At 50.5% G+C, this 209,803-nt stretch overlaps 13 protein-coding genes across 33 annotated transcripts; 8 read left to right on the top strand and 5 right to left on the bottom strand.

The window, feature by feature from the left end:
* The first annotated feature begins 5,322 nt into the window (after positions 1–5,322).
* Positions 5,323–10,675, top strand: RPL7L1 (ribosomal protein L7 like 1). 3 transcript variants are annotated; one of them, XM_047102706.1, is made up of 7 exons: positions 5,329–5,561; positions 6,168–6,276; positions 6,952–7,115; positions 8,099–8,236; positions 9,299–9,408; positions 9,601–9,815; positions 10,251–10,675. In XM_047102706.1, the coding sequence occupies exons 1-6, from the start codon at positions 5,548–5,550 to the stop codon at positions 9,807–9,809; spliced, it is 744 nt and encodes a 247-aa protein (XP_046958662.1). In that variant the 5' UTR covers positions 5,329–5,547; the 3' UTR covers positions 9,810–9,815; positions 10,251–10,675. The 3 variants fall into 3 exon arrangements, with proteins under 3 accessions (XP_046958661.1, XP_046958660.1, XP_046958662.1); XM_047102705.1 differs by lacking the exons at positions 9,299–9,408; positions 9,601–9,815; positions 10,251–10,675 and adding an exon at positions 8,323–8,783 and having other exon boundaries at positions 5,323–5,561; positions 6,955–7,115; XM_047102704.1 differs by lacking the exons at positions 9,299–9,408; positions 9,601–9,815; positions 10,251–10,675 and adding an exon at positions 8,323–8,783 and having other exon boundaries at positions 5,323–5,561.
* Positions 10,676–12,558: 1,883 nt separating this feature from the next.
* Positions 12,559–13,666, bottom strand: CUNH6orf226 (chromosome unknown C6orf226 homolog). Its single transcript, XM_047102498.1, has one exon. It carries the CDS (start codon positions 13,626–13,628, stop codon positions 13,293–13,295), a length of 336 nt encoding a protein of 111 aa, XP_046958454.1. The 5' UTR covers positions 13,629–13,666; the 3' UTR covers positions 12,559–13,292.
* A 9,598-nt stretch (positions 13,667–23,264) lies between these two features.
* PTCRA (pre T cell antigen receptor alpha) lies at positions 23,265–29,051 on the top strand. 2 transcript variants are annotated; one of them, XM_047101251.1, is made up of 5 exons: positions 23,265–23,322; positions 26,133–26,192; positions 26,607–26,927; positions 27,780–27,824; positions 28,471–29,051. In XM_047101251.1, exons 1-5 carry the CDS (start codon positions 23,265–23,267, stop codon positions 28,821–28,823), a joined length of 837 nt encoding a protein of 278 aa, XP_046957207.1. In that variant the 3' UTR covers positions 28,824–29,051. The 2 variants fall into 2 exon arrangements, 1 of the variants encoding a protein (XP_046957207.1); XR_006966041.1 differs by lacking the exons at positions 23,265–23,322; positions 26,133–26,192; positions 26,607–26,927; positions 27,780–27,824 and adding an exon at positions 28,212–28,313 and having other exon boundaries at positions 28,471–28,544.
* A 2,886-nt stretch (positions 29,052–31,937) lies between these two features.
* On the top strand, positions 31,938–41,775 carry CNPY3 (canopy FGF signaling regulator 3). Of its 3 annotated transcripts, XM_047102334.1 has the most exons (7): positions 31,938–32,236; positions 36,853–36,976; positions 37,634–37,691; positions 37,761–37,895; positions 40,304–40,426; positions 40,675–40,792; positions 41,130–41,775. In XM_047102334.1, the coding sequence occupies exons 1-7, from the start codon at positions 32,074–32,076 to the stop codon at positions 41,342–41,344; spliced, it is 936 nt and encodes a 311-aa protein (XP_046958290.1). In that variant the 5' UTR covers positions 31,938–32,073; the 3' UTR covers positions 41,345–41,775. The 3 variants fall into 3 exon arrangements, 2 of the variants coding, with proteins under 2 accessions (XP_046958290.1, XP_046958289.1); XM_047102333.1 differs by lacking the exon at positions 37,634–37,691 and having other exon boundaries at positions 31,943–32,236; positions 37,799–37,895; XR_006966200.1 differs by lacking the exons at positions 40,675–40,792; positions 41,130–41,775 and having other exon boundaries at positions 37,799–37,895; positions 40,304–40,391.
* An 11,071-nt stretch (positions 41,776–52,846) lies between these two features.
* Positions 52,847–56,007, top strand: GNMT (glycine N-methyltransferase). The gene is made up of 6 exons (XM_047102332.1): positions 52,847–53,505; positions 54,358–54,485; positions 54,908–55,024; positions 55,236–55,378; positions 55,492–55,613; positions 55,696–56,007. The coding sequence occupies exons 1-6, from the start codon at positions 53,261–53,263 to the stop codon at positions 55,865–55,867; spliced, it is 927 nt and encodes a 308-aa protein (XP_046958288.1). The 5' UTR covers positions 52,847–53,260; the 3' UTR covers positions 55,868–56,007.
* Positions 56,008–56,201: 194 nt separating this feature from the next.
* PEX6 (peroxisomal biogenesis factor 6) lies at positions 56,202–67,642 on the bottom strand. The gene is made up of 17 exons (XM_047102766.1): positions 66,734–67,642; positions 65,101–65,264; positions 64,537–64,620; positions 61,302–61,404; positions 61,084–61,217; positions 60,323–60,434; positions 59,760–59,968; positions 59,134–59,329; positions 58,867–58,943; positions 58,576–58,708; positions 58,290–58,495; positions 58,102–58,163; positions 57,747–57,855; positions 57,345–57,461; positions 57,143–57,220; positions 56,846–56,985; positions 56,202–56,663 (listed from the first exon to the last, which is right to left on the bottom strand). Exons 1-17 carry the CDS (start codon positions 67,613–67,615, stop codon positions 56,527–56,529), a joined length of 2,943 nt encoding a protein of 980 aa, XP_046958722.1. The 5' UTR covers positions 67,616–67,642; the 3' UTR covers positions 56,202–56,526.
* Positions 67,643–72,089: 4,447 nt separating this feature from the next.
* PPP2R5D (protein phosphatase 2 regulatory subunit B'delta) lies at positions 72,090–93,344 on the top strand. The gene is made up of 16 exons (XM_047101408.1): positions 72,090–72,236; positions 76,857–76,934; positions 87,809–88,025; positions 88,275–88,474; positions 88,562–88,672; positions 88,794–88,886; positions 89,322–89,452; positions 89,586–89,645; positions 89,750–89,858; positions 90,073–90,126; positions 90,418–90,588; positions 90,694–90,821; positions 91,476–91,577; positions 91,673–91,745; positions 91,875–91,991; positions 92,143–93,344. The coding sequence occupies exons 1-16, from the start codon at positions 72,210–72,212 to the stop codon at positions 92,278–92,280; spliced, it is 1,809 nt and encodes a 602-aa protein (XP_046957364.1). The 5' UTR covers positions 72,090–72,209; the 3' UTR covers positions 92,281–93,344.
* Positions 93,228–94,985, bottom strand: MEA1 (male-enhanced antigen 1). 4 transcript variants are annotated; one of them, XM_047101420.1, is made up of 4 exons: positions 94,943–94,985; positions 94,122–94,402; positions 93,932–94,034; positions 93,228–93,626 (listed from the first exon to the last, which is right to left on the bottom strand). In XM_047101420.1, exons 1-4 carry the CDS (start codon positions 94,977–94,979, stop codon positions 93,472–93,474), a joined length of 576 nt encoding a protein of 191 aa, XP_046957376.1. In that variant the 5' UTR covers positions 94,980–94,985; the 3' UTR covers positions 93,228–93,471. The 4 variants fall into 4 exon arrangements, with proteins under 4 accessions (XP_046957376.1, XP_046957377.1, XP_046957374.1 ...); XM_047101421.1 differs by having other exon boundaries at positions 94,887–94,957; XM_047101418.1 differs by lacking the exon at positions 94,943–94,985 and adding an exon at positions 94,916–94,937.
* A 181-nt stretch (positions 94,986–95,166) lies between these two features.
* KLHDC3 (kelch domain containing 3) lies at positions 95,167–107,336 on the top strand. 8 transcript variants are annotated; one of them, XM_047101417.1, is made up of 14 exons: positions 96,354–97,707; positions 97,885–98,061; positions 98,209–98,324; positions 98,503–98,574; positions 98,703–98,916; positions 98,997–99,083; positions 99,492–99,600; positions 99,723–99,796; positions 103,664–103,811; positions 104,760–104,826; positions 104,906–105,010; positions 105,371–105,445; positions 105,556–105,673; positions 106,121–107,336. In XM_047101417.1, exons 1-14 carry the CDS (start codon positions 97,554–97,556, stop codon positions 106,255–106,257), a joined length of 1,653 nt encoding a protein of 550 aa, XP_046957373.1. In that variant the 5' UTR covers positions 96,354–97,553; the 3' UTR covers positions 106,258–107,336. The 8 variants fall into 8 exon arrangements, with proteins under 8 accessions (XP_046957368.1, XP_046957370.1, XP_046957372.1 ...); XM_047101412.1 differs by lacking the exons at positions 103,664–103,811; positions 104,760–104,826; positions 104,906–105,010; ... (1 more) ...; positions 105,556–105,673; positions 106,121–107,336 and adding exons at positions 95,167–95,365; positions 96,192–96,265; positions 99,908–99,986; positions 101,124–101,749 and having other exon boundaries at positions 97,117–97,299; positions 97,495–97,707; XM_047101414.1 differs by lacking the exons at positions 103,664–103,811; positions 104,760–104,826; positions 104,906–105,010; ... (1 more) ...; positions 105,556–105,673; positions 106,121–107,336 and adding exons at positions 95,167–95,365; positions 96,197–96,265; positions 99,908–99,986; positions 101,124–101,749 and having other exon boundaries at positions 97,117–97,707.
* A 3,926-nt stretch (positions 107,337–111,262) lies between these two features.
* CUL7 (cullin 7) lies at positions 111,263–125,689 on the bottom strand. The gene is made up of 26 exons (XM_047101423.1): positions 125,506–125,689; positions 124,114–124,701; positions 123,425–123,576; positions 122,784–123,284; positions 122,118–122,256; positions 121,822–122,024; positions 121,301–121,529; positions 120,379–120,616; positions 120,190–120,295; positions 118,984–119,211; positions 118,599–118,689; positions 118,329–118,500; positions 118,040–118,145; positions 117,650–117,745; positions 117,286–117,461; positions 116,824–116,957; positions 116,343–116,525; positions 116,019–116,125; positions 115,747–115,929; positions 114,100–114,260; positions 113,729–113,945; positions 113,340–113,622; positions 112,442–112,587; positions 112,168–112,294; positions 111,885–112,090; positions 111,263–111,640 (listed from the first exon to the last, which is right to left on the bottom strand). The coding sequence occupies exons 2-26, from the start codon at positions 124,691–124,693 to the stop codon at positions 111,317–111,319; spliced, it is 5,088 nt and encodes a 1,695-aa protein (XP_046957379.1). The 5' UTR covers positions 124,694–124,701; positions 125,506–125,689; the 3' UTR covers positions 111,263–111,316.
* Positions 125,690–126,050: 361 nt separating this feature from the next.
* MRPL2 (mitochondrial ribosomal protein L2) lies at positions 126,051–130,160 on the bottom strand. 2 transcript variants are annotated; one of them, XM_047101430.1, is made up of 7 exons: positions 130,023–130,160; positions 128,589–128,757; positions 127,625–127,766; positions 127,397–127,512; positions 127,210–127,320; positions 126,834–126,907; positions 126,051–126,480 (listed from the first exon to the last, which is right to left on the bottom strand). In XM_047101430.1, the coding sequence occupies exons 1-7, from the start codon at positions 130,122–130,124 to the stop codon at positions 126,268–126,270; spliced, it is 927 nt and encodes a 308-aa protein (XP_046957386.1). In that variant the 5' UTR covers positions 130,125–130,160; the 3' UTR covers positions 126,051–126,267. The 2 variants fall into 2 exon arrangements, with proteins under 2 accessions (XP_046957386.1, XP_046957387.1); XM_047101431.1 differs by having other exon boundaries at positions 126,374–126,480; positions 126,763–126,907.
* Positions 130,161–130,352: 192 nt separating this feature from the next.
* On the top strand, positions 130,353–144,428 carry KLC4 (kinesin light chain 4). 5 transcript variants are annotated; one of them, XM_047101425.1, is made up of 16 exons: positions 130,353–130,444; positions 130,538–132,352; positions 134,001–134,231; positions 136,106–136,187; positions 136,790–137,000; positions 137,477–137,564; positions 139,162–139,263; positions 139,488–139,661; positions 139,968–140,067; positions 140,279–140,331; positions 140,538–140,608; positions 140,779–140,887; positions 142,094–142,234; positions 142,522–142,637; positions 142,999–143,062; positions 143,963–144,428. In XM_047101425.1, the coding sequence occupies exons 2-16, from the start codon at positions 132,095–132,097 to the stop codon at positions 144,011–144,013; spliced, it is 1,851 nt and encodes a 616-aa protein (XP_046957381.1). In that variant the 5' UTR covers positions 130,353–130,444; positions 130,538–132,094; the 3' UTR covers positions 144,014–144,428. The 5 variants fall into 5 exon arrangements, with proteins under 5 accessions (XP_046957381.1, XP_046957384.1, XP_046957382.1 ...); XM_047101428.1 differs by having other exon boundaries at positions 130,363–130,444; positions 132,070–132,352; XM_047101426.1 differs by having other exon boundaries at positions 130,415–130,444; positions 130,535–132,352.
* A 34,862-nt stretch (positions 144,429–179,290) lies between these two features.
* Positions 179,291–209,459, top strand: PTK7 (protein tyrosine kinase 7 (inactive)). The gene is made up of 20 exons (XM_047103034.1): positions 179,291–179,390; positions 182,913–183,200; positions 183,673–183,775; positions 184,147–184,337; positions 184,431–184,581; positions 185,585–185,733; positions 185,982–186,248; positions 188,443–188,576; positions 188,711–188,846; positions 189,007–189,126; positions 190,628–190,777; positions 190,893–191,043; positions 191,142–191,269; positions 192,490–192,693; positions 193,440–193,595; positions 194,226–194,458; positions 195,419–195,499; positions 206,761–206,912; positions 207,960–208,138; positions 208,639–209,459. Exons 1-20 carry the CDS (start codon positions 179,291–179,293, stop codon positions 208,797–208,799), a joined length of 3,234 nt encoding a protein of 1,077 aa, XP_046958990.1. The 3' UTR covers positions 208,800–209,459.
* Positions 209,460–209,803: the final 344 nt, after the last annotated feature.

The following is a 209,803-nucleotide window of genomic DNA, read 5'->3' as shown; positions in this document are numbered from 1 at the left end:
GGCCATTTGAGAAGTTAGATAAATGAGCCTGAATCTGCAGAAGGTTTTCTTCACTGTATTTATTTTGTTTCAGTTAAGGACAAGAAGGCTAAGGCATAGGTACAGAAAACTGTTTTACACAAGACTTACTCCAGAATTAACATGTTTCTTAAAATTTTTCACATATTTATTTATTTTGGAGACAGAGAGCATGAGCAGGGGAGGAGCAGAGAGAGAGAGGAAGACACAGAATCTAAAGCAGGCTCCAGGCTCTGAGCTGTCAGCACAGGGCCCGACATGGGGCTGGAACCCACAAACCAGGAGATCATGACCTGAGCCAAAGTCGGATGCTTAACTGAGCCACCCAAGCGCCAACTTTTTTTTAATGTTTCAGACTTGTTTCTCTTCGCACACATTTGACCAAACTACACTGAGAAATACCTCTGTAACCTTAACTGTAAATTCTGAGGCGCTTCTGAGTTCTTGCCCTCACAAGAGGGATGCTACCCAAATTGTTAGAGAAACTACCATAGGGTGAAATGTATTTCTGGGGTGAAGGTATAAGACTCCTTAAATTTTTCTTTGGGGCCTACGTTCCCTTATGCTTGAATTGTGCCCCACCCGCACTCCCACCCCCACCCCTAAAGCAGCAGTCAGGAAACCAAGATTCTGCAGTAATCCACATAGAAGCAGGACATAATAAGAATAATTACTGCTAGAATAATTGCATCACTGGATGGATCCCTTCATGTCTTTTACGCACTGTTGCTGTGATGCCAAGATTCTCTTGCTAAGGACAAATGTGTGCCCAACATGATGTTCTTTCCCCTCTTCAGACCATTTGCAATGGGAGTGTCCCATGAATGCAGAAGGAAGGATGATCTGGCTGCTTGGTTCGGATCAGACTCTGTTCCCCAGGGGCTTGCCCGGAGGAAAGACCAGGCATCTTCTCTAAGGATGGTTAAAGCCCTCGGTCCTGTGTATGGGGGGCGGGGGGCTGTGTTCCAGGAAAGGGGCCAGTGGATTACTGGGGGCAAAGAGAAAAGGAAGAAAACAATCTGGGGGCACTGAAACAGATCGCTCAGACAACACTCTGGCTGTGCTCTCCTCAAGGGGCTAGGCCCTGGGTCCAGGCTCTGACTCTGCTTCAGCCTTGCCTCTATGCTCTCGGAGACAGAGTGAGGGCTCCTGGGTACCCAGCTGAAGGTGGACAGCATTTGCCACCATACATTTTTTGAGCAGTTTACAGGCACCAGGCTAGATGGATAATTCAGGTATGACCTCTACTCTCAAAGAGCTCACAGTCTAGAGAGGAAACAAGCACACAAATAATTGCATTACATTTGGGAAGTGACGAGTTCGGGAGAGAAGAAACCGGGGCTAAAATTCTTCCCGACCTACCACTTTGGTAAAGTTGTGATCTGTATTCCAGTGCCCTGCTTCTTAGTTCATCCTTAGTTACATTTGAGAAAAAGGTGTGATACTTTGTGCGGGAATGAAGATAAAGGCATTTTGTAATTATAGGGTTAAATATTATGGAGAAATCAGGAGCACTGTCATAGTATAAAGTGGATTCTGTAATATGAATCGTCTATGTTGCTGCCCATGAAAGGCCATTATAAGAAGCCCTAATCTGCATTTCTCACGGGCATATGCTGGAGCCTAGCCTTTGAAAACACTTGGAAAGGCATGAAGATCCTCGGAAAAAATCACTTGTGTGAAGGTCTGAGAAAGCAGTACCACAGAGTGGGCAGAAAGTGCTTTGGGCAGCAGAATCTAGAAATGGGTTCTAGTACCTCGTCTAACACATAATTAGATCTCTTAGTGCAACTTTCAGCCTCAACTTCCTTGCCTATGAACTGGGCAGATTTGTCCTGGTCCTCAACTTCCTGAGGTGTAAAATGAGGGGTTACTGAAGAAGTATGGAAGGTGGGAGAAGCTAAGAGCCACTGTCCCTGAAATAATTCAGAAAAGGTTTGGTTTTTCTGTTTTGTCTTTGGTCTTACCCTCCTGCACACTATGTACTTCCTACTCTAGCTTGCCTGTGTCTATCCTGGACCCTCAAAGGCTGCTGGCCTTCACATGTTCTCTCCTTTTTCCTTCACACTTTTGCTTCCTTATGCTTGTTTTTCATCAGGATCAAAATCTGTTGGCCACGTTGTCTTCCCCAACTCCAGGCTCATCTGATCTCTTTCTCACCTGTGTCCTGGTAACCTCATGTCACTCTCTGAGGAAGCAACAAGGAAAGCTGGAAACATAACAAAAGTCAACTTCCTGAAGTCTCATAACTGTCCCTCAACTGTCCAAATAATCCCAGAGTGCAGACAATACAAAAGTAACCTATTGTGGAATATGCTGGGAAAAGAACCCTGGAGTCAATTCAGAGAGCCAGCAAAGGTTTGCCCTGAAAGGACTTTTTTTTTTCTTTTTAATGTTTATTTTTGAGAAAGAGTGAGATAGAGTGTGAGCGGAGGAGGGGCACTGAGAGAGGGAGACACGGAATCCGAAAATAGGCTCCAGGCTCGGAGCCGTCAGCACAGAGCCCAATGTGGGGCTCAAATTCACGAACCGTGAGATCATGACCAAGCTGAAGTCAAACGCCCAACCCACTGAGCCACCCAGTCAGCCACCCAGTCTCTTTTGAGAGAGAGTGAGAAAGGGCACGTGCAAGGGTAAAGGGCAGAGAGAAAAGAAGAGAGAAAATCCCAAGCAAGCTCTGCACTGACAGCAGGGCTGAATCCCACGAACCATGAAATCATGACCTGAGCTGAAATCAAGAGTTGGGTGCTTAACCAACTGAGCCGCCCAGGCACCCCAGGAAAGACAAAGATTGAAGAAAAGACTGAAGAACCGTTAGGCTTGAGAAAGACAGGAACAAGGAAACTCCAGATCTTAGTAGGTGGAAATCCTTAAAGTCTTGCCCCAAACCTATGTTTCTTCCATTATCACTTTGCTCAAGATTCAAAACCCAAAGAAGTTTAGTGTCTCATGCCCCCTCCCACTAGGGAGATGGAAGGAGTTTAAAAGATCTTTCAGAGACACCCCTTCAACTTATGTATTGGGAGGACAAACATTTAGATTTGATACCCTACCCTACTCCATGATTGTACACAATGAAGTAGAGACCAGTCCACAAGAGAAATGGGATGCTGTTAGGAAATGGAAATGGTCATCAGCAAGTCAACAAAGAAGAAAAACACCATTAAGATTTCAGGACATGAAAACCTACCTCATTGCATATAGTTGCATAGTCTTAATCATTCCCAAAAGGGGCCTGTGACAACAGGCCATTCCCCATTCTCATTCGATATCCTCACTTCGAAATAAAAAGTCTTGTATCTTGCCTCACGCTGGGTCAATGCTCAGTAAACATGTATTCACTTAGTGAATAATTTTGGACTGAGGAGGCCTCTATCACTTTTCCTCTGCATCTTGTGGAATGATGGCTTTGGCACTGAGAATAAGTACTCTCTTAGCGCCATCTGCTGGCTTCGGAAAACCTATCCTGAATTGTGGCCTCCAAGTCTCTTTCAGCCACTGTTAGTTAATAGCCCTGAAATTCCTTCTCTCCTACTACCCTCAGTACCAGAGGACCTACCTCTTATCTGTAGATAGAGAGTTACAAAATATTGACCTATTTTTGTTCTTTGATTACTATCTAATAAACGTTTTACACTTTGGTGACCCTTGTTTTTGCCTTTTTACAAAGACACATGTGAAGTGCTAAGTTAGTGAGAAGGAGTCTCACACCAGTCTTTGATTCCAAAGACTATGTTGTCCTTCGACATTTATTCATCAGGTAATGAGCTCTGTGTATGGCACTCTCTCTCTGGTTGGATTAGTTACAGAGCACGTACCAATATGATGCTTTGAGGTTAGCTAAAAAGCACCTGCAGGTGCCCAATATTGTGACAGGAGCTGTAGCAGATGGAGAAGTATGAGATAAGTTCCCTGCCTTCAGAGCACCCAATCTAATTAGGGACACAATAAGCCAAACAGTACAGGATAAAGTCTGCGGTGATGCCTATAAGTGCCGAGGGTCAAATAATGACGTTGGGATAAATATATATACTGTACTAAACATGTGGCAATGCCTGAAGACATTTTTGTTTGTCACATCTGGGGCAGAGGTGCTACTGGCATGTAGGGGGATGCTGCTAAACGTCCCATACAGCCCGCCATGATAGAGAATGATCTGGCTCCAAAAGCCAGTAGTGTCGAGATTGAGAAACCTACGCTAGACCTTTAGGAACCGCCATGAGCAAGGCAGCCATGGTCCCTGCCCTCCTAGTATCATGAAGAAATGTTAAAAATATAATAATGGGATGAAGGAATTTAGAAAAAAGGAAAGAGACTAGTCTTGCTAAAGTGCAATCCATAGACCTGAAGGATGACATCACTTTGAAGCATGTTAAAAAAGTGAATATCAACTCCCCCCTCCCCCACAAACTGAATTTAAAATCTGCATTTTAGGGGCGCCTGGGTGGCTCAGTCTGTTAAGCATCAGACTTCAGCTCTGTTCATGTTCTCAGGGTTTGTGGGTTTGAGCCCCAAGTCAGGCGCTGTGCTGACAGCTCAGAGCCTAGATCCTGCTTCGGATTCTGTCTCCCTCTCTGTCTTTCTGTGCCCCCCCCCCCCCCCCGCCAAATAAACATTAAAAAAATTTTTTTTTAATCTGCATTTTAACAAGACCACCAGGTAACTACTATGCATATTAGTGCTAGAGGCACTGCACTAGGTTTCCAGAATACAGGACGTCGGTTATTTTTGTTTCATGAAGACCAGGAAAAAAGGAAGCAAATTCCAGGTGGTGAGAGCTGTACGAGGGAAGATTCTGACATGACAAAGAGGAATTTCTAGTTTTCGATTCAGCACTGATAACTAACCTAGTGTCTCCTGCTGCGTGTCCTACACTCAGACACTGTGCTAAGCGCTTTACATGGAACTTTTCACATAATCCTCGCAACGCTATCGCGTAGGTCCACTTTATGGGTAAAGCAAACCACTGTACAGAGGGGTTAAATAACTTGCTCTGGGTCCTGCTGACGGAGCCAGGCTGACAGAACGGAAGCTGCACTCCTTACCATCCGAAATCGTCCACAAACACCTCCACCCACACGTGAGAACCAAAGTCACAGGGGCCCCAGCTCTCGCCATCCATCAAAAAGCCTCTCCCGCCAGACGGTCTCCCTTCCCGCACACGCGCAGCAGAGGGGAAGCGGAAGGAGAGGCGCGCCCTCCACACCGGAAGTCGTAGGAAGTGGGAAGTGTTTATTTACAGCCCAGCCAACGGTATTAGCGTAAAGGAAGGGGGCGGGATTTCGAAGATGACACAGACCCTAGAGTGCTCGAAAGCAGTGCGAAGGAAGCTTTGTGTAATTTTCGGCAAGGAGTCTGTGTTAGCGAGACCTCAGCGGTTCACTGCAGCTAACTGGCAGGACTACCCGTGTTATAAACCTTTGAGCTAGAAGACACATCTCTATGGTCAAGTACACATAGAGCGGTCCTTTCTTCCCCACGTGGTGGGGCTGCGCATGAGCAGTAGCCGGTAGCCACAGCTTTGGAAACATGGCGGAGCAAGAGTGAGTGTTTGGGGTTTGAGTTTCTCCAGTGGGGTCTTGAGCATCCGGTGCCATCCACGGTGTTTATTCCTCAGTGGCGGAAAATAAGGATACTTGTGGACTGAAGGAAGAGAATAGAAAAGACTCCAGATTACAGAGAGTGGGGTGAAGAGCAAGGAGCCGTAGGATTCGGCCTGCCGCTCAGGTGGAGGGAAGCCGCCGTCAAATTCGGGTTACTAACCTTGGGGGCACGCTGGAGAGTGCTAGTCTTGGGTTCACCCAGCTTGACTTGAGTATTGCCCCTGCAGATAGATCTGTACCCGCCCCAGCCCCACGGAGTTTTACTAGGAACGTGTAGCTGTTAGTGTCTTTAAAAGGCTGTGACAGTAAAAGCTTCATGGAGGCAGAGGAGGACTAGTGGCCAAGGGGTTCGTGACTTCTTACTGCTTAGAAAAGAGTGAATGTTAAGGGGTCCGTTTTGAGGACTGGCGTCAGACACCACAGTTTGCAGGGAAGTCTGTCGGAATTTGAGGAGAGTAATGTTTCTCGAAGCCCAAGAGATGGTTTAGAAGCTCATTGAAAATATGTTCTTTAAACATGATCTCTGATTGCAATTTTCCGTATCAGGCAAAGAAAAAAGATTCCTTTGGTTCCAGAAAATCTCCTGAAAAAGAGGAAGGCGTATCAGGCCCTTAAAGCCACTCAAGCGAAGCAGGCACTTTTGGACAAGAAGGAGGTAATGATGGGGCACCAAGATAAGGGAATTAGAATGTATTTGGTGAGTTATATCTAGCATGTGTTGAACTAGATTTGGTATGGACAGTCCCTTTCCCCGTCGATTCTATTACAGCAGGTATACAGTTCATGTCTTCATTTAACAAATATTTCTAATTTTCTGCGGGTAAAATGTTTGAGTAGTTTGTTAAGGAAAAGTGGAGGAGACGTTGTACTATTTGGGTTCACACCAAGTGATTTGAAAAACCAAACATTCTCTTTACTTGGAAGAAAACTTTTTTTTTGTAATGTGCCAAACAATTTTTGCTACTTGCTAAACGTTTTGAGAAGATACTTATTTTGGAGTCTGGAAGATGAAACAAGCTCATGCTTATTCTGTACTTTATGATCCTTAACACAGTGTTAGGTTCCATAAATGTTTGTTGGTAACGTTGGCTAATAGCATGTAAACTAACTTGTTTATTTATCAGAGACTTTTTTTTTTTTTTGTAGTTTCTGAGTTTTCAAAACTCCTTGGGTATCTCGTTTTTGCCTTACCTAGAATAGAAGATGTTTGTTTGCTTCTTTTTGTGGAATATAGTGGGAAATACACTCTATGGATAGTGACCAATGAATTACTGTTGTGGAAGTAAAACTAGAGGCACAGAATGGTGATGGTGGTCTGCCTTTTCTGTAGCAGAAGAAAGGAAAAGAGGTCAAGTTTAAGCGACTGGAATGGTTCCTACATGATTCCTGGCGGCAGCAACGCGACAGGGTGCGCCTCAGACGACTAGAAGTGAAACCTCACGGTTTGGAAGTGCCGGATAAACATTCCTTGGCCTTTGTTGTACGCATCCAAAGGTGAGGAACTTACCAGATTCCGTAGGCTGGGGCAAACTACTGGTTCAGCTTTAGGACCCTTTCTAGGGAGATGAGATTTATAATAGGCTTTAAGCCACTAAGACAAGTTGTGCTAGGAACTTGGGGTTTTTCTCTTTAAGGTTAAGGAGACTGATGTGAGCAAATACACATGAAAATATACCAAGTGCAATGAGGGTCAACTGCTGCAAGGGCAGTACTGGTTGTGGACCCTCTAAAGCAGGAACTTGAAGCTGAGACCTGCAGACGTGGGAGGAATTCACGAGTGTTGGGGAAGGCTTTCCAGGCATAGATGCAGAAAGTCCTGAACTGTGGGAATCAAGGCATCCTTCTAGGAACCTTACCAAGGTCAAGTGGATGGAGCGTATTCAGTGCTGGGGAGAGCTCATTAAGCTTTTTCCTCATTGAGGCGTACTTTACCCAGTCTGTCTGCATGTACAACTGCCTCTTCCTATTTCCCCTACCCGGTCATCCAAACCAGAAACCTGTGGGCTTTAAATATCTTTGAGCCCTTTTTATTAACCTCCCTACCATTTCCCATAATCTCTCCTGGACCATCGTATTAGCTAACTGGGTTTCCCTGCCTCTGGTGTCATGCTTTCAGATCCGTCTGATATGCTCTCCTCAGTGGTTGTCAATCAGGAAGTTGATTGTGTCTCTTGTACCTAAAATCTTTTCGTGCTTTTACTGCCCGCAGAGTCCAGCTTCCTTTGCTTGACATGCACAGCCCTCCACACTCAACTCATACACACCCCACACGAAATCAGGGCCCATTCTGTTCCTATAGCATTGCCCCACATCATGTGAGAATGACCTGTTTACATAGCTGCCACCTTCTGACCTCACCTGTGAGGCACAGTCTGTGTCTTGCTCTCTGGATGCCCTGTAGTGGCAGTCATTTGATAGGTCCTTGCCGGACTGACAAAAACTGAATAGAACCTGACTTCCTCTGTCGTTCATTTCAGGATTAATGGGGTGAGTTCGCTGGTGCAGAGGACCATTGCAAGGCTTCGCCTGAAGAAGATTTTCAGTGGTGTCTTTTTCAGAGTGACCCCCCAGACCATAAAAACGCTGCGTATAGTGGAACCGTATGTGGCCTGGGGGTGAGTAAGGTTTTTTTGTGTGTGGATTCATATTAGATTGTATGTGAGCCTGATGAGAACATTAGCATGCGAGTGTTATTCTCCAGGGCTCGTGTTGCTGTGTTGAAGAAACATTTTGTGGTGACCACAGTTCCCAGAAATCAGCTGCCAGCCATAGAACTTTGGAACATGGGGCAGACAGCAGGAGGTGGTGCTGCTGCTGATGTGACAAGAAAAGTACCATGGCAGGGCTCGTTCGCTTGTAAGCTAAGGCTGAGTAAGATGCGTAGAAGAGAAATTAATTCTTGGGAGTCTTGGGGCAAAGCTGGGGGCAGTGCTTGTGTAAGAGTAGTGTGTTCTTTCATGGGCGCCTGGCAGGCTCAGTCAGAAGAGCGTGTGACTCTTGATCTTGGGGTCATGAGTTCGAGTAGTCTTCTTTTCAAACATTAAAACCCAGCAAGCGCTTGGATTTAGCCATCTTGAGTAGAGGATTCTATAAGGCCAAAGTCCTGGATTGTAAGCCAGTGTTTGTTTTATTTTTGCCTCGGAAAGTAATTTTTTTTTTTTTTTTTTTTTTTTTTTTTTTGCACAATGAACATTTCTATCCATAAATTGTAATTTTTTTTTTTTTTAAATTTTTTTTTTCCAACGTTTATTTATTTTTGGGACAGAGAGAGACAGAGCATGAACGGGGGAGGGGCAGAGAGAGAGGGAGACACAGAATCGGAAACAGGCTCCAGGCTCTGAGCCATCAGCCCAGAGCCTGACGCGGGGCTCGAACTCACGGACCGCGAGATCGTGACCTGGTTGAAGTCGGACGCCTAACCGACTGCGCCACCCAGGCGCCCCTCTTTTTTTTTTTTTTTTTTTTTAAATCATAAATTGTAATTTTTAATTACATAGGGCCACTCTGGTTTTTTCCTTGTGTACTTGCAGGCATCCCAGCTGCAGCGTGATTGCACTTTTTGGTGGGGAGAAGGGGTAGTAGGAGAATCCCTCCTCAGCCAGGCTGCAGGACTGAGTGACCAGTGTATGCAGTGTGCCAGGGGCTGATAAGGCTGTACTTTATTCTGCCTCACATAGATTTCCAAATCTGAAGTCTGTCCGGGAACTCATCTTGAAACGTGGACAAGCCAAGGTCAAGAATAAAACCATCCCTTTGACAGACAACACAGTGATTGAGGAGCACCTGGGTGAGTGTTGCAGCTTAGGGGTCAGTTGGGCAGAAAGCAAGGATCTCTGGTGGTCTTGATGTGGGATTTAGGTACTGTTTTTCTTGGAGTCCCAAGAACCTACCAGAGTGCCCAGCTCTGAGCATATAACAGCCTCATAGTATATACCGGGGAAATGTTGAATAAAGGAATCTGTATCCTTATGTTTCCCAGGGAAGTACGGTGTTATTTGCTTGGAAGACCTCATTCATGAAATTGCCTTTCCGGGGAAGAATTTCCAGGCCATTTGTGACTTCTTACGTCCTTTCCATCTCTCAGTGGCCCGTCATGCCACCAAGAATAGAGTGGGCTTTCTCAAGGAGGTGGGCTTACCAGGCTATCGAGGCGAACGCATCAATCAGCTCATTCGGCAGCTGAATTAAACCCAGGTGAGGCAGGGCTGAAAACTGGCCTTGGGCTGATGTGATGGTCCATTCTTTGCCACTTAAAAATTCTTTTTGCGTTTACCAGTATCTGAGAGTAACTTTGGTGTTTGAGTGGTAGAGGGCAGGGAGAGACTGGTATCTACAAGTCTAACAGATGGAAATATGCTTGAAACAGTGAATGCCTGGTCAGGACATGGGGCATTCCCATGTGTATCCCAACAATCAGAGGCTAGAAAATGTTGAGTAACAAAAAAATCTTCTGTATTGCTGTGGTCATTTACCTGGCAATGGGGAGAGAATATTAACTAATTTCAGAAAGGATTTGAAGATACAAACCATCTATTTTGTGGAAGGTATCTTAATTTTTTGAAATTGCTTAATCTTAGGTGCCAACTGTCATTAAATTTCTATTAATGAAGTTATGTTTTTCTTCCTCAGAATATCTGAAAGCACAGCACATTGGAGGTGTGTTTTGTCTTTTGGAATTGTTATCAGTATCTTCAAAGAAGATATTTTCTGCTATACCTTCAGAAACTAGAGGGGGGGGAGTCAAGGAAAAGATGATGACGTTCCTGGCAGGCACGTCTCATCACAGCCCGGTTCCAAGAAAAAATTCCAGTGTGTTTTCCACGTTGACTACACTGTCACCCCTTAAGTCAGCAGAGGACTCATGCCATGAAAGAGAGAATCCTGCTACGTCACATCTTCCATTCTGGGGTTTAATGTTAGTAAACGAGTATCCAAGCATGAATACAAGACAGCAGTGGACCACGCTCAGGGACATACTTGAACCTGGGGGTTCTTGGGGCTTTGTTTTGGAAGGAATTTAAAATATAGTTACAAAGAAGAGCACAAACACGGTTCTCAGTTGTCTCTGCTGTGAGTCTGTTCTGACTTTTCAGTGACTGCTTTGTGAGCTCTCAGACTTGGCTGGCCTGAAGTGTATCTGGTGGCTTCCTTATCATAGCCTATGGTTGATTTAGTCCTTTTCTCTAGCTCAGGATTTTAACCTTTTCTTGGGTCTATGAGAAGGGAAGGACCCTTTTCCCAGGAAAATACGTACACTCAAATTATTGCTTGGAAATTTTTATGTTCATAGATTTCTCTTAGGGACCATGCACCTTATGTGAGGAAGTCCTGCACTATCTGGATTGACCACCGGGGCCCTGACCTTGTTAGTCTCCTCTGGTCCCATGTCCTGTGGAAGACCAAAGCTTACCAAGATAGCTTTTTCCCTTGGAGCCAATTGGGTATTTCCTATTAGGATCACAGTGGTGGATCCCGGAGCCCTCTGTACCATCTGCCTCAGGGAAATGCTCCCCATTTATTTCTGCTGGGCTTCAAGATGGGATTTTCTTGGTTTGGCATGGATGAAATTAGTACTATTAGGTCTTTTAGGCCCCAGGCAGCCTTTATTAAACCCTCTCCTTGCATAGTCTAGACTCCTAAAGTATTGCTCTCTACCCTGCTGGTAACCATGTATAGACCACCACTAGGGCTCCTGGGGACATAGACCTAGAAAGGGAATCTGATCCTGCTTGTGTTTTATTATCAGTGCCCCCCTCCTAGGTGGGCCTTCCTCTGTTCCTGTCACGTCATTGCCTCAATTGTCATGTGAGAAGTTGGTGAGTGTGCCAGGCATAGGTTAAGACTTGAAAACGTTTAACCACTGTGTCCCCTGGTCCCTTATGATCAGCTTTGCTGCACTTTTGGCTCATGGAGCCCTCAAACATAGCTGTGAGGTTGAGTTAGAACAATGCCTTAAAATGTGCCAGGTTATGAGGTAATTAATTAGGTTGGTTGGCTCAAGAGTTAACCTGCCAGGAATAGATGTTAGAGCTTACTCTTATATTTTAAAGCATTGTGAAATCAAATTACTTTAAGATGACGTATCAAAAGCCATGGGAAAAGAGCATTTGTGAATGTGGATGCCCAGGGTTTCTACTGCAGGTATGTTTTATAATAAATACAGGAAGGGGGCACCTGGGTGTCCTGATTTCTACTTAGGTCATGATTCCAGGGTCATGGGATTGAGACCCACTTCAGGATCCACGCTGAGTGTGGAAACTGCTTAAGATTCTCCGTCTGCCCCTCTCCCATGCTCTCTACCCCACTCCCCTTTCTCTGGGAGGAAAAGAAAAGCTAAATACAAGAAAAACGTTTCCATTCTTGCCTGCAAAATGGAACTAATGTAGCATGTGTGCCTCACACAGTTGTTCAAAAGGTTAAGCAAAATAACCATTAACTTGGAATTCTATGTATATAAGTTCTAAAAAATGTACTGCTGAGGTGCCTGGGTGGCTCAGTCCGTTAACCATCCAACTTTGGCTCAGGTCACCATCTCACCCTTGGTGAGTTGGAGCCCTGCATCTGGGTCTGTGCTGACAGCTCAAAGCCCGGAGCCTGCTTTGGATTCTGTGTCTCCCTCTCTGCCCCTCTCCCGCTCGCAGGCTCTCTCAAAAATAAATGTTTACAAAAAAATTAATGTACTGCTGTATCGTGCACTATGATCTACCATTCCCTGAGCAAGTTGTGGAACTATCATTTCTGGGAAAAATTAGTCGTATGATTTGTAGATAGCATATGCTAATTGTGAATTGTTCATGGCTGTCAACATACAAAACTATCAACATACACCACATATATGTTCTAGATGTAGGGAAAACAAAAACCTTAGTTTCAGTAAGCAAGAGTAGGGACAGTAAGCCACGTGGCACGCCTACTTAGAGACTTCAGAAAGTAGTTGTAGGAGCTCTCCCTCTGTTCTAAGCTTCTATCATGACCCACCTGGTTCCCAGAGCCAAAGGTTCTAGTTTTTTGTTGATTGGCTTTTCTTTTAACGCTTTAGGATTTTGTTGGTCTAATGTATCTTTGAAGTCATTCCAGGGCCAAGTTTAATCATTAAACCTTTTATTAGCTGCTGACCTGGAGAATGGCTAAGATCAACACCTCTTGAATCCCAAGTTCATTTGCCCAACTCACAAGAATTAGCTGAACCGGGAGATAAACACTGACGTTTCCCTACATTACTAACGAAATTGTTCTCAGTGGGTCAAACCCCGTTAGTGTGTCCTCAGTAGCATTTTAAAAATGAAGGCACATCTATGCATCGCAGAGAGTAAAAAGTAGGAGATCTGTTTCAATCATCCGTAAGGGCCGAAACCGGATTTTTAAAATGAGGATCTTGGTCCAGAAATACTCAGATACAAGACAACTCCAATGACTCTCCCAGGAGGCTTAAGTTCAGCTGAGACAGGTCGGGGGCAAATGCATAAAAGATAAATAACCGTGGCCAGCATCCAAGGTCCGAATTTATGCAGAACAGAGTCACGCTCTCCAGGTCTAAAAGACAAAGGACTACGAGCCTCAGGAACCCACTACGTGCCGTCAGGAAGGCGCCGTCGTTGACTCCGCCGAGCCGGGCCCCTCCAGGCGTTCTTCTACCCGGACCCGAGGTCGACGGGATCTGGGTTCCCGGGGCTACGGCGGCGGCGCGGGGGCCTCAGCCGACCCCGAGGCCTCCCAGGGCTTGGGCCTCCGCGGGAGCCGGGGCGCCGTGGGTTCGCCGTGGGTCGCTGTGATGCAGCGCCTCTCCAGGCCCGGGAGCTCCCGGCCCTCCTGGACCAGCTGCAGGAGCTGCGCCAGGGTCACCGAGGCGGGGGCCGACTCCGCCGGCGGCGAGCCCGGGTCAGGGCGGACCCGACCGCTGTGCTGCTCCATGCCGGGGCGCAAGCCTGACATGCGTGCGGGCAAGCACTTCCGGGTGAGGTGGGTGCAACCACCGTCCGAGGAAATGTAGAGGAGCTCGCAGACCATACCAAGCCGGCCCAAAAAGGGGGGAGCACTTGAGAATTGCGACCTGCTCCGCGCAAAAACGCTTCGCGCGCGCGCGCGCGCACACACACACACACACACACGCACACACACACACACCCTTAGCCCACACCAGAGCCTGCAACGTGCAATGCTTTAGAAGGAACTTGAAGGCTTGCACAGAATGGGCCGTGCATGTAGACACGCTGATGCGGACAAAAAGACTCAATTTGGCACACATGCATAGGAAGGTGCACATACCTGTTTCCTTTTTTTCTTTTTCTTTTTCTTAAGTAATCTCTTGGGGCTCGAGATCAAATGTCACATGGTCCTCCGACTGAGCCCGCCGGACGCTGGAGTTCAAACTTATTTTCACACATGCGCAGAAATGCGCACCTACACCTGTAGAGACCGGTGGCAAGGGGGATCTTCTCCACACCGGACTCCGCAGCTCCAGACAGAAAATAGCTGTGGACAGATTTCCAGTGACCTCAGGAGAACTGGGAACAAGTGACAGCACTAGAAAGTCTTGACACTCTCTCCCCATTTCCTACCATCAAGACTCTATTCCTGGTGTTCCCAGAGGGGATGAGAAAAGATGAAGGCAGGTCAGGTGTGCTACAGTCCCTCTGGCTGCTCAGAAAGTTAGTACAAACAATTCTCAGGTTTGTAAGTTTATCGAAAGCTAGCCTGATCTGGCAAACACTGTCTTCATCATGTAATCAAAGTCTAACTACTAATAGAACAAGCTGGTGCCATGTATCTCCTGATGTGATGCACTGAGAAGGACACTATGGGTGTAGGAATAATACATCTCTTCTGTAGTATTCCTGCCCAAAAGGTTCACTCTGAATCTAATCTTGAAGAAATGAGCAAAGCAAAGTGAGAGACATTCTGCAAATGACTGCCTGGATGCTTTATAAATGGCAACATCATAAATGTCTCTGTGATGCCCACAAAGATGGTTATTAATATTCTAACTAGGTGGGTGGCTATTCTGACTCTCTTCTGTGGCCCCTCCAGGTCCTCTCTCCACCCTTGTCCACCCAGCTTCCAGCACACTGACATCTACAGACATTGCAATAGGCTTTGGGGTTTGGCCAATGTGGGGTGGGGGGGGGTTGGGGGGGGGGAGTGAGCAGGAGAAGAAAGAAGGAGAAGGAGAAGGAGGCCAGGGTATTTATTCCTCAGTTTCTCTCCCTCCAGGATTCCCACTGGCTGCAGGGTCCTGGTTTCTGGTTTTAGGGCCCTGCCATTGCTCTCCTCACCTCTTCAGGCCTGTTACCAGTTCCAGGCACTGCATTATCACTTGGGATTTCCCTTCACCCTTCCACCCTCTATAAATAGTCCCTTTATTAAATTCTCCTCAAATTATCCAATACATGTGTGTCCTCTGTTTCCTGTCCACACTCACCAATAAAGGAATTGGCTCCAGGAACAGCCTCAGATAGAATACTGAGATTGGACTGATCATAAATTCAGAGCACAGGGGAAGCCTCTTTGCAGCAGGGGAAGAACACCCAGATGATTCACTGCATGCACAGGTGTCACCATTACTCAAATTATCCTTGGGCAGGGGTGGGGGGTGGCAGGGGTGAAGTGGATAATAGTGCATTGTTGAGGGAGGGAGATGGCAGAACAAATAGCTGTGGCTCTTCTTCACTATGGTGTGGCCTCGTGTGGCTTCTCATGGCCACAGGGAGAAAACTGGAAATTATCAATGTCTGACAGGAAATGCGAGTGTGGAATCAGGACACCTTGATGGCACCTTGGAGGGGTCCCTCATCCCCTATAGGCAAAGAGAGCCCACATGGCTGAGGGTGGGCACCGGGATGTCATTGTAGGGGTTGCCAAGTTGTGGTGCTAAGTGCTCAGCCCTCTAGGGCAGCATAAGAATATGCTAACATAAGGGCACCGAGGGACTCTGAGATGAAATGGGGACATTTGGGCAGACACTGGCTTCCGTCTCCCCAGACATCAGCTTCAGGACTCTCCCCACCTCCAGTCTTCCCTGGCCCTTGTCAAATCAGATCCCAGAACAGCCTGGGCAGAGAAGCACAAGGCCCACGCTGAGAGGAGGACGCCCAGACAGAAGGAATTACAGATCTTGCTAAACTGTCTTGGCAGGAGCCACAGCAATATGTGTGGGAATGGGTTCTAAGGGAAATAGACCCAGGAGGGTGGAATGTCAGGTTCAGTTTGCCCAAACTCAAGTCCATGGATGCTCATCCAGGATTTGGGATTTAATGTGTTGGCTCAAGCACCTGGGAGAGGCATAAATAGTCTATGAGGTTGGTTAATTAAAGCCTGGATTTAATGGTAGCCTATAGTTAGTAAACTTGAAATGCCAGAATTTCCCTGGCATAATGTAAAGGAAAGAATCCAAAATCTCAGAGAGGTGGGCATGCCAGATTGGATTTATTATGTGCAACCTGCTTAGCCACCCCTCAACACATATTTTAAGGAGATCTGGAAAACACCTCTTTGCCAAAGCATTAAGAAATTCATTGGTGAGGGGTGCCTGGCTGGCTCAGTCAGTAGAGCATGCAACTCTTGATGTCGGAGTCAAGAATTTGAGCACCGTGTTGGGCACAGAGTTTACTCGGAAGAAAAAGAAAGAAAGAAAGAAAGAAAGAAAGAAAGAAAGAAAGAAAGAAAGAAAGAAAGAAAGAAAGAGAAAGAAAGAAGAAAGAAGGAAAGGAAGGAAGGAAGGAAGGAAGGAAGGAAGGAAGGAAGGAAAGGAAAGGAAGAGGGAGATAAATGCATTGGTGAGAGTCACCCACATCCTTGACTTGCTCTAATGGCTGTCCTCTGTAGGCTGGAGATGCTAGTGGGGGATGCTGGATGAATCAGTAGAACTGGATTCCGTGATCTCAGTGGAAACAATGGTATCCTGGTAGCGTAAAGGCCAGGTGGCAATGTTTAACAGCCAAAGGAAAGGTAGCCATAATACCCCACATTAAGACATGGGAAAGAATGGTCTTCCCGTTGGACATAATGACAGTCCTGTGGACCCTCTTTCCCCAGGCACTTTAGGCCTTGTTCAGTGGACTCACGGTGGCAGGGATGGAAGCTATGCTTTGGTTCAGTAATAGTCTTCCCTTCTCTGAGGCTAATCTGGCTGTGACCAGTGCTGAATGCCCATCCTACTTACAGCCCCATGCTGAGTCCCTGACTGGGTACCATTCTCACCTGTTTATAGGCTGATTTGACTGGGCCCTCCTAGCATGGAAGGACTCCATGTGCTTTATCCTCATGAGAACAGACACATATTCCAGGTATGAATTCACCTCCTCTGCCTACAGTCTTCTGTCAGCACCACTATTCTGTCAGCATCAGGTATTCTGATGGACAGAATACCTTACCCATCACCATGGCATTCCACACAAAATCGCCTCCAACCAGGGCTCACATTTCACTGCCAAGGAAATGTATAAATGAGCTCACTCCCAAGGAATTCACTGATCTTACCGTGTGCCCCATGACCTCAAAGCAGCAGGCAAGAGAGAATGGTGGATTGGCCTGCTGAAGGCTCATTTGGAGCATAGCTGAGAAACCACACTTTGCAAGGTGCAGGGGCTATCCTACCCGATGCAGTGTTTCCTTAAACCATAACCATACATGGTCATATATAACCAAGAGGTAGGGGTAGTCAGAGCCTCCTCACTATTACACCTAAAGTCTACAACCTACCAGAAGAATTTTTGCTTCCCATTCCAATAATGGAATGGACTCAGAGGGCGTGGTGATCCTAGAACCCCAGAGAGAAACACTTCCCACCATATGACAATCATAGAACTGATGACTTGAAAGCTGAGATGGCCATGGCCATTTTGGTTTCTCCTGCTACTGATCCAATAGGCAGAGAAAGGCGCCTCTGTAATGTCTCGGTTGGTGAAGCCCAATTACTAGAGAAAATTAGGTTGCTACTGCATAATAGAGATGGGGCTAGATCTGGAGCCCAGGGGAGTCACTGAGGTGTCTCTTAATAATCCTCCCGGGGCGCCTGGGTGGCTTAGTCAGTTGAGCGCCTGACTTCGGCTCAGGTCATGATCTCACGGTCTGTGAGTTCGAGCCCTGCATCGGGCTTTGTGCTGACAGCTCACAGCCTGGAGCCTGCTTCGGATTCCGTGTCTCCCTCTCCCTCTGCCCCTAACGCACTTGCATTCTGTCTCTGTCTCTCTCAAAAATAAATAAACATTAAAAAAAAATTTTTTTAAATCCTCCCAACCAGTGGTCCCAAAAGCTTCAGCAACCCAACAAAGTCAAGACCACCAAGGACTCAGACCCTATAGGAGTAAAGGTTTGAGTCACCCACCAGGTAAGGAACCTGGTGCTGGCAAAAAGGATAAGAAGAATGTGTCATTGGAGTGAAAGCAGGCAGGTGTGATTTCAACTTAGGCCTTGTACCCCTCAATTTCCCCTGCTAACTTATGTAAAGAACACTGGAGGTAGCTAACATCTTCAAAATACCCATCTGTGTTCCTGCTAGGACCCTGGGATATAAAGTACATATTTTAGTTAGAATTGTCTGGGCAGCGAGCAGCAGAAAAACCAAAATAACAATAGTTTACACATGATAAACGTTTCTAAGCTCTTTCTCCTATAAATTAAACTTGGTGTCAAGCAAGCCAAAGCCGGTATGGTGGCTCCACGAACGTCAGATCGTGCTACCTGTGCATCTTTTAATCCTCTTTATTTTTTTTTTTTAATTTTTTTTCAACGTTTATTTATTTTTGGGACAGAGAGAGACAGAGCATGAACGGGGGAGGGGCAGAGAGAGAGGGAGACACAGAATCGGAAACAGGCTCCAGGCTCTGAGCCATCGGCCCAGAGCCCGACGCGGGGCTCGAACTCACGGACCGCGAGATCGTGACCTGGCTGAAGTCGGACGCTTAGCCGACTGCGCCACCCAGGCGCCCCTTTTAATCCTCTTTAAATTAACACCATAGGGGTGCCTGGGTGGCTCAGTCCGTTAAGCGGCCAACTTCAGCTCAGGGTCATGATCTCGTGGTCCGTGAGTTCGAGCCCTGCATCTGGCTCTGTGCTGACAGATCGGGGCCTGGAGCCTGCTTCGGATTCTGTGTCTCCCTCTCTCTCTGGCCCTTCCTCTCTCTCTCTCTCTCTCAAAAATAAACAAACATTAAAAAAAATTTTTTTTTTAATTTTTTTTTAACGTTTATTTATTTTTGAGACAGAGAGAGACAGAGCATGAACGGGGGAGGGTCAGAGAGAGGGAGACACAGAATCTGAAACAGGCTCCAGGCTCTGAGCTGTCAGCACAGAGCCCGACGCGGGGCTCGAACTTACGGACCGTGAGATCATGACCTGAGCCGAAGTCGGCCGCCTAACCGACTGAGCCACCCAGGTGCCCCCAAAAAATTTTTTTAATTAACATAATAACTGAAACATTTCCCCGTGTCATTACAACCTCTTCGGAAAGAATCAAGACTTAGCTCAAGTATCTTCTAAATCATTCTTCCTAAGGCTCACATCAGCTCCAGAAAGGATGATCTCCCTCTCCCGGGACCCCCCACACACACGTGCACACACCATTCGTGACATCTGTTACACTCCAAGTCCCTTGTCTGTTTATGAGCCTGTCTCCCTCCTTGACTGGTGGGAGTAGCTCTTTTTGTCTCATCCCCAGCCCCAATTCCTGGCATCAAACAGACACCAAGAAGTGGTTTGCAATACGAGGATATTCTGAGGCCTGCATAGTATTTCATCCTAGAGAGCCACTCTGGTTTATTTAGCTCCTTCCTTGTTATTGAACTTTCAGGTGATTTTTATTTTGTATTATACCTATCACTGTAGGACTTTTTATTTGATCAATGAAATAGGTGCCCCTGTCAGTATTAACTGGAAGACACTTCTACTTGCTACTTCAGCACACACACATCCTGATCTGGCCCTCTGACTGCAGCCTTCTAATTGGATATGTCAGATTTACAATCGGTAACCGCTTGGTGAATAGCGGCGGTCTTTGTCTAATAAGCACTGCTGCTTTTCCTTTATTTTCTTTTTCATAGCCTATGTGGCTCATCCCAGTTTAGAAGAGCCCTTGGTTTTCTATGTGTATATATGAAAAAAAGGGGAGAGAGGGAGAGATCATCTGCTGTGCCAGGCACTCAGATGGGTACTCCTATCGGACAACCTTGTATGAAGAGCCCTGGAGAGACTCCTGTGAACACATCCCTAGAGTGAAATCCCAGTTCCACCACTTGCTGCTAGGGGATCCTCGGAACTTCGTTTTTCAGAGTCGCAGTTTCCCCAGATGGAAAGAGGGATGAGAACACCTGATGGGGTGATTGTGGGGATTTAAGGAGAGGTCTGTGAATAGGACATGGCTCTTAGTAGGCAGGTCAGCAAATGGCCAAGTTTAATCCCAAGTGAGGAGCTCAGAGAAGGATTTCTCTCAGAGGAGCTCTGAGATCCAACGCCAGCATGTCAGGACATCCTCACAGCCCTGGGCAAGGGCGTCTTTAGGACCCGCAAGACTGTGCCCGCAGAGGGAGATTCTTGGGCTTCTGGAAGGAGGATACCTACCTATGTGACAGCGGGCAAGGAAAGCTTGCAGTGCTTTGGGGATGAGACCTGTAGCCCGGAGCTGGGAGTGGGCCTGTGGGAGGGTAGCTGAGCAGCAGGAGATGGTTCCAGCCGGCAGCCGGCAAGGTAGGCGGCTGGCACAAGGGGTCTTCTGCCTCCCCGTTCCTGGGAAGGTCTTAAAACCCTAAGAGGCCAGAGGGCTCCTTCCCCATCTGTAATGTGGTAACGGAGCCCGGGCCAGCACCTCCCCAGGCTGGAAGGCAGGAGAGTCGTTAGGGACACCTGCCTCCTCCCCGCCCTCGCTCCCTCCCCCTCCCAGCGGGAGCCCGCGCAGACCGTGGGCACCTGGGCGCCGGCTGCGCCTGGGAACAATTGGCGCCCCTGGCCTCCAGGCCTCCCTGAGGGAAGGGGGCGGGACGTCGGAGGGTGCAATAGACAGGACTATTAAAGCAACCATCCCGACGGAAATGGGGTGAGGCTGGAACCAGAATAAAGAATCCTGAGAACCAAGAAGAAATAAACCCTCCAACATAAAAGATATTAACATAGAGAATGTCTCGCAAGTAATAGGGATAATCGATATCCTGGGATAGTAATCGATATCCTCACAAGTAATCGATATCCTGGGATAACCGATTAGCGCTGGGGGGGGGGGCATGAAATTTAGATGCATGTCTTCTATCATACACCGAAATTAATTCCTGATAGAGTTAAATGGTGATGGGGGATTGGGGATTAAACTACACACGCACAAAAAGACAGTAGAAGGGAGAATGTATCCGTTCTGTAGAAGGGCGAGGACTTTCTAGGCTTAAAAGGGATGAGGAAGGCGCCTGGGTGGCTGAGTGGGTTGGGTTGAGCGGGGAACCCTTGATTTGTGTTCAGGTCATGATCTCATGGTTTGTGGGATACAGCCCCATGTCCACATCGCAATGATAGCGGGGAGCCTTCTTGGGATTCTCTCTCTCTCTCTCTCTCTCTCTCTCTCTGTTCCTCCCCTGCTAGTGCTCTCACTCTCTCTCTCAAAATATGTAAATAAACATTAAAAAAAAAAAAACAACCGTGAGATAAATCCCATTAGGAAAGACAGATGTGTTGGGGGCGTCTGGATGGCTCAGCCAGTTAAGCCTCTGACTTCCGCTCAGGTCATTATCTCACAGTTCATGAGATCCAGCCTCGAGTTGGGTTCCTGTGTGGACCTTGCTTGGATTCTCTCCCTCTGGCACTCTGCCCCTCCCCCATCTCTCTGCCCCTTCTCCCCCCTCTCTTGCGCGTGCATGCTCTCCCTCAAAAATAAATAAAAAATAAAACTTAAAAAAAAAAAAGCTGCTGCATAATATTCACTAATACAGGTACACCAAACATTAATTCATTTGGCCCTTCCCCTAGCGTTGAACAATTACACTGTTTCCAATTTCTCTTCCTTTTTACATATACTACTACTTCAAAGAAAATTTTTGTGCATAAATCTTTGTCTTATAATGACTGACTCATTATTTCATTAGGGTATATACCTAGATGTGAAGTTTCAGGGTCAAAATGACAGCTATAGCTAAAATTTAGTAGAGTCACTGAAAATGGCATTTATGAAGAGGGTTTTTTGTTTTGTTTTGTTTTGTTTTGTTTTGTTTTGTTTTTTAAGATTTCATTTTAAATAATCTCTACACCCAACCTGGGCTTGAATTTACAGCCTGGAGATCAAGGAGATGAAGAGTCACTGCTCTACTGACTGGGCCAGTCAGGTGCCCCAAAAGAGTTTCTTCTTCTTTTTTAATGTTTATTTATTGTTGAGAGAGAGACAGAGCACAAGTTGGGGAGGGGCAGAGAGAGACAGAGACAGAATCTGAAGCAGGCTCCAGGCTCTGAGCTGTCAGCACAGAGACTGACATGGGACCAGAACCCATGAACCCTGAGGTCATGATCTGAGCAGAAGTTGGACGCTTAACAGACTGAGCCACCCAGGTGCCCCTAAAGAGTTTATTCTTTTTTTTTTTTTTTTCAACGTTTATTTATTTTGGGGACAGAGAGAGACAGAGCATGAACGGGGGAGGGGCAGAGAGAGAGGGAGACACAGAATCGGAAACAGGCTCCAGGCTCCGAGCCATCAGCCCAGAGCCTGACGCGGGACTCAAACTCACGGACCGCGAGATCGTGACCTGGCTGAAGTCGGACGCTTAACCGACTGCGCCACCCAGGCACCCCAAGAGTTTATTCTTAAAACAGATTCGATGAGTGGTGCCTGGGTGGCTCAGTCGGTTGGACAGCCGACTATGGCTCAGGTCATGATCTCACGGTCTGTGAGTTTGAGCCCTGCGTCGGCCTGTGTGCTGACAGCTTGGACCCTGAGGCCTGCTTGGGGTTCTGGGTCTTCCTCTCTCTCTGTACCTCCCCCACTTGCACTCTCTCTCTCTCTCTCTCTCTCAAACATTAAAAAAAAAATTTTTTTTAAGGTAGTCGATGTAACAGGCAGGGAATATTCATGAAATCTCTGAAATTTCCCCTCAATATCACTGTGAATCTGAAACTGTTCTAAAAACTAAATTCTATTTTTAAACGTGGCGGGGGCGGGATGTTGTAACAACACTGAAATAAGTGTATTGGGCTTTTTGGCTACAGTGAGGTCAGCCATCAGGAAACCGTCCAAGCCCCGGCTCTGCCGCCTGCCAGCTGTGTGACCTTGAGCAGGTCACTCAACCTCTCTGAGCCTCAGCTGCCTCACCTGTGAAATGGAACTTAGAGCGGTTGGCTGGACAGAATGAAGTGTTGAATGCAAGGCCTTGAATACTGCCTGGTGCTCTGTATCCTGTACATGGCAGGGCCAGTGAGTGGGAAAAGACTTTGCAGACCGTGAGATGCTCTTCAGATGGGAGGGAGTAGGCTGTGGGAGAGGCACCTTGAGTTCCCTGGCGCCTGAGAGGGGATTGGGTTTGGGGGCCAGGGTGGCGGTGGGAGGGGCCCTCACTGGGGAAACGGCTCCGTGGTGGAGCAGCTGAGGTGCAGCTGGGCCTGTGGCCTGGGAGGCAGTCTTGCGGGCACCTCCTCCCGCAGCCCACAGTCTGCAGCTGAGTCCTGCCTCTTCTCAGGTGGGCCATGGCCAGGACTTGGCTGCTGCTTCTCCTGGCCCTCGGGTGTCCAGCCCTGCCCATAGGTGAGCCCCCTCCCTGCATCCCTCTCTGGGCCCCATTCGTTTGCCCAAGCCCACTCCCTAGCTCCTGACCTCCTTGGGTGTGGGTGGGATGTGGGGAGGCAGGACAGACCTATGTGGGGTCCCTGGGAAGGGTCTCACCATAAGCCCACCACTCCCTTCCCCACAGTATTCACCTTCCAGCTACCTCACTCTGGGGCTCCAACTCCTGTTCCCTGGAGTCCACAGTGTTGGTAGTAGGGCAGTCACTTCTTGGAGGTAGATAATAAGAACAAGCTGGATGGGCATCCAGGGAGGGTGGGGATGGGGTAGCCAGGGCTGGGACATGGGCGGCATTGTGAGATCCTCTCCTGTCCTTCCTGTCCTGGACTCCTGCCCTCAACACTACCCTATTCCAAAAGGACTCAGAATGCCTCAGGTTCATCCCTGCTCCCCCTTCTTCGTGAGTTCTCAGGAGAGGTCCCAAGGCCCCAGTGACTTCCCAAGGGTATTACCCTCAGTTCCTCAAAGATCAAGAATGGAACCAAAGGACTTGTGTTTAGAGGAGAGAATTCTGGGGCGCCTGGGAGGCTCATTTGGTTAAGTGTCCAACTCTTGATTTTGGTTCAGATCATGATCTCACGTTTCATGCATTGGAGACCCGAGTCAGGCTCCATGTTGACAATGCAGAGCCTGCTTGGGATTCTCTCTCTCCCTCTCTCTCTGCCCCTCCTCTCTAAACAAACAAACAAACAAACAAACAAACAAACTTAGGGGATAGAATCCCATCTAGAAGTATGTGCATGTTTACCTGTTATGTGGTGGGGAAAGGCCTTGATCTCTGAGTCAGGGCATCTTCTTTTTAAAAATTTTTAAAAAGTTTTATTTATTTATTTTGAGAGAGAGCATGCGCTAGCAGGCAGGGGAGGGGCAGAGAGAGGAAGACAGAGACAATCCCAAACAGGTTCCACAACATCAGCAAGGAGCCTGATGCTGGGCTCGATCTCAGGAACCGTGAGATTATGACCTGAGCTGAAATCAAGGGTCAGACACTTACCCAACCAAGCCACCCAGGCGCCCCCGCATCTTCTTGATCTAAAGCTGGCTTCTAGTATTTTCATAAGCTGTCTCTTGCTAGGGAGATTAACCATATCCATGTGAAGCAGGGAGAGCCCATGGCAAAAGGTCTGGGAAGGAAGCAGCCAGGCTGAGGAGGAGCAATCCCGGGCAGCTTCATGGAGGAGGCACATGCTAAACTCAACCTGGGGAGTGTCTCTATCTGTACAACTGGACAGGCTCAGGAGCTCACTTTTGACTTTCTCTGTTCCTTTTGTTGCCATGCCTTATTAATATTAGTATTGATAAAATAATACTAATACTTTTCTGCCAAGGTGTTTGACATTCATGAACTTTATTCTTCACAACAATTTTACTGGGCTGGTGTTTTTAAGTTTATTATATTGGTGCAGCATTCAAGACTCAGTAAATTAAGTGGACCAGCCAAGAGTCAAACCAACTCTGTCTGAGGCCATGTCCCAGGCTTGATCCACTGTGCCATGTAGCAAAATCTTAGTCACCCTTCCAAGTGGGGCGGGTCTATGGGAGCAGGAGTCAAAGAGACCTGAGTTCCAATCCTGAGTAGGCTACTTACCTTCCACATGCTTCCAGATCAGTTCTTTGACCTTTAAGAAACCTTCCCTGAGCACCCCCCCACTCTGACCTCCCCACAAGATTCTCTGGTGTCTTTTCCTGTGCCCTGGGGAATTTCTTTAGCTTGGCTGCATTTAACTCATGGGGTAAATTTGTGGGTTTTAACGTTTGAGATTTTATTTATATGAAAAGATATCCAACTATTCAAGAATAACATTTTGGTCATTATATGTATTGTCACCTTCATTGAAAAATATAAGATTGTAGAAAATCAAGACTATCCCAGAAAATTTAGGACAGATGTTTGCAGTGCCCATGTGACTTTTTGTTTTTTTTGAGAGAAAAAAAAACTTGCATGAGCAAGTGGGGGAGGGGCAGAGGGGAAGATTGAGAGAGAGAGAGAGAGAGAGAGAGAGGAGAGAGAGAGAGAGAGAGAGAGAGAATCTTAAGCAGACTCCATAGTCTGTGTGGAGTCCGACTCGGGGCTCAATCCTATGACCTTGGGATCATGACCTGAGCCAAAATCAAGAGTTGTATGCTTAAACCAACTGAGCCACCCAGGCACCCCTATTTTTGATTTTTTAACTATGAAATAATACAGACACTTGAAATAGGTGAATTGTATAATACATAAATTATGTCTGACAAAGCTCTTTAAAAAATATTATAGGGACACCTGGCTGGCTGGATTGGTAGAGCATGCGACTCTTGGTCTCAGGGTTGTGAGTTTGAGTCCCACCCCACGTTGTATGAAGAGATTACTTAAAAATAAAATCTTTCTAAAAAATACAACAGACTGGAGCGCCAGGGGGGCTCAGTCAGTTAAGTGTCCAACTTCAGCTTAAGGTCATGATCTCATGGTTTGTGAGTTCGAGCCCCGCATCGGGCTCTGTGCTGACAGCTCAGAGCCTGGAGCCTGCTTAGGATTCTGTGTCTCCCTCTCTCTCCACCCTTCCCCTGCTCATGCTGCCTGTCTGTCTGTCTCTCTCTCTCAAAAATAAATAAACCTTAAAAAAATATTTTTACTACTACAGACCTACAGAAAAGAACAGAGAATAGGGCAACAAACACCTCTGCATATTCCACTGAGATTAACAAATAGTTAAAATGTTGCCATATTTGAATCAGATAAAAGAAACAAAAAGTTACAGATACATTCAGAGCCCTCTTTGATCTCATTCCAGATCTTATTTCCTTCCCTTCCTCCCCAGCGGTAACCACTCTCCTGAGGCTGGCACAACAAGGTATTATAAGAATGTGTTTATGCACCTGCTATCTTTCCCATAGGAAAGGTTCCTTGAGGGCAGGGACAATGTCTTCACCAGTGTTTTATCCCCAGTTCCTGGCACAGAGTATGCCAGATATTGGGTGAGGGATATGATGGATATGATGGGTGAGGGAAGGATGGGTACATGGATGCACAGATGCATGGACAGATCTGCAGATGGACGGTAGAAGAGGTATAGGAAAGACGGATGATGGGGAAAACATGGATGAATCGACGGGTAGATGCAAGAAGAGAGGGATGGATGAGTGGGTGGAAAGATAGATGGATGGTGGAAGCAAACCCAGATGGAAGGACAGAAGTCTATTATGAGGTGCTGGCCTGGGAGGGCACAGACAGATCAAGCCCCCCACAGGTGCATGCTCTCTTACAGGTGTGGGCGGCACACCCTTCCCCTCTCTGGCCCCACCAATCACGCTGCTGGTGGATGGGAAGCAGCAGACGCTGGTGGTCTGCCTGGTCCTCGATGTTGCACCCCCTGGCCTTGACAGCCCCATCTGGTTCTCAGCTGGCAATGGCAGCTCGCTGGACGCCTTCACCTACGGCCCTTCCCCAGAGGCTGACGGCACCTGGACTAGCTTGGCCCAGCTCTCCCTGCCCTCTGAGGAGCTGGCAGCCTGGGAAAACTTGGTTTGCCACACTGGGCCCGGGGCCGGCGACCACAGCCAGAGCACACGGCCCCTCCAGCTGTCAGGTAGGGACGGCGTCTGGGCCCCTGTGGATGCTCCCTGCCCCTCCCCTACACACCCTGGAAACAGGATATGGTGGGAGACAGGGCAGGCTCCGGGCCATGGGGGCATGGAGGGTGTCCACATGCCAACCATCTGAATGAGGTGACGATGGGTAGGATCAGAGCAGGGTGACCTCAGGGCCCTGAGTCCTGGATTTGCAACTCCTTCAAATATCCAGGCTTCAAATATCTCCTTCAAATCCAGGCTCTGATGCATGACTTCCAAGAGGTAATACCTCCTCCCTCCTATTACCTAGGGTTAATATCTGTATCGCCCTATATATGACACCCTACCTATAAGGACCAAGCAATAATTAAATAACAAAATGTTTTCATCTACTTATTATTTACCCTGCAACAGGCACTGTTACAAACACTTTACATTCATAAACTAGGCCATATTATTTTCCCAATCTTACAGGCACAGAGAAGCTAAGTGACATGTGCAAAGCCAGCTATTATTTTTACTAGGTGACTTACTTCCTCTTTTTGGATTATGGCAGTTTTGTCACCTTCCAAACGGGAATGTGGACTAAAGGTCCCGCCTTTCAAAGAAGGGTGCTAAGAAAACCCATTTCTTGTCTGAAAGTGCTGAGGCACCTCAGCCTCCCCTGGGCACAGAACAGTCGACCGTGGGGAGTGAGAGAGATCTGGGCCCCTGAGAGGAGTCGTAGCAAATGGGCCCCAGGTTCCTACTGCTGGTTCATTTGTCCAACATGCCGTGAATGGCTGCCCTGTGCCAGGCTGGGAGCATAGTGCTTGGGTGGAGGGCAGAGCCCATCCCCAAAGACTCATTCTCTTCTCCTTGACTGGCAGGAGAGACTTCCTCAGCCAGAACCTGCCTCTGGGAGCCTCTCAGGGGTGAGTACTGGGGATCTTGGGCTCTGTTAGGGTCTGGCCTGATGGTTCCACTCTGCCGGGGCGGGGGGTTGGTGGTGTTCCCTGAAGAGGCTGCCTTGCTGGGTTGGGGCACTGGCAAGCCTGGGCTTGAGTCTACCTGTGGGTAAATGGGAGTGGGTCCTCTGACCCCAGAGTACTCCCTGGACACCAGTTGGAAGGTGTAGGTGAGAGTTAACGGGAGGCTCCTTAAAGCTCTCCTTGGGCAGCCCAGATGGATGGAGTCAGCGTCAGAGCCTTGGGAGACTGGGTGATAGACAGCCCCACCACCCAACAGGCAGAGAGAGTCATGAGTCAGGTTCTACTTCCTCACCACATAGAGCATTTGGAGCTGGTTATTTGCCTCTGCATCAGATGCTAATTTCTGCCTGGCCTACATCCCCCTGGTTTGGGGGGAATAAGATAAAATGAAGGCTGGGAAGGTGTGCGTTATTATTACCAGTTAGAGCTCAGGTCAGACACCAGGGAGGACTTGCCCTGGCTTTGGGGAACGGCGGGAGGAGGAACGGCAAGGGCAGAGGACAAGGCCCCTCTTCCCCAGAGAACGCCCTCCTGCGGGTGGGGCTGACGCTGGCCTCCAGGTCCCTAACTGCTTTTCTCTCTCCCGCAGGGACGCGGGGCCAGGCGCTGCGGCTGGGGGCGCTGCGACTGCTGCTTTTCAAGCTGCTGCTGTTTGACGTGCTCCTGACCTGCAGCCGCCTCCGTGCCCTGCCCTCCACGCTGGGGGACCCCGGGCTCCCCGCGCCCCCCAGGGCCCCCCTGGAGCCCCGCCGTCTCCCGCAGCCTCCGCCCGCAGCAGAGCCTTCAGCTCCAGCCACCTGGATTCGCCGCAGTGCTGGGGGGACGGCAGGCCCGGGGCTCACCCTGTCGCTGCAGCCCCGCCTTCTCGGCTGGGAGTCCAGGAGCCCGGTGTGGGAGGAGGGGACGCTCCCTACCCACCGAGCCTGGGCCTGGTGCTCGTGAGTCACCCTGAATTCCTGCCTCAAGCCTTGCAATCTTTGTGTGTGACCTGCCTCCTATTGCAGATGGAAATTTCCGGCGCTGGGGTTTGTCTCCCGCCTCGGATTGAGGGCCTTCTGAGGGAGAAGGCTGTATCTCTCCCATCAGACCGGGAGCCGCTTGAGGGCGGGGATCCACAGGTACAGGGACCCTTGAGGTGCAGAGAACTGAGAACAATTAAAGGGGAACTTAAATGACACAAACAAATGAAACATATTTTAATTCACGTCTGCCCTGGGAGGAGGGGATTTGGCAGATTTTTAAGAAGCAGAAATCTGGAAGGGCTCCCTTGAGGAAGAGGGCTTCCTGAGGGTGAGACTCTGGGAACTGTAGAGTGATGCCAGGGTTTGGGGAAGATGCTGTCCTACCTCTGTCTCCTCCGAAGGCACGCATGGAGTGAGGCTCCCTCTCTGTCTCCCCATCCTGACCCAGCCTTTGCAAGAGGTCAGGACGAGGAGCCCAGGAAGCCAGGAAGGTGGGGTGCTGGGCCTGATGTGAAGTTTTGTACAGACTTGACAGAAATGAACAGGGCCAGGATCCCAGGGTAACAGGATCATATACAATGCCAAGAGCATGGATATTAATTACAAACTTACACCTTATTAATCAGTTAAGGGTCATTATTCATTTAACAAATATTCACTGAGCATCAACCCTGAGCCAGGCACTAAAGAGTCTTTTTGTTTCCTAAAGAGTGTTCTTACACTGATAGTATATGAGGCCCCCACAGTAGAGTGTCTGGCCTCTGTTTCTCCAGCACTGGCAGGAAATCCAGTCTTTCCAGGGGTTCCTCTCCAGTAATCACCCGCAGGAATCTCTGGGTGCTTTCATGTGAATCCAGGTGTCCCCTAGGCAGCACAGGACAGTCTGCTGGACAAGTGGTGCTACCTTTGTCTTTCTTCCCCCAAGGTGGGCTTAGCAAATGCTCTAACATCACCCCCCACCACCACACACACACATGGTGTCAGTGACATTTCCATCTTTCCTGAGCCTCTGTGCCCTCTCAGCTACTGTTCCATGAAAACCCTCACTATCTGCTGCACAGCTCATCTCTCACCAGCCTGTAAGGAGATACTCCCGCCTCTTTTTGGATTCTTCAAGGAGGGGTATCCCACAACTTCTGGGGACAAATCCGTCCACCATCCCTACATGGCTTGCTCCTTCCCCAACACACAGACTGAGAAGAAGTCTAAGCTAGGCTGGGTTGGGGCAAGGGCATGTCTGGCCATAACCTCAGACTTTCTCCGGCCACTGTCCGTTTCCGGCCCTGAGCTCCTGCCAAACTGATTTGTGCCTCAGTAAATGTCCTTCAGACGTCCTTTTGTTCATTTTGGAATCAGAGCTTCCCTTAGCTTCAACGCCCCTCCTCATTGAGTTCCAATCCCCCAATCCTGCCCTGCCCCGGGCTCAGTTGCCTACTGTGGCTGGCTTAACATTATTTCCCAGGAGGGTTCCTGGGCCTAGGTAAATCACTGGACTTGGCCAGGCTCTGAGTCTCCCCAAGTCTTAAGAAGCCTACAGAAGATGCAGCATTGCAGAAGGGTGTCCTGATCCTGTGTGCTATAGAATTATACATACCACAGCCCCTTCATATCTAAAGTGCCTTGTCACTTGCACAATTGTTTTGAGCAAGAAGCTAAAATCAGGAAATAACAAGTCAAAAGGCTGAGCATCAGTCCTAAGACTTCATAAAATAACATAAATATCCAATATCTAGGAAGGAAACATAGGGCACTGGGGAACAGAGCCTTGCAGACAAAAGTGTAATTTGCAGACAACTTCCCAGAAAAGCAGCCTTGGTATGTGTGTGTCCACAGGACACTGAGCTCAGGGGAAGTCTGAAGCAGCCCCAAAGACCCAGAAAGTCCTCCTCTTGATGAGGAGATGGGAACCCACTGAACATCTCCTTATGTGGGGTACCCTGTCGTTGCTGGGGAGGCAGAAGGGAAATACAATTGTTCATTAGCCAAGTCCCTGCTTTGTAGGAGCTCAGAATCCAAGAAATAAATAATAGGGTAGAAAAGAGAACTAAGGTTACATACTAATAAAAAAAAAAGTGTGAATTTTTTACAATCTGTTAATAAGCTTTAATTCCACAAACCTATTTGAGGTTGCCAGCTACAGGCAAGTCTTTAACAGCAGCTAGGAGCATCCTTTGTCATCATAAAGATAGAAACTGAGGCTCAGGGTGCCTGGCTGGCTCAGTCCATGGAGCACCCAACTCTTGAATTTGCGATTGTGAGTTCGAGCCCCACGCTGGGTGTAGGGATTACTTTAAAAATTAAAAAAAGGAAGAAAGAAAAGGAGGGAGGGAGGGAAGGCAGGAAGGAAGGGGAAAAAAGAGAAAAAAGAAAGAAAAAAGGGAGAGAGGGAAGGAAGGAAAAAAAGCAAGAGGCAAGAGAAAGAAAGGAAGGGAGGGAGGGAAAGAAAGAGAAAGAAAGAAAGAAAAGAAAGAAAGAAAAAGAAAGAAAGGAAGGAAGGAAGGAAGGAAGGAAGGAAGGAAGGAAGGAAGGAAGAAAGAAAGGGGCTTGGAGAGGAGGTAATTTGTTCTAGCTCTCGGGGGACAAAGCTGGGCTTACTGGGCATTAAAAAAGCTGCTTGAAGGCTGGGGACTGAGTCGCCATGGTCTCACCTACACAGCCTACCACTGATTAGCAATTACAACAATAATAACAACTATAATAATAATAAAATTTTAAAACAGGTGCTCGCTTAAGTGTTTGCTGCATTACAACCCCAGGAGGGAAGTGACGCGTAAGAAGGCGGCGGCGAAGGCCGTCAAGACAGCCTTCTGCACCTCTTGCAGGACCGACGAGCCCAACCTCGTCCCTTTCAGGCCTAGCCCACAGCTTCCCCTCTCGGCGTGCTGGTCCTCCAGCCGCTCCAGAGCCACCGTTAGTGGGTGGGGTAAGATGCTGCCATAGGACACTGAGGACACCATCTGTTTCCTCATTGGTCGAGGTCGAAAAAAGATCGCCCTCCCATTCGCTGGGGTGCAAGCCCCGGAAAGCCCATTGGCTGCGTAGTCCGCGGGCCTTCGTCGGCTCTGAGGGCGGGCCGAGGCAGCCAGAGGAGGGAGCGGGCCGGGGGCTCCCTGTTGCCCTGGTTACGCCGAGGCACGTGTGCAGTCCCGGAAGCGGCTCCGGGAAGCTGCCCAGCGCGCGCAGTCGGAGGAAGCGCAGCCCGGTCCGCTGGGGTCGGGTCCGGCTGGGCCATGGAGCCGTTGCCTGAGCCCGCGCCCCGGCCCGGACCCCGCTGTCTTCTCCTTCTCTCCCTGCTACTGTTGCTGCTGCTGCTACTGCCGGCCCCGGAGCTGGGCCCGAGCCAGGCGCAAGCCGAGGAGACCGACTGGGTTCGACTCCCCAGCAAATGCGAAGGTGAGGGGGCGGGGCCGGCGGGGAGTATCCTGCCAGAGGGGCGGGGCGTGCAGAGAAGGGGGTGAGGGGGATGCAAGATCCTTGCCTCCTGAGCTAGAGTAGAGTCTCTTCATTCATTGAAGCTACTGTGTGCCTGGCTCTGTGCTGGATGCTGAGGACACAGGGGCGGGCAAGGGATCAGGTCTCGGTGCACCTGGAGCGATCAAATCGGTACCAAAGAAGCAGTTATAATCCAGGGTGGTAGATGCCATGATAGATAACAGGCTTTGCCGAGTGAGGAGCATCTAATTTAGCCTAGGGATGGGGGAAAGGCTGTGTGTAGAGGAGAGTCAGGGAAGGCTTCGTACAGGAAGCCCAAACAATAATTAGGACTTAGCTGGGTGAAGAGAAGTGAAAAGAGAGAATGTCTTAGGAAGCCACAGATGCAGAGGCCCATAGGCTAAGAAGCAAAGGACAGACAAGTTTGAGGAACTGAGAAAGTATGTATGACTGTTCTTAGGGGAAGAAGAGCCTGAGAAAGTCCTTTCCCCTTTTGGCCCTCACCACAACCTAATCTGTGCAATTGATGGACTCCCCCACTAGCTGTGAGCTCCTTGAGGACAGGACCTTTTCTCAGATATTTATTCACACAATGCCTGGTACGCACCCAGTGAATATTTTTGGAATAAATAGGAATAAACAGGGACTGTGGGTGTGGGTGGAGGAAGGAGAAGGGTCTGAGGCCTAAGGGGAGAAGAATACAGGGCCACTTTGGGACAAGAGTAGAGCCTGGGGGAATTTGGTGAGGGAGGAGGATTTTAGGAATAAGGAGAAAATGAATCCCAAAGGTATAGAAGTGGAGGTGTGGAACTTCAGAGAGAGAAAGAGCACCAGCACCCAAGCCAGTGATCTGGGACTATGAAGGGCCATTCTTCCTCCCCCCATCTCTGTTTTCTCCCCGGACCTTCGCAGCCACTCCTTTCTTCCCATCTCTGTAACGCAAACCCCTCAGCAAGTTGGCTATAAATCCATTTCATCCCAATTCAAAGCGTACAGCAGGCCAGATGTTCCCTAAGTCCTGGGAAGTGGGGGTGGGGTAGGTGGTTTGGGACACATAATCCTTTCATTTTCGAGATGAAAGATAAGATGCTTCAGACATGACCTGACTTCACCAGTAGGGCTCCCAGTATGGGTGCTAGCCTGTACCTTGTCCCTCAGCCCTATAAATAGGCAGAGGGTTGCAATGCTTTCCTTTCACTCTTTTTCGAGAACTCTTTTGCGGAGTTCATTTCCTCTCTTTGTTTTCAATCTTAGCCTCCACTGTGTCTCTGATTATCCTCATAGTCTAAGAAGCTCACATTTCTTTCCATTAGGAGGCATTCACAGACTCAGAAGCAGAGAGCTGGCAAAGATTTTAAGAGATCATTCTAGTCCAACCCCATTTTGTAGGTAATGGATAAAGATTAAAAGGCATTTTCAGGGGCACCTGGGTGGCTGAGTCTGTTAAGCATCTGACTCTTGATTGTGGCTCAGGTCATGATCTCACGGTTTGTGAGTTTGAGCCCCCACGTTGGGCTGTGTGCTGACAGCGTGGAGCCTGCTTTGGATTCTCTCTCTCCCCCTCTCTCTCTCTGCCCCTCCCCCATTGCACAGTCTTGAGCGCACATGGGTGCCCTCTCTGACTCAAAATAAATACATAAAACTTGAAAAAAATGGATTTTCAGTCACAGGATGGCTTGGCAAACTCTTAGGCTCCTCTTAATAGTGTATTTGCTTTTATTTATCATTGTTGCACCTTTGTTGTTAAATGCTGATTATGTCTGGCCCACAAAGCCTGCCTCCTGGCTCAGTAGCCTCAGTGGAATAGGCCTTGGCACAGAGGAAGGAGAGCCTGCCTGGAAAAGGAGTAGGTGGGTGTCCAGGAGAGTCTGGGGCCTGTGCCATGAGCCTCCTCCAAGTCTGATTCTGGGTGGGATCCCCAGAGGGGGTCTTGAAGAGGTAAGATTTGGAAGAGTTGGGAAGCAAGGTTGTGGTTGATGGGCACAAGAGAGAAAGGAGGTTCCAGGTCCCCAGGGCCTGGAATCCTAAACGTTGAGGGCGTGGGAGAAAGGAGCAAAAGAGCCAGAAAAGCGATGAGCTCACACAGAGTACAGAACAGAGAGGGGAGGGGGACAGGTGTCCTGGATAGAGAGCCTGGGAGGTGAGCCACCTCGATTCATTGCAGACTCTGAGATCCCAGCCTATATTTTGGAATTTTCATGTGTTCCAGATTCTCCAAGCCATCTATTAATGTGTACGTTATAAAATTTTACCAAGCAAGCCTTCAGGGGAGGTATTTGTTTTGGTGGTGAATTGGTCTCCTACCAAAGTCTGCTGTCAGTGTTACAGTCACTCTGATGGTGTTTAGCCTATAGATCACATTCATTCAGAGGCATCAGAAGCTGCTCGACCACAAACACAGTCTGTCAGCAATATTTATTAAGTATCCAACACACACACAGTCCTTGACTAGAGGAATACAGAAAAAAATCCAATACATGGTAACTCACTTTGGGTACCCTTATGGTCTAACTGGGGAGACACAAAATGGCCAAAGGCCCTCAGTGAGAGCATGGGTCCTGGATCCTGCAGAGGCCCAGATAAAATCAGGAGCAGGTGGGATTGGTCCAGAAGAAGTTCCCAGTAGGAGGAGGCTTTTAAAATGAAGCTGGGAGGGGTGCCTGGGTGGCTCAGTCGGTTGAGCGTCCGACTTCGGCTCAGGTCATGATCTCATGGTCCGTGAGTTCGAGCCCCGCATCGGGCTCTGTGCTGATGGCTCAGAGCCTGGAGCCTGTTTCAGATTCTGTGTCTCCCCCTCTCTCTGCCCCTCCCCCGTTCATGCTCTGTCTCTCTCTGTCTCAAATATAAATAAACGTTAAAAAAAAAAATTAAAATAAATAAATAAATAAATAAATAAATAAATAAATAAATAAAATGAAGCTGGGAGAATGGGCAGAAAAGCCCCTAGAGAGCATTAAGTGCTCTCCCAGGGCCTCGGACAGGTCATGCTTTTAGTGGTAGTACTCCTTATGCAGTAGTAATTATCTGTTTACACTTCTTTCTACTCCATTAGACTGGATCTGGAACCTTGTTTTCATCTGTGAATCCCCGGCAGTGCCTGACACCTAGGAGTTGCTTAATAACTGAGGAAAAGTAAGAGGAAACGAGAAGGTGAATGTACAGAAACAGTAGAAATAAGGCCTCTGAAAGGGATGGAGCAAATTACCTTGTTAGGAACAGAGAGCTGGTAGTGGAACAACATACGAAATCAAGTAATAAAAGAGGCATACAAGACAGGGAAATTTGGGACAATTGGGGAAATTTGAATGTGGACTGTTAGGTGGTATTAGAATTGTTAATTTTCTGAGTATCAGTATGGTTGTATGGTTGGGTAGAAGAACGTCCTTATTCTCCAGAGATGCATGAGGACATTTTTAGGGGTGAAAGGTCATGATATCTGCAACTTACTTTTTATTTTATTTTATATCTTTTTTTTTTTTAATGTTTATTTATTTTTGAGAGAGTGAGAGTGTGAGCAGGGGAGGGCCAGAGAGAGAGAGAGAGAGAGAGAACTGGAAGCAAGCTCCAGGCTCTGAGCTGTCAGCACAGAGCCCGACGTGGGGCTCGAAACACGAACCGTGAGAACATGACCTGACCTGAAGTCGGACGCCTAACTGACTGAACCACCCAGGTGTCCCTGCAACTTACTTTTAAAATGGTTTAGCAGGGGCGCCTGCTAAACGAGCGCCCGACTTCGGCTCAGGTCGTGATCTCTCGGTTTGTGAGTTCGAGCCCTGCGTTGGGCTCTGTGCTGACAGCTCGGAGCCTGGAGCCTGCTTCGGGTTCTGTGTCTCCTCCTCTATCTGCCCGTCCCCTGCTCATGCTCTGTCTCTCTGTCTCTCAATAATAAATAAACGTTAAAAAAAAATTTTTTTTTAATGGTTTAGCAAAGGGGTGACTTGGTGGCTCAGTTGGTTAAGCATCTGACTTCAACTCAGGTCATAGTCTCCTGGTTCGTGAGTTTGAACCCTGCATCGGGCTCTGTGCTGACAGCTCAGAACCTGGAGCCTGCTTCACATTCTGGGTCTCCATCTCTTTCTGCTCCTCCCCTGCTTGTGCTCTGTCTCTGAAAAAGAAATAAACATTAAAAACAATTTTTTAATGGTTTAGCAGAAACAATGTATATATTGTTGAGATATATTACTATATTATCATATTATTTTATGTTACATATTAGAGAATGTAGCAGATCACTAACTGTTGAAATGAGCGGAATGTATATAGTTATTCATTATACTCATTCAGCTTTTTTATATGTTTGAAAATTTTAAAGTAAAATGATTACAGAGGGTGGTGGGAGTGGGGGGCAGGAGGGAGCTGGGAGAAATGGAGTCAGCCAGGACTGGACATGGGGCAGTGAATCTTGGAGCCAAGTTTCCCCCAGTGACCTCCATGGGGTGGTCTGGGACTAACTCCTTCCCTGCCTGGGGTGTTGACCCCGTCTGGGAGAGGCATCCACGTTGGTGTGGTTTGCTGGGAGCTGGCTTCTATCAGACTCACGTGCACTCAGTTGGCTGGGCTGTGTCTCCCTCCCCCAGTGTGTAAATACGTTGCCGTGGAGCTGAAATCAGCTTTTGAGGAAACCGGCAAGACCAAGGAGGTGATCGACACAGGCTATGGCATCCTGGATCGGAAGGCTTCCGGAGTCAAATACACCAAGTCGTAAGTGAAAGAGGGTACCCACCAGCCTGGCCTGCTTTGTTCGTAACGGCTTTAGAGGTTTGGAGTTCCCTTCTCCCTTCCAGCTAGGCAGACCCACCAAAGGGAGGCGGCTCTGACCAACACCTAAGTTTGCCCACTGGTTTTGCCCCCAACTATTTGTGTTGTCTTCATAAGTCCCTTCATTCCACTGAGCTTTGGACTTCTCATCTGTAAAAGCAAGACTGTTGGGCCTTATCTCATTCCCAGACTCTTGGATTTCATGGACCAGTGCAAATTAAAAAAAAAAAAAAAAAATTGGTAATATAGGGTTACCAATCTTTAATTTTGCCAGGAATAAATATTAAAAGTAAAAATAACCCCCCCAAAAAACTTTCATCAGCCATGATGGTCCTTTCAAAATGAAATGTGTTGGAGCACCTGGCTGGCTCATTCAATGGAGTGTGTGACCCTTGATCTCAGGCTTATAAATTCAAGCCCCACGTTGAGTGTAGAGATGAGTTAAAAATAAATCTTAAAACAGAAAAAAAGAAATATTTTAACATCAAAACTTAATACATTTTGCTTTATAAAACCATCTAAATACTGAATCATTTAGCTTTATAAAAAATGCCTTCCCGTAGAGCTGTTACAATTTTGTCTCTCTGGTCTGTGTTCCAGCATTTCAGAGCCCCCAGACCAGATGACCTATCTTCCTTCCAGCTCTGACTTCCCTTTGGTGAGATGCGCAGGTGTTGGGGTAGCAGGGCTGGAGGGACGGACCACTGACCCACTGGGGCTAGGAGAGGGAGGAGTTCATCCCCTCTCGTGCTGCTGTCTCTGCAGGGACTTACGGTTAATCGAAGTCACTGAGACCATTTGCAAGAGGCTCCTGGACTATAGCCTGCACAAGGAGAGGACCGGCAGCAACCGGTTTGCCAAGGTTGGATTTGTGCTTGTCCTTCATCCCCACTGGGGCCAGGCCTGGAGGTGTCTAAGTGGTCTGCTGGTGTGGGTGTGATTTGGAGATCATGCTTGGGGAGCTTCCCTCCTTGGCCTCTTCCCATTCTTCATCGACCACGGTGTGCATTTCTCCCCTTCTGAGTGGCCTGGCTTTTCAGTGGCGATAGGCACATTCTTCATGGCCTGGGCCTGCCCATCAGGGCCCTGTCTCAGCCTCAGACTGAAATGCAGGGTGGCAATCCCCGTGGAGGCCTGATCACTTGCTCAGTGAGAGCTCAGGCAGTACAGACCTGTGGGCTTTAGAGATGTCAGAAGACATGGCAGGGTGGGGGTGGGGTTAATACCTCATTCCCCTGGGCCCACTGGGCACGCACCTGGACTGCTGTCAGGGTGCCTGTGTAACATTCAGTGCACTTACTGTATGTGTGAATGGCTCTGTCCCTGAACAAGGAGTTTCTTACAACAAGGCCCATAGTTCTTTGTTTCTATGTCTTCAGTGCCTGGCACATGGTAAGAGACTTGCCTCCCACATTTCTCCACCCACCTACCCTTCCAGTGAAGTCGGTTAGTGAGAAACCCCTGGGAAACCTAGAGAGATAGTCTTAAGCAACAGAAGTCTTAAATTTTTTAAATTTGTATGAATTTTGTATTCTACTCAGTAATAAAACCATGTTTTGCTTTAATATAAAAATGTTTATGGGGCCCCTGGGGGCTCAGTTGGTTAAGCATCTGACTTTGGCTCAGGTCAGGATCTCACAGTTCATGAGCTCGAGCCCTGCATTGGGCTCCACACTGACATCGTGGAGCCTGCTTGGGATTCTCTCTCTCCCTTTCTCTCTGCCCCTCCCCTACTTGTGCTTTCTCTCTCTCAAAATAAATACACTTAAATTTTTTTTAATGTTTGTATTTTTTTTTTTTTTTTTAAATTTTTTTTTCAACGTTTATTTATTTTTGGGACTGAGAGAGACACAGCATGAACGGGGGAGGGGCAGAGAGAGAGGGAGACACAGAATCGGAAACAGGCTCCAGGCTCTGAGCCATCAGCCCAGAGCCCGACGCGGGGCTCGAACTCAGGGACCGTGAGATCGTGACCTGGCTGAAGTCGGACGCTTAACTGACTGCGCCACCCAGGCGCCCCTGTTTGTATTTATTTTTGAGAGAGACAGAGCATGAGCAGGGGAGGGGCAGAGGGAGAGGGAGACACAGAATCCAAAGCAGGCTTCAGGCTATGAGCTGTCAGCACAGAGCCTGACGTGGAGCTCAAACCCATGAACCACGAGATCATGACCTGAGCCAAAGTCGGACGCTTAACTGACTGAGCCACCCAGGTGCCCCTAAATAAATAAACCTAAAAAAAAAAAAGTTTAAGATTATTTTCCGTAGCAGTAAAATTAGAAACAACCTAACCATTCACCAGGGGTTAAATAAATTGATGTGGCCATTCAGTGGACAAAACAAAGAATGAGGTAGCTCTTTGTGGCGTGAATTAAAATTATCTCCAAAGTCTGTTAATAAGGCCAGGTGCAGAAGAGTGTGTCTGCTATATACTATTGCTTGTGTAAAAAATGGGGGTGAGGAGGGCAGGATGGATTTGTATGTATATTTGCTTGTATTTGCATGCATTACCTCTGGAAAGATAGAGGAAGTAGATGATGTGTAGGTGTAGTCTCCAGGGAGAGGACCTAGGTAGCTGGCAGAAATATTTTTACAGAACTGGGTCCTCCCTGCCTCACTCGTGCCCACTTCCAACCCAGGAAAGGCACAAGCCCTAGGAAGAATTAGAGCAGTGAGCGGGTCTAGACGTGGGGGCGCAAGTGTTCCTGGCCACAGTGAGGGGAAAGAGCCAAGGCACACTTAATTCCTGGGAAAGGAGTATCTATTTCAAAGGGCCAGAAGGCAACAGCAGCCCTTTTGGGGATTTTTGTTTGTTTCTTTAAGTTATTATTATGATGATGATTTTAATAGCGAGAGGGGAAGAGAGAGTGAGGGGCAGAGCGAGAGGGAGAGACTCTTAAGCAGGCTCCATGCTCAGCACAGAGCCTGACGCGGGGCTTGATCCCACAACTGTGAGTTCATGACCTGGGTCAAAGTCAGGAGTCAGATACTTAACCTGCTGAGCCACCCAGGCGCCCACACAGCAGCCCCTTTTGAAAGGGGGAGGTGTGGGGAGGCAGGATAGGTTGTGTGTGATTGTGTGTGTGTAGGTGTGTAGGTGTGTAGGGGTTGTGGAGTAGGCCTGAAAGAGGGGAGAGGAAAGTGAGGTCCAGTGTGAGAAGCCTTGAGAGTCCTGGCTTCTCAGAGCTGGGTCCTTGGGCCTCCAGCACCACCCGGAGAGGAGGGTGGGAGGTAGGGAAAGCTCCGCTTCTCATGCCTGGTTGCCTCTTCCAGGGCATGTCTGAGACCTTTGAGACACTGCACAACCTGGTCCACAAAGGGGTCAAGGTGGTGATGGATATCCCCTATGAGCTGTGGAATGAGACCTCTGCAGAGGTGGCTGACCTTAAGAAGCAGGTATGGGCCTTTTGGCCCTCAGAGCCTACCGTGCCCTGCGGGGGTGGGTGGGGACTGGGTCTGGGGCTGAGGAAGGCCACCAAGAGCTGGGAGGCTTTGATCAAGTCATCTCACCTCTCTGCCTTCAGTTTCCTCAGGAGAATCACAGCCACCTGCCTGCCCTGCAGTGAGTTGTGAGGCTCAGCTGAGCTCCCCCAGGAGCGAGTCAGTGCTGGGGCTTTGCCAACGCAATGTATTCTGATTCATAGTGCGACGTGTTGGTGGAAGAGTTTGAGGAGGTGATCGAGGACTGGTACAGGAACCACCAGGAGGAAGACCTGACTCAGTTCCTCTGCGCCAACCACGTGCTGAAGGGCAAGGACACCAGTGAGTCTGAGGGAGGGAGAGGGCAGGGTGGGTGGGCCCTCAGCTTTACTGCTTGCCCCCCCTCAGGGGAGGTGGGTAGGGAGGGGACAGAGAAGAGATAAGACCTAGAAAGCACTATACCCTCAAGGAGCTTGATGGGACAGCGTGGAGAAGAGGTACTAAAACCAGGTGCAGAATAACATGGCAGTAACTCAGATGCCCCCAGAGGGGCCTGGAGGCCCCAGAGAGGCAGGAGGAGGGGACCTGACACTACTTCCAGTTGCCGCTTCCGGGGCTGCCCAGTCAGTGCTCCTCACCCGGCAAACCAGTCTGTTGAGGGTGTCTCTCCTCACCCCAGGTTGCCTCTCAGAGCAGTGGTCCGGCAAGAAGGGGGACACAGCTGCCCTGGGAGGGAAGAAGTCTAAAAAGAAGAGCGGCAAGGTCAAGGCCTCGGGCAGCGGCAGCAAACAGAGGAAGGAGCTAGGTGGCCTTGAAGAAGACCCCAGCCCCGATGAGGATGAGGGCATCCAGAAGGCATCCCCCCTTACACACAGCCCCCCGGATGAGCTTTGAGCCTAACCCAGTGCCCCCTGTATCGTGACCCCTGACCTGGAAGCTGAAGAATCTGGGGCACAGCTCTGGCAGGCAGATGGCTGTCCCTCTCCAAGCCCTCCCTGCCGTGCCGGCTTCCTGCCGGGAAAGACACAGGGCCAGGGAAGAGCTCAGATCAGCTGCCGTCAGCCTACCGACCTCCTCCCTCTGCCAAGCGGCTGTCCTGACCCAGGCTTCAGGCAGGCCATGCGATTTCACGCCTGCCAAGGACTCCAGTATGAACTCCGGAGGGGCAGGTGTGGAGAGGGCACCCGGCCTTCACCTCCCCTCGCTCCTTCCCAGCAGGGAAGCAAGACTACAGGCCTCCCCACCCCTGCTTATCCCCTCCTGTGGACACCTTGCACTCTGCCCGGCCCTCCCCAGGGCTCACAGAGTAAAAACCTTTTGGCCTTTTTTGTTCTGATTTTTGAGTCCCCTCCAGCTCCTCAGAGGGGCCTGGAGTCCCAGTTGTTCTCCTCCCCCTCCCCTTCCAGCCCAGGGGGGCCAAGGGTGGAGAGGCGGCTCCCATCCCCCATTATTGAGGCTGGGCCTGCCAGCTGTGGGGGGCAGCAAGTGCCAGGAGGGCCCAGGTTATTTTGGGGTGAGGCTCAGGACTGGGCTTTGGCCCTGCCCCTCAGCTGCCTTTGGACTCCCTGAGCTCCCCAGGCCAGGAGGGGCCTCACTTGTGCCCTGGCCACCTGGCTGGGCTCCCGCTGCCTCTCCTCTTTCGCCCAAGGCCTTCCCCTTTGTTGTGTAAACTGTTTACTGGTGACCCCGCCAGATCCCACCCCTCCTTCCCACCTCATCTGCCCTACTTGTTGGTCTTGAACCTTGTTCCCTGATGACCACAGCTGGTCACTCTGCTCTTCCTAGCTATTGTGCCTGGAGTCTGGAGGGGAGGACACCCCAGCCCCCCAACAACAGCTGGTTACACCACGTTCTCTGGGTGCAGGGGAGGAACAGGAAGGCTGGCCTCTAGGGAGAAGGGGTGGGAGGCCTAGGCACCTCTGCATTCTGTCCTGAGGGCAGGGATCAGGCCCTCAGTAGCGATAGGACAGCGGCACGCACTCCCAGGGCTTTAACTTGAACCCTAACAACTCTTGGGGGTGGGTGCCATTAGCCTCATTTTGTAGAAGGTAAAACTGAGGCTCAAATTAAGTGACGTGCCCAAGGTCCTGCTGTTAGTGAGTGTGCAGCTGGCACGACTCTGGGTCCATTGTATTTCCCCTACCCTGAAGCTGCCAGCTCCTTCACCCAACACCCGGCACTGGCAGTGTGATCCACACTGAACTGGTTTGGTTTCTTAGCCAGAACTCCACCCTTACCAGCATGCCTCTTTTCAAAGGAAAGGAGGAGGCTTCTTAGGAGGAGACGATGGCAGAATGTCCTGCCAGCGTGGCACCCCCACCAGGTGCCCTGTGGGTACCCGCACAGACTCTGTGCTTCTGGCCTGGGCCTGCTGGGCCGGGGGAGATGCACTGCCGAAGTGCCGCAGACTCTGGCTCTGGTGAAATGTTCCAGGGCCTGAACTGGGGGTGTGGGGCCCCTCGTAGCCTGGGCTCAGGCCCACTTCTCCCCTGAGTTGGGGCAGCCAAGGTCATAGAGGGTGGAGGAAACGGAAAAATTTTCTTCCGGCTGGTGAGGCTTCCAACAGGTCCTTGGAGGATGATGCTTTTTTGGGTCAGCCCCTCTGCCCCCACCCATCTCCAGGACCGGTACTGCCCCCTGTTGAAGGGGCTGTGGGCAGTGAGAGTCCAGTCGAGACTCAGGTCCCACCCGGGACTTTGTTCAAGGGCTGGAGCCCAGGGCTGGGGAACCATTTGCAGCCCCCCTGGACTGTCCAGGATTTCATGGCTAGTCTCTAATTCCCCCATTATGTCACTGACCCACAGCACCTCCGTGCCTGCCTTACATCAGTCCCTAGAGCTTCATTGGTCCTTAAAGTAGGATGAGACAAGACCTGTCCCCTTACTGGGGTGTTGACCCAGTGGCCCAATCCAGACCCAGTCCCAGACCAGAGGGCAGACAGTGCTGTGACTGCTTTGCTCTTTGACCTGTGGCTGCTGCATGAATAGCACCTTGTTCCTCCCCCACCACCACCCACAAGGCCAAGCAGGTTGCACACACTAGCTCTCCACCCACCCACCCCAGTAAGCAGCCTCTCCCCCCCACCCCCCACCCGGCCCCCAGCCTGGAAGAGCCAGGGGCAAGATCCAGCTTTCCAGGTTTTTCTTTTTCTCTCCCCACCACACCTACAAGCCTTTCTGAACTTGACTATGCCTTCCACTCTCCCACACCCCTTCTCTCCATAAGATGAGGGGACTGGCTGAGCTGGAGTTAATCTGATTTTAGTCCCTTAATTAGAAATCCTGTTAAAACAGGGTTTCCTAAACTCACCTGAACGTGAAAAGTCACATGGAATGGTGGTTAAACATACAGATGTCTGGGCCCACCTGATTTGCTGGGTTGGAGACCTAGAAGTCTGCATGCTTAACAAGCCTCTCTCATGGTTCTCAAGATGAGGCCAGCTGGACCCCACTATACCAGGAGAAACAGGGTGTCTTGCTAAGAGGGGAGAGGGCCTCAATGAAATCACAAGGTCAGTGTCTTGCCCTCAGAAACACAACTTGTCAGAACCCCAGAAAAGATCTGTCTCTCAGCCATCATCCAGAACCACAAAGGCCGATGGGCAAACCAGAAAGCATTTCTTTCACTTCCATGATTAAAAGAACCACAGGGCCTGGTAGTGGAGTCTCAGGGGTTGGGGCTCTGTAGTCTCAGGGGCGGCTGCACAAGGACTCTGTATTTATTCTAGAGGACAATCGCTAGGAAGTTTCTTCAACTTCCCAGTTCCTGGGTGGTATTTCCATGCAGCATCTTTTTGCAGGTTAGAAAATGGTGCTCTTCACACCTTTGTCTTCCGTCTGTCAGAAAGTTGTCTTAATGTCAGTTTTGTTAGAATAAGAGACTGACTACCAGGATCCCGCCAGAAAATAATAAATTTACAAACCCATGAATGGCAGTCCCTTAAATATGGAACCTTTGTGTGGTATCCAACTGCCCCGCATCATTTCTGTTCACAAGTGTGAGCAAATGCCTCTTCTTTTTTTAAACTCAATTTTTTAATCATATTATTTTAGAGAGAGAGAATCTTAAGCAGTCTCCACACTCAGCACCAGAGCCCAATGCAGGGCCCGATCCCCCGACCCTGGGATCATGAGTTAAGCTGAAACCGAGTCTGATGCTCAACCAACTGAGCCACCAAGGAGCCCGATTATTATTATTTTTTTTAATCTTAAGGCATGCTCTTTGCTACAGATGCATGGTCCAAACCTAAGTGGTTTATAGGAGGGCTCTGTGTACTAATCCTAGCAGCAGAGCCAGTTGAATCTCTCTTAAACATCCTCTGATGGCCTAGTTTGCTCTAGTAAGGAGTTTCACTGGAATAATAGTAACCACTATTTTTTGAGTGCTTACTATGTGACAAACACAGTTGTACATGCTTTACATAATTATTTAACACTACTATGATCTCAAGGCCATGGATTTCTAAAAACTCAAAGTACAGAAAAGTGCTTACAGCTCAATGAGTTTTTACAAACTGAAAACCCAAGTCATCTGCACCCAGCTCATGAAACGTTATTACCATTGCCCCCTACACACACACACACACACACACACACACACACACAGGGAATGTCATCTATTTTGTTTACTGTTGTATCCCCAGCACTTAGTATAGTGGATGGCACAGAATAGCTGCTTAATAAATACCCATTGAATGAAAGGTTAAATAACTTGCCCAAGGTCACACACGAGTGGCCCTAGCAGGTTATGAGCACAGGCGGAATGGCTTCAGTGTCCTGAGGCAGACCCATGAGGCCACAGTACCCTGGAGCTATGGGTTGGCTTAGGGCACCATCCGCCTCTTACATGGCTCTCTTCTAGAAGGCAGCCCAGCTATGCAGTCTGCTAGTCTATGTCTTCCAAGTTCAGCATGGGGAATGCAATTAGGAGCAAGATAACTTTCAAGTCTCTCCCTTTTCAGAGTTTACTGTTGCATATAGGTGAAAGCCAGCTTGACCCTTATGCTGCCCTCAAGGGCTGGATTTTTTTTTTTTTTTTTCAGTAATCTCTACACCCAACATGGAGTTCAAACTCACAACCCCAAAATCGAGAATCACATGTTCCACCCATTGAGCCAGCCATGCACCCCTCAAGGGCTGGCTCCTGTTTACAATTTCTTTTTTTTTTTTTCAAAAATTTTTAATTTTTTTTTTAATTTTTTTTTTTTTACGTTTATTTATTTTTGAGACAGAGAGACAGAGCATGAACGGGGGAGGGTCAGAGAGAGGGAGACACAGAATCTGAAGCAGGCCCCGGGCTCTGAGCTGTCAGCACAGAGCCCGACACAGGGCTCGAACTCACAGACTGTGAGATCATGACCCAAGCTAAAGTCGGACGCTCAACCGACTGAGCCACCCAGGCGCCCCTAAAAAATTTTTAATGTTTTATTTATGTTTGAGAGAGAGACAGACAGACAGAGTATGAACGGGGAGGGGCAGAGAGAGAGGGAGACACAGAATCTGAAGCAGGCTCCAGGCTCTGAGCCGTCAGCACAGAGCCAGACGCAGGGTTTCGACTTGTGAACCACAAGATCATGACCTGAGTTGAAGTCAGACACTTAACCGACTGAGCAGCCCAGGGGCCCCCGCTGTTTACAATTTCTTGAAGAGGAATCCAACGTTACTCATTCTTCCTTTAAAATTGTGCTCTCCATCTACTAAGGTTGTACAGGCCAAGAGAACTTAAGCTTCCTTTAACACGATCGTGACTGTTTTTAAGGAAGTGTTGTTGCCCATTGAGAGGAGAGAGAAGCAGGCTGACTCCGTCACCAGTTCCAAGGGCAGCAACACCTCCTCCCACCACCAATCACCCCAAAAGATAAAAGGTTCTCAGCCCAAAAAGGGGAAGAAAACAAAAAGACACTCAAAAAGCTAGATTTTTATCTTGTTCAGAATTACGCACCAAAGTGTCTTGGTGTTTTACCGTTCGTCTCATCCAGACATGATGGCATGTGTAAATCGCCTGTCTGAGCAGTGCTTAGTTAGCATGTTGCCAGGGCTCAAATAGTATATCATTTTCCTGTGGAAGAGTACAGCTCAGTGAGCAGATTGGTATACACAGAAGAGATCTTATTGGGCATGAGCACACCTTACAACGGCTTTTAATAGTGTGAAATGATCAAAGGAAGCCTCTCTTCTTACACGTTGGTGGAATTCTTACACCATTAGTTAGTGCTGCAATCCACTGATGTAGGGACCAATTCTACACTCACTTAACAGGACTTTTTTTTTTTTAATGTACTTAAAGCATTTTTTTAATTTTTAAAAAGACTGTGGTAAACTACCCATAAATATAAAATTTACCGTATTAATCTGTCTTAGCGTAGAATCCAGTAGCATGAAGCACAGTCACATTGCTGTGCAATCATTCTCCAGACTCTTACAAAACAGATACTCTGTACCCACTGAAAACTCCTCCTTCTCCCCTCCTCCAGGCTCTCCTCACCACTGTCCCACTTTCTGTCGCCATGACTTTGACTACCCCAGATATCTCATACAAGTGGAATCATACAGTACTTACCTTTTTTATTAATGGCTTATTTCACGCGGCACAATGTCTTCAAGGTTTATTCATGTTGTTTTTGTTTTGTTCTGTTTTAATTTACATTCAAGTTAACATATAATGCAATAATGATTTCAGGAATAGAATCCAATGATTCAGCACCTATGTTTAACACCCAGTGCTTATCCCAACAAGTGCCCTCCTCAATGCCCCTTGCCCATTTAGCCCATCCCCCCACCCACCCAAAACCCCTGCAGTAACCCTCAGCTTGTTCTCTGTATTTAAGTCTCTTATGTTTTTCCCCCCTCCCTGTTTTTATATTATATTTGCTTCCCTTCCCTTATGTTCACCTGTTTTGTATCTTAAATGCCACATGAGTGAAGTCATATATGTCTTTCTCTAATTTCGCTTGGCATACATAATACCCTCTGGTTCCATCCACATTGTTGCAAATGGCAAGATTTCGTTCTTTTTGATTGCCGAGTAATATTCCATTGTGTATATATACCACATCCTCTTTATCTTTTCACCAGCTGATGGGCATTTAGGCTCTTTCCATATGTTGGTTATTGTTGATAGTGCTGCTATAAATATTGGGGTGCATGTGCCCCTTCGAAACAGCACTCCTATATCCTTTGGATAAATACCTAGTAGTACAATTGCTGGGTCATAGGATAGTTCTATTTAAAATTTTTTGAGGAACTTCCATACTGTTTTCCAGAGTGGCTGCACTAGTTTGCATTCCCACTGGCAGTGCAAAAGGGTTCCTCTTTCTCTGCATCCTCGCCAACATCTGTCATTGCCTGAGTTTTTTTTTTTTTAACGTTTTATTTATTTTTGAGACAGGGAGAGACAGAGCATGAACAGGGGAGGGTCAGAGAGAGGGAGACACAGAATCCGAAACAGGCTCCAGGCTCTGAGCTGTCAGCACAGAGCCCGACGCGGGGCTCGAACTCACGGACTGCGAGATCATGACCTGAGCCGAAGTCGGCCGCTCAACCGACTGAGCCACCCAGGCGCCCCTCATTGCCTGAGTTTTAACAGGACTTTATTAAAGCAGATTAAGTCTTATATGGTATATTAAAGAGTCCAAAAAGGGATCCATTGTGATATATCTGCTAACAGAGTCCATGTGGGTGGGTGGCTTCCCTCCCCTCCCCCCAACATCCCAGTGTTCCATCTGGGTAGATGTGGTCAGCAGACGAAAGAGAGAGACAGAGAGCAAGCACACTGGCACATGTGCGTATGTGCACACGTGCAAACAGGGGAGGGGCAGAGAGAGAAAGGGAGAGAGAGAATCGCAAGCAGCCTCTGCACTGTCTGCACTGAGTCTGATAAGAGGCTCAAATTCATGCACCATGAGTTTGTGACCTGAGCTGAGATCAAGAGTCAGACTGAGCCACCCAGGTGCCCCATAGACAAGAGTTTGTTTTTTTTTTTTATTTTTTTTTTAACGTTTATTTATTTTTGAGACAGAAACAGAGCATGAACAGGGGAGGGGCAGAGAGAGAGGGAGATACAGAATCTGAAACAGGCTCCAGGCTCTGAGCGGTCAGCACAGAGCCTGACTTGGGGCTCGAACTCACGGACCGTGAGATCATGCCCTGAGTCGAACTCGGATGCTTAACCGACCGAGCCACCCAGGCGCCCCTAGACAAGAGTTTTTTTCAGCACCTTGGACTGGAGTTTGGAAATTAGCGTCCATCATCTGAAAAATTAATTTTACCTGTTCTGAATCTAAACAAACACAGATGTCCTCCATTTGTAGTTACTGTACATGCATACTTCACCATTCTAGAATTTTCATGTGTCCTCAAATTGGAATAGCTTGGGAGTTTGTCTGGTTGCAGCCATATTCCCAAGCTAAAGTCTTTTTGCAAACATCACACATTTGGGGATGAAGAATTTACTCCTTTCAGCTAATGTCAAATAAGCACCACATATTAAAAATATCACAGGCACCTGGGTGGCTCAGTCAGTTGAGCGTCCAAATTTGGCTCAGGTTATGATCTCACAGTTTGTGAGTTCGAGCCCCACATTGGGCTTGCTGCTGTCAGCACAGAGCCCACTTCAGATCCCTGTCCCCCTTTCTCTGCCCCTCCCCCACTTGCACGCACGCGCTCTCTCTCTCTCTCTCAAAAATAAACATTTAAAAATAAAAATATCCTCTATTCTTGTTTTCAGTTAAGTCAAATTGTAAATTGATTCATATTCTGGGATCTTCTCTTGCATGGCCCAGGGCCTCACATCTGTTTCTCTAACACTCACCAGAACTAACAAGTAAAACAAAAGGCAGTTTCAATATATTTCTGTGGGTAGAGGACGTGGACAATTTAGAGATGAAGGAGTGAAACTACTTGGTACATTTTGGTGGCAAATAAAGAAGACTACAACAATTAGATAGAATTTTCTAACTAGTAAAATATCAAGGAATAACATCTTCGCGTAGAGAAGAATTGAAACAAGTATTTGTTTTGGGTGACAATATCAATTAATAGAAAAAGTCCATCTGGGATATGATTTGATCATAATTATCCAACTGTTCACTCTGTTGAAAAATTGTGAGAGCATTTTAAACACTCAGAACTTGGGGAATGATTAAACAAGTCATAACACATCTATTCAATGTAGCCATTGAAAGCATGCTTAATGCCAAGTAATTTAAGGTCAAGAGAAGAAAACAAGATTGTGACAGTTAAAAGTTTAAAAAAAAAATAAAAGAAAGAAAAGAAGTAAAAAGGTCCATGAAATTTCATGTGCTTTATGATGTTGACATTTTTTTAAATGCCTCTGGATGAGAAAGAAATCAAATCATTATTAACTTCACACCAAAAATCTTGTTTTCAAATGGAAAGTACATCTATAAGTGACTCACAACCTATACTTTTTTAATCCAGTTACTACCAGTATTCATATTATTTTTAAAAAATCGTATTATAGGTCTTTGGGTAAAAGGCTATGTTTCTCAAAAATCGTAAGTATCAGTATGTAAATAAAAACCAAATATTTAAATAAAATTCCTTATCAGTATGGAGAGTACAGCTTTTAGCCTCCAAAGGCTGCAAACCCATCACAAAAATGTTATACAAACAAGAATGCTGTACAAGAAAAAGTTCCTGGGGAAGAGGGAGTGGGGGATCATGTAACACTAAAACAAAAGGAAAGATTCTTTTTATTATTATTAAAAAATTTTAAGTTTATTTTCAGAGAGAGAGAGAGAGTGTGTGCACTAGTGGGGGAGGGGCAGAGAGAGAGAGAGAGAGAGAGAGAGAGAGAGAGAATACCAAGCAGGCTCTAGGCTGCCAGTGCTGAGCCCGATGCCAGGCTCAAACCCGCAAAACTGTGAGATCATAACCTGAGCTGAAACCAAGAGTTGGGCACTTAACTGACTGAGCCACCCAGGTGCCCCAAAAAGCAAGATTCTTAAATAGTTGTTCTAGGTAATTTTTTTTCCCCTTTTTTTCCTCCTAGGTAAGAACAAAATCAAAATGCTGTTTTGGGGGACTAGTTTTATGGAATGACTCTGGAATCAGTGTCTTTATGGCAGTTTCTAAATGAAAGGGTGTGCAAAGATGTCTAAATTTACAAATCAATGCCCTTCATTCAGGATGTACAATTATTTATGTAAATATCAGGAGAAGAAAGTATTCCAAATCACAAGAATACTTGTCTTTAAATATTGAGACCCAAAGAGTTGGGTAAACCTTGTGATCTATTGAAATGATTATCCTGGTCTTTCTAAAGTCCAATGTGGGGCTTGAATTCACTACCCTGAGATCAAGACCTGAGCCGAGATCAAACCTGAGCTGGGAACAAGAGTCAAAAGCTTAACCTCTGAGCCACCCAGGCGTCCCTAAAGGGAACATTTCCCAGCAGCATTTTGAGCCCTGAGAAAATCCCAGGCTTACCTCAGATGTATTCAGAGAGGGTTACGAGGCAAAAAGTAAATGGAAAAGAGGACATCTGGGTGGCTCAGTGGGTTAAGCGTCCAACTTCGGTTCAGGTCATGATCTCACAGTTCATGGGTTCGAGCCCTGCATCCAACTCTGTGCTGACAGCTCACGGCCTGGAGGCTGCTTCAGATTCTGTGTCTCCCTCTCTGCTCCTCCCAGGCACACGCTCTGTGTCTCTCAACTAAAAATAAACGTTAAAAAAAATAACTAAAAAAAAAGTAAATGGAAAAGAAATCAATAGTAAGGGAAAAAATAATAAACTGCCTTAGGCCACTTATCTATGTATTTATAACTCCCAGTTCTGTGCCCTTCTAAGCCTGTTGCCAAAAACCTGTCTGTAGGGTCAACATGAGCACAAGACTCTATTACTTGGGCAGGACAGGCTCATTTGAGGCAATCTGTGTGCTACAAATAGGAAGCTGAGAATGATTATATGGGGGCATCTACCTGGCTCAGTCGGAGGAGCATGTGACTCTTGATCTCAGGGTAATGAGTTTGAGCCCCATGTCAGGTGTAGCAATTACTTAAATAAATAAAACTTTAAAAAAATGGGGGCACTTGGGTGGCTCAGTCAAGCATCCAACTCTTGATTTCGGCTCAGCTCACAGTCCTGAGGTTTGTTCATAAGATTCAGGATGGAGTCGGGCTCTGCACTGACACCATGGAGCCTGCTTGGGATTCTCTCTCTCCTTCACTCTGTGCTCCTGCTCCTGCCTCTCTCAAAAAATATATATATAAACTTTTGAAAAAAGATTATATGGTCTTTGGGGTTCCTCCAGCTCCCAGATTCTACAGCTAATAAAAGGGGGAGGGGGAGGAGAGCCTCCTTCATTCTAAACTCTATACATAGCTCTTTCTGAAGCCAAACCAAGATAGATAGGGAAGGCTGTTCTCCCTGTCTTGAGCTTCACTGGGTGGTATCATCTTGCTGAATCCATCTCAGTCCAGGGTGGTGTCCTAGGAAAAGACCTTCTGCTTTGGGGAGGAAGGGTGGATATATAACCAAACCAAAGGGCCAATTTATGAAGTGACAGTGAACAATATAACAGCAAGGGCACCAAGCACTTCCACCCTTAACCCTTGACTTCCTACCCTGTGGGCACCTCCATGGAAAGCACATAGTGTTTAAAAAAGTAAAAATTTTAGGGGCACCTAGGTGGCTCAGTTGAGAGAGCACGTGACTTTTTTTTTTTTAAGATTTTTCTTTCTTTTTTCTTTTTTCTTTTTTTTTTTCTTTTAAGTAATCTCTCCACCCAACTGGGGCTCGAACTCACAACCGGGAGGTCAAGAGTAGCATACTCCAGGGACTGAGCCAGCCGGGCGCCTCTAGAGTATGTGACTCTTGATCACGGGTTGTGACTTAGAGCCCACTGTTGGGTGCAGAGATTACTTAAAAACAAAATCTTATTTATTTATTTATTTATTTATTTATTTTTTGTGGAGACGCTGGAGATCGAACAGGGCCTCAAACAGCAGATAGCGCTTTCGAAGCATGTCAGTCGGTGAAGAATTGGGAGGAAAGGCCGGACTCCGCCTCACGCGGCTCAGGGAAAAGCTTGATGCGTCACCTCCAGGACAGAGGAGCACCTGCCCCCGGGTACGCAGACGATCCCCTGAGCCAGAACTGCTCCTGGACTTGGGTGGCCAGACTTGCATTATCCCAGATATTCGCTATTCATCCCTTTCCTGGCCGACCAGGCCCTCTTTCAGCTAGACGATCCTCCTTTATTTATTTTTTTTTTTCAACGTTTATTTATTTCTGGGACAGAGAGAGAGACAGAGCATGAACGGGGGAGGGCCAGAGAGAGAGGGAGACACAGAATGGGAAACAGGCTCCAGGCTCTGAGCCATCAGCCCAGAGCCCGACGCGGGGCTCGAACTCACGAACCGCGAGATCGTGACCTGGCTGAAGTCGGACGCTTAACCGACTGCGCCACCCAGGCGCCCCTAGACGATCCTCCTTTAGATATGCTAATACTTTCCTCCTCTAGGGACGGTCCAGTCCTAGGCGCTGATCTCTGTGTGGACTGGGGAGTTTCCTTTTTTCCCAGCTTGGGTAGGGGTGGAGTGGGAGATCTCACAGTTGCCACCTCTTCTGACCCCTCCCCAGTCCTCCTGATACCTGGCTTAAGAGGGCAGGGGGCTGGGAGGGCCCTTTCCCGCCACGGGGTCGTCCAGAGGGCTGGATCTTCCCGCCGGCGAGAAGGGCTGGTGCAAAACGCCGGGCAGCGCCCTCCCTGAGGCTGGGAGCCCAGCAGGGGCGTGTCCCCGCGCTCACCTGCCATTGGACAGGTGGGGCGGCCGAGCCGTACTATAAATGCGGAGCCGCCCGCCGCGGAGCCAGGCGCGCTGCACGATGGTGGACAGTGTGTACCGCACCCGCTCCTTGGGGGTGGCGGCCGAAGGGCTCCCGGACCAGTACGCGGACGGAGAGGCGGCACGCGTGTGGCAGCTCTACATCGGGGACACCCGCAGCCGCACGGCCGAGTACAAGGCCTGGCTGCTCGGGCTGCTGCGCCAGCACGGCTGCCAGCGGGTGCTCGACGTGGCCTGCGGCACCGGGTGAGCCGGGGCGGGGGCCAGGGAGCCGCTGGCTCGGCGTGGGGGGGCGGGGGGTGTGGGGGACCTCGGCCTGGTCGGTCCGGCAGCCTCCACCTGCGAGCCGCAGCCGGCCCGGGGCGGGACGAGGGGGGCCGAGCGGGCGGGAGGAGGGGCTGAAGACACCCGGGGGCAGAGGGGGCGTGTAAGCACCGCAGGGTGGGGCCTGCCGGTTCGCCGGGGAGGGCGGCGGCCGGGCTTTGGCGCCAGACCGACGTAAGCTCGGGTCCTGGCTGCAGCACTGGTCCCGAAGTGATGGCCTTGAGCAGTGTTAACAGTTAACATTTGTTCAATATTTGCCCGTGCCGCCACGCGCGGTGCCAGGAGCTTTTGGCACATCCGTTTTTAAGATCCTCACATAACCTCATGAGGTAAGGAGTGATACCCCACTTACAGTTGTGGAAATCCCGCCTCAGAGGAGCGAAAGCCCTCTACCTAGTGGGGAGGACATTCAGACAAAACACCATGCTGCACTACCTCCCCTGCACAGGTTCCTAAATTCCAGGAGCCTCAGTTTGCCCCGTCCCTCAAGTAGGGGTAACATTGTCTACCTCACAGGGTTGCCATGAGGATTAATGCACATTTATAGAGCGCCCGGCTCTGAAGAGGTGCTAAAAAACCAAACCCAGAATTTGCTACCTGGTGATAAACCGATTTGCCAGGTCATTTGAGGTCAGTGGAGAAGGTCTAAGGAGAGGAAGCAGAGGAATGGTCTCAAGAGTGGAGGAGACAGAAGTGCCCAGCACAGGGCCTCCTCCTTGCCTTCCCAGGCCCCCTGACTGCCCCTCTTGGCCTCTCATCTCTGACCCTGCCCAGGGTGGACTCCATCATGCTGGTGGAAGAGGGCTTCACCGTGACCAGTGTGGATGCCAGTGACAAGATGCTGAAATACGCGCTTAAAGAGCGCTGGAACCGGCGGCACGAACCGGCCTTCGACAAGTGGGGTATGCAGGTCCAGTCAGGCCCTCCCCACCCAGCCGCCAGGGACTCGGTACTCTCTGCCCTGGGCTCCTTCAGCTCCTGTCCTGGTGTGCTTTGTTTTCCTTAAGGGGGACAGCAAAATTACTTTCATTTCCCTGGAAAGGGAGGCTTATGCACCAGAATGAGGTATCTGGTGATGAGTCTTCTCCCTCCTCCCAAATAAAAACACAGAAGCACGGAGCCATGCTTCCCATCCCTGGCTTCCTCCTCCCTTGACCCCTTCTCCCCTTCCCCCTCCATGTCCATGGTGAGCTCCTCCTTCTAACCGGATGGGGAATCCCTGTGTGTCTCGAAGGGGAAACTGAGGCAGGGTTGCACTTGGTGGAGGTGAGTGCTGCTGGTGCCATGGTGCCACCCTGACCCCTCTTCCCCTTCCTGGTCCCAGTCATTGAAGAAGCCAACTGGATGACTCTGGACAAAGATGTGCCCCAGCCACCAGGGGGCGGCTTCGATGCGGTCATCTGCCTTGGCAATAGTTTTGCCCACTTGCCAGACTGCAGAGGTGAGAGAGGGCGTGGCCTTGAGCATGGCCCCTGCTTTGAGCTGTACCTCTTTCCACAGACCCCTGGGTGCCCGCTCTCCTGACAGAGCAGACTGTTTTCTGCTCCTCTCTGCCTTGGCATCTGTATCCCTGGGGAGGAGAAAGATGGGAGGGAGACTGGTGCTCGGAGCCCTGAGCAGATGGAGCCTCTCTGCCCCTGCCCGGAGCTCAGGAGACCAGAGTGAGCACCGGCTGGCACTGAGGAACATCGCGAGCATGGTGCGGTCTGGGGGCCTGCTGGTCATCGATCATCGCAACTACGACCACATCCTCAGCACAGGCTGTGCACCCCCAGGAAAGAACATCTACTATAAGGTGGGGCCCCTGGGGGGGGGGGAGGCCCAGAGTGGGGGATGGGGGACGTGATCCTGCGGTCCAGGCCCCACAATGGTTGCAGAGGCTAATGCAGCCTGCACCACCACCTACAGAGTGACTTGACCAAGGATATCACGACATCAGTGCTGACAGTGAACAACAAGGCCCACATGGTGACCCTGGACTACACGGTGCAGGTGCCGGGCGCTGGCCAGGATGGTTCTCCTGGTTTGAGGTACCCACTCGGCTAGGTAGGGGTGAGGAGGGGTGGTGCTGAGGCCACCAGCCCTCATGGTTGGTTGGGGGCTCTGTTGCAGTAAGTTCCGGCTCTCCTACTACCCGCACCGTTTGGCTTCCTTCACGGAGTTGCTCCGAGCAGCCTTCGGGGGCAAGTGCCAGCACAGCGTCCTGGGGGACTTCAAGCCTTACAAGCCTGGCCAGGCCTACATCCCTTGCTATTTCATCCATGTGCTCAAGAGGACGGACTGAGTGCTGAGCGTGGCCTCTGCTCCTACGACCCTCTGCCCAGGCACTGCCAGATCCGTCTGGGGAGGTGGGGACTGGCAGCCCCATACCAAGCCTAACCCCCGGTGCAGACCCTCGGGGTGTGGGGAGGGGCAGACTGCTGTTGGGGGTATGGGGATTTGGGTTCAGGCAAATGGAAATGTGAGCAATATAGTCTGTGCCTTTTTCAGTTCCTGCACGCTTGGTGTTTATATCAGAAGGATCAGGCTCCTGTGGTGCCCGCCTTGCCCTCCCCTGTGGCTCACTCCTTCCACAATCTTGCGCTTTCCCACTGCACCCTTTCAGACCACAACCAGCAGGGGGCAGCATACATTTTATTTTCAGCCAAGACTGGACTCCCTCAGTGCCCCACCCCAGAACTCCAGGCCCAAGCCCCTCCTTCTGAGCAGAGGGTCTTTGGTGTTAGAGCCGGAGCTGGCCTGGGAGGACGAACAGGTAGGCAGGGGATGATGCCTCTGAGCTCTTGTGGGGCTACTCGGCACCTCGGGGTTCTCAGGAAGGTAGGCCGACTTTGGGTGCAATAGCAGCACACTGAGAAAGGGCCCCTTGCTCTCTCAGGTCTCTGTGGGGGCACCTGAGTACCTTTAGCCACTGTGGGCAGGGTCCCGGCTTGCAGGAGGCTCCTAGCAGGCGGCAAACTTGCGCTGGATGCGCTTGTACCGGAGCAGCTCCTGCTCACTGACCGAGGGCTGCAGCCGGGCAGCGGCCTGCAGCAGGTCCTCCATGGTGAGCAGCAGTGCTGAGCTTCCGGGCTCCAGCCCTGGGAGGGGGTGACAGGGGGCAACAGAGGCTGTGGTCTATGTCCGAGGAGGGCAGAGCCCTGGGTAGGCATCTTCTTGCCAAGAGTCCCCTAAAGGTCAACAGTCCCTCCTCTGAAATCTAGGACCAGGCCTGGTTCCCATTAGCTTTTTGGTTGACCTCTGGGGCTGGCAAGTGACTCACCTTCCTCCAGGTCCTGAACCCTGCGTTTGAGGGCAGCTGTCATGGCATCAGAGCAGAGGGAGTAGAGGTCTGCCCCCGTCAGCTGGGGAGGGCAGCGGTCCAGCACGTTCACCAAGCTCACGGAGGGCTCTAGCTTGAATCTGTTGTGCAGATACAGGAAAGGAGAGAAACAGTTTTACCTAGCATCCCCTACTTTGTCAAGAGGCATCCCTGACCAGCTTATTCTGCATGTTGCATTTATCCCCGGACCATCCCAAGGCCCAAGCCCTTTGGGAGTCTCCCCCTAACAGGGCATACTTGCGCGTGATGGCGCTCAGAACGCGTAGCTGGGAGGCGCGGTCCTCACTCACCCCCACAAACACCAGCTTGTCAAATCTTTAGGGAGATAGGCGGGCATAAGGGTCAGGGAGCCCAGCATGAGGGTGGAGGAGGCATAGGATGGGGGTCAGGGGAGAGGCCCCAGTGGGCCTGGTAGAGGTGAGAGGTATGGGGTGCACACCTGCCAGGCCGCAGAAGGGCAGGGTCCAGGAGGTCTGGTCTGTTGGTGGCCCCAATCACAAACACATCTCGAGTGCTGTGAAGCCCATCCAGCTCGGCCAGGAGCTGAGACACCACCCTACAAATCAGGACATGAAGGCAAGAGAGTCCTTGGCCCTTCCTCGGCCCCTGCCCTACCAGCAGTGCCTGTCCTTACAGGTCTTCTCCACAGGGCCACCTGCTCTGCTGTGCCCTGTACACCCCTCCAGGCAGGCCCCCCATTCCGTTCAACGTCCCCCACCCAACTCCAAGGCCCCTATTTCAGAACTGGAATGACAGGTACTCTGGGTGCTGAACACTGTTGCAACCTGTCTCCCATCCCTCCGTCTTGGACCCCAGACTCCATTCTGGCTCAGACCCCCACCTGTCCATCACACCTCCAGAGTCTCCACTTCGCCCCCGGCTTGGAGCCAGGGAGTCCAGTTCATCAAAGAAGATAATGCATGGAGCCGCAGCCCTGGCCCTGGCAAACACTGAGGAGAGAAAGGGACACACAGGAGGGGGAAGCTCAGGGGGGTCTAAAGTCAGGAGATAGGGGAGGAAGAGCCAGGTGTGACAACTCATCCCTCCAGGTACTAGGCCACCCTGGGCACGTCCTTTGTGGAAAGGACCGTGAGACCTTAGAAAGACCAGGAGCAGCCTGGGGGTGTTGGTAGGCAGCACAAGGGCCATCGGGGTTTGGGAAGGGCTAGAACCTGGGCCCCTCCTCACCCACTCACCTTCCCGCACATTCTCCTCACTTTGGCCCACATACATGTTGATAAGTTCGGGCCCCTTCACGCTGAAGGAGAGGATGAGATTTGTCAGATGCATAAACACACAAGTGACCTCTCAGCCAGCCCCTCCTGCTCCCCAGCCTGTTGCGGCCCCCAATTTGCCCACCATCCCTTCCACACCCCCTCGCCACCTGAGGAAGGTAAGGCTGCATTCAGTGGCTACTGCCTTGGCCAGGAGGGTCTTGCCAGTGCCAGGGGGACCATGGAGCAGAAGGCCCGAGCGCCTCAGGCCCAGGCTCAGAAGCTCTGGGTGCTCTAGAGGGAGCTGAATGGTCTCCAGAATCTCCTTCTTCACCTCCTGCAGCCCGCCCACATCATGCCAGGACACCGAGGGGATCTAGGAGATGGAAAGTGCATGGTTGGGGATATGGTGGTGAAGAGAGCTGCAGTCCTACCTCAAGGACCTGGAGTCTCTACCTTGGGGGCTCCAATGGCCCGGGAGTGAGCTGTCTGCAGCTGCTCCAGTGCCTGCCCGAAATCCTCAGCCAGGAGGGGAAAGCCAGCAGCACACAGCTCCCCCTCATCCTCCTCACTCAAGCCACCTGCCAAACTGCAAAGAGAAACCCAGGAAGGCCTCTGGAGGACCTGACGTACGTACCCTGACGTACATCAGGGTCCTGGTTTCTCCTCCCCCCCCCCAGCCCCCACCCATCCACCCACCCACAATTCCTCTTGCCTCCTTTTCCCTCCTGTGCCCAGTTTCCTTACCCCAAGTTCTTGATCCTGGCACAGGCTGCCCGGCTGCTGTGGGTCAAAAGGGCATAGAGATCCCCTACCACAAAGCCCTGGGAACCACAGGAAAGGACAACATGAGCAGGGCACAGTTGGCAAGAGCCCTCAGGAGGCTAGTCCCCCAGCTGGCGCAGAGGCCCCAGTGTTGAAGCCTTGGGGTTTTCTACCCTCACTCGCAGGGCAGCTGGATCGTACCACCGCGGCTCAGAATGCGGGGAGGCCTGTGCCCGCCTCAGTACTCACTGCGCACCGCCGTGCCAGCTGTGGCAGCTTCACCTCTTGGCCCAGCGGGAGATGGGCAGTGAGGGCCCGCAGGACACTGAGCCGCTGCCCCTCTGACAGCACGGGCACCTCCAGCTGGTGAGGAAATGCTGTCTGGACGTCGGCAGGCAGGTCCTGGGCCTTGCTTGTGGTGGCCACAGTGATCAGCGGCGGGCAGCTGCAGACACGGAGTGGGCACTGAGGGCGAGAATGTGGCTGGCAGCCCCTGAGCCCTGTCCTGTCAGGAGGCTGGTGCCGTAGGGCAGGGAGGTGGGTGGGTGCTGGGATGGGAGAGGAGGTGAGCACCCCACAGCTTCCTGGATGGGGCTCCATGGGCATACCTTGAGAGGGGGACCTATGCTTCCCCCCTCACACAGGAAGCTCCCTGAGGGTAGAGCCTGTGCTTTTTCTCTAGTGCTCCCCACAAAACATGAGGGAGCACATCCTCCTCCCTCTGAATACCCCAAGCTCCTCTGCTCAGGGCCGTCTGGAGAATGGCCAAATGGGTGGGATGTCTGAGAAGCCATTGAGGAAGAGAGGGCAAAAGGCTGAAGAGAGATGAGGGTGGCTTGGCCCTGCCCCTTTACAGACCCAGCTCTGTATAATACCTGGTGAGGGGGTCCTCATCGAGGAGGAGGTGACGCAGCGTGGCCACCACACGGGCGTCCTCACCGAGCCCATCACGGTCCCGACCCAGAAGGTCCACGGCTGTCAGCAATAGAACCACAGGCCGGCAGCGCCGGGCCCGGGAGAAGATGGCCTGCAGTTTTGTCTCCACAGCTCCGCTACTGTCTGCACAGAGGTTGGAGCAGGGCACCTGGGGAGGAGACCCCGATGGTCTGTGAGCAAGGGGCAGGTGTGACTGAGGCAGGAATGGCGGGGAGAGGAGCCAGAAGATGCCGGCCATCTTCTTTTTAGAGAGCAGGGATGGGGGAGAAGGTAACACTGGCCAAGTCCTACCTCTTCTTTAACTTCATTCCCTGGACTGTCCAACAAAATCTTCAAACCCCTTCCTTTTTTAAAGTTTCTCTTAGTAGCTGAGAATCATGGGAATCTGCCTGACCAACTGGCCCACTGGGCCGAGGCATTAGGGCCAGGCCAGGGAGGAGGGGAGAAGGAGGATCTGGGCTGGGGAAATGTGGTTGGGGTTCTACTCTCCAGGTACCCTCACCTTCAGTAGGTGGAGGCCAAGGCGGCTGCAGGCTGCAGTGACAGCTGTGGTCTTCCCACTGCCTGGGGGACCATGGAGAAGGACACTGCTGGTTCCTGTCAAGAGGGCACCTCTGCAACCAGAAAACAGACACTTGTCTCCTCCATTCCCTCAAAGTTAAGAGCCCTCAGTAACAGGGGTCCTCGGATCTAGAAAGCAGACAGCCTGTTTCTCTTTTCTTGAGGCATCCCCCTTCCTCCAGGGCTGTTTCCATATGGTGAGGCTGTATTTCCCATACCACCCGTGGTGCTCTGGCGGGGGCATGGAGTATATCCACCAGCCAGGACAACTCCCTTGTCGTCACTGCCTTCAGTAAAGCCTTGACTGTTATGTCTGGTCTGGAATCACGAGGAATTAGGGAAGGGTCTGTGTCTACACTTAGGCCAGTGGTATGAGGAACTGCATCTTTTGGGGCCAGGGTGGTGAAGGACAGAATGGCTAGTGGGCTCCCCAAGGGGAAGGACAGTCTCAGAGACAGCTGTCTCTGGTAGAGATTCTTCCTCCCCAGCCAACCCTGGAGGATGGAGATTATCCCCAGAAAGGAGCCTAGGAATTTGCTTACAGAAAGGACATGGGCGAGTGGCCTGGGCATACTAGTTTGAGGAAGGTCCACCCAATCCCACTCCGGCCAGCGCATTAGGAACTACTTGTCCAGCCCCCTGCCCCTCCAGAGATGTTCTGAGCAGGCTTTCCTCACATCCTGAGGCCACGGCCTCACTCACCCTGGCTGGAGGCGAGGCTTCAGGGCAGCACAGAGCTCGGTCACTAAGGCCTCCAGGCCCGGAGGAGACAAGCTGTTCCAGGGAGTGGATTCTCCTGAAGTGAGCCCTGGAACAGGGCTCAGGGTAGAACCCACCTGTGAAAGGTGGCAGGAAGCTTTAGTGTCTGGGAGTTGTTTCTGCTTCTTTCCCCAGGTCTACTCCCATCCCCAGGGCCTCACCAAGTACAAGGAGGTATGGGCGGTGTCTGCCAAGAAGGCGCTCGTTAGCCCATCCGGAGCTTCCCCAAGGGTTTTCTTCACTTTAAAAAACATCTCCCGCCACCTGAAGGAAAGAAGCCCCATGAATCCCAGACCCAGAGCCCACATACACCCCTCCCTGAGGACAAGGCGGCTGTCTCAATCATAGAGGTCCCCAGCAGGGACAAACTCAAGAGCAGCATGAGTAACGAACATGAGAGTTATGGCATGGTGGGGGGTGGGGAAGGGGAGAGGAGTAGGGGTAGAAGAGAGCGAATGGTCTTCCTCATCTCCCAGGCTGGCCCATGTACATTTTTGAGGGCAGGAGCTCTAACTGTCCTCCACATCCCTCATGACAACCATCAGGGAGCCATGGGGGCGTGATTCTCCGGGTGAATGGCCTACCCACCCACTCCGATGGCAGAAGACACAGCTGCACTAAGCAATGATCATCTGGCCATTTTCACTGGCTTCAGACTACTGTCTTCCCCTCAAATTCATACCTCCCAAGGCCTTCCAAAGCCTCAGCAGGAAGGGCTCCTTGGTTCTTATTAAACAATCCACAAAATCAAATTGCAGATACCTTACTGAAGACAATTAATGATTAATGATTCTCTATTTTGGCTGCACATTAGAATGATCTGTAAAACTTCTGAAAATCAGTATCTGCCACATGTTGTATGATTCCATTCAGCAGATGGTAATTGCTGGGGGCTGAGGGATGGAGGGAGTACAGCGTGACTGTTAATGCGTAGGGTTTTGGGGTGATGAAAATATTCTGCAATTAGATAGTGGTGTTGGTTGCATAACCTTGTGAATCTACTAAAAGCCACTGAATTGTACACCTCAAACGTGGATTTCATGGCATATGAATTATATCTCAATTTTTTTTAAGTGATCTCTAAACCCATGTGGGGCTTGAACTCACGACTCCGAGATTAAGAATTGCATGTTCTACAGACTGAGCCAGGCAGGTGCCCCATCTCAGCCTTTTAAGTTAGCATTTTTCTCTCCTTTGGAAAAAGTTAAAAGATTTCACAGGCCCCAGCTTCACCTTGATTCTGCTCCAATAGGTCTGAGGGGGCTCAGGCATCTGTATTTTTCAAAAGCTCCCCCAGCCATAACCAAGGCTGTGCAAGTCACTGCTAGTGTCAGAGTGAATTAGGGCTCTTCAGTGTCCTAAGGGTGCAGAGTGGGGGAGGGGGTAGTAGTTACTAGCCCAATTTTCCAGATAAAAATGATGAACCACTCTCCTCTTTAATCCTCAGGTAGAAAGGCAATGACTTGGCCCAGACTTGGGCCTCTCGAAGTTCCAATCGGTGCAAATTGCTGTTCAGCGTGTCTCGCAGTCATAAAACTGTTTACTCCGACAGCAAAGTGGATTGGTGGGAATAACTCAAGGCAGAGGGGAGAGGCATACCAGACTGGTATTGTGAACTCCTGCAACTATTAGGGTGGGCAGTTATTGTGGTTAAAAACTAGAACATAAGGAAGACTGTGTCTTACTACCATTCAGGATACATGAACAGTGGGTGGGTCTATAACCTGGAATCTCAATCCTGAGTCACAGTGCACATGGTAAGCAGTGGAATCCAAGGAGGAACAGCACTGTGGAGGGTTAGGGGGAAACTCCCCTTCCATGGACAGCGGTAGGACCATCTCAGTGAGTGCAAGGAGCAGACTTCTAGAACACATCTGGGTATTTCTGGGGAATGCTGTGTGTTATTAAAAGCCAGACGGGAGACAGTGCAGCTGGATCCTGCTGGCCTGCTTTGGGGAGGTGTAACTGTGGAAGAGCCTGAAGAAGCTACACTACCAACACTGGAATTCTGTTCCAGGGATCTCAGGAGCCTCCTAGCAGGGCTTTCCTTACCAGGTCTGGGGGAGGAGGGCTAAAGCACTCATCTCTATCTGTCTTTAGGCCAACCTGCTGACCCCAACCCTGCTTTCCAGGACCTACTCAGGGGAAGAACTGTGTGCTCAGCAGCCAGGGAGAGGCAGGCCGCTAAAGGGCCAGAACAGCAGACATCCAGGAACAGAACAGGCTTGCTGGTCTATCTCAGAAGGGTCCAGTGCCTACTTTCCTCTGAAGGTACAAAGGGTGGGCATTCTGTAGGTTTCCTACAGAAAGCTAGCTCACAGATGTTTGCTATATTTAAGATGGGAGACAGAAGTGACTAATACAGGCCTGGCACTTTCTACGAGGCCCCAGTTGTAGATTTGATTTGGGAAAGCTCAAAGAGGCGCCGTGAGCATCAAGTGGGGTTACAACATGCACTACCAGGCGCTTCATCTGAGTACCACAACTCTGAGTGAATGAACCAAGCTCTGAACGTTGACCAAGGATGAATCAGATGCTCTAGACAAGGCGTCTGCCTTGGCAGAGGACCCAAGCTGACTAGGCCAGAGACCTTGGGCATGCCAACTCTTAAACCTCAGTTCCTTCAGGCTGGTCCCATCACCTCACTGAAATCCCCTGAACATTGGCTTAGTGTGTCAATCAGTTGTGTTCTCCTTCTAGGACATCACTATAGGAAATCAGTCCTGGGGTATCAGGCTACACATTCTCCCCTTTCACAAAGCAGTCTCTGAATTCTCTGCCTCACCATTTTACACGGAACCCCTGTGATCAGAGTCGACAGGGTGGCAAAAGGATGGACTCCCTGTTTTGGGTGCTTGGCTCAGTCATGCTTATATTTCGCTTTATTGAGGATAAAGAAAAAGAGAAGGCCCCTCAATAACAGCAGCAATCTCTCTTTCCCCCATTTTGGGAGATAGGATCAAAAAGCTCCATGTGCACACACTATCGATTAGGGCAGAAATCGAAGCTTGGGTCTCTTTATGTTGAGTATATGGGAAGTGTGGCCCGAAACCTGGTGCAAACAACACTGTGGTTGAGAAGGAAAAGCAAGGAGTCTCATGTTGGTCTAGGCTCTTAAACTTCTTAATGCTTTACATTACCTATGACCACCCAACAAGTTGAGGATAAAACACCTCCCACAGGCAGTAGGCAGTGGTTCTTCATCTTTTTTCAGTCCTGCACCCATGTGAGAACCCGAAGAAAGCATGTACCTTTTCTCTAGAAAAATGTACATGACAAAAACAGCAGTATTTCCTTATATACAAAATTATTCCACACAACTTGCGGGGAGGGGATTGTAGAACTCTTGCAACCAGGTTAAGAATCCCAACTGTAGGACAGGAGGCAGCTGCATACCTGGGCAGTTTCTCTGGGCTTCCTTCCAGGACCTCTACTTGCCCAACTGTTGGCACACACAGAACATCCCCTTCCTGGACTGCCCTGCAACACAGCAGTGGCCCTGGTCAGCTCACAATGAGAGTCAAGAACATGGGCCTGACATATCCCCACATGTCCACTCCCAACCTGCAGACCATAGGGACCTACTGCCCACCCAGAGATCCCAAGCAGTTGTTCAGAGAACAAGTCTGACCTAGAATGAACTAGGGCGGGGCGGGGGGGGGAGATGGCAGAGAGGCTAGAAAGGAGGATCAGAGAGCAGTGAGGGGGTGAAGCTGAGTCCTGGCTCTTTGGGGGCCCTCTCAATTCATAGGTTCCTCAGTTTAGAATGTCCAGATTCACCTCACGGTGAATTTCTCTTCTATGGACCGCTTGCTACACCAAGAGGCATCTAGCCGCAATACTGCTTAAAATGTGGCTTTGTAAAGTCAAAGGCTCTGTGGGACCTGAATCTAAGGCATGGGATAGGAGGAGAGCAACAAGGGTGAGATGCTATCTTCTTGAAAGGGGGAAGCAGCTAACCTGGGTGTCTGAAAGTGCCGGTAAAGAACATGGTCATAATTTCCATTCGTGCTGTAGTGGGGAGAGGACACAATTTCGATGTGTAACTCTTTGGCAAACAGAGGCCCAGGCAGCACTGAGCAGCTTCCTTTGTCTTCAGGGATGCTGGAGCCTTCCAAGTACCTCTATTAGAGAAATAACCACCACCTTATAACCTTCTTCCAAGGAGTCAGGCTCTGCCCTACCTTAACGTTAGCAGCCAATATTTCTATTTGCATCCTCTATCCACAAGGCCCGTGGGGGGGGAGGCCTAAGGCAGCAGAACTGAATACCTGTATCTCTTCCCTGGAAACAGAAACCTCTCCTCCTAACGGGCACCAGGAAGAGATTTCTGACTCTGGCTCCAAACAGTTCCCCAGTAAAAATAATCTTTCTGTGATACCTTTAAGTTGGCCCTGAGTCAGTAAAGTGGTAAAGACACTTCACTCCCACAAGCCCTTTGAGTAGCCACCAGGCAAAAACTGGGATTGATATTAATTGGACATTAGTGGAGACACTCTGAATTCAGGCTGTGAGAAACGGATATGATCTCAGTAAAGCTGACTGGATTGGTTCAGCTGAATGAGCTCCAGTCTGAGGACTCCAGAGTTTTTCCTCCATTCAAAAGGAAACCCACACCAGACTCCTATTCATGCATATCTTATATCCTTCTTGACATCTCATAGCACTAATTGGCTATGCCAGCATGATCTAACAGAACTTTCCACAGTGCTAAGAGATGTTATCTACATGTGCTATCGAGCACTTGAGATGAGACTAAAGCAACCAAAGAACTGAGTTTTAAATTTTATTTAGTTTTAATTAATTGAAAAAGCCACAATGTGGCTAGTGGCTTCCATATGGGACAGTGCAGGCCTAAACCACACATCTAGGTGCCTCATTAAATATTAGACTATATTTGTTCCCCCAAATACAACAATCTTTTTGAAGTACTCTAAACCAAAAACTTCTCTTAGGTACATTTTTAAAAAATATTAAAATCCAACCCCAGGCACTAAAGATAATAAAGAGCCCTCCCCTTCAAGGAATTTACAATATACAACTGAGAATTAGAGTACATAATCATAACAGGGCAGAAAATAAATACCCTAAGGAAGATACAAAATGCTACAGGAGGAAGAATTCATGTTAAATATGTGGTAAGATTAGAGAAGGTGGCATCTTTAGATGGGTTTTAAAAGGAAAGGATGGTAGGATTTTAACAGACGAGGCTACAAGAACAGGAAGGAACTTGAAGTCAAGGATAAGCATGAGCAAAAACAATGAGGTATCATCCTCCATATTATTCAGTACAATTCTGGATACACTGCAGCAATTCAACAAATAATTGAGTAGATTAACATACTGTAAACACCTGGTAATTTGACTATGTCTCTCTTCTTTCCCCTGAATAGAGGAAATCCCTTCCCATGCACCACCACACCATGGAGAGTTATATTTTGATTACAGAGAACAAATAAATGAGACTAAGAGACATTAGGATCTAAGGAGTAAGGGACCTAAATTCTACAGCTCTTTCCTTCCAATTCAGTTGAGGTAAGGAAGAGGGAATAAGGGGGTGGAAACATTCCCTGACCTCAGTCCTGTATCCTACCTGAATTCTGAGCTCTCCCACTTCCAGGGGATCACAGCCGAGATTAAAAGCCAGAGTGGCAGGCACCAGGGCCAGTCCGTCAGCGAGGGGCTCTCCTGGCTGCCCAGAGCCAGGTCCCAGCCTTTCAGAGAGATCCCAGCGAGGCTCTAGGACCTGCACCTTGGCCAAGTGTGGCTGGGAAGTGTTCGACGACTCCCCGGTCCGGGTCACCCAAACCCATTCGCCCTGGAAGAGGCCCAGGCTACGGAGGCAGCTCCGGCTTACACCCAGTGAATCCCCAGTCCCTCCCAGAACTCCCCGGAGTTGCCGGACTGTGCGGTTAACCGCGAAGGAGGACACCACGGGCGGAGGTGGGGGCGGGCTGCTGTCTCCAGTCTCCGGACCCAGTTTGGCCCGCCCACGGAGCTCAGTGACAGCTAGCCGCGTCCCTGGGCCCAGCAGTCCTTGCAACGCCGGCCGAGTCTCCAGCACCCGAGGTCCGGGGACTGGCAGGGCCTCTCCGCGCCGCACCAGCAGCGGCCCGACTCGCGGTCCGAGCCCGGGCCCCGGCGAGGTGCCAAGCAGCGCCCAGCCCAGGGCCGGAGGCCGCCGCACGGGCCGTGCCCGCACCCACGCCCCAGGGCCCAGAGCAAGGAGCCGCAGCAGCGAGAGGCTAACCAGCAGCTCCGGGGGCCCGGGACCCTGCTCCTCGGTCCCTGTGCCCGGCCCCTCCAGGGCCGCCACTAGCAGCGCCGGCCCTGCAGGGCTCTCCCCTGCAGGCCGCAGGGCCAGCACCAGTCCCAGTCCCGCTGCAGGCCACGGGCCCCCGGGGGGCAGCAGCACCGCCAACGGGGGTGTCTCGGTCGGGAAGGGCTCCAGGACCCGCAAGACTGCCAGCGCCATGGTGACAGACCAACGAGGAAGCCGTTGGAGCGCGGCTTCCGGGCCAGCGCCGCACGCGGTTTCCGCTTCCGTCCGGGGAGGCGCGAGAAGAGTAGGAGGGGCGGCGGGTTCCTGGAGCGTCCTCCTGGAGGGTGAGCCCCGGCTGGGATTGACGGGTTGGTGCCTCTGTGGCAGTAACACATTCACTGCCGTTGCGTAGTCCTTTGAGACCGTGTTTGCAGGGATCTGCCTGCCGCGCCTGCTAGGGATTAACGTGCTCTTCTGCCACGCACTTAGCAGTTAATTGAATGATCAGCGAACTTCCTGCGTGCCCAGGACCAACTTGGCCCAGTGCTAGGAGCTATGGGTGGAGTGTTTAGGAAGGATTCCACTACTCTGTGGAACTCCTACACTTCCCAGTGTGGAACTATAGGCACTGGGATTTGGGTATTGTGGGGAAGGTTACAGGAGGGAGTGGTAGGATAAAACGGTCTCACAGTGCTTATGGGTATGTAGTGGCTGCTGGCTGGATTACTACATGTGATTCATGTAGCCCTGGAGTACTTGGTGCTGCCACATCTGTTTCAACACATCCTACACAAAACCCACGTTCCGGTGTTTCTTGTCCTGTTCCTTCTACTCCCAACAAACTTGAAGTGAAGACAAAGCAACTTTGCTTTTTCATTCCTCCAAAACCGGTTGCTCTCCCTTCTGCTCCTCACCCCCACTCCCAATCAGTCCTTGCAGACTGGAGGCCCATGTCCTGTTTCTACCCTGGAGGGATGGGAAGCAGAGCAGGAGGAAGAGAGGTGTTTAAGGCTTCAGTCATGAGCGCCCAACCAACAGCTTGCTTCCCAACAAGATTCCATCCTTGTCTCCACCTCCACTGCTCTGTGCAAGTCACTTGGACACTAGTAGGCCACACTTCAAGTTATTAACAATATATTTGCACTTAGAATCAATGGATTGGTTGGTGGTAATCTGCTTTTTAAAAATTATTATTGTTATTTCTTAATGTTTATTTTTGAGATAAAGAGAGTGTGAGCAAGGGAGGTATGGAGAGAAGGGGTGGGGTGGGGACAGGATCCAAAGCAGGATCCTTGCTGACAGCAGAGAGCCCGAGCCCCAGATCAGGGCAGAGAGAGAGGAAGAGAGAGAATACCAAGCAGGCTCCTCACCACCAGTGCAGAGCCCAATGTGGGGCTCAAACTCACCAACCTGAGATTATGACCTGAGCCAAAGTCGGATGCTCAACCAACTGAGCCACCCAGTGCCTAGGTGGTAATTTACTCTTTCTGGACCTTGTATTCTCCTCCAACCACTGCACAACTTACTTCTTTCCTTCACAGATGAAGAGCTTGAGGCAGCCCTCTACTTTGTACATTAGGCATTCCTGAAAATCTGAGAGTTGAATATTAGGTTTATATGTTACAAGGTATTTCTATTCCTAGCGAGACAAAATATTATTTATTTATTTATTTATTTATTTATTTATTTTTTAATGCTTTTATTTATTTTTGAGACAGAGACAGAGCATGAGCAGGGGAGGGGCAGAGAGAGAGGGAGACACAGAATCTGAAACAGGCTCCAGGCTCTGAGCTGTCAGCACAGAGCCCGACGCGGGGCTCGAATTCACAGACTGTGAGATCATGACCTGAGCCGAAGTCGGATGCTCAACCAACTCAGCCACCCAGGCACCCCGACAAAATATTTTTTAAATGATTATAGTTCCTGGAGGTACTTCTAGTCTTAAACTTGAAATTGCCCAGTTCCACAATTTTTTTTTTTTTAAGTAATCTGCCCAACATGAGTCTTGAACTCATGATCTCAAGATCAAGAGTCATTGGGGCACCTGGGTGGCTCAGTTGGTTAAGTGTCTGACTTCGGCTCAGGTCATGATCGCACGGTTCACGAGTTCAAGCCCCACATTGGGCTCTGCACTGGTGGTGCAGGGAGCCTGCTTGGTATTCTCTCTCTCCCTTTGTCTCCGCCTCTTCCCCACTTGTGCTCGCTTGCCCTCTCTCTCTCTCTCTCTCTCTCTCTCAATAAATAAATAAATAAATAAATAAATAAATAAGCTTTATTATTTTTTTATTAAAAATTTGTTTAGTGTTCATTGAAGCATCCCTCTGGGCGGGGCAGGGGCAGAGAGAGAGGGAGAGACAGAATTCCAAGCAAGCTCTGTGGTGTCAGTGAAGAGCCAGATGTGGCACTCAGTCTCATGAACTGTGAGATCATGACTTGAGCCGAAATCAAGAGTCGGATGCTTAACTGACTGAACCACTCGTTGCCCCACATTTTTTTTTTGGAGGTGCTCCTCCAATTCCACATTTTTTTAAAGTTTTTTTTTTAAGTTATTTATTTATTTTTGAGAGAGAGAAAGAGAGAGCAAGCAGGGGAGGGGCAGAGAGAGGGAGAGAGAGAATCCCAAGCAGTCTCTGCACCATCAGCACAGAGTCCGATGTGGGGCTCAAACTCACAAACAGTGAGCTCATGACCTCAGCCGAAATCAAGAGTCAGATGCTTAGAGTCAGATGAGCCACGCAGGTGCCCCCAATTCCACATCTTAAAGGAACATGCAAGAATGTACTAGGGACCTGGGGTGCCATGCTGGCTCAGTTAGTTAAGAGTCCGACTTAAGCTTAGGTCATGATCTCGCGGTTGGTGAGTTTGAGCCCCGTGTTGGGCTCTGTGCTGACAGCTAGGAACCTGGAACCAGCTTCAGATTCCATGTCTCCCATTCTTTCTGCCTCTCCCCAGCTAGCACTCTGTCTCTCTTTCTCTCTCTCAAAAATAAACATTAAAAAAAAAAAAAAAAAAGAATGTACTAAGGACCTGAATTGAAATGGATGGAAGTTCCCATTTGGTAGTTCTGAATTATATTATGTGGCTCTGTCCCCTCAGTTTTCAGAGGGTCTAAGGACTGGGACGATGATGGGGTGGGTCCAAAGAAGATACGCCTACTTTATATAGGCAAGCCCTAGGCCTCAGGACTACAGTGCTCCTCGAGGCCTTGGGAATGGGTAAATAAGTCTGATATCCTGCCTGCTTCAGCACCCACACAGACACAAGTATCCATCCACAAATAAATATCCTTTCTTCCTGGGCTTTTCCTCTATCAAATAATGGTTGGTGGGCATTGCTTTGTATTACCTTGAAATTGTCATTAATCATTGGGAGCCAAATACTACTTCCATGAGATGGGAGTCTACATTTGTTGCCTTTACTTCCATACCTCTTGCTCACTCAACCCATTATAACCTTCCTTCCACTTCTCTAAAACTTTCCTGCAAAGATCACCCACAACTAGAGAATCAAGGTGGTGTTGTTTGAGCTTATCTTAATCATTCCCTGGAATTTGACACTATTGACCAATCCTCTTTTACTTCCTTTGCCACTATGACACCAGTTTTCCTTCTACATTTCTGACAGCTCCAGAACTCATCTTCAACTCCTCCCTTTCCTTTACCATCTTCCCCACATTCCAATGAATCATCAAGTCCTGTTGATTGTACACATTTCCCAATTCTGTCCTTTCTTCTCCATGCCCATGGTCTTTGTCTTGTAAGGTTGCTCTCCTGGTCAAGGGTCACAGGCTTTTGTTCTCTAGAGCCTTCTCCAATTTCTTCACATAGTAAATCGTCTACTGGAGTCAACTTTCTGAAACATACTCTTCCAGCCACCTCTAGGTTTGTGTAATTTATTACATTGTATCTTAAGCATCTGTTTATACAAGTCTGTGAACTTCACCAGTGAACTCCTTGAGGGCAGGAAATGATCTTATCCATTAGGACATTGGCTTGGGCAGGGTGGGAGTAAGATGCATTTCCTGAGACACTCAACAAACAACGAGGTAGCTTTTCCTCTGTATTCCCAAGGGTTCCTATCTAGCTGGTTCCCCAATCCCAGAGCACTTGCAGTAGCTACGGGGACCCTCTTTCCAAAACTGTAACAAACTCAGGATTCTCATCTCATCTCACCAAGGTCCCAGTCACCCAGCCTTCCCCTTTGATTCTCTGCATGCCTCGTTTAGGAAACGGATGCCCTGGAGGACTCTTGGGAGCTCTCTCCGCTAATTTTGCATATGCAATTAGTGGTAATTGCCCAGATGAAGAAAGGTGCCCTTCATTTTAGGGCTTCTTTCCTTCCATTCGTACTGGGCGAAGGAGCAGAGCGGGGAAAGTGAGAACCACTTTAGAAGGGAACCGGCTGCAAAAGAATGGCAGAGGCCGACGCACACCAGACGCCCGAGTGCGGTACTCGGTGCTAAGCTAGGGCTTCCCCTTTTCCCCACCTCCTTCGTTAAGCTCGACCCACTTTAGGGCGGGACCTCCCACTCAGCCAATTCTGGGAGACGAACCCTGGCGGTTTGTACTCTTCCTTTCCAATGAGAAAAAAAGGAAGCAGCTTGGCCCCAATAACCAATCCAAGGAGGCGGCGCCTGGTTGTCAGGCAGGTTTGTAAGAGTTTGGGCCAATTGGAGGCGCAGACACCGCTCGACCCGGGCGCAGCGCGCAGGCGGTGGCGAAGAGACGCCGAGCGGGCCGAGTGCGGCCGAGCAAAGCCGGAGCCGGAGCGGGGCCGCAGGAGCCGGGCTGGGTCCGGACGGGCCGAGATGCCCTATAAACTGAAGAAGGAGAAGGTGAGCGTGGCCCTTTTCTTCGCGCCTCCGCCTTGGGGCCTGCGCGGAGCACTGGGAGAGGCCGAGCCAGGCCCGGGACAGCCCCAGACTGACCCTCCCGTCCGGCCCCCGCAGGACTCCCGGGGCCAGCCCTCCGCCCCCGCCGCTAGCCGCACCCCCAGCCTGTGCCGCAGCTGGAAAGGCTCCCTCACCTTGCCTGGGATAGAGTCCCCCGCGTACACCTCCCTCCTTTCCTCCCCTCACCTACCCCCGGCCCAGGGTAACCACCTCCCTCCAGATCTGCTCCACTCCCAGGTCACTCCCCTGCTTTTTCTTCCCGCCCCCACCCCACTCTCCCCACTCCCCACCCGGTTACCCGTTTGGGACAGCCCCTCATCTGAGACCGCACCTCCTTCCAGCCCACCTCCCCCCGCCCCCCATTGCGCGCAGCCCCTTCCCTTTTCTTACGCGCCGGGCCTGGGCCTGGGCCGGCCTTCTCCACCGTCCCCTACAGCCCCTTCTCCCTCCCCGCCAAGCACCTTGACCTAGAACTGCTCTGCTTTCTCTCTCCTCCACCAAATCTGGCCTAGGCCCCTCCCTCTAGTTCTTCCTTCACACACAAACTTGTAAGCCAGGACTGAGCCCTTCCTTCTGTTGATGGAACCTCAGAACGTCAGTGTTGGAAGGGACCACTGAGCGCATTCAGCGTAATCCTTAGTGATACAGATGAGGAGACTGAGGCCCCGACAGGGGAAGGGACTTGGCCAAGGTCACACAGCCTGTTTGGAGGCCCAGCTGCAATATCAGGTCTCTTGACTTAAAGGCCTCCTTTGTACCGAAGCCCCCCTAACAGGCATCAACCGACTTGCAGGTTCATCCTAAATCAGTTACCTTTCCTAATCTGAGCAAGGTCCTCTCCTTTTCCTAATCTTAGGGTAACCTTTGCATTTTTCCAGTTTTGCAGTGCTGGATTCCTGCCTTTCCTGGGCTACACTATCCTCAAATTGGGAATCTGCCCTTACTATCAGATTAATTTTCCTTCTTACCCCAAAGGCCAGCCAACCCCTGGGCACCCTTGACTTTGTCATGGTGTCCTGATACAGGCTTGTGTCTTGATGTTGCCTTCTTTCACCTTCCTCTTCTATTTCCATATTGCCTTCTTGCCCCTGTTCTTCATCCCTGTCTTTCTCTACCTTCTATTTCCTGCTGTTGCTGAGGTCTGACTCAGAGGTGTGGTTCCTTTGAGGTACAGACTCACACAGAGGATGCTAGGATACCAGTTCCAGCCTCCCCCAGCTTCTCCTTTCCTGGGGCTGGCCCCTCGTGGTGGGGCTGGCTCTGGCCTGGTGCTCTGCTCAGCCACTTTATGACCCCAGAGGTGTCTTACTTTCATTTGCCCTCTGATTGGCTGGTTGCTGGGCTGCCATCTCTGACCTTATCAATTCAACTCTTTATCCTGGGGCTTTTGGAGATTTCCCAGGCAGCTCTGATTCTGGGTTGTCTCCATAACTTCACAGGGCCAGAGGTTCTGAGTGTAGAGTTGGTGATGGTGTACTAGGCACTGAACCTCCTGGGGTCCTGGGTTGGCAGGTTCGTGTTCCCCACCCAGGCCCTGTGTCCTTGGGGAGTGGGTCTGCTGAAGTGGTTTGGGCAGCTTAGCTGTGAATGATGCACACACAATTCAGCCACACCAGAGGCTAAGGGGGTTCCTTCAAGGAGCGTGGAGGGGCATGAAATTCAGGGGAAGCTGGTGAAGTCCCCACCCATCTGTAGTTTTTAGTCTGATACTAAAATGGGACAGACACTGTCCCATCTACAGTAAGCCTTCCTCTTCTAGGTGATTGAGAAGAAAAATTCTTAGACTTGCTGGAACCATAGATATTTGACCATAGTATTTGGCTGGGAAACAACATTGGAAGAATTGGGTTGCACAGAACCAGGCATCTCTGATTCCTTTCAAGGTTTAACTTTCTGCTTTTGATTTCCAGTTGCATTTGGCCTCCTTCAATGGTTAACAAGCCCTGAGGGAGAGGTCGGTGACAGTGTGACTGAGCTTTGCCCAGATGGGGTGGGGACAGAGAGGAGGATCTTTATTGCACATCCATCACCTCTCTCCTTTCTCCTTCATCTCTGCTGGTCCCAGTCTTGGCCATCCTTCACAACCTTCTCCCTGAAGCCTTTCCTGAACCCTCACTTCCCAGTGAGCTCTCCCCTCCTCGGGATTTGTGGAACACTTGATAGGTCACGTATGGTCCTTTTTGTTCCCTTGGACTGGAATTAATTGTGGATAAATCTTTTCTTCCCCCTTGAGATAATAACTCTATTTTGGTTTGGCCTCTTCCTTGCACACAGTAGGCCCTCAATAGATGGGTGCTGAGTCAGTCCCTTGGGGGATTTGCTTCCCTCCTCTTCCCTCATGTTCTGATCTAGGACTGAATCTCTTTTAGGTTCCCAGGTGGCATGCCCCTGCTCCTTTCCACTTTCTTCTTGTTTTTAATAATAGTAATAACGGGCTAACATTGGGATTTTCATGTGCTGTACACTGTGCTAAAGGGAATTAGGTAGTGTGATTGTTGTCACTTAAAAGAGGAGGACTGAGGCTCAGAGAGGCTAGTTAACCTGCCTACAATTCCAGAGCTGGGCCCAAACACAGTATGGGCTCCAAACCCCGGTTCCAGGCCGCAAGTGATGGTTGTTGGGCTGCACTGTGTTGTGTGCACTTGACCTGTTCTGCAGGAACCGGGGAGCAAGGGTGGTGGGCGTGGTTTCCCCATGCCCCCACACATGCCCACATAACCAGGCAGCCGGGATTCTCACGGCACACTCCCTGTTAGGTATGCTTAAGTGCTGTAGGGCTGGCGAAGGAGCTTGTGGTCAAGTAGAGAGATGTGACATGTATAAAGGTGGGTCAGCTTTGTCCATGAGGCCCACGTCTGAGGTATGTGCGGTCACCTCAGTGACTCCTGCCTGCGCCCTTCATCCTTTGCCTCTACACGCCACGCTCTGAGCCACACTCCCTGGCCCTTTGGCAAGGGGTCAGTATGCCTGCTAGCCTGTTCAGTGGGCAGCTGGGAGAGTGCTCAGCCCAAAGGAGCGCCTTCCTGCTGGCTGACACCTGGAGCTGCTCCCCACCTGGGAAAGGCTCTCATCCTCCCTGCCCCCTCCTCCAGCCCACGCAGAGCTCTGTTCTCCCAGAAATCCTTGTGCCCCCATAGTCAGTGTGACTTAACACTTGTCACTGAAAGGGCGCAGTTGCCATCAAGTGTCAGAATCTCAGAGCCGAAAGTGACTTCCAAGGTCCTCTGACAGTCTTCATTTAGGGCTCAAACCCCTCCTGCCCGTGTATTAGAAGAGTCACGAATGCTCCTTTGCTTGAATGCTCTCAGGACTGGGGAGCTTGCATACAGCCGGTTTCTGTGCAGCTGCTTCAGGAGAAGATCCTTCCTATTCGGAGCCTCAGCCTGTCTTCCTGCCACTTCAGCCCATGCCTCTTGGGCTCCTGGATCCACATAGAGCAAGTTGCATCTTTAGTCCACATGGCAGCCCTTCATTTATTCGTAAAACCCCCTCGTGCTCGCCTACCGCTGGGACTCCTCCCCTCCATCATTAGCCATCCCAGCCTTGCAGCTGTTGCTCTCAGGACAGGCTTTTGAATCTACTCCCAGTATGGGTTGTATTTCGCCAGAAGAAAACCTAGGATTTGTCTTTGTCCCTCCCAAAGTCGGATGCTCACGACGGAACCAGATCCTCCTGAACAGCTCCATCAAGTGCCAAGCACAGGGGCACTTCCATGTCCCCTCCCCATGCCAAGAGCTCTGCACTCCGTTTGCTAACTGGACAGAAGGTCATGGGGTGCTGGGGCAACCCTGGCACATGAAGGATTTGTGTGGAGCTTGCAATCAGACCTAAATCCCCAAGTCTTTTTCACATTTTCCCCATCCTGTCCCTGTGCAGTTGCTTTTTTTGGCCCGAGGCAGAGGAAGAGACGCCAGGCAGGCCAGGGCTCTGAGCCAGCGGCCCGGTTCCCGAGGGAGACTTCGGACTAGCGCTCATCCTTGTAGCAGTTCAGGGTCTTACCCCCATCCCTGTCCCCGTGCTTGTCCACCAAGGCACTCTTAGGGATAATTCCTATACCTGATCATGACAATAGCACCCTCTAGTCTGGATGTTATTTGTAATTTCCAAAAAAAGGCCTCCAGGTCTTTGCAGATGGTCTTGGGGGAGAGTGGTGACTCTCTCTCCTCCAGCATGAGAACCTTAGGCACCCCCCCTGCCCGCTCTAGCCAGAAGCTAGACAGAATAGCTTGTTCCTTAAAGCTCCACACCCTGGTTCTTCCTTGACAGAGGCTCTCCGGGGCCCTTACTCATACAGCAGCCATGTGAGGGGACAGATCATTATTATCATGCTTCATTACTATGTCTTAGCAATGTCTTCCTCACCACATTCCAAACTCTTTGGAGGGACTCCCTTTGTGTACACCAAGTCCTCTTCCCCTGGGCTAGGTACAGGGTAGATGCTCAGTGGTTCTGACTGATTACTTCCGTTGGACAGAGGATAATTACAACACAGACCTAAGCAGTCCAGATGAGGCCTCTCCCTTCTCCTGGCATCTGCTGACTACCTCCATCTTCCCCCTTCAGGAGACCCCCAAGCTTGCCAAAGGCACGACCAAGCCCAGCAGCTCGGGCAAGGATGGTGGAGGCGAGAGCGCCGAGGAGGTAATGAAAGTGGGCACGGCTCTAGTTACGGTGCAGGCACCAGCTCGAACTGCTCGACGGCTAGTGGGGTGAGGGATCCCAGGGGGCCAGATGTGATCCAGGCAGAAGGGAAGGGGCCTTCCACAGCCTGGGAGGAGCTTGGACAGCCCAGCCAGGTAGCTGCCTTCAGTCAGGCAGCCTGCCCCTTCGGCTGGTATAGAGCAACTACGCTCTGCAGTTCTTCAGACTCCCCAGCAATTCTTGTGAAAGTTATTTCTCTGTCTGCCAACCTTGCGTGGTAAGAATTCCTTTTTCCTTAGAATGAAAAGCTAGGGGTAGCAGGTGCTGGGGGGGGGGAAGGGAAAAAGTACGAGGGTGCTCAGTGGTGAATGAGTGGCTTTGGCATGGCTTGGGGTGGGGAAGGGGTGGGAGTGGCTGGTGTCCTTGAGCCGGCCAGGGCTGGGCCCACTGCCCTTGGTTCTGATCCAATGGGAACCTGCTAAAGGACAGTGATGAGCAGAGGTCAGCACAACTTGGAAGTCTAGGGCTGTAAAGCAATAAATGGCAAGCAGAGACAGCACTGGAGGGTGGAGAGACTTAAGTCCAGAGTATGTCCAGGAGAGTTTGGGAGTGTGCTCAATGCGATGCTCAAGATGGTGGCCGGTCCTGTGAACATGTTGAGCAAGTAAGTACCCATCTTACTCAGAAACTGGTGATCCTTGGTTTCTCTGCTTTTTTGTTTGTTTGTTTGTTTGTTTGTTTTGAGAGGGAGAGAGCGTGAGCGTGTGAGTGAGTGGGGGAGGGGCAGAGAGAGAGAGAGAGAGAGAGAGGGAGAGAGAGAATCCCAAGCAGGCTCCATGCAGTCACTGTGGAGGGGCTCAGTCTCATGAACCGTGAGATCATGACCTGAGCCGAAATCAAGAGTCAGACACTTAACTGGCTGAGCCACCCAGGCGCCCCTCTGCTTCTTCTCTCCTGTTCTCAACTGTTTAGAGCCATAGAGGACAACAGGAAACATCTCTGTGATTATGGGCAGGGCTTGTGGATTTGGGGGGGAGAAGAAATCGATTAGCAAGTATTGGAGTTAATCCTGGATTTAGACTTTTCTATGTACTTCTGGTCCCTGTCACCTCTAAAGAGATCTGAGCACTTCCCACACCCCTGACCTTCATTTTAGGCCTCACTTGAGTAATCAGAAGAAGCAGGGCAGGTGTTCCCTCCCCATTTTACAGACATGGGAGTTGAGGACCACAGAAGATGAATTCCTCCTTCCTTTGCCCTTAAACAGTAATTTGAACATGTCTCCAGGATAGACCTTATCACTTTTTGTTGTAACTATTTTTCCAACGTGGGTTTCTCTCCACCAGACTGTGGACTCTGAGGGAGGGGAGCTGGGTATGCTGCTTGAAAGCAGCCGGCACCTTGTTTCTTCCCCACGTCTGTATGCTCATGTGTTTTGTTCTTTGGGCGGGGTGGGGGGGGGGAGGGGAGAGGGCAGGGCGGGCATTTTTATTTTATTTTTTATTTTTTTAAGTAATCTCTACGCCCAGTGTGGGGCTTGAACTCACAACCCTCAGGTCAAGAGTCACCTGCTTCACCAACTGAGCCAGCCAGGTGCCCCTTATGCACTTGGTTCTTAATAACTCATCAGTCAGCGCTCCTGGGAAACACTCCCTCTGGGCCCAGTCTCCCCTTTAGGAATGGTGACATCTGTGGGACCCACAGGGAAGGTGGCTGGGAGCTGGCAACTGACATTCAAAGCAGCAAGACAGACATAGAAATGGGATTTAAAGGGACAGAAAGGAATAGTTAGGGGGCTGTTCTCATCTTTTGCCTAACTCCTACTTGTTCAGTTACTAGATAGATTGGATGTCTTGTCCTAAAAGCAGCCTTCCTTGACTGCCTCCCCCTCCCTCCCCACCAGGACATGGTCAGGGCTCCGGCTATTTGCTCTGCTAGCTCCAGTACCACCCCACAGCAGCATTTACACGGCTGTAATTAAACAATTTGGTGTGAATTCATTGTTTATCCATTTTAACTTTTGTGTTATTAGCACGTGAGTGAGCTCCTTGAGGTTTCCCTTTGCTTCCCTTTGAGCCGCCCAAGGGCTTGGCACATTACAGGTGCCAGGATTTGAATGCATTAGTGGCTAAATAAGTAAACCTAAGTGTTGGAAGTAACCTTGGAGTCTAACCCTCTCCTTTCCCAGATAGGAAAATGAAAGCTCAAACAAGTTAGGAAATAGGCTGAGACCAACTGCTAGGATTTCTCCACTGTCTTTCTGGACACATCTATTTGAAAAAGGAGAGTGTTGAGTTCACCTGGGGCTCTGTTTTGTGAAATGGTGCTCAGGGCTTACCTGTACAGGGCAGATGCAGAAATGCTGCATGATTTTCCAGACATGTACCCATGTGGCCCCAGGCAGAGGGACGGTGGAAAAGTTGGGGGCCAGGCTATGAGGCTCAGGTCATCCAAAGCTGTTTGGCACAGTCCTTCCCTTGCTGTTTTTCTAGTCCAGAATTTGGGGCTCTTCTAGCCAAATTTACCCTGTGTCATGCATTTGCCAGAGCCTTTCCAATTGATGTAATAATTCCGGCAGCCACCATTTAGTTTATTGAGCAGTTACTTGTGTGTTAGGTTCCTAGGGCAGCCATAACAAATGACCACAAACTAGGTGGCTTAAAATAACAGAGATTTATTCTCTTACAGTCCTGGAGGCCAGAAATCTGAAATCGAGGCATCAGTAGGCCATGTCCCTCTGAGGTTCTAGGGAAGAATCTCTTCTGTACCTCTCCCTAGATTCTGGTGGTTTTTAACAGTCCTCAGTGTTCCTTGGCTTATGGATGCATCACTCCAGTCTCCTCCTCCACCTTCACCTTCACATGGGGTTCTGCCCTGAGTGTCTCTGTGTTCACATTTTCTTCCTTCCTCTTTTTTTGTTTTTGTTTAATTTATTTTTGAGAGATAGAGACAGAGTATGAGCAGGGGAGGGGCAGAGAGAAAGGGAGACAGAATCCGAAACAGGCTCCAGGTTCCGAGCTGTGAGCTGTCAGCTCAGAGCCGGACATGGGGCTTGAACTCGTGAGCCCTGAGATCATGACCTGAGCCGAAGTCAGATGCTTAACTCACTGAGCCACCCAGGCGCCCCGTGTCCACATTTTCTTCTTATGAAGACACTAGTCACATTGGATTTAGGGCCCACCCCAACTTGTTTATGTCTACAAAGACCCTATTTCCAAGTTATGTCACGTTCACAGATGTTGGGTTGACACTGTTCAACTTCCCAGGTGCTGTCTTAAGACCTTTGCTTGCATTTAACCTTTTAATCTCATTTAATCTTCACAACACTCCCCTGAGGTCATTCTGTTATCAGTCATCATCCCCATTTTACAGATGAAACTGAGGCTTAGTGACGTTAAATAGCTCTTACTCAGCTGGTAAACAGCAGAGCTGGAATTCAACCCAGTGTGCTGTGGCTCACGAGCCGATTCTGTGTGTTTTTGTTTTTGTTTTTTGTTTAGACTTCATTATTTATTTTTAAAGTAGACTTCACACCCAGCGTGGAGCCCAGTGTGGCCTTGAACTCACAACCCTGACTGACATCAAGACCTGAGCTGAGATCAAGAGTTGGGAGCTTAACCGACTGAACCACCCAGGCACCCCTCCTGTGTTCTTAATGACGTGATACCCTGTGTCTAAGATTCTGGAAGAGTCTTAGAACGGAAAGGAGCCTTGAGAGATTGGATAAGACTCACTGTTGACCTATCGCTGCAGGCAAGGGTCTTTCCTGCTCTGTCTCTGGAGACAGCAGTTCACTGCCCCGGACTCCACTCGGTGGTGTGCCCTGTCCTGAGTTCTGGGAGCAGGGACAGAGGGAGGAAGAAATTATCTCAGTCCCTCCATGTCAGCCTGTCCTCCCAGTAGCCAAAATTGTTGCCCTAAAAACATTCTTCTGTCTTATCAGTCCTCTACTTAAAAAGCTCTGTTGGTTTGGGGCGCCTGGGTGGCTCAGTCCATTAAGTGTCCGACTCCGGCTTAGGTCATGATCCCATGTTTCGTGAGTTTGAGCCCTGCATCCGGCTCTGTGCTGACAGCTGAGAGCCTGAAGCCTGCTTCGGGTTCTGTGTCTCCCTCTCTCTGCCCCTCCCCCACTCATGCTCTGTCTCTCTCAAAAATAAATAAAACGTTAAAAAAATAAAAAGAAAAAGCTCTGTTGGCATCTCATTGCTTTTAAGTTAAAATTCAAATTCACACTCTGGACCCCTCTGAGGGGGCCCTGCCTTATTTTTCTAGCACCCATCCTGGTTTCTTGCTCTGCTGGACTTCCCATCTCCTGATACAAGCCCTTTTATAACTCTGGGTCCTTATTGATGAGATTCCATTGGCATGGACTACTTTATTTTTCTGCTTTGTTCCTTTTTTTTTTTTTAATGTTTATTTTTGAGAGAGAGACAGAGCGTGAGCGGGGGAAAGGCAGAGAGAGAGGGAGATACAGAATCCGAAGCAGGCTGCAGGCTCTGAGCTGTCAGCACAGAGCCCGATGCGGGGCTCAAATCCACGAACTGTAAGATCATGACCTGAGCCGAAGTAGGAGGCTCAACCCACTGAGCCACCCTGGAGCCCCCCCCGCCCCCCGCTGCTTTGTTCTTTTGCCCGCTGAGCTCATGTTTGTCCTTTGAGAGCAAGTCAAAAGTCACCTCTTCAGGAACAGCTTCACTCATTCTTCTGGCAGAGTTTGTGTTCCCGTATCCTTGGTGGCACTCTGTTTTTTCATTTCCCTGATACCAAGAGCTGCCCGTGTGTTGGTCTCACCCACTGGACTGTGAGCTCTTTGAGGGCAGGGGCTAGCTACCCTTTAATCTCTAAGGCTTAGCATGATGGTCATTGAATAAATGAAGGAAGGAAATAATTTAGTTCAGCTAGATAGAGCTCTAGGTATCAGGATAGGAGAGAATGCCTCTGCGATTTTTTGGGGTTTTAAACTAAAATGATCTTTATTTGACTAGGTGATTGATTATGCAAAAGCTGTGACATTGTGAGTTTTTCACTGTTTTACCTTTCATCTTTTTCTGACAACACTTTTTAAAAATTAAAAAAAATGTTTATTTATTTAGAGAGGGAAATAGAAAGTGCATGTGCAAGCAGGGGAGGGGCAGAGAGATAAGGGAGAGAGAGGATCCCAAGCAGGCTGCACGCTGCCAGCGCAGAGCCCGACATGGGGCTTGGACCCATGAATGTGAGATCATGACCTGAGCTGAAAACAAGAGTTGGACGCTTAACTGACCCAGGTGCTCCAATACGTCTCTCTGTCTTTCTTTTCTTTTCTTTTTTCCTTTCTTTTCTTTTCTTTTCTTTTCTTTTCTTTTCTTTTCTTTTCTTTTCTTTTCTTTTCTTTCTCTTTCTCTTTCTCTTTCTCTTTCTCTTTCTCTTTCTCTTTCTTTCTTTCTCTCTCTCTCTCTCTCTCTCTTTCTCTTTCTCTCTCTCTCTCTCTTTCTTTCTTTCAAGTTAGCTCTACACCCAATGTGGGACTTCAACTCAGGACCCTGAGATCAAGAGTCTCATGCTCTACCAACCAAACTAGCCAGGTGCCCCTTTACAATACTTTCTATAGTACTTAATTTATATTTCTTTTTTTTCTTTAATTTAATTTAATTTTTAAAAACATGTCTTGAGAGAGAGCTGGTGTGAGCGGGAGGAAGGGTGGAGAGAGAGAATTCCAAGTAACAATAACAGTGCAGGGCTCAATCCCATGAACCGTGAGATCATGACCTGAGCCCAAATCAAGAGTTGGATGCCCATTTGAGCCTCTCAGTCACCCCCTTAATTTATATTTCTATCTCTTATTTTAGGTTTAAATATTTGGGTTTGATTATTAATGGTGATTGTGTTAGGATCAAATTGGACTAGGGTTGGTTCAGAGTGGGCAAGTTTAGTTGCAGTCTCTTGAGTGCGAGTGTGGTGCATAAATTCCAAGTACCACTTGACTGCTGGAGGCCCAAATCTAGGAAGGCTTCTTGGAGGTGGGAGGAGAAGGCACTTCAGGCAGAGGAAATGGCCAGGTTGGCTGGGTTGCCTTCGGTCAGCGTTCACCAGTGATGGTGATAGTTGCGGAAGGTTCCCCAGGGGACTCACCTGCCTCCCACCTGCAGCCCAGGTCAGTAGAAAAGTTAAAAGCTGAAGCTTTTACTGGGTGCCTGGCTGGCTCAGTCGGGGGAGCATGTGACTCTTGATCTCGAGATTATAAATTCGAGCCCAAAGTTGGGTGTAGAGATTACTAAAAGATAAAATCTTTTAAAAAAATGATTAAAAAAAAAAGGCTGAAGTTTTTAGAGGAAAGAGTTGGACATGAAGTGAGTCACTGGCATAGCCCCATGCCTCATGCTGACAAGCATGTTTCCTATTGAAGAGTGAATAGACCAGGGGATGCCTCATTGAGGCTTGGCAGCCAGGCGCTTTGCTGACTAGACCAGCTGTCTCTCAGATGCTTCTTGTGTGTGGGGCCTGGGAGCCAATGGTCCTTATAAAACCAGGTGGCCCAGTGGGGTGAGGTGGGACAAGCTAAGCTCAGCAGCTCTCCAGCCACCCCTGCCTTCAATGATGCATTCCTAGTGGAGAAGGGACCTCAGGCATCAACCTATTGGTTTTTATTTTTATTTTATTTTTTAATTTTTTTTAGAGAGAGCATGAGCAGGGGAGGAGCAGAAGGAGAGGGGGAGAGGGAATCCCAAGCAGGCTCCACGCCCAATACGGACTTGACATGGGGCTCGATCTCAGGACCGAGAGATCATGACCTGAGTCGAAATCCAGCTCAGCCACCCAGGTGCCCCTCTACTGGTTTTTAAACTTTGATTTTTAGCCATGTGACCCTCTGTTCTCTTAACCTTACTTGGAGAATAGATGGGAAACCACAGATTTGCCCATTTCTCTGTTAGCAGAGAAAATCGAGGCCTGGCTTCTCTCCTTCTGGGGCGAATGCCTCTTTCCCTAGACATCCCCTCAGTGTGCGGTTTGTGGAGGTGCAAAGTGTCTTTCTTATCTGGGACGATGGAGAAGGACATGCTCTTCCTCAGAGTTTTGTTCGTTAGCTGCCACTGAGCCCCTTGCCCTGGTATAACTAATGTTTCTCCCTCCTACTCTGCTCCTGACACCATACAGTGCTCTGTTCTGATGGTTCCGGGCTTGGGACAGGAAAGGTCTGGCCCCCTGTCAATCAACCAATCAAACCTTCATTGAATGCCTGTTAGGTGCCAGTGCTTGAGGGGACCCAGAACACTACAAACCAGGGTCCTGGCTTTCAGGGGACTTGCTATCTAGTTGGACATGTGAACACACCGAGCCAAGAGGCATCACTGGGGATGATCACAGAGCCAGTGAAACAGACAAAGAAGAGGGTGGGGCTTAAACTGGATCTTGAAAGATGAAATGCTTTCTTGGGTTCCCCCGTTTTAGACCAAGGAAGATAATGGACCCATGGGAACATTTGAGGCATGCTAATTTCAGGAATTTCCAGGTTGCATTTTTAAAGTCTAGGGATGGGAAATAATCGTGATAACAGTAGAAGACACTTCTTACAAAGCACTTCTGTCAGCTATATAACGTTCACTTAAATCGTTATTACAACCTTATGAGCTAGGTACTATTGTCATCCCCACTTTACAGATGAGGAAATGGAGGTAGACAGACTAGTTGACTTTCTGGAGGTTACTTGGCTAATAAATGGCAGAGCAGGAGTCAAACCCAGGCAGTCTAGTGGGAGTCTGTGCTCGTGACCACCAAGCTCCACAGATAAGGATTTGGTTTTTCCTGCAACTGGGAAATGAAGGCACAGGGCGGGGGTGGGTCTGGTTCCCCACCCTTCTGCCTCTCTCTCCTATCCCTCACCAAGGTATGAGCCATCTGCCATGTGCAGGAAGAGAGACCCCAGGACACCTTGTACAGTCTAACCAGAATCACACCGGCTGAGTGCTGGTCATGGCAGGAGAGGTGTGTGGCGGCTAATCTTGCCCCATTTCCTTGTGCTCCCTTAGGTTAGTGTCTGGGGTGATCATTTCAGGTGGGGGAGAGGGCCAGATGGCCAAGAAGGTAATGAGCTACACTGGACCCACAGGCCAGCCCCAGGCTGGATGCAGCGTGTCTCTCCTCTCCTCTGATCCCCAGATAGGTCACAAGCTTGACATAGTTGTTTCTATAAAAAATTCAGAGCCTACAAAGCATAACATTTCTGTCTTCCTCCCTTCCCCCATCCCAGATGATTTCATATTCTCCCATTCTTTTTTTCTTTTTTTAATTTAATTATTTTGAGAGAGAGAGAGAGAGAGAGAGAGCACAAGCCGGGGAGGAGCAGAGAGAAAGGGAGAGAGAGAATCCCAAACAGACTCTGTGCCATCAGCACAGAGCCCGATGTGGGGCTTAAACTCACGAACTGTGAGATCATGACCTGAGCTGAAGTTAGCCACTTAACCCACTGAGCCACCCAGTCTCCTGTGGTGTGGGTACCCAGCTGGACATGGCCTCCGTCCTCTGATCCTGCTGCAGTCTCTGGGGGCAAGGGTTGTCCTGCGGCCCAGCTTCTCCCCTCTACCGGCAGGTGGTTACCTGACAGTACCTGTGGGTGGACAGTGTTGCAAACACCTGTGTGTATACTTCTGACAGTGACCTTCGTGGGGCCCCAACACCCGTATCTGGGATGGAGTAAAGAGATAGCTTTAAAAAAATTAGCTGTGTTTCTCCCATTATATAAATGTGTCAGCTTGTAGAAAATCGAGAAAAGTAGAGAAAAGTCATCTGTCATTCTGCTACAATGGGAGACAGTCATAAAAACAGTGGTGGCTTGCTGTTGTTTTTTCCTTCTCTTCACTGGGCTTTGGGTTCTGTGCACGTGTTGTAATGTGGGTGAGCTCATTTTGCATGTACAGTTTTGTGTTATCCTTATTTAACTTTGCATAGGAAGCAATTTTCTGTCATTACATAGTTTTAGGCTTTGTTTTATTTTGAAATTTATCAACATGACAACATGTACATTGTTCAGAAAGTCACACAGTAAGTACCCTTGGCCTTGTAATGAAAGGAGCAGCTCCCGCCTAGCCCCCTATTCTGTTGCTTTGTGGTGACCGCTTTCAACCCACCTTTCCTTGGAAATTGACTTCTGTGCTTCCAAATAAGAGTCTTTTTTTAAAAAAAATTTTTAATGTTTATTTATTTTTGAGAGAGACAGAGACAGAATGTGAGTGGGTTAGGGGCAGAGGGAGAGGGAGACACAGAACCCGAAGCAGGCTTCAGGCTCCCGAGCTGTCAGCACCAGAGCCCGACGCGGGGCTCGAACTCTGAGATCATGACCTGAGCTGAAGTCAGACACTCAACCGACTGAGCCACCCAGGCGCCCCAAGTCTTTTTTCTTTTTAATGTTAATTTATTTACTTTAGAGAGAGAGCACAAACAGGGAAAAGGCAGAGAGAGAGGGAGACACAGAATCCGAGGCAGGCTTTAGGTTCTGAGCTGTCCGCATAGAGGCTGATGCGGGGCTGGAACCCATGAACACGAGATCATGACCTGAGCTGAAGTCAGACACTTAACCAGCTGAGCCACCCAGGCGCCCCAATTAAGAGTCTTTTGCTGCTTTTTAAAAAATTCTTTTGTCAAAAAAAAATTTTTTTAATGTTTATTTATTTTTGAGAGAGGGAGAGAGAGAGTGCAAACTAGGGAGGGGCAGAGAGAGAGAGGGAGACACAGAATCCGAAGCACGCTCCAGGCTCCGAGCTGTCAGCACAGAGTCCGACGTGGGGCTCAAACTCGTGAACCATGAGATCATGACCTGAGCCCGAGTCGGACACTCAACCGACTGAGCCACCCAGGCGCCTCTAAAATTCTTTCATTTTTGAGCATTAGATATAATCTATTGACTTCCTACTATGGAAAAGTAAGGTCTTAGCATCTTATATCCAATATAGACCTTTCCCATCCTCCCAAAGTACTTATCACCAATTTTGGGTAAATTACTATGGCTGTGTAAATATTTTCTACAGTCGAACCATGTATGATTGCATGTAGTACATAGTTTTCATGAACATAATTTTAACTCCATGATTGATTGATTATTTATTTATTTATTTGCTGTTATAAATAGGGCACAAAGCCCTATATATATATTTATACATATATATACATATATATATGTATATATATACATAAAGTGTGCACAAAGCCTTTTGTATGTAGTATGGAGAATCCCAAGCAGACTCCACGTTCAGAGCAGATCCTGGTGCAGGGACTCCATCTCATGACTGTGAGATCATGACCTGATTGGAAATCAAGAGTTGGATGCTTAACGTACTGAGCCACCCAGGCGCCCCTCTTTTAACTTTTGACCAAGAATGTGATGCATTCAGTGAAGTGGGAAAGTACGATAATCTCAAGTATGCTACCTAATGAATTTTTTTTTTCTGCTTAATGAATTTTTACATATGTTTATGCTTCGAACCACCTGCCAGATCCAGTCAAGATATAGAACATTTCCATTACTCAGAAGATTCCTCAGATCCCTTCTCAATCAATCCCACACCCCTGCCAGCCCTGGCAAGATAGCCACTTTTCTGACATCCATCACCATCAATCCATCAATTAGATTTGCCTGTTCGTGAACTAGAACAAACATTTTGAAGGCTCTCGATGCACAGGCAGTGGGCACCATTTGGGGAGACACGGCTTCTTGACCACCCCCTTCTGGGGATAATAAACCTTAGTCATCTCTGACCCTGACTGGAGCTGCTCCAGGGTAGGAGATGGCTGCTTGGCTGCCCAGGCCTGTGCAGGCATGGATGGACTGCAGGATGGGCCGCGGCCCAGGGTGGGAGCTGAACCTTGGGGAGCAGACTTCAACAAATCACTTATTTGACTAGGCCCAGCCCCAGCCTCAGCCCCAGCCCCAGCCGCAGCCGCAGCCCCAGCCCCCATCGTCCAACAAGCGTCCCAGCAACAGCACACCGCCCCCAACGCAGCTCAGCAAAATCAAGTACTCTGGAGGGCCCCAGATTGTCAAGAAGGAGCGACGGCAAAGCTCCTCCCGCTTCAATCTCAGCAAGAACCGGGAGTTGCAGAAGCTTCCTGCCCTGAAAGGTACTTGGAAAAGGTCATGGGGGCTGGTGCACCAGGCCTAGGGGGTCACTGGGCATTGGCTGTATGGAGGTTTGGGAGTATTTGAGGGGGATGGAAGTTCCAGACAATGTGAGAGGGAGGTCCACCAGGGCTGGGGTGCCAGGGGAGCAGGATGGCAGCAGGATGGGGTAGGGGAAGGCCCTGTAAGGCAAGTAGCGCATGGCAGTGAAGGGCTAGGGAGGAGAGACTGACTGTTGCCTCCCCCTACAGATTCGCCAACCCAGGAGCGGGAGGAGCTTTTTATCCAGAAGCTGCGCCAGTGCTGTGTCCTCTTTGACTTTGTCTCAGATCCACTCAGTGACCTCAAATTCAAGGAGGTGAAGCGGGCAGGACTCAACGAAATGGTGGAGTACATCACCCATAGCCGTGATGTTGTCACTGAGGCCATTTACCCCGAGGCTGTCACCATGGTGGGCACAGGGAAAAGGGGAAAGCAGGCAGGGAGGGGGGCTGTGGAGAAGCCTGCATGGAGCTCTCACCTGGGTCCTCCCCCTCAGTTTTCAGTGAACCTCTTCCGGACGCTGCCACCTTCATCGAACCCCACCGGGGCCGAGTTTGACCCAGAAGAGGATGAGCCCACCCTGGAAGCTGCCTGGCCACATCTCCAGGTACCACAGTGAGGGGGCATGCTGGCCCTGGCTTCAGGGAATGGGGCACTCTGAGACAGCAAGGGGTATGTCTCAGTCCTTGGGGAATACCCCCTAAGTGGATGCTCATTGCTCCCGACAGCTCGTGTATGAGTTTTTCTTACGTTTCCTCGAGTCTCCTGATTTCCAGCCAAACATAGCCAAGAAGTATATCGACCAGAAGTTTGTCCTTGCTGTGAGTCCCTGAAGTTCCTGTCCTTTCCTCCTTCCAGCCCATGAACTCTAGCCCCACAGCTCCTCAGTGAGGTCCCCACTCTTTCTCCATCTGTTGAATATATGGGCTTTCAACTGTGTCTGGTGCAAAGGACTGGTGGTGGGGGAGGGATAAGCAAATCCCTCTGCTCTTAACAAGCTCCTAGCATAATTGAAGGAAATTAGCAAGAGTTACCTCTTCCCCATCAGTGGGGCATGCAGACACGCATACCCAGACATCACACTGGGGAAAGCTATGTAAAGGAATCACTCTGCTCTCCAGAGACTTGCCCCCATACCCCCCCCCCCCATCCAGAGAACCTCTGGGTGTCCCCTGGCTAGGAATCCATGTCACCCCAGCCCTGACCTTCCCAGGCTCCTGCCTCATTCACCACCTTTTCCTCCCACCTGCTCCCAGCTCCTGGACCTGTTTGACAGTGAGGATCCTCGAGAGCGGGACTTCCTCAAGACCATCTTGCATCGCATCTATGGCAAGTTTTTGGGGCTCCGGGCTTATATTCGTAGGCAGATCAACCACATCTTCTACAGGTGAGGCCGGGACCCAGCTTAGGAGCATAGCAAGCCCTGCTAAGTTGGGATGGGAGAAGGGAGGTAGGGGGACTCTGCAGAGTGCTGGAGGAACATTGGGGATTGTCACGAGAGCCTTTCTTTCCTCCCTCAGGTTCATCTATGAGACAGAACATCACAACGGGATTGCTGAGCTCTTAGAGATCCTCGGCAGGTAAGCGGTGGGGTGGGGGCACACGTGCCTGCAGAAGGTTGGAGGGACGGGAGCACTGAGCTTGGATGGCCCTTTGGTCCTAACAAACCTCCTATAACTCCTAGCATCATCAATGGCTTTGCCTTGCCCCTTAAGGAAGAGCACAAGATGTTCCTCATCCGTGTCCTGCTTCCCCTTCACAAGGTCAAGTCCCTGAGTGTCTACCACCCGCAGGTGAGCTGCCTTCCTCCTGATGATCCCTGACACCGGCAGCAGAGAAAAGAGAGGGAGGGGAAGATATTCCATCTGGGATGGGGGTGGCAGAAGGAGTGGGTGGGATAATTCCTCTTTACACCTCTTCTTCCATTCTGGGCTCTTGCTTCTGTCCCTGATCCCTCTGAGACCCGGACCCTACGCCTCACCTCCTTTCTACCTCAACCTTTTGCAGCTGGCTTACTGTGTGGTACAGTTCCTGGAGAAGGAGAGCAGTCTCACAGAGCCGGTAATTCCCCTTCCCAGCCCCAGGACACCTCTTCCTGTCAATTAAACTTCCCAGTCTGCCTATTGAATAATGCCATAAGCAGGTGCTCAGGAGGGATGTGGCCCAACAGGTGACATGGATTCCTCTCTGAAGGAAAAGTAAAACCTATATATAGGAAACAGAATCAGGCCAGTTAGCGGAGGCCACCCGAGCTGTGCCCATCAGGGTGGGGAGAGAGGCCAGGAAGGCTTCCTGTGGAAGCAGGCAGGTGTTGAGTGAGAATTTTATCCCCGTGTCCTCCTCTTCTCACAGGTGATTGTGGGACTTCTCAAGTTCTGGCCCAAAACCCACAGCCCCAAGGAGGTCATGTTCCTGAATGAGCTAGAGGAGATTCTAGATGTCATTGAACCTTCAGAGTTCAGCAAAGTGATGGAACCACTCTTCCGCCAGCTTGCCAAGTGTGTCTCCAGCCCTCATTTCCAGGTGAGACTCAGACCAGCATATCCCGTCCCCAGGCCTCCTAGAAACTGAGGAGGGTTTTCAGCAGAGTGAACCATACCCCTGCTGAGTCCCACCTGTCCCCACCAGGTGGCAGAGCGTGCTCTCTATTACTGGAACAATGAGTACATCATGAGCCTGATCAGTGACAATGCTGCCCGAGTCCTTCCCATCATGTTCCCTGCACTCTACAGGAACTCCAAGAGCCACTGGAACAAGTAGGCGGCTGGGGTAGGGCTGGGTGGTGGGGCTCTGGTTTGGGAACCTGTGAGGGGGTGGAAGAACTGAAGAGCCAGCGGTCTCATCGGGTCACTGAGCACAGGGGCTAGTGCCCACTGCACACTGACAGGCCCTTGAGGAACTGACCAGGGAGAAGACAGCGATGTGAGAGATGTCTGCAATACCTACAGCAGAGTGTGGCTTGTATCCTATCTTCTCCCCGTCAGAGATAGTCTGCAGCTTTGGAGACTTCATTCTGTGCTATGAGAAGCTGATGTGATCTTTTTTAGCATTTGCTGAATCCCACTGTCGTAAAGAGACTTTCCAGCCAAAAGCAAGTGCACTGTGGTGCAGGTGCTGTCCGTTAAGCTGCTGGGAGGCCATTAGGATAGGCCAGGGCATAGAAGTAGCGTGAAGAAGGTAGGTCTTAGAGCACGGGGTGAGGCAAAGGAGGGACAAACAGACCAAGGCCTATAAAGAACCTGAAATGCCAATCTCAAGTCACGTGATTTGGCTAGAACGATAACCTTACACTGCAGCGGTCTATGAAAGCTCTTAGCAGAGACCCCTCCTGGGAGAGAGCAAATTGGGGTCCTGGCACTGCCCTTATATAAGTAAGGCCTCCTGTACCTGATCCTTCTTCCCGGTGGCAGGACAATCCATGGACTGATCTACAATGCCCTAAAGCTGTTTATGGAGATGAATCAGAAGCTGTTTGATGACTGCACACAACAGTACAAGGCAGAGAAACAGAAGTGAGTATCTCTCGACTTGGGGGCTTCCATCTTCACCCCAGGTTCCCTCTGCTTCTCTTTCAAGCCCACCGCCTATCCCATCTTTGCTCCCTCAGGGGCCGGTTCCGAATGAAGGAAAGAGAAGAGATGTGGCAAAAGATCGAGGAGCTGGCCCGACTCAATCCCCAGGTGAGCTTTTCCTGCCGCTGCCCCAACCTGAGGGGCCCAGTTTGGCCTGGGGGAGGGTTTGTTTCAAGACAGGTCCACAGACTTCTGAAGCGGCTCTCACCACCTGCCCGTGCCTCCTCTCCTTCTCAGTATCCCATGTTCCGAGCTCCTCCACCACTGCCTCCTGTGTACTCGATGGAGACAGAGACCCCCACGGCAGAGGACATCCAACTTCTGAAGAGGACGGTAGAGACAGAGGCTGTGCAGGTGGGAAGGCATAGAGGGAATGGGGAGCAGAAATAAAAGCTCTGAAAGGGAGAGGAGACAGGAGCGGCAGATCCGAGGAATAAGGGGAGGAAGCTATAAAATTTATTGGGAATCGGTTACCATTCCTCGCCTTCTCCGTACCTACACGTAGATGCTAAAGGACATCAAGAAGGAGAAGGTACTGCTTCGGCGGAAGTCCGAGCTGCCCCAGGACGTGTATACCATCAAGGCGCTGGAGGCACACAAGCGGGCGGAAGAATTCCTAACTGCCAGCCAGGAGGCTCTCTGACCCCCTCACCGTCCTACCACAGGGCCACAGCCCACTCAGCCCTGGGACGCTGCCCTAGCCCTCCACCCTCTGCTCCCCACTGGCTGACTTGGGGCAAGGCAGTGCCTCTCTAGCTACTCTAGGGAGGGGATGTGGCATTTGAAGCAGGGGACCCCCCCCCCAGAGTGGTCCCTCTTCTTCCCAAAATGTGTTCATGCCTCCCTGTGGCTAGTACAGACAGGCTGAGCACTGAGATCCTCAGTGCCCAGACAACTTGGGGATGCCTGTCCCCCTCCTCTCCTAACCCCACAGCTACCTGAGGCTGCTCTGAGAAATACACACAGGAATACATATGCTCCTCTCCCCTTCCCTTAATCCTCATTTCAACTCCAGGTGTCTTTCCTTCTCTCCCTCCCCTGCAGAAGCATATAGGGAGCAGCAGGAGATTATTCTCACCAAAGTTATGTCAAGCCCCATTGGCCCCTGGAGTGAGTAGCTGGAGGGGAGCCAACCCCCAACAGGCACAATTAGGCCCCCAGCCCCAGCAGTGTGCAGGCTGATGGGGTTGAATTATTTTCTCTTATCCCCTGCCTGACCAAGACAACATGGGGAGGTCAAAAGGAGAAAAGCATACGCTATGGACCATAGGTGATGGAATATAGGGCCCAGATGGACCAAGAGAAGGGGGTGAACAAACACCCTACCCTGTGCCCCCTCTTTGGTGAGCAGCAGCCCTGGGATCACAGACATGGAAGGGACCACCCTGGGGCTGACTGCTTTCCTATGTTGTTGGTTCCCAAAGCTAGGAGGAAGCAGGGAGCAGTGCCCTAAGCATGGCTCCCCCGACACCTATTTATTTCCTTTGTGCTGATGCTGGGCAGGCCCCCACTTGTCCCTTTCAGACACCCTGAAGGGGCAAGGGGCTGAAGAGGGCCAGACCCAGGTTCCAGGGGCACAGGCAGTGCAGCTTTTGGCTGTGTACATAGGGTGCTTTATTCTCCACAGTGATACATGCTAAGATGGGTTGGGCTTGGGCCAATGTCCCCATATGTACAGAACTGAATAAAGTGGGTCTCTGAGAAGAAGTCTGATTTGCCTTGATGTGGAAAGGGAGATGGAGAATATGAAGATGGACATTACAACCAGGGATGTGTTCAGTCCTATGCTGGTTCTGGCCTGGAATGCAGGGAGATAAGGCAGCTCTCAGGGTAGTCACTTCCAGGCTGGGGTCGTCCCCTGCCGGGCTTGGAGGGCCTTCTGTACCACATCTTCCCACTGGGCATCTGATATCTCCCGAGCCCAGGCAGGAACCCCTGGCGCAGGCAGGCTTACTCCAGCCATTGTCCTTTTCACCAACTCCACATGTTCTGAAATCACAAAAAACAGGATAACAGAAACGATGGGACCAGCTCCACTCCCCATTCTTTGAATTAACCCATAACCCTTGGGCTACCAGGGAGGCCAAATCCATCTTGTTATTTCCAGGCAAGCCCACCTACAACCCAAGTCTAACACAATAGACTTTCACCTGGATTCTGAAGTCTGTAAAATCTTACATGACAAACTGTTGTTTTAGGAACGGGGTGTTCCTCTATGACTTCCCTTTCTTTACTGGTTCTGACCAGTCCCTTTCCTCCAACATTATTCCAAAATGAAAGCATGCTCCCTTTACCCGGGTCCATGGGAATAGAGCTGTGGTTGCTCAATCCTGTGGCTCCTTCCTCCTCTTCATCCTCGCTCTCTAATGGCGGGTCTGGCAAATGAAGCCCCAGGGCCTAAAGAGCCAGAGAGAAGACAGTTCAGGTCCAGCACTTCAGGAATCCCAGCTTCACCTGGCCAGAACAGTGCCGCCTCCACCATACCTGGATCCGATCCTGAATATCAGCAACTACATCTTCTCCATCCCCCACCGGTGCCAGCTCTACCTCCTCTGGTTCAGGATCTTGGTTCAGGGGTTGGTAGGAGTAGCCAGCTGGGCCTGCCCCCGTTTCCTCCTGCTCTTCCTCAGGCTCCTCGCTGCTCCAATCCCCAGTGCCTTCCGTAGGGCCCTGGTGCGGCCCTAATTCCTCAGTCTGATTGGGGAAGATACGCTCGGGGCCCATGGTGTCTCTCCCTAGAACTACTGCTGCCATCCGGGCAGGGGCTGCAAGAACAGGGAGGGCGGGAGGGTAGGGATCGGATGAAATCAGGTCCACCTATAGCCACTCATCCAGTTCCTTGTGGTCTCCTGCGTCCGCAAACCATTTAACCGCTTCCAAGCTTCCTGCATCCCACCCTCTCCTGGGCACTCCACCATTTAAACCGACTCGTATCTTGAACCGAGGCCCACCGAACTTGCTCTGCCAATTCTTAAATAACAGCCCAACCCGAGACCATACCACCTCCCAAAAGACACTCGGTCCAGAACCCCGCCCGCCCCTACTCCCCTACTTGGGAACTCCGGATCGCCAAACGAGCTCCCCTAGACAGGGCGTACCCGCCCCCTTCTTCCCTCTCCAAAGGGTTCCCCTCTGTACCGCCTGACAAATGCCCTTCAGGCCCCAGGGGCTCCCCTCAAATGGCCCCAGCAGCGGCGTCCGCCACCCGCCCCCACCGATTCTCGGCGCCGGTGTTTCCGCGCGCCTCACCCGCTCAGAGCCCGCGGCTGAACCCGCACCTCCACTTCCGGCGGAGCAGGACGTACCGGGGCGCCTGGTCCTCCAGCCCCTCCCCGTGCTCATGATTGACGCGAACGAGAGACAAGCCGTACGCCTCTTGCCCCGCCTCCGCCATCTCCTGCTCCGACAACAAAGGACTACATTACCCAGTGATGCCCAGGGTTTTTTGGGGGGGTTTTTTTGACACATATATGCACAGGCGCACAACCTCCCTCGGCTCCTGGCCACTCCTCAGCCCCTCACGTCCCTCTGGAAACCCGTGGACTACAAGTCCCGGTAGGCTTCGGGCACTTAGCTCTGACTGCACGTGCGCACACGGCTGCCCGCCGGAAGGACCGAGTCTGGCTGTGTTTATCTCGTTGGGGAGCTAGCCGTCGGTTGGCGCGCAACGGGTTCTAGACTGCAGGCAGCGCGAGGATCCGCGGCCCCGCCCCGGCCCGGCCTGGCAGGTAGCCCGGGATGGGTTGAAGAACAAGGAAAATTGGAGGGGCTGGGGTCGCCCATACCTGGAGCTGGCGTCGTGGGGGAGGGGCCTGAGAGTGATGAGGTGGGGGTGGGGAGGGAACTAGGGGGATGATGGGAAAGGAGAGTGTTAATGGGGAAAGAAGGACTGGGGGAGGATGGTGAGGAAATGAGTGGGGGGGACCTGGTGGCTGGCAGAGGCACTGAAGGGAATTGGAAGGAAGACCGGGCTATGAGGAGAACGGGGAAGCTGAGGATGATGTAAAAAAAGGAGGGGAGGGTCTGGCATTGTGGGGGAGGGGAGTGTTGGGATGACTGGAAGAAGACAGGGATAGCGTCATAGGCAGGGAGGAATATCCCTGGCCGAAAGGGGTCAGTGAATATTCGCCTTTTTCCCCTTAGTGGAAGAGGGAAAATGGAGGGCTGTCGGGGTGGAGCTTGGTGCGGTGGGAGAAGGAAAAAGAAAACTGCAAGGCTCACAGATCAAGAAGGGCCAGAAATGGGGAGTGGACATTGCAAGAGACCAGGGAGGGGGATAGGTACATGAAGGGTATGCAGGAAGCTTGAGAATGCAGCAATGATCCAGGAGACCCAGAGACAAATGGGGCCCCTGAGACAGTAGGGGCTTATCTCCATGAGTTTGAGTTGTCATTGTGAAGCAGCTAAGAATCTGTCCACTTTTGGATGGAATTGCTTCTCTCTTCCCCTGTGAATTTTTTACCTTGACATAGCTGAAGGGGGGAGTAGAAGTTATGAGGGAAGACAAAAGACTCACATTCTTAAACTGTTCAACCTCCTATCTGTCCCCACAAGTCCAGATCCAAGATCTTTTGGATTGAGAACAGGAGTAATGAAGTGAGAGTGGTTTCCTGCCGGGGCTATTTCAGGTTTGGCAGGCTGGCTATTTAAAGCATGGGATGGGGGGTTGAGGGAGGTTGAAGGGGGAGGGGGGCTGGCAAGCCAGCTGAAAACCGTGTCTCTTTCTTATGAGGGGCCTCCCTTACTTGCTTTCTCTATGCCTGAGGTTCTGCCAGGTTCTTCGCTCTGCCAGGGCTTCTTGAGCAGGGAGCAGATGATCCACTCAAACCCAGCAGGTGCCTGCCAACGAAGGCAATGCCCATTGGAGGAACATTTGTCTGACAGAGCCTTCAAATGTACCCATTATCACTAGGTTGGCAGGTCATGCTTGAGTCTATTTCTTGTCCTGCCCAAGGGCTCCCCCACACCCCGCCCCTTCCTCTCTCTTTTCTAACACACACCCCTACCCCATTCCCCTTTCAGGGATCTAAGTGGGAGAAGAGCTGCTGAAACAGCTTGTTCTTTATTACAATAGCGGGGTTGGAGAAGTAGCAGGAGGGGAAAATTCCTCCTCTCCACCCCCCACCCCCTCAGTCCCCAGCAGACACATACCTTTCTGGCTTAAGTTCCTAGTCTTGGCAGTATACCAGGCACAGCTGTTAAAGGAACTCCTCGTGCCTGTGAGGGGCCCTGGATGACCCTGATGACAACAGCTTAGCTTGACGAGAGCTCCCTTTGAGGGGCTTACCATCCGTGGAGCCCCCTGTCCTGGATCATTCCTACCCTATCCACCCTGCCCTGGATGGGGGGACTGTTTCACTCCAAAAGCCAAAAGCTTTTCTCCTTTGAAGCACCCATGCCAGCTTTCAATGGACCAATTGGGGTTGGCTGCACTATTAATAGCCCTGAGTATTTTGAGATCCCTTTCCCCACCTTAAAGAGCACAGATTCTTAGAGAGGTGGCAGTAAGCGGAGCAGAGCCAGAGAGACAAGAGAATGCACTGCCCTGGGAAGGGCAGGCGGTGCTTGCAGCTTGTGCCAGGCCAGCGACACGGTGAAGCCTCCATGAGTAAGGAATGACCATGCTGAACCTTTGATCAGCAAATTCTGAGCTGTCAATCAGGTCAGAGCCGCCCCGCCCTTCACTGTGGGAGAACAGGACCAGGGCTAGCTCCCTGACCTCTACCTGAGCTTTGGAAAGGTGGTGTGGGAGGGCCACCAGGGTGACGCTTGGAGGCAAGGGCTGGTCCTGGGCAGAGTCCTGGTGAGCCAGATAAAGACCTTGCCTGAGGAGCCCATGGCCATAACTTGTGTGCAGGTAGCAGAGGCAGCAGGCCGTGCCGGGGGGGCATGTTGCTGTAACCAGTGACCCAGGGGATGTTACGGTGGACAGTGCACCTGGAGGGCGGGCCCCGCAGGGTGAACCATGCTGCAGTGGCTGTTGGGCACCGGGTATACTCCTTCGGGGGTTACTGCTCTGGTGAAGACTATGAAACACTGCGGCAGATTGATGTGCACATTTTCAACGCAGGTAAGCTAATGCTGGGACCATCCCTGGGTACCCATGTCAGGGAGGGGAACGGGCAGCTGAATGAGGTTTGGTGGCAGTCCCCATGGCCAAAGGGGATGGGGGAATGAATGTCTGGTTTGGGAAAAGGTGAACAGCCTGGAAGGAGGTTTCCAGGGCTGAGCAGAACTGTGCCCACAGTGTCCTTGCGTTGGACAAAGCTGCCCCCAGTGAGGCCTGCCATCCGTGGGCAGGCTCCTGTGGTACCCTACATGCGGTATGGACACTCGACCGTCCTCATCGATGACATGGTCTTCCTTTGGGGCGGGCGGAATGACACCGAAGGAGCCTGCAATGTACTTTATGCCTTTGACGTCAGTGAGTATGGATCTCAGAGAGGCTCTGTTCTGCCAAATGATGCCTCCGGGGAATGGGCTGGGAAAGGTGTGGGCTGAGGGCATTCTAGAGTCTAGGAGGGAGTGGTGTCAGAGGTTGCTTACTGACCCAGCCTCTCCTCTCTTTCAGATACTCACAAGTGGTCCACACCGCGAGTGTCAGGAACAGTTCCTGGGGCCCGGGATGGACATTCAGCTTGTGTCCTGGGCAAAACCATGTACATTTTCGGGGGCTACGAGCAGCTGGTATGTCTGGGAGCAAACTAGAGCTTTAGGGTGAGAATAAGAAAAAGGGAAATTAAGGGTGGTGGAATGGGAGGCTTTGGCTTGTTTGCGGGTTTTGACGGGAGAGGCCAAGAGTCAGAGGGTCACCACGGATATCCTCTTTGATTCCTTTCTTCACTTCCTTTCTCTTCCCACTCAGGCGGACTGCTTTTCCAATGACATTCACAAGCTGGATACCAGTACCATGACATGGACCCTTATTTGTACAAAGGTCTGCCTTTTCTTCTTCTCCCAGGTCCTTACTTTCAATTGAAGAAATCATAGGAGGCTCAGTGAGAGCAGATCCCCTCCTAGCCTCCATGCTGACTCCCACTCTTTTATCTCTCTGCTCCTGTCCAGGGCAACCCTGCACGCTGGAGGGACTTTCACTCAGCTACAATGCTGGGCAGTCACATGTATGTCTTTGGGGGCCGTGCCGACCGCTTTGGGCCATTCCATTCCAACAATGAGATTTACTGCAACCGCATCCGTGTCTTTGACACCAGGACTGAGGCCTGGCTGGACTGTCCACCCACTCCAGTGCTGCCTGAGGGCCGCCGGAGCCACTCAGCCTGTGAGTGTCTGTCGGTCTCTGTGGGGGTCCCCTTTCCCACCTGTTGCCCTCACACCCTTCACGTTTCTCTTTCCTTCCAGTTGGTTATAATGGGGAGCTGTACATCTTTGGTGGCTATAATGCAAGGCTGAACCGGCATTTCCATGACCTCTGGAAGTTTAACCCTGGTACAGAGCGCTGCCTTTAAATTTTTTTTTTTTTAATGTTTACTTATTTTTGAGAGAGAGAGAGAGAGAGAGAGACAGAGAGACAGAGAGACAGACAGAGTGTGAACTGGGGAGGGGCATAGAGAAAGGGAGACCCAGAATCCGAAGCAGGCTCCAGGCTCTGAGCTGTCAGCACAGACCCCGACGTGGGGCTAGAACTCACAAACCAAGAGATCATGACCTGAGCTGAAGTCAGATGCTTAACCAACTGAGCCACCCAGGCGCCCCCAGAGCACTGCCTTTAAGGGGAGAACAAGGAGCAATTGGGGAAGGGGAAAAAATAATCCTAAGTAGGTGAGGGTGAGCATGGGGGTAGGGAGGATGTCTGGACTGGGCAGGTATTAAACCTCCATATAAACTTCTCTTCAGTGTCCTTTACCTGGAAAAAGATTGAACCGAAGGGGAAGGGGCCATGTCCCCGCCGGCGCCAGTGCTGCTGTATTGTTGGTGACAAGATTGTTCTCTTTGGGGGTACCAGGTTAGGAGGAAAGTGGGAGGGCTTGGGGAAGGGCCCAATCTGACTGCATGGGAGGCATTTGAGGAGGAGGGTCTCATGGGTAGTCTTTCCTCCTTCCTTAATCTCTTTTTTGATCCCTATAGTCCATCTCCTGAGGAAGGCCTGGGAGATGAATTTGACCTCATAGATCATTCTGATTTACACATTTTGGACTTTAGTAAGTACACATATTTCCAGATATGTGTCCCTGTCTTTGGGTGGTGACATTGAGGAGTGGACCCTTTCCTTGGTTCTGAGCGTATCCCTCTCTCTGACTTCTCCTTCAAAGGCCCTAGTCTGAAGACTCTGTGTAAACTGGCCGTGATTCAGTATAACCTGGACCAGTCGTGTTTGCCCCATGACATCAGGTACAGTGAGTGGTTGGAGAGGAGGGATTGGTTGAGAGTGTGTGATCAGATGAACTTGTTTCTCAGTATAGAGGGGACAGAAGTTTTTGTTCTGCTGGAGATGTAATGTACTTGAGAGTGAGAGCAAAGGAGATACAGGATTATCAGCTGGGTAAATCATATGAAGAAAAAAAATCCGGTGTTTCAAACCAAGCTCAGAAGCATCACTTCCTGAGACCCGAGCCTGTATGGTTGTTTTTAACATGCTGAGAAAGTTCAATTAAATCTTTGAAGTTAGCTGCAAAGTAAAGACAAGTATAGGAATCTTTGGATCACATTAGTTCCAGAGTTAAGGGAGGTCCTTCCTAGCTACTTCCCTTTGAATTCCATTCTTAGGTCCAAATCAAGCACCAAAAGTTATTTGGTATATACTTGTGTCCTTCAGGGTCATTATGGACACTTCCCTCTCCTGTATCAGTTCAGTTTAACTCTTACTTGCCTGGGGGAGGGGGGTGGTGGTGTTCAGTATTTGGTGACACGAAGTATACAAGGCTGAACTGATGGCTCATGGGCTTGCTCAGGATTGACACATGTGCAAGTATTTCATACCAAGTAGACTGTAGTGAGGGTCTTGGCATAAAGGGGGTACTTGGTAAATCTTTGTAGGATGACAGAATTGTCAAAAAGAAAGGGAGAAAAAAGGGATTTAATTTTAATGTGGTGGGAGGGCTGGGGAAGTCTGTACAAGCCTAGGAGAGGGGAGTCAGGGCCTTTAAAGGGTTGGGAGTGGAGAGTAAAAACAGGCATTCCTGGTTGGATCTGAGCAGAGGGGGAAAGGTAGGGTGGGAAGTTTACTGAGGTGTGTATACAGATGGTTTTTTCCAGGAGTTGGGCATAAGCACACATATATAAACATAGATAGGAAGTCTACATGAGCTGGCAGGTGGATGAGTGGGTGATACCAGATTTGGTGGTGGGTGGGGCCATGATTGTTAACAATCATGTCAAACAGTAAGGCTATAAGAAAGAGGTGGCTGTGGGTGGTTGAGCTTTAGGGTGTTGAAGGGACTGGTGTGTTCATAGCTTTGAGCAATTCTGGGCTTGAGGGTGGAGGCTCCACTCTTGTGTCCTTTCTGCCTGTCATTGTTGGCCTTCCAGGTGGGAGCTGAATGCCATGACCACCAACAGCAATATCAGTCGCCCCATCGTCTCCTCCCATGGGTAGGAGAAAGTTGCTGCCGCCTCCCTTCCTGAGCCTGCTATTATCTTCACTGCCCTTCCCCATCCCTCACCTGCCTGCCCCTTTGGTCCCTGGACTCGGTATACCTCTGCGTGGAGTTGTTGGACTAGAGGTGTTTCCTGTGCTGTGAACTCAGTGGGGAGCTGTAGGGGGGAGGGCTAGTTCCCTACCCCCTTGGGCCGAGGGCCCCTTCCCCTTGGTGCTCTGTCCCATACACCTCCTTCCAACTGCTCCTGGGCCTCTGCTCTGCCCCAGGCCAGCCAGGCTCTGTTGGGAAGTGAAGGGAATGGGGATTAGGGAGAAGCAAGCAGTGCCTGAGCCTCAGGAGCTTCCCCCACCCTTGTTTCCACCCCCTCCCCCTGCTTGAGTCAAGAGCATTGATTGGGAGCTGAGAGGAGTTGCAACTGTTGCCATGAAACCCTCATTCTCCCTGACCTGGGGAGGCGAGGACCAGCAGATAATCCCACCCTTCCCTGAGCTGTTGCTGTTCCCTGACGCTCCCAGCCAGCTCAGATTTTATAAAAATGGATTAAAAATCTCCAAACGTGTGATCTGTTTTTGTGGAATACGATGGGGGTGGATGGCAGAAGCTTGCGAAAGGACAGGGTGCTTCTCTGCCAGGTTCTGGCTTCTCTGCCAAGAGCAAAAGGAAACCAAATACCACCAAGGCCTGGCCCTGGCTTTTCTAGAGCGCGGGGTCCAGCGCCATGTGACCAAAAGGTGGCGACGGCATACCGAGTGCGTGCATCCCGCCGGAGTGTCCTGGCCACCACCGACTTGCGCAGACGCGTCTCCCGGAGAAGCCGGAAGAGGCGGGGCGGGAGGCACGAGGGCGGAAGTGGCGCCATTCGCTCCCGGCGCGTCCCACAAGCCAATGCCGAGAGGGAGTTCTCGTATTGCGGCGGCCCTCGGGTCTCCCCGCAGGGCCAGTAGAGGCGAGGAGGATGGCGAGGGCGTGGGGCCCGGGGTCCTGCGGAAGGGTGAGGGCCTCGTGCCGGGCCGAGGGGCAGCGCGGGGCGGGGGCAAGGGTAGGTGGCGGCGCAGTGACCGTGAAACTGCCTAGTTCTCTGTAAGAGGCCACCGCGGGGAGCGCCGCCGACGAAATGGGACAGTGGGGTGTGAGGAGGCGCTTCCTGGGTTAGGACAGCCTGGGCAGTTTCTGAAAGGGAGGATGAGAGTTTTGCGCAGAGAGAAAACGCGTGTGTAAAAGTACAGTCTGGGGAGGCATTGGTTGCTGGGGGTTAGTAGGTCAGGATTGAACACATTTCGCAAATCTTCGTTGAGCATCTATCGTGTGCGGGCTGTTAGTTGCTGTAGATACAGTAGTGAATAGAAGCCGTCAAAAACTCCTGTTCTGGGGTGACTGGCTGGCTCAGTCAGTAGAGCATGTGACTCTTGATCTGGGAGGTGTGGGTTCAAGCTCACATTGGGTGTATAGATAAGTTAAACATAAAATCTTAAAAATCGTGTTCTCATGGAACTTATCTTTCAGAAAGGATGACTAAAAAAAAGTAAATTAATACAGTAAAAGGTAAAGCAGAGGAATGTGTATTTTTAAGGGTGAATTTTGATATGTGAATTATACCTCAGTTTTTCAAAAAGATTATAATGGCTATGGAGAGAAAGCAAGGGAGGGGTTGCGATTTTAGGTAGTTACAGAAGGCCTCACTGAGTAGGTGACATTTGAGCAACAGTTTGAAGGAGGTGAGGAAACAGTAAATACATCTGGATAAAGATTCCAAGCAGAGGCAACATCGAATGCAAAGGAACTGAGGCAGGATCATAGATCTTCTTGCTCAGTAAGTGCTAGACTCGTTGAAAGGAGTGGGAAAGAGATTATAGGACTCAAGATTAGAGACCAGGGGTGAGGTCACATGGGGGGTTTCAAACCACTATAAGGCCTGTAGCTTTTACTCTGATCAAGATGAAGCTATTAGGGAGTTTTGAGTTCTGAAGTGATGTGATCTGAAGCATATGTGTATGGAAAAGGGGTAGGAATGATGAGATCAGCTTTGCATTTTAGATGCCCCTGTCCAGCCTGTCCAGCATAACTTTGGGAGGAGATGGAGGTTGGAAGACCAGTTAGGAGGCTAGAGCACTGGCTGAGGTGAGGGGTGCTGAGAGTATGAAGGAGAGCACTGGCAGTGGTAACTGAGCAAGGAAGGCATGCCCTGTGGGGAAGACCGTGAAGGCAGGATTCAAAAGAAAATGAAAAAGAATGGACTGTGGCTTGGCCTACCCCCAACTGTACATTTGTATACCTTCCTTAGCAGGTGGTGGGAATGGTTGGGAAGTTAGGTGTCAGTGTAGCACTCTTGCAGCCTGCGCTGCCTAAAGCCTGTCGTGATTGGCCTGATGGGGATATTGGAAAGGGTCAGTTACTTAAGGAATGAGGGTGGGATGATGTCTCTGCTGGGAGATGCTGTGCTGAGTTGTGTCCCCACCCCTCCTTCCACAGACACATCTGACATGTCATTTGAAGAGCTGTTGGAATTGCAGAACAAAGTGGGGACTAAGACATACAAACAGTTGGTAGCTGGAAACAATACTAAGAAGCCAAGTTCTAGACCACCTGTCCAAAATGCATGTGTTGCAGATAAGCACAGGTGAGGAGCAAGGCCTGCCCCAGGAATTTGAGAATACCTGGGACTTTGAGTGGGTGTCTGCATTCCTAGATGGGAGGCCTTTGATCAAGACTAGAGAGCCAGGGAGGGCGCCTGGGTGGCCCTTTCAGTTAAGGGGCCGACTTTGGCTCAGGTCATGATCTTGCAGTTTGTGAGTTCAAGCCCCACGTCAGGCTCTGTGCTGACAGGTTGGAACCTGGAGCCTGCTTCAGATTCTGTGTCTCCCTCTCTCTCTGCCCAACTCCCACTGGCACTCTGTCTCTCTCAAAAATAAACGTTAAAAACCAAACAACAACAAAAAAACAACACTGGAGACCAGGGCATCTGGCTGGCTCAGCCAGTGGAGTGTGCACCTTTTTTTTTTTTTTTTTTTAAATGTTTTTATTTTTGAGAGAGAGAGACTGAGCACTCACAATTGGGGGAAGGGCAGAGAGAGAGAGAGAGAGGGACGGAGGATCCCAGGCAGGCTCCAGGCTGACAGCGGAGAGCCCAATGTGGGGCTGAGACTCATGAACCGTGAGATCATGACCTGAGCTGAAGTCAGACATTCAACTGACTGAGCCACCCAGGTGCCCCTCTTGATCTTGGGGTTGTGAGTTTCAGCCCCACGTTGGGTATAAAGATTACTTAAAAATAAAATCTTAAAAAAAAACAAAAAAGGGGGCACCTGGGTGGCTCAGTCGGTTGGGCGGCCGACTTCGGCTCAGGTCACGATCTCGCGGTCCGTGAGTTCGAGCCCCGCGTCGGGCTCTGGGCTGATGGCTCAGAGCCTGGAGCCTGCTTCCAATTCTGTGTCTCCCTCTCTCTCTGCCCCTCCCCTGTTCATGCTCTGTCTCTCTCTGTCTCAAAAATAAATAAAACGTTAAAAAATTTAAAAAAAAAACAAAAAAGGACTGGAGACCCTGGACATGTCTTTTAATTTCTCCGTAGGCCTCTGGAAATGTCAGCCAAGGTTCGGGTGCCATTTTTGCGTCAAGTTGTTCCAATCAGTAAGAAGGTGAGGAGGAAGCAGGAAGGGCTGTCTCAGTGAGAGGAGATTGAACAGTTCATTTATAGTCTCTCTGTTCTTTCCAAAGGTAGCCCGGGACCCCCGCTTTGACGATCTGTCAGGGGAATATAATCCTGAGGTGTTTGACCAGACGTATCAATTCCTGAATGACATCCGAGCTAAAGAGAAAGAGGTTTGGAACATTAGACCAGCTCATGGGGATTCCAGGGGTGGGAAACTCGGGTACAGGTTATTGAGTTGGGCAGAGGGGAACAGGGAACATAGTGGTGGGCAGATTTATTTTTCCTTAATTGATTTAACTCTTCCCAAATGTGCTTCTATTCAAATCCTGGCTCATTAGTTTACCAGCCGTGTGACCATTGGCAGGTTCCTTAACTTCTCACTTTTCTAATCATAAAGAGATAATAAAATAATTCATATTTCTTAGTGTTACTGCATTAACAAACGTGAACCTCTTAGTATAATGCTTGGCACAACATTTTGGTTGACGTTTGCAGACTGCTAACCGTCATATTCATTTTATAATGTGGAGCTTGTGAAAAAGCAGTTGAAGAAGCACCGTTCAGGGCAGGAGCACGAGAAACTGCAGCAGCTGCTCCAGAGAATGGTGAGTGGGTCAGAATCGCAGGTGGGCGGGGAGAACAGTTCAGGGCACGTGGGAGGTGGTTCACAGTCCCTCCTACTCACCCATCCACCCACCTCGTCTTTGCTTCTCAGGAGCAGCAAGAACTGGCACAGCAGGAACGCAAGCGGCAGCAGGAGCTGCGCCTGGCCCTGAAGCAGGAGAGGCGGGCTCGGGCCCAGCAGGGCCATCGGCCATACTTCCTGAAGAAATGTAAGTGGGGCACAGCTGTCACAGGCTGGTTACAGGGACAGGCTTGGGTGGCCATAGAGGCAGCATGCTGTGTTGGGGGTCCGTGAGCTCCCTAACGAAGTCATGAAGGCTGGATCCCATGGGAAGTTGGAGGAAAATAGAAATGGTAGGGAGGAGTTAATTTGTAACTATTCTTGTATCCCCAATTATAGATTATGGGCAAGGAGTGTTGCTTTTATCTCTCCCGCCTCCCCTACATATGCTGGGCCAGGCACATAGAAGGAGCTCATAGTTGGTTTAATGGAGAAAGCAGGGAATGGTAGAAAAAAATCTGCTTGCTGCACACACCAGGGAACTCCAACCAAGTCATGTATCCCAGCATCGAGGTTGAGAAGTACAGACCTGGGGAAAGGAAAAGAGGAGTGCCTCCTCCCTTGCTTACCTGCTTTCTTTCTCTTTGTTCTCTAGCTGAGCAGCGCCAGTTGGTCCTAGCTGAGAAGTTCAAGGAGTTGAAACGCAGTAAGAAGTTAGAGAGCTTCTTGAGTCGAAAGAGGCGCCGAAATGCAGGCAAAGACCGGAGACATCTCCCTTTGAACAAAGAGTAATGAGGAACGGTTCTCAGCTCTGCCACTGCCCAGTGAGAAACGGATCTATGGGGACAGACTTGGGCTTGGCCTCTTCTAGTTGTTTTTCATGAAAGGGCAAAGATCATAGCTGCTCTTGAGCTAGATTGGCTCAAAGATGACCAGAGGGCTCTTGGACAAGAAGAGCAGCCCAGCCTTCTGTCCTGGCACACTTTCTCTGCTTGGATCTGGTTCATCACGTCCTCATGTTCTCCCATCCTTGCTTTAAACCAGTGATCGTGGTGTAGAAGAAAAAGGGCCAGTGAGTGAGTGAGTGATCTTGAGGCTAGTGAAGGCTGTAAAGTCTGTTGATAGCTCCTAGTGCTGGGACTTTATGTAAGAGCCAAATTGTAAACATTCCTGTTATTCTTCTTTTTATTCTTTTTTGGTGGGTTTTTCGAGTGGCCTAAAACTACTGTTTCAGTGGGCCATCTGTGGGGGCTGGCAGCAAACTTAAGGCTCCCATAAAGTGGGAAATCAGACCAGAGACCCCTCCTACTTAAACCTCAAAGAAGACAAGATCATTGAAAGGGTAAACCACTCTCACAGCTCACCTATGTAGTTTTGGTTTTGGATACAGAGGGAGAGAGGAGGTGAGGACAGAAAGTTTCCCCAGTAATGTAGAAGCACAGCTGGTTGTCGGTACTGTTTGGGTCTACAGTTCCTACTCCCATGTAGACGAGAGAATCCTCAAGCTAATTAATGATTCAGTTTGAAGTGGTCTCAGGTTGGTAGTGCTTCCAGGCACCTGGCAGAAGCAAAAGTAATCTTCACTTGGAGGGTTGTACTTGAAACTCAAGCCTCAAGGAGTTCCTTTAGATAAAATTTGAAGGAATGTGAGCTTTCAGTGAAAATATGAAGCACACAAGGAAAGAAATCACCATGAGCAAGAGTCATCGGGGACAATAGAAAACAGACTCAGACCAGCAAAGACAGATGTTAGAAATATAAAATACAAAACAAAATATCTTGCTTATATTTAAAGAGAAACTATGACTAAAGAAAAGAATATCTAAAAGGACCAAACTGGTTTGATAAAAAGTAGAGCTTTTAAAAATGAACAGTGTACTATTTGAAGTTAGAAACTTTAAGGTTGGGGTGCCTGGCTTGCTCAGTTGGTGGAGTATGTGACCCTTGGTCTTGGTCTTGGGGTTGTGAATTTGAGCCCCACGTTGGGTGTAGAGATTACTTAAAAATCTTTAAAAAAAAAAAAGAAAGAAAGAAAGAAAAACTTTATGGGGCACCTGGGTGACTCGGTTAAGCATCTGACTCTTGACTTCGGCTCAGGTCATGATCTCATGGTTCGTGGAATGGAGCCCCATGTTGGACTCTATGCTGACAGTGCGGAGCCTACTTGGGATTCTTTCTCTCTCTCTCTCTCTCTCTCTCTCTCTCTCTCTCTCTCTCATGGTTCGTGGGATTGAGCCCCACTTTGGACTCTATGCTGACAGTGCAGAGCCTGCTTAGGATTCTCTCTCTCTCTCTCTCTCTCTCTCTCTCTCTCTTTCTCTCTCTCCCTCTCTCTCTCTCTCTCTCATGAGCGTGCACTGTCCCTATCTTGCTGTCTCTCAAAATAAATAAACATTTAAAAAAGAAAGAAACTTTATGGTTAAGCAACAGATTAGACACATCTAAAAGGAGAATGAACCGGAAGTAGATTTGAAGTTACAAAGATGGAACACAGGGATACAGAGAAATGGAAACTGAGGAAAGGATTAAAATACATAGGAAGAACAAAACATGGAAGATAGATTAAGAAGGTATAATACATGTAATCTGAAATCCAGAGAAGAGAATATTTTAAAGAGGCTGAGAATTTTCTAGAATTGAAATTTATAAGCAGTAAGATTCAGAAAGCCCTATTAATTCCAAGCAGGAAACAAATTGATGGCTGGCTCAGTCAGTAGAGCATGCAACTCTTGATCTTGCCCCACCTTGGGCATAGTTTTTTGTTTTTTTTGTTTTTTTTTTTTTTAATGTGATAAATCATGAAATTACTATGTTTTAAAGACTAACATCTAAAAAACAGTCATAAGGAAAAGGAAGAGAGGTAGAATTAGAAGCTAGGATATCTAATGCTTTATGCTTCTGGAATGGAGGAGTAGATGTAATTCTGATGACTGAACTATGAAATGAGCATAAAGTGTTTGTCCCCCAAGTGATTGTAAGCTGAGGGCTGAAGCTACCAGGATATTTTATCTTGCCCAGAGGGATCCAGTGCTCCAGGGTCTCTGATGCCACATAGATCAATCCTAAGAACAGATTCTGACAGATAAAAGAAAAAGACTATTGAACTATTGGGCTCAAAAAACACTAAGAAGGTAATAGAAAAGCTCAAAAAAAAAAAAAATCTGGTTGGCAGCTAAGTCTGAGCAGTTAAAAAAGCACTCTAAATGCTATCTTGGAACGAGAGTGTTGTGAAGATGCCCCTGTTGCCACCAGTGGTATTCCACTTTCCTTCTTGTTTTGCTCTAGATTCAGAAATTCCTGGCAGAGGCATTTGATTAGCTAAACCGTGGTTATATGGCTGCAAGGGGAATGCTGGGAAAGCAAGTATCTGGTCTTTTATATGGTGAGGGGTGGGCTTTGTCTTCAACTTCAATTTGTGTGAGGTTTCCAAGCATAAGAAGGGGGTTTAGGGGTGCCTGGGGGGCTCACTTGGTTAAGTGTCTGACTTTGTCTCAAGTTACAATCTCGTGGTTCATGAGTTCCAGCCCCGCAGCATTGGGCTCTCTGCTGTCCTTGCAGAGCCTGCTTCAGATTTTCTGTCTCCCCACTCTCTCTGTGCCCCTCCCCTGCTCACTCTCTCTCTCTCAAAAATAAATATTAAAAAAAAAAAAAAAAAAGAGGGGGGTTCAGATGAAGGGTAGTCAAGAACATACCTGCATGTCCATCACAAGGCTGTATTGGCCCCACCACGCCTTCAGCCTGCTACTCTTCCCCTTCATCAAGGGCCCACAGGAGACATTGGAGAGCTCTGAGCTTCAGCGATGGGTTAGTCGGTCTACTTGCTTTTTGATTTTTATTGGGAATATATTGAGTTGAGATATAATTGATATTACACACTTGACTTCCTCCACCCATTTAACTTGTACAATGTGATGGTTTTTAGATATTCGGAGTTGTGTAACCATCCCAATTTTGTAACATTTTTGACACCCCAAAAAGAAACCCCATATCCTCTAGCAGACACTCCCCCATTTCTTCCCAGTCTCCCCAGCTCTAGGCAGCCACTAAACCACTTTCTGGCTCTAGATTTGCCTGTTTTGGAGCATTTCACGTAAGTGGAATTAATATGTGATCCTTTATGTGCAAACCAGCTATCTGGGATAAAGAAATAGAGGCTATGAGAATGGTCTCACAAAAGGGTCAGGGTAGCAAACTTCTGTCCCAAGTCACGCAGGAAGTGTGTGCCTTGTAGGGATTGAAAGTCCTGAGGGCAGGGGAAGAGGCTTAGGTCTTTACTGGTCCTGGTAAGAGAAGGGCAGTCAGGACTGTTCACCCAAGTGACAAACTAGCAACCCCAGTGTGCCCTGGGGCCCAGTGCCTGTTGCCTGTCTTCTTTTTTTTTTAAAAATTTTTTTTTTCAACGTTTATTTATTTTTGGGACAGAGAGAGACAGAGCATGAATGGGGGAGGGGCAGAGAGAGAGGGAGACACAGAATCGGAAACAGGCTCCAGGCTCCGAGCCATCAGCCCAGAGCCTGACGCGGGGCTCGAACTCACGGACCGCGAGATCGTGACCTGGCTGAAGTCGGACGCTTAACCGACTGTGCCACCCAGGCGCCCCGCCTGTCTTCTGCTTCATAGAAGAACATGGACCAACCAGGTGGTTCTGCTCTGAGAACCACCAACAGCATCATGGGGCCACCATACTGCAAAGTAAAGCAATCATGGGCCTTCTGTGGCTACCCTGTTTGCCCTCTGTTTTGCTGTCTTGTCCTGGGCATCCTGACTCTCCTGAGCCCTGGCCTGTTTCCCTTACAGATTCTATTCCAAATCTCAGTCCTGGGCGGCACACAGTTCCCTGTCTGGCCTCTGTGCCCTCTCTTACCACCTGACTCTTCCTCACTCCCCCCCACCTCCTTTCTTCTGTAGCCTTCTCCCTTATCTCTTGGCTGCAATAACCTTGGACTCAGGATGCCTGGGTCACTCCTTCCTCACTCCCTTAATCACCCCTGCCAGGATGCAGAACTTCACCCCTGGCACTGGGTTCCCTGGCCTGACCTGCCCTCCTCGTGTGGGTGGGGCCAGGGGAGTCCATTCTAGCAGCACAGAGCAAACCTCCCTGACAGTGGCCTGTGGCCTGTTGCTGCTACTAGTGGGAGTCTGGCTTTGGCGACCGTATGGCTCTGCATGACCAGAAGCTTGTGGGAGCTGCAGTTCCTTCTAGTTCTGCTTCCAGCCCAGATCCTGAAGCTTAGAGACAGAATACACTCTCAGGCTCCTGGGTACCTACAGTAGCCACAAGCGTCCTTTATGTCACTTTCACCCTGTCAGCCTTACCTAGGGAAGATGCCCTGCATTATCCTAACTGCTGGGTGTGGGAGCCAAGAGAGGGCCTCATGAGCATGTCAAATGCTCCCATACCTGGTGCTCATCAGAACCCAGAGTGACTCTGGTCCAGTTCTACAAATGAAAGAATATGGAGCCGTGCTTAACAGTCTGCCCAAGTTACAAGCCATCCAGTGCATGGCAAGGGGAACTCGGGTCTCCAACCTGCCAGGTGAAAACACTTCTGGCCACATACTGAGAAGGGGTGGGGGGGGGGGTCTATCCCTGTTCACTTAATTCCCCTCCTGAGAGGGGCTGCTGAGTCACACCTGACTCCCTCCACCTTTCTCCCCAGGCTGCCATCCTCACCCTAATAGTGACTCCTGGCATGGGATGACAGTGTCAGAGCCAGAGGGCTGGCTCCTTTCCCCTTTTAGCCAGGAAAGTCCCTGCTGCCCCTGTCAGATCCTTAGCAGTCACCACGCCAGCCATGTAACCAAACTCCTGCATTTTATTTCTGTAGAAAGCCCTGATCCCATCTCCAGGACTACCGGAAGGTAGAGAAGCTCTGGGTGCCTGTGCAGGAGGCATAGGGCACGCCCCGGGAGCGAATCTGCAGGGTATGGAAGGTGAGGGGTGGGTTGGGGCCCGAGGAGCCTGGGTTCAGGGACTCGGTGTGAGGCTCCATCACAGTCACAGGGACTGCATAGGACAGCGTCTGGGGCCGGTCATCATGGCGCCTCACTGTGCCCTTGCTCAGGAGGTGCAGGATGCAGGAGAGAACATCGGTACTGTTGCAGGCAGATCCCCTACCGAGGCTGCTGACCAAACCCCTGGGAGGACATGGGCCCTTCTGCCAAGCGTCCAGGACCTGGGAAGGAGAGGGAAGGGCGAACAGCAGGTTGGAGAGACCCAGCTCACTCCACCTCTAGCTTCCACTCCAGGCACAAGCCTCAGCCAGCGAGCTCTAAGGACATCAGGCACGCCCCAACCCCACCCCTTACACACGTACAGGCTCTGTAGTGAACCAGAGGCTTCAAACGTGGACCCACCTCCCCCTGCTCCCACCCACCCCCACCCGAAAGTTCCTTCCCCCACTGCCCAGCCCCACCTACCCGGCAGACAAGCTGGTCAATATGCAGCCCCTCATCCCCATGGGCCTTGAGGATTCGGACAATGAGGCAATTCAAAAGGTTCCGCCTCTTCTCCAAGTTCCGGCCCTCTTCATCCTCTGCTTTCAGGTATGTCTGAGGTGGGATGAGCCACACATTGCCCCTCCTTGGCCTGGGCTCCTCGCTGCCATCTCGAATCTTGAGCACCCCTGAAATAAGCACTGGTCTTCAGTGGGGGGCCCACATGGAGGCTGAGAGCAGAGGCCCCTCTGCCCCAGGTACACACCTCCTGGGACATCCTTTTGCTCTTGAAGGTCCAGGGGGCCTCTTGAAGAGGTAAGAGGCCCAATCGCCTGATTGAGCATGTCTGGAGAGAGCCCGGAGAGTGCCAGCAGACTCTCCACAGAGACAGCCTTAAAGAAGAGGAGGGAAACATTCTAGTCTTCCCTAAGGGGTGGAGCAGAGAAGGTACAGGGAGGGAGGATAGGGAGTCGAGGTTTAGGGAGGAAGGGTGAGGGACAAGGTACAGAGAGCACAGATGCATAGAGGAGCAGGGCCACCTTCAGGTCATTGAGATACAGCAGCAGCCACATCTGCACGGTGGACACATGCAGGGTCTGGTCCCCAAACTGCAGCTCAGCCCGACCCAGCCATGTCCACTGCAGTCGCCTCTGAGGGCCCCGCTCCAGGGCAGGGTAACTCTGGCCTGAGAAGGATCAGGGAAAAAAGGAGTCAGGGCTGGTGAGGGGGTACTGTCGGTTGAGCTCTGCTCCTGCTAATGTCTGCAGAGCGTGTGTCTCAGTGTTTATGGATACCGTGGTTCCTGGTCTGAACTTCTAGAGCTTAGCCTTTCCTGTATCTGCCTCCTGGGTAAGCCTCAGGAATCCGGGAGCCCACTCTGTGCCTAGCCTTGTGCAGGGGGACTCTGATCAGTGACTTCCAGGAGTTCCCCATTTTTTTAAGGGAGACCAAAACCACAAAATGAGGAAGGACTGGGGCTCTCATCAAACTGGAATATCCACGAGAAATGAGTTCTCCCTGGTTAGTCTGGGAGCCCCCTGAGGGCAGTGTCTGAGTCTCTTCCCCCTCCTGTGTTGCTGCCCAGGCCAGGATCAGCCCCCAATGGGAAGCTTAGGTTATGGTGACTGACCAGGAGCCAGAGCCCTGCCACTGAGGGAGGTCCCTTCTGGTGACCTCAGGTGCGCTTGACTCCATCCTCCCCACCTCCCACTCTCTAAAGAGAGTCCTATGTCTGTTTTAAGCATGGAAAAGGCAACAGTCTGGGGATCTGGTGCTTGACAACCCCACCCCCTCACGCCAAACCTAAGCTCCTCACTTTCTTCACTGAGGCTCCTACCCCGGGGCCCAGCCCCACCCACAGGCCCTTTCCCTGAATCCCATCCTCTTCCAGCCATTCCCCCCCACCGGCCCCCGCCCGCCCTCTGCCCAGCTCCTCACTCTTGTTGTAGAAGTTGGAATATCGGTTCAAAGTGCCCCTGAGATAGGCCGGCAGGCAGGTTCTGGGGGTCAGCGTGTGGCAGATGGAGGCAGTGGGCCAGCAGCGTGGTGACAGGACCAGCACGGACACTTCTGGCATCGCCCCTTCATAGTAGAGATCCTCATCTTCCTCCTCGTCCTCCTCCTCTTCCCCTGCCGCATCTGTGGCCGCTGCTGCCCCCGCTCCTTCTGCCTCCTCTGCCTTCTCTCTCTTGTGCTCCCTGTCACTGGCCTCGTGGCCCCCCTGCAGAAGAGATGGGGTTCCCGACAGCCGGTGGGCCTCCTCTGGTCTACTCCTCTCCTCTCTTCCTCCTACCTCCCCACGTGCTAATCCCTTTACCGCCACCCACCTGTATCTTCTTCTCAGTGTCCTCCAGCTTCAGGAGCTCCTGATCCAGCCGCTGGAGCTGGTAGACGTGGAACTGGCGCTGCAGCTCCTCGGACATGCTCAGGCTCCGCAGCATCTGCTGGGGGAGGCGGTTGGGGAAGCAGGGACCGATCTGCTCCAGCACGGCCCCCTCCAGCCAGCTCGAGCCCACGCCCAGGAGACGGTCTGCCATGTAGTGCCTGCGGTGTCACACACAGGCCAGGCCGAGCCTCAGTGTGGGCACTCGGCCTGGCCCAGCTGCCTGCGCCAGGACTCCAGACTGCCCCAACCCCAGACTCCCAGGTGCTCGCCCGGCACCTGCCCCTGTCATCCGCTCCCCAGGTCCACACTCACTGGTAGTAATGCTCGAAGGTGGTGGCTATCTCCAGGCCAGAGAAAATTAGGACTGTCTCCAGGCATCGCTGCAGCTGCACTAGCATCTCCATCCCCCGGGCTCCGCCAATCCGACTGCCCTGGATCCGCTGGTCAATGTGCCGGGCAAACTGCTCACTCACCTGGGCAATGGGGAGGGCACAGGAAAACCCTGAACGCGTGACTGGAGGAGGTGAGTGGGAGCAGAGAGGAAGGTCTGAGGAAGTAGATATGAACAGCTAAGCTGCCTCGTAAGTTGGTCAACACTTTTGCTAAACTTAAAAAAAAAAATTTTTTTTTAATGTTTTATTTATTTTTGAGAGAGAGAGAGACAGAGCATGAGCAGGGGAGGGGCAGAGAGAGAGGGAGACACAGAATCCGAAGCAGGCTCCAGGCTCTGAGCTGTCAGCACAGATCTCAACGTGGGGCTCGAACTCATGAACTGCAAGATCATGACCTGAGCTGAAGTCGGACGCTTAATCGACCGAGCCACCCAGACACCCCACTTACCAAACTTTTATAAAGTGGTTAACAGTTATGCAAATTAATTAGGAAGTGTTTTTGCACACCGAACATGTCTAAAAATTAAACTAATGACAATAATTTAATGGGAGTTAATAATTTATGTGGACAAAGATGGTCACACTGCAGTGTTCCTGATACAACAGAATGACCAGGAGCAACTCAAGGAGCCACTGCTTCAGCTCCCCATGCGCTACTGTCGGCTTGCCAGGGCGCTTAGCCTTAGTGTGTCATCTGCTTAAGTGTGCGCCTTCCCGAGAAGACAATAAACTTTGAGGACAGGGAACTTGCTCTTATCACAGTGCCTGACACATTTTAAGCACTTACTAAATATTTAAGGAATGCTGGAGTAAATTATAGTACATCCATTAGATGGAATTTATACAAAAATAAAAAAATCATGATCTCATGGTTCATAAGTTCGAGTCCCGTGTCGGGCTCTGTGCTGGCAGCCTGGAGCCTGCTTTCAGATTCTGTCTCTGTCTCTGTCTCTCTGCCCCTCCCCCGCTCACACTCTGTCTCTCTCTCAAAAATGAATAAATGTTAAAAAAAATTTTTTTAAATAAAAAATAAGGACAAATAGCAACTCTGAAATAAGGCTTTTAAGGTAACGGTCAAAAAACAACAGGCTAAAGCATTTTAGCTACTCGTGAGTAAACTGTTAAATCATGCATGCAGACTGAAGAAAGTACATCAAGATATATTAGCACAGCATGCTACACAGGTCGCTACGTGTTTCTTTCACTTTTTATTTAAAATTTTTAAATGTTTATTTTTGAGAGAGAGCAAGCAAGCAGGTGTGAGTGGGGGAGGGGCAGAGAGAAAGGGAGACACGGAATCTAAAGCAGGCTCCAGGCTCTGAGCTTTCAGCACAGAGCTGGACGCAGGGCTCGAACTCACGAACCCAAAGATCATGACCTGAGCCGAAGTTGGACGCTCAACCGACTGAGCCACCCAGGCGCCCCTCTCTGAATCTTTAAAACATGGTTATATACCCATACATGTTCCTTGCTGAATGGGAACGGAAGGGTGGTCGTTTTGAGAAGGTGGGGAAGGGGGGGGTTTGCAGGGAGAGGTCCAGGGCAGAGGCGAGGGCGGGAGGCTTACGTGGGCAGCTTTGAGAAATGAGAGCTTCAGCAAGGCACCAGCACAGCCGTTCTGCAGTGCCAGCAGGAAGGCTGCCCGTGGCCCAAACAGTTCCGAGCTCGACTTCTGCAGATTATGGAAGTGTTCACAGTAACGCGGCACAAAGTCACCATCCCGCCAGCGTGAGGTCAGAAAGTTGTTCACCTGGAGGAGAGCGGCTGCAGCGTGAAGGGACAGCCCAGCATGCCACCAGACAGTTGCATCCTCCCTCCCCAGCACCCGCCCCTGCCCACCTGCTCCTCCACCACAGCCCGCCAGCAGCGGGTCAGGTTTCTCACGATGCTGCTGGGAAGCCCCCGGGTAGCCAGGGAGCTCCAGTCATGGCTTCTGTTTCTGCCTTCTGTGGAGACAGGGGAGGGGGCAGAGGCAAGGTGGGAGCAGCCCCTCAGCTCAGCGTGAGCCCCGGGGCTGTTCCTGACCTCCTGCCACCCCAGAACGATGCTCCTGAGCGGGGGTGAAACAAACAGGTGAACAGGCTTAGTGGGTAGGGAGGGAAAGCGGGAGGAGGGACAGAAGGCCATCCTAACCGAGCTCCCACCTGAATCTCAGGTACTCACTGGGCCGGGGAGCGGCCACCGCTGGAGGGGGCGCCTCACAGGGCTCCACGTGCACCAGCAGGTGGGTGAGGCGGCGCACCCGTGAGGAGAAAGCAGCTGCGCGGCTCTGGGGATTGTGGGCAGCCTCCCGACACTCCAAGTACTGGTCCAGCAGCCAGCCCAGGGGGCTGATTCCATCCTCATCTGGAGATTGGGAAAAACAAGCTGTGGTGGGCCATGTCTCCAGGGCAGGGGAAGAGGACGAAAGCACCAAGAAAGGGATTGGACAGAACATATGGGGTTGGCGCAGGTAGCAAGGCCCACCTGTCCTTATGGTGTCAGCTGACACCTGGGAGATGTAGGAAAGGAGGTGGTTAGGAGAAGGGGGGCACTGGGCTACCAAACAAACATAGGTACCAAAAGGGCCAAGGGCATAATATAGGTGGCTCTGGGGCAGAACAAGAAGGGGCCGGTTAGTGGGGCCAGGGGTCGCAATGGTTACCAGGGGAGGTGATGTTCTGCACCAGGGGGCTGACCAGGGCCTCCCAGCAGGTCTTGCCCAGCGCTTGGGCGGCCTCATCGTCAGGGAGGAAGCGATCAGCAAAATTCTGCTCCTGACGCAGAGCCCCATTGAGCCTGGGGGTGAGGATGGGGGAGGCAGGTGTCAGAGGCTCAAGATGTAAGTTATCCTAGCATCTTCCCAGCCTAATGGCGGGGTAGCCCCTACCAACCAGACCAAATCCCCACCCGGTACTTTGAAGCTGTCCCATGTTAACAGACACATCCCACTCCCAACCCACCAAAGAAATCTATTCTTTCTCTCCTTCCCCAAACTGTAGAGCACGCCAGCCCCTTTCCCAAACATGTTAGCTCTCCATCTATACCCTCCACAGAAGGGCCAGGGCCACCCATAATAGTCTTACCTGCCACACACACACAGCCACACACACATGCTCGCACACACCTAGAACTCAGGTGCAGGAGGCTCCTACGGTCCTCTGCTATGTCCTGGCTCCAAGCCTGTGCCCGAACCATGTAGAAGAGGCGTGTGTGACGACACAGCTGCTCCCGAAACACTGGCCAGAATGTGGGCTTAGGGCCTAGGACCTCCAACCCCCGAATGCGTGTGTCGATGCCGCCCTGCAATGTGCACATGCCTATTTTCACCTGCTCTGATCCTCCTCAGAGCGGGCTGGGGTCAGCCACACCTTTGGGCCTTATTCCTGGAGCTGCCCAGGGCCTAGCCTGGAGCTCTGGCTCACGATCTGCAACAGTTACACAACCCAGAGCTCTGTGTCCCCGGACCACACCCCATACTCCTGCCAAACCTGCTGGCAGCGCTTTATGCGGATCTGGATGATGGGCCAGAAGTGGGTCAGGTTCTCCAGGAGGATCACCCGGCTGGCCGAGGGCATCACGTTCACCTGGTCGGGGGCAGAGAGTGCTGTCACCTCCATGTGTGTGGATGGGAATGCTGAGGGCACTCAAGTCTGCTCCTGTTCTGTCCTTCCCTTAGCCCGGGGGGGCGGGGTAAGGGGTCCTGACAAAGGGGTCCCGATGCCATCCTCACTGCTCAGGGCCTGATGCCATCACATAGGCACAGGGAGAAAGGACTCTACATTCTAGGGGGCGCAAGACAGGGAAGAATTTAGGAGTTTAGAAGTCTGGGTAGGAGGGCGGACCCTGTGAAGGTGGTCTCATGGTATAGGGGTCCCTACCGAGTTGAGCTCTGTGTTAAGAGAGTTGGTGCTGTCGCCCCCAAACACCACCACCCTGGCCGGCATATAGCTCGAGTCTTCACTAGCCACCAGGAGAGTCAGCTGCCTGGGAGCAGGGAAAAGGAAACAATCAGAACTGGAACCAGTAGGGTCCTTGTAGACGGAGGCAAGAGGACTCTTTGGTCATGTTTGTGTTGGGCGGGGGGAGCAGTGCTTCCCCCAAACAAACAAAGGGAAGTCACAAAAAAAGCATATGTGTGTCGCTGAGCACATACATGGGGCCTGTTACCTGACGAGGATGCCCTGGTGCATGTGCAAGGTGATGTAGTGGGAGCCGGCGCTGCCATTGGACTCCCAGTAGGTCTTGGGGTTTCGATCCGTCAGCTTGCTGGCCCGGTGCGGGTTGGAAGACACCTCCACCTTCTCCCAGCACTTGTCCTCCTTCATTTCCACGCTGGAGCCTGGGGGCAAGTGGGAAGGGGTGGCCGTCACAGCCTGGTAGGTGTGGAGGGAAAACAGAGGCGGAGGGGTGTGGAGTAACGTGGGGACAGGCACAGACCCTGGCACAGATATCTGAGGAACACGTCAAAGAAGGGGATGTTGATGGGTCGGTGGGTTCGTCTGTGGTCTTCGATCTGGCCCAACACCATCTGCAGCCGGAACATCGGAGAGAAGGGGCGCGGGGAGGAGGGAGGGCACACATGGAGGACACATGGGAACACATATGAAGGAAAGACCCAGCAGCAATGGGACTTCCTCCAGAACCCTGGCAGAAGCAGAGTGGGAGATGCGGAAGGTGGTGCAGAGAACAAATGCCCACAGGCTCATCAGACTCTCCTGTCTTTCCCAAATTCAGGAACACGGCCCCTTCCTCCGGTCCCACTCAGGTTTCATATTCTTACCCAGCTGCGAACCCACAGCCTCCCCCTGCCCTCTTTCCTGACCTGGATGCAGCCTCCCAGGATGTTGGTGGTGAGTTTCCGGTAGAGGTGGGCATGCTTCTCACACTTGAACACCATGTCCCGCAGCTCCTGAGCCAGATCCAGTTTTCCCAGGTGCTTTTCCAGTGCCTTGGAGATGGCGTCTCGGGCTCCCAGCTGATTCAGCACCACGGCGTAGTCCCTGCTCACAGAGGCCAGGCGGTGCAGGAAGAAGATGAGTTCCTGGAGCACCTGACATGGGGACAGGGTGGGTGCATAAAGGGCACAAGGCACAGGCCACAGGGCATCTTCAGTAGTATTTACTCTACACCCGCTGGGTGCCGGGGCAACTGCAGTGAAAAGACAGAGTGAGGAAGTAAACAGGCAGGAAGCGGGGAGACACGAGGGCTGAGTGGAGTTAGAGAACCTAAGGCAAACAGATAAGGAAAAGCTAAGAGATGCTCTGCCATCCTGGGGTTCTCAACCACTGATTTTGTTGGCAATGGGTGCAGAGAGCTTCCCAGGTTGTTCCCTTTTAGGCTGTGTCCCAAGAACCAGTTGTGGGGCTGCATTTTGAGATGCTCAGGCCCTAAGCACAGGCAGGGAGGGGGCGCAGAGGGACACTCAATGAGTCTACCTCTGAAATGAAAACCTGGGTAACAGCCCAAAGGTGTGCACTGCAGACACCCACTGCCAAGCCTTGCAAGCCCAGGACCTCCCTGTGGCAGGAGACTCTGAGATGTGATGTCCTCTCTACCTCCTTCATCCACCTTATCCCCACAGGCCCAGCCAAACAGGAGGTACCAAGGCTTTTACTGTAATACAGGCATAACCTTTTGTGTAAGAAAGGAGATGGCATGTAAGATCACACACTTGGGTTTGCTTATATTTGCATTTGCATAAGGATACACCAGAAGGACACATAAATTAATACAAATGGTAACCAATAAGGTACATGCGGAGAAGCACTGGGAAAATTGGGTGGAAGTGAGAAGAGGTAGAAGTGGGAATTCTCAGTGTATACCTTGTTGTACTGTTTTGATTTGTGACCTGTATGAATGTATTACCTATTTGAAAAAATAAAATTCAGTTTTAAAAACAAATTCCAAACCAAGAGCGCAAAGGCTCCATTGTGCCCTCCCAAGCCTCGCCCAGGGAGGGGGTCTGCCTCATCAGAGGCTGCCCTACGCCCTCTCCCTCTAGCGTCTCCCCGGAGCAGGGCAGGGGTACCTCTCGGTCAGTGTCTGGTGACCGCAGGCAGGCCATGCAGGCATCCATGGCCTCGTGCCAGGGGAGCAGCAGCGCCTCGGGGAAGTCCACCAGCTGCATCAGGATCCTGGGGAGCGGGCGGCAGCAGCAGAGAGATGTGTAGCCAGCCTCAAAGACCCCTTTGCCAAATGCCCCTCCCCACCCCCTCACCTCAGAACGGTCAGGTGCAGGGCCTTGTTGGCCGCTGGGGTGTCGAGGCCCCGCATCAGGGTGAGGAAGGGCTGGGGCTGCCTCTGTAGCTGCAGCAGGAGCGGCTTGATCTCCATCTCCCGAGGCCCCTCTGAGCTGAGGGCTCGCTCCAGGTCCAGGAAGATTCTGCCAGGCAGACCGCAGCCCTCCATCAGTCGCCTCAGAGGAGTGTCGGGACACTGAGTTGGGGGTTCTTTTCCTACGGGAAGATGGAAGTTACAAAGGTTGGCCATTGTCGGTGATGTTAGGATGAGAAAAGGACAGACAGATTCATAATTCCTAGTGCCTCCTAAAAACGTTGTTTTTTTGGCCCCCCCTAAAAGTTAGGTTTGGGGATCTTAGGGCATCTCTGAACGCATTTATAAGGCAATTTTGTGACAAATGTTATGTTTTATATTCTTAAAATAGCAAAGGAGCTTCCTGTCTGCAAACAGCAGAGCATTTCCCTGTATCTAAAAGCATGCAATAATTTGGCTTTCTCTACAATAGAAAAAGTCCAATGTGGGGACTTTTTTTGGGGGGGGGGGAGAGAGAGGACAGGGGAGGGGCAGAGAGAGAATCTTAAGTAGGCTCCGCACTGGGTGTGGGGCTCGATCTCATGACTCTTGGATCATGACCTGAGTGGAAATCAAGGGTTGAACAACGAACCAACTGAGCCACCCACAGGCGCCCCCAAACGTGGGGGCTTTTTAAGGCTCAAATCTCTTGTATTTTCTGACTTTCCATCCTCCCTCACTCATTGGAGGGAGCGACTCTAAGCTTCAGATTCTTCCTAAAGTGCCACCTGTTCCAGACAGGCACAAAAACCGCACAGACGCCTCTCCTGGGCTAGCACTCTCCTAGAGCCAGTCTGCAGAGTTGCAGGGTCTTTTTGGCATCGCACCTTCCACTCTGGATGCATCTGCTGATTCCTGAGGCTGGGCCTGGGCTTCTGGCAGGGTTGGGTAAGCTGGCTGCCCTGCCAGGGCCTCAGGCCCATATTTCCTGTAGACACGGCAGTTGAGCAGGTCTCTGAGAGCGCTGTCATCGAGTCGCTGTGGCAGAGCCAGCAGTAGGTGCTGGGCCAACTCCATGGGCACAGCCAGCTCAGCCAGGATCTCGTCATCCAGAATCTGTCATCGGGGAGAAGCTCTCACTGTAGGTAGCCCTGCTGGCACAGAGGCTCCAGGGGCAGTTGGTAGGGGTGGGGATCTCTACACACATCCTCTCCTTGAGGAACCTCTCATGGCTGGCAGCTGCCTTTTCTCACACAGCTTGCCAATGCCTCTGAACATTCTAGATCTCTTCCCTGCAGCTCCTTACAACTGTGGACCTCCACTCCCCATCCTCAGCCTTCAAATGCTCTGTCACAGTCCAGCCCTTGCAGTGAGCCCTCCAACTTCTGGGTGTCCGGACTGGCTCTACCTCGCCATCCAGGTTCTCCTGAAGGATCTGGAGAACCTCCTGATGGTCAGGTCCATCCAGCTTCTTGATGAAGAAGAGGAGCTCCCACCATTCTGCCTGGGTCAAGTGTTCACTTTCTTCAGCATCCTCATCCTCAGGCAGCACGTAGGGCACCGCATAGAGCTCTGTCATGGGCTTCCACCGCCAGGAGGGCAAGGCTGTGGCTACAGGTCACAGGGCACGGGGATGTCACTGCCCACCCAGCCAGACCACTGTTCCTTTGCTCAGCGCTGACCCTGTTTTCTCCCAGGGCTCACCTACACCCAGGGCTCCACTGACCACAGCCCCATGGTTCTCATCAGCCTCAACCACATCTTCAATGTCTTCCTCAAAGCCCAGAATTTCCAGCATGTGCCAGTGTACCCAGTAGGTGCGGCCTGTCGACTCCCACAACACCTGGAGGATATGGGAAAAAAGAGAAGGGGAAGAGAAGGCTCACTCAATGACTGGCTGTGGCCCAATGATGAGGACATACAGCCCTCAGGCTGACCACCTGACCAGGTCTGGAACAACCTCCAAATAACACAACGCTGGCATATGGAGAACATGAACACACACACAAAGGATGCCTTCTCCTCTGGGGATGGGCTCTGCTTCTCCTCCCACCCTATCCTTTGATGGCTCATGCTCCCCGCACTTCCTCCTGGCCTCACCTACTCTCTCCCTGACCCTGACCTTTAGGAAAGTCTTGCTATATCAATATGTTTCTTCCTGGGAGTGAGTCTTCCTGACCTGATAGCTCCCTCAACTCCAACTTTCTCAGCTCTCCAATGGCTCTCTTCTCAACTGTTGATCCCCTTTAACCATTCCAGTCCCCATGGGGGCTTTCTCAGTGGGTGGCCTGCCAGAGCCCCCTGCACAGAACCCCAGTTATACTTCCCCAGCTAAATCCCCAACAGTGTCCCACATGCACCCTCACTCACCTGCACGGGGGGCACGCCGTTGTTGCTCTGCCGGAACTCACCCTCGTCCCCAGCGCTGACCTCCTCGTAGTCATCCAGCATGCGAACTCGCATCCCAGCCTGCAGCGTCTCTCGCACGTACAAGGCATAAGTATTGCCACTTGCAAACTCAGAGCGAGGGCGGAACCTCCTTGACCTCCTAATGGAGGGCCGGACCCGGGCGGGTGGCAGCCCTGGGCCGGCCTCTGCCAGCTGGGGCTGGAAGATGGAGCACGAAGACCGTGCTGAGGGCCCCTGTTTGCTTGAGGCCCAGTCCCAGCGCATGGCCTGCACAAGCTCTGAGATGAGGGTGCCCATGGCCATGCTGAACTCCAGCTCCAGTCGACCCCTCTCCCCACTCAACTCCTCGGGAGCAGAGTTGTTCTGGGCTCCTGGTTCTGCAGCACTGTCATTCAGCTGGTCCAGAAGAGAAGTGACATGCAAATAGCGCTTCACCAGGGAGAAGAGAAGCCTTCCTGGGACCTGTAGGATGCAACCTTTGGCCTATGTCCACCTTGTCCCAGCTCTAGCTCCCCTTTCCACACCACCCTTCAAGGGTGGGTGCAAAGGTCTGGTCCCTAGATCTTGTCCACAGCCCCCCCCACCACCTCCCCACAGAATACCTGTGGTAGCTGGATACCCTCAAAAGACATGGGGTGTTCAGAGAGTGTGGCCTGTGCAAACAGAGCTAGCAGAGCACAGCGGCTGTCAAAATCTAGGTGTTTCTCAATGGCTTCTTGCTGGCTCAGCGACAGAAGAATCTGGGTCCGGGTCCCTGAAACCCACACCCCAGTCAGTAACTGCCCCCTAACATTGCCCTTCCCAGGCATCCCTCCTAGATCCTCTACTGTCTTAGTCTGATCCCTTGTTGCCACACACAGGATCGATAGATCTCTCTACCTACTTACCTACCTACCTACCTATATCTGCAATATCTATATCTGTAATTGTCTAATAACTCTTTCTTGGCATAGAGATCCAATTAATAGGAGGTTCTTGAAGACTCAGTCCTCTTTCTTTTATTATTTTTTAGAGTAATCTCTACACCTAACATGGGGCTTGAACTCATGACCCCGAGATCAAGAGTACCGTGCTCCACTGACTGACCCAGCCAGGCATCCCCCCAGCTAGGCATCCTTCCTCTTCCTGCAGAGATGCCCCCACCACCTTCCTACCCCCTTTTCTCCCAACTCAAAGAGAAAGGCAACAGAATCATTCAGGCACTGATGAGGCAGAGGCTCTTGCCACAGTGTCCTGTAAGGCCCTGAGCTGACCTACCTTCCCCTTCCTTTCTCCCCACAATGCTTCTCACCAGCATCATGAGAGGCCAGGGCTTGTATCATCCGGCCCGCGCTCCAGCGAATCTGGTAATCAGGACTACTCAACATGTGCATGAGCAAGTCCAGGACCCTTGGGTCTTTGAATACACCAGTGAGGGGCTCGATGCTGGCGTAGGCGCTGAGTACGTGGACAGTGTGAAGCAAAGGAGCAGGAGGGATGGTGCCCACACACTCCTCCAGCTGCCGGAGGGCCCTCTGAATCAAAGACTTCACATCGGTTTCCATTTCCCCCAGCACAGATTTGTCCAGGGCCCCAGCTTCCCCTGCAATCTCCTGAGAAGGTCCGATGACCTGGCCATCCTCACCCAGCATCTTGTGGCAGTTGGCATAGATCTCATCGTTGGACATCCACAGCAGAATGTGTTCGGCCTTGCAGTCCACTTGGCTAGAGCCCCCTTCCCCATCATCCCCACGCCTGAGGATGAGCCAGCGGATCTGGTACTCAGGATGCCCATCATGGCCCACCCGCTGGCGGATCAGCTCATCTGGATAGGCATGCAAGCCCGGCCCCAGGGGCACTCTGAATTCCCTGTAGCGGAGTTCCCCCACCATCCTGGCACCTGAGACACAGAAGGAAAAGAGAACAGTCAAGCTAAAATGAGAGGGGGAGTTCCAAAAACCAAGGACATCCAGGAGTTGGGGAAGCAAGTGTGGCAACAGCTGTCAGGTTGGCTGGGGTAAAGAAGGGCCCAGGAGTTGCCTGCTGCAGGCTGGGTGGGGCCAGGCCTAAGCAGGGGAACACTAGGGTGTTTGTTCTAAGAACACAAAATTTGGTTGAAAGGAGGGTCGAAGGCCCTGCAGCCTGGAGTGGGTTGGTTTGGAGCAGTGGGGACAGTGGGGGCAGGGGAGCCTTGCCATAATTAATCCCAAAGCACTGCCATAGGCAGCAGCCCTGAGAAGGGGATCCATGAAGCCCCGAGGGGTGTGTGTTGGGGAGTGGGGGTGGGGAGTGAGATCCCGAGTGTGTCTGGGAAGGGATGCTAGCTCCAATGGTTGAAGCGCAGGAGTGTGTCACAGAGGCAAGAGATTTGGTGGGGGAGAATTGGTGGGATAGGGGGGCAAGGCGCGAGGGGCTGGGAGGAAAGCCTGGTGGGCTGCAGGCGCGCAGGACTGGAGACACTGGAGCAGCAAGGCCGGTGGGGGCGACAGGAGACCCGGTGGGTTGAACGGCGGGAGGCTAGGTGGACCCTAGAAGCCGGGGGCGCGCGGCAAGGTGCGGGGAAGGGGGCTAGGCCAGATAAACGAGAATCCCAAGGCACTGTGGAACTGGGGTGGGGGACGCGAAATCGGGTGCGCGCGCGCGCGGCTCGGTGGGCGAGAGTGCGGAGGAAAATCCAGGGTAGGGGCGGGGGGGCTCTGGCCACCTCAGAAGGCGATGGGGATCCGGCGCGAGGCCTCTCCTTCGCTGAGCTAGGGACGGCGGCGCAGACGATGGCGGCGATGCTGGCGGAGGTTTGGGCCCCGCCTGGGCCCCCGAGGGGGGTCGAGGCGGAGAGGCGGGAGGGGGCGTGCCTCCGAAGGACAAGCGGGCAGGCAGGGGGCGTGGCGTGCAGGGACAGAGCACCTCGGCGGCCACTGTCACCGCCCAGCGCGCAGGTCAGCGGCAGCCTGGGTAGGGCGGGGCAGGGCGGAGACGGGGCCCAGCCTGCGGCGCCGCCCGCCCAGCTCTGGGGGCTCCGCCGCCTGCCCGCCTGCCCGGAGTCGTGGCTCATTTCCGCCAGACCCAGCGGAAAGCTAGGGGCCCTGGGAGAGCTCCGGGGCGGAGTCGTCAGTGCCACCTCGGCGACGCGCGGCACCTCCTCCGTGCCGCCCTTTCCTCTTCCTTTTCATTCCCCTTCCTTCCACCGGAAGTGCTCTCCCCGACTCCCGAAGTCAGAACAGGAGACCTTGGAGGTCATTTATTCTCCCCTCTACCATTACATAGAAAAAAACTGGCACAGGGTGGGGGTTGGGGGGGGCGCGGCTGGAAATGAGCAGCTCCAGTCTTTGCCCCATATCGTCCTTTCTCCTCTCCCGTCCTTGTTTGCTCTGGTGTTTTTTTCCGGGTCTAGTATGTGCAATCCTCCCTCCCCCCAAAAACAGTAACTGCTAAAAATGAGGGGTGATTTTATTAGAATCCAGGGATCTCAGCTTTGGGCAGCAGCCGAGGGCAGCTTCACGTAACTCTTCATAGGGGGCAGTGGCCGAATCTTGCGGCCAGCCCAGCCCCCCTTGCGGTGCCATAGCCCGCTGGAAGGCCTCTTGCCTAGCCAGCGGTTCCGCCCAGCCTTGCCGATGACCCTTTTGTTATGATCAACGTTGGATACCCGGCCTACTGTTGCCATGCACGTTTCCAGAACCTGACAGAGAAAACAGATGGAGGAGAATGCATCATGGGGAAAGAGCCTGACATTGTTGACTGCATGACTCTGAGGCTTCTTACACTCACTGAGAGAAGGGAGAGGACAGGAGAAAACCACAGCATAATTGAACCAGACGGCAGGTCCTATGGTAGTTGAAAACAAGAGGCATTGTTCCCTGTCTATTACAGTGTCAAACTGACAGGACATGCCTAGTCACATGGCAGAAAAGGACACACCTAGCTCATGGTAGTTCCCAACACAAAACACCTGGGAACTAACCTGGACAAGAAGGGTACATTCCAAAACTTCCTCCTTTGCTGGTCCTCCCACCTGTACCCACACACACACACCTGCATCTGTCTCTTGGAAGGCAGCTGGATGATGGCCGTCCCATTCACCTTCCGTAGCAGCACACCACATGTCCCTGGGTAAGGGAGAAGGAGCTTTGCCACCCTCCAAAAAGGAAAAGGTAGGAGCAGATTTACAGGGGGACATACCCCATACCCTGCCCTTGCTTTGCCCTTTAGGAGCAGATACAATGAAGCAGGATGCATGCAATGTTTTAAGTCAAGACACATGCACCTCTCCATTCTCATTTTCCTTGTTTTTCCTTCTTTTTCTCTGCCAGTGGACCACATAAGAGTCCAAGGGTTCAGAGAATTGTGACCTCAGGTACTCTTTGGCCTTCCAAATTGTAAGACCCCCAAGCAGCTCATTTCCTCATACCTGCAGCTCGGATATACTGGGCCCCCCGGCCTGGCTCACTCTCCACGTTGTTGATGAGAGTCCCCACAGGCAAGGCCCCAAGAGGATGTGCATCCCCTTCCCGAGCAGCAACTAAAAGACAGAATTTCATCAGCACCAGACCCCTTGCATCCTTTGAGCCCATACACGTCTGGTGGCCATCTCTTACCTGCCATTCGGCCTATGTGATCAGAGTTCAGGATTATATCTCCAGCCTGCATGTTTTCTGTGGCAATGATCCAGCGTTTCCGGCTGCCCCCAGCAACCAGAGCTATGTCTGCTGATCTGTTCAGGGTGAGGGACATATGAGCAGATCATCTAGGCAGCCCTATATCTTCTGAAAAGCCACAGAACAGTCATTCAGTTACACTATTATCATCTCACATCCCAAACTTGCCTACAGGGATCATAGCGGACCACGATGACCTTCTCCTCAAAGGGTCCTGGCTTTGCTTCCAGCTCAGGCCGGAACCGCAGAAAATCAATCATGCGATAACGTTGCTTGTGGCCCCCGCCAATACCATGCACTTGGATTCGGCCTGTGGTCAGGAAAGTGCAGAGACATGACCCAGGTCAGATGATCAGTTCCTAGCAGTGGGAACAGGCCCATTCTGGGCAGAGAGCAATGCTTCCCAACATTATGAGATGAGCAGAAAATGACAAAAAATTTGCATAGCAAATGGTAAACGGGGGTGGGGAAACACCTACATGGAACTTGATAAGAACATAATTATAAGATATTGAAATTACATAAAACTTCCAGACAAAATCTCTACAGATTATTGAATGCTAAAAGTTTATTGAGTGGTGTAAATAGTGCTCAGCTATTGTAAATTTTTTTCATTTTTTTTAATTTTTAAAAATAAAATATGTATTTATTTTTGAGGTGGGGGGGGCGATAAGAGTGGGGGAGGGGCAGAGAGAGCCGGAGACACAGAATCCGAAGCAGGCTCCAGGCTCTGTGCTGTCAGCACAGGGCCCAATGCAGGGCTCGAACTCACAAGCCATGAGATCATGACCTGAGCCAAAGTTGGACACTTAACTGACTGAACCACCCAGGCACCCCATAAATTTTTGAAAGGCATGAAGAAAAATATAATTAACTTCATGTATATGTCTGGTTTTCTTTAATTACCTAGATAGTCTTTAGGAGCACAGACTATCTTCATGTTGCTTTGTGTTATACTCTTTGTTTCTTACACACCTACTACATGCAAAAGGAGTCCAATAAATTTTTGAATAAATAGGCCTAGGATCCTAACATGTTTTTCAATAAATTCCTCTGCTTTTCAATAAATAGACCTGGGATCCTAACATGTTTTTCCCCTTTAATGCTTAAATCCTTTCTCCCTTGGTCTCACCTGTGTGGTTTCGGCCCCCAGACTTCCTCATCTTCACTGGTGTGATGGTGTACTTGGTACGACTCTTCCAGGACACAAAATTGGCACTAAGGGCCACAGATGTAAGCACTGGGCGGCAGAGGAGCAACAATGAGGAAGAGGGCAGCTGGAGGAGGGTACTGCTTGTCACCTAGAGATAAACAAATCTCTTTACCTTGAAAGGTAACTGAAGAAGCATCGGAGAACCAAGGGTAAAGGAATAGACCAAGTAGCCTACTTCCTGCTAAGAATGTCCCAGACCAGCTGTCCAAAAGCTCCACCCTTCACCCTTGCACAAATACCAGGGTGGAATGTTTATACAGGTGTATGTGTATTGATTATCTCTCCTCATTTGAGGTACTTCTTCAATGGAATATTCTCCCCCTTGGTGCATCTCCTTCCAAATTTGGCTCAAACCTCTCCTTCTGTGGGAAACTCTTCCTTCCCTAAACAACTCCCTTCTCCAAAGCTGGTAACTTTCCCATATCCATGTGCCACCATCAGCACCAATGCCTTTTGCCCCTCTGAATTTATGTTTCTGGGAGTATTTCAGACGTGGGTGGAGGGGAAGGGTCATTTCTGTCTTGTTCCCTGCTGTATCCCCAGCATTTCACAGAGTAGGTTGGTTTGGTTTTGATTTTTAGTATGCATCTGCCAAACTCTACCATCACCCAGAAAGGTCCAGAGGAACAAGACTTACAACTTCTCTTTTCTGTGACTCACTAACTGCCCACCAGGAACTTTGAGGATACCTTTACCTTAGCCTCCTAATATTGCTATCTTGCCCTGCATTCTCTGATCTCAGGAATAACTCGTCTTTAATGGTTTAAGAGACAAGGCTTTGAAGCCAGACTGTGTAGCTCCAACAGTTGATGTATGACCTTGGACTGCTGATCAATTTTCTCATACGTAAAATGGTAATGATAATTACCTTATACAGTGGTTGCAAGGAGTTATTTTTGAGAGAGAGGGAGAGTGCGCACAAGCAGGGGAGGGGCAGACAGGCAGAGAGGATCCCAAGCGGGCTCCACGCTGTCAGCAGCGAGCCCCATGAGATCACGACCCAAGCCGAATTCGGATGCTTAACAGACTGAGCTACTCAGGCGCCCTAGGAGTTCATTTATTTAAAACATCTATTACTTATGCTTGGCGTATGACTGACACTCAACGTCAGTTATTGAAATCTGTACAGTTATCTGTAAGATACTTTCACCTCCAATATCTCGTCTGAGGAATCCTGTGACCCTGTGGAACAGCCACAATTAGAGAAGAGAAAGCTGAGGCTGAGAGTGACTTATCCAACGTCCCAGGCCGGCGTGACTCCTGACCAGACTCGCATTCTCCGTCTCCCATCCCAGGGTGCCCACTCCAGCGGCCCGAATAGGAACAGCCTCATTCCGAGATAGGGTGGATTACCTGGGCGGCCGGGAGCAGGCTCGAGCTGAGGGTGGCGACGGCCGGGGTCGTCAGGCTCAGTGAGCCCATAGCGCGAGTCAGCACCCTCAGGGCCATGACCATAGCCAAGCTCCGCGGGGTTCAGCACACCACCGTTTCTTTTAGCCAGGCCGCCTGGCGCCTTTAGATGACGCTAACAAATCCCTGTGCCGTCGCTCTCATGACGTAATGAGGTGGGCAGACAACCCGAGACCAAGGTGAATACACACCTCCTTTCCTCCATGCGCGTGGTCGAAGCCAATCCACGGGCGACCCTTAGGTCGCGTGACTGAGAAGCCCGCTCCGCCCCCGGGAGCCGTCAAAACAATTACCTCGAGCGGCAGCCATGATGAATTTAAAGGGGCAGTACCGGCAAGGGCGGCAGCCTGACCGACAGACTGCGGGTGAGTCCGTGAGGGTACCCCCGGGACTGAGGGTTGAGGTCCCGCTACTTCTTTTCCGCACTCCACGACAGATGAACAACCCCCCACCAGCAGATCTCACACAAGTCCAGACAGACTGAAAAACTCCGCCCCCCCGCGATTCTTCCCGCCCCTCGGCGTCCAGACAGACAGACAGACGGCCTGCCCCGCCCCCTGCTCTACCGACGGACTCATCGACCTCGGGATTCTCAGGTCCCTGGGTCCTCGCTGGTGACGCGGACCTCTGCCGCCCACCCGCACCTCTCCCCCGCGCCCCCGCCCATCTCATTCTGTCCCCACCCTGGGCCCCAGGGCAGGTCGACAGGCTGGGTCACTTCTCCGACCGCTTTCCCAGGCGGGGAGATCAATTCCCAGCGCAGTGTTTCCCTGTAACCCTGCAGCCGCTCTGTAGACCTGCCATTCTTCCCTGCATCATCAGGCATCTGAGAGGCACCCTAAGGTGACTTCTCTCAGAGCCTGTTAGTAGGTGGTCATCACAGAGACAAAGCCATGAAAGTGAATGGGTCAGGAGTGACCAGGTCTTTCTCCTCACCCTTTCCCAGACACGCCCCTTGCCTCAGATCTCAGATCAAGTCTCACTCCCTTCTTGGGAGAAAATAGCTCCCCAGGCCTAGGGTGGGACGTTGGCTCCGGGAAGGAAGAGGGACACACTGGTCGCCTTTGAAGGCCTGTAGGTAGAGAGAGGGAGGGTGCTTGCCCTGAGTAGGGCTCTGTGCCAGGTCCTCTGGGTGGCTGTGAGGTGGTGAGAGAAGGGGTGGGAACGCTGGACTTCTGGACTTTGGGCAGGAGCAGGGCAGATCCTTGTGAGTCCCTGGCTACTGAAAGAGTTTCTTCCGGGCTCTGGCCTGAGCGCCACAGCCGAGGGCTCTGCTCTGTGTACCTACCGGTAAGAGGACTTCAAAGATGAGAAACAAGGCTCTTTTGAGGAAGTAGGAAAAGAGCCCGACACCTGGAGGGTGGGAAGTATGGGCTAAAGGCCTAGTGGGGAAAGAGGCAGAGTTTACCGGGTTTGGAGATGCTGGCCTTAGCTCTGTGGGTGGCGCAGTCTGAAGACCTGGAGCTTTCTGGGCCCCTCTCATCTGGGTCGTGCAATGAAGGTGCCTTTTTTCCTTCTTCTCTCTCTTCCCTGTAACTTTGAAACCCGTATAGTTTCTATTTTTTGAAACCTCTGCACCATTTTCTTTATATCTCCTGTTTGCTTTAACCCTGTTTCCTTTGCAGCTTTCTCCAGACACCCTCTGCGTTTCCTATATTGCCGTCTCTCATCTGATTCCTTTTCCTATTCCTGACCCAAGCTCTCTCTCCAACAACACTTCCTATTCTCTTCCTAATTTCTAAACCTGTCTGCTAGTTGTCAGTACTTTTGTTCCTTCCATTGTCTTTCTTCGTTCAAATCAATTCCTCTCCCTCTCTCTTTCCCACTTTAGCTTTGTGTTTAGTGTTGTAGGCTCCCTTCCCACTGATCACTCTCTCTCCAATTAAACCAGAAGGTCACCCATACTCTCTCTTGTCTCTTCCTTCTAACCAAGTTACTCAGCCTCTGTTTCTCATCTTTACCCCCAATGAGCTCTGTTGTTTCTCCTCAGCCCAGGCAAGGTCCCCGTGGCCAAGATGTCAGGCCTGGTGTTGGGGCAGCGGGATGAGCCTGCAGGGCACAGGCTCAGCCAGGAGGAGATCCTGGGAAGTACCCGGCTGGTGAGCCAAGGGCTGGAGGCCCTACACAGTGAACATCAGGCTGTCCTGCAAAGTCTGTCCCATACCATCGAGTGTCTGCAGCAAGGAGGCCATGAAGAAGGGCTGGTGCATGAGAAGGCTCGGCAGCTGCGACGTTCCATGGAGAACATCGAGCTGGGGCTGAGTGAGGCCCAGGTGAGAGGGAGGAGGTGGTGCCAGGTGGCCTTGGGGTCTGATTGGAGTTTTGGGGTCATTTAGGATCTCCTTGTCCTAGATGTTTGCCTTCATTCATTCAGTAAACATGTATTAAGTCCCTTCTTTGTGCCGGGCACAAGTCTTCTGGGCACTGGAGACACATCACTGAACTCAACAGTCAAAAATCTTTGCCATCTCAGAGCTTACATTCTAGCTGGGGGAGACAGACAATACACAAATAAGTAAATCGTTCTGTATGTCAGAGTGAAAACTGCTAAGAAAGAGGGGTAAGAATAAAACAGAGAAGAGGGTTGGGGGATACGGAGAGAAGATACACCTTTAGATAGCATGGTCAAAGAAAGCCTTCCTGAAAAGGTGGCATTTGAGCAAAGATTTGAAGATAAGGGAATGAGTCATACAATAAATGGGGGGAAATCATCTTAAGCAGAGTGGACAGTACGTACAAAGGTCCTTCTCGACAAGTTCAATGAGGGACCAGTGTGGCTGCAGGAGAGTGGATGAGGTGAAGCAAAATAGAAATTGAAGTACCAGAGGTAGAATGGTTGGGAGAGAAAGGGACAGATCATGTGAAACTTGAAGGTCATCATAAGGACTTTGTTTTTACTTTGAATGAGATGAAAGCTATTGGAATATATTGAGCAGAGGAGTGATGTGGTCTAGCTTAACATTTTTTTATAACTTTATTTTTTATTTATTTTTTTATTTATTTTGAGAGAGAGAGAGAGAGCGAGCATGCAAGTAGGGAAGGGGCAGAGAGAGTAAGAGAGAGAGAATCCCAAGCAGGCTCTGCACCACTAGGGCAGAGCTTGATATGGGACTTGAACTCACGAACTGTGAGATCATGACCCGAGTTGAAGTTGGACGCTTAACCGACTGAGCCACCCAAGTGTCCCAAGTCTAGCTTAACATTTAAAAGGTTTGGCTTGGGGCGCCTGGGTGGCGCAGTTGGTTAAGCGTCCGACTTCAGCCAGGTCACGATCTCGCGGTCCGGGAGTTCGAGCCCCGCGTCAGGCTCTGGGCTGATGGCTCGGAGCCTGGAGCCTGTTTCCGATTCTGTGTCTCCCTCTCTCTCTGCCCCTCCCCCGTTCATGCTCTGTCTCTCTCTGTCCCAAAAATAAATAAACGTTGAAAAAAAAAATTAAAAAAAAAATAAATAAAAGGTTTGGCTTGGGGCACCTGGGTGGTTCAGTCGGTTAAGCATTGACTCTTGATTTCAGGTCAGGATCTCATGGTTTGTGAGATCTCCACTATCAGCACAGAGACTGTTTGGGAAATTCTCTCTCTGTCTCTCTCCCTCTCTCAAAATAAATAAAGCAATATTAAAAAAAATAAAAGGATCATCTGGCTGCTGGGTTGAGAACAGAGCCTAAGTGAAAAGGGCAGAAACAGAGGCTTGTGAGGAGGCTATTGTAGTCATCCAGATGGGAACTGATGGTGGCCTGGCCCAGGGTGGTGGCTATGGAGCTGGTGAGAGATTGGATTCAGGGTATATTTTGAGGGTAGAGCTATTGCTACTCAATCCCGCCTCCTGGCTCCTGCCAGTTTTGCTGCCGCCCAGTAGGCTCCCCTTCCACTTATCCCCGACATTCCGATCCAGAGTCGGCACTTACAGGATGTGCCCATCTAGGTGATGCTGGCTTTGGCCAGCCACCTGAGCACAGTGGAGTCGGAGAAACAGAAACTGCGGGCTCAGGTACGGCGGCTGTGTCAGGAGAACCAGTGGCTCCGGGACGAGCTGGCGGGCACCCAGCAGCGGCTGCAGCGTAGCGAACAGGCTGTGGCTCAGCTGGAGGAGGAAAAGAAGCACCTGGAGTTCCTGGGGCAGCTGCGACAGTATGACGAGGACGGGCACACCGCGGTAAGCATGCACAGGCAAGGCTGGCTTCGGGGCAGACAGCTGGGAGTCACTATGGACCTGGGGGCGGTTGCTCCATCTGGTGTAGGGGCCAGCAGTGCTGCACAGCCTGCCCCCACCTGGCAGGATGCAGGTCCTGACACCAACTCCAGACAACAGCAAGGTGGAAACAGTATTCACTCATTCAATCGACATTTAATTACATGACAGCTATGTATGCCAGGCACTGTGTGCTCTCCTGGGGGTGCAGCAGTGACCAAGGCAGACAGAGTTCTTGCTCTCACAGTTACAGGTTTGGGATGGGGGAAAGGCAGATAAGCACCTGGACAATTCCAATCCAGAATCCTAAGTGCTACAATGAGGGAAAGCATAGCAGAGTCAAGGAAGACCCTCCTAAAATTTGCTCTCAAAATGTGTGAAATTTAACCGTCACTCAACAGTCATTTATTTATCCTTCTGCCTTAGGCAGTGTGAGAGGATGTGTGTAAGGGAGATGTAAAGAACTATAAAAGAGGGCCGCCTGGGTGGCTTAGTGGTGGTTAAGTGTCTGGCTTCAGCTCAGGTCGTGATCTCAAGGCTCATGAGTTCAAGCCCCACATTGAGCTCTCTGAGGTTAGTGCAGAGCCTGCTTCAGATCCTCTGTTTCGCTCTCTCTCTGTGCCACCCCTCCACCCCACCACACTCTCTCTTTCTCAAAAATAGACAAACATTAATAATTTTTTAAAAATTTATATTTATTTTTGAAGGAGAGAGAGAGACAGCACGAACGGGGGAGGGGCAGAGAGAGAGGGAGACACAGAATCCGAAGTCCGAAGCAGGCTCCAGGCTCTGAGCCATCAGTACAGACCCTGATGCAGGGCTTGAACTCACGAGCTGTAAGATGATGACCTGAGCCGAAGTTGCACGCTTAACCAACTGAGCCACCCAGGCGCCCCTAAATAAACACTTTTTAAAAAAAGATTGGAAAAAAAAAGAACTGTAAGAGAGAGTTTCTGCCTTCTCAAGCCTATAATATAGCTGTAGGGTCAAGGCTTACACATGAGAACACGTATGTGACAACATAAAGGAGCAAATACTCAGTGCTGGGTGAATGGTTGTCAGTATGGGAAGAATTCCAAGATTGGTTTGTGGGGTCTGGAATGGCCTGAGAAGGATTCACAGATGGGGTACAGGGATGGATAGGTAAGATTAAGGTTGGATTTTTTAGCTGAACAGGTTAGGAGTTGGGCTGGATTTTGATGGATGATGATGAGGGGGAGGGAGGAGCTTTCTAGACTAAGGTTGGGTATGTGTCATATATAAGACTCCAGGGCTAGAAAGCTGGCCTGTCCCAGGGAAGTAGGATGATTTGCAAGGGACAGACACATTGGTGAGTCTGGGTGGGAGGGTTGGAGGTGTTTGTACAAGGCTAACATGCCTGGTGGGGCAAAGCAAATTTGCCCATGTGGAAGTAGGTGAGACACTGAGGGTTGAGCACTAAGTCCAGAGTGAGTGGTAGCAGTTGAAGGGCACAAGGCTGAGCTCGACCCTTTGAGTACATGTCAATAAGATCAGACACACTCCTTGCCCTCAGGAAAGACAGGACAGACATATAATCAGTGTAAACACACAGGGATCAGCACTGGGCTATAATTACAAGAGCTGAGGAGGAGAGGGGTGGAGGCTAAAGAATGAGGATACTTAGAAAGCTCTTAATGTGAAGGAAGGAGATTTACAGACAAGAGCAGTATGAGATTGGCGGACAGATGCTGGCCTTCCCAGGGGCAGAGACATGAACAAGGGTCTTCTCACCTGTCAGTGATTTCATGGGTTAGAGAGGCCCTGAAGAGGCTGCTTGGGGATATCTCGGCCTAGACATGTTGCTTCTTCCCTTCCAGGAAGAGAAGGAGGGTGATGCCACCAAGGATTCCCTGGATGATCTCTTCCCCAATGAGGAGGAAGAAGACCCCAGCAATGGCTGTGAGTCTGCCTCTGGAGCTGGAGGGTGAAGGGGGGCAGCAGAGGGCTGGTCCCAGCTGTGGCCTGCCTTGCATACAGGATGCTCACCTTCCAGAAATTGGTTCTGCACTTTCCCTGGATATAGGGCAGGGACTGGGCTAGTGCTTTGATTTCCTCAGCCTCCCCATTATTCATCAACACTTAAACACTTCATGTGTACTGGGCACTATGGTAGGCACTAGGGATACCAAGTTGAGAGTGATGGAGTTCTCGCCAGTAAGGAGCTCATAGTCGAATGGGATAATGACCCTGGAGTCATGGAAGAGCATGAACTCCTCAAGGGAAAGAACCAGGTCTTATTTTTGTATCCCTGACACAGCCCCTGGCTTATCCTGGTTGAGTAAGTTTTTTCGAATGAATGAATTAGTGGGTGAACAAGTTGGTTTGTGAGGGGCCCAGGTAGAAGGGAGTGGGCAAAGGAATAGCAGGTTGAGGTGGGTCTTAGGGGAAGGCCTGGTGAGGGGTGGGCACAGGCACGCAACAAGACATGGAGAGGACAGACGGCAAAGGGGAGAAGAAGAGTGCCCTGAGGAAGTCTCCTGTTCAATATCTGCGATGGTTAGTGTCCCGTGGCCAAGGTGCCCAGCACAGCGGATATGAGATCCCGGCGAGGTTACGGACACTGCACAACTTGGTGATCCAGTATGCTGCCCAGGGTCGCTATGAGGTGGCTGTGCCTCTCTGCAAGCAGGCACTGGAGGACTTGGAGCGCACATCTGGCCGCGGCCACCCTGATGTCGCGACCATGCTCAACATCCTTGCTTTGGTGTATCGGTGAGTCCTGGCCTCTTCCTCTCCCAAATCAGCCTCCAGATTCACATGTTGAGCCACCTTTGGCTCCCATTCCTCCTCTCCACAGGGTACCTCTTCTCACTGCTGGGTCTCCTAAGTGACCCACTAGGGGCCTTCTCTTGCACCAGCACTCTTGTTCTTTCTGTACCTGAGCCCTTGACCTCAGAGACACTCATCTCTCAGGCTCTTTGCTTCTCCATTCTCTCCTTTGGGGAGGGTCTCTTTCCCTCTCTGTTTCCATCTCTTGCATCCGATAGCTTGTCTCCACTTGGTGTGGCAGTGTTCTGCATCCAAGGATAGGTGTGTTGGTGAGCTCTTGCTGCTTACCCCAGGCTTCCTGCCTCCTCGTGGGGGCCCCAATCCCTAAACGTACCTCCGTATTCCTAAAGGGAAGGAAGGAAGAAGATGGCTTGGGTCAGAGTTCGGGGTAACCCCTTGTTACTTCTCTCCTCTTCCAGGGACCAGAATAAGTATAAGGAAGCTGCCCACCTGCTGAATGATGCCCTCAGCATCCGGGAGAGCACCCTGGGCCGGGACCACCCTGCAGTCAGTATTCCTTGTCCTCCTTGCTCCATGCTATTTTGGCTTCCCTTAGTTTGTTTATCTGCTGCCCTCAGCCCACTCACTAGGGGTGCTCAGGGAAGAGGCATGAGGGCTCCATTCTTCCAGGACTCTCTGCTAAGGCCAGTGGTTCTCAACTCTCTGAGACCCAATGACTTGATCTTTTTTTTAAAAAATTTTTTTTAATGTTTATTTATTTTTGAGAGAGTGAGACAGAGCGTGAGTAGGGGAGGGGCAGAGAGAGGGGGAGATACAGAATTGGAAGCAGACTCCAGGCTCTGAGCCATCAGCACAGAGCCTGACATGGGGCTCGAACCACAAACTGTGAGATCATGACCTGAGCCAAAGTCAGATGCTCAACAGACTGAGCCACCCAGGCGCCCCCCAATGACTCCATCTTATAACAAGTATTTTCCTGAAGCATAATTCATAGATGGTATAACTGACCTACACATACAATTCCAAAAAGTATTGAGTGAGATTGGGCCACATAGGGCTCTATGCGGAGCCTGCTTGGGATTCTCCCTTTCTCTCTCTCTGTCCCTCTCCCACATGTGCATACGTGCTCTTTCTCTCTCTCTCTCAAAAGAAAGAAATAAACTTAAAAAAAATAGAATGAGGAAAATAACTTACAATAAAATAATATATAGTATACGTCACAATGAAATGAAAATGTAACATGGTAACAGTTTTACTGAGTGCAACCATGCAAGAAAATATACTATATGATTTACCTATAATTTAATATAATGTATAACTTTAGATTTAGAAAAAGTATAAGACCAGTAAGACATTTTATATAAGAAGTACTAAAAAAATGACAGAGCAGGGGTGCCTGGCTGGCTCAGTCAGAAAAGCATGCAACTCTTGATCTTGAGGCCTATGCCCCACATTGGGTGTAGAGATTACTAAAAACATAGATAAATAAAATTTTTAAAAAATAACAGAGCAGAAGTATTGGTGGGTACGAGACTAAGATCCAGTGTTAGACTAACAACAGGCCAGATAAGAAAAGAGATAAGAAAAAGAGAGAAATAACCTTAAGTAGGGATATCATGCCAAGACAAATGATCAATTGTAACAGTGGAGAAAATGAGAAGGTATTTTTGCAAATGCGCTGTATGAAAATAATTGCCTATGTTACAACATGTGATAGGCACAGATGATGTCACTCGGAAAACATAGCTCCTATCTTGATATCTCGCTAAGTGTCAACAGCTTACAGCGTTTGACTGTCTGGGAGGACATTCCAAAGTTAACAGAGCTGTCCCACACGCGCTGAACATCCTTGGCTTCTCACAGATAATAGTGCCCCCAATCTTTATGGCAACCAAAAACCCTACAAAACCTCACCTACAGAAATATCTAAAAATCCCCCTAGAGGGCGATACCACTCCCAGAGAGGACCTCAGAACCTCCAGTTCAGTTGCTTCTCCCCGCTGTCGCCTCTGGCTAGGACAGCAGAGTCCAATTCTTTTGGGAGTTGTGCAGTGTGGGGCCCTGTTGTGTGGGAGGAGGAGGAACTCCAATGTTCCAGGTCCCTGAAAGCACCGATGCTGAGAGGACGGGCCTGTCTTCCTAGGTGGCTGCCACACTCAACAATCTGGCTGTGCTCTATGGCAAGAGGGGCAAATACAAGGAGGCGGAGCCACTGTGCCAACGTGCACTGGAGATTCGAGAAAAGGTGCCTGTGCTCGCTCACTGTTCCCTGCTGGGGTGACCCTTCCTCCATCATCTCTCTTCCAGATTACCCTCCTCAGTCACTTCTTTTCTCAACCCCCCCATCTCTGCCTCTTCCCTCCTGTCATTTCCTCCCCCTTGCTCCCCAGGTAGGCATGCGCACACACGGTTATACACCACCCCCCCCCACAGTCATTAGCCATCTTTCACTCCTTTACTCCCCTCCAGGTCCTAGGCACTGACCACCCAGATGTGGCAAAGCAGCTGAACAACCTGGCCCTGTTGTGCCAAAACCAGGGCAAGTACGAGGCCGTGGAGCGCTATTACCGGCGGGCACTGGCCATCTATGAGGGGCAGCTGGGGCCGGACAACCCTAACGTAGCCCGGACCAAGAACAACCTGGTGAGGGAGGAAGGGATGAAGTCCTTGGAGAGAGGGGAAGGGAGAGCACCATACTGTGGTACACGAACCTTGTCGTCTTTGTGTGTCTGGGGCTGACTTTGGGCTGAGGGATCTGCCTCATTCCAGTGGGAAGGCGAAGTCCCCTAACCTCCTGGGAGTGGAATGGGAACACCCTTGACCCTGCGGCTAGAAAAGGAAGTGTGAAGAGGATCTCTGGGGAAGGTCATAAAGAGACCAAGAAGTGGAAATCCCTGAGCCCTGCTGAGACTTTGTCTCTGTCCTGTGTTTTTGCCTTTCTGCCTGCAGGCTTCCTGTTACTTGAAACAGGGCAAATATGCTGAGGCTGAGACGCTCTACAAAGAGATCCTGACCCGGGCCCACCTGCAGGAGTTTGGGTCTGTGGACGGTGAGTGGGTTGGCCCCGGGGAGAGGGGGAGCTGAAGGGTGGAAAAGAAATGCAGACCACAGGTGGGGGGTTAGGCCCTAGTGGTTCCCAGGCAGAGCCAAACCCCTTTAGTCCAGCTTTAGTCCAGCTGCTGGGTGTCTGGGTCCTGGCTCCCCCCCATACTGTCTAGCTCTGTTCTCTAACCTTACCACTCCATCCTGTGTACCCCTAGATGACCACAAGCCCATCTGGATGCATGCAGAGGAGCGGGAGGAAATGAGCAAAGTGAGTGCGGGGCCCATCCTGGGGAGCCCGAGGCTGCCAGGGCCTCTGGCTTACTCCTTGCATTAGCCCAGCGCCTGACTTACTTCCCACCTGAGCACCAGCCACAGATGCAGGGTGCCTTCCCCAGCCCAGCCTGCACCCGAGCTGCTTGCACCCCAGCATCCCTGTGCTTTCATCTCTGGCTTCCCCTCCCCTCTGTTCTGCAGAGCCGGCACCGAGAGGGCGGCACACCCTATACTGAGTACGGAGGCTGGTACAAGGCCTGCAAAGTGAGCAGGTGAGCTGCCACGGAGAAGCTGTCTTGGCCTCTGACACTCTCCATCCGAGACCTGATCCTGGCCTCTGGGGCCTTTTCCCTTCTTCCCTTTGACCTTCCCTTGGCCTGAGCTCCGCCCCTTCTCTCTCTCTCGTTTCTTTTCTGAATCCATCTTTACTTCCTTCCCACAGCCCCACAGTAAACACCACTCTGAGAAACCTAGGAGCTCTGTACAGGCGCCAGGGAAAGCTGGAGGCAGCCGAGACCCTAGAAGAATGTGCCCTGCGCTCCCAGAAACAGGTCAGTGACCAGGAGGGGATAGGGGAAGGAGGTCCGGAAGGTAGGCCCTGGGGATGGGGGACCACTGACACTTCTTGTGAATCTCATAAGATTAAGAGGAGAGGCTGAGGAGGAAGCCAAGGAAAGGAAGGTGAGACACTGTGGTTGTGGTTGTTTTTTAAGTGTGTTCTCACCCTTTCACCTGCCCTTTATAGTCAGGACTCCAAGTTCGAGGTTCATATCACTAAATGGGACTATTGTGAGGGAAGCTGTGTGGGGCGCCTGGGTGGCTCAGTTGGTTGAGTGTCTAACTCTTGGTTTTGGCTCAGGTCATGATCTCACAGTTCATATGATCGAGCCCTGCATTGGGCTCTGTGTTGACAGCACAGAGTCTGTTTGGGAAAAAAAGCAGACTTAGGAAAAAAAAAAAAAAGGAAACCACGTCCTTTCACAATTTGAAGAATCTACTGAGGAGGGGCATAGGTGGTGTGAGTGAGGGAGTTGAGGTTAAGGGGAGCCCAAAGTCAGAGTTTCTCAAATTGTGGGTTGTGACTCATTAGTGTGTTTTTTAAAAAAAATTTTTAGTGTTTATTTTTGAGAATGAGAGAGACAGAGTGCAAGCAGGGGAGGGGCAGAGAGAGAGGGAGACACAGAATCTGAAGCAGGCTCCAGCCTCCAAGTTGTCAGCACAGAGCCCCAGGTGGGGCTTGAACTCACAGAGCACGAGATCATGACCTGAGCTGATGTCGACCTGAGATCACGACCGACTGAGCCACCCAGGCACCCCTCATTAGTGTTTGTTTTTCTTTTAAAGTTTATTTATTTATTTTGAGAGAGTGTGTGTGGGGGAGGGGCAGAGAGAGAAAGAGAATCCCAAGCAGGCTCTGCACTGTCAGCATGGAAACAAATGTGGGGTTTGAACCCATGAACCATGAGATCACGACCCAAGCCAAAATCAAGAGTCACTCAGTCAACTGAGCTACCCAGGTGCCCCTCATTAGTGGGTTTTGAAATCAATTCAGTGTGGGCCATAGTTAAAATACGTACGTATCTCTATGTAGGAATGCATTGCAAAGAGAAAAGGTGAGTATCTTTCCAGTATGTGTATACTAGGACATCACAAGGGAAAATGTTTTCTTTATTGGGGCCAATGGTGAAAAAAGTTTGAAAGCCCCATCCTGAGTAGTTAAGGAGTTCAGAGTCCCAGCTCCTTCCTTTTCCTTCCAGGGTACTGACCCTATCAGTCAGACCAAGGTGGCTGAGCTACTTGGGGAAGGTGACAGTGGAAGGACCTCCCAGGAGGGCTCTGGGGGCAGCGTGAAATATGAAGGAGGTGAAGATGCTTCTGTGGCTGTGGAGTGGTCAGGGGTGAGTCTCATTATTGCCCCTTGATTTCTCCTGCTCCCTCCTGCTGGTGGTGGTGAGAGGCTCTGGGCCTGCCCATGTAGGACATGAGCACACGTTGTCCACATTCAAGTTCAGTTAACCAATCCCTTTCATGGGTATGTGCAAGCCATCTATGATGAGGCTCTTGTTTTCAATCACTAGGCTTTTGGGGGAGGCGGGATGCGTGCTGAATAAATGGCGGCAGTAGACTCAGAAGCCAGTCTGCATAGGATCTCCTTAGCTTCTGTTCCCCACCCCCTCTCTGCCAGGATGGCAGTGGGACCCTGCAGAGGAGTGGTTCTCTGGGCAAGATCCGGGATGTGCTTCGTAGAAGCAGTGAACTCCTGGTGAGGAAGCTCCAGGGGACTGAGCCTCGGCCCTCCAGGTACACAGAGAGACTGAGAAACGGTAAAGCAGGCCAGTAAGCCCTTGCCTCCAGCTCCTCTTGGCCCCTTGTCTCTGGAGAAGTGTCTTGAAGAGAAACATGGAGGAGGTCAATGGGATGGCCATGGAGAAAGAGTTTGGGAAAAATGGGTGCCCCAGTATTCGGGAAAAGTGTCCGAGGAGATGCTGGTTATGGATAAAGATAAGAGAGTGTATATGTGTGTGTGTGTGGGGGGGTGTCAAATGGTGGGGAGGCAGTGATTTGACATGTGTGGCAGTACCCAAGAGGCCCACAGTGTTAGGGCCACTAATGGGGAAGAGAAGAGGCCAAGAGGCCTCAGTTCTTTCTTTTTGCATTGTAGCAGCAACATGAAGCGGGCAGCCTCCTTAAATTATCTGAATCAACCCAGTGCAGCACCCCTCCAGGTGAGAGCAGCACTCGTGAGCATATTGGTGGATAAGCGCGAAAGGGTAGCCATGGATCAAGGGAGCAGAAGTTAGAGAAGAGGAGAGAATCCTTTGGGGGAAGACTCCAGCCAGGGAATTGGAGTTGGGCAGATGAGAATCAAGCAGACAGCTTGTAGAGGGTGGTGACCACCAAGGGACAGTTTGGGGCCAGAAATGGCAGCAAATAAATTAATCAGGAAAGGAACAGGAAGTGATGTTCTCTAAACTGGTACTTTGGAATTATTAATAATTCAAGAATGATTTGGGGATCTAATTGCTTTTCCTCCTGCAGCCACCATATTCTTCACCTTGGGGACTCAGTAGCAGATGAGAAGGGAAAAAGAAAAAAAGTATTAAATTATCTACATTTGAGACAGCAATAATGACTTTTTTTTTTTTTTTTTTTTGAGAGAGAGAGAGACAGAGCACAGGTTGGGGAGGAACAGAGAGAGAGGGAGACACAGAATCTGAAGCAGGCTCCAGGCTCCGAGCCGTCAGCACAGAGCCCGACGCGGGGCTCGAACTCACAAGCAGTGAGATCATGACCTGAGCTGAAGTCGGACAGACGCCTAACTGACTGAGCCGCTCAGGCACCCCAATAATGACATTTTAATGGGAAGAGACTATTTGTATCAACACATTCAAAGTATATGCTGATGTTCATGTGGCTCTTCCCAGTGTTTTCTCCACCAGATTGTGGCCTTCTTGAAAATCCTAGAAAAGGCTAAAACTAAACAGAGTCATGGAGCTTGGGACTGAGGTTACAGGCTCCGTCCTAGGTCTACAGATACACTGCAGCCATAAAATGGATAGACTCCAGGGGACAGTCTTTGTGAGGCTGAGGTCCCTGGGCTGATGGCATGGTGTTGTCTGTTTCAGGTCTCCCGGGGCCTCAGTGCCAGCACCACCGACCTCTCTTCAAGCAGCTGACATTCAACCTAGCCACCAGGTCTGCTGGGTCTCCCCCCAGACAGCCCTCTCAGCATTCCCTATTGCTCCTGGCTCTTCCAGCCCCAAGGTGGGACAGTGAAGGGAGAGCAGTTAACCAGAAGATTGCTGCTGCCCTAGGGTCTTGGCTCCCTCCTCAGGAATCTGCCTCAGGAAGGACCCTCAGGACATCCTCTCCCCGTAGTCCTCTAGAGTAGCTAGCTCTGAGGCCCCCAAGATGCATAAGGAGCAGGTATGCATCTCAGAGATGGAGCCTGCTGCTGGCTTTTCTGTCAGAGGGATGGGGCTGGCCAGCCAGGCTGCCTTGACCTGGTCTCTCTTGTTCCCTCTGCTGCCTCACTTCAGGTCCGTGTATTTCACTTTTCTTAAATAAAAGAATCAGGTAACCATTTTGCCACTTGAGTCCTGACCGAAGAGAGTATGGATCAAGGGTTGTGTGGGGGCCCTTCACAGAAGGGGAACGGGCAGTGATGGATGGGGCAACACAAGAAGTGTTGATTCTTGGATCTCTCCTCTCTTCTCTTCCCTTGTTTGTATCCTCTCCAGCAGGGCCTGCAGGAAGGCATCTGGGGGATGGGGGAGGAGGCCCACAACCCAAGGAGAAGGTGCTATGGACTGGGTTGTCAGGGACATGTGGTGGCCATGTGGCAGGACCCTGGAGTCCTGGCGCCACTGCTCCGGGCCTGTGAGGCCCTCTGTGGCTGCCCCTCCTCCTCCCAGCTGCTTGGGGGAAGGGAGGTCTAAGCAGGCCTGGGGGGCCCTCCCGAGCCAGAGGGGGATGAAGCACTCACTATCCATCCCCTCTCAGCATATCCTGGAGGCCTGAGCAGCAGCTGGGGCCCATCTTCTAAAGCTTGACTCTTCCTGACCCGCCTCCTACACCCCTTGCTGCTTTCACAACAAAGAAAGAATGTGGGGGTGGTGGCGCTGGGGGTGGGGGGTGCCTGGAACAAGGGCTGCACTGGGCCTCCCCACAGCTGGAGACTTGGCCATGCCCTGCAGCCCAGACTGCCCGGAGATGGACTTGGGATAAATTTGTCAGTTTAACGGCCTTCAGCCAGGCTGAAGCCGAGCCTGTTTGTACCTTTGGGCTCAGATTGGTCCAGAGCCAAACCAGAACCCAGCCATGCACTGGTCCCTCACTTCTTCAGGGGTTCTACAGTATCTCCGGGCTACCTTGCTTGGGGACATCAAAGACACCCTTCTGTTCTAGGTCTTCCTCAGGATTTCTGGTTGCTGAGAAGTGAGTCAGAGCCCACATTTCCCCACTCCTACCCAGAGAATTTCGGGGAACCGTTGGTCAGAGCCCCCAGGAAGGCCCAGAACTGACAATCCTCCCCAGGGGCCACAAAAGTCACTTTGGTTCTCTGAGTCCCTGCAGATTGAGCGGGCGGTAGGCACAGCCGACGCCCCCCTACCTCGTCAGGTCCCCCGCACTCCCCGGAGCCTCCCTTCTTCAGTGCCCCGTCCATCTCCAGACCCCTCCCCCAACTGCGAGCTCCTCCCCCGCCACGGCGGGGTGGGGGCGTCGAAGGGGCGGGGCGCCGCGCGGCGGCCGGCGGGGAGGGGGCGTCGCGGGGCGGGGCTTGGAGGCGGTGGCTGCGGCGGCGGCGCGCGAGGGTTCGGAGGTACCAGCAGCGCGCGGCTCCGGCTCGGGACGCCTCGGGCTCGGGCTCCGGCTGCGGCTACTGCAGCGGCGCCCGCGCTCCGGTGCGCTCCGCCTCCCGGGCCCACCGCGGAGCGCAGTTCGCGCGCCCGCCGTGCGCCGGCCGGCTCCTCTCCCCGAGCCCGCCGCCGCGATGGGAGCTGCGCCGGGAACCCCGAGCAGCCTCCGCCGGCTGCCTCTGCTCAGCGTCCTGCTGCTGCCGCTGCTGGGCGGTGAGTCGCGGCGAGCTGCGGGAGCGGGGCGCGAGAAGCGCGGGAGCCCCGCGGGCAAAAGGGGACACCGGGGAGGTGGCTTTGGGTGGCTGGGCCAGGCAAGACACTCTGGAGTGGTGGCGAGGTCTCGGCGGGCGCGAGGTCTCGGCGGCCGGTTTGGCTAACCCCCCACGGACTCGCTCGGGCCCCTCTCCCTTCGCGCCCGTGAGGACACGTTTCCAGCCGCCACAGAGTTTTCCCGGTCTGAGCGGAGAGTTTGCTCGGGAACTGCCGGGAGTTGCCGGCTCCCGGGCCCCGGTGGCGAGTTTCTTTTCGGGAGGGAAACGACTCCCTTCTACTTGGGGGGGCGCGGTGAGGTGGCTGGCGGCGGGGGAGACGGAGTTCCCCCAACAGTCTCAGCCTAGGTGAGGGGGGCCGGCCTGGGGCCGGATGCGGGACCGACCTGCGACGCGCAGAGCGCGGAGCTTTGTTACCTACGCCGGCCAGACGCTCCCGGCTTCCCTCCTCCAAGTTCCCGGGCCAGGCTGGGACTCCTGATGGCCCTGCTGGTGCTGGCGGAAGAAGGGGAGAATTAGAGGCCGCCCCGTCTCCTCCAGTTCCTGGGCCCGAGCCCTGAGCCCACTCCCAGCCGGGTCGAATCTGGGGAGCGGAGAGTCCGAGGCTGTCGCGGTGACTAATGTGTGAAGGCCGCTGCCAAAATCGGGCATGGCCGGCCTGCAAAGGTGCGGACGGGGTTTGTTCTGCTCCTTCCTGGATTTCCATCCTGTCTCTCCGCACCGAGGAAAGAAAATCTCTCATTCTATGGACAGAAAGGCAAAAAGAGTTCATTCTGCCCTTTCTTGGAGGGCCTCAGCGTTTTGATGAGGGTGTGGCCGGTATCTACAGGGCAGACAGGACCCGACACCCCCGCTCCCCCCCCCAGCCTTTATTTCCTGACTTGGTCACACCTGAGAGTCACCAATGAGGTGTTGAAGTGCTTTACGGGAAAGCACCAAGCTACCTGCACACCCCCAACGGCCTGGACTGGAAATATGTCCCCCACAACACACACACACACACACACACACACACACACACACACACACACACACATATTCTCCTCTCTCTCTCTCTCTCTCTCTTTGGTAATGATCCTGGCAGCAGCCCTTTCTGGAGGAACTCTGCCCAGGACACCTGGTCCTAGCTTATCACTTTCCTCTTTCTTGGAAGAGTGGCCATAGAGAGGGTGGGGGTAGAGAATAGCCTTTTCTGACATCTCCCTTGGCTTGCCAGCTGTTGAGAGGTTCTGGTGCTTATGGAATCAACATCTCCCCCACCCCTAGTTAAATGGAGAGGTAATTGTAACTCAAGACGGAGAGGTAGGAACAGGCTCCAGGGATTCGTAGGAGGTGTTTCTGGAGCTGCCCTGTGTTCCTTGTGATGTGTAGGGTGGTTATTGCTCATGGCAGAACCCACATCTGCTCCCAGAGGAAGTATGGAAGTTTTTTTGCGCAGCCAGGATTGGGGGCCCAGCCATATGGGTGAGCAGCTCCAGCTCCCAGGCTTCCTAGGTCGGTGGCTGGGTTTGGGTGTGTGCGTCGCCTGATTTGGCTGTCTTCCCTGCTGATGTTTAGAGTTCTGGAGTCAAGGGGAGATTCTGGTGGGGACTGGGCCCTTGTTCGTTCAACAAATGCTAAATTCCTAAATTCCTTGTGTGAGAAGATGACTCTGATGTTAATTGATGTTAATCCGGTGACGGGTGTTTAGCATAGAGGGGGGTCTTGGGGGAAGTTAGGGCAGGCAGGCTGAGGGCTTGGGACTGGAGGTCTGGAATCTCCTCGGGGGGTGGGGAGATGTCTTGTGCTCAACAAAGGAACATTTTAATGAGAGCCTTAAATCAGTTCCACCAAATGTGCCTTGGTGTGGAACCTGTCCATGTGCTGTAAACAATTTCAGCCGAGGCTAAGGCGCTTGCTGTCTTCTGGTGAAATCCAGGGACTCAACCCACCCCCAGACGGCATGACTTCAGGGGGCAACGATTTTTTAATAGATTATAGTAGATTTTTCCATCTTACTGTTTAACTGTGTAATTAACTGGAGTTTTAGTGAGACCCTGCTGTTAATAAGGCCGGAGTGAGGGACCTACTCTGGCTAGGTTTGTGGATTAGACCATTTTGAAGTTTGGGCAATTATGCTGTAAATGGCTGAGTAGCTTTCCAAACTTTGAGATCCCTGTTGTGATAAATACAGCGGAGGGGGGAAGAGAGGGCTTGGTGTTGAAAATCTGGGAGTCTTATCACCAGCTGTTTGAGTGGTCAGTTGTGGTCACTACCTATCACCATTCCCATCTCCCCTCTCTGGGTTCTTCCTTCCAGGCTCTTGTGTCTTTTGGGCAGATTGAGTTGTCACATTCAGAGATAGGCTGTCCTGCGGATTCCTTGAGGCTCTGCAGCATGTAATTCAGGCCTAGGAGTTGCTTTTATCAGTGATGGGTTTCCTCAGTTGTTGGGAAGTACCTGCTGTGGGAGGGCAAGGGTAGTCTGTGCACATCACTTGCTGAGGGATCTGATCACACTCCTGGCGTTCAGAGCGGGGCTGAATGGTGGAGAGAGCTGTGCAGGCTGTGTATTTGGCAAAACAGCATCTTGAAGTCTTTGACAGGCCCGGTGGCCCTGCGCAAATTTCTTGACCTCACAGTTTGCCTCCTGTGTAAAGGGACTTAATTTTCTGGAGTTGTGCAGAGGATTAAATGTCATGAAGTCTATACAGGGCCCCTTTCTTGTTCTTCCCTCTCCTGGGGTATGCTTCCCACATACCTTTCCAGCCTCACAAGTCACCCCCAACCAGAAACATTTTCCACCTACTGGACCTTCCATTCCAGCCCAGCTAGTCCATTTACCATCCCCTAAGACATGTGTGGTTTCTCAGACCTTTCTTTCCTCTCAGGCCAGTCCTTGGTATGTGTTGCCTCCCCCATCTCTCTCTTGCCCGGCCCCACTTCCACTTTTGTCCCCAAAGCTGTCCCATTCTCCTGCCAGAAAGACGCCTGTAGAACTTTTGGACTCTGTCATTCTTAGGACATGTCCATATTTTTGTCCCATTTGAGTTTTAACTTTCTTTCTTTTGTTTGTTTATTTACTTTGAGAGAGAAAGGGAGAAAGCCATTAGGGAAAGGGCAGAGAGAGAGGGAGAGTGAGAGAATCCCAAGCAGGCTCTGCACTGACAGCAGTGAGCCCATCACGGGGCTCGAACTCATGACCCGTGAGATCGTGAACTGAGTTGAGGTGGGACACTCAACTGACTGAGCCACCCAGGTGCCCTCAAGTTTTAACTTTCTAAAGTGCCCCCCCCTTGTCGAATTCTTTACAGTATCATTTAAAATGAGTCCTTTTCTAGGCTTATTAAAAATGAACCTTTTGGGTGCAAGGCAGAGCAATCAAGGGCAGAAGTAAACCTCCCCTTTACCTCCGAGGTGTTGGGGGTCCTGTACCCTTTCCACCTTCTCTGGGTTGGGGCTGCCTGTTGTTCCTCCTTGTACCTGCTCTGCCAGGACTGAATCAAGGGGTCAGACCATTGTTCCCTGTTTCTGGGCTGTCCATTCTTTGTTGATGTGCTAGGGCTTCTGGCTTTCCCCAGACATTCTGGGCAGGGGCAACCACTTCTACATGTGAAGCTGGCCTGCCTCAGAGTCAAAAACTGGGAGCTGTCTAGGGGCCACTCAAAATAAGGCCCACAGAAAAGTGGCACCAACACTCCCTGGGAGCACAAGTCAGAATTCCAGTCTGCATTTAATAAGCTCCCCAAGGTGGGGCACCTGGGTGGCTCAGTCAGTTAAGCATCCGACTTCAGCTCAGGTCATGATCTCCTAATTCGCGGGTTTGAGCCCCTCTTCGGGCCCTGTGCTGACAGCTCAGAGCCTGGAGCCTGCTTTGGATTCTTTGTCTCCCTCTCTCTCTGCCTCTCCCCTTCTCTCTCTCTCTCTCTCTCTCTCTCTCTCTCTCTCTCTCTCTCAAATAAACATTAAAAAAAATTAAAAATAAGCTCCCCAAGGTGACTGTAGCCCAAAGTTCCAGAAGCCCAGAAGCTTTCAAATTAGGGACCCTGAATCTTGAACAGTATTTGAACATTTACCTTAAATAACTTTTAATTCATGTGAACTCTGGTGTGACATGTGCACTTAAAAATTACCTCACCAAAAAAAGAAAAAAAGAATTACCTCACTTTGGGTTGAATTTGAGTTAGATTCTGTCAGGAAACCTGTCCATTAAACGTGTGACTCCAGAAGGTGTGCGGCAGTAAGTGTGATATTCAATTCCTCCTGGAGCCTCAGCTTTTCCTCGAGGAGCGTATGTCTCATTTTATAATGAAAGTCAGCGGAGAAGTTGGATTTGTTAGGCAGAAATTTCGTCGGTGGATGACTTTTCAGGAATACATTTGATTCATAAAGGGAGGCGGCGTCTCTGTTGGGCTTTGGCGATGGTTGTTGAATCTTTGGAAGACTTCATGTTTTGGAGTGAAGGGGTTTGTGTGTTTGTGTCTAAGCCAGTGGGGCTTCTGTGAGACTCATCTGGGATGGACGTTGGCCGGTTCCGACTCTAATATTTGAGCCAAGAGCAGTTTGGGGCCAGGGATTCAGTCTTCGGTGTTTTCCTGATGGAAGAAAGGGTCATGAAACAGGGCTGGGTGTCCTTGGCCTGCATCCCTCAGCCTCCTCTGCCCTTCCTAGCCTCAGTAGCATGCTTTTCTGCTCTGTGCCCCTGGCATTACCCGTGGCAGAGCCACGTGGAGGGGTTATAGGTTCAGGGCCACGCTTGCTGGGGGGCGGGGAGGGCGGGCTCTAGCCTTGCCTTCGAGCTGGCTGCCTGCCTCTCTTTTGGATTCCTGCTCTGGGCCCCCCATCGCCTGGTCCTTTTGTCCCCAAAGCTGCCATGGTGACTGGGTTAGAGTCCTGTCTTGGGGTTCTCTGAGTTCATCGCTGAGTGCACATGTGGCCCTGCTGAGCCCCTTGGCGCTTTGGTGGAGCTGGCACAGAAGCTGCTACAGCTAGTCAGTGGTTTGAGGAAGCCCTCTGCAGTGTGTCACTTTTTCCATCCTCTTCTCTGCGTTCAGGCCTTTTCCCTCCCAGTAATGCTACACAGGCAGCAGTGGGGCAGGGAGGAAGCTTTGCTGGAAGGGCTGACACGCGCAGGCGCCTTTCCCCTCTTGCAGCTTGGATTGGGGTCACCAAGCTCCGGTGTCCCTTTGTGTGATGACACTGACTGAATACACAGGTGAGTGGAACGCAGTCTACTGGGTGTCCTGTGGATCCCAAGTTCCTGCCAGAAGCTTAGACCCCGATGAGCAAGGCTATGCAGTTGCTGGGTTAGGTGGGTATTCAATGGCTGGAAACTAGGTCCGGAGTTATGGGGGTAGGGACTGTGAATCACACGTTAGGAAGATGTAGATTTGTGGTCCAGAGACCACCAGGTAATACAGAAGGAGGGCAGGTAACCAGAGGACCTATTTAAACTTTGAGCTGTCTGGGCCTTACGGTCGACCTGGTCCTGGCTCAATTGCTGCCCATCCGAATCATCGGGGAAGGAGTCAGAAAAGGCATTTTCCTTCCTTATTTGTTAGATTCTGTTGTAATTTTTGAATAGCCAATCCAGGCATGGCTCACATCTCAAAAGGAAATGGCATCTTAAAATTGCTTCCCAGGAAAAGTAAAATAAAATTGTTTCCCAGGAGATTCTTACCTACATTCAGGTTTGAGAACCACTGGGTTGCCATAAGGAGTTTGTCCGTCCAAAGTGGTGGAGGCGTGGTGATGAGAAAGGTTGGTATTGATATTGAGGGGCTTAGGATGGGCTCTGATCCAAATGTATTTGAGTGTTTTCTGTGGGTGAAGCTGTCTCAGGTGGGGTGGGAGGCAGGAAGGAGACACGATAGAGAGATGTGAATCACGTCAACTGCAGTAAAAGACAACACTTGGTAAAATGCTGAATAGAAGACCATTCTAGAATGTGTAGGAGAGTAAGTCCATGATGCAGGTGCAAAAGGGTAGTAGAAGGGCTTCAGAGAAGAGAGAGCATTGAATTGCTAGTAGATGTAGGCTGTGGTGACCGATCAGAATGACAAAAAGGCATCGTACCAGGAGTCTGAAAACTTAGGTGGTTCTTGTCTAACATCACACACATCAATGTACGATAAAGGAAGAGAAGCGACATCTGTGGTCCTGTGACACCTGCTTTTCTATATTCTGGTCCAGGCTCAATTGCCGCCTAGCCATATGACCTCGAGCTGGTGAATTAACCTTTCTGAGACTCAGTTTCCTCATCTGCAAAGTACAAGTGTGGGGAAGTTATGATGTAGTACTCCCACCGGAGGTGGTTGACCCAGGGGTGCAGTCCCTCTGGTCAGCTCTGATGTCTGTTCCCAGAGACTGTCCTGACCCTTTGTCTCCTCTTAATGTGTCAGCCTTTGTTTCCAGTCCTCGATCCCTAGCGTGGTTTGCAAGGCTCGACAAAGTTGCTCTTGACGGGCAGCTTTAGAAATGGTTTCCTCATTTGAGAGCACAGATTGTCTAAATGGGTCTCAGTATTCCAACAGCAGCTCAGAAATGTGAGCACGGCCACTTTGCATTTTCTGGTGGGAACTCTTCCCCCTCCATCCTAGTACCAGATTCTCCCAGGGTGCTCAGTGCTGGTGTGGGGTCACCATCTCCCTCGGCATGCTAATGTTCTTCTGGGGAGAGGGTAGTAAGCTGTGCTTCTTGCAGCTTAGGCAGACTTTTATAATACCCAAGGGAGGGGCTTTGGTCATCACAGAATGGCTGTGGGGTTTCCCCAGTCAGTTGCTCTGGGTCGCTTGGGTGAACTTCTACCAAATACCATGGGAGGTTCCCAAGGTACGATGTGGTCAGGGATGGAGGGCTCTCCCCTGTGGGTGGTTAAGGAGGTCAGAGTAGGCAGTAGCATGTACTGCTTTCCCCCCAGGAGACACACTGGCTCTTTTTTGCCCCTTCTGGGGCGCCGTTGGTGAGGCAGTGAGGAGAATGATTGTTTCTTTGGGGCATGGATGGCTGAGATGTCCCAGCAGCTAGCTCATAGAGTGCCCTTGTGCAAATTAGAAATAGGCACCCTTTCTCCAAGTGAATGCAGCCCTGCATCAGGACGCAGGGCAGCCAAGTCAGGCTGTGTGCTGACAGCTCAGAGCCTGGAACCTGCTTTGGATTCTGTGTCTCCCTGTCTCTTGGCCCCTCCTCTGCTCACTCTCTGTGTCTTTCTGTCTCTCAAAAATGAATAAACATTAAAAAAAAAAAAGGACACAGGGCAGTATTTCGGTATTAACACCTTGGCTGGGCATCTTGAGCAGTGCACAACCTGAATAGTCATATGTGGCTGTCCCATTGGAATGAGTGGGTCTTTGCTTCTCAGCTGATGGTCCAAGATGATTTTGGTGACCTCTAGTCTAATACTATGTTTTAGTTGAGCCATTTTCACTACTATTTGCCTCCCTCCTGTGGTGGTGGGGTGGGACACTGCTGCTCTCATCCCACACTGTAGGAGAAACCTGGGAGGTGGGGGCCCCAGTGCTGTACCCACTCCATATTATATGTCTGTAGCTGCTGGGGTTTTGGTCTGTTTCTAGACTCCTCCCCTAACCCAAAGATTTTACTGCCTTGCACATGCAGGCTTCTAAAGCCTTATGTAATAATAAAGAAGGCTGGCTGAATCTTCAGGGAAAAGGGCCTGCTCAGGCCACATCTCATTAAGAAGTATCAGGCTTGCTTCTCTCCTGTGTCCTCTTTCCCTGGGCACACTGGGGGCCTCCAGTGGCTCCAGGTAAAGTGTGTAGGCTTGCCTGTTTTAGAGGAAATCCTGCAAGAGTGGTGGTATCACTTTAGTAGCAAAGATGGGTGTTGGTGGGCTCGAGTTCTGGGTACCTGGAGGTGTGAGGTGTACATTCCTCCTGAGGAGGGACTGGGAGGGAGACATGGGCCCTGCTCCCACATTTGCCACAGACTTCTCAGGTGATGTTGGGCAAGTCCCACCTTCCGCTCTGGCCTCAACTTGAGGACACAAGACCTTGGAAGACCCTTAAGGTGGTTGTCTTTGGGGCTCACCCAGCGTTGCCATATACAATGTCCAGCTGTGTTTATTTTTTTAAAAAATTTTTTAATGTTTTATTTATTTTCGAGAGAGAGAGAGCGCGAGAACATGTAGGGGAGGGGCAGAAAGAGAGATAGGGAGACGCAGAATCGAAGCAGGCTCCATGCTCTGAGCTGTCAGCACAGAGCCTGATGTGGGGCTCGAACTCATGAACCATGAGATCATGACCTGAGTCGAAGTTGGACTTAAGTGACTGAGCCATCCAGGTGCCCCCAACTGTGTTTCTGTTACACGTTACACGCTCTCCTCCTCACCCTTGGTTTGAGAGAGAGGACTTTAAGGGCTGCATTTTGTTCTGGAGTCTCTAGTGCATGGGCACAGATGTGTTTAGACTCGATCAACTAGTGATGTGGGTATTAGGGTTTAATTCTTGGATGTGAAGGGGAATGGAGAAGTTTGAGTAAATTTTGGAAAGGTTTGGGAAAGAATTCTTACGAAGGAAAAAAAAAGGAAGAGTTTTTATCTGAGTAAAAGAAGGCAGAAACTTACCTGGTTGGTCCTCAAAGTACTGGAGGGACTAGTGCCTTGGTGAGGAACACCTTTTCGTTTGTACAGAAGGGGGAACAACTGAAGGGAGGCTTTAAGCTGGAAGGAGGGGCTGGGTGTGCTTTGGGAGAGCCTCCTCTGTAATCCCAACAAGCGGACCTACCTTTGCAGTTGACAGAATGCTTTTGCTCACACTGACGTTCAATCCTATTCCCAAGGCTCACAGGTATGCAGGATGAGGTTGGTTGTTTTTTTTTTTTTTTTTTTTTTTTTTTTTTTGGCAGGGGGAGGCGGGGTAAAAGGATGGGAGGCATTTGACAGGGAAACTGAGGTACAAAGTATGATCCACTCAGGACTGCAGAGCTGGTAAACGGGAGAGCTGATTCTGTGCTCTCATATATCCTAGAGGCTATGAAGTGTTACACACACACATGCCTTGGAGTGGGGTGAACTCAGAGTGGGCTGAATGTGGGGGAGTGGATTTGGCAGGTGACATAACTGTCTGGGTGGGGTTTAGGAGCAGTCCTGTTAGAGGATCGGGAGCCTTTGCTCTTTCTGCGTAAGGAGTTGTATCAGTAATTTATGCATGCAGAGATCTTTTGGGCCACAGCATTCAAGATTGCCAATTTTTCTTGCTCTTATAAATTTTTGTTGTTGTTGTTCTTACAAAACAGCAAGGTTGAGGTTTTCAATGGCCCATTCAGAGGCTTGTGTACATGTTAAAGTTTTTAGTTATGGTCAGGCTATGTAATCTGGAAGTCCAGAACACCGTGCCCGAATCCCCACGATTTGAGCTTTTCTCATGAACCTCTGAGCCCTCATGAACCATCTCTTCCGCCTGGTGCTTCTGGAAGGTCACGGGCAGTTACAGGCCCTGGCTTGCAGGTGTATTGCCACATTCCAGACCAGTGTGCCTGCTGGGAGTTGCACACTAAGGTTACGCTGTGGTGGAGACCACGTAGGTGGTAACAGAGTCATCACTGCTTGTGGATAATAGAGTTGCTGCCTCTAACTACTTTTGTACAGATGGATGAGCCCACACTTGGTGGTACAGGCCCTGGCACATAGTAGGGACATGATGGATGTAGGTTTCCCTTTCATGTTTGACTTTGGAGGCAGGTCTTTTAATTTTCAAGAGATTTCAGAATTGCTTGGACAATGACCAATGACAGTCGAGGAGATATACATTTTTTAGTGCCAGGTACATCTCCCTTTAGCTGAGCTGTGAACCGCTCTTGGCAATCCTGCTAAGTTTGTTCTTCTGCTTCTGAAATTCTAGGATTCCAACATGGGAACCTGTATCCTATCATTGAAGGGGACAAAGTGGTATTTGGCGTTCTGATTCTGTTGTAGCTCGTCTGTTCAAAAACAAGAGAAGGTTCCTTTAGGTCAGCAGGTCCTTAAAGAGGGGATGTGCTAGGATAGCATGTGAGATCCCAAGGTCATTTCCAGCTACCTGAAAAACAAAATTCACAAACAAAGAAAATGGTTGTCTTGTAGCCTTAGAGGGGGAAAAAACCAAACCAAAACAAAAAACCAGTAAGAAGTGCTGTTGGTCTCACAGCGCCAGCTACAAAGAGCAAACCATCCTATCTGTTTGGTTAATTTAGCAGATTAACCCGTTGTTAAACTGACCAATTTAGAAAATGCCCAACTTGCAAGCAGCTTTGTGCTTGTGATCCAGCCTGTGATCCGGCCTGTGATCCGAGCTCCTCCTCCACCGCAGGGGTCCGGGCCTCCTGCGGGAGGAGCTTCCAGGGGGAGGAGGGGCTGCTGGGCCCAGGAACAGCCCCGGGGGGCCTGGAGGAGGATCTCTGTCTGCTCCTTACCACTCCCCTCTTTCTGAAAACTCCTTAAAACAAAAGACTTTTTATTTAGTAAACACACACCCTGCCTCGTTGAAGTGTTTTGAGTTTGTTGGTGCAGTACAGGCTGAGGGGTGGCGAGTTTTCCCTTCATTGTAAGGGGCTGGGGTGCTTCTCTGGCCTCGAATGCCTTTTTTTCCCTCTCTTTACCTTTGTTTCCGGGGCCATTTGAACAGGGTCTGAGAGGTCCCGCAGAGCTGGCCTGCTGTGTCTCTCTACTTGAGCCTCCCTGTGAGACTCACTTTCCCGGGCCCCCCTGGAGCTGTTGCCGGCAACCCAGAAAGGAGGCAGGGGAGCTTGGGCCAGCCGGGGCTGGGCTTGGGTGGCACTCCTCTCTGTCCCCTTCCCACCCAGCCCAGATCAAAGGAGCCCTCCTCAGGGAGCGGGGAAATACCTCTCCCAATAGCCCCACCAGTGAGTAAACAGCCAGGGCCTCTTGTAGCTTTTGAAGCGGGGTGCTGCAGGCCCGGAGGAATGCAGAACATTTCATTTTAGGAGTGGACTTAGGTTTCCACTGCTTTCGGTATTTGCAAATTTGAAACAAATGCCCTCATTTAGCAGCAGGCAGGCTGGGCAGTAAACGGGGGCTGTTTAAGGGCGTTTATGGCGGTCACAGGTATTTGTGGGTAGAGGGACCCCAGCAGGTTTGGAAAAGGACAGAAGGTTTATGGTTAGGTGGGTTGTACAAAGACCTCAGCCAGGTCTCTGGTGGAGGGTTGTTGTTAGGTGGGCTTTGTCATAAAAAGCATTGCTGCCTCCTGCCCCCCCAGGAAGTATCTCTTTCTGGCAAACAAAGAGGGTTGGGATGGTGTTTATCCCCCTGAGGCTGATGCTAAGGGCCTTGTCCCTCTCCCCTCTAGTTTGGCTGCCAAAGTATCAGATTTCCAGTGAACCTTCCTTCTTCCACCCCCGCAGCTTGAAAGGCTCATTAAATGTGCTTTATATATAACAAGTTGGCTGAGAGGTTCCCCCTCACTTCCAGCCAGTTTTGTGAGGAAGGAGCTAGGAAAACCTGTTTTCCTTTTGTTGTTGTTTCTGGAAGTAGATCTGTGAAGGAGCAATTGCAAAAAGACCTGGATTTTAGCAATCAGCCAAGCAAGTGTTACTTGCCTTTGATGGGACTGCTTAGCTGGGGATGGTCTGCCTGAGGCCTGCTGGGTGCCACCGCCCCCCTCCCCGGGAAATTCAGAAATTATTTAAGAACTGAGTTCTGGCTTCACAACTTGCTCCTGAGAGACCCTAGGTCTGTTCACCTCTTTGAGCCGCAATTTCCCCTTTTGTAGGAGGATAAAGGTAATAATACCAATCCCATGAGGGTGCTTGTAAAAATTAGGTGAGATAGTACTGTCTTTCATCAAAACTCTAAGGTGCTTATTTTTCAGTTTCACATCTTTGAAACCGGATGGTAACACAATTGTGTGGTATTGTGTCCTAGTTTAACTGGGACCATTTCCTTTTCGTGTAACACAAAAAACCGTGCATCTTAATGTTGGTGGCATCTTTGAAATTCATGTGTATGTGAAGGACTTAGTCTGTCTTAGAGTGAATGCTCAATCAAAGATAGTTATAACGTGATGACAGTGATTTATTTACAGGGCTGCTTTTGTTTGCCACCCACCAGTAACTTTCAGTAGAAACTATTTTCCTTTTAGTCTGGCACATAAATAACAAATGATGCTTAAGGCATAAGGCATCATGCTAGGTTGTGTATGTGTGTGAGGGTGAGGGTGTGTGTGTGTGTGTGTGTGTGTGGTGGGTACTTTAAGTCCTTAGAAGGCAAGAGATGTCTAGAAAAGGAGGTGGATGTCCCTAGGAGGGCAAACAGTCTATTATGGAAAGAAAATGCCTCTCTGATGGTCGAGTCTCCATTTAAAAAGTCTGAGCTATTCCTGGGGGAGACTAGAGACTCACTCCAGGAACGGATTGTCTGGTAGGCAAGTTGAGACTGAACCAGAAGAGAGTAATTGACAAGGCAAGGGTGCAGAGAAGCACCAAAGAGGGGGACACAGTAAATGCCAGGTACTCAGAGGATGGAGACGTGAGTGGGGCAGGCAGGAGACAGACAGTGCTGGTAGCATTTTCTTCGCCTCCCAGGCTGCACAGTTGTGTGGGGTTGATCCGAGCTTTGTGGAGACAGCGCTGCTGTTCGTTCTGCTTTGTGCTACCCAGGCACTTACTCAGTGGCACCTTTTCCCTTCAGGATGGAAGTGGCCCAGAGGCTGAGGAGCTCATCCCTTGGTTGAGTTCTGGTTAATTTGATGGTAGCATGGATTAGGTGTGGGGTTGGGGTTTAGACTGTAGACAAAAAGAGAAAGATATGTCTGTTTTATACGTATTCGTGAATGTCAAGAGCAAACCCCCCCGCCCCCTTTTTAATAGATTGCTGTGTAGATTTGTGTTCCAAGCCTTCCAGATGTTCACTTCTCTAGGCTTAGCCATTCTACCTTATAGGGGTTTCAGAATGCATTCTTTTGGTGTTTTCTAGAAGTTTAACTCTTGGTAGCTGTGCCCAACTAGGAAAGGGGCTGGTTAATGGATCACTTTTGGAAGGCAAGAACTCAGAAGTCGCAGGGTCTAGGAGACCCAGCCCTTCTGTGCGCTTTTTTTTTTTTTTTTCACTTCTGTTGGCTTACTTTGGGAGTGTTTTGAAGAAGAATAAGCTATTGTAGCTGATGTGTCTTGAACAATCAGGAGGAATGGTGTTGAGGTTAAGAAAATTCCAGTGCTCTTTTCCTGAAAGCCTTTGATGTGCCCGTAAAGGCATTTTTGATGATAAAAACTTATTTGAGAGGCCCTTTGAAACTCAGTGTGAATTGTCTTCTGGGGAAGCCAGTCTTTCCATCTTCTCTGTCCTGTGAGGATTGAGAGAGGCAGTGGTTCTTTTCAAACCAGGTCAACAAATACTTTGAAGCCTTTTTATATCCAAGGCACTCAGAGAGATACCTATGGGCCCTCCGTTGACCTGAGTTTAGCCAGTTGCCCAGTTTGGGTCTAACACTGCCGGTTCCTTATTTACATCCATGAGCAGAAGAGCCGAGGAGGACTTGGATGGACCTATGTGGGTCTCTTGCCAGCTGCTGGCCTTGGGGGTGATGGCTCTGGCAGCTGAATTAACAGCTGCTTGTTCTGGTCCAGGCGGCTGCCTCAGCCCTGGGGAGAGGTGTTGATCAGGCTGATGATCAGGCTGACCGGGCAGCAAATCCCCCTGAGCCCTAGGTTGGAAGTAAATGAGTTAAAAGTTGCTCTTAGACTCCTGACAACTAGCTTTCAGTTTTTGCAGCCAACAGAGAACTCTGAAAACAGGGTGTAAATTGGGTTATTTACACTGCCTCAGTTTTTGTTGCTTCCATGAAGTTGGTGAAGGAGGGCATGAATCCAAGTGAGCTTTTCAGGTTCTTGGTCGCCCAGTTCAGCAGGTACCTGGCATCAGGTGAAGAGGAGGTGTGGGGGTGGGCGTGTCAGGGTGTAATGCCCTTGAATACAGGATGTGTGGTGACCGGACAAGCCTTTGAGGTGCCTGGGACCAGCCCCTTTCATTAGATCAAAGAAATACCTTTTGTTTCCCCCCCCCCCCCCTCACACTTTCCTCTGCCCCGGAGCCAGAGTTGTAAAGAGGTGGAGTTGTGAGGGTCTGCATCTGGTGGCGGGGTGGTGAGTGGAGTAGGGGGCAAAGGGGACGGGTCTTCCCTCATGCTGAGCACTTCCTGCCCTCTGCTCCCGCTGCCCTGGGTGTGCAGGGGTCTGCCTGGGCTAGCCTGGGCACCTCAGGCTCTGCTGGGCCACTGCCCGGTAGGGCCCTGCCTGAGCTGGGCTGTAAGCTGGTGAAACCAGCCACACAAAGACGGATTTCACTCCAGGCTAAGTGTTTTGTTGCTGAATCATTTGCATTCATTAAAAGTAGTGAAGGGCGAGTGATATTTAAGGCAACACGACGGGTTTGCTGGAGGCCTATGCCTTAGAACCTCATTAAGAATTCTTGGGGCGGGGGAGAGGATGGGTGCAGCTCATTCAAAGCTTACTTAACTTCTGGCTGCTTTGGGCATAGGCCAGCTACTAAAATATGAAAAATGTTTGCCCAGCAGCCCCCAGAGCTTGGCCAGACTGCCCTGGCCAAAGAAAACACACACTTACAATTCATTATTTAGCCTCCTCCTGCGAGCTTGCTCGTGTCTCTTCCTCCCATGGGACCTTGCTGAGTAGGGGGCACAGGGGGGCGGGGAGTGCAGGAAGACTCCTACCTATTTTTAAGGGGAAGTTTGGCCGAAAGCAAGCGCTGTCTATCCGCCCCCCCCCCAGCCCGCCCTCCCTCCCCCCTCCCTTCCCTAGGTTATTTCTCTCATTCCCTACAGACAGATTTTAGGGTGTTTCTGAGGATTTGCTATTTGAAACAGCACCGTCACAAATGTCCTTGTACCCACCTTTACCCTTATGTTGTGTGTCTGTAGGATAAATTCCCAGAAGTGGAGCTGCTCTGTCAAAAGATATGGACATATCAAAGTGGCATGCAACATTTCGCATTTCTGTAATTTTTCTCAGGAGGGAGTTCATAGCTTTCATCAAGTTTCTGAATCACCACTGTGCAGTAGGCCTGTGAAAATCACACGGGGTAATGTGTGAAAACTGGTAAGCGTGGCTCAGGTGTGGAGCATTGCCAGGGGGAACCAGAGAATTTACTGGCTAGGCTGGGACATTATTAATAGCTATGCCAAGAGAGCCATGTAAGTCAAGGTTGTTCTAGGTAACTTGGGAGTGTGGTAGCCCATTGCCCACCCAGCTTCCCATTCCCTCATTTCTGAGGCCACATATGGCCTTTCTTCTACACCATGCCGCTCTAAATTACCCGCTCCTCTCTATTTTCCATTCTGTCAGATGTGTTCTGTGGCCCCCCCAGCTTGACCATGAGCTTAGTAGGGTGGCTTGAGTTTCTGTCGTCTGTTTTTCCCCAAGCCCAGTGACCCTATCCCAGATGGTTGCTCAAGAAGTTGGATTCTGCAGATCATAATCCTAGTCTTGGAAGCAGTTTCACTTTTCTGGACTCCATCTCTTCATCTGTAGGATGAGAATGATAATGTCCACCTCATATGGCTATGATGAGAAGGTCTTTGCAGTAAAGTCTGTGTGGGGGCGGGGGTGGGAGGGGTGTTGTGCTGTTGCCATTGTTTTGTGACGGTGAGCTTCAGGGACACTTACAACTTCTCACTGACATATATTTGGGAGCCTTTAGGCTCTGCAAGCTGTCTGGTTTTTTTTTTCCCCGCCTCTCCCTTTGTTACTCTCCCCTTAATTGCTCTCCTATCTGTTCCCTTCCCTTCTATCCCATGCCCGTGGCTTAGTTCAGCCCTTGTCATTCCTCCCTTGGAAGACTGCCGGAGAAAAGGAAGTGATTTTTTTTTAAGGCAACCTCTCTCCCCCCGCTCAAAAACATCACGAAGATACGTACTTTATGCAATCTGAGATTTAAAAAAAAAAAAAAAATCAGATGAGAAGCAACACAAAAAGTCAGATGAGAAGCAACAGACCAAGATGAAAAGGAAGCCGACCAAGAAGGGTGAGGAAATAGGGGACTGGCTGAGATAACGAATAAGTACAAGGAAACAAAAATGCAATAGCAGAATTAAGTTCCCAGCGTAATCTTTAAAGGGCCTCATGGGCACTATGATTAACCTAAACAATGCCATGTTGTTGGTAGCTCTCAGAATTCAGAGGAAAAAGTATAGGGAGATGAAAATGATGACAAAAATAAAAAATGTGATAATTACAGAAATAGATTCAAGATGCTAAAAAACAATGAACAAGGGCACCTGGGTGACTCTGTTGGTTATGTATCTGACTCTTGATTTCGGCTCAGGTCATGATCTCATGGTTTGTGGGTTTGAGCCCCATGTTGGGCTCTGTGCTGACAGCTCAGAGCCTGCTTGGGATTCTCTCTCTCTCTGCCCCTCCCCCTTCTCTTTCTCAAAATAAATTTAAAAGTTTTAAAAAAGTTTCATGCTTTTTTTCCTGAGACAGACCTAAAATAGTGACAAAGTTTGTTTTCTTGTTCTTTTTCTAACTTGAGATGAATAGCCTAATTTATTTCATTATTTAGGAAATGATTTAAGATTATTAATTTTCTTCCAAACACAGCTTTGAAATTAATTTGAAATGATAACGTGTAGAATTGATAAGTTAAGGTCCTTGCCTGGGAAAAAAAAAAAAAAACAAACAGTAAAAAAAGCTTCGGCAAGTTCAATCAAGAAAAAGAAAAGGTCAATATTAGGTAAACCAAGAAAGGAAAAAGAGACTTTAGCCTCATTCTTGGCTTTACAGCAATTTCTTGAGCACCTACTAGGCACCTGGTAGACACTGGGGACAGGCAGCAGGGAATGAGCTGGATCTCACTGTTCAGTGAAGAGGACGTACAGAAATGTGTAGTGATAATCACACCTGTGATCATCGCGATGGAAAGATTAAAAAAATTTATCATGGGTTACCATGCCATGCTAAGAAGTCTATGCAAGGAAAACAAAAATTACGGAATTTTATTCAGAAACCAATAGAATGACTAAATAGGCCAGTATCTGTTGAAAACAATTGAAAGATAATAAAAACAGCTAAACAAAACCCAAAACTGTTATATCTGAAGGCGCTGACAGGAAATTTCAAAAATTGTGGAGGATGGGGCACCTGGCTGGCTCAGTTGCTATAGCATGTGACTCTTGATCTCGGGATCGTGAGTTCGAGTCCCACATTGGGTGTAGCAATTACTTTAAAATCTTTTTTTTTTTTTTTTTTTTAATGCTGAGGATATAGAGCCTTATGATGCAAAGATTGTCATCCAGCCAAGGAACAGATGGATGGTCACCCCCCCACCTGTCACAACATTGATATAACCTTGCTTCTAAATGCTGACTGACAGTGCAGAAAAGAAAAGCAGACTACTCAGAGAAATATCGATGTAAAAGTAATATAAAATACTGTCAAATTGAATCTTACAATATGTTACAGGATAACATACTATAAACAACTAACCGATTTATTCCAAAAATGCATGGGTAATTTAATCAAACACAATTAATTAGAATAAGTCACACAGTGATGCAGTTGTGTCAATAGATTCAAAAGTGACATTAGATACAAATTAACAAGGGTTCTTGATTTTTTTAAAATTTATTTTATTTTAAAAGTTTATTGAGAGTGCTCGCTTCGGCAGCACATATACTAAAAGTTTATTGAGAGAGAAAAGCAGGGGAGGAGCAGAGAGAGAGACAGACAGACAGACACAGTCACTGCAGAGCCCCACGTGGGGCATGATCTCACAGTTTGTGGGTTTGAGATCTGTATTAGGCTCTGCGCTGACAGCTCAGAACTTGCTTGGGATTCTCTCTTTCCTGCTCTCTGTCTCTCTCATTCTCTCAAAATAAATAAATAAATATAAAAAATTCAAACCGCAGTCAACATTATACTTAAAAATGAAACTGTAGGTGGGTGATGGGTTTTGAAGAGGGAGTCTTTTGGGATGAGCACTGGGTGTTATATGGAAACCATTTTGACAATAAATCTCATATATTAAAAAAAAAATGAAACTGTAATGCTGTTCTCGTTAAAATAAAGAAGGCAGGGGTGCCTGGGTGGCTCAGTCGGTTAAGTGTCCAACTTCAGCTCAGGTCATAATCTTGTGGTTTGTGGGTTCAAGCCCCATGTAGGGCTCTGTGCTGATAGCTTGGAGTCTGGAGCCTGCTTTGGATTCTGTGTCTCCTTCTCTTTTTGCCCCTCCCCTGCTCACGCTCTGTCTCACTCTCTCAAAAATAAATAAACATTAAAAAAATTAAAAATAAAGAAGGCATTACACCAAAAAATAAAATCACTATTTTAACATTATTCTGGAAATTCTAGTTGAATTAATACTGTAAGAAATATGAAAGTCAAAATAAAGTTAATGTCTTTTGCAGATGGCATCATTTTTTTTAAGTAGGCTCCACACCCAACATGGGGCTCAAACTTATGACCCTGAGACCAAGAGTCACATGCTCTACCAACTGAGCCAGCCAACTGCCTTGAGTTTTACATGTAAAGCTCAACTATCAACTGAGAACCATTAGAATCAACAAGAGAGTTGGCTCATTTGGCCAAATACAAAACTACACAAGACCCAGAAATTTTGCTACTTATCAGCAAGTAACCTTTTAGAAAATACAAAGAAAACAATCACACTCACAAAAATCAAAAAATATAATGCTCCAGGCATAAGGCAATATCATGGAAACTATACGTTGATGGGGTCAGTGAATTTCATCTGTCTCCCCTCTGAATTTGGAACCAGTGGAGTCAGGGGTGGGGAAGACAAGACAGACACAGGAATTGGACAGATGGAAATCAATGTATCATCTTTATTATTGATAAAGGCTAGGTTGAGGAACAAGATTTAAATCTGAAGAGGATAACCTTGTCTGATTCATCCCTGAATGTGTGTGTGTGTGTGTGTGCACGCGCGCGTGTGTGTGTGCGTGTGTGTATGTGTGTATGGTGTAGGCCTATACAAAATGTGTCTTCCCTGCAGGGGGCGGGTCCCCTAAGTGGGTGGGGGAGGAAGGGTTAGAGCCAACATAGAACAGGGCAGGGTTGGAGCCTAGAGCCTAAGTGGGTGGGGGAAGAAAGGAGCCTACATGCCCAATCAGACTCCCTGAGGTTTATAGGAGTGGCGTACCATTGGCACCCTCTGTAATGTAATAGAGAGGAGTTATTCCTTCTTAAGTCTTCCTCCTTTTGCTCTCTGAAGTCACTGGAGCTTAAAGGCCCTGTCCCTATATGCCTGGGGGTGTGAGCACCTGGGAGTGTGGCTCTTCCCTCCAGGGAATGGGCAAAGCTCTAGGTCAGTGATTCCTGCTTCCACTTCACTGACCACCCTACTCCTTTGTGGATCCTTCTAGGACACCTGGAGAGCGGGGTAGATTTCTCCCTAGAAGGCTCTCAAATGGATCAAAACAGGATAGTATTTAAATGAATTCTGAGGAACTCTGTACGCAGGGGTGAAAATTCATTTCCTATCTATTTCCTAACCCAAATCATATGCAAACACCTTTTCTTCTGAGAATTTACCAGCTGAGAACAGGAACTTTTTTTTTTTAATGTTTATTCATTTTTGAGAGAGAGAGCATGAGCGGGAGAGGGGCTGAGAGAGGGAGACACAGAATCCGAAGCAGGCTCCAGTCTCTGAGCTGTAGCACAGAGCCTGACATGGGGCTCAAACCCACAGACCGTGAGATCATGACCTGAGCCGAAGTTGGATGCTTAACCGAAGGAGCCACCCAGGTGCCCTGAGAATAGAAACTTTCATTGCTTTGTTCACTGCTGTATTCCCAGCACTTAGAACAATGCCTGGCACATGGTAGGCATTAAGTAACTTAATGCCCATTCTTAGGAGGGAAAAGTATAACATGTAATGCAGAAAAGGCCTTATAGTCTTGATCTTATTGTTTATAAGTAAATAAGGAAAAAGGTAGACAACCAAGTTGAATAGGAAATGGACAATCAAAAATTCAGCCAACCAATAAATACATGAAAGATTGCCTTATCTTGTTAAGAATGAACTAAATGTCTCCAGTGAATTGCAGATTGCAACAAAGCATTATTTCATGTCTCTCAAATTGGCGAAGATTAATAAGTATCAGGGTGGTAAGGCTGCATAAATTGGCACAACCTTTAGAGTCATTTGTCATTTATCAAAAACTTGAAATTGTATTCTCTTTGGTCCAAGCTGGGGGGGTGGGGCTCTGTTTCTAGGAATGCAAGCACTCGCATTATCAGTGTGCTTAGGTGCCTGTACAGAGAAGTTTAGTTGGAGCATTGTTTGTAATGGCAAAATATTAAGCCATCTGAATGTTCATGATTAGGATGCTGGACAAATAGATCATGGGTCGTTGACACAGTGAAATAATACACAGTAGTTGAAATGAGTGAACTAGAACCCTTTAAACAGACATGGGAAGATATCTGTTGTAAGGCAAAAAAAAGCAAGTTATAGAATAGCCAGTGTTAGGCATTGCATTATGTCCCCCCAAAGGTTATGTTCAAGTCCCAAGTCCCAGTATCTGTGAATTTGACCTTATTTGGAAATAGGAACTTTGCAGATGTAATCAAGCTAAGGTGAAGTCATTAAGGTAAATTCTAATCCCCTCTGACTGGAGATACCCTTATGAGAAGAGAAGAGACACGGAGACACACGCAGAGAGGAAAGACGGCCATATGAAGGAGGCAGAGACTGGAGTGAAGCGTCTCTAAGCCGAGGAGCACCAAGGGTTGCCAGCAACAGCAGAAGCTAGGAGAGAGGCATGGAGTAGACTCTCCAGAGCCTCCAAGGAACCCATCTTGTCAACACCTTGTTTTCACCCCTCGGCCTCCAAAACCGTGAGAGAATAAACTGCTGTTTTAAGCCACCCAGTTGTGGCCCTAGGAAACAAATGAGACAGGTATGGCCATTATCCCATAATCATGCATTCTGTGGGTGCACCTGTTGCCCTGTCCATGACAAAGCGCTGCTTTAGTCCGCCTTGTACACCAACAACCACTTTCTCAGAAGCAGGAACCCACTAGCGTGGTGATTTTTTTTTTTTTTTTTTTTTTTTTTGTCAGGGGATGGCATGAGCAGGGTAAATTTGTATCTCATCTCCTTTGCCGCCTCCTCCAGTACTTGCCTGCTGTGTTCCCCCTCATTCGTCTCTGGTAATTCTGCATCCTGAATTACCCAGAGTTCTCTGACCACGCTTTGTCTTTGTGTTTTAGTCTTGTTCTATTTGCCAAGCCCCATTCTTTGTTAAAAGTTTGATGAGCCTTCTTCCAGGATTCTTCTCACTCCCCTGTCCCCCCACTTTGTGTTAGAAAGCTTATGCATCCACCCCACCATGCTGTGGTGATAATGTGGTAAAGCCTGGATTATGGTAGGGTGTCCTTTGCAGCCAGATGACCTGAGATTTGAATCCTGCATTTGGCACTCACCTTGCTGCGTGACCTTGAGCAAGTTGTTTTACCACTCTGTGCCTCAGTTTCCCCATCTGTGCAACGGGATCAAAGTATCTACTTTTACAACGGGCGGTTGTAAGCATTAACAAGCTAATATGGTTAAAGTGCCCGGCACATAGTAAGCGGTCAGTAGGTGTTAGCTATTACTGTAATTATATGTTTACTTGTCTGACTCCCCCACTAAACTGAGATACTTAAAGGCAGTAATTGTGTGTTTTTCTCTCTCATCCCCAGTGTCTTGCAGAGTACTTGGCACATGGTAGGCTCTTGATAAGTGTTTGTTGAATTAATAATGATAATTAACATAATTGCCTACGAGGATCCCATATTGGGCCTTGACCCTCTACTTATTCCACAACATGCCGGGATAATGGCGCTAAATATGGCTCAGTAAAACCAGCACAGATCAGTTGGTGTTTCCTGAGCACCTCCAACGGGGAAGGCACCTGCAGTGGAGGGGACAAATGAGTGTGAGGCCAGCCCTGTGCTCAGGGAGCTTAAAATCTAATGGGGAAGACAGGTGGTAAGCACAGGAGATGTTAAGTGACAATATGAGGTTGTAATAAGCATTTGTGAGAGCAATAGAAGACACAGGATGTACATTCACAGTTATTGTTTCACTTGGTGGCACGTTGTTATCTAACTTCCTCCTTGTTTTCCAAGTTCATCCTAGAAAGGTTCTTAAATGTTTTAATAATGAAACTTAGGTCTAGAGGTTGCATCAGGTTCAGATTCAATTTTTTTTTCATGTGTACTTCCCTTAAATTTTTTTTTAATGTTTATTTATTTTTGAGAGAGACAGAGACAGAATGTGAGTGGGTTAGGGGCAGAGAGAGAGGGAGACACAGAATCTGAAGCAGGCTCCAGGCTCTGAGCTGTCAGCACAGAGCCCGACGTGGGGCTCGAACTCACGAGCCAAGAGATCATGACCTGAGCCGAAGTCGGGCGCTCAGCCAACTGAGCCACCCAGGCACCCGTCATGTGTACTTCCCTTAGTAGACACATAACATCTGGTTGTCTCTCTGGAATTAGCAGCCATCAATAATCATTGCTAGATCCATTATTTCATTAGGGGTCATAAAATGGTGATATTATATCTATCATCTGGAGACTGCTGTAAAAACAAACCTCCCCTCATTGACTGTTATCCTGAAGTATAGCTGTTCAGAAAGGGAAAATAAAGCTTGATGCTTAACCAGTTTTTAAAATAATGACTTGGTTTTCTAGCATCCTTCAGAGGTGATCAAGGGAAGGCTTTAGGCTTTTTTTTTTTTTTTTTAAGATTTTATTTCTGAGTAATCTCTATACCCAACGTGGGACTTGAACTTACAACCCTGAGATCAAGAGTTACATGCTCTACTGACTGAGCCAGCCAGCTGCTCAATTTGGGGCTTAAAAAAAATTTTTTTTTAATGTTTGTTTATTTATTTATTTATTTTTTTAATTTTTTTTTTTCAACGTTTATTTATTTTTGGGACAGAGAGAGACAGAGCATGAACGGGGGAGGGGCAGAGAGAGAGGGAGACACAGAATCAGAAACAGGCTCCAGGCTCTGAGCCATCAGCCCAGAGCCAGACGCGGGGCTCGAACTCACGGACCGCGAGATCGTGACCTGGCTGAAGTCGGACGCTTAACCGACTGCGCCACCCAGGCGCCCCAATGTTTATTTATTTTTGAGAGAGAGAGAGCAAGCTGGGGAAGAGCAGAGAGAGAGAGAGAGGGAGACACAGAATCTGAAGCAGGATCTAGGCTCTGAGCTGTCAGCACAGAGCCTGATGTGGGGCTCCATCCCACGAACTGTGAGATCCTGACCTGAGCTGAAGTCAGACGCTTAACTGACTGAGCCACCCAGGTGCCCCTGGGCTTTTTTAAAAACGTCATTGTGAAACATCATTATGAATTTTAAGTTATTCGGTGTGTGTAAGTCCATGTGGTTCTTACCCTTATGGTTGTTTAGACCCATCTTTGGCTGGTGGTGGGAGCCTCTTCAGGCGGGCCTTGAACTTTTTGATGTGACCTTACTAGTCTTTGCTCGTTCCCTTGTATGTGATGATGTTCCAGGCTTGTCTTGTGCATTTCCTGCCCTGGACCTGGAATCAGGCTTTTCTCCAAAGAGGAAGGGCATGAATTTTTTAAGATATTGGTCCAATTTCCATAGAAGGGAATTATTATAATTTACACTCCCATCAGCAAAGCATGAAGCCATTTTATCCATATACTTACTAGTGTTGAGTGCTATTTTAAAAATCTTGGTGTTCGTTTGATGGGCAGTATAACTCGTTCTAATTGCATTTCTTAGATTCTTAGTGCATTGCAATGTTTTCTTATATTAATATTTGCTTTGAGAACTCTTTATGATTTTACCATGTTAGAATTTTAGTAGTTATTATAGTTGATTTGTAACTCTGTATTTCAAGACCTCTTCTGTCAATTGCTGGAAATATTCCTAATTTGTTGTTTGCCGTTGAGAGTCGTTTACAACTTCTATTTTATGTAGTCGAGTATTTTCATTTATAAAGCATAGAATTGTCCAGGCTTCTCTTGTTGGGGCCTTACGGGATCAGAAAGCTGAAGTCTAATAGTTATCGCCGGGCATTAGCTGGCGCATAAACATTGACTCTGCCCTCCTCACCTGACTGCAGTTGTGTTCCTTGAGGCCAGAGACCTGCCTCCTACCAAGATGGTCTGGATCGTTTCTCACCCTGACAGACTCGCTCCAATTCTTGTTCGTATTGAAGGTGCCTCTGATTTGAGCAGCTTTGGGAGGGGAGGCCATGAAACTCTAAGCCACTGCTGATTTGGGCACTGCCTGGTTGCCCCTAGGGCAGTGGGCAAAACAGTGCAAAGCCCCCCAACAATTGGCAGCCACCTTGTGGTGCTTCACCCACTCAGGGCGACACCCCTTGAACCACAGAGCCCCACATGTTTGTATCCCGTGCCAAGGTGGCTCTGAGGCTCTGTTAGGCGGCAGTGGGACAAAGTTTCAGACCTCAGGGTCTGTTCAGAGAGAACCACTGCTCTCAAGATGGCAGAGATGGGGTGAGTGGCACTTGGCAAGTCCACGTGGCCTGTGTGAGGGATGCCAGCAAAGACCCTGCACCAGGTAGGAGATGTCTGGGATGGCCCGTAGATCCTAAAAGAGAAAAAAATAGCTCGAACATAATAATGACAATAAATGACTGCTTAGAGTCCAAACTCACATAGTGCTTAACTTAATACGTGCTAGGCACTCTTCCAAACAAGCCAAATTTATTAACATGTGACTTCACTTTTCACAAGCCTGTGAGGTAGATACTGTTATTAGCACCATTTTACACAAAAGCGGAGGCACCGAGGGGGTCGACAACTTGGACAACTTGCCTGAGGTCATACGCTCGGTGAGTGGGAGAGTAGAAATTGAATGCAGGCAGCCTGGCTCCAGATCCTGAGCTCTGGCCCCATCTTCAGCCTGCCTGTACGTGGTAGGCCAGGGCCTTAACATTGTGTAGCTCTTCAGACATCCTGGAGGGCACTGCATCTTTGTAGAGCCTTGCACAGCAAAGAGCAGCCAGCTCATTTTGCATATGGGGAAATGAAGGCCTGAAGAACACTGGCTTTTTCAGAGCCAAGTCTAGGATGCAGGACCTTGAGCATTTGGTAGTTGACACTCGTTTGGCACCAAAGTCAAACTCTTTGAACCTTCTATGAACAGAATGGCCCTTAGACAGATACAAGCAAAGTGGTTGCCTTTTCCCTTTGAAAGAGGCCAAAATCTTTGCGGTCTGGTGAACATGGGAATTTTATGACTTTTCTGGGTATACCTCAGACCTTGCAGTGGGCTCTTGAGGGCTGTGTGGAGGCCTGCTCTTGGGATGTCATGGTCCGAACCCAGGCCTGGCCCCTTGTGGAAGTCAAATGCTTTGCCCTTGTGTGAGGAGCAGCACACAGAGTTCCAGAACCACCGGGACTGCTGGGTCAGGGGTTCTGGAAAGGTTGGGTAAAAATTGCCCCGCTGTCTTATTGCTCCTGGCCTAATGGCTCAGACCATTTTTAGATGTCAGGAAGTATAACAATATGGTACATTTATCTTGGTGAATAATGGATGAGCCCTGGGAAGGTACTGTGCTTTTCCTGGTGAATTATTTACCAGGAGCCTCTAATTTGAGGGCTCTCCATTATAAATGTCCTGAATATGGTATATAGACAGCCCCTCCTCCTACTCTCCCTCCCCCAGGTCTCCCACGTACAGGAGAGCTGTAACCTTTCGTGTCTAGTGATATATTGGGTAGCCCTGTGGCCGAGCTGGGGACTTGCTGAGTTTGGAGCCCCTGAGGCTGCTGGGAGGGGTGGGGAGGACCTCCCTACTAGAGACACAGGGACAGACCTGCCAAGGGAAGCTGGGGTAAATGTGGGGCTGGGCGCTGCTCTATAGGTGTGAGGAACCCTAGGTATGCCTACATGTGGGTATATTCGTGTGCTGTATGTCTTTGTTTTTCTTGTCCCTTTCTCTGGACCTCTGTGACTCTGTTATTCTGTCTCTCAGTTTGTTTGTGTCCATGTCTCTCTACCTGTTGACTCTCCTCTTCTCCTCTCTCAGGGCCTGGGTCTGTCTCTCTCTCTCTCTCTCTCTCTCTCTCTTCTCTCTATGTCTCTTCCTCTCTAAGTCTGCCCATCGCCCTCTGTCTCTCTGTTAGTTGTTAGTCTCCCTCTGTCCATCTGTTTGTCTCTCTCTGTTTCCTTCCCTTTTTCTCTCTCTGTCAGTCTCCCTCCAGCCCCCTTCATCTCATCTCCCTGTCTCTCTCCATCAGTGTCTTTGTTGCCTCCCCCTTTCCCTCTCTCCTGCTTCCCCTCCTCCCTCCCTCTCTCCCCCCCTTTTCCCATTCTTCCTCTCTTCCTCCCCCATTTTCCCCTCCCCCTCTGTCCCTCTCTGTTTTCCTCCGTCTCACTCACTCACTCTCTCGCTGTCTCTCTCTGTCTCGCTGTCTTGCTCTGTGACTTTAGAGGTCTGTAAGAGGCACCTCCTGGAATGGAGGGACAGCTAATTCCAGACTTAAGTGAAGCCAGATCTTGGTGCCTTCCAGACCCTGACTCAAAGATTGACAGAGTAGGCATGAAATAAACTTTAGGTCTTTGTCATTTTTTTGGCTATTCAATTCGGTTATTGCATCAGCCACCCTTAGGGGCTTTTTTTTTCTTCAGCTATTTGTGAGTGCTTTGTGTTTTATAATGTTTTCTCCCCAACAATCCCTAGGCTTTAAGCATCTGGTGATGAGTTGCAAGTTTTTGCTGCTTTTAAAAATAACTTACAAGGGATTGTTTCTATTATTCATCAGTTTGTGTTTTTTCATCTGTTGTTACTGATTTGGAGATCGAAATACTCATTTTGCCATCTTTCGCCAGAATGCCTTCTCTAAACAGCTGATTTTTTTAAAATGACTCTTTTTTGGGTTATTTTCCCTAAAAAATAAGGGAGCAAATCACCAGCAGAGACTTGCAGTTAAGAGATTAAATGAAAGAGTAAAATTGTCTGTTAGAAAGTTTATATTTTAAGCAGTAAAATAAGGTTTATAAGGAGTCTAGAAGTATGCTATGGTTTGATTCTAACTCAGCAGCTGGCCAGCCTTCTGCTTCGTACCCTGTCCATGGCTCCGCCTCACCTTGCGACACCAGGCCAGACCCCGTCACATCTGAGTAATATTTGAGCAATATGTTCATGGCTGCAGGATTTGGTCCTCACTACAAGATAGCCTTCCCGCCCAAGGTTTTCTCCAGCCATACATGCTACCAGAGGTGGGTAAGAGGAGAACTTTTGATGGCAGGGGCTGATCTGTCTTCACAAGGAGAGCAGTGGGCACTGTGGACAGACCTGCCCCCACACCTGTCACCAGCAGCCTGGACTCCAGGAGGGCACCCTTGCCTCCTCAAGCCAGTGGTTCTTTCAAGCGTCCTCCCTCAATCTGGATCCTTTGTGTCTCAGGTTGAAGCCTGAAGCCTAAAGCCTGCAGCATCCCTTTAGAGGACTCTCCCTCCCTGGAGAGAAGGGTTGGTTTCCAGAAACAGCTGTTGGCCGGACAGGTGGAGGAGGAAAAAAGAAAAGGCTGGGGGAGGGGCACTTCGAGGATGGTGTCTGCTTCTGACTCCTGAGCCCTGCCTTGTGCCCTGGCCCTGAGGGGACAGCCAGGCTGCCGTGGGTGTTGTCCAACGGGGTCTCCTGCAGGCTGCCTAGGGGCACATTCGTTTCCTGCACATGTGTTAGGCATCGCCGCGTGTCAACGGGTGTGTGGCAAATGCAGCCCACTGCCGCAGGCCCTGAGTGGCTCGTGCTTTCCACATCACACATAGCAAAGCGATTTCCTCACATTCCCCACTCTTGTCTGCTCCGGGAAGTGGTTTGCAGAGTGCTTCTAAATATAAAAAGTATGAGACCGACTCTTTTTCTTATCCCTTTGAAACCAGCTGAAAGTCCAGCCTCTTTAGTGATTTTTTGGGTTTATAGGGAGAAGAAAGGGAAGCAGGGGTATGTGTGTGTGTCACCAGGCTCTGAGGGCACCCAGCAGACAGTGGGACTAGGTGCAGTGATAGAGGCCAGGGTGCTGGAGGCACACAGGGAGGAGGGAGGGTAGAGGCTTGAAGACCGATCTTCAAACTATGGACAGCTATGTTCAGCCACTTACTTGTTCAGAAAAAAAAATCTTCACTTCATCCCTCCCTGAACCCAACTGTATGTTTACCTATTGGGAGAACGGTAGGAAGGAGGTAGGAGATGACCACAGGGAAGGATCTTCAAAACACAGTGCTAAATGGAAAAAAAGTAAGAAGCAGAGTGAGAGATAATGCAAGACCACTTACGTAAGTTAAAAATACCCGCCCTTGAAACAGCGATCACATTTTCCCAGAGCACATGGAGAGAAAAGGATTTACATTAAACACGATAGAATGGGTGGGGGAGGGTGTGGATCAAAAGGAATAAGTGAAAGAAGAGAAGCAGCCAGCGTGGCATCGTGGAAAAAAACGCAGGCAGACAGACGTAGGGGCAGGACAGATCTGGGGGTAGTTTAGACTCTGCCATTTACTGGGATAGGTTTGACTTCAGTTTCCTCCTCGGTACAACGAGGCTGACTCGTGTTAAGGATTCCCCTTTTTTTTTTTTTTTTTTTTTTTTTTGAGCTCATTTATTTTGAGAGAGAGTGTGTGCAAGTGGGGAAGGGGCAGAGAGAGAAAGAGAGAGGGAGAGACAGAATCCCAGTGCAGAGCCCAATGCAGGTCTCGAACTCCTGAACCTCGAGATCATGACCTGAGCTGAAGTCAGATGCTTAACTGACTGAGCCACTGAGGCACCCCAGGGGCTCTTTAGATTAGAAATGAGCCTGTGCATGGGGCCAGCAAGAAGCACACAAAGGAGCTAAGGCAGTGATGTCTAATGGAGGTTTTTGTGGGGACAGAATGGTTTTATATCTGCACTGTTCAATACAGTGACCTCTAGCTACACGCAGCGCCTGAGCACTGGAAATGTGCCTGTTGCTGCAAAGGAAATTAATTTTCAATTTTGTTTCATTATAATTAAGTGACATTTAAATAGCCCCATGTGGCCAGTGGCTACCATATTGGACAGAGCAGGTCTAAGGGATATTTCAACTTCTTTAGGGGCAAGGAAGGATTTTCTTTGTTGAATGGAGTTGAGACCACTCTACCCAAAGGGCAGGGAATCGTGTCCTCCCTTCCACAGGGAATTTGGGGTGAACTGCTGTGGTCACTCTGGTTAGGTCTAAGATTTGTGCTCACTGCTTCATCAGCCTCCCAGGGCTGAGGCAGAGATGGGTAAAAAGAGCTCAAAAAACAGACTCACAGGGGCGCCCGGGTGGCTCAGTTGGTTAAGCCTCTGACTTCAGGTCAGGTCATGATCTCACAGTTCTTGGGTTCAAGCCCCACGCTGGGCTCTGTGCTGACAGCTCAGAGCCTGGAACCTGCTTCGGATTCTGTGTCTCCCTCTCTGCCCCTCCCCTGCTCGTGCTCTGTCTCCCTCTGTCTCTCAAAGCTAAATAAATGTTTAAAACAAAAACAAAAAAGAAAACCGACTCACGGAGTTTTCTGAGCCTGCCTTGAAAATTAATATAAACTAAGGCTAGGTCTCACCAGTTGCAAGGCTGTAGTCCCCGGACTGTCACTTAGTTCACTCCCTGCCTCCACAAGAAAGATCACAGGATGCTCACCAGGCTTACCTGGGGCCATTCTTGCTGTGGTCCCCGAGTGCCCTCGCCACCACACCCGGGAGTCTAATGAATGCTTGTGGAGCCTGCCGCCAGAGGCTGGGCTCTCTGTCCCCTCTGGAGCCCTGAGTGCACTGGCTGAGCACCCCTGAAGTCTTCCTGGGACTGAGCCCTGGCTCATTTCCCAGTGCCCTGGTCCAGCAGCTCTGTCCCCTTGCCTGCAATGTATATTATTTCTGCAGGCCTCTGACTGGTGTCTTCAGGAGACACCTGGCTGCTGTCTCTCCTCTTTCCTTGGGGCTGAGAATGCATCTGTCCCCAGGCACAGGGGGTGGAGAGAGCTCCTGATGCTCTCTGGTAGTTCTCCTTCTCCCTTTCCCTCTGCCATCCTGGCTCTCCCTCCCAGACCCCCCCATTTAGCAGGCCTTTGGGCTCCCCAGGGATCACCTTATCTCCAAGGACATTTTAATCTGGGGTCCATGGTTCCCTAGAGCTTCTGGGGTTTTTTACTTCCCTGAAACATACGCAGACTTTTGTGTGTCTGTACCTAATATGTATTTCATTTGAATATCATTGACTATCCCAGGAATCCAAAAGAATCACTAAAATTGGTTTCAAGGCTGCCATTTTCCAGGAGAGGAAACTGAGACTTGGGGAAGAAAATTAAGTTGGCCACGATTGGATAAAGGTAGACGTAGGACAAGATTTCAGGTTAGATAGACTCTTCAGTGACTTCATTCCCCTCTAAATGCTTGTGCGGTATTTACGGTGCCCAGGCACTGTGAGGGGGCACAGCCATATCCCGTTGGGCACGAATGTCTGCCCTCCCCTCAAGTGTACAGTCTAGCTTGGGGGTACAGCTCTCAGTCACAGCACAGATGGCAATATCAGGGGTGTCCCAGGCAGTGAGCTATCAGTGAGAGTGTGTGGCCAAGGCAGAGGCGGCATCTCTTGGGGAGCCCAGCCTTAGGAATGGGAGCTGCTTGTCAGAAGTGGTGCTGGGCCCCCGTTCTCAAGCCCCAGCTGCCTCCGACCTGCACACCTGCCATACACAGCATCTCTCATAATCCTCCTGGGCCCTGCCCTGCCCTTATCTCCCTGGGCTTTGGGAGCTTGTGCTGGGGGCGGGGGGTGGGGGGGTGGGGAGGGGACTCTGAGGAGTGAACCCTTTGTTTCTGTAGCTGCCTTTGAGGCTCTCTGCAGCGAATCCAGTGTGAGGTCTTGGGGGCTGTCCAGGGCATCCTCTTGTATTTTTAATTTTACAGATAATAAATTTGCCTGGGAGGGAGTACTGATTGGCTCGGGCTACTCTGCTTGTTAGTGGTTGTATGGAGACCAGAACCCAGGTCTCCCCACCCAGTGTTCCTTCAGCCTGAGCACATCACCTCATGTGGCTGGGTGTTTAATTTGTTGCTGCTTCCTTGAAGACATCACAGCCATTTAAGGGTTACCAAGGGTGAGAGAGGTGTCCCAGATATGGCCCTCCCAGCCCCAGCAGAAAACAGGCTAGTTCCAGGGACCAACAGTGTGGCCGCTGGCTGGGGAGCATTTTAAGCCTCATTTGTTGGTGTATTTGTCCCTCTGGCTCAGATGCCACATGATGCCGGACACAAGGACCTGCTTCTGCCATCAGAGGTTGATCTTCCCCCTCCAGGGCCTCCCAGAAGCTGGCAGGACAGGTCTGAGTTGTATTTTTCATCTAAGGTAGGCAAGTTGGCCTGTTAGGTTGTTTCTGCCCTAATCCCTGGTGATTTTGTTCTGTTCCTCTAATCCGGATGTGGGAGCCTCTCCAGACATTTACAGTTAAATCCCAGGATGGGAAAACTCAGCTGGGTCCCTGGCTCTGCTCCCTCCTACACTGTTCAGAACAGGGACTGTGATGGCTTGCAGAGGGCTGCAAGGCTCCTGTCCGTGAACCTAGGGTCTTTTGTAGACCCTGGAAAGACAGAAGGGGGTAGAAACTCTGTGCTCTGCCTCTGGGTCTCGGAATGCGCTATGATCGATTTTTAGTGACCCTCTAAATCCTTATTTTCCATCACAGAGTCTGGGTTGCTGGTGCTGCAACCACATACAGTATCTTGGTGGTACACTGGTGGTAGAGAAGGTCATTCCAGATACCCAGATTCACAAATACCACTGTAGCATTCATGTTTCTGCTGGCCTGGGTGAGTGGGATCGAGGATAGGGTAACTGAGCTCGCTGTTCATCCAAGTGACTTACTCCTACAGCAGTTGACATTTGTTCTTCAAAAAAAAAATTACAAATGTGTATGTGCTGTGGACCTCTGGAGTGGTTCCAGAGCAGGGGAGAGTATGCTAGTTAAATGCCGGAAGGTCAAGTGTCTCCGGTACAGTGCATTGACCCCTTGGGGAGGAGGTGTGGTGCAGGGACTCTTGCTTGGTGCCCTTAGAGTTTCTGGATGGAAGGGACTTGTGAGGAGGGCTGTCCTTGTGGATGAGGGGACCTGGAGCTGCTCTGGTTCCTGGAGCATTTGTGGCTCTTGGATTGAGGGTTTCCTCTGCTGGCCTGTGCTGTTTTCCAGAGAGGGCACAGAGTGTTGTCAGCCTCTGCCTCACGGGTTTATGTGCCCTGACAGGAGCCACTTCAGCCTGGGCACTGGAAGCTACGTGGGAGTCCGGATGTCCCCCAGCAGGGACCTAGGCTCTGAAGCCAGAGACTCGGTCTTAGGTGTGGAGGAGTGGGCCACTTCTGTATGGCTGATTGGATTTGGGGGTGATCACTCATATGGTCACACACTGCTGTGCAAAATGCCCATGCCAGGGCCAACCAGGGTCTTGGTGTCACAGCCCGGTCCTGAGGCATCTGCCTGAAAGATGGAATTTTCTTTAGTAAGAGAGGACAGAGGTAGAATCAGCTGGTCAGGTTTGGCAGGTTCTGAGGCCTGTACAGGTCCTGGGGTGTATTTCCTAGGTCAGGAGGACCAGCCCCTGTGAGGTGGATAGTTGAGTGGCCCAGATGGATGCTTGGACCAAAGTAGCTGAAATTACTTCAGAGCAGAAAAACTTCCTGCTGCTCTCTGCTCTTCAGAAAATCATGTTTACACATATGTGTGTGCACCCATGCACACTTGGACACACATGGATTTACTGGGCCCGGAGCCCAGAGAGCAGCAAGGAGGGCAGGCAGCAGACCAGACGCTTGCTGGGGGGTGGGGAGCAGAGTTGGTCTGCTGCCCACACAGCCTTTCTCTGGGGGCTGAGGCCAAGGCTCAGGCAGAGCGAGTGTCTGCATAGAGATGGCTGTTGGGGAGCCAAGGAAATGGCTTGGAAAATGTCCTTATTGGGTATTTGCAGCTCCAGCTTTGTTGGGGTCGGCACCTGGTGTGGGGCAGATGGTTCTGCCTGCTTGTTGTTGTGTGGGGGGGGTGGCTTTTGAGCCCTCTGTGCCCAGCGGGGCAGCCTCATACCCTCGTATGCTTCGTGCTGTGCTACGGTCTTTGTATAATGTGAACCCACTTCATGCAGCCTGAGTGGTAGGGGCGGGGTCTCCATTTCACAGCTCGGGGAAGCGGGCAGAGAGGCCAGGCTGAGGTGGCATGGCTGGGAGGGCAGGAGCGGGGCTGTTGGGCAGCGCTGAAGCAGGTAGCCTCAGGGGCCACGCTGGCCGTGTGTTCTGTGAGGGCCTGAGTAGGAGGCGTGATGCGTGGTGTGGCTGGACGGTGAAAGAGGGGGTGGCTTGGGGAAGCCCAGGGCCAGTATGAGAAGGCCTTCCTCGGACCACAGCCCTGGGGGCATCCTCAAGTCAGAGGTGGTACAGGGACAGGAATGTGCTGGTGACTGTGCCACCTTGGGGGCAGGTACCATCCCAGTCCCCAAAAGCCTTCCACTCTCTGTCACTGCTGTCCTCCCTTTCATGTTGTTGGTGCCAGCCGAAGCTTCTGAAGAGTTCCTCACTTCCCAGCCTCTCCTTTCTCCTGGAGTCTGACATTTCTGCCAGGGACTTCTCAATCTGCCCCGGAGCCTCCTGCCCATTCCCCGACAGCCCTCCCCTCCGCCCGCGCCCCGCTCCCCAGCAACACAACAGACCAAGCTCTCATGCAAACTGTGCAGAATGGGCACACCTCCGACTGCCTTCTCAGCAAATGCGGGTGCCACGGTGCTGGGCCAGCCTCCCGATGGCGGCTCAGAGCAGGGGCTGGGGGCTTGGAGTGGCTTGGTGACTGTTCTCCCTGCCTTTTATAACATCTAAAGTCTGCCCCAGCCAAGCACTAACCAGGACCTGCTGTGAGCTGACGTCAGGACAGAGGGCCCCGAGGGGCCAGCTTTGATGTTTCCCAGGCCCTGTCGTGGGGGCGCAGGAGGCTCTGAGTGGCAGTCTGGGAATGCAACATCTCTCACCACAGCTACAGAGCAGCCCTAGCCCCAGGAGGGGATGCCGGAGGCTGAGCTGGGGTCCCTCTGAGTCATGCCATCTTTTCTTCCAGCTCAGGTTTCTGTGGCCAGTGCTCTGTGGTTCCTGCAAGCCTGCGGCCCCTTTCCCTCCATCCCACCCCCACCTGGTTATTCCCCTCAAACTTGTCTGTTGTGGAGGTTCCTCCCCCATCCAGGGGCTGGGAGTGGTCCTGGGCCTCTCGAGGGGGAGCTTTCTAATGTTCTTAAAATGGGAGTCCTTGGGCAGGAAGGGTGATAATGGAAATAGTAACAGTAGCTACCATTCACCGGAGTAGCTCTGTCCGAGGCTTTTCACACGAATTACAGCATTTGTGACTCATGACAACCTCATGAGAGAGGCCGAGGGAGCTGAGGCATAGACCATCTGCGTTCCTTGCCCAAGGTCAAACACTAAGCATGATGGGCAGGATTTGAGCCAGACCTGTCTGATTCCACACCCTTAACTAATACTCCTCTGCATGGGTGAGGCTCCTCGATCCCCACGTCTGGAGAAGCTGAGCGGGGAAGTGAGGACTCACCTGCACTTGGATGACAGGTGATCTCTCTTTGGCCTTTAACAAGCATCCTGGAGTTCTGGGTCAAGAGTCCCAAGAATTTGGTGAGTTGCATTTGCAGAGGTCCACCAGGGCATCAGTCTGAGTCTGCCCATCTGTATCATGAGAGGTGGTCCGGAAGTGTTCCAGATGCCTCCATGTTCACCAGCTCTTGCCCCACACTTCCTTTAAGGTGACCTCAGTCAGCCAGTTAGCCGAGTGCCTTTGTGTGTCTGGCATGGTCTGCAAGAGGGGTGTCTACCTCTCTACCTGGCCTCAGGAATGGAGGCCCATTGTGGGATCAGCTGTTTCCAGGGTTTGTTTTGAGTTCGTGGGTGGGGCTGGGAAGAATTTGGGGCTAGAAGCTGGCTTCCTTGGATCATGGTCAAATTAGCTGTTTGATTTTGAGCAAACAGCTTAATTTTTCTGGACCTCAGTTTACCTATCTGTTCTACAAAGGCGTTGTACCAAGTTGCCGGTGGTGGTGGGGGGAGAGGGGGTGGATGGTGCACAGGGCCACGTTCCTGTGTGGTGATTAGAAGTGAATGGGGTGTTTGGGATGTCAGGGTAGCTGGGGGTACTTAGCAGTGCCCAGAGGACAGATTAGTTAACTTGCACAGTGGGTGGGACAACCCAGCATTGAGGGCAGTTATCACACCTAGAGAGCCAGCAGTGCCCGACTGAGCAGTAATGGGGTGCTCTGAGCACCTTCCAGCTCCCTGACTGTCCTGTGGGCTGGCACCTCTGGGAACATTGGAAGGTGGACCTCCTCATCTAGACCTCACTCTGAGAGATCCTGGACTTGTCTTAATGCTGACTTTAGGAGGACACTGGTTCTCATGGCCCTAAAGAGCCAAACTCCACCTTCAGGGACTTGAAACAGCAGTCTTTGGGCCACAGTCTCCGTCACTTTGGGAGGGGATGGCAGGACCCCCTCAGCCTCTTCTTGCCCCTACCAGGCTCAGTTTGATCAGAGGCAGAGGCTGCTTCTTCATGTAGCCGCCCCAGGTGACCTATTTCTTCTTCCCGGAGGGGCTGCACGTCCTCTTCCGTGTCGTCACCCACCCCTGGCAGGCGGGCTGGTGTTCCAGACCCAGTGGCTCAGGGCCTCTGCAGGGCACCCCCGTGGGCCAGGAACAAAGCCCAGTGTGTTACTCCTGCTGTAGCCCTGCCACCTGCCCAGCCCTGCCCTCCGCCTCCTCGACCCATCTGCTCCTCAGCACAGGTTTCTCACTTTCCTTTGTTCCCACTGGCTATGGCTCCCCCTTAGTTTCTGGGGCCCCCCTTCCCTGTGGGTGCTCCTTCGGCCCCAGCCAGAGCTGAAATGTTGTGGTGCAGGAGGGGGTTCAGATGAAAACCTGGAACCACTTGGCTTACCTCTCAACTTGGCATAGAAAAGTCAGCCCTGCCACACAGATTCTTAGAGATAGAGGGTAGGACGTGGGGGTGGCCCTGGCATGTCTTTGGCAATAGCTGCAGATCTAGGGAATATTGGCTTCTCCTGTGATGGGGCGAATTTTCCCAAGGAAGTCCATGGTGGGGGTACAGGGGCATCTGGGTGGCTTAGTCAGTTAAGCGACCAACTCTTAGATTTCGGCTTAGGTCAGTATCTTACGGTTTATGGGTTCGAGCCCTGAGTCGGGCTCAGCGCTGACAGTGCAGAGACTGCTTGGGATTTTCTCTCTCACACTGGTACTTTGTCCCTCTCCTACTCACATGCACACTCACTCTCTCAAAATAAATAAACTTAAAAAAAAAAAAAAACAGTATAAAAAAAATCCAAAGAAGCCCCGGTGGACAGGGGGTGGGGTGGGGCTAAGGGCTACAGAGCACCTGTGGGTGGGATTCAAAGCCACCTCTGATGCGGAACACTCAGTGGGACTGTGAGTGGGAGTAATCCTTCCAAGATGCTCTTTGGGTCATGACTTAACTCTGCTCAACATCCTGGATTCTGAAGATTGATGGGGAGGGTTGCCTGCTAATGTCCCTTGCTCCTCTGCCCAGCATCAGGACCTGCAGGTCTGAACCTTCCTTTAGGGAGCCTCCCTGGTGTCCCCAGCCCTTGGAACTCCCTCTTCTTTCTGTGCTCTAGAGGCACTGACTACTCACACTGTTCATTGGGCATGAGCCTTGCCTTGTTGTGTATGATTGCGCTGTGCCCCCTGCTGACTGGTGTGTCATGTCTTTGTATCCTGCAGAGCACACGGCACAATTGAAGAGTTTTTCAATGGACACTTGGCACTTCAAGTCTCATGATCCTTCTCTCCTGCACTTACTGGCCACCTCCTGTGTGCATAGCCCCTTTCGTCCTGTGCACAGAGTGATGGGTGATCTGTGTTAGGACAGTGACTGTAGCTCCTCCTGACTGTACCTCTCTCATGTCCCTATCCGCAGGTGCCCAGGCAGCCATCGTCTTCATCAAGGAGCCTTCCTCCCAGGATGCACTGCAGGGGCGCCGGGCACTGCTCCGCTGTGAAGTCGAGACCCCAGGCCCAGTACACGTGTACTGGCTGCTGGATGGGGCCCCTGTCCAAGACACTGAGAGGCGTTTTGCCCAAGGCAGCAGCTTGAGCTTTGCAGCTGTGGACCGGCTGCAGGACTCTGGAGCCTTCCAGTGTGTGGCTCGGGATAATGCCACTGGAGAGGAGGCCCGCAGTGCCAACGCCTCCTTCAACATCAAATGTGAGAGCCAGGGCGCTGTGCTCACTCCCTATAGACCTTCAACTACTGAGCCCTGCAGGACCCCTCCTTTCCTTCAGCTTCTCCTGTTTCCAGTTAAATGGGGGCAGGCAGAGAGCAGTTGTGGTCAGTTCTTTGAGTGGATAAGAAAAGTTTTATTTTTTCCAGAAGATTTTTTTTCCTTCAAGTCTAGAACCCTTTATGTGTTGGATGCTTTTGCAAATGGCAAGGGCAGGGAGGGCCAGTGTGGCCAGGCATCAGAGTTGTCTGCCACAGACTGGATGGGCCCTCTGTTTCTGGCCCCTCACCCCACCCCGTCTGTAGCTGCAGCCTCGTCTTTGCAGGGCCTCCCTGCACTGTCTCTCATCTCCAGAGCCTGCAGGTTGTGTCCTTTTCTGCTTGTCTTCCTTCCCCTCTGCCTTCCCACACTTGCTCTGCTCTGCCCCTCACTCTGCAACCGTGGCCTCTGCTACAGGGATTGAGACTGGTCCCGTGGTCCTGAAACATCCAGCCTCAGAAGCTGAGATCCAGCCACAGACCCAGGTCACACTGCGTTGTCACATTGATGGGCATCCTCGGTAAGGAGATGACTTTGATGGTGGGGATGGAGAGGGTTGTTCTAGACAAGTAAGGATATCTTCCCAAATCCTGGACTCTATTCATTCTATAACCACCCCTGCCCATATGCTGCCCCACACAAGCCCCTAGTGACCTGAGGAGAGGCGGCATTGTCCTGCGGAATGATCCTGGATTCTGGGAGCTGAGGGCTGTAGAATCTCAACCTGATTATGCCCCTGAATTGTTGTGTGCCCTTGTGCAAGTCACTTCTCCTCCCAGGCCTCAGTTTCCCCATTTGCAAACTGAGGGGTCTAGCCTCTAGTCCTGTATTTTGTCCACTGGTCACCTGAGTACCCTCTGCCTCCCTGCTGCTGATCCCCTTGGCCTGCAGGCCTACCTACCAGTGGTTCCGAGATGGGAGCCCCCTCTCTGATGGTCAGAGCAATCACACGGTCAGCAGCAAGGAGCGAAACCTGACCCTCCGGCCGGCCAGCCCTGAGCATAGTGGCGTCTACTCCTGCTGTGCCCAAAATGCCTTTGGCCAGACCTGTAGCAGCCAGAACTTCACCTTGAGCATTGCTGGTGAGCCTGGGGTGGGGATGGAGAGGGCGCAGCAGGGATGCGAGGGGCTTCCCCACTCTGTCTGCTCATGCACCTGTGCTTCTCCCACCCCAGACGAGAGCTTTGCCAGGGTAGTGCTGGCGCCTCAGGACATGGTAGTGGCGAGGAATGAAGAGGCCATGTTCCACTGTCAGTTCTCAGCCCAGCCACCCCCTAGCCTGCAGTGGGTCTTTGAAGATGAGACTCCTATCACTAACCGCAGTCGGTAAGGCAATTGGGAAGGGGCCTTCAGGTAAGGTCTTACAGGTTGTGTACTGTCCCAGTGCATTCTCTAAAAGAAAGTCATTAGTATTGCAGACATCCTAGATCTATATGTGTGTTACTTCGAATTTCCAGCAGATGGCAGTAGAATGTTTTGCTATTACAAAATGAGTCCAACAAAGGGAAGAGTCTCCGGGAAGGGCATCTTCTTCCCGTTTGCACCACGGCGCTGTATGAGCTAGTGGTGGCTCCGTTCTCTTTTCTCCCCTCCTGCCTATATGGGTCTTCTGGGATGGGGAGTAGAGACCCAGGGTTGGAGGGACACAGGGGACCTAGGTAACCATAGTCTGGATGGGAAGGTCCTGAATGGTAAGGATACCTTACCCCCCCCCCCCCCCACGCACTTTTTGGAGGAAGCAGTCACTTCCAGAATATACTGGAAGGTCCAGCTCCTTTATGTGGACTTTTGTCCTTACCAGGCACTATGAGAGCAGAGAGCACCTTTGCAGTGCCGAGTGTGGCTGTGGTCCTAGGTGAGGGGCTTGGATCCCACCTAGCTTCAGCCCTGAGGAAATCATCAGTAGTTTTGGTCTGTGTGGCCCAGGGGCTTCTGACTACTGGGGCTGGGTGCCCTAGTGGCAGGCTTGTCTTAACCTTGCGGGGAGGTGGGCCTCTGTCTCTCCAGGTGCATGCTGTTGATGACTCACTGTCTCTCACTGACACTTGCTCACCTTGCCACCCAGAGAGCTGAGTCTCCTGTAGGTGGAGCACACCCACACACACACGAGTGAGTGCACGCATGCACGTGTACACACACGTACACACACACACACACACACACACACACGCAGAGCGGTGTAACATGTTGGCTTCCTTATCCCTGTCCTCTTCCTGGCTGATTCCTTCCTACATCTCTGACCATTGCAGCATGGGGTTCCATCTCATTCCCTTCCAGAAGGATGCCCGTGGGGCCACTTCTTCCAAATAGCATTCTCTCCTCTTTGTAGTCCCCCACACCTCCGCAGAGCCACGGTGTTTGCCAACGGGTCCCTGCTGCTGACCCAGGTCCGGCCCCGCAACGCAGGGGTCTACCGCTGCATTGGCCAGGGGCAGAGGGGCCCTCCTGTCGTCCTTGAGGCCACGCTTCACCTGGCAGGTAGGTCCCCGGGTCTAGGGTGCTGAGGTGGGGGCCGCCTTCAACCTCGTTGGCACATAGAGATTTAGGCTCCTGATTCCACCCAGAGTGCAGAGAGAGAAAGAGGATGCTGGGGGCAGGAAGAGGAGATGCAGTGTTTTAGGGGAGGGTTTGAGCTGGAAAGGGCCAAAAGCTTGCCCTGGGACCACATGAAGTACCCTGAGACCCACAGTAATCGGGTTGTTTGCCTCCTGCTCCCATCCCTGCAGAGATTGAAGACATGCCACCATTTGAGCCACGGGTGTTCACAGCTGGCAGCGAGGAGCGTGTGGCCTGCTTGCCCCCCCAGGGTCTGCCAGAGCCCAGTGTGTGGTGGGAGCATGCAGGAGTCCGGCTACCCACCCGTGGCAGGGTCTTCCAGGAGGGCCATGAGCTGGTGTTTGCCAGTACCACGGAGAGTGATGCTGGTGTCTACACCTGCCACGCAGCCAACCTGGCCGGGCAGCGGCGACAGGATGTCAACATCACTGTGGCCAGTGAGCATTTTGCCCTGAGGGGTGAGGCGAGGTGGAGGGGAGCCCAGGTCCCCTGAGGCCTTGCTCTCTGGGTGCGATGTACAGAGGCTTCCCTGGTGCTCACCTGCGGCCCTCTCAACTCTGGACCTTGCTTGCTTGGGATTCCGTTGGCTGCTGGGAGGTGACAGTGGAGAGCCAGGCACAGAAGTCGGGGTGACAGCCCACACAAAAAAACAACCCTTGGGCTGGAAAGGAGGAGCAAAGGATTGGGAGTCTAGAGACCCAGGTCCCACTCTTTCCCCGGTGCACAGAGCAGCGATGGGTAGCAAGCCACCTGCTTTGCCAGGGCTCAGGCTCCTCATCCATAAAATGGGATTGATAACCCACTACTTACCCTACAAGGTGGTCAGAAGGATCAGATGTACTTGCAGTCAGCTGATAGGTTGGCTGGTGGCTGGCTGGTCCCCGGTGGCTTCATTCGCATGTTTCGAAGTTGACGGAGGATATATCTACCAGAGTGCCTTGGTCGTCTCCCCCGTGGCGGCTCCAGCAGGCCAGCTCCAGCCTCTTCACATGGTGGCTGGGGTTCGAGAGGCCAGTAGTGGAACCTGGAAGACTTCTCAAGGCATCAGCTTAGCAGTTGCTCAGTGTTTCTTCTACCGTGTTCTGTGTTGGGCCAGGCAAGTCACCGGCCACATAGACTCTAGGCTGTAGAGAAATAGACTGTCTCTCTCTCTCTCTTTTTTTTAAGTTTACTTATTTATTTTGAGAGAGACAGTGCAATCAAGGGGGGCAGAGAGAGAGAGAGGGAGAGAGAGAGAGAATCCCAGGCAGGCTCTGCTCTGTCAGTGCAGAGCCCACGCGGGGCTTGAACCCACAAAACCTTGAGATCATGACCTGAGCTGAAATAAAAAGTTGGACGCTCAACCAGCTGAGCTACCCAGGCGCCCCTAGACTGGCTCTTGGTGGGGAAAGTGGCAGCAACACATTACAAAGAAGCAAGGGATGGAAGAACTGTTTACAGTCATCTTTGCAAACAGTCTGCCACAAGTCAGGCAGGAAGTCCTTATAGGGTTTTGAGTCGGAGCGTGACATTCTCAAAAAATCACTCTAGCCGTTCTGAGAATACCAGAATGTTAGGTGCAGGAGTCAAAACAGGGAGCCCAGTTAGTGGATGAGTGTAATCATCCAGGGGCAGTGTTGAAGGGCCTGGAACAGAAGTGGTAGCAGTGGAGGTGAGAGAGATGGTCAAATTCAGGAGTTTCTGGAGCCAAAGTCGATAGGGTTTGTGTAGAATGGATGTGATGGGAGGCTGTGGAGAGGGAAGTCAAGGCTAGGTTTTGGCTTCTACTGTTGGCTGCATAGTGGCAATGTTGACCAAGACAGGGGAAACTGGGATGAGCAGGTTCTGGGGGAAATGATTTGTTCACTTTTGTACATAGAAAACCCAAGAGGCTTGTTGGATATCCAGTCAGAGATGGCAGTAGGCAGTTGGATTTGCAAGTCTGAAGCTTGTATGGGGGGAGGTCAGGAGTCAAGGTATAGGTTTGGGAATCATCTGCTCATATGGCATTGAAGGCCACAGATTGGCTGAGATCATTCAGGGGACAAGTATGGCTAAAACAGACCAGGGGGGCACCTGGGTAGCTCAGAGAGTTAAGGGTCCCACTTTGGCTCAGGTCATGATCTTGCGGTTTGTGGGTTCAAGCCCCGCATCCGGCTCTGTGCTGACAGCTCAGAGCCTGGAGCCTGCTTCGGATTCTGTGTCTCTCTCTCTCTCTTCCCCTCCCCTGCTTGCTCTCTGTCTCTGTCTCTCTCTGAAAAATAAATAAACATTAAAAAAAATTTAGAACACACCAGGGATCTGAGGACCAGGCCTTGGAACAAGGGTGTTGGAGTCCTGTAGACCAGGGATTTGAATCCTATCTCTATCAGGTATTAGCACATCACTGTTACTTCTTTAAACCTCTGTCTTTTCAGCTGTAAAATGGGTATAGGAATACATACTGAGGGGGTTTATTGTGACTGTTAACTAAGACGATGTTCAAAAGGTGCTGCCCATAGACCTTCCCTAAGGAGTAGTTGATGCAGTTTTCACCAGAGCAGGTGGGCTTCTGAGCTCAGGGTTGAGTGTGCTATTAGAGTTTTCAAGGATTGGATCCTTTGGTTGTGCAAACATGTTAACTGGTCTTCTGTTTTTTCCTTGTACCTCTAGCTGTGCCCACATGGCTGAAGAAGCCCCAAGACAGCCAGCTGGAGGAGGGCAAGCCAGGGTATTTGCATTGCCTGACCCAGGCCACACCAAAACCCACAGTTGTCTGGTATAGAAACCAGATGCTCATCTCAGAGGTGAGAACGCGGTTTGCTGCTGGTGGGAGAGGGCACTGTGGTCACCTGGCTAGCACTTCTTCCCCTGAAACTGCCCTCGGGGAGACGCTTGTGGGGCCGTGGGCAGAGTCATAGTCACATAATGCGTGCCGCAGGACTCGCGGTTCGAAGTCTCCAAGAACGGGACCCTGCGTATCAACAGCGTGGAGGTGTATGATGGAACGTGGTACCGCTGTGTGAGCAGCACCCCAGCCGGCAGCGTCGAGGCCCAAGCCCGTGTGCAAGTGCTGGGTGAGTGCACGTGAGTGAAGAGAGCTCCCGGCCCAGTGGGCAGGAGAGCAAAGGGGAAGGAAGGAGCAGCAGGGGCTCGGATCTTCAGGCCTGCCCTGGCCTCTCCAGCTGCCTCAGTTCCAACTCTTTCCACTCACCCACCCTCCCTCTACTGACACAGAAAAACTCAAGTTCACACCGCCACCCCGGCCGCAGCAGTGCATGGAGTTTGACAAGGAGGCCACGGTGCCCTGCTCAGCCACAGGCCGAGAAAAGCCCACTATTAAATGGATACGGGCAGGTGGGTACCAGGTGGGCATGGGGTGGGGGCAGGTAGGACAGCCTACTGTCAGATGTGTGCATGTCTGAGGACCAGCCGAGAATCCAGCACCGTGCCAGGCATTGTGGGAAAGACCAGAAAAGTGGGACCAATTTTAGGCCAGTTAGGAAGAAAGGAGCCAGACACACCCGAGGTCGGGTTATGGCCTTAGACAAGTCCTCCTTCTCCCTTTCAAAAGTGAGACTTTGTGTTACTTTGGGACATAAGTGTTACTTTGGGACATAAAAGTAACAAGACAAGGGTCCCTTTAGAAAATTTCGGAGTGGGGGGTGCCTGGGTGGTTCAGTCATTTAAGCATCTGACTCTTGATTTTAGCTCAGGTCATGATCTCAAAGTTGTAGGATCAAGCCCCATGTTGGGCTCTGTGCCTAACGTGGAGCCCACTTAAGATTCTCTCTCTTCCTCTCCTTCTGCCCCTCCCCCACATGCATTCTCTCTAAAAAACAAAAAAACAAACAAAAAAAAAATTTGGGAGGAAAAATGCAGGATCCCATCATCCATAACCTTTGGGTGTGTTCCCCTTTCTTTTTCTATGTGTATCTTTCTGTTTGTACCTAGCAATTTTATTAAACATATAATTTTCACTTATTAAACTTACATGAGTAAGTTTTGCTCACTATAGAAAAAGAAGACCCACTTAATTATGTAATTTTATACCCTTTTTTACTTAATGCTATCAAGCATTTCCACATACTTATATACATAAACATTGGTTTTGATGATTGTAATAATATTCTGATGATTGGAATCACTGTAATTTACTTAAATATTCCCTAAACATTGGAGATTTGGGTTGTTAACCATCCTCCCTCTTCCCCTCTCTCCTTCTCTGTCTGCTTTCGCTCTCTTTTTATTGCTGCAATAAACATCTTTAAGCCAAAGTTTTTTCTGGATTTGGGTTTATTTCCTTTGGGAGAGATTCCCAGAAATGGAATAATTACGTATAAAAGGGTATGCACATTTTTGCAGCCCTTACCATGGATTGCTAAACTGTCAAAGGGCTGAACCAGCTTTTACATCTCCATGAGTAGTGTGAATGAGAGGGTAAGACTGTAGCTTTCGAGGAGGAAGTGGGCTCTCCCTGCTCAGGTGGTCTGGTGGAAGCTTTCTGTGGGAAGTGGGGCTCTAAGTGGATCTGAAGCCTGGATGGTGGCAAAGAGCAGGAAAGGGTTCTAGGAGTGAGAAGTGGCAGGCAGTGAGGATGAGAACAGGGCAGAGTTGGGGCCCAATCAGAAGTCAATTTTGCAAAAGTGAAATGTTGTATAGGGCAGTGGAAGGAGGTAGGACTGAAAAATTGGGGAAGGAGTAAGTAACGGGGGCTTCCCAACGCCTGGTTCTGGAGTTTGGACTTTGTGGGTAGTCAGGAGCAATGGCATGATTTTGAGTAGAGGTGAGTGACAGAGCGCATTGCCAGTCACCCACGTGACTCTGGCCAAGCCTGGTGATTTTCCCTTTGTTGCAGATGGAAGCAGCCTCCCGGAGTGGGTGACAGACAATGCAGGCACCTTGCACTTCTCCAGGGTGACCCGTGATGACGCCGGCAACTACACTTGCATCGCCTCCAATGGGCTGCAGGGCCAGATCCGTGCCCATGTCCAGCTTACTGTGGCAGGTGCGACCGTGGCAGGGCCCTGGGGCTGGGACTGGCAGGCCCCATGGGGCAGCCCACACCCCACCAGCCCCATTGCTCACTGCTCCCTACACCTTTTTGGGCTCTTCCCATCTAGTTTTCATCACCTTCAAGGTGGAACCAGAGCGCACGACTGTGTACCAGGGCCACACAGCCCTGCTACGGTGTGAGGCCCAAGGAGACCCCAAGCCACTCATCCAGTGGAAGGGCAAAGACCGCATCCTGGATCCCACCAAGCTGGGACCTAGGTAGGGCCGTCTCCCTCCCCTACCTACTGCACCTCTCCTGCGGCCGGTCTGCCCAGGAGCTGGCGAGGTGTGCAGTGCTGTGGCTTCTCTCCTGGCAGAATGCACATCTTCCAGAATGGCTCCCTGGTGATCCATGACGTGGCCCCTGAGGACTCAGGCCGCTACACCTGCATTGCAGGCAACAGCTGCAACATCAAACACACGGAGGCTCCCCTCTATGTTGTGGGTATGTGCTGGGGAGGGATGTCCTGCACAGGAAGTTGTGGGGCCAGACTTCTTTCTCTTTATTTTCATTGTCATCCCCTGTATATGGAAGACACTTAAACCATTTTTGTGTTGGGGGCTGGGATTCAGTGGTGTCCCCTCCACCATGCCATGGCATAGTGTCAGCTTCCTTGCTTAGAGCTGGGCCGTTGTTGATTTCACATGCCGCAGCTGGTGTTTGCGTGTTTGTGTATGTGTGTGTGTGCGTGCACACGCACGCAACTTGGGGAGAGGCATGGGGGTGGTACTCTTGTCCTAAAATGCTTCTTCCCAGGTCTCCTGCAGCAGCCGCACGTATATCTGGGTGGGCAGGGAGGGGAACAGGCCAGGGGACAGCAGGAAAGGGTTCCTTTGCTCTGGAGGCCCAGAGAGGATGATGTGTCAGGTAAAAGGTTCTGCCTAGAGTCAGGAACTCTTGGGGTTCAGATCTGGCCTCTCCTGCTAACCAGCTCTATGCCCTTAGAGGTGTTACTTCCTCTCTAGGGGCTTGTTTCTGTATCTGTAAGATGAGAGTGGTTTCAACAAGAAGTTCTTAAACTTTTGTGGTTTAGCAGCAGAACTGTTTTTCTAGACAAAATATTCTGTGGAACTTACATGGGAAATAGTGAAGTGATAAGGCCCGTTGGTAGAAACATTAGGTCTGAGGCAGGAGTCAAGGGATCTTGCATCGTCTCCCCCACAGCCCTCTCTCCCTCAGTTTCCCTAACGATTCCTGGCTTCTCTTTCACTGGAATAGAAGATCCTTTCCACAAACACATTTCTTTAAGAATTTGCTCTGTGTCAGGCAGTGTCTCAAACTAGAAATTCCCAAATGCTGCTCTTCAGGGCCTGGCTCAAGATGTCAAGTCACGTAGGAAGCTTATTAGCAATAGTGCAGGTTTGTGTTGACATCTTGACAGATGTGTTTTTTTTAATGTGTGTTCCTAGCGTCATGTTCAGATGCACACCAGCTTGGGAATCACTGGCCTCATGTCCTTCAGAACTCTTTATGACCTTGGTAGGGCCCAAGGACCCAGCCCTGGTTAAAGCCAGTGACAGTGGTGACCCCTCCTGGTTTTCTGGTTTGGCCAGACCATTGAGGTCGTTAGGTTGTCTCTGCGTAGGGTGGGGAAGGGCTAGTCGAGAAGTAGGGCCGGGTTTGCTTTACAGGCCCCTGCCCAGACCCTTCTTTGTGTCTCTCAGACAAGCCAGTGCTGGAGGAGTCAGAGGGCCTGGGCAGCCCTCCTCCGTACAAGATGATCCAGACCATTGGGCTGTCCGTGGGCGCTGCTGTGGCCTACATCATTGCCGTGCTGGGTCTCATGTTCTACTGCAAGAAGCGTTGCAAGGCCAAGCGCCTTCAGAAGCAGCCCGAGGGCGAGGAGCCCGAGATGGAGTGCCTCAATGGTGAGGGGCGGTGGTGTGGAGGTGGTGCCAGTGTGCAGGTGCTGAGCGCCCTCCTGCGGCCACAGAGAGAGCTGCAGCGCTGGGCAGCCTGGGTCCTAGCCAAGCTGCCCCACCCCTAGCTGGAAGCCTGGAGTTGGCCCATTCCCAGGGCCGCGGTGTCTGAGCAACCTGGCTCAAGACTTCCTCACTGGAGCTTCCGGGCCAGCTTCTGTGTTTCCCTGCCTTCTCCGTGCACTACTAAACCGCAGATGCAATTAGTATACGCATTCACGTTTCTGTTGCACATCCTGTCTCCCAGTCTGTCTGTTTCCCTTCTCCTGGGTTTCCCCCATCAGTTTAGGTGTTCAGGAGCAGGGCCTGGGGCTCCCTCACTCTGATTTCCCCTTTGTGCCTGTTTAGGACTTTGCACAGAGGAGGCCCTACGAAAGCAAAAACGCTTCTGTCAACGTAGTGTCCAGGGACCAGTGGTTCAGATGAGACTTGTACCCTTTGTTCTGTTTCCGAGGTTGTGATCAGCTGCCTCAACACGTGGTTATGATTTAAGGGATGCCTGTTCGCCCCTTCCCCATCAGTTCATCAGTTGGACTGGCCTTTTTGTGTGGGATACCATGATTGGACCCACTTTGACGGAAGTGGAGGTTTGAGGGAGAGGAGTGAGGTCCCCATGGTGGCCAGAGTGGTCTCATCCTGATACCCCCTCCCCCTGCCCCCCCCCCCCCCCGCCCCACCATGCTCCTTCTCCTCAGGTGGGCCTTTGCAGAATGGGCAGCCCTCAGCGGAGATCCAAGAGGAAGTGGCCTTGACTAGCTTGGGCTCTGGCCCTGCGGCCACCAACAAACGCCATAGCACCAGTGATAAGATGCACTTCCCGAGGACGAGCCTACAGCCCATCACCACACTGGGTGCGTTGCCTTGGTCACAACTATCCCTGCTTCTGTCTTGAGGTTAGGTTAGGGCTGGCGGCTCTGAAGGCCCTAAAACTTAGGACATTGGAGCAGGGGGCGAGAGGCACAGGGGAGATAAGTGCAGTGTGTCCCCAGTGCCTGTACGTGCCTCACCTCCACAGTTGTGGTCATTCCTGTACATTAATTACTTGACGTTTCCTTTAGATTAACTGATTTAAAACAAAACAAAACTTAACAGGAGTTAGTTTTGTTCTAGGAGAAAATGTGAGAAATTACAGATCTGTGGGAGTTAAATTTTTTCTGAGTGTACATTAAAACATGTACCTGTTGACCTGTTTATCAAGAGCCACCTAAAATTCTCAGACGAGCCTTCCTTTGGAAAATGCTGGTTATGAATTCCACCCTTCATTTTACACGTTTTACACAGTCTTATTGGAGACTGTGAAGCCCAGCGTGAGGTAGGGAGGGGTTTGCTCAGGGTCACGCAGCACAAGTAGGGCCAGCGCCCCATCCAGCCGGGTGGGGCACAGCAAAGGCTTCCCTCTGTGAGAGGCAAGGCACCTCCCCAAGTCAGAGGCTCCTCTGCTTGGGCGAAAGCAGCTGATGGATTCGGACCTGCACCCACAGGGAAAAGTGAGTTTGGAGAGGTGTTCCTGGCCAAGGCCCAGGGCTTGGAGGAGGGGGTGGCGGAGACCCTTGTGCTTGTGAAGAGCCTGCAGAGCCGGGACGAGCAGCAGCAGCTGGACTTCCGGAGGGAGTTCGAGATGTTTGGGAAGCTGAACCACGCCAACGTGGTGCGGCTCCTGGGGCTGTGCCGGGAGGCCGAACCCCACTACATGGTGCTGGAGTACGTGGACCTGGTACGCTGGGCTGCGGGGGGAGGGGACCTGGGAGTCTAGGGCTCTGGCTGGGGGTGGGGCACCACGGGAGCCTCCTCTCACCTGGTCTCCGTCTGCCTGCCCTTGCCTCCTTGAGACACTCAGCCTCCGGTCCCTGCCAGCTCTCTGACACCTGCCTGTCCATCTTTCCTGTCCTCCAGCCCCGTGCCTGGGGGTCTGGTCCCCGGTTCTTCCCAGCTTCTCCCTCTGTGCACCACATGGATGCATTCCAGGCCTTCTTCCTTGACTTGGGTTTTCTTTGGTTTGTCTTTTCCTTCTCTCCAGGGCTCATGACCCTTTAGGAATAAACTTAGCAGGACTGGTTTTCCTTCCTGGCATCCCGTACCATCTGGGGCACCGGTGTGAGCCCAGTTGCCAGCCTTCTCTTCCCACCTTAGTTGCCATGTCCCATTATGCCTCTTACTGTGCATCCCTCCCCCCCCCCCCCCGACCGATCTAAGCCTTATTCCCTTGGTCCTCAAGCTGCTGCTTGTCACACCCTCGCCCAGCTCACAGGAAGGGGAGGAGCAATTCTCTTTCCATTGGCAGCTGCTTATGAGTACTTTATGGATGTTTCTGCTGCTGCTGTTCCTTCCCTCCTCCCTATGTTTATCAGATAATAACCCCCTGGGGGACAGGGGTTCCCTCTCAGGTCTGTGAGGCTCCCTGAGGGCAGGGGCTTTGTCACCCACCTGTTTGCAGCTCCCCTGAGGGTAGGAATGGCAGTCCCCCAGTCTTTCTGACTGAGAGAGCTTCTAAGAGCCATTTTCTATATATATTTTTAAATTCCCACTGGACTTCCTGCAAGGGAGTGGGGGTGGAGGTTCAGGTCAGGGCTTCTCACCTGCACAGGTAGGCACTCTGTGAGCACCTGCTTGGTTTGATGCTTTGGAGATAATAGTTGGCCTCTGACCTGACAGCGATGCTTGGCTTTTCCCTCAGGGAGACCTCAAACAATTCCTGAGGATTTCCCAGAGCAAGGATGAAAAACTGAAGTCACAGCCCCTCAGCACTAAGCAGAAGGTGAGGACAGGGCGGGAGAGGTCCCCAAGGGTGGGCCAGCATCATGGGCAGCCACCATAACAGAGGTGCCACTGACGGAATGCTCCCTGTGGACCAGGCGGGACTTTACATGTGTTATCTCTGTGATCACAACTGTCCTCTGAAACAGATGTCATTTTGTAGATAAAGAACCTGGGGCTTGGAGAGGTTAAGTGACTTGTCCCAGATCACATGGCCACCAAATGCCTGTGTGTTGCTGTGGTGCCTTCATCTCGAAGGGCTGCTCTTGGCCCTTGCTGCTGGAGCGGTATGTCTGCCCCCTGCAGTGAACACTGAGCTGGAGGAGCCGCAAAGGGGACAGGCAGGGCAGGGTGTGGCCCCGAGAGTGTTTCATCAGCCTCTGAGTGTGGAAGTCTCTTCTGTGAAAGGGCTGCCCGTGTTTCACTCCCTGTGGTTTCACACTCTCGCTCTCACTTGGGTTGTGGGCTCCCAGCCTTTCCTTCCGGTTCTCTTCCTGCCTTCCAGGCACAGATCCCTGGCTGGGGCCCCATGGTGGAGCAGACCTGGCTTGAAACAGTGAAGCAGGGAAAGCTTGCCTACTGCCCCCTGCCCTCCTCAGACGATACCTTGATACCTTCTGTGGCCCAGCTCTTCCTGCCCACAGCCTCCTTCCTTCCCCTCTGAAATGGATCCGCCTCCTTCCCTGGGACTGGGCATTCTGCTACTAAGCTGATGGCAAAGTCACCTCATAAACCAGTCACAGTGCAGGGCAGGTAGGCAGTGACTGCTAGGGCCCTCCCTCCCAGGTGACCATTCCTTGCCTTGTAGGTTGACCCAGGTCACAGATTCAGGGGCAAGAAAGAAAGGTATGGCTGGTTGATCTGTAAGGGGAATGGGACCCTGGCCACCCCTGGGGAAGTGGCTCTGCACCCTTCAGGCTGGCTTCCTCATAATTTACCGAGGCCCACATAGGACAAGTGACCTGGCCCCAGGTCACCCAGAGCTGACCTCCTGATACCAGGCCCCTGTCTCCACCTCTCAAGCTGCAGGAACTGTCTGCAGTGGCTGTAGATGGAAAGCCACAGGACAGGATGTGCTATTCCGCCTAAGTAGGATGTCAGGGCCCCAGAGTTCACAAATCAGGACATGCAAGGAGCCAATGAGTCTTTACTGAGCCAGTCATGGCCCTAAGGGCCCTTGGGGCTGCAAAATTGAAACTGCCAGGCGTCCTTGGGGCATTTAGGATCTAGTAAGGGAGCTTGGGAAAATGAATATGGCATGTGCCTTACAGACTTCAGGTACTACACGGGAAGTGAATGACAGACATAAATTAAGAGACATCGAAGACATGCATCCTTTAGGTGGACAGACGGTGTGGTTAACAAAGAAGGTTTCCTGGTAGAAAAGTAATTTGAGTTCAGTTCTCAAGGAGAGGAAGTAGTTGAATGGCAGGAAGGGAATGGCTTCAGGAAAGAGGGGAGTCAGGTAGGTTTGTTTGGGATAGGGATGTAGGCAAGCGGACGGGAAGTCAATTACCTCCGTCACATGACCTGAGGGACTCTCTTTGGTTGAAAGTCCTCACAGCCTGTGCTAAAGATCTGTCCCCCACTTTTCCTCCCTAGCATCTTAAATGTGATGGAGAGCTTTAGTAAGTTGGGTTCCACACTCTTCAAGGACAATATTCTGCATCGTATGGGAGATGGGTTTTGCGTAAAATAAAAATTGTAGGTTTCTTGACCATACCTCAGACCGAGAGAATAGGAATATCTGAGGATGGGGTCTGAGGACCTGCGTTTTTCAAACAGGCTCTCCAGCAAATTCTTAAGCTCATTAAAGTTCAAGGAGTCCTGGTATATAGGATACTGGCTTTGAAATGTTTGTCAGGATTCCCTATAAGAAATGCATTTTAGGGGCGCCTGGGCGGTTCAGTCAGTTGTGCTTCTGACTCTTGATTGTGGCTCAGGTCATGATCCCAGGGTCATGGAATCGAGCCCTGGGTTGGGCATTGGGCTCCGTGCTGAGTGTGGAACCTGCTTAAGATTCTCTCCTTCCCTCTCTCCTGCTCGTGCACACGTGCACATGCTCGCTCTCTAGCTCTCTCCCTTTCTCTCAAAAGAAAGAAGTGCATTTTACATCATGCCCCAAATAGCATGCACACACATAGGGGCGCCTGGGTGGCTCAGCTGGTTAAGTGTTTGACTCTTGGTTTCAACTCAGATCATGATCTCATGGTTCATGGGTTCGAGCCCTGCATCGGGCTCTGCACTGGCAGCTGGTATGGAGCCTGCTTGGGAGTCTCTCTCTCTTTGCCCATCTCCCTTTCCCCACCTCAAAATAGGTAAATTTTTTTAAAAAAGAACACACACACACACAACTCAAGTTAAACTTTCCAAACATTGTATTTGATGCACTTGATATTTTCTATCCTATTTTTTTTAACCCACTAAATTGATTTTGAGACCCATGTGGGGCTTGATCAGTAGTTTGAAAAATACTGGTTTTTGGGGATTCCAGGAAAATGAAAATTCTTAGGAAAGGTTTACTAAAACTTGTAGACACTTTCTTGTGCTAATAATAATCTATTGAACCGCTGCATCACTTTATATTCCTAGGGTTCTAGGGGAATGGAAGGAGGAAGAGTTAAGTTTTTAAAGAGAGGTGGAATGGTAGGCAGGGTGCTTCCATGGCCAGGTAGAATTGGAACGGGAGTGTCTAGTTGGTGTGGGGGGGCTGGGGAGAACCCCAAGAGAATTTCAGGATATCAGTGAAGCACTGACAGAAATCAGACACGGGCCCTGGGTGTTGGCATAATTATAGGTAATGCTTGTTCGAGTAGCTGATGAGATGATGGAGATTTTGAAGTCAGGGAACTGTAACCTGTGACTTCTCTTTGGGTCCCTGCAGGCTAATGACAGGATGAGGAACAGGGTCGGCTTAGCACACCTCGAGGACAACAGTATAGGCAATCAGATGCTGTAGCATGAGAACGGCACAATGCTGTCATGAAGGGTTAGCCAGAACCTGAGGAAGCCCTGAGACTGTCATGTTGGAAAGGAAGGAGTGGGTCTGGTCTTTACCAAAGAGCAGGCCTTTATAACAGTATTTGGAAATCAATCCTGTGGCCATCTGATGGCATCTTGCCCAGCAGTAAGGAAACACTTAATTGGCTTGGGCCTAACAGAATTCCCTTTTACTGTCCTCACTTAGCCAGCATTTCCAGAAGCACTGCCGCTCTGGAAAGATAGCAAGTTAGTCACCATGCCAAGTCCACTGTCTTGTGTTTCCCTTGACTAGTAGCAGATTGTTTAGCTATTGAGCCAGATCAGAGAGAGCAGGCTGGGGGGAATGCTTAGTCTGATGAAGTCACATTACAGAAGGCTTTGTCCCTGGGCGCCTGGGTGGCTCAGTCAGTTAAGTGTCTGACTTCGGCTCAGGTCATGATCTCACAGTTCTTTTTTTAATTTATTTTTTTTAATGTTTATTTATTTTTGAGAGAGAGAGAGAGACAGTGCAAGTCAGGGAGGGGCAGAGAGAGAGGGAGACACAGAATCTGAAGCAGACTCCAGGCTCCAAGCTGACTCTCAGCACAGAGCCTGACGCAGGGCTCGAACCCACGAACTGTGAGATCATGACCTGAGCCAAAGTCGGACGTTCAACTGACTGAGCCACCCAGGTGCCTCTTTGATCTCACAGTTCTGCACTGACAGTGCGAAGCCTGCTTGGGATTCTCTCTCCCTCTCTCTGCCCCTCCCCCACTGTGCTTGCTCTCTCTCTAAGTAAGAAAGTAGAAACAAAAGCCTTTGTCCCGTACAGATAACCTGGCAAGGCTGGACAATGCCCTGCAGTTTTGAAGCCTGAGATAGAGTCTGGTTGTTAATGACACGACCACTTCTCATCTCGCCCTTTTACCACCAGTGGCACTTGGGGCATTCTGAGGATGGCAGTCTGGGGGCAACTTTGGGAGTGTGTGGTGACCTCTACTTTTCCTTGAAGACACAGGGGGGCTGTGCACCCAGGGGGGACTCCATCATCCTGGGGACCTGTTCACATGACTTCTTCAACTCTCCTCACTGGTTATACGTGTTTGGTTGACGCTATCTGGGGATTTTGTGTCTTTATTTTGTTAAGGGAAATACACCAAAAAGATGAGATTTTTCCCAACTCTTTTATTTTTATTTTTATTTTTATTTTTTTTAGTGTTTATTTTTGAGAGAGAGGGAGCACGAGCAGGGGAGGTGGGGGGAGAGAGAGACAGACAGACAGACAGAGAGGCAGAGAGAGACACACACAGGCAGAATCCGAAGCAGGCTCCAGGCTCTGAGCTGTCAGCATAGAGCCCGACACGAGGCTCGAACTCATGAAACGCGTGATCATGACTTGAGCCGAAGTCAGATGCTTAACTGATTGAGCCACCCAGGTACCCTGAGATTTTTCCCAGCTCTTGATGGTATCCCTGATTCAGCACCTCTGCATATGCAGTGTCAGCCAATATATTGGATATATAGATCAGTCCAGTCTGGTGCTGGTTTGAATCAGTGCTGTCTACCAAACTTCCTGCAGTGATGGAAATATTTTCTGTCTAGTGCTGTCCGACTCTAGTGAGTCGCTAACCTCACGTGGCCACTGAGTATTTATAATGTGGCGAGAGCTCCTGAGGAGCTGAATTTTTAATTTTGTTAGGTTTTAAATTTTTTTTTTCAACGTTTTTATTTATTTTTGGGACAGAGAGAGACAGAGCATGAACGGGGGAGGGGCAGAGAGAGAGGGAGACACAGAATCGGAAACAAGCTCCAGGCTCTGAGCCATCAGCCCAGAGCCCGACGCGGGGCTCGAACTCACGGACCGCGAGATCGTGACCTGGCTGAAGTCGGACGCTTAACCGACTGCGCCACCCAGGCGCCCCAAATTTTGTTAGGTTTTAACTAACTTACATAATCGCACAGGGCTAGGGGCTACTGTTTGGGACAGCACAGGTTTAAACCATTTTTTCATTGTGTTTTTTCCTGATGTTAACAAAGTATAGTTTTATTTAACTTTTTAACAGGTTCTATATTCCGTTTGCTTTTCCCCAAACCATTTCTTATGTGTGACTTTTACATTTTTTTAGTTTTCTAAAATTGATTTAAGTAATCTTTATACCCATCGTGGGGCTTGAACTCATGACCCCAAGATCAAGAGTCGCACGCTCTTCCCACGAAGCCAGCCAGGTGCCCCTAAATTAAAAAATTTTAATTGGGGGCGCCTGGGTGGCGCAGTCGGTTAAGCGTCCGACTTCAACCAGGTCACGATCTTGCGGTCCGTGAGTTCGAGCCCCGCGTCAGGCTCTGGGCTGATGGCTCAGAGCCTGGAGCCTGTTTCCCATTCTGTGTCTCCCTCTCTCTCTGCCCCTCCCCCGTTCATGATCTGTCTCTCTCAGTCCCAAAAATAAATAAACGTTGAAAAAATAATTTTAATTGAAGTATAGTTGACATACTATGTTCGTTTTAGGTGTACAACCTAGTGTTGTTATATACATTGTATTTTATGTATTCTATTTTGTATTTGTATTTATGTATTTGTATTTGTATTTATGTATTCTATATTTATGTATTCTGTTTTGCCATCCCCCCACCCCCCTCCCCTCTGGCAACGTCCAGTTTGTTCTCTGTATTTATGAGTGTGTTTTTCCTTCATTGTTGTTATTGTTGTTTGTTTTGTTTTTTAGACTCCACACATAAGTGAAGTCATATGCTATTTGTCTTTCTCTGTCTGACTTTTTCCACTGAACGTATCGCCCTCTAGGTCCATCCATGTTGTCACAAATGGCAAGATCCCATTCTTACGGCTGAATAATATTCAACTATACATATATGCCACCTCTTCTTTATTCGTTCATCTATCAGTGGACACTTAGGCTGCTTTCATTTTTGGCTGCTGCAAATAGTGCTGCAGTAAACATAGGGGTGCATGTATTTCTTCAAATTAATGTTTTTGTTTCTTTAGGTAAATACCCACAAGTGGAATTACTGGATTGTATGGTACTTCTACTTCTAGTTGTTGTTTTTTTTTATTAGGATGTTTTAGGTTTTATTTGTTTGTTTGTTTTAAGTAATCTTTATGCCCAATATGGGGCTTGAATTTACAACCCTAAGATCAAGAGTTTCATGTTCTGGGGGCATCTCAGTGGCTCAGTTGTTTGGGCCTCTGGCTAAGGCCTGGGTTTGGCTGGGAGTTCGGCTGAGGTCATGATCTCATGGTTCGTGGGTTCGACTCCCACGTCAGCCCCTGCGCTGGCAGTGTGGGGCCTGCTTGGGATTCTCTCTTTTCCCCTTCCCCGGTCCCCCCCCTCCCCCGCGCTGTCTCTCTGCCCCTCCCCCACTGCCCCGCTCCCCGCTCTCTCTCTGCCCCTCCCCCGCTCATGTGCTTGCTTTCTCTCTCTCTCTCTCTCTCTCTCTCTCTCTCAAATAAACTTAAAAAAAAAAAAATGAGGGGCACCTGGGTGGCTCAGTCGGTTGAGCGTCCGACTTCGGCTCAGGTCATGATCTCACAGTCTGTGAGTTCGAGGCCCGCATCGGGCTCTGTGCTGTCAGCTCAGAGCCTGGAGCCTGCTTTCGATTTTGTGTCTCCCTCTCTCTCTGCCCCTCCCCTGCTCATGCTCCGTCTCTCTCTCTGTCAAAAATAAATAGACATTAAAAAAAAAAATGAGTCGCCTGCTCTATCTACCAACAGAGCCAACCAGGCATCCCTATTTTTAGTTTTTTGAGGAACCTCTATACTATATTCCAGAATGGCTGCACTAATTTACATTCCCACCAACAGTGCATGAGGGTTCCTTTTTTCCCACACTCTTGCCAACACTTGTTATTTCTTGTCTTTTTGATACTAGCCGTTCTGATTGGTGTGAGGTAATATCTTGTGTGTTTTGTAGGATTTATTTATTTATTTAGAGAGAGAGAATGAGAAAAGCACAAGTCGGGGAGAGGGGTAGAGGGGTAGAGAGAGAGAGAGAGAGATTGGGAGGGAGAATCCCAAGCAGGCTTCACATTTGGTGCAGAGCCCGACACCGGGCTCAATCCCATGACCCTGGGATCACAACCCCAGCTGAAATCAAGAGTCAGACGCTCAACTGACTGAGCCACCCAAGCGCTCCTCATTGTGGTTTTGATTTGCATTTCTCTGATGATGAGTGATGTGGAGCATCTTTTCATGTGTCTATTGGCCATCTGTATATAGACCATTGTTTTTAAAACTTTTGACTGATGGGGCGCCTGGGTGGCGCAGTCGGTTAAGCGTCCGACTTCAGCCAGGTCACGATCTCGCGGTCCGTGAGTTCGAGCCCCGCGTCAGGCTCTGGGCTGATGGCTCAGAGCCTGGAGCCTGTTTCCCATTCTGTGTCTCCCTCTCTCTCTGCCCCTCCCCTGTTCATGCTCTGTCTCTCTCTGTCCCAAAAATAAATAAACGTTGAAAAAAAAAATTTAAAACTTTTGACTGAGACTTACAGTAGCAAATAGCACATTTGTATCACAAGCCAACACACGCATGTGTATGTACTTTTTTAATGAAAAAAGTTTTATGAATGATACTTACCTTTACTAAGTGTTATATATACTCTGATATTTTTCATTCTATTTAAAAATTTTTATTGCCCATTATGATTCACTCGATTGGTTTCATGACCTACTAATAGGTTGTCACTACAGTTAGCAAACCACCAGAGGAGGCAGTGGGGCCCACAGGGATGTCACTCACCAGTGCATACAGATTGAGATCTGTCTTTGGAGTGACCTCCTCTTGGTGCTCAGGCTTCGTCCTCTGCTGGCCTTTCTGTGACCTGGGAGTCAGGCCAGTGAGACCGCTTGGAGCCACAGGGATGCTAAAGGGTCAGTTTGTAGCCAGCACCCCACCCCCGGGCTTGCTGATGGGTAGACAGCCCTTCCCGTGCCCGCATTACCAGTGATATGAGCCAGGAGAGGCAGCTGTATTGTTGGGGAGAGAGCTGGGCTCTGGCATTAGACTGGGTACAGAGCCTTGCAGGGGACCACGGGTAAAGCTGAGGATGAGCCCCACAGTACAGGGTGTACACGGGAGAGGCGGCCAGCCTAACTCAGGGCTTGGCATACAGCAGGTGCTCAGCATGTTCCCAGGCCCTTCTCTCCGGCTCGGTGGTTTCCTTCTTGCACCAGCAGCCCCTCTACCGCTCCCATTCGCTTGTTTTCGTTTCCGAACTTCAGGAACATAGACGCTGATTGACCATGGTCTTTGGTTAAGACATACTGTCATCATTGGTCCACACACGGGCTGCTTTTACTTAGTGTTATTTTTCATTTGTGTGCATGTGTATGTGTGTATATGTTTGGTAACTTTTGATATTTCAGACTTAAAAGAGGATAAGAATAGTTCAAGGAACCCCTACAAACCATTTGCCCAGGTTCAATTATTTGCATTTTGCCCCATTTGCTTTATCAATCTCTTGCTATAGGTACGTGGATTTTTTTTTTAAGTTTTTTTTTCATGTTTATTTATTTATTTTTAAAAAATTTTTTTTTCAACGTTTATTTGTTTTTGGGACAGAGAGAGACAGAGCATCAACAGGGGAGGGGCAGAGAGAGAGGGAGACACAGAATGGGAAACAGGCTACAGGCTCTGAGCCATCAGCCCAGAGCCTGACACGGGGCTCGAACTCACAGACCGCGAGATCGTGACCTGGCTGAAGTCGGACGCTTAACCGACTGCGCCACCCAGGCACCCCTTAAGTTTTTTTTCATGTTTATTTTTGAGAGAGATGGAGTGTGAATGGGAGAGGGGCAGAGAGAGAGGGAGACACAGAATCCGAAGCAGGCTCCAGGCTCAAAGCTGTCAGCACAGAGCCTGACACGTGGCTCGAACCCACGAACTGTGAGATCATGACCTGAGCCGAAGTCGGACGCTTAACCGGCTGAGCCACCCAGGCGCCCCATACACGGATATTATTTTTATGTATTTTTTTCCTGAACAATTTGAAATAAGTGGCAGACTTTTGACCTTTTGCAGTCAGATACATGTAAAACGGTATCACCAGGCCGTGATTTTTATTTCCTTGATAAGATTGGTTACTGGCAGCATTCTTATCTTCATTTCTTCATGGTTGTATTACATGATAGGTGACTTCTCCCTTATGAATCCTGAGAGTGAGCCTATATGCCAGGAGAAACACATAGCTGGCCAGTAACATGTTAAATAAGCTCCCCCAGGGACCTCTTTTCATTTGTTTGCTTTGTTTTTATATACAAGGAAATGCTACAGGTCATATGCATCCCCAGTGGGTTCTCCCAGGGTTTGAATATAAGGTGACAGAGTGAAGGGGCCTTGGGTCTTTACAAGCACTCCCCTGATACTCTGCTTTTTCCTGCTTGGCATGGGCCACCCTCTCCCTGGTGGTGGCAGCCTCCTGCAGGTACACTTCTCATCTCCTTTCTAGACTGCTCTCTCACCGGGACCCCTGCCCTGATGTGCCTGTTCTGTTCCACCAACACCCAGCTGTGTGTGGTGTCCAGTGCTCCACGTGCTCCATACTTGTCCAGTCCATCGATACATACTTTTTAAATGTTAATATAATTTAATTGTGATTCCATTTAATATGTTAAGTAATGTATTATATACAATAATGATAGTAATAGCAATAATAATAATACACATGACTGGACATTTTATTTATTTTAAATTTCTTTTTAATGTTTCTTTTTGAGAGAGAGAGACAGAGCATGAGTGGGGGAGGGGCAGAGAGAGAGGCAGACACAGAATCCAAAGCAGGCTCCAGGCTCCAAGCTGTCAGCACAGAGCTGACACAGGGCTCGAACCCGTGAGCTGTGAGATCATGACCTGAGCCGAAGTCGGAAGTTCAACTGACTGAGCCACCCAGGCGCCCCCATGGCTCGACATTTTAAAAAGGAGATCAGCGAAAAATATCCCCAACTCTCTTACACTTTGGAAAATACTTTGGCATTATTTTGTAGAGCTAGAGATACTCCTAATCCGTGACCAGTGTCTCAGTATTTTAAAGAAACTCAAGCATGTATACCCATCAGAACAATTATAGCAGCACTGTTGTTTTTAGAGAGAGACAGAGAAAGAGCACACACCTGAGCAGGGAAGGGGCAGAGGGAGAGGGAGAGGGAGAGCAAATCTTAAGCAGGCATCATGCTCAGCGCAGAGCCCGACGCGGGGCTCAACCTCGGGACCGTGAGATCATGAGCTGAGCCGAAATCAAGTTAGATGCTTAACCCACCGAGCCACCCAGATGTCCTGCAGCAGTTTTTAATAGCCAAAAACTGGAGAAAAACAAATATCCATTGGCAGTAGAATGAATGAATTGTGGTGTATTTATGGTGAAAAAGGACTAAGTACAGTGATCCCCGCAAACAAACACACACAAAAACAGATGGATCTCACAATATTGAGTGAAAGAATCAAGACCCAAAAGTACTTCCAACTTTATCTGGTTCAGCGGGACTGAATTCTGTGGTTTAGGAATGAATGTATGTGTAAGTGGGAAAACTATAAAGAACAGCCAAGAGATTATTATTGTAAAAGGCAGGATAGGGGTTACCTCTTGAGAGGGAGAATATATGATTAAAAAGGAGCCCTTGGGGTTTCTGGGATGCTAGCATTGTCGGGTTTTGTTTTTGTTTTTACTTAGTGACAGTTACCTGAGTGTGAGCTTTTTAATTTGTGGGAGTATATGTATATTTTATGAAGTTTTCTTATGCAATTCACAATTTAAAAATATTTAGATTGCCCGGCTTTTCTACTCTCTAGTCCCCAGCTCCTCTGCTTGGAGGCAGCCAGTCCCATGTGTATGTACATTCACACACATGCACAGAAAACACACACACACACGCATATTTCTTGTTTTGTTTGTTTTAAGCACAACTAGCAGAAATTATGTAATTTTGAAGTAAAAAAGGAACAACCCACAAACATGTAAGCTGTGATTACTGTCCAGTTGTGTTTCACTCAACAGGTGGTTAATATGGATGTGTTCTCCCTGCCCCATGTGCCACTTAACCTAATCTAACAGCTGCTCTGTGTCAGAGTGGTTCCAAGAGCTTAATTTCATTTAACGCAGTTCTTCTAACAGACCAGTGAGACAGGCGCTGTTATTATCCCCATTTTATAGAGAGGGAAATCGAGGCTGTTGCGTCTTTGCTTCAGGGCTCCCTACATGTCGCAGTGATGGCGTTGAGACCTCACCAAGGGTTGTGTTGGGGATGGTCGCCTTGATCTCTAGTCCTGGGCTGTTCTGACAGGCCCCTTTCTCGCTGCAGGTGTCACTGTGCACCCAGGTGGCCCTGGGCATGGAGCACCTGTCCAACAATCGCTTTGTGCACAAGGACCTGGCCGCTCGGAACTGCCTGGTCAGCGCCCAGAGACAGGTGAAGGTGTCGGCCCTGGGACTCAGCAAGGATGTGTACAACAGGTAGAAGGACACCGGTCGGGGTGGTGAGGGCCAGAGGGCAGGTGAGGCTTGGGGGTATGTGGGAAAGCGCTTAGTGTCTGCTTGATCCAAAGCTGGAGGACTTGGGAGGGGACAGAGTTTCCCCATCCTTTCTCCAAAGGTGTAACAGGCTTCTTAGCCAGTGGGCCACAGGTCCCTGATGCTTGTAAGTTTTCTCTCTATAAAACATTATGAACCTTTTTTATAGCTTTATAACAGTTTATATGTAATTTCACTGTCCGTATGGTTCCCTCTGTAACTTCCTAAGTTCAGTAATTGCTATCTTGAAGCCTAAGACTTGGAGCTCAGCAGCCACAGCCAGAGATTGCTCTGGAATGTGCACTCACTCTATAGCCTCTCCAGGGAACTTCCCCCTGGCTCTGAGTCACCACAGTTCCGTCTGGCTGTTCCTTTAGTCGTGATTGGTTTATCACTAGTAAAGCTTTTCAACTTTTCTTTCCATGTAATGTGTTGTTTTTCACATTTTCTTTTAAACAGAAAATGCATATGATTGTTAGCTTTTATTATTTATTTTTTAATTTTTAAAATGTTTATTTTTGAGAGAGAGAGAGAGGGAGAGCATGAGTGGGGGGAGGGGCAGAGAGAGAGGGAGACACAGAATCCGAAGCAGGCTCCAGGCTGTTGGCACAGAGCCCGACGCAGGGCTTGAGCCCACAAACCTTGAGATCACGGTCTGAGCCAAAGTCAGACACTTAACCGACTGAGCCACCCAGGCACCCCCGATTGTTAGCTTTTAAAAACATTAACATTTAGGCAAATTTTGATTCTTAACCAAATTTTTACCCTCAGACCCCACGTGGATGCCTCCAAATTTCATCCAGCACACCCCCATGCTTTGCATAAATGTTAACCAATTTCTCTGAGGGCCTTGATGTAGAAAAATAGGGTTCTAGCCTGGGTATGAGACCCAGACGTGGGCTGAGGTTGGGATCCCAGACCATGTTCCCCATTCTACCCAGTGAGCCGGGGAGGCCCCACCCCACCCCTGTGTATGCTTCTTTCCCACAGTGAGTACTACCACTTCCGCCAGGCCTGGGTGCCGCTGCGTTGGATGTCCCCCGAGGCCATCCTGGAGGGCGATTTCTCCACGAAGTCCGACGTTTGGGCCTTTGGCGTGCTGATGTGGGAAGTGTTCACCCATGGAGAGATGCCCCATGGTGGACAGGCAGATGATGAAGTGCTGGCAGGTAGGCAGTTGTGTTTCCAGAGGTTGATTGCAGATGTTCTCCAGGTAGAGAGTTTGCTCAGGGTCCTGGGGCTGACTAAGCCTGCCTCACCTCTCAGGGCTGGTGTTAGCAGGTATACAGGCATGGCCACTCCAGCTGAAAGACTAATTAATATTTATATACTGGTTGGTAAATAGTCTTTAACCCCAGTGCCCAGTCCAGCTACTCTGATGCCTGCCCATTGATCCCACTTCAGTCCTCGTGCATTGCCTGCCTCCCGTGCGGCATGGACCCTCTCCCCACCAGTCAGAGAGACCCCGGGGCCAGCACCAGGGGAATCATCACCTTTGATTGCAAGATACTTCCTGCACACTCCTTGAGTCAGTGCCCACCCACCACTGGCAAGCGCCCCTGACCCTGAGTTGCCCTCATGTGGCTGCTTATGGGAACTGCAGGCCTTGCAGAGTCAGACAGGTGGTTAAATGTTTCGACTAATGCTCCACCGGCCATCTTCCCTACAGACTTGCAGGCTGGGAAGGCGAGACTCCCTCAGCCTGAGGGCTGCCCTTCCAAGCTCTATCGGCTGATGCAGCGCTGCTGGGCCCTCAGCCCCAAGGACCGGCCCTCCTTCAGTGAGATCGCCAACACCTTGGGAGACAACCCAGCAGACAGCAAGCCTTGAGGAAGGAGCCCAGGCAGGCCGTGCCTCAGGATGGTGTGGGCAGGGGAGGACCTCTTGAGGGGCACCCACAGCATGATGGGCAAGATCCCTGTCTTCCTTGTCCCTAGGGGCCCTGCCCTGGGACCACAGGCACTATTAAGGTCTGGGCAGGGCCTGGGCTTTCCTCCTCTTCCTCATCCTCAGCCCTTGGGGAGGCTGATTCAGACCCAGACTGAGTGACCAGGGCCTTGAGCTGGGCAGCATTCTCTGCCCCCCCTTCTCCCATCAGGGACAGTGTGGGTGCCTCAGGTAACCCCAGTTTCTGGCCTGGGTCTCCTTCCCTTAACCAGGTTCAGTTCTGCCAGTCACCTGCCAACTTGGCCCAGGGAGGGCTAAGCTGGATCTGAGGGGAGTTCTTTAATATACTCAAGTTTCCTGGCTTGTTCTAGTCCACGGGGCCTACCTTGGGGTCTGTGCCAGGATTGTGGAAGATGCACCAGTGAGTCCTCAGCCCGTGGACTTGTGCACGCTGACCCAGACCCATGCCTCCCCCGCACCCTTCTCTCCTTTCCTCATCCTAAGTGCCTGGCAGATGAAGGAGTTTCAGGAGCTTTTGACACTATATAACCCGCCCTTTTTGTATGCACCATGGGCGGCTTTTGTATGTACTTGCAGCGTGGGGTGGGGGGCATGGGAGGGAGGGGTGGGCCCTGGAGGAGGTGGGGAGGATGGGCCACCCCTGCCTCACACCTTTGTTGTTGTTGTTGTTGTTGTTGTTTGTTTATTTGTTGTTGTTTTTTTTTTAACACTCGCTGCTCTCAATAAAGAAGCCTTTTTTACAACCTGCTTCCGATGCTCATTCCATGCCGTTGTCCATGGATGGTGTCCCTTCTTCCGTCACTTATCAGAAGCGGCCACATGCCTTCCTTCATGAAGTCTAGTGGGGTTTGGACAGGAATAACCAGTAAACACAGGTCTTTGTCTCTGTTTCGCAGAGCAGTTTAGAATACGGGTTGAGGATGCAA

The sequence above is a fragment of the Lynx rufus genome, unplaced genomic scaffold (assembly GCF_022079265.1).
Source record: "Lynx rufus isolate CCGP_SWC_20201006 ecotype Redwood Valley unplaced genomic scaffold, mLynRuf1.p SCAF_6, whole genome shotgun sequence".
Taxonomy (NCBI): Eukaryota; Metazoa; Chordata; class Mammalia; order Carnivora; family Felidae; genus Lynx; species Lynx rufus.
Note: the sequence above shows the minus strand (reverse complement) of the source record. Positions and strands in the feature narration are given on the sequence as shown.

Excerpts from the sequence above, each read along its gene's own strand:
- RPL7L1 (XM_047102704.1), top strand. Across the intron at positions 7,116-8,098 it reads TTTGTTGTACGCATCCAAAG|GATTAATGGGGTGAGTTCGC; the intron begins GTGAGGAACTTA and ends CGTTCATTTCAG. Across the intron at positions 8,237-8,322 it reads GAACCGTATGTGGCCTGGGG|GGCTCGTGTTGCTGTGTTGA; the intron begins GTGAGTAAGGTT and ends GTTATTCTCCAG.
- CUNH6orf226 (XM_047102498.1), bottom strand. The coding sequence starts at position 13,628 with ATGGTCTGCGAGCTCCTCTACATTTCCTCGGACGGTGGTTGCACCCAC.
- PTCRA (XM_047101251.1), top strand. The coding sequence starts at position 23,265 with ATGGCCAGGACTTGGCTGCTGCTTCTCCTGGCCCTCGGGTGTCCAGCC. Across the intron at positions 23,323-26,132 it reads GTGTCCAGCCCTGCCCATAG|ATCTTATTTCCTTCCCTTCC; the intron begins GTGAGCCCCCTC and ends ATCTCATTCCAG. Across the intron at positions 26,193-26,606 it reads CCTGAGGCTGGCACAACAAG|GTGTGGGCGGCACACCCTTC; the intron begins GTATTATAAGAA and ends GCTCTCTTACAG.
- CNPY3 (XM_047102334.1), top strand. The coding sequence starts at position 32,074 with ATGGAGCCGTTGCCTGAGCCCGCGCCCCGGCCCGGACCCCGCTGTCTT. Across the intron at positions 37,896-40,303 it reads GCAGCAACCGGTTTGCCAAG|GGCATGTCTGAGACCTTTGA; the intron begins GTTGGATTTGTG and ends TGCCTCTTCCAG. Across the intron at positions 40,793-41,129 it reads GCTGAAGGGCAAGGACACCA|GTTGCCTCTCAGAGCAGTGG; the intron begins GTGAGTCTGAGG and ends TCCTCACCCCAG.
- GNMT (XM_047102332.1), top strand. The coding sequence starts at position 53,261 with ATGCGGAGCCGCCCGCCGCGGAGCCAGGCGCGCTGCACGATGGTGGAC. Across the intron at positions 55,379-55,491 it reads GAAAGAACATCTACTATAAG|AGTGACTTGACCAAGGATAT; the intron begins GTGGGGCCCCTG and ends CACCACCTACAG. Across the intron at positions 55,614-55,695 it reads GATGGTTCTCCTGGTTTGAG|TAAGTTCCGGCTCTCCTACT; the intron begins GTACCCACTCGG and ends GCTCTGTTGCAG.
- PEX6 (XM_047102766.1), bottom strand. The coding sequence starts at position 67,615 with ATGGCGCTGGCAGTCTTGCGGGTCCTGGAGCCCTTCCCGACCGAGACA. Across the intron at positions 58,164-58,289 it reads TGCAGCCTTACCTTCCTCAG|CGTGAAGGGGCCCGAACTTA; the intron begins GTGGCGAGGGGG and ends CCTCTCCTTCAG. Across the intron at positions 57,856-58,101 it reads TGAGGAGAATGTGCGGGAAG|TGTTTGCCAGGGCCAGGGCT; the intron begins GTGAGTGGGTGA and ends TTCTCTCCTCAG.
- PPP2R5D (XM_047101408.1), top strand. The coding sequence starts at position 72,210 with ATGCCCTATAAACTGAAGAAGGAGAAG. Across the intron at positions 89,859-90,072 it reads TGAGTGTCTACCACCCGCAG|CTGGCTTACTGTGTGGTACA; the intron begins GTGAGCTGCCTT and ends AACCTTTTGCAG. Across the intron at positions 90,822-91,475 it reads TCCAAGAGCCACTGGAACAA|GACAATCCATGGACTGATCT; the intron begins GTAGGCGGCTGG and ends TCCCGGTGGCAG.
- MEA1 (XM_047101420.1), bottom strand. The coding sequence starts at position 94,979 with ATGAGCACGGGGAGGGGCTGGAGGACCAGGCGCCCCG. Across the intron at positions 94,035-94,121 it reads ATATTCAGGATCGGATCCAG|GCCCTGGGGCTTCATTTGCC; the intron begins GTATGGTGGAGG and ends CTGGCTCTTTAG. Across the intron at positions 93,627-93,931 it reads CTCTATTCCCATGGACCCGG|AACATGTGGAGTTGGTGAAA; the intron begins GTAAAGGGAGCA and ends TTGTGATTTCAG.
- KLHDC3 (XM_047101417.1), top strand. The coding sequence starts at position 97,554 with ATGTTACGGTGGACAGTGCACCTGGAGGGCGGGCCCCGCAGGGTGAAC. Across the intron at positions 98,325-98,502 it reads TCGGGGGCTACGAGCAGCTG|GCGGACTGCTTTTCCAATGA; the intron begins GTATGTCTGGGA and ends CTTCCCACTCAG. Across the intron at positions 99,797-103,663 it reads TTTACACATTTTGGACTTTA|ACACATCTGACATGTCATTT; the intron begins GTAAGTACACAT and ends CTCCTTCCACAG.
- CUL7 (XM_047101423.1), bottom strand. The coding sequence starts at position 124,693 with ATGGTGGGGGAACTCCGCTACAGGGAATTCAGAGTGCCCCTGGGGCCG. Across the intron at positions 123,285-123,424 it reads AGGGTATCCAGCTACCACAG|GTCCCAGGAAGGCTTCTCTT; the intron begins GTATTCTGTGGG and ends TGCATCCTACAG. Across the intron at positions 117,462-117,649 it reads GCATAAAGCGCTGCCAGCAG|GGCGGCATCGACACACGCAT; the intron begins GTTTGGCAGGAG and ends TGCACATTGCAG.
- MRPL2 (XM_047101430.1), bottom strand. The coding sequence starts at position 130,124 with ATGGTCATGGCCCTGAGGGTGCTGACTCGCGCTATGGGCTCACTGAGC. Across the intron at positions 127,513-127,624 it reads GTCCGCTATGATCCCTGTAG|ATCAGCAGACATAGCTCTGG; the intron begins GCAAGTTTGGGA and ends CACCCTGAACAG. Across the intron at positions 126,908-127,209 it reads CCAGTATATCCGAGCTGCAG|GGACATGTGGTGTGCTGCTA; the intron begins GTATGAGGAAAT and ends TCCCTTACCCAG.
- KLC4 (XM_047101425.1), top strand. The coding sequence starts at position 132,095 with ATGTCAGGCCTGGTGTTGGGGCAGCGGGATGAGCCTGCAGGGCACAGG. Across the intron at positions 137,565-139,161 it reads TGGGCCGGGACCACCCTGCA|GTGGCTGCCACACTCAACAA; the intron begins GTCAGTATTCCT and ends CTGTCTTCCTAG. Across the intron at positions 140,888-142,093 it reads CCCTGCGCTCCCAGAAACAG|GGTACTGACCCTATCAGTCA; the intron begins GTCAGTGACCAG and ends TTTTCCTTCCAG.
- PTK7 (XM_047103034.1), top strand. The coding sequence starts at position 179,291 with ATGAGAAGGCCTTCCTCGGACCACAGCCCTGGGGGCATCCTCAAGTCA. Across the intron at positions 183,201-183,672 it reads CGCCTCCTTCAACATCAAAT|GGATTGAGACTGGTCCCGTG; the intron begins GTGAGAGCCAGG and ends CCTCTGCTACAG. Across the intron at positions 188,847-189,006 it reads AGCCCGTGTGCAAGTGCTGG|AAAAACTCAAGTTCACACCG; the intron begins GTGAGTGCACGT and ends CTACTGACACAG.